The following is a 266642-nucleotide window of genomic DNA, read 5'->3' on the forward strand; positions in this document are numbered from 1 at the left end:
GTTCCCATGACCACCCTCAGATTGAATAATTCTCTAGAAGGACTTTCAGAACTCAGCAAAAATGTCTACTCACAGCTATGGTTTATTACAATGAAAGGACACGGATTCAAATCAGTAACAGGTAAAGGTACGGGCAGGGTCCAGGAGAGGCTGGTCATGGGGCCACCAGTTGTCTCCTTCCAGTGGAGTTGTGTGGACAGTGCTTACTTCTCCCAGCAATGATGTGTGACAACATGCATGGAATTTTGCCAACCACAGAAGCTCATCAAACCTTGCTATCCAGGCTTTTTATGGGAAGTCAGTGATGTAGACATGGCAGACCATGCAAGTGGCTCAGCTTAGTTCCCAGCCCCTCCAGAGGGCAAGCTGATACCACGTGACCCAAGGACACCCTCCGCCACCCCATACATGACATTGTTAGCAAAGACTCTGTGGCATGGTTTATGTGAGGTCTAAGGTCCTCACATAAACAGAGAGACTCATTCCTGTAGTCAGGGCCTATACTTACCTTCCAGGAGCTGGCAGCAAAGACCAAAACTTTTCTTAGGCAAGGTTAATCCTTTATGACATAGGTGTCTCATACATTTAAAATATAAATCTCTAAGAGGTTAGCATCTTGATCCTGTTGTTTCTGCTCTATACCTGTGGTTTCCACCCTGAGGTTCCAAACTTTCTCAGATTGTGGCACCCTCGTGTCTCAGTTATTTTTCATGGTGCCCTTTAATTTAGGCAAAAAGAAATTCCTAATAGTAATTAGGTTCAGACAACTCAATAGCAGTAGTTTACATGGTGTCCAACAGGTAATGCCATGATTCCCTGAAGAATTCTAAATATCCTAAGAGTTTTAATAAATTAGAAACTAGGAGTTTACTGCTGTGCCTCAAGGACCCTTGGCACACAATTTGAGAACCATAGTTCTATATAACAATTAAGTCACTACAGAAGATCATTTTTTCATGGTTTCTTTCCTTTAAAAATGTTTTGTTGAGAACTAAATATGTGTAGAATGCTAGGAACTGGGCTTCCACATATAGCTAAGATATGCTCTGGCTCTGGACAGCTTAAAGTGTTTCATAGATGTTATGAAGTTAAAAATGAAGGAAAATTTGGGGAACAAATTAGTAAATTGAATTTTCCAAAGTTTGACACAGGATCTAATAGACTTTCAGGAAATGGTTGTTGGACTGAATTGTAACACAAATGGGAGGAATTGCTTACCTTAACTATCACGAGTGTACATGCAAATAACATCTATTAACACCAAATCTATTTCCCTGTTCATTAGGATGAAACTGTTTCACTCTTTAAAAAAAAAATCTTGTTTTTCTCTTTTGTCCATTATAAAAGCAACATAATGTTTTAGAAATTTTAGGAAATGAAAAAAAAATCATAACCACATCACCCTTATACAATAACTCCTATTACTTTTGTACTTATTTTATCATATACATCCCAGCACAACTGTAATCATATATATTAGATTTTTCTTGTCGTTGTTCACTTAACATAGTTTTGTAAGCACTTTGCCATTGTTCTAAATAAATCTTCTCTAAGTTACCTCTTACTTCTTCCCTAATTTGGAAGAGATTTGCTTTTCCTTTTGCTAAGAAAATCTCTACTCTTTTCAGAATTAAAGTGTCATTTTGTAAAAGTGCATCTTCAGTTCTGTTACACTGATGTTTGATTACCCTTTAGTTTGGACAAAATGATTTCCTTTACTGTGAATTACTCAGCAAGGAGGTACTGGGTACTGAGAGTTGTATAAGAAGAGATTTATCTTGCTCTTGCTTACCGAACCAACGAGGCATTCCAGTCTCAGGGCCAGGGAGGAGCCAGGCTGTAAATTTTTCTGACTCCTGCTATAAACAAAGCCTGTCAGGAGGAGGCTGTGACTTGACACCCCTTTCAGAAAGGGAAGCGGGGAAACAGGGAGAACAGAATGCATCTCTCTCTTTGTGTCACTCTGTACCTTGGGAAGAGGAGACCAGGGATTTCTAGATGCAGAGCCAGGGTTGACATCTTTCTGGTAAACCAAAGCCACCATAGTAGAAACTCTAAGTTGCCTTTAAACTCCAAGGTGACTTTTTCTGTGAGGAGGGAACGGGCTTTTCTCAGGTCAAGAAGAGTCGATCTTGCACTATTAGTGGATCTCTTCTTGTCTTAATTCAAAGAGCTTCCACAGGGAGGGCTGAAAGATGGGGTTTCCTTGGCACCGTATTCATTTGGGAATGAGTCTGGGGCACTCAAATAAGTGCACCTGTATTTAGGTGCACCTGTATTTAGGAAATGAGGAATTGGTATCATAGACTTAGAAGTATTACCTATGACTGAGGTTACCTTCAAGTATTTTTAGAGCATTACTGTCACTAGAAGAGGTAATGAGGAAATTTTTTAAAAAGATGAGGAAGGAAAGCTGTTAGAACCATAACCTCAGGAATAGAGAACCATAACATGCGATGCTAAATTATATATATCCAAAGGGAATTGACAGTTAATATTTGATTTTTCCCTTTTTATCTAAAAGAATGTGCTCATTAATTTAAAAGTAACATGTTATTTACAGCATTTTTAATTTTTAAAAATCTCCTTAGAAGGATTAGGGATGTAGACTCTCTCATACCATCACTGTTAATGGGGTTATAAACTGGTGCTAAGTTTCTCTGATATGTGTGCCAAAACCTCAAAATTACATCTACTCTTTTGAGCAGCTATTTAATTTTTAGGACTTTATGCTATGGTATATTAGGAATGTACACAAAGGTTATAATACATATTCATATATATTAAATGTATGTTTTCTTAAAATCATAAATAATCTACTTTTTTAAATAAAATGGAATTAGTTAAATAAATTGTGATGCATCTATATAGTAAAGTTCTATATTGTCACAAATCATGATGATATACAGGTATCTTAATAGTGTGAAAAATGGTCAGGATATATTACTAATTTTAAAAATGTAGGAAAAGGAGCATATATCATTTGATATTTTTTATACACACAGATGTAAACAGTAGAATGAAGTTTATCAATATGTTAAAGTAGTTTAAGTGGTTATTTTGGGTAGTGGATAATAAAGTTCTTCCCTTCCTTTCTTCCTTCCCTCCTTCCCTCTCTCCTGCTCTCCTTCCTTTTTTTTTTTCCCCTTCCTCCCTTCCATCTGTCTTCATTTTCCTTCCTCATCTTCCTTTTTATTCTTGGTTTCCTCTGTTTTCAAAGCATTTGGGCTTTAATTTTATAGTTTGAAGGAATATACTGTTTCATTTTATTTTTAACCTTATATCATTTGGATTTTCCTTAGGAAATTTGGGTGGAAAAATAAGCGAAACAATTGTGTTGTACTAATGCCCCTTTTCCTTAATGATTCCAGGTTTTCTCCCTCCATGGGTGAAGAGGAGAGAAAATAGGAGAGTGAGGACCAACATTTCACTGTGTCTTTCAGAAGCAGACCTAGAAATTCATTCCACTGTTTTCATTCCTCTTCAGGAAATGAATTAAAAAAAAATATATATATATATATATATACACACACACACATATATATTTGATAGTTGAAGGACTGATAGGAAAACAAGTCAGGTATTTGCTGTATAATTATTTCATGGTATTTAAACATTATGTATTTTTTCTCCACAACAGTTATGAAGAAATCCGCTTTACCTTTAGTATGTAAAATTAAAATTATTCACAGCTTTTCTGAGTTTTCATAACACTTTTAAATAAATTAATAAATCTAGGCTCTTTAATTATCGAATTAAAGTCTGAATAAAAATTTTCCAGGGAAGCAAAAACAAGTCATGCTTAAATGCCAGGATAGGAAAGTTGGTAATAGAAAAAATAACGTTCAGTAATGACCAAAAGTAATTGACTATGTCAATTCTCAAACTTGACATTGTCTTCAGTATTCGAGTCTTGGTTTTAGGGAATGTGCACAGCCCATTGCAAATTACAAAACATTGGAAGTTGAAACTGGTAGTGACAGAATATTGGTGATAGCGTTTATACTGTACTAACAACTGTATACAGCCTGACATGGAGCAGATGGTCTGAGTTTTGAGAATATTAAGCTTGTGTCAGATAAGTGAAATTTTTGCTACAGTAACTATATTTTCAACCCATTTTTTTTTAATGAATCATATCAGTACAACTATCATAGGTGCTTCATGTGTTTCATTTTAGGGGAAATTGATAGTAGGATCATCATATTAACTTTGCATTTTAATTCCATGTTACTGGTGTCCCATGGGTCCCAGATTGAACACCAGGGGTGCTGGGCCCAGGATTGAGGCAAGTCTGAGTCTGTCTGGAGGCTGGAGATATGGCATGCCATGGTTCTATTTTCACAAACACCAGATGAATCCTATGGGGAGGAAGTCATGGTAAGGAGAAGGGCTGCAGAGCTATAGGGCAGCCTTCAAAAATCCCACCAGTGACTTGATTCAGTGTTGAGGAAAGCCACTTTCAGTGAACCAAATCTGAGGGATAAGGAATAAAATGGTGGGCACTGCAAGAACAAGTTCTTGGAACACCTACGGCAAATGTGTGTGGAGGAGGGAGTCCCCAAACTATGGGAAGACCTTGAGGGGTTTGATTCCTAGAGACACTGTGGAGATATACTTTTTTGTATCCATTATGGTTACCCTGGTCTTACTCTCACTGTTGTCACCCAGAAAACATGGATTACTTTTATATCCCTTTAGAAAGAATAGAAAAGTAGTTAACAGATGGCATACAAAAAAAGACACAGGGCTGCCCTGGTGGCGCAGTGGTTGAGAGTCCACCTGCCGATGCAGGGGACACGGGTTTGTGCCCCGGTCTGGGAAGATCCCACGTGCCATGGAGCGGCTGGGCCCGTGAGCCATGGCCGCTGAGCCTGTGCGTCCAGAGCCTGTGCTCCGCAACGGGAGGAGCCACAATGGTGAGAGGCCAGCGTACAGCAAAAAAAAAAAAAAAAAAAAAAAAAAAAAGACACAAACATGTAGGCTTCTTGTCCCTGCCTTTAAAACAATAAACACTAGGATCATTTGGAAAAAAAATAACAGTTACTAGGAAATCAATTAGCCAAGGTGAAAAAAAAAAAAATCTCTAAATAGCATTTAATCTTCCAAGTAAGAATTCTTCATTCTTGGGTCAGACTGATCAATGAGGTGGGCATTTAGACTTATTGATTAGATTCATCCATTTGTGGTGCCGCTGAACATCAGACATACATGATGGACATGTTCTTTGGTGCTACCCTCCTTTCTTCGTACTGCATAGTCATCTTTCTAGCATTTGTTATCTGATTTGGAAAATATTTTAGAACAACCCAATATCAACTTCAAGATAAAAATTTCTACACACTTCACAGCTCCTTCCTATTACATGAATGTGTAAATTGAATTCCCTCTCGATGAAAAAAACAAAGGTTGGCTTCCCAAAAATGTTTTCATTGGCTTTAGGGAACTAACATGCACCAGTCTGGGTGACTAATACTTCCTGGAAAATAAAGATAGATCAACACATAATTAAGCTCTGGCTCAACTATAATTGTTGTCTTGGAAACGGTTTTGGGGATAAATATGGTTGTGCTAATGAAACTTTTCATGATTTCCAACGATCCGGTTTATTAATTAGGCCAGACCATCTTACTACCTTAATGCTACCCATTTTGGAATATTCAAAGGGTTAAAACAAAAAAAAAAAGTTCCTATGAGGACATCGAAAAGGAGGAAAGGGGGATAAATCTTAAATTCATTATTTACCAGCTCTCATAAGGATTCTAGTTAAAGGAGTAGGTTAAACGTGCTTTTTGGCACTTTTGTGGGTTTCAAACATCCTTCCTACCTCATTAAGCAGAGAGCAGAGAGTTGTATACACAGCATTTTGAACTAATAATTCCTAGCGTTAATTCTCTGAACTCCCTCTTTGGAGGATTTAAAATTGGACGAACGCAAGAGAAACAAGCGAAACCAAAATCCTAACTAGCCAGGGTTTTCTAGTTCTAGCTTTCAGTAAAGAGGAGTTTTGTAGGAAGTTCTGCTCAAAGCGTAGCCCGAAGGGCAGCCTGCCGGCTCTGGAGGGTTTAGTGGAGGCCGAGCGTGAACCCTGGGGGCGAGAGCGCATCCTGGTCTGAGATCACACCCACTCGGGGTGTGCGTGAGTGAGTGCGCGGTGCCCGCGCGCGTGTGTACGTGTGGGGAGGTGTGTGCCAAAGGGGTGGGGTGAGGGGCGGTGAGGAGGGCGCTAGGTGAAGCGCGAGGAGCGGGAGCGGGAGGTCGCGCGCTCCGGCCTCTCCCCCAGGGGCCGCGGCGGCTGGCTCGCGCTCCGGCTGCCCCTCCTGGTGCGCGCCGCGGCGGCGCCACAGGCCCCTCGACCCTTTGACCACCGCCCTCCGGCCGCCCGGCCCCCAGCGGGGACCGGCGATGGCGCGGGACTGACGGCCTCCTCCCTCCGGACCCTTGTGTCCCTCCAGGGGCTCCCGGGGGCCGCGGCGCCGCCCCGACCTGCATGTGGGGCGGGCGCGCCGGCGGCCAGAGCGAGCGGCCCTCGGCGACCCCGAGGCGGTGCCCGGCCGCGCGGGAGAACCAGGAGGACGAGGAGGAGGAGGAGGAGCAGCGGGCCGGGCCGGGCTCCCCGAGCGCCGCCGCCCGGGAGCACGGGCTCCCCTGAGGGAGCTCGGGGCGTCCCAGCCCCGGAGGAGGGACCCGGAAGCAGAAGCGGAGCCGCGAGTCGAGCCGAGCCGCTGCCCCCGCTGCCCGCCGGCGCCGGGTGGGGGTCCCGGCGGCTGGATGGGCGGCGGCGGCTTCGGCCGCGGGCGGCTATGGGCGAGGAGCAGAGCACGGTGAGCGGCAGCGGCGGGCCTCTGGAGGCGCGGACCCCCCCTGGCGGCGCCACGGGCCACCCCGAGCCCCCGAGGCCGCCGGGGGACAGCACCGGGGCGCCCGGGCCGCGCGCCTCCTCCGCCGAGCCGAGCGGCGACAGCTGCGGAAGCGACTCGGGCTGCGCGGACACGAGCGTCCCGGAGCCCGCGAGAAGCCGGGGGGCCCCGAGCTGGAAGAAGAACCAGGCACCGGCGCAGCCCGCAGGACTGGCCTACACCGGGCCCCTCAACCCCCAGGCTTTGCAACAGCAGCTGGCAAAGGAGGAGGAGGAAGCGAGGGACCGAAGCGAGAGAGGGGATGAACAGCAGGAGGCGCCCCCCGGCGAGCAGCCGGAGTCCCGGACCCGCGTCGGGGCCCCAGACGGACTGGTCCTGGACGTGCTGGGCCAGCGGCGCCCGCCCCCCGCCAAGAGACAAGTCTTCTGCTCCGTGTTCTGCGTGGAGAACGACCTGACCGAGGTCCCCTCGGCGGAGCGGCTCTCGCTGCCCGCGTCGCCACCCCGGGCTCCGCCGGTGACCAACCCTCCCAGCACCCCCTCCTCCTTCCCCAGCCCCCGGCTGTCGCTCCCAGCGGACACCCTGTCCCCCGACGGCGGCAGCATCGAGCTGGAGTTCTACCTGGCGCCCGAGCCGTTCTCCGTGCCCAGCCTGCTGGGAGCTCCACCCTACTCTGGCCTGGGTGGGGTCGGGGATCCCTATGCGCCCCTCATGGTGCTGATGTGCCGGGTGTGCCTGGAAGACAAGCCCATCAAGCCCTTGCCCTGCTGCAAGAAGGCCGTGTGCGAGGAGTGCCTCAAAGTCTACCTGAGCTCCCAGGTAACCTCAGCCCCTCTGTCCCTCCCCTGTCCCCCATTCAGCATTCCAAATCACTGGCCAGGAAGTCCAGCTCGCCAGCTCCCTGCTCACAGGAAGAGGTGATGAACACCCTTATGGAGGACCTCTGTCAGTTTCTTACATCTCGGTTGTTGGTTTAAGTGTGTTTGTCTTCGCTGGTTAACTTGACTGGAATTTAACTCTGCTTGAGCTTCGAGCTTTGATTGGCAACCATAGAAGGAACAGGGTACAAGTGAATTGCCTTCTGCTATTTCTTTTATTAGATTGCAGGCAAGGAGCTTGCTCAAAGAGGAGGGCAATGAGAGTGCCTCAGAGGCCTGGTATCCCAGAAACTAACAAATAGTGGGCAGAAAATAAATATGTATTGAGTTGATGGAGAGAAGAGTTGCAATGAATGATACCGAATTTGAAATTTTGCTCCATTTAGATAATCCAGAAAAAGTGTTACTAATTTATTTATTCCTTGGCCCTGGTCCGCTTTTCAGTTTCCTTTTTCTCAGTTAAGTTGAAGTACTTTTTCTCACTGAAGTTTTATGCCAGCAGAGTGCTTTATTTCTCTGAGAGGGAACAAAACAGAAAGAGCGAAACAAAGCAAAGCAAGGCTAAGAGGCTTAACAAAACAAGTGCTGGTGAAACTTTCCTCCTCAGCTCCTTATTTGAAAACTTGTTTTTTTTCTTGGAAAGTTTAAGAGTGCAGTAGACCGGCTTTCCTTCCCTGGTGGTGAATGCGTCCTTCCCGCAGTTTTCAGTCTGTTATGTTTCTGCCAGTGTTTTGCACAATCCGGAATGCCCTTTGATCCCATGTCTGATTCTCCGACGCCTATTCATCTTTCAAAACTCTGGCTGTTCAGGTGCCAACTTTTCCGTGAAGCCTTACCTCACCCTCCAGGCCACTGCTTGTATACTTTCAAAATACTTCTGCATGTCTTGCATGCACTGAGGTTGTTCCATATGTGTCTGTTTGTCCGGCTAGACTGTATGGACAGGGTTTTATAGCCCCTGTGTCTGGTAGTTTCATGTTGGTATCCTTTCCCATAATAGTGTTGAATAACATTGGCTGAAGCGGACTGAAGAGGATTTCACATGGTGCAGTTGCTCTGTGTATTGTGGCTAATCCATGCTTGTGTCTAGACTGAAAGTGTGTAACGTGCCCAACGGCAAACGCAAAGGGGAATTTAGACAGAATGGAATGTTACACAAACAGTGACTTGGCCAAGATGGCTGAGATTATCCAAACGCCTGTGAGAGACTATGATGTCTCTTTCATGCGTTATCGGCAGACAGATGCTTGAAAAAGGAGGAAAGCCTGCTGCCCATCATGTCAGTTTCTATGACATCACTGTCAAACAGCCCAACAGATACCGGTGCCATCCATGTGCAAAGCCCTGTGGTGGGATTCAGACATTCCCAAGGTATGGGCCCTGCTCCAAGGAAGTCCCCTGCTGTGTATACAAGGTGTGTACACAAGAACAATGCAAGGTAGCATATAATAAGATGTAAGCGGAGTAACAATATCATGTAGCACTTCCTCTTAAGGGCTGGATACAGATGCAGTGGGTTTAGAAGTTCAAGGGAGGTGGTCATTATAGGTTGGGGTACTCTGCAGTTTGATTCCTTTAAGGTGGGCCCTTTCCCCAAAGCAAAATTTTTTTTGCCACCATAAGTTAGTTTTAGGAAGTCAGTGTTTTGATTTCCAGTGGAGAAAGAGAAGGAATAGGGGTGGGGAGTGGAGGGTGGCAAGGTGAGTGAAGAATCATTGCCATGCACAACTGGGAAAAGCTCCTCTGAAGTAACGTAGTATCTGAAGGTTGTCGGCAGTATTTAGGATTGTATGTATGTTCCTGACCTTCTGAAGTATTTGGCAGAATTTCAATAAAGAAAAAATACACTTTATTTGAAATAATAAACAACAACAAAAAGATGAATCATGCAGGCCAGGCATGCTTCCACTTCAGGGCTTTGTGTGTGTTGTTCCTTGAGCCTGGACTATCCCCCTGGAGTCCCCCCCACCCCCCATTCCCTTGCTTACTCCTTCCCCTTCTCCCTCTCAGGTCTGTATGCAGATGTCACCTGTGTGACCTTCACTGACCACCTGTTTGGTGGTCACCCAAAGTTGAGCCTCACCCCCCACTCTAGATCTCCTTTCCAGCTATTTATTTTCTCCCTAGTGATAAAAATATTCTGCCTTGTACTTATGCAGTTGATTTCCATGAAGACAGGAGTTTTCACATGATTTATTCCCTACTGTGGCTTTAGCACCTAGAATGTTGTCTGACACATACAGATGCTCAACTAATTAGTTATTGAGTTTATGAAGAGCTGAGCGACAAAGAGAGGATGAAACTGCCCCCAGAAACCACGGCTAGAAGGAGGTGATCTGCTTGAGCACTGAATTCTACTCTGAGATTCTCGATGTTTAAGACAAAAGACAAAGACTTAAAGTAGACAAAAATAATAGGTTTTCTAAGTTTGTTATTAAACTTAGAATTAAAGAGTTTTTAAACAAACTTTCAGCTTATACAAAAATGGCATTTCTTTCACTTGGATAAAACTAGGCCTGTGGTTATAATTCTGATCTGTGTTAATGATTAGGTCCCTTCTACTTAGAGTCTGTGTTTCCACATCACTTAACCTCTCTGTGTCTTAATTTCCTCATCAATGAAATGGGATTGCAGACCATGATCTGTAATGACACACCAATTCTAAAACAAAACAAAATCAAACTGCAGGCCTAGTTTGACAACAAATCAACTGTTTTGTTGCATTACTGAACCAGGTCAAAGGGCATGGAGAGTGCCCTCTTTCTCATTTTATAAGGCATTTTGGTTTTGACAGAAGTAAATCTGTCAAGCTTGAACGTGCAAGACTCTTTTAAGACCTTTTAAAGTAAAATGATATATTTGAAATAAAAAGTTATTAGTGACTTTTTCATCTTTTGGATCTGTGCCAAATAGTGTATTATTTAACATCATTTAAGAAAACAAAGCAGAGTCCCTGTTAAGCATTTTATGCAGACATTAAAAATGCATACTAAATGTGAGTTGGAATATTGCCTGGTTAAATTAATATTCTTCTAAAAGGAGATGCTGAGTTCTTTCAAAGAAGGTACAAAGTTGGAAGACAGGAATGCAGGTTTTTAGATCATAAATCTTATTTCCATTAGTGCCGTGGACTGAATATGTGGCAAAGGCTGATAGATAGGTGTCTTCATTATTTCAGTGCAGACATAGCAGGGTGGTGACTCAAATACCTCCATACTGTGTTTTAAAAATAATAGTTTTAGTTTTTCAAAACATAATTCTTCTTCAGTTATCACTGTGACTGGGGCTGTTGGAGAATCCTTCTTAGTGGAATGACTTTACTGGCCGATGGGTATCATCCAGTTTCCAGTTGCCATGGTGAAGGACTGAACTGATACATTATAATCTTTGGCACTTACATAGGGGAGTTACTTAAAGGCTGTAGAGTACCATGACGGAGATAGTGGGAGTTTAACTGGTTTGTGTTGCCTGGGTACATAAATCTTTGGTACATAAATTTTAGAAGTACGTTTCCTAGTAAGCTGTGTGTGCACGTATGACCATGGCTTAGAGCGCACAGTCCCGGGGATGTCTGCAGTCTCCTGCAGGTCGCAGGGCCATTCTGAGTACTGACCTCAGCTGGTTTGGCCTTTACCACGTTTTCTAGGAGGAAAGATTGTTGCTTTCCTTGTTTCATAGAATGATATTGCGCTCATTTCAAAAAATCCTCCACAGGTATCTTTCTTTTATGATTTTGCTTTGAGACAGTAAAATCTGTTATGATGTGAAATATTAATATTTAGTCCTTTACGTAAAGAAAGAAGAGAATTGGGCATCCTAAGGGCTTTCTAAAGGTAAGGGCTGTTGCCGCTTTCATCACTCTGCTTCAAAGTGCTCGCGATTGGCAGATGCTGACTTGGAATGTATACACCTGTCAAATGAGTATTAATAGAGACAAGCAACACATTTCTTCTGCAGTTTGTGAACAAAACAGCTGCTAGATGGTAATGTCCTAGAATGACTGTCTACCATAGTCACCCTCGAATCAGTGACCTAGGGATGAAAGCTTCTGTATCCTATTATTAAACTCTGAGTCATCCAGACTTTTATGGGTAAAAGTGTAACCTACTTTTTCCCTTTAAACCTTAAAACAACCTGGGTAGTTTTAGAATCTGTCCTGTTCAATATGGAGTTTGCATGCAGCCGTCTTCACACAGGTGATTTACAGATCCTATCATGCCAGGTGTGATTTTGGTAGTCTTAAAAATGTGAAGAATAAAAGAGACTGAACTCTGTTAAATCACTCTGGGAATTTGAAAAGTGAGAATTCAGGCATATGTAAGCTTTTTTTGTGTGTACAGAATGAGTGTGTGTGTGTGTGTGTGTGTGTGTGTGTGTGTGTGTGTATGTGTATTGGGGGGCTGTGGTAACATTTGCTTTTATACCTTCCTGACTCATGCACTTACTTATTTTCCTCTTCTGACTCTTTAATGATATCTCGTTTAATAATTTCTTCATTTCTCTTTAATAATTTCTTTTTTCTCTTACTTTTCAAAATTTGATTTTAAGTAGCACTTTATTTCTGCAGAGGAATCAATCCCCTATCAGGGGCTCATCTCTGGGCCAGCAGGACCTGGTCCAGGCACTGCCTGGGTGTCTTCCTTCCCGTCGCTTCCAGCATCTGGAGATGACGACGCCACGTGGAGAAACGCTGCATTGTGCTCCATTGCCTACAAGATCTCAAATAACATGACTAGTACTACTTACCTCATGCGTCAACTGAAACCCTTACAGTGGTGATTTTTTCTTTTTTCTCCTAGAGTAGATAGAGCTCAGCGTTTACACTTGAAGGCTCTTCCTTACTCCTCATATGAGAGACGGCAAAAGGAGAACGTTAGGACTTCAGCTCCTAGCTTTTCATTAAGAGTTTGTGATGGGGTTGTAGACAGATACTTGAGTCATAATTTCCTATAATTAACTTTTTCATTTGTTAATATACCATTTACGCATTTAACAAACATTTATTGAGTACCTGTGTGGCAAGGACCATGAGATAATCTTTAAATGTATTAAATGCCCCCAAGGAGCCATCGTAGAGACTAGTTGGCAGTGTTTCTTCCAAGCTTTGTCTTCCAAGCATAAGTAAGCTTTTCTTTAAGTTCTCAGACAGCTGTGGGTCTCCCCTCTTCTGCTTCCTTTCTGGGAGGATTTTCTTAAGCCGATTCTGGAATACCAGTTAACCTTTTAGTAAGCATATTACTATTCCTCCTATTATGTTTATTTCAAAGTAATAAATCCACTCATTACTTTTTTCTTAATAAACATATTTCTCAGAGTTCTTTGTAATTGTGATAAATAGAATATTAGTTAATACTTTGCTTCTTTCAAAATATTTATTACCTTTGCTTAAAAGAAAACATAATTTTGCTGTTTGTTTTGGATCATTCATGACAATGTGGCAAATCTTGAAAGTTATGATACTTTCAAAGAATTGGTTTTTTTTGTTTAAATTCAGTGTCAGAAGGGTTTTATGTGATAAACGAAATGAACCTTCCCAAATCAAGTTCTGTCTTAAAACAAAAATTCAGTGTCTGCAGGACAATAAATTCCTAGAATAATATTCTCTTTCAATGTTATCAGTACTATTTGCCCTATCAATTTTGGGTAATTACACTTGAGTTTCCACAAATAATAACAACCATTAATTGAACATCTATATTCCAAGCATTTTTACACATTTCATTATTTAATTTTAATTCCCTTACATATTAAATACTTATTACATATGAAACGCTGTTGGAGGTGTTGGGGATACAGAGAACAGTAACAGATAAAGCCCCTTACTCCATGGAGTTTATATACTAGGCTGGGGAGAGGTTGATAATAAAATAAGTAAATTATTTAGTATATTAGGAGATAATAAGGGCTATAGAGAAAGAAAAACAAGGGACGGGTGATAAGAAATATTGGGGAGGAGGTTTTTCTTTATATATTTATAGTGTTTTTAGGAGTTGTCAGGGAGGGTTTATTTTACAAGGTGACTTTTGAGCAGAGATCTTTCTGACGGCCGTGAGAGAGCAAACCATGAGGATATCTAAGGGAACAGCAAGTATAAAGTTCCAGAGACAGGAGCATACTTGGGGGGGTTCCAGGAATGGCAAAAAGATCCATGCGGCTGAAGCATAGGGAATGAGGTGGTGAGCGATAAGAAGAAACCAGCAGGAAGAGTGGGAAAAGCTGATCGGAAAGGGCTTTAAGGCCATAGAGAATTTGCGTTTCCTCTGAATGAGATCGGAAGCTGTAAGATGATTTTAAGCTAATCAGATATGACTTTACCTTTATGAGAAAGTACTCTGGCTCTCTGTGGACAATATACTATGGGAGTCAAGAATGGAAGTAAAATGACCAGTTAGAAGACGATGGCAGTAAGCCAGAGGGGAGGTGTGACAGTTCAGACTAGGGTGATAGAGGTGAATATGGTTTGCACTGGTGGAATTTTGAATATATTGTGACAATAGAGCTGGCAGAATGTGCTGATGATTGGGTGTGGGATGAGAGAAAAAAGAGTCCAGGATGACTCAGGTTTTGAGCCCAAGCAATTAGAAGAATGGGTTTGTCATTTAATAAGGTGAGGAATACTAATACTGTAGGAGGACTAGTTTTAAGGAGAATCAGGAGTTCATGCTAAGTTTGAAAAGGTATTTAGACATTCATGAAAGGATGTTGAATAGGCAGTTGGTGTGTGGCATTCAGCAGAGCGATCTTAACAGAAGATGTAAATTTGAATATTTTTGACATATAGGTGATATTTAAAGCCATGAGACCAGATGAGGTCACCTGGGGCATGATAGTTGATAGGGAAGGATTGAGGACTGAGTCTGGGCCTACCAGTGTTTGCTGATATATAAAGTCTGGGATGTATGAAAGAACCAGCAAAAAGTCTGAAAGGGAGAGGGCCAGATAGGCAAGAAGAAAACCAAGGCAGAGTAGTTACCCAAAGACCAAACAAAGGTGATGTTTTAAAAAGGAAAGAGTAATCATTTTTGTCTAATGCTTCTGATAGTTTCAGCAGGATAAAGATTAAAATTGACCACTGGATTTCCCAACAAGGAGATTATTTGTAAGTGTGAACAGTGCTGTTTTCATTGGCACTGGTGGGGTTGGCTTTCTGATTAGAATGGGTTCAAGAAAACAGGAACAGCTCAATTTCTGTACTGTAGGTAGCAGAATGTTATGTGAGGAAACTCAAGGTTAGAGAGATTAAATAACTCGCCCTAAATCACACAGCTAGGAAATGGCAAAGGTGGGATTTCAATTCAGGATTTGGCTCTAAAACCCAAGGTCTTTTTACAGTCTTTGCATTTATTATCTTATTTATAGGTTAAATATATATTTATTTCATTTTTCTTTTAAGTTTATATCCATATTGTACAGAATCACAAGTCTTCCAGTCCAAGAAGAAACTTAATTACATGTTTTGAGGAAGTGGAAGTCTCTTGCCCAAATTTAGATCCAGAGGAAGATTTCTACCAAAGTCAGCCTCATCGTCGTGTACGAAAATCAAGAGGAGTGTAGAGGAGCTATGACTTGACTTACTATTAAGTTTTAATGGCAGAAAACGGGACGTTTTCTTCCTGATTCTCTTGGCCATTCCTTTTGTTTCCGTTTGAGCTTTTTCTTATGTTACCATCTCTTAATGTTGGTGTCTACATGGTCCTATATTAAACCCTCTCTCTCCTCTCCTCACACTGTGTACTAGTAGTGGGGTCATGTCGTCCACTCCCATGGTTTTAGGTAACACCTATATGCTCTTGACTTCCAAATCTTTGTCTCTAGCCTGGATGACTCTTCTCACCTGCAGTACCAGGTAGCTGTTTGTCTCCTCGACATTGCCACCTGCATGTACTACCCACAGCCACCTTAAACCTCTCGGGATGAAATCTCCCTTTCCTCCTCTTCCTTCCCACACCCCTAAAGCTTTGCCCTTCCTTTGGGCTTCCGTGTTTCCATCAGTTATACCCAGGCCAGAAACTTGGGCATCGTCCCTGAATTCTTCCTCTCCCTCACCCCCCAGATCTAACTAATCACCTAGTTCTTTCAGTTCTACCTCCTGAAATTATTTTTATATTTTCTCAACTCTACTTTTCTTCATTTCTACTGGCATTTGCTGAGGCCTCCACCATTTCTCTCCTGGATTCCAGCCACAGCTTCCTGCTTGGTCCTAGTGCTCCAATCTTGACCATTTCCAGTCTGTCCTTCACACTACAGTCAGCATTGTCTTATAAAATGCACGACTGGTCTTAGCGTTCCCCTTCTTTGCCTTTCAGTCTGCTGTTGCTTGTAGAATAGAATCTAAACATGATTTACATGTGCCTGAGTGATCTAACTCCTGTTTACCACTCTTAACTTTGTTTCTCATCAAGTGCCCCCCTAAGCCTTTAGCCATATTAAACTTCTTTTTGTTCCTTGAGCACTCTATGACTCTCTTAATTATGATCCTTTAGTTTAGTGACATTAGGTTCTGTCTTGGGGGGGGGCTACTTTTTTCCCACACTCCCCCAAACTCTGTTTGCCTCTTTCACACTGATTCATTCTTCTAGTCTTAGCTTAGACATTTCTTCCTTTGAGAATTCTTCTTGACCCCCTATATCTGGATTAAGCATCCTTTCTATATTCTGTGACAACGCTTTGACTCACTATAAGGTTCTTCTCATTTCACTATATTTAAATCACCTGTTTCCTGCTCTATGCTCCCATTAGACTGTAAAGCTTGATGCATGCAGAAATCTTATTCATTTTTTTGGATTGATTTCTTAGCTCTTGGCATATTGTACACATGAAATGAGTATTTGTGTAGTGGACTTACGTAGTCTATAAATAATTAATAAATCAGATGCTAGTTGTCAATATACAGAGTATGAGAATAGATAGCCAAGGTGGTATTTAAAATGAAAATCTCAACATTTCATTATCTTGCTTAAACACCTACAAGACCTTCCCATTGCACAAAAAGATTCCAGTTCATAACACTGATGATGAGGTTTGGCCTCTGCTCTCTTCAGTCTCTTTGTCCCTCCAGCTCTATATCAGACGTGTATCAGGCGTGTAGCCTTCTCTCTGTTAATTTTCCTCTTCTTTCAGATGTCAGCCATCCTTGAGTCTCCAGACTGAATCATTCCTGCCGTTTATGCTTTTAGAGTCCTTTTTACTCTGCAGCCATTGTATCTTTATCCCCTTTTGTAATTATATGTTTGTGTGATTATTTGATGTTTGATTAATTATCTCCCCTTCCCCACTATTATTTGAGCTGCTTTTATAACTAGCATTTAGCATGAAGCCCAGAATGGAATAGGTGCTCAATAAGTATTTGTTAAAAGACTGAGTGAATGATTGACAGTAAATTATAGTAAGTTTAGGTTGGTAGGAAAAATAAGGTAGGATTTTGAAGCTGAATTTTTGATATTTTATTTCACAATAGATTTAAATTTTTAATGCAACAGAATGCTATGGCCTGAGTCTTTATCCTGGCATCCCACCTATCACTGAAATGCTTCTTTAATTATAAAACCTATTCTGGTTACTATGTCTTCTGCTTAACAAATTCCTCCGGAACCTGGGAACTTAAGACAACCATTTTTTTTTTTTTTTTTGATCATGGCATGTGGGTCAGGAATTTGGGAAGGGCTCAGCTGGTCAGTTCACACTTGGGGCTTCTCATGCAGTTGTAGTCAGATGTCAGCTTGCTCACTTGGCTGTCAGCTGATGCTGGCTGGCCTTTGTCAGGATACTCAGCTGCAGCTGTGTACAGAAGTGCCTACATGTGGCCTTGACAGCAAGATAGTCTCAGGGAAGTGGGCTTCTTACATGGAGGCTGGCTTCCTCTGGGGCAAGAGTCTCAAGTAAGCCAAGTGGAAGCTGCGTGATCTTTTCTGTCTTAACTTTGGAAGTCACTCAGCATCACCTGGGCAAAGCAGTCATAGGCTGCCTAGATTCAAGGGGAAGAGACTTAGACCTCAACTTTTTTTGTGAACATGTAAAAGAATTTGGGGCCATATTTTTAATCCACCACACTACTTCAGACAAAAATCAGGAATGTTGTGAATTTAGGTAGTAAAGGTTTTGAGCCTGAATTTTAATTTGTTTTTTTTTTTAAATTTCATGTCTTTTCAATCATTTAATTATATATTTCCTATTCATATCACTATATTGATTTTCTACTTTGGTGTTGTGGGTTTTTTTTATGCTTTATCCTTGAATAATTTAACAATAAAGCTTCATTTAGTTTTAAGTAAAGCTTACATAAAAGTTGTTCCCTTTTAAAATTAAATATTTTAGATAATTCCATTGTAACTGAAATATCTTGAGATCAGGGTCAGCTTCTAATTATTAACACCACTTAAAATTATTCTACATAATGTAATTTCCATTATATCAAAACTTTAGCTTCATTAGAGGTTAAAATATTATTTGAAAAGATTGAATACCTTGCTGAATAAAGAGAGTTGATGTAACATAGTTTTTGTAGTCCAGGGATATTCTATACAGAAATTATATTATATTTAATGATACCTAAGAATTAACCACCCTAGTTAACCTTTGTTAAATTGACCCACTGTTGGTTTTTTATTGTTTATGATATTCCAATTTGGCTGATTTTATCATTTGATTAGCGTCCTCTCAAATAGGTAAGCCTTGCGTTTCCAGAACCAAATGTGTTGTGCTCAGAAATCTCTTCCTTGTTGAGGATATGTGCACCCTGAAACAAAGGAGGTGTATTGCTTTTATGATGGGTCTTTTTCTTTTCCCCCAGCTGAGGTAACTAAATTCTGTGCTTATGCATTCATGTGAATGACTGATCCCGTTTTAAATCTTTCTAAGCTGTTTGCCTCAATGATATTCTCTACTGTAAGATTCAGAGGCTAATTATAGGCTACCTAGCAAATTACTTCCCTTTTTGTGGTGTTGATTCTTGCCTTATTTCCTCACTTGATTATTGGACATATTCAGTGTTCCTGAATCTCCAAGATGTAAGAGGCAAGTTAGATCACCGCAGCTTTTTCCTCTGGTTGCTTAACAATTTAAAACAGCAGGTAAAATAAAACAATTGATCATAGTGTTTCACTAGTGTTTTGTTTCCTTTGATAATGCCATTTTTCCTAATGTTTACAGTTTAGTTTATTATTAGTTTAAGTCTAAGTAGAGCTGTTGGGTCAAATCAGAAATGACTTGGATATGGCTAGATCTTAGTGTACCATGTTTGTATGAGCATATGACCTCGGTAGGGAAAGTGAGTTTCTTTCATTAGTTCCGTAGAGAGTAGGGGGGGTTTTATTCTTCTGCTAGAGATGCCCTTGGTGGGAAATGATAGGTGCAATCCCAAGAGTTCTAATTTAATCCTGCTTTTAACTAGTCTTACTATTAACTTTAGTGTTTTTTTTTCTTATATTACCATTTTTCCTCCTCAAGATTGTTTGTTTGTGAAAGAAACATTTTGAAAATAATAGGCTCCTAAAAGTAAAAGAAATACTCTGTGTGTTCAGTGTGCTGGTGCTTTACGTTAAAACTCTGTGTGTGTGTGTGTGTGAACGTCTCAAGTTTATTTGTGTGTTACAAGAAGATTATTTGCTGATCTTGATTTGTAAAAATCTGAGTATAGTCATTCAGGTAAATTCATGTATTTCAGGTTTAGTTTGAATCAACCTAAAATAGATGTCCCTTGAGCTTACCTTTTTTCTGTTGTTAGTTTTTAATATGTCACTTTGTGAGTCACTGAGGGCTTCACCCTTAGGATAAAGGGAGAGTTTAGAGGAATGCTTGAAAAGAAAATATTTGAAACAATAGTAATTCTTTTCCCAAGAGTTTGCTTCCTTTTTTTTTTTTTTTTAGGTTTTAGGATTTCTGAAAAATACTGTTTGTCCAGATATACTTTTCTCTTTAAAAATCACTACAAACTTACAAAATTTGGAAATAGAATTTTCAATCTTGCTTGAAAATTACGCAAATGAATTGCTTCAGAGAGTTTTGACCCACTTGTTTAAAAAATAGCACTTTATGATCAGCTGCAAGAATAGTTGATTGACATTAGGGAAGATGTACATCTACTAGCTGAATTTCATCAACAATCTTTGAATACTTGGTAGATGAGATGTAAAAATAAGTATAATGATTTAGTAAGCCCAGGCAACAGGGTTTTTTTGTTTTGTTTTGTTTTGTTTTGCCTCTCTTGTGTCTATGTGTGGTGCTTTTTCAAGCAATATATCAAAATAAATTGAACATAGACCTTAGAGACTCAGTGTCACTAAATGCTGAACAAAGATTTTTTAAAGTAAGAAAGCTGGTTCTAACACATTGCTTTCACAATTATTATTCATTCTATTAGTGATGATAAGATGTTTTGTATCATTAATACAATAAGATTCAGATGTTAAAAAAATCACTGCAACTTTTGGATTCTTTTGGCTTGTTATAGTCTAGATGGATTGGACAAAACCTTGTTGGTTTGCTCAGGGTGCTAATGAGGTCAAGGTAAAGCAGGAGGTCTCATCACAGGCTGGTTAAGGACACTGATCTGGGATCATAACCCTACCCTTAACCCTGCACAGTCACATATAAAGTGTATGCTTCTGTTCATAAGACTGTAGCTGAGACAAGATGGAAGGATTACTATTAATCATCTCATCACCACTTCTGGAAAAACACACGACCAAAAAAGTTCTACTAGATAATTAGTGAGTTGCAGAGACCTTTATATAGAGAAATCTTTTCAAGTGGACAAGACTTTCCTTTCTTTCACTGTAGTCACACTGTAGAAGATCTGTTCTCTAGTACTCAGTAGGTTTAAGGGAATCAAAGGGGAGGGGGAACTAGAGCATTCTTATTCTCTTAAAAACATTTACAGAGCACAAAATATTTGTTTAGAGCTATGCTGATCACTATGATAAGAGACAGTGTAGTCTATGATCCATCCTCAGCGAGTTTAGAAATTCAATAGGTGAAAAGTAAGCTGTCCAGCAAATATTAGGGAAAGTTTATAATTACATTGTGTGATGCTGATTGTTGACTTAAGTGGCTCTGGGAAGAGAAAGCTGTGTTTATCGGAGTAGAAAAAGCTGGAACTTGGCTAGTATCTAAAAAGTGGTTGTTGATGTACAGGGGGAGTAGGAGAAGGGAGTTAGGGGTGGGGCGTGTCTCCAAGTGAGGTGGGGTGAGCAAGCACACATACACACTCAAAATTACATTTGTGGGGCTTCCCTGGTGGTGCAGTGGTTGAGAGTCCGTCTGCCGATGCAGGGGACACGGGTTCGTGCCCTGGTCCGGGAAGATCCCACATGCCGCGGAGCGGCTAAGCCCGTGAGCCATGGCCACTGAGCCTGCACATCTGGAGCCTGTGCTCCGCAACCGGAGAGGCCACAACGGTGAGAGGCCCGCGTACCGCAAAAAGAAAAAAAAAAAATTACATTTGTGGAAATAGAGAGGGAGGGCGTGCAAGTCACCATGGCTAGAGAGAGGGGCTGGGAAGGACAGTATGCAAATACAGGTAAAGAGGTGAGAGCTGAATGGTGAGCAGGAGTCTGTGGAACAGAGGCCTCAGTACAGAGCAGAGCACCACAGGCAGCTGGACAGAGCATCACTCTGCAAAGCTAGACCCACGGGTGTGCTGTGTTTCAAGAACAGGGAATGGAGGGAGCCTGGTCGGAGATGGCTTATTGAGGGAGATGTGGGTCAGATCACGTACAGCTGTGATGCCCCTCTGTGGAATTGGTACTTTATTCCAACTGTAATAATAAGCCATTGGAAAATTTAGTAGAGCTGTCAAATGATAATTAATGCTCCGAAAAGAGCCTGGCTTCAGTGTGGAGAATAAACTGTGTTTGAGGGGTGAGGTGGCAGGAAGAGAAGCAGGGAAAAGGGTTAGGAGGCGTCTGCAGCAGTCCAGGGCAGAGATGACAGTGGTCTGCGCTAGTGTGGAAATGGTTCTGTCTCCTGTCCTATCACTTATTGGGCTTTTGGTTTTAAAAGGTGCAGGGAGTGCTTTACCTTTGGTCTAGCAGAATGTCCTGCCAGTTCTTGCAGCCTTTAATGTTCAGAGGTCCACGTTGTATAACTCTGGACCAGCTGCCGTCTTTATCTTTCAAGCAGTGTATGATCAACCTCTGTTCAGCTTGATTCCCTCTTGCATTTTGTCTGTCTGCAATGGGTTTGTTTGTTTGGTTTTAATTGTTTGGTTCCAGAGACACCATGTAGAAAATCACTGACCGAAAAATATGAAAACATCTTTTGAATAGGTGTCCATAGTTGTTATTTTACTGATTGTCAGAATCAATTTATCAAAGAAGTTGAGCTATTTTCTGCTACCTACTTTTTTGCAATTTGCCGTTCTTAGTCTTTCCTCATTTTATGCTCAACAGTTTGCTTATGTCATTACTTAAAACAAATAGGAACTCCCACCCTCCCCTTCTCACAGATGGCGAAGGTCTCACTGGTCCACCAGTAAGTTCTGAGAGGAAGTTAGGATTATTTCATAACTCTATTCATTTCTTGTCCTTATGGTTTTGCATTGTTTTGAATGATTGTCCTTTGCTTCCTCAATTAATTCTTACTTTATTACACTCTCTTACTCCTAATTCTTGTTTTTGTAACAGTATTCTATTTGGGTGTCAGTTCCACTTCCTCTACCTTTAATGGGAAAGGCCCTGGGGTCATGGCTTAACTGTACAGTGGCTGTTTTATTTTGACTGTGGTTGTCCTTTTCTTTGTTTTTAGTAAGGGTACACTGATAAAGTAATTACTTAAACAAAGATTTGCTTTGTTGATTTTATGCTGAGTAACTGAGTTTCCCCTCTCTCCTATGAACCGTCGTTTGTTTATTTCAGAGTCCTGAAGTGTTTCCTCTAATTACATTCTATTATTCATCATAGAACCAGTAATATTTCAGTTGGAGGTAATAAAATATCGATTTTTTAAAGTATTTATGAGAAAACCTCAAGTATTTATCTTTAAAATAGATTTGTTCCATGTGTGGGTTGTGTAAATTTTAGAAGAATATAAACCTTATGCATTTGTATCATGACAGGTTTTTCAGTTGTCTTGCCATGTAACGCCGCTGGATAAAAGTGATTTAAAGACCAGTAGTGTTTACTAAATTTAAAATATTTTCAAATTAGGTAGTGTGAGCAATCACAGATACTGGGTAGCATCTAGGAGTACTTTGTTTATAAAACAATTTGAGAAAAATTTAAGTAGCTAGAAAAGTTGGACTTTATAGTTTATGTTTAGAACATCCATTACGTTTGTAATACTTCATTTAAATTGTTTGCAAAGAATTTAGCTCTTTTTTTCCCTCTGTATTAATCTTCTTGTCAAGAACAACTCATTTCAAAGTCAGTTCATTATTTTTCCTCTATAAATGTGAATGGGATTTAATTTTGTATCCCAACACTTTAACATATTTTCTTGGAAGTACCTATTTTATTTATTTTTTAAACAATTAATTTGTGTTTTTAATATTTTTATTTATTTATTTTTGGCTGCATTGGGTCTTCGTTGCTGCGGCAGCCTTTCTCTAGTTGTGAAGAATGGGGGCTATTCTTTGTTGCGGTGCGCGGGTTTCTCACTGCGGTGGCTTCTCTTGTTGTGGAGCACAGGTTCTAGGCGTGCGGGCTTGAGTAGTTGTGGTGCACGAGCTTAGTTGCTCTGCGGCATGTGGGATCTTCACGGGCCAGAGATCGAACCTGTGTCCCCTGCATTGGCAGGTGGGTTCTTAACCACTGCACCACCAGGGAGGTCCCAGAAGTATCGATTTTATTAAAAAATAAAAGCTAGTTCATGAGGTGATATAAGATATTTTTTCAATGTTTATCTCACTTTATAGATACTTTGATATTTTCCATAGCAAAAAAATGTGGTTGATATTTCAAAAATTCCATAGTCAAAACCCTATCCCCAACCACCAAAATATATATATTCCTGCATTGCGTTTTGTATAAACACATTTCACATAATAATTTATAACCATTGCCATCTTGTAGACTATTTATCATTAATAATCTATTTATATATGATGCTATGGTAGATTCTACCTGAAAACAAAAAATTGTTTTACCTACATACCTACTCTCTCAAGACTTTAAAAATTTCTATATGGTATGCAAACACTTGTTTACCAGGTCACCTTGGGTATACCATTGATAAATTTGTAAAGAGAAAGTGTCAAAAGTTGATGACTTTATAGTATGTGAAAGTTATTTACTCAGTTTCTGGTGAGAAGAATGAAAATGGGTTTGTATTACTCAAATGTTTTCTTTGAATAAGATTGAAGAACTGTAAAGGGAAGTCATTCATCCTTCCTTGGCTTGCAGGTTTGTTGTCTGGTGAGAAAAGGGAAGAAACAGATATAACTGTCAGAGTGGAAGGGCCACTTTAGAGAGTACTTTGTTTTAAAGGAAAAGAAAAGCTTTCTGTGCATTTTCTGTTCAACATCACTTCAGCATCCCTTTTTCCAAATAGGGGTTCTTAACTTGGTAGTCATAATAGTTCATGGATTGTCTTCAGAAGGGTTATAAATGCCCTGAGATCCTATGCAAAATCCATTTTCTCTTGTGATTAGGTTAATAACATTTACTGGTTTTTAGACCATTACCCAAAAAAGGTTTTAGAGCTACTAACTTTGAAAGATTTTCACATCTTGGGAGCTAAAGACAAATTCTGGTGTTCGTATTTATGATAACCAAGATATGGGCTAGATATGAATATGTGGAATATTCAGTCTATTTAGTGTACAGAGGAAGGCACAATAAGTAGAAGATTGAGGTAGTGGATGGAATATGAGCAGGACAAGTGTAAATTTAGAGCCTGACTGGTGGTTTAATGGATTTATGTCCTAACCTCTCACTACTGGAAAGAACCTTAGAGGTCATCTAATTCGAGGTAGATATCTATGTATCAAAGCTACCTTCTTTTCAGTCATACACTTATGTGAACAGAGATGACCAGTAAAAAATACTAACTCTCACTTTTGTGTGTGTGGGGGTGAACATAATAGTGACCTTTCACCCCTAGTAGACTGATTAATTAATTAATTAATCTCCTGCAGTGCTTTGTGGACCTATTTCAAATGTAGTGCTTCTTACTGGACCAGTAAAAAGGAAGTCTAGAGTTAGAATATTTGAGTTTCAATCTTTGCTATATTATAAGCCTATGACTATTAGAAAAGTTAATTAATGGGATGATGTATGTGAAACCTTTACACATTGTAAAATGTTTATATTATGAAGCTCATATGAGCTTGATAAATAAAGGCAGACTGGGAGAATACAAATATAAGAGTAAGAAAAAGGAGATTGTAGTCCCATTTACATCATTTACATTAATTTTTAAAATCCTAACTAAATGCTAGCAAATAAAATCCAGCAAATGCATTTTTAAAAACCACAATTACATCATGATCAATTATCTCAGGAATGCAAAATGCTTTATTTAACATTGAGAGATCTATTTCATATTATTTATCACATTAATAGATTGAAGGAGAGAAACCATACAATAATTTCAATAGGTGAGGAAAATACGTTCATTAAAATTAAAAGTAAGAAGTTTCAATCTAAGTGAAAAATCTCTGAGGGAGGAAAATGATACTATAAATTAGGGTTAAAGTCAATTCACATCCTGCAAATATCATTTTCTAAAATATACAAGTCATAGGGCTTCCCTGGTGGCGCAGTGGTTGAGAGTCTGCCTGCCGATGCAGGGGACACGGGTTCGTGCCTAGGTCCGGGAAGATCCCACATGCCATGAAGCGGCTAGGCCTGTGAGGCATGGCCGCTGAGCCTGCGCATCCAGAGCCTGTGCTCCGCAACGGGAGAGGCCACAACAGTGAGAGGCCCGCGTACCGCAAAAAAAAAAAATAAAATAAAATAAAATAAAATAAAATATACAAGTCATAAAGAATTATTATCTGTTATACAGAAGAACTCTTAGAAATCAATAAGAAAAAGACTAGTTACTCTTGGAAAATGCAAAGTTTAATGACATAAATGGCCAGTAAATGTATACAAAAAAGTTCATACTCATTATTAAGACGCATTACAATTTATACTAATGAGGAAAACACAAATTAGCAACAACAAAACAAGATAACATTTTGATCTTAAAAATGGCAAGATCAGAAAGTCTGATGCAAACCAAGTGCTGGTTAGGATATGGGGCAAAGGGACGTTTAGACATTGCTTGTTCCCCAAAAAACTCTTGCACATATGTGAGAGGTATGTACAAGGTATGTATTGCAACATTATTTATAATAGTTGAAAAATTGGAAGCAAATTTCTATCATTAGGAAATGGATGAGTGAATTCTAGTATATTCATAAGTACACTATTCAACTGCACTTAAACTTGATCAACTAAATCTCTCTATATGTATTAACATAAATATAGATACTGAAAATGCAATATTAAGTAAAAACCAACCAAATTTCAGAATTCAAGCAGTTTCAATGCAATGAAATTTTAAAAAACATATAAAGTCATGATATGTTGTTCAAAGATATGTTTTTAGTGTAGTATTAAAAAATAAACATAAGCCAGATTTATAAGAGTGCATAATTCTGCAGCAGGAGAGAAGAATGGTAAGTACTTTTTATCTGTAATGTTCTATCTTTTTGTATAAAAAATAGGAAGCAGAATGATAAAATGTTAGCATTTGTTAATAATGGGTGTTGTGAAAACATGTATGTTACATTAATCTACTTTTTAAAATTTGGTTGATATTTTTTATTTTTTAAGTTCATTTTAAACACTCAGGAATATGAATACTATAATTGCCAAGATTTCTTCTAGCTCTAGTATTCTGTAATCATTGTCCTCTTATGGCATCCCTGGTGACAGGTAATATAGGTTTATTTTGTAAGTAAACTAGCACTTTTCTTTTATTGTGATAATTTGTTTTTTAACATCTTTATTAGAGTATAATTGCTTTACATTGTTGTGTTAGTTACTGCTGTATAACAAAGTGAATCAACTATACACATACATATATCCCCTCCCTCTTGTATCTACCTCTCGCCCTCCCTATCCCACCCCTCTAGATGGTCACAAACCACCGAGCTGATCTCCCTGTGCAATGAAGCTGCTTCCCACTAGGTATCTATTTTACATTTGGTAGTGTATATATGTCAGTGCTACTCTCTCACTTCGTCCCAACTTACCCTTCCCCCTCCCCATGTCCTCAAGTGCATTCTCTGCGTCTGCGTCTTTATTCCTGTCCTGCCCCTAGGTTCATCAGAAGCATTTTTTTCTTTATAGTCCATATATGTGTGTTAGCATAAGGTATTTGTTTTTCTCTTTCTGACTTACTTCACTCTGTATGACAGTCTCTAGGTCCATCCACCTCACTACAAATAACTCAATTTTGTTTCTCTTTATGACTGAGTAATATTCCATTGTATATATATGCCACATCTTCTTTATCCGTTCATCTGTCGATGGACACGGAGGTTGCTTCCATGTCCTGGCTATTGTAAATAGTGCTGTAATGAACATTGTGGTACATAACTCTTTTTGAATTATGGTTTTCTCAGGGTATATGCCCAGTACAGGGATTGCTGGGTCATATGGTAGTTCTGTTTTTAGTTTTTTAAGGAACCTCCATAATGTTCTCCATAGTGGCTGTATCAAATTACATTCCCACCAACAGTGCAAGAGGGTTCCCTTTTCTCCACACCCTCCCCAGCATTTATTGTTTGTAGATTTTTTGTTGATGGCCATTCTGATGGTGTGAGGTGATACCTCATTGTAGTTTGGATTGGCATTTCTCTAATGATTAGTGATGTTGAACATCCTTTCAAGTGTTTGTTGGCAATCTGTATATCTTCTTTGGAGAAATGTCTATTTAGGTCTTCTGCCCATTTTTGGATTGGGTTGTTTTTTTTTTGATATGGAGCTGCATGGGCTGCTTGTATATTTTGGAGATTAATCCTTTGGCAGTTGCTTCGTTTGCAAATATCTTCTCCCATTCTGAGAGGTGTCTTTTCGTCTTGTTTATGGTTTCCTTTGCTGTGCAAAAGCTCTTAAGTTTCATTAGGTCCCATTTGTTTATTTTTGTTTGTATTTCCATTTCTCTAGGGGGTGGGTCAAAAAGGATCTTGCTGTGATTTATGTCAAAGAGTGTTCTTCCTATGTTTTCTTTTAAGAGTTTTATAGTGTCTGGACTTAATTTACGTCTTTAATCCATTTTGAGTTTATTTTTGTGTATGGTGTTAGGGAGTGTTCTAATTTCATTTTTTTACATGTAGCTGTCCAGTTTTCCCAGCACTGCTTATTAAACAGGCTGTCTATTCTCCATTGTACATTCTTGCCTCCTTTATCAAAGATGAGGTGACCATATGTGCATGGGTTTATCTCTGGGCTTTCTGTCCTGTCCCATTGATCTATATTTCTGTTTTTGTGCCAGTACCATACAGTCTTGATTACTGTAGCTTTGTAGTATAGTCTGAAGTCAGGGAGCCTGATTCCTCCAGCTCCATTTTTCTTTCTCAAGGTTGCTTTGCCTACTCAGGGTCTTTTGTGTTTCCATACAAATGGTGAAATTTGTTGTTCTAGTTCTGTGAAAAATGCCATTGGTAGTTTGATAGGCAGTGCACTGAATCTGTAGATTGCTTTGGGTAGTATAGTCATTTTTGCAATGTTGATTCTTCCAAATGAAGAGCATGGTATATTGCTCCATCTGTTTGTATTATCTTTAATTTCTATCATCAGTGTCTTATAGTTATCTGCATACAGGTCTTTTGTCTCCTTAGGTTTATTCCTAGGTATTTTATTCTGTTTATTGCAATGGTAAATGGGAGTGTTTCCTTAATTTCTCTTTCAGATTTTTCATCATTAGTGTATAGGAACGCCAGAGATTTCTGTGCATTAATTTTGTATCTTGCAACTTTGCCAGATTCATTGATTAGCTCTAGTAGTTTTCTGATAGCATCTTTAGGATTCTCTATGTATAGTATCATGTCATCTGCAAACAGTGACAGCATTACTTTTCCTTTTCCCAATTTGGATTCCTGTTATTTCTTTTTCTTCTCTGATGGCTGTGGCTAAAACTTCCAAAACTATGTTGAATAATAGTGGTGAGAGTGGGCATCCTTGTCTTGTACCTGATTTTAGAGGGAATGGCTTCAGTTTTTCACTATTGAGAATGATGTTCGCTGTTGGTTTGTCATACGCGGCCTTGATTATGTTGAGATAAGTTCCCTCTGTGCCTATTTTCTGGAGAGTTTTTATCATAAATGGGTGTTGAATTTTGTCAAAAGCTTTTTCTGCATCTACTGAAATGATCATATGGTTTTTATCCTTCAGTTTGTTAATATGGTATATCACATTGATTGATTTGCAAATATTGAAGAATCCTTGCATTCCCAGGATAAACCCCACTTGATCATCGTGTATGATCCTTTTAATGTGCTTTTGGATTCTGTTTGCTAGTATTTTATTGAGGATTTTTGCATCTGTATTCATCAGTGACATTGGCCTATAATTTCCTTTTTTTGTGACATCTTTGTCTGGTTTTGGTATCAGGGTTATGGTGGCCTTGTAGAATGAGTTTGGGAGTGTTCCTCCCTCTGCTATATTTTGGAAGATTCTGAGAAGGATAGGTGTTAGCTCTTCTCTAAATGTTTGATAGAATTCACCTGTGAATCCATCTGGTCCTGGGCTTTTGTTTGTTGGAAGATTTTTGATCACAGTTTCAATTTCAGTGCTTGTGATTGGTTTGTTTATATTTTCTATTTCTTCCTGGTTCAGTCTCAGAGGGTTGTGCTTTTCTAAGAATTTGTCCATTTCTTCCAGGTTGTCTATTTTATTGGCATATCGTTGCTTAGTAATCTCTCATGATCCTTTGTATTTCTGCAGGGTCAGTTGTTACTTCTGCTTTTTCATTTCTAATTCTGTTGATTTGAGTCTTCTCCCTTTTTTTCTTGATGAGTCTGACTAGTGGTTTATCAATTTTGTTTATCTTCTCAAAGAACCAGCTTTTATTTTTATTGATCTTTATTATCATTTCCTTCATTTCTTTTTCACTTATTTCTGATCTGATCTTTATGATTTCTTTCCTTTTGCTAACTTGCGGGGTTTTATTGTTTTTCTTTCTCTAATTGCTTTAAGTGTAAGGTTAGGTTGTTTATTTGAGATTTTCCTTGTTCCTTGAGATAGGATTGTATTGCTATAAACTTCCCTCTTAGAACTGCTTTTGCTGCATCCCAGAGGTATTGGGTCATCGTGTTTTCATTGTCATTTGTTTCTAGGTGTTTTTTGATTTCCTCTTTGATTTCTTCAGTGATCTCTTGGTTATTTAGTAGCATATTGTTTAGCCTCCATGTGTTTGTATTTTTTACAGTTTTTTTCCTGTAATTGATGTCTACTCTCATAGCGTGGTCAGAAAGATACTTGATACTATTTCAATTTTTTAAATTTACCAAGGCTTAATTTGTGACCCAGGATATGATCTATTCTGGAGAATGTTCCATGAGCACTTGAGAAGAAAGTGTATTCTGTTGTTTTTGGATGGAATGTCCTATAAAAATCAATTAAGTCCATCTAGTTTAACATATCATTTAAAGCTTGTGTTTCCTTTTTTATTTTCATTTTGGATGATCTGTCCATTGGTAAAAGTAGGATGTTAATGTCCCCTACTATGATTGTGTTACTGTCGATTTCTCCTTTTATGGCTGTTAGCATTTGCCTTACGTATTGAGGTGCTCCTGTATTGGGTGCATAAATATTTACAATTGTTATATCTTCTTCTTGGATTGATCCCTAGATCATAATGTAGTGTCCTTCTTTGTCTTTTATAATAGACTTTATTTTAAAGTCTATTTTGTCTGATATGAGAATTGCTACTCCAGCTTTCTTTTGATACCCATGTGCATGGAATATCTTTTTCCATATCCTCACTTTCAGTCTGTATGTGTCCCTAGGTCTGAAGTGGGTCTCTTGTGGACAGCATATATGCAGGTCTTGTTTTCATAGCCGTTCAGCCCGTCTCTGTCTTTTGGCTGGAGCATTTAATCCATTACTAGCATTGATGCATAGCTTGTTAGCATTGAGATGGAAATCTTGGGAGAGCTCTCACCGATTGATATTATGTGAGGCCGGGAGGTCTCTGGCAGTCAAATGTCCTGAACTCAGCTCTCTCTCCTCAGAGGCTCAGGCCTGACCCCAGGCTGGAGCACCAAGACCCTGTCGGCCACACGGCTGCTAGTATTGGAGGGTATCCTGCAGAGGTGGTGGGTGGCTGTGGCTCACTGCAGGGACCAAACTAGCACTTTTTTAGTAGATAGCATACATCTACAAAATACAGTGTAGGGTATCACCATAGAGATAATTGGGTTTAAACTCACCCTCTTGGGTCTCTTGCCCTACCACTGTCGACTGTGCATTTGCAAAAGCTCTGGAGACCTCTCTGATAGAAGTTATGGATGATAGTCCATAATTATTCACCATGTTTTTAATGAAAACTGTATCTTCCACTCTTCTCTGCTTTCAGTTCTTTCATTTTTTAAAATGAATTCTAGATAGGTTACAAAAGTAGAAATAATCATCTCCATTAAAGGAGCATAATTCTCAATTTCTCGTCTAAGTGGAAGTACACATCTGTCTTCACTGCCAAGTTGACATTATTCTTGATCTTAAACTATCTCTTTTTATAAAGCTGAAGATCACTACTTCTATAAATGCCTTACCTTCTTTTTTGACCTTGTTTCTGGGTATTGCCATGTTGGCATATTTTTTTCACATTTAGAAAGATACAGTTTTGTGGTTAGCAGAAAAGGGGGACAGCCATCAGACCACAAACTTTCTTTGATATTATTTTCAACTACTGATCTCACATATCCTTCGAATTTTACAAAGATATTGTATGCATGGCTTCCACCATTGATTTCTTCCCCCAGTTGTCTTTGACCTTTGCTGTGATCTGTTTTGATTATTGTAAGTCCTACCTTCATGCTAGGTCATTGTACCTAATCATTTCTAATAGATTTTTTTAAAGGCTGAATTAAGTCTCTCCAGTGGTATAAGAACTCCCCTTTTTTGCTTTCTCAAAACGATTTTCCAACATCTGTATCTTCTTTCTTCCATATCATTAGTTGACAAATATTTTTAGTAAAGGGCTACATAGTAAATATTTTAGGTTTTGCAGGCCAAGAGACAAATTCAAGAATATTATGTAAGAACTTCCAAGAATATAAAACAAATTTCCACATTTTTATTGACAAACTTAAAAATAAAAATAATAGAGGATTTTTTATATGTAATACAGATCTACTAATAAGAATAGAATTTTTGGGGCTTCCCTGGTGGTGCAGTGGTTGAGAGTCTGCCTGCCGATGCACGTGCCCCGGTCCAGGAAGATCCCACATGTCACGAAGCGGCTGGGCCCGTGAGCCATGGCCGCTGAGCCTGCGTGTCCGGAGCCTGTGCTCCGCAATGGGAGAGGCCACAATGGTGAGAGGCCTGTGTACTGCAAAAAAAAAAAAAAAGAATAGAATTTTTCTTTTGGGATAACAGTTTGCTTAATTGGGGTTCAAAGTTAGTGTCCCCTATCATCAGTATTAATTGCAAATAAGTCTTCTGTCAATGTTGATCTGTCTTGAGATTTTACATATTTCATCTTTAAAATGTCTTTTCACACAGATAGGCATTGTCAAACACTGGTATCAAGCTACTGGCCTGTATATATATTCTATTTATCTTTGGAAGTCCTTTATAGGATTTAGTAGATTTTTCTCTTTATTTGCATTTGGAATGTCATTACGTTGCAAATTGATTACTTCCAATCAAAGGTTGGGTGGAAGCTCCTTGATGCACAATTAAATGGATTTTTAAAAACATTTTTATTGAAATGTACTTCACATATCATACAGTTCACCTATTTAAAGTGTATAATTAAATGTTATTTAGTATATTCACAGGGTTGTAAAACCATTACTACTATCTAATTTTAGAACATTTTAGTTCTCTCTTAAAGAAATCCCACACCCATTAGCAGTCACTCCCTGCCCCCTCGACATCCCTCCCTGTTCTAAGAAACCATTAATCTACTTTCTGCCTGTATAGATTTGCTTATTCTGGATATTTCATGTAAATAGAATCATACAATATGTGGTCCTTTGTGACTGACTGAAATGAATTTTGAAATATGAAATTTCTGTTGCATTGCAATCAGGGTCCAAAAAAAATGCTGACTGAATTGCAGTTTGAGCTCAGAAAGAATATCAGCTTCAAATTTGTGTGGGAATGGATATTTTACTTCTAGTTTTAATTTTTAACAGTACAAGAAATTTATAGAGCAGCTTGACATTACTTGTGATTCAGATGGTAGTTGTCAAAATGATTTTACTATAGTATAACTCTTGAATACAAGTGCTGTCTTGTCTGTGATTTTAGGTTGAATTCATTAATAAACATAAGGTTTTCAGCAAAATCTAATTTCCAAAGGTGGTTAAAGGTGGTTCTTGTCATTCAGAAAAATTTCAAACTGATCTGAGCTAAAAAAATTGCAATTAAATTTTACCACTAATAGCCCATCGCACTACTGTGTACTGTGTGGTAAGGTAAGTCAGTATATTCAACTTCTGTTCCTGACAAAAATGCACAGAGCTAATCATAATTCACTGCATGAAAGCAAATTAATTCCACTGTTAACACTACTCGTTCAATAACATGATAGATTTGAATATTTTTCATAAAGTACCTGTTAATGAATAAAACAGTGAGTAATCCTAACCTTTAAACACATTAAATTTTCACTAGCTTTGTGAATTTGACAAACTAAACCTTTTTCTATTCTACGTATATTTTTACCACAAATCCATTGTAATATATCTTAACAGATTCCACTTCAGGTTATACTGAATTTATGTTTTCTCAACGTCTTTAAAAATATTCTTGCCTGTAGTTTATTTCATGCAGACTATTCATATGAGGCTAATTTTCCTATCACTTCAAATAGCATTGACTCCTCAAAAAAATAACAACAATTAATTAGTATCTGTACATCTATTGACATGTAAAGAGCTAAGGAAAATGACTTGAAATCATTTGCCTTGTTTTTAAATTAATTGACTGTTGATGTTGCTTCCAATTTCTTCAACTCTTTGGAGCAGTGTTCTTACCAAAAGGCTTAGTCTTAAATAAGCTTATTCTCTCTAGAAACATATCTTTGGCAACTGCAGTATAATATAATTTAATTAATATGCAATTGGTAAACAGCTTTCTTGGCTTGTCTAACAAATATGCCATTTGCAAAATTAAGTTTTGTTGCAGCCTCATTTTACTTTTTACATTTGTGAAGAAATTCTGCTGTAATGGGATATTCTGTTTTAAATATTCTAATTTGACTGACTGTTGCTTTCCTATGAGTTGGGAGTATTGTGATAAGTGCATAGGCTGGTAATGTTGACATATACTGTATTCTTTTAGCATAGCTATCATGTTACTACATAACAAAATGCTTTGCCATCTAATTCAATAGCAAAATAATTCACACTGCACTGTGCCTTCAAAGCATGACATTCCAAGTTCATTTTATCTCTTTTTGCATTCGTAATAAGAAAATAAAGTGCACGGTAGAGCGATATATATGACACTTGAAATACTGTTAAGTTATAACAGTAACTATCATTGTGATTTCTCGAGCTCTGTGCAACAGTGGGAATCAATGAAAATGTCACATATAATCCCTTATCACAACAACTCAACTCAGCCATAATGAGCAAAAGCAGTCATACACAATGCGTAAATGATGAGCATGGCTGTGTTCCAATAAAGCTTTATTTGTAGACAATGAAATTTGAATTTGAAGTGATTTTCTTATTTCATGAAATATTATTCTTCTTTGGATTTTTCTTTTCAAACATTTAGAAATGTAGAAATCACTCAGCTCATGGGCTGTAAAAATAGTCAATGGGCCAGATTTGGCCCACGTGTCAAATAGTTAGCTGAACACTGTCCCACATCACTGATTTTTCCCTTTCCTGGATCTTTCTCATTAGCATACAAACTCTCTGTTATTGCTCTTTTCTTTAAAAACAACAACAACAAAATAAATACAAAAACCCTCATATGGCCCCATTTTCCATTGTAGTTAGCATTCCTTTCCTCCACTCTCCTTACAGTCCAGTTCTTTGCAAAAGTTGTCTATATTCCCCATTTCTTATTTCCTTTCTTTTCATTGTCTCTTGAACACACTTCAGTCAAGCTTTCCCTCTACCTCTTCATTATAACTGCTCTTATAAAGGTCACCATTGGCCTTGATATTGCTTAATCTAACGGTAATTTTTTCACTCTCACATTACATAATTTCTTAACAGTATTTGACATAATCGATCACTCCCTTTTGAAACACTTTCTTCACTTTACTTCAAGGACACCATGGTCTCTTGATTTTTTTCCTTTCTACTCTGGATATTTCTTGTATGATTCTTTCTTAATTCCTCCTTTTTTGAGTTACTTCTTAACTTTTGTTTTAACTCTCAACGGCCTTGGTCCTCTTCTCTTCTCTGTTTATGTTCACTGCTCTTGTCATCTTATTCAATTTCTAGCAAATATTCTCTACATACCTTGGATTCTCTAATTTATATCACCTGCTCTGGCTGTTCCATTGAAATCCAGACTGGTTTATCCTTCTGCGTAATACTTCTCTACTTGGATGTATAATAGGCATGTCAAATACTCCACTCTTTATATTTCCCTCTAAATGTGTTCCACCCATAGTTTTTCCCATCTCAGTTGATGGCCATTCCATTCTTCCAGTTGTTTAGACAAAATCTTTGGAAACAACTTTGACTCTTCTCTTTCTGTCATACTACATTCTTAATTTTCATGCACTATTGTTAGTTCTACCTTTAAAATATATCCAGAATTCAGCCATTTCTCACCATTTCTCCTGCTACTGCTGTGAACCAAGCCACTATCATTTCTAACCAGGAATCCAGCAATAAAAGCCTAACTATTCCTCCTGCTTCTGCCCTGGAGCCTTTGTGGAATGATCTCAAGAATGAAGCCAGAGAGATCGTTTTAAAAACTGTGATCTGACACATTACTCTTTTATAGTGGCTCCTCAGAATAAAAGTTAAAAGACTTATAGTGGCCTGAAGCCCCTGCATGACCCATGACCCTCTCCTCCCTGCTGTTTCCTCTCTGATCCATCTCCCATTACTCCTGCCATGGCTCACTCAGATCCAGCTTCCGGAGACTCTTTACTGTTTCTCATTCACATCAGGCCCTTACTCACATTGTGACCTTTGCAGTAGCTTCTTACTCTCTCTGGGTGCATTCTTCCTCCTGATATTTACATGTTTAACTCCTGTCTGCTTCCAGGCTGTGCTCCAATGTCAGCTTCTCCTGGTGGCCTCCTCTCTGCAAGCACCTCATGAAATGCTACCAGCTCTCATCCCTGCACCACCATTCTTCATCCTTTCTTTTCTCCTCTATTTCCCATAGCCTTATTATCTTCTAATAATGTTACATTTTATTTATTGTATTTATTTTATTGTCTTTCTCTCCCTGCAAGGTTGTAAGCCATGAGGACAAGGATTTTGTTCCATTTGTTCATTAATGAAGCCTGAGTGCTTGACACATAGTAGGAACTCAACAGATATTTGTTTTAAATACAGTCCTGAATATGATTTTGTAAATCATTTTTCTGGATCTAGTTTGTAAGAAGTTAGAGCTGGAAGGGATTTTATACTATCGGTACTTTCTAGATTTGTACTAATAGCTACATGGCACTATTTAAATATAAATTGAAAATTAAATAAAATTGAAGATTCAGTTCCTCAGTCTCCATAGCAACATTTCAAGTGCTCGTGTGACCAGTGGCTACTGTGTTTGACAGCCCAGGGATAGAACATTTCCATCATCACAGAAAGTTCACAGAAAGCTCTATTGGATAGCACAGCTCAGAGTCAGGTGGGTTCCTCCAAGGCCACACAGGTTGCCAGAATTGAGATGGAACTCAGGGGACTCAAATGATTTATGAAAACTATAAAACAACACTTTCAAGGCCCAGGGCATCTTGTTAACATTGCAGATTCTGATTCAGTAGGTCTGGGATGGGGCTCAAGTTCTGCATTTCTACCAAACTCCAAGGGAACGCCAGTGCTGCTGGTGTGGAACATCACATATTCAGTAGTAAGGCTAGAGAGTACCCTCTACATGTGAAGAAATACTTCCTTTTAATATTATTTTAGTAGAACACTTATTATTATCACAAAGGTGTACTTTTGTAATTAGGATGTTTCTTAAATAAAACGAGCTGGTATCTTAAATACTGGTCTCACAGACAGCTACATATATTAAAATGTGTTCCCTGTTCTCAGATGAAAGCTTCATAAATAATACATAGTCAAGCAGGAACAAGCAAGAAACTGAGAAGCTGTAGAATATTCATTTTAAGAATGGACTTGCCATAGGATGCTTTGTGCTGCTTTATATTTCTAATGGTGTGTAGATGTAAAGTAATCAGCCAGTTTGCTGATTCCTAGAGCAAAATAATGAAAGTTTAGAATAGTAGGAGGAGAGAAGAATTTTCTCGTTGAAATTGGCATGGTTTTTGTTTTTGTTCAGAATTTGTATTTGGTTTTAGGAAGTTGGAAATTAACTTTTGAAGGATAAAACACGGGATTTCTATTCCAAGTCTTTGTAAATTATTCGGCAGGATATTATTCTTTGTTATAATATAATTTGTTGTCAAATTCTAACTTTAAAGCAATTGGAAGTTTATTAATCTTATCCTTACTTGCTAAACGACCAGCCATCACTTACCTAAAACAATTTGTTTCCTTGATGATGTCATAATTAGAGATCAGAAAAAGACACTGCTGTGAAGCCTCTTAAATTCTCCAATTTAACAGAATATTTGTCCATTTTACAGGCTGAGAAACCAATGTCATTGACTCTGCCTACACTAGGATTATTCACAAATTTATAGAATATCATGGAATAATAAATATTATGTAACAGTGAACTTCAAAATGAAAAGTGTACATGCTATCATATGAACTTTCTTTGGCTCTGTACTGCTAGTTATTCCTAAAGCTGACTTAACATCAGAAATGTATGAGGCACCTATTAAAAATAGATTCCTGAGTCCAGCCCCTAAGGAATTCTGATTCAGTAATTCTGGGATGGTCCCAGGAATCTGAATTTTTAACAAGAGGCTTGGGTTTTCTGGTTAAATGAATTAATATAAATAGAATGCTTAGAACAATAACTGGCAGGTAGTAAGCACTAATACATATTAGCTCTTCTTCTCTCCCACCTTTCTATTGTTATAATTAAAACTATTATCCTTAGCCCATCTTGACCACTATTTGCTTAGCTCTCCTTTTTTTTTTTGATGAAAAGGCTAAGGAACTATGAGAGAATAAGATTATTCCCTAATTGCACAAATATTCACTGAGTGCTTTCTAGATACTACACGTACTATTCCAGGTCCTGGGGACGCAAAGCAAACATACGATGTTTTTAAGTCAAGGAATTACAGACTAGACAGATAGGCATATAAGTAAAAGCCCTTGTCTTGCAGTGTAGTAGTTGCTACATTAGAGGTGGGTGCAGGTGCTGGGACAGCACACAGGAGGGATAGGTAGGCTATTTGTTAGGAAGGGTTTTATTAAGAACCCAGTCAGGCTTCAGGTGAGATCTGAGGGTAAGAAGGAATTAGCCAGATGTGGAAGGGGCTACTGAAGAGTTTCCAGGCCTGAGAGAACCACGACTGCAAAAACATAGCTCTTCCATTGAATCGAAGTGACTTTAGTAGAAGCAGAAGACACAATTGATCCGTGAAGAGGACTCAGTCACAAAGCTCTGCATCTGTAATCAAGGGCAGGGAATTTGGGCCTTTATCCTGCAGGCAGTGAGGAGTCATTGAAGCAACAATGCTTTACATTTTAGAAAATGAATTGCTCTCCTTGAGTGTAAAGGTTGGAGAGGGGGAGGGGATCATCATGGGAGGAGGAGGAAAAAGTGAGGCTAGAAGAAATGGTAATTTTTAAGTGTTAGCCTAGAGAAAAAAGTATGTAAGGGATATGTGTGTGTTATAAATATGTGTATGCATCTTTTTATTATGGAAAAATTCAAACATAAAATAATGGACAGAGTAGTGTAATCCCCTCATGCCCATCACGGAACTACCAATAGTCAGTGACCTGTGACCAATTTTGTTCCATCTTTATTCTCACTAATTTCCCTTCTCTTTATTATTTTGAAGCAAATTCCTGACATAATTTCATCTTCAAATACCTCAGTATGTATCTCTATAAAGACTTTCTTTTAAACATAACCAGAATATATTATTGTACCTACACAATTAACAATAATTTCTTAATATCACCATATATCTAGTCAGTGTTAAAATTTCCAATTGCCTCATAAGTGCCGTAGTTCACAAGCTTGTAAGTGAAATAACCAAGATTACCCAGACTTCTGACTCCAAACCTCCCTCAGTTGCAATTGCTGCTTCCAATTTGGAGAAAGAAGATAGTTACTAGCATGACCTTAAGTAGGTAACAAAAATTTCTACAACCAACTTTTGAATGTATTTTGAAACTAATGTATCCTGAGCTGCCCTGTGTTTCCTTCAGTGCTCACAGTGCTACAGTAGGCAGTTGTGTGGCATTATATTTCTAAGTATGCTTTCATCTTCTTAGGAGTAAGAATTATACTTGAAAATTTACATCTTCTACTTGACTCTGAATTTTATAGCTCTGTGGCTGACTATTGACAGCCTCAGGGATTTGGAGCTCACTGTCTGAGAGAGCACTGAGACAGTCAAGGATATAGTACAAGAATTTCTGATGGTACAGGTGTATAAAATATCATTTGTAAATCCCGGCTGCTAGTATTATGCAAAACCGTGATGCTAGGTACTCAAATATTACCTATGGAAAACTTATATATCCATTAAGAAAGAATTGAAACAAGATTACTGCTAATTCTTGATGGTATTTAGAACCCTGAATAGGGAGATGTTTGGGACTTGTTATTTATACCTTTATCTTCTTGACACAATTTTTTAAGTTAATATTGTTTTATTGCCTCATGATACCCATCCAAAACATTCCTGTGCTCTTTCCTTGAGAGATAATTAATATCTCAGATTTTATTGAATCATTTATTAATATATTTTCACCACAAATATATGTATCCCTAAACAGTATTGATTATTTTTGCCTAATTTCACCTTTATATAAATGAAAACATATGTTGTATATTGTTTTTTTTTTAAAGGGAGGTTGCAATTTTTAATTAATTAATTTTTTATTATTTATTTATGGCTGTGTTGGGTCTTCGTTTCTGTGTGAGGGCTTTCTCCAGTTGCGGCAAGCGGGGGCCACTCTTCATTGCGGTGCGCGGGCCTCTCACTATCGCGGCCTCTCTTGTTGCGGAGCACAGGCTCCAGACACGCAGGCTCAGTAGTTGTGGCTCACGGGCCCAGTTGCTCCACGGCATGTGGGATCCTCCCAGACCAGGGCTTGAACCTGTGTCCCCTGCATTGGCAGGCAGACTCTCAACCACTGCGCTGCCAGGGAAGCCCCTGTTGTATATTCTTTTATGCCATGCTTTTTAAATTCAAAGTTAAATTCCTGAGATTCATCCATATTGAAGTGCATGACAGCAATTTGCTCATTCTCATTGCTGTTTTGTAGTTCATTGTATGAATAAACCCCAATTTACTCAGACATTATACTATTGATAAACATTTGCATTGTTTCTGATGTTGTTGTTTACTGTTTCTATTACAACACACAGGTACTGGAATTTCTCCAGGGTTTATATCCAGGAAGGTATGATGCTTCATAAGAATGTGCATCTTTAGCTTGGCTTGGTATTGCCAAATTGTTTTCCAAAGTCATTGTGCCAGTTTATACTTGCTCTCACAACTGATGGAAGTCCTTGTTGCTCCATAACCTCAAGAGCACTTTGTAGTACTTTAAGTGTTTGACCAATCTGGTGGGTATGAAAAAAAATCTCGTAATTTAATGTGTGCATGAGGTTGAACATTTTTTTTTTTTTTACATTATGGTTCATTCATGTTTTCTTTGAAGTGCCTTTTCAGGTCTAGCACATTTTTTCTCTTTGTCTCTTGGGTTACTTGTCTCTTCCTTATTGATTCATGGGAGTTGTAGTTTTATACTCACAGTACTAATCCTGTTAGTTATGAGTGTTGCCAATATCTTTCCCCAGTTCATGGTTTTCCTTTTGTTATTTTTATGATCTTTTTATGAAGAGTTTTAAATCTCTTTAATCCATTGCAATCTGAGTTCTGCCCCCACCATTCTACTGATACAGCTGTCTTGAAAGTAAGATCTGTAATCAGGGGTAGACCTAGGTTTTTGGACTCTGAAGCTTATGCCGTGTGGGTGTAGTCTTTAAGACAAAGAACCATAAATTGTGGATATAAAATTAGGTTCAAAAGAAAATGGTTAGAAAAATCAAAACAAATTACAAATTTAGAAAGCTGAAAAACACTACAAAGTCACACAATTTAAAAATATAATATGGTATTAACTGCTTCATACATCTGTAATATGTTTTTAGTATTGGTAGTTGGGATGCGTGAAACATGTCTCTCATGCAAACTTGCCTGTAGCACTCCTACAAATTTGTGTCCTATAGACAAAGGCATGCTGATAAATTCTATGCCATATTTCTATAAAAAAAAAAAGTATGATGTGTCTTTAATTGTTAAACTGATTGAAGAGAACTTCCGTTTTGACCTAAGCATAGCGAATAAAATCCCTGTTTAAATGCTTTGTGTTTGATGATGAGAAGGAGTTTTCTACAGATAAATGTCTGCCTCCCTACATTTCAAACCTGTTTTCTCTTGCATGGCATGCGTATTTCCCACCCTGAGCTCTGTAGGACATGACGCTGTGTGATACAATTCTTGTACCTTATGTCATGATCCAGGTGAGTCATTTCAGGAGGAAGTAAGACATTCCTGGAAGTTGTTCCTACCCTGGGGCCCTACCAATTAGTTAACTATACTCAAAAGTGACGGTAAATCTCATCGACATATCCCCCCAAACTCTCACTTCTTATATCACCAACTCAAATTCTCAGATCTGAAAAATGTTCACTCATAGCTGCAATAACAATAGCTGACCCAGTGATGGGGAGAGGTCAGAGTGGAAGGAGAAAGTGGTGTTAACCAGTTGCAGTTGAAATACCTTATTTCTGCAAAAACGTGACCCTTTGAGTACATTCCTAGGACCTTGAAGGGAGCCAGTGCACATGAGAAACCCTGACATTGTTTTCAAGGTAATGCTCTGCCTTCTATCTGTTCACCCTCTACAGCCCTGAACACTGCTGTCCCTGCTGTCTTTCCATTCTCTCTACCTTTAGCTTTATTGCTGTCTCGCCCTTGATGGCATCTCTGGACCCTGTCTTCTCAGTTAGTGTATTTCTCCATGATCTGCCTTCACACTTTTCCACCCTGTACGTACTCCTTTGACCTCATTGTTCCCATCCCTTCAGCTGCCCTTATGCAGGAGTGACTCCAGAATTTCTGTGTTTAACCCTGATCTCTCTTGCAGGCTCCAGAGTCCCTTTTCTGATTGTGAGCTGGGGGCATCTCCTAAGAGACATTGCTTCTGACATACCTCAAATTAAATATGTCCAAAAAGAAAGTTTTTATGTTTTCTCCAGAACATTCACCACTTCATCTTCCTATGTTCCTTTCTCAGTTACTGTCATCTCTATCCTCCTAGTTGCTTAGCCTCAAATCTTGGTCATCTCTGACTATTACCTCAGTTTTTCGCACGTCACTTTCCCCTTTGCACCTTTGTTATCCCACTCTGTGGATGACACCTTATGTGTCACCTACATCTGCCTTTTCTTCCTCAGTCTGAAACAGGGGAAAGGAGCTGAGGAAAAGAACTGCCATGGGGTATAGACAAGGGGGAGTGAAGACTCATTTGACTGGAGGTTTCCTAAATGCTCATGTAAATCCATAAGCTTACCTAAATCTTCAGTTTGCCCAACATCTCAAAATTCTAAATTCTCTAAATACCATTTTCCATACATATTATGTTTATATTGGTCATAGCCCTTATCAAATTTATAGTAATTATTTGTCAACATAAGATTATAAACGCCTATGAGATTATAAACTTGTAGTTGACAAGGAATCTATATTCTCATTTTGGTGAAGAACAATGCCTTGCATATAGTAGGCACTAAATAAGTAGATGTTGAATTGAGTCCTTCAAAAGTGCTTTTTGCTGCCACTTTTTGTTTTCAAGTGTAAACATGTCTTCTTACACCTTTACCTATGGTCTAGAACCTGCAGTTGGTGTATAGCAGAATTTGACATCAAACACACCTTCCTGTTTCAGGGTGACTTGGATCCTCTGATGAATGAACAAGGAAAAACACAGCGCATAGGACGATGAGGGCAAGCAGGGCCTGCTAGCTCCTATTAGCTCTGGTTCTGAGTCTCCTAGTCGAGTCCTGAGAGTAGTTGGTCTTGGGATATTTTATTTTAAATTTCCTCTTGTAGAAACGCCATTCCATTTTTAGCCTGCTCGTGATATCAGTGGCTAACCGCAGGTGCACAGGGAAGTTGGTGCTTGGAGCTGGCAGGGATTCATTGCTTCCTCAGCTGACAGGCCCAGCAGAGCTCTTCTTCGGTTTCACTGGATGCTTTCTGCCTTGTGAATACCTATAAGTGTATCTCTTCTTTCATCTCTCCCACTTCTCTTAGAAAAATAGCAAATACAAACTTTTTTTTTCCTCCCAAGGTTTAAAATTGTAGTTCACACTCACTGATATGTTTGTGGTATTATGGAAAAAGCACTGTACTTAGCCAAAGCCGAAAGTATAACTGCAGGCAGGACAGGTAAGCCAACCGTGCCGCATTTGCCTAATCTTGAAAATGTTGAGATAAGCCCTGCAGGGCTGCTCTGAGGATCAGATGAAATGATAAAGACTGCTTAGGAAAGTATGCAGCAGTATTTCTTAAAATTGAGAAATACTCAGACCACCTTGAAAGGAGAAAATTGTCATGGACTCCCTGCTGTTGACTTAACGTTATAATATACATAAACACGCAGTTATACTTTCCACATGCTTTACACGTATTCCCCTCATGCAGTTCTACAGCTATAAAACAGAAACAAATTTTAACATAGGTCCCAACACAGTTACACAACCAGTAACTTAACTACAAATTTACAAGATCAGTTTAATGCAGTGAATATTTTTTTTTCCTGAAACTGAATCAGTGTAGATGAATGTTATCCTTGTTAGTCTGCCATTGGTCATGTGATGACTCAATTCTCTCAAGCCTTTCTCCATTCAGACTACTGAGAAACCCTGGTTATATAATGGGGTTTCATCATTTAATATTTACTTTCTACATTAACATCTCTGTTCCTTTCCCTTTAGCCCTTGGCAATTGGTAGTACAAAACCTTGCCATGTTGTACCATTATCTTGATCTTAAAGCAGTGTTTTAATTTATTTAAGAATCTAGAAGCTAGACATAGTCTATTAAATGGTGTAAGACATGGATAATCACTCAAAAAGGAATTTTGTCTTAAAACCGGGTTTTAAAAAAACTCCCTGAGTATAGTGATGATCACTGTGTACTGGATTCCAGTTTCAGAAACACTAACACATAATGTTATAATATATGAGGTGTTATATATAACACATAATGTATAAATGCAAGGGGTGGGCATTAGAGGTATCAGACAACAGTTACAATTTGTTCGCTGTCATTTTATATGAATGTAAATGCTGTAAAGAAAACGTTTTCTTATTTTTTGAAAAACACAACTATTGATTCTTTTACCCTTAAATATTATTCTGTCTTGATTTCCTAAGAAAATTTTGGTCCTCATGTTAATCAAATATTCTAGGGAAACCTGGTGCATTTCAGATTTGTATTCATTAGAGAAATAGACACTCTAGAATATATTTTATCTAAATATACTGACTGAAGTATGGGAGTATCTGCATGTTTTAAAGGGAATGGAAATAATTTTGTGACCCAGTACATTTTGAGGAAGTTTTTCATATTCTAGTTTGAATCAGGCTTTGTAGTCCAGCAACATGCTCCACTAATGGGAAGAGAGAGTCCTGAACGGATTACTATGTAAAAAGATTTTCTAAAAATAGGGTAAACTTAAACGGTAACATGCTTTTGCTAAGCATTTTTTGTTCTTCCTTTTACTTTTAATGTTATAAGGCGTTTCATATATATAAAAATATGATGTATGAGAACTATACTTCAGTTACACATAATTTAAAAATTCCAAAAAGACCTTGGAATATAGAGTCTCAAATTTTCAATCATCAACTCAGAGATTACCTTTTACTTATTGATTTGGCATTCTGCAGAATATTAATTTTTAAATTGTCCTTTGATTTCCTTATTTATTAATATGCACCTACTGCTTATTTATGAGATTTTTCTCACAAGGAAAATAAAAGAACGCCAAAGTATTCTGAAGATTAGAGTTCTGTTAGGGAATGCTGAGTCTAGTATTGATGTGAAATTTTAAATAAATTTTCTAGTATTCTCACTGTTTTTTTCTTGTTATTGGTCTTCCTGTGTGTTTATTCTTCTACTATACTCCATTCTTGCTACCATTTATTCTTAGAGGCTATGCCTTTGAGGTCAGCAATAAATAGAACTGTACTTTTAAGCTTGTTGGACTTAATTTAAGAACTATAGAATGAAGGATCTAGTGACAGCTGAGGTACACAGAATCCCATATTAATGTTACCACCTGTTAGTATCTTATGATAAAGATGTACTAATACATTTTCAACTAGTAATTAAACATGACAATAAAAATAAATTGAAATAAGTTAGTTTCTTCCTAATTATAAATACACTTTTTTAGTGTTAAAATGTGCAGTTAAAAATTGAATCACAGTCATTAAATTTAGGGATTATTTACTTACTAGTCCAGAATTCACAAACTTGTCTTGGTTTTCTCCTTTAATTTTACAATTTTGAATGAAGCATAGGATTTCTTCCTTGTGTGATAGGAATACATTGTAACGGAATCCTCCATGCATCACTGCATGGATTCCTTATTATTTGTGCTGAGAGAGGGAAACGAAGTGATTATCTTTTAATCCTCAGTGGTGTGATTCAAAGCAACGATAAGTGAAAAAATGCACAGCAGCTGAAGAACAAATGTTACTGCCATCAATTATCTCTGACAGATGAGGGAGTATCTGAAGCCGACCTCTAGAATTCCCGTGTTTCCAGCTAGGCAGGGCATACTAAAATGATTTGTGCAGGTATATTTTCAGTGCTTTTGTATTCTAAATATGAAATAGGATCTTTAATGACAAGTTTTTATAAACTCCAAACTTCTAAGGGTTGAATTATTTTGGTGTTGTCAGAGAGTAAAATACTGAAAAGAATAACAATCCTTACAGTGCCCTACTTTGATTATCCCAATTGGAACGTCTTTGTCTAGTTGTTAGCTTCTAAATGAAGTGTCCTTCTGTCTGGTCTGTCACTATTGAGTGTGAGGAAGCTTGCTTGGCTGCTGAGGAATTTAGCTGCCACTTTCCAGGCACTGCAACAATGTGCTCATTTGTGGATTAAGTAATCGATGACCTTAAGTCTTCTAATCCTCCTCTTCACTGGAGGTGATGAGGTTTCTAACTGGCCCAGGTCGCTTTGAATTCCTGTCCTACTTTTGCCTCCATCTCAATATTTAAATGCTCTCCTGGCCACTCCTCACCTCCCTATGGGACTTAGAAGAATTGCTTGCTTCTCTGTGCTTTGTTTTGGTTGCATTTCCTCATTTACTTCCAATCTGGATCCCTTCCCTGACTTTCATCCCGAAAGTTATTATTTCTTTTGACCCTGTTATTGACTCCTACCTACTGCTGCCCCCTGTTTTCCTTTGTTGCTTTCTGTTGTCATTTTAACCCTGGCCCTACGCTTTCCTGTTGGCAGTCTCCCTCCTCTTCTCTACTTTCTGCCAGTGTCCATGTGACTTTTGTGCTGGCTTATGAGGCTTCATATCCCTCATTATAGTAGAATCTTCCCTATTATGTTATTTTGTAACTGAGTACTTTGATGTATATTGTAGAATCTATTTTGTTCTATTATATGTAGAGGAGTTTTGAGGACTCTGTTGGTCAGAAGAGGCTACTCGTTATATTGTTATAGTTCTGGAGTCGTGGTATAAGGCAGATATGTCAGATGAATAAGAGCAACCAGCATGCCATGGAGTCTGGGAACCTTACCGTAGGATAAGGAGAAAGTGAAAAAAATTGGTCGTATATTGGAAAGATTGATTTAGTAACAGCGGTGGCCAAAGACTGAGTGGCCTGCCTTACTAGTGAGCTTCCTATCATTTTATACACACACACACACATATGCACATGTGGTTAGACAGGTAAAGGTGGCTAAGAATCAGATATGTGGGTATAGGAGGTGATGTTTAAAGTCTTGACTTGCAGTGTTGAGAGCATATGATTTAGCAATTAGCATTGGTGTTTAGTCTAGAATGAATTGAGTGGAATGAAACAGATTTCTCATTTTTCATCATTTCCTCTTATTTTAATATTTTTCTGTATTTGTTACCAAAATGTGGCATACATAGCTGTGATTGGCAATCCAGGATTTATTCTTTTAAAATCAAACTAAAATACATCGTTACATACGATAGGTTTATTCAAGGCGGGGTCAGTAAGAAGCAGAGTGGAGAGCTTACATGTTTCTACAGCAACTGTTAAGAAGAGGGAGTAAGCATCGTAGTGCGAACAGGACTGGCTCCGGATTAAGGCAGATATGGGGTAAACTCCCAGCACTGCTGCTTGTGGACTTGTGACCTTGGAAAAGGTATTTAACTTCCCCAAGTCTCCTGGTCCTCATGTTATAATGGAGATACAGTAGCTAGTACGTAATGAACACTCGAGGATTGGTAGACAGCAACGTGATCATCATCGTTATGAAAGGTAATTGTAGTAAAGGAAAAGCTAAATGTTTATTGTTTGTGAGTAGCTGTTGTCAGATCTCACACTGTGCCCCTTCACTTATGCTGTCCTTTTTAGTCCTGAAATCTCCTTGTGAGGTAAATGGTTTGGGAGGAAGAAATTGAGGTTCAGTCAGAGAAGTTAGGGAAGGCCCGTGATGGGAACTTAGAACTAACTGATCCCAACATCTATGTTTAGTTTCATTGTCCAGCAGCCAAATGACATCAAGCTCTGCAAAACTCTGCACGTGAAATGCATGTTTTAAAATTGCTTCTGATCTTTTTTCTTTAATGGTGAGTTAAAATTTTTTTCTTTAGAATTCAGCAATCAAATAAGGTTACCTTTCTCAGAGGTAGTTTTAGAAAAAATCCAGTAGGAAAGTTTTAGAGAAATGTATAAATAAGATCTAAAACCAATTATTAAAAGAAACAAGATATACCAGTGATAGTATTTCTCTTTTGACTTACGGTCTACATCCTGTCTTAACCCTGTTACTAAGGTCCAGTTGTGTGCCTAAGAGTGGGAGGCTGCTGGTGTAGGAATGGCTGTCATCACACTGCAATTCTAGCCTGCGTCCTAGCCTTTTCCTCTGCCTTCACCCTCAAACCACACCCACCAGCATTCAGATAGGATAGTTTTCCTGTGGCTGGTGAATCACAGGCAAGAGGTATGGGGGTGGAAGTTGAGGGGAGATAAGCAGTGCAGTCAAGGCCCTAGCCCTGGGGAGAATAAATGCCTGGCAGAGTCAAGATAATGAGAATGATTTTCTTGCCTGGCTAGGAAATTGTCCCCAAAGGCAGGTACAGAAGTGTTCTGAGCCATGATAGCATCGGCAGAAGAAGAATAAAGCTCTTAGTGAGGTTCTGTGAGGGTCTGAATCTTTTTTATGATCCTCTGTTGTGTTGATTACAAGCCTTTTGTGTAAAGGGAAAGGTAAAGTTATAAATGCAAACTATATACACAAAGGACAAGAGCCACACTCATTTTGAAATGTTAATTCTGACTTGTTCCTGTGAAAGTTAGTCTCTTTTTTATTTTTTAAAATAAGCTTTTATTTTAGGACAGTTGTAGATTTACAGAATTATTACAAAGATAGTACGGTTTCTGTATAACCCATACCCAGTACCCCCTATTATTAGCATCTTACATTAGTATGGTGCATTTGTCACATGAACCGATATTGATACATTGTTATTTACCAAAGTACATACCTTATTCAGATTTCCTCAGTTTTTCCCTAATGTCCTTTTTCTCTTCCAGGATCCCATCCAGGTTACCACCTTACATTTAGTCATCATGTCTCAGCTCCTCTTGGCTGTGACAGTTTTTCAGACTTTCCCTGTTTGTTTTTTTAAATAAAATTTTGTTATGATTATGTGTACAGTATTATATTTCGACTTCTGTATATACTACAGTGATCTCACTACTCTATAGTCACATGAATATTCAGGTTTTTTTCAGTAGTTGACAAAAGGAAGAAAAATAAAAGGTATTTTCTAAGGGCTTGTATGTAGGATTTATAGCCACAAAGGAAAGGATTGATTTTGTAAACTCAGCCTCAAACCTGGTGCCTCAGGTCATTCAGGGAAGTATCTGAAGCTTTTTTGACATTGAAATATCAGCATACTGAGACATCAAAGGATAAAAAATTCCATGCAAGAATGTTGACTCTGCAATTTAAAGACAGATAGATCTTGCATAACATAAGGGTATAAGGTGAAACTTCTTAAAGATGATGAGAAAGCAGAAAGACTTTCTGTTTTGCAGGCAACAGAATGAGAAACTTGATCTTTGCAGGAAAATCTTTCTTGATAAAAGCAGATATCTGGATAGGATTTTCAGTCATCAAGCGGTCATTGCCTAAGCTTCCAATAACAGATCTTCAAAGCTTCCTTTGAAAATCTTTTGAAAGAATTTTTTTCTTAAATCCAAATCTTTGCAATCTTGAAGAGACATTTAATCTTTAAGAATTTTTAGGATGTAATGCTAGAAATTCATGTGTCATGTTATATTCTAAAAATACGAATTTATGCTATTCTCCTTGAACTGTATGCAGTAGAAAGCTTTCAAGTATAGATTGCTAATTAATTAAATATGGTTTTCTCTAGAGCATAAGGCATTGGAGCATAATTAGGAATTATGGGAAATTGTTATTTATGTAGCAAATTCAGGCTTGATTTATATCACACTTTCTAGGAGTAATATTTAAACTGCAGGTAAAGAAGATTTATACTCTGTCCTACAGCCTTGAAAAATCAGTAAGAAAATGTGTCCATTTCTAAGGACTCAATAATGGTCTATTGATTCAACAGATATTTTCTGAGGCACTCTGCCAGGTCCAGGAAAGAGCTGTCAAAGTCTGCATCATCTCTGGCAGTTCCTGCAAAGGACCAGAGGTCTGAGCACACTTCCCAGAGAGCTCCTGCTTCTTTATAGAGGCCATTTTCCCATAACAGTGTCATTTAAAGTGTGAATGAAGAATGGGGCATAGAAGTAGAGTACCCCTTTTGTTGGAGATGTTAAGTCGTATTTAATGAAGAGAAAAGAGGCCTGAACTTTTTTCTCTAGATTCCAAAATTTACATTATAACTGTGATGTTGGGAGTTGAGAAATTTTAGAGGACTTATCTAATACAGGTGATTAGTAATACTCAACTCCTAACTACAGGGCTATAGAAGAGATTAAAGTATATAACCTCACTTCCCTAGCACAGTCACTAGTACGATGTTGTATTGCTATATATATTTCTATATATGTTATATACTCATAATTATTGCATAGAAATTACTATCCTTTCTTTCACTTAGATTTCTTTTTTATGGATTTACCAATTTGCTCCACAGACGTTGTAATTAATTTTAAAGAAAGCATACTATTCCACTAAATGGATTTATAACAACTTCGTAGTCTTATCAGTGTATGTTACAATTATTTTGTTCGATAAATACAATTATTGAATATATACATATATTTAATATATGTATATTCAACATATATATAAAATTAAATTCTAGATAATTTTCTGAGATCTATCATCTAATTCTTGAATTTTGTCTTCAACTCTGTTGAGCCTAGAAATCAACTTGTTGGTTGAGTTATTCAGTGATTGTGCTTTTCATCTAGAATTTCTATCTACTACATTTTGACCTCTTTTACTTTTTTTTTCCTGCAGCAACCTTATCCTTGCCTAATAGTTTCTACTCTTCCCTTACTCAATTTGAAGGTTTTAAACCTACTTACCTTAAAGTCTTTTTTCATGTATTCAGCTGTGTCCATTGCTTGGGCTGCAGAAATCTCATTTGTGGTGACTGTTGTTTCGTGCATGTATGTTTCCTTGTTCTTAAGCTTGCACTTTCTTATGGTTACATGCATCCTTACTGGGATTGTGTTCCACAAACATCCCTTGTGCTCCAGGTTAGAGAGCCATACTTACAAAGAAGCTAAGCATTACCTAATCCCAGACCAGTCATCATATCCAGTTTTTGCTCGGGGTCCACGAATCACAGAGTGCTATGAGTCTGGACATCCCCGTCCTGAGCACAGTTTAAGCCTTGGTTTCCAACTTTTTGGAATGATTCTCTTTCTACCATCCATCAAGGCTGATGGCTTCCCCTCTTACCTTTGGTGGGGTATTGTTTAGTCCTGCAAATGGAGCAGCCCTCTGTGGCCTTGTGCATTTAGCTCAGATCAAGATCTCCTTGTGATTGGATCCTTTCCCCTCCCTCGATTGCCCTCAGCTATAGCCTGTATCTGGCCCCTTCCTTGGAGACCCCTCTTTCTCTGGATCCTGGTGACTTCCCTCTCTTGGTTTCAAGCTTAATTAGATAGCAAAAATATTTCATTTCATTCAGTATTTTTTATGTGTTTGTGTATGATAAATTTTTCATATCAACTGAGTTCATCATATTGAACGGAAGTCACTAAATTATTTGCAAAAATGGTTTATAATTTACTATGCCGTTAGCAATACATGAGACTATTAGTTTCTTCATACTGATATTAACATTCACTGTTATCAATTAAAATGTTTTTACTTGATTTAATGGTTGAAAATGATACCTTATTATATGTACTTTTATACCACATTGCATGTAATTTTATATAATTAGTTCACATAGAATAAAAAAGTAGGTAGAGTGGGCTTCCCTGAGCAGAGGTGTCCAAAATGTACATATAAGAGGATATGTTCTTTGACCTTGAACCATTTTTTTTCTCTATTTGTATTCATGGGTCTGTTGCCAGAACTTGGGTAAAGGCATAGGATGAAAATCAAGGCTCTTGCGTAACTAGTTTTTTTTCTCTTCTCATCCACCTTCACAAGCCAGTCCAAGAAAGGGATAAAGGTAGGTTATGTAGACAAAGGGCACATTTAATTGTGCTGCAGGAGCCCTTGTGATTTCTTCAAAACATCTCCTGTCAAGCCCTCTCACAGACATGGACAGTAAATTTTTTTCACTTTCTTAGAAGCAGAGGTGATTGTCTTTCAAATGATGCCATGTCTTTCTAGAAAGAATAAGGAGGCAAGAGACAGAGAGAGAGGGAGGTAGAGAAAGAGAGAGAGAGAGAATGAATATGAATATATGCCACGGAGAGCTATATCCATGTAATAATGCATCATGATGCCACAGGACTTCGGTTCATGGCAGCTGACTATTCTCCTGGCATAATAATTTGATATTGACTGTCTTTCTCTCTCTTTTCTTACTCTCTCTTTTATTTCTCCTCTCTCTCTCTCCCTCCTTCCTTCCTTTCTTCCATCCCTCCCTTCCTCCCTCCTTCCCTCCTTCCCTTTTTTTCTATCATTTCTATTGTGTTATTCCCCTGAAAGATATAGACAAATATAAAAGCCTTTGTCTTCCTAACTAGTAGACATAAACTGCTACAAGCTGCAGTCTCTCCATGCATACTCATTGGGAGAAATTTCTGAAAAAACTGTTTATATCCTTGCAATTTTATTTCCAGTTGATCTTACCCTTGTTATAGAATCTTTAAAAATGATCAGATTTCTCTATTGCTCCAGTTATTTTAGACTAGTTTCAGTAAATAGCTTTTTTGGTTCATGCTTGTCTTCCTCCACCTCTGTTTGCTGATGCAAAAACAGCTTAGCAATTTTTTTTTTTTTACGCAATCTAAGGGTCAGACAGGTTTTCAGACTGATAGGTGTGGCTTTCACAGAGAAAAGAAGAAAGGACAGCAGTTGCCCTCCGGGTGTACTGTCTTCTTTGCATCTCATACATTTCACATAATTGAAATGAAAAGCATTTTCTTAAATTATTATTCTTGAGTGTTTGCTCTAAATGCATGAGGATGGTGTTTAAGTAACAGGCACAAAGCTACTAGTATGACTAGAAATTATTTTCTCTTAAGATAGGAACTGCCAGAACATAATGATTTACCAAGTTTTTGTTTATATTATTCTTGGTTTATTAGTAATCGTATATGTTTAACTTTAGTTTCAGTTGAGCTTCCTTGTTGGAGTGTGCTAATGAAGTCTAATGTATGAACCGATTTGATATTTAATATTTAATTAAATGTCTACATCACTATAACTGCCCTCTAAGTAAGCAGTTCACAAAGTAGCTCAAGGGAGAATCGCATTTTGCAGGTTTGAATGCCTGTACCAATTTCTATTCTTCTGGCACAAACCATTTCACATTGAATCTCTAGGAAATGTTCAAAAATGCTTCAATTGAGGGTTTTTTTTTTTAACTCAATAAAAAGTTTGCTGTGTAAAAAATAGTGTACCTTTTAGAATTTAAGGAAAACAGCAACTGCTTTTGTTTAAATATATACTGGCTCTTTACCCCAACTATTTAATATCTTAGGCAAAATTTACAGAAAGAGTGCATTTTGCTTCTTTGCTCCTGGCCACCCCATGACATCCCAGTTAAGCCAGAGACTCTGGGGTCCAAGTGCCTTTAGTATGTTTGGGGGCAGCAGAAAAGAGATCTGAGAAATGATCTAAGATCTGCCAGCTTCCACGTCTGCCCCTCCCTGGTCTGCCATGGAACCTAAAGTTTTGCTGTTAGATTCATGATTTCAATTAAGATGTGTCTCCAAAAAGACAGGGGGTGAAATTCAGTAAAAACCTGGTAAGGTTAACACACTAAGCTACTGGCATCTCAGACACATTAGCACAGGCTCTTTAGACTTAAATCACTCTGGAAAGCAATAACTTTGAAGGTATACTTACGGTGGTGATAAAAGGGAACCAAGAATTCAAGAAATGACAAGGGGAAGATAAAAGGGAAGGAGGCAGAACACATAAGACAAACTTTTCTTCTTTTAAAGTTTGCCTAGGTTTTACTCCACAAAAACTTTAATCTTCAGGGGCAGTAGACTACTGCTAAAGACTAAAAGCAAATCCTGAGTGTTAAATGGGCTGTCACCTTCAATGATACAGGTAATAATAATAGCCACTGTTTATTGAGTATCTACTGTGTCTGTCAGATGCCATTGTCTATGATTTTCAGTTTCTTGATCTGATTATCTTAGCCTTGTTAACAATTTTCTTCATGTAATTACTCAAAAATCACTTGGTTAGGTAATGTCTTAAAGCATCTGCCAACATTCATTAGTGTGGATGCGTCTTCCGTTGAATTAGATCCAAAAGTTTTACATGAGAGAACAAGGAAATGTTAGGTTATGAAAAAGTCACTTTTAATTTAAAAATGAGCGTTTAATCGGAACGAATATTATTTCTTTCATGGTATTTTCCACTTAGTTCTCTATTTGTCCTTGCGTTTTGTTTTTTCTTTACTCCTCCTCCTCTGTATCTCCTTCCTCAACCCTGGTGTTTAAAGAAATTCTTCCTGGTAGGGTGTTAACTGCCAGCCCTAGCTTTTGCTACTGAGTTCTTGTCTTTTTCCTTTGTCTTCATATGCATTTTAGTGGGAGCTGAAAGGGTCACATCAGGAGGTGCTGGCCAGAGGTCAATTTTAAATCAAGCCACTTTCTCCTTTTAAAAGGACACTTATTGAACAAATAGATATTGAATTTGATTAAAGGCCTTGATTAAACAAAAGAGGTAATCAAAGGTAGTTTGGCATGTAGTTCTTTAAAGCATCCTTAAAAAGAAGCAAGAAATTTCCAAAGAATAGAAAGGACTTAGGCATTCTAGATGTTTCTAAATATTTAAAATATATTTAAATATATATAATACTAAAATAGAAAGCATTATAAAGACCTATCCTGGTAAACAGAACAGATTGAGGACTTTTAAGTTTGAATAGCTCACCTGACAGAATTTGGGAAATTTTTCTAACTTAACATTCACTGATAAATATAAGGTATCTATAATGAATATAACATTTTAAATGTACTCCATCATCTCTGCAGTGTGTTTTCATATATTAATTGTATTAACACTGCATATGTCCATTTTGCCTAGTGGTTCACAATTGTATACACTGCTTTTGGGCTTCCATTTAAAATATATTTTGATAATTACTGTAATTTAACATGAGCTTTATTGATAAAGGTAGATTTTTAACTCAAGTATTTTATATTCTTAGAAAGCATTAGTTTTGTGTTTTACAGAAATTTTTTCTATTTGAAATTTTCCAAGAATTTGTCCCATGTTTTTCCTTTGGTGCTCCTTAGCAAAACTATGGTAGCAGACAGCCTGTGGGATTTCAAGTTATATTTGACTTTTGTAATGTGCTTGTGTTATTAATATTTGAATAAATTAGAAATAATGATTTAGTTTAATTTGATTTTTGGCTTTATTGACTAATCTCTGATCATTGAATTTCTCATTCAGTGTTCATTATATTTTGATGACTGTATTCCATGTCCTTTTTAAATGCCTATTTCATACCTCAAGTTGAAAGTATCTTTTCAGAGCTTTGAGTAAAATATCTTTGAGCAACACATTCATTTGTCATGGTGGTTTTTCAGATATAGAATATTAAATGTTTGTTTCCTGAAAGTTACCATTTCTTAAAAATTATTCTTAAAAGCCAATTGGGGAAAAAAAGAAAAATATTTGAAATAACTGATATTTAATTTTGATGTTTTCACTGACTCAGTATTGTTATATTACTGAGCACCTACTATATATAGCATAGACTGGTCATGGTTCTAGGGATATAGCAGTTTTTGGAGCTTACATTCTCATAGGAAGCAACAGGTAATAAATAAATATACGTAGCAGGACAGTGGTGATAATGGTTATTGCCAGAAGAACAGAACCAAGGTAAGAGGAAAGGTAGATAGGTAGATGTAGGTAGTGTGTGTGTGTGTGTGTGTGTGTGTGTGTGTGCGCGCGCACATGTGAGCTCATGTGCTGTTTTTGGAAGGCTTTGTGCGTGATGGGATGGTTCAGAAGAGCCCTGAGTGAAGCAGGGGAATGAGGCATGTGAACACCCAGAGGAGGAGACTTCACTCTTCCCCAGGGAGAAGGGTGAGCAGGCACAAAAGTGCTGAGGCCAGAGTATATTTGTGCTAAAAAAAAAGAAAAAGTCTAAAAGCTTTGGCTATGTTTAATGCCAATTTATTCATTGCACAGTTCTTATTCATCTACCATATCTAATTCATATTAAATAATATAGTAAAAGAGAAGTATATGGATTCTGAAAGAAAGGACATAACAAGAATACTCCATGTATACTCACTGTATTTTAATAATTCCGTGTGTCATCTCACTGAGTGGCAACTGGAAGAGAGCACAGTATTTTTCACCTAGCAGGTCAAGGTTCAAATCACTACTTGGCTGTTATTTACCTACTGGATAATGTTTATGAGTTAAATGACACAAAACAGCACCAAGAAGTAAAAGCAGTTATTATTTGTTGCTGTAAGATAGAAAATTCATTTGTGAAATGTTAGGATAAATCCTAGAAATATAATGCCCTCCAAGCTACATATGCAAGTTATACTAAGTCAGCCAACCCTTTTTACTCATCATCTTGTTATTTTCTAAATAGGAACTGTCTCTGGACCAAATTCAAGGCTAATGTGTTACACAACTCCAGAGAGTGCTGTTTAGGTAGACAGCCCCAGGTAGTACATTTATAACATATTCCCTGGCTTTGGGCAAAATGGATTGCCCTGACTAAACTAGGTGATCCCAGAATAGATTGGAATCTCTTCTGTGCTTTTAACAAAATACCGCTGTAGAGTAGATAGGAAAAGATTTTGAATAATGATGATAATCACTAACGCTTAGTTGAGTTTATACTGCATTCCAGGCTCTACTCGAAATGCCTTGCATGGATTAGCTCACAAAATCCTTGGAAAAACTCTGTGAGGTATGTACAGATGATGAAACTAAGGAACAGATAGAAAAATAAAATTATAATTGCTATAAAGCTCTACTTTTCACTAGTTAATATTAGGATTAAATTATTTGATATAGCTATTAATTGAACAGTATCCTTTCTGATGATGGAAACAGGATATGAATTCTTCTCTACACAGATTCCATCATCCAACTATAGGTAGAATAATTAGTCTTGAAAGATAACTCAATCTTTCAGTCAATTATTGTCAGAAACAGTTCAAAAATCAAACACACCAAAACTAAGCTTTTCATGTTGGTTAGATGCTTGGCCTTCTGATGGACAGTAACAAAGACTTCATTCCTCCAATGAATCTTTCATTTACCTAGGGTACAATTTTCTGAAGAATCCATTTTTGTAATGAAGGGAAATTACTTTTTAATTAAAAACTAATATTATTTCAGATTAAGGTCATCTGTTGACATACGTTATAGTATAGTATTGATGGGAACTTAGTCATTTGCTTGATTGAACTTTTGAGCAAATCCAGAGCTGCTTCCTGATGAATCATATAATCATGACCCTGCTCATGATATTGTTTAGGCCACCTGTGTCCTGAGATGGACTGGCCCTGCAACTATATATGTTTATTAGTAGTGTGTTTTTATTCTCACAGAAAGCCACCAAAATTACCATTTAAATCCTAGTGTCCAAATTTACAGACTTTCACCTAACACTTAGCGGCCACATAGCAGTTTTCTTGATATCAGTGTGTATGCTAGCTAGTTATTATTAGAAGGTCAGCAAAATATGTTGATATTCCAGAAAAGGAAACAAAGGGATACATTAAGTGTCCTGTCTGAAGTCACATCTTCAGAAAGATACAAACCTGGACTGCATTACTTTATGTCCTTGTAAAAAATCTCTTCATACAGTTAGTGTTGATTTTTAAAATAGCCATATACTAGATGTATGAGATGTTTTACAAAATTCATACTTATTTTTAAATTTTAAATTTTTATTTTTTTTTTATACAGCAGGTCCTTATCAGTCATCAATTTTATACATATCAGTGTATACATGTCAATCCCAATCTCCCAATTCATCACACTACTATCCCCACCCCTGGCTGCTTTCCCCACTTGGTGTCCATACATTTGTTCTCTACATCTGTGTCTCAGTTTCTGCCCTGCAAACCTGTTGATCTGTACCATTTTTCTAGGTTCCACATATATGTGTTAATATACGATATTTGTTTTTCTCTTTCTGACTTACTTCACTCTGACAGTCTCTAGATCCATGCACATCTCTACAAATGACCTAATTTTGTTCCTTTTTATGCCTGAGAAATACTCCATTGTATACATGTACCACATCTTCTTTATCCATTCATCTGTCGATGGGCATCTAGGTTGCTTCCATGACCTGGCTATTGTAAATAGTGTTGCATTGAACATTGGGGTGCATGTGTCTTTTTGAATTATGGTTTTCTCTGGGTATATGCCCAGTAGTGGGATTGCTGGATCATATGGTAATTCTATTTTTAGTTTTCTAAGGAACCTCCATACTGTTCTCCATAGTGGCTGTATCAATTTACATTCCCACCAACAGTGCAAGAGGGTTCCCTTTTCTCCACACCCTCTCCAGCATTTGTTGTTTGTAGATTTTCTGATCATGCCCATTCTAACTGGTGTGACGTGATACCTCATTGTAGTTTTCATTTGCATTTCTCTAATAATTAGGGATGTTGAGCAGCTTTTCATGTGCTTCTTGGCCATCTGTATGTCTTCTTGGGAGAAATGTCTATTTAGGTCTTCTGCCCATTTTTGGACTGGGTTGTTTGTTTTTTAATATTTAGCTGCATAAGCTGTTTATATATTTTGGAGATTTATCCTTTGTCCATTGATTCATTTGCAAGTATATTCTCCCATTCTGAGGGTTGTCCTTTTCGTCTTGTTTGTGGTTTCCTTTGCTGTGCAAAAGCTTTGAAGTTTCATTAGGTCCCATTTGTTTATTTTTGTTTTTATTTCCATTACCCTAGCAGGTAGATCAAAAAAGGTCTTGCTGTGATTTATGTCAAAGAGTGTTCTTCCTGTGTTTTCCCCTAAGAGGTTTATGGTGTCCGGTCTTACATTTAGATCTCGAATCCATTTTGAGTTTATTTTTGTGTATGGTGTTAGGGAGTGTTCTAATTTCATTCTTTTACATGTAGCTGTCCAGTTTTCCCAGCACCACTTATTGAAGAGACTGTCTTTTCTCCATTGTATATCCTTGCCTCCTTTGTCATAGATTAGTTGACCATAGGTGCGTGGGTTTATCTCTGGGCTTTCTATCTTGTCCCATTGATCTATGTTTCTGTTTTTGTGCCAGTACCATATTGTCTTGATTAGTGTAGCTTTGTAGTATAGTCTGAAGTCAGGGAGTCTGATTCCTCCAGCTCCTTTTTTTTCCCTCAAGACTGCTTTCGCTCTTCGGGGTCTTTTGTGTCCCCATACAAATTTTAAGATTTTTTGTTCTAGTTCTGTAAAAAATGCCATTGGTAATTTGATAGGGATTGCGTTGAATCTGTAGATTGCTTTGGGTAGTATAGTCATTTTCACAATGTGGATTCTTCCAATCCAAGAACATGGTATATCTCTCCATCTGTTTGTATCATCTTTAATTTCTTTCATCAGTGCTTATAGTTTTCTGCATACAGGTCTTTTGTCTCCCTCGGTAGGTTTATTCCTAGCTATTTTATTCTTCTTCTTGCAGTGGTAACTGGGAGTGTTCCCTTAATTTCTCTTTCAGATTTTTCATCATTAGTGTATAGGAATGCAAGAGATTTCTGTGCATTAATTTTGTATCCTGCAACTTTACCAAATTCATTGATTAGCTCTAGTAGTTTTCTGGTGGCATCTTTAGGATTCTCTATGTATACTATCATGTCACCTGCAAACAGTGACAGTTTTACTTCCTCTTTTCCAATTTGTATTCCTTTTATTTCTTTTTCTTCTTTGATTGCCGTGGCTAGGACTTCCAAAACTATGTTGAATAATAGTGGTGAGAGTGGACATCCTTGTCTTGTTCCTGATCTTAGAGGAAATGCTTTCAGTTTTTCACCATTGAGGACGATGTTTGCTGTGGGTTGGTCGTAAATGGCCTTTATTATGTTGAGGTAGGTTCCCTCTATGCCCAATTTCTGGAGAGTTTTTATCATAAATCGGTGTTGAATTTTGTCAAAAGCTTTTTCTGCATCTATTGATATGATCATATGGTTTTTATTCTTCAATTTGTTAATATGGTTTATCACATTGATTGATTTACATATACTGAAGAACCTTTGCATCCCTGGGATAAATCCCACTTTATCATGGTGTTTGATCCTTTTAATGTGTTGTTGGGTTCTGTTTGCTGGTATTTTGTTGAGGATTTTTGCATCTATATTCATCAGTGATATTGGTCTGTAATTTTCTTTTTTCATAGTATCTTTGTCTAGTTTTGGTATCAGTGTGTTGGTGGCCTCATAGAATGAGTTTGGGAGTGTTCCTTTCTCTGAAATTTTTTGGAAGAGTTTGAGAAGGATAGGTGTTAGCTGTTCTGTAAATGTTTGATAGAATTCACCTTTGAAGCCATGTGGTCCTGGACTTTTGTCGGAAGATTTTTAATCACAGTTTCAATTTCATTACTTGTGATTGGTCTGTTCATATTTTCTATTTCTTTCTGGTTCAGTCTTGGAAGGTTATACCTTTCTAAGAATTTGGCCATTTTTTCCAGGTTGTCCATTTTATTAGCATAGAGTTACTTGTAGTAGTCTCTTAGGATGCTTTGTATTTCTGTGGTGTCTGTTGTAACTTCTCCTTTTTCATTTCTAATTTTATTGATTTGAGTCCTCTCCCTCTTTTTCTTGATGAATCTGGCTAATGGTTTATCAATTTTGTTTATCTTCTCAAAGAACCAGCTTTTAGTTTTATTGATCTTTGTTATTGTTTACTTTGTTTCTATTTCATTTATTTCTGCTCTGATCTTTATGATTTCTTTCCTTCTGCTAACTTTGGGTTTTGTTTATTCTTTTTTCTCTAGTTCCTTTAGGTGTAAGGTTAGATTATTTATTTGAGATTTTTCTTGTTTTTTGAGGTAGGCTTGTATAGCTATAAACTTCCCTCTTAGAACTGCCTTTGCTGCATCCCATAGGTTTTGGATTGTCATGTTTTCATTGTCATTTGTCTCGAGGTAATTTTGATTTCCTCTATGATTTCTTCAGTGATCTCTTGGTTATTTAGTAATGTATTGTTTAGCCTCCGTGTGTTTGTGTTTTTTACGTATTTTTCCCTGTAATTGATTTCTAATCTCATAGCGTTGTGGTCAGAAAAGATGCTTGATGTGATTTCAGTTTTCTTAAATTTACTGTGGCTTGATTTGTGACCCAGGGTGTGATCTATCCTGGAGAATGTTCCATGCGCACTTGAGAAGAAAGTGTAATCTGCTGTTTTTGGATGGAATGTCCTATAAATATCAATTAAACCTATCTGGTCTATTGTGTCATTTAAAGCTTCTGTTTCCTCATTTATTTTCATTTTGGATGATCTGTCAATTGGTATAAGTGAGATGTTAAAGTCCCCCACTATTGTGTTACCGTCAATTTCCTCTTTTATAGCTGTTAGCAGTTGCCTTATGTATTGAGGTGCTCCTATGTTGGGTGCATATATATTTATAATTGTTATATCTTCTTCTTGGATTGATCCCTTGATCATTATGTAGTGTACTTTCTTGTCTCTTGTAACATTCTTTATTTTAAAATCTATTTTATCTGATATGAGTATTGCTACTCCAGCTCTCTTTTGACTTCCATTTGCATGGAATATCTTTTCCATCCCCTCACTTTCAGTCTATATGTGTCCCTAAGTCTGAAGTTGATCTCTTGTAGACAGCATATAGATGGGTCTTGTTTTTGTATCCATTCAGCAAGCCTGTATCTTTTGGTTGGAGCATTTAATCCATTCACCTTTAAGGTGATTATCGATATGTATGTTCCTATGACCATTTTCTTAATTGTTTTGGGTTTGTTTTTGTAGGTCCTTTTCTTCTCTTGTGTTTCCACTTAGAGAATTTCCTTTAGCATTTGTTGTAGAGCTGGTTTGGTGGTGCTGAATTCTCTTAGCTTTTGCTTGTCTGTAAAGCTTTTGATTTCTCCATCAAATCTGAATGAGATCCTTGCTGGGTAGAGTAATCTTGGCTGTAGGTTCTTCCCTTTCATCAGTTTAAGTATATCATGCCACTCCCTTCTGGCTTGTAAAGTTTCTGCTGAGAAATCAGCTGTTAACTTTATGGGAGTTCCCTTGTATGTTATTTGTCATTTTTCCCTTGCTGCTTTAATAATTTTTCTTTGTCTTTAATTATTGCCAGTTTGATTACTATGTGTCTTGGCGTGTTTCTTCTTGGGTTATCCTGTATGGGACTCTCTGCGCTTTCTGGACCTGGGTGGCTATTTCCTTTCCCATGTTAGGGAAGTTTTCGACTATAATTTCTTCAAATATTTTCCCAGGTCCTTTCTCTCTCTCTTCTTCTTCTGGGACCCCTATAATACGAATGTTGTTGTGTTTAATGTCCCAGAGGTCTCTTAGGCTGTCTTTGTTTCTTTTCATTCTTTTTCTTTATTCTGTTCCTCAGCAGTGAAGTCCACCATTCTGTCTTCCAGGTCACTTATCCGTTCTTCTGCCTCAGTTATTTTCCTATTGATTCCTTCTAGTGTAGCTTTCATTTCAGTTACTGTATTGTTCATCTCTGTTTGTTTGTTTTTTAATTCTTCTAGGTCTTTGTTAAACATCTCTTGCATTTTCTCGATCTTTGCCTCCATTCTTTTTCCGAGGTCCTGGATCATCTTCACTATCATTATTCTGAATTCTTTTTCTGGAAGGTTGCCTATGTCCACTTCATTTAGTTGTTTTTCCTGGGTTTTATCTTGTTCCTTCATCTGGTACATAGCCCTCTGCCTTTTCATCTTGTCTCTCTTTCTGTGAATGTGGTTTTTGTTCCACGGTCTGCAGGATTGTAGTTCTTCTTGGTTCTCCTGTCTGCTCTCTGGTGGATGAGGCTGTCTAAGAGGCTTGTGTATGTTTCCTGATGAGAGGGACTGGTGGTGGGTATAGCTGACTGTTGCTTTGGTGGGCAGAGCTGAGTAAAACTATAATCCCCTTGACTGCTGATGGGTGGGGCTGGGTTCCCTCCGTGTTTGTTGTTTGGACTTTGGCAACCCAACACTGGAGCCTACCTGGGCTCTTTGGTGGGGCTAATGGCGGACTCTGGAAGGGCTCACGCCAAGGAGGACTTCCCAGAACTTCTGCTGCCAGTGTCCTCATCCCTACGGTGAGCCACAGCCACCGCCCGCCTCTGCAGGGGACCCTCCAACACTAGCAGGTCGGTCTGGTTCAGTCTCCCCTGGTGTCACTGCTCCTTCCCCTGGGTCCTGATGGGCACACTACTTTGTGTGTGCCCTCCAAGAGTGGAGTCTCTGTTTTCCCCAGTTCTGTCGAAGTCCTGAAATCAAATCCCACTAGCCTTCAAAGTCTGATTCTCTAGGAATTCCTCCTCCAGTTGCTGGACCCCCAGCTTGGGAAGGCTGACGTGGGGCTCAGAACCATCACTCCAGTGGGTGGACTTCTGTGGTATAAGTGTTCTCCAGTCTGTGAGTCACCCACCCAGCAGTTATGGGATTTGATTTTGCTGTGATTGCGCCCCTTGTACCATCTCATTGTGGCTTCCTCTTTATCTTTGGATGTGGGGTGTCTTTTTTGGTGAGTTCCAGGTCTTTCTGTCGATGATTGTCCAGCAGCCAGTTGTGATTCTGGTGTTCTCGCAAGAGGGAATGAGAGTACGTCCTTCTACTCTGCCATCTTGGTTCCAGAACCTCAAAATTCATACTTTTAAAGTCAGGAATTTTATGATTTTTTTGTAAGAAAACAGTCAGAAATGCACACACACACCAATACTTATCACTAGGATATTCATCACTATATTATATAATAGAGAAAGTGTGGAAAACTCTAAATGCTGAATCGTAGATGTTGGTTAAATAATGGGACACCCATATATGCAGACACTTTAAAATATTTTAGGAAATATGATATAATAAGTATAAAAGCAAGTCATAATAGTGTATATAGTATGATCTGTATTTTATTTAAAATATATATGCATATAATCATATAGAGTTATAAATATGAATACTATAAAATTATAGATACTACTATATATCATTTTTTTGTATTTTCCGTATTTTCACATTATCTTAAAAAAAATAGTAATGTAAAAAGAGGCATAGTTCCTCCAAGACCCAAGAATTTTAATTCTGAAGATACTCATTCACAGATATATTAACATGTACAGGCATTTTCACTGCTATACTATTTCTAAGAACTAACTTTGGAAACAACCTTGAGTCCGCTAAAAACATATTGGATTAATAAAATATGACATATCATATGATAAAACATTATATATAGCATTTCAGCCAAAAAATTAAATCTTTATCTACCAACATAAGTAGGTCTCAAAAAATGCTGAGTGGACAAAGGCACAATATAGAACAATACATGTTGACTATATAGGCAAATAAAACACTTTTACCTAATAGTGTAAACAGGACTAGAAGGAGGCCTGCCAATCTAATGACTGTTGATGCTACTGGGAGAAGAAATAAGAAAACGGGGCTAGTTAAAGGCGACTTCAGTATTTGTACTATTTTTTTTCTTTAAATAAATAAATAGCTAACTAAATAAATCATATACACACACATAAATGAAAGTCTAAGCAAATACAACATCTTAATTATTATTACTAGACGACAGGAATATGTTTCATTCATTATTCTTTTACTTTTCTAGATTTTAAAAATTTTACAGTGAAGGAAAGCAAAGAAAAAAATTGTAAGGTTTCGGGGAATGGGGTGTCAAGAAAGGGATTTTTTGTTTGTTTCTTTGTTTAAGATGGGAAATATTAAAACTGCGTTTTCAAGCTGGCATGACTCATTAATAGGTTGTAGGTCAGTTTAGTGGGTCATTAGTGCCTCATTTTCGTGGAATCTGTGCAGAAAGGAGTTAACATAGCAGGCTTGAGCCCACCATCCTTAGAAAGTCCGACTTGCAAGTTGGACCCTTGGCTGACATATGGGAACTTGAGTGGGAAACATTTTCCTACACTGAAGTAAAACCTTGCCCAAATGGTAAGGTTGGGTCACTGTCCCTAAACTGTTTGTGCACAGAGTACAATTTATCCTGAAAACCTGCCTGTCTTCTGGGAGTCTGGAATTTGGGTTTGTGCTAGGCAGAGGCAGCTAACATGAGCAGTCCCCAGTAAAACCTTGGGCCCTGAATCTCTAATGGACTATGAGACTTCACATGCATTGTCTGTTGCTGGCAGAATTACTTGCCCTCTGTGTGACTCCACTGCGAGAGCACTTTTGGAAACTTGCACCTGTTTTCCTCTGGACTTCACTCCATGTGCCTTTTCCCTTTGTTTATTTTCCCTTTTACTGAAATAAGTCTTAGCTGTGAATACAACTAAAGAGAAAAAAAGACATGGCCACGTGAAAACATCTTTCAAAAAATCTTTGGTGACTCTGCCTTTCATGGTATTCAGTGTTTTATATGAAGAGTCATACAGGTTTTCTTAGAATTTCATGTAGAAAAAAATGTTTCTCTCAGTGAGTTGGTCTGCTTTTCTTTACTGAACACTAACAGACGTTCACCCCACTGCTTTTCACATTTGTCTTTGCACTGGGAAACACGGAGTTAAATTTCGGGATTAATTGGAGTTGTCCTGAGCAAGATTAGACAGGGTTTTTTTTTTTTTTTTTTCCGCGGTACGCGGGCCTCTCCCTGTTTTGGCCTCTCCCGTTGCGGAGCACAGGCTCCGGACGCGCAGGCTCAGCGGCCATGGCTCACGGGCCCAGCCGCTCCGCGGCGTGTGGGATCTTCCCGGACCGGAGCACGAACCCGTGTCCCCTACATCGGCAGGTGGACTCTCAACCACTGCGCCACCAGGGAAGCCCACAGACAGGGGTTCTTTTGCCTTTATTTTGCAGCTTTATTTTATTTGTATGTTTTACCATAAGCTATAAGTTAGGTATAGAAAACATGTACATGGAGGCATAAAAGGATAAAAATAACCTACATGGAGTAAAAAGATTTCTGGGTAAGTAATGTTGCTTTAGGGAGTGTACACATTTCCCTCTACTTGATACTACGATCATGTGTTTTGTAGACCTTTAAGCTCAAGTGTATATAATCCTATGATTGAAATAGGGATTAAATTCTTTCCTTAGTTATGTATATATGAATGTCATTGACTTTTGGGGAAGTTATTATTAAATGTTAACTGAGTGTATATTTTTACAGTGTGGGCATCAGTCACATTAATCTTTCTATTCAAATTGTATTCAGTGGTTATTTTGGCACAAGCAAAACATTATAAATAGATTAACACATTCAGTGGTAAAAGGTTAAGATAAAACATGTAGAATTACAAAGCCAGTGATACAGAGAAGCATTTATTCACTTTACAAAAGAGGTTACCACTTATTTCTTTTAATCAGATTTTCTGATGCATTTAAACATATGTTTACACGCAATCTTCTAATAGTACACAGTAGAATTAGAGTTTTTATAAGTGTAACCACTAGTCATTTCTAATGCTGGCTATTCAAGAGTTTATGATAGAGTAACTTGTAAGTATTAAAGAAAAGCTTTATATTCTTTATAGAAGCATGGTAAATTGGCTCCTTTCTTTGGCATTAGCATCAGTTAATGAAGAACAGAACCAAAAAATGCTACTGCATTATATCTGTTTTTGTACAGCATTTTTAATAATTTCTTACTCAAGCCTTCCATTTTACACTTGAGGAAAGTTACAATTATCTTTATTTTCATAAGATCAAGTGACTTGCTGGAAATGCAGGGGTCACTGGTATTGTGTTAAAAATTAGAATTATTTACCCTTTTTTTCCAAAACTTGGTCTAATTCATACCTCATTTTGATACAACAGAATGAGCTCATTGTATTATTTCAAGGACAAATCTCCTTGAGTAGAAGAATTTTCATTGAAAACATAACATCTTGTTTGTTTTAGTTGAAGGCTTTCCAAACACATTAGCATTCACAAAACTTGGACTTCAACTCAGAAAGACAATGAGAACTAGGGAGAAGACAACAGTGGACCAGAAATCCAGACCCATTTTCAGAAGGACAAAATGGATGGAGGGATAACTGACTTAGAGCTAGTTGAAACTTGGATGACTAAAAAAAGGAAAGAGGTTAGTCTGCACCAGTGAATCTCAGAAAGTCTTTGGAAGGGAAGCCTCAGAATATTTTTTAAGATGGTGGTGTATTGTGGGGCTGAAGGTAGCAGGATTAGTTGAAAATCTGAATGAAGAGTAGGAACTCCACCCCTGTCACCTTTCTGAACTTTACACAGCAAGGTGATTGCCCCTCCTCCAGAGTAATAAGATTTCTAGCAGGGATGCTGCAGGCCCAGTGTGATGAGATAGAGGCTCTGCACTGACAAGTCCACACAAAAGGCAACAAATCTCCCACACCCGTTTTGGCCACATGCTCTGGCACTGGCTGTTGGACATATGCTTGCAGGCATAAAGCCAGAGGATTCTTCCCTGGAGAATGTGTATAGCTCCAGGGAAAATACCTAAGCTTACTGGTACTTGGTGATTTCCCAGCAAAAAGGCCAGCTTGCCACCTGATTTTAGCAGTGCAGTCAGCCAGTGAGGCTGGCTCACAGATGTTCCCATCAGCTTCTTGCTCTCTCACTCTGAAATGTGGATTGCATGACTCCTCCATGGAGATGTTCTTCAGCAAAACAGGAGAAATGAAGCAAGATAGTGGTTAACATGAACTCCAGGAAGCTATGGGCTCCAACAGAAGGCAAAAATATTAGGCTTAGCAACAGTCCATACTGGAGCAGGACAGAGGGCTCCAGAAAATATGCTCTGAGAAAGAAGAAATGGAATTTGATAAACTAGTTCATCTGATTATGTGCAAAATAATCTTCAAGAGGAGTTTGTAATTCAGTTGCAGAGTTTTAAGAAATATTAGTAATAGGGATATAAAAAGCTAAAAAATAAAAATAAAAATTATAAGCCCTAGAAATGTTAAGAGTTATGTGAGAGGGCTTCCCTGGTGGTGCAGTGGTTGAGAGTCCACCTGCCGATGCAGGGGACACGGGTTCGTGCCCCGGTCCGGGAAGATCCCACGTGCCGCGGAGCGGCTGGGCCCGTGAGCCATGGCCGCTGAGCCTGCGCGTCCGGAGCCTTGCTCCGCAACGGGAGAGGCCACAACAGTGAGAGGCCCGCGTACTACAAAAAAAAAAAAAAGAGTTATGTGAGAAATGAAATGACATTGAATATAATATTAGGCTCACTAGTAAATAGTAAATATCACTTATGTAGTCACAATATTTTAAAATGAATTTTTAATTAACAAAAACGTGTGTTATAACTACAGAGAGGATGGAAATAAGTAAAATGATGAGAAAAGTAGGAGAGTTCTAAATTCTAATCTTCGAATATTAGGAGCATAAGCATATTCTCTAGAAACAAAAAGATAACAAAAGAAAGTTATGTTAAAAACTGTTTCCCTCTCAGAATAGGGGTTAGAGTTGGGTTTCTGTTGTTATTACCTACCTTGTAAGAATCATTTGATTTTTTAAAATAACAGGCAAGTATGATATTGATAAAAGTAGAGTGAACAATCACATATAGGTGACTTACCTAACTCTAATTTTTCAGTTGCATAGACAGTATTGTATTGCTCTATGACCCTGGGAAAGCTACTTAACTTTTGAGAAGCCTTAGTTTCCTCATTTGCAAAATGGAGATGACGATGATTATAACAATAAAAATAACCTCATATGAATGTTATAAAGAGAGAACAGAATGACGCATACAAAGCATTTGGTATAGTGCTTGGTACGTATTGTCCATGTTGGGTATTATTAATACTACTTTAATACAGATGTATTTGCCTCTCTAATCCATTAAGTTTTTGATAAGCTATGGGAAAGCAGATTACATCTGAATAGCACTTAACTGAATAGTTACTTAATTAACCTTTAAAACCAGAAATGATCATGTCTGGATATTTAATCAATTTCTAGCCAAAGGTCCTATCACTAATAAAGTTTTTACTTCTAAGGCCAGTTAGAGTTATTTATGAGAACTCTTTAAGTTTGCTGTTTTAAAGTGAAGAATTAGCTTGTGTATTCTATTTTAAAATAGAAAAAATAAAAAGCTTTTAGCGTATATCGACTTCTATTGCTAAATGTTTAAAAATTCTAAGGTGGACTTTCATGATTTCCGCTGTCTTTTGTATAATGATAACTATTCCTTCTTGTCATGTACGTGACAGATTGTGAATGCTCATTTGATGGTGAAGAATGAGTGCAAATAATGACTACAACTTGCTTTAGCTAATTTTGAAAATGTTATTCTTACTGTATTATATCTTTGGCAATGCAAAGCTCTGGATGTTTATAGCTTTTTTTAATCCTATGCATGAATAAACAGGTTATTAAAACCTGTCTCTGAAGATGTACTGAAGAAAACCTCCAGAGCATTTAGTACTAGCGCATGTATTTTCTGGACTATTTTGTCACTAATATTCTGCCTTGTATTCTTTAGTTAACTTTTTACTTGGGAATGCTGTATCTCTTCAACTAGACTGAAAACACTTTAGGGCAAAATACAAAAAAAATGTGAATATATCTGCCTATTTTTGCAAAAAGAAGCATAGAAGGGATACACAAGACAGTGAAATGGTTACCTATAGAGGCGGTGGGATTGGGGTGGAAGCTAGAGTAGGCATACTCTGAGTATGCCTTTCAATGTAGTTTTGACTTTTGAACCATGTTAATGTTCTACTTATCAAAAATAAAATTCAATCAAAAAGAACTTTAAAAAAAATTTTTTTAAGAAGTAAGCCTGAAGATAGAGTATGAACAGAAGCAAAGGGTGTAACTATTTATCAAATTGCATAGACACAGAAGAATGAGTTCAGGCAACTTTAAACACAGTACTCTGAGTGTATGCTTAGTAGGATATATTATGAGCAGAAAGAGAATTTCAGACAAATCTTTATCTTTCTGTAGTGGTTTATTGTTGTTAATTTGTTGATACGGTAATTAGGAAATTCTTATTTATGTACTGGAAGATAAAGCAAATAAATAAATATGTTGATATCAGTTTTCTAACCATGGCAGAAGAGAGTTACAAGTACGGAATGAGGGAAAGTGAGAAAGAACCCTTGTAGCATTGGGTTATAAGTGGAAGCATCAGTATGAAATGCTGATTTAAAATAAAGGAAAAAAAATTAATAATATATGTATTTAAAATACATTAAATTTATAATATATACATGTATAAAATTATATATATATTTAATAAGTCTGATGACTGAAAGGGCCTAGAGACAATGATGCTCAGTGGTTTTTGATACTCAGTGGTAAAACTACTGAGTAAAGTGTTTTGGGGGAATAAAATATAGTCCCATAGTCAAGTATCAATCAGATTATTGATTAATTACGAGGGAAAAGTACTTTTAAAATAGAGAGAGCTGGCACAGGCATCACCATAACCAAGTGATCAAAACTGTCACCGCCAACAATGGAGAAAACTGAAAGTACAAGCTTCTTGATCTGACACCATGGGAAGCACACACCACCCAAAATGTTTAAGCCAGATTTGTTTATGGGGAAATAGCAAACAATTCCAGATTGTGAGACATTCTACAAAACAACTCGCCTGAATTCTTAAAATGTTAGTAACAAATTATTTTATTTAAAAAACCAAAAGATTAAAACAGATGAAAGAGAAATGACAACAAAATGTACTATATGATCCTTGACTGGATCCTGAGTGATTTTTAACAATCAGCTATGAAGAACATTTTGGGGACAATTAGGGAAATATGAATATAGAATGTGTATTGGGTAGGAATATTTTACCTATGCTGTTTCCTGATGAGATGATTATATCATGATTAAGTAAAATTATGCCCCTATTCTCTTAAGTGATTAAGCAAAAAAGAAGAAAAAAGTAAGAGGCGTGTGTGTGTGTGTGTGTGTGTGTGTGTGTGTGTGTGTGTGAGAGAGAGAGAGAGAGAGAGAGGCAGAGACTTGAAATGTTTCATTAATTGAAAGCTGGAAGGAAATAATTTGAGGGACAGATTATGCCATGCATTCTTTTTTTAAAAAGTGCTTTAGTAAATTCTTTGCCAGAACAGATTTAGTGAAGATTTTAATATTGCAAAAGAAATGATGTGGATTGGAGGCAATTAGCATGTTTCCTAAAATGCGGGAGAGATGTTAGTTAAATGTTTTGAAAATATTCGATCAAATAATACTGAGAAATTTAAATGAAAATCTCTCTAAGTTGGTAATTCAGGTGGGCAATCCTCTCTTTCCCTTTGAGAATTGCCTGTCACCATCTGTTTATTGGGAAAATGAATAATCCTTAGCTAAAATAATGTATATTAAAATAATAGTATATTTCCATTTTGCACATGAAATTGAAGTCACTGTTTGCCTCCTAGCTCAGTCAGCTTTGTGAAGAACCACATAGCAAACCTGGGCAAGCACCATACGTGCTGTGAAGGCGCTCCACCTGCCTCAGAAGCCAAGGGCTGTTCTGTCTTTACATTGCTTTTCACCGCAGCACTGCTGTGCTTTCCTGTGCCGACTTCCCACCATCAGCGGGGCTTTAGACAGAGCTGTTTATCGTAATGGTAAACAACTACCAGTGCAATTAAGAGACACCCTCTGGCTTGGGGTCAGACATCTGCCAAGGCTTTGATTATTCTATTTCAATTTACTTCAACAAACAAATACAAAGTGCTTACTGTATGCAGGGCAGGGTTCTGGTGCTCCCTAGGATATAAAGATAAATCACATGTAGTATGTGCCTAAGAGAAGTATATAATCCAGGGAAAGAGGGCTTGAGACAGTTACATCAATATCCGTTATTAAAAGGTAGGGAATGAGAAGTGATTTAAGAGGCAACACACAATATCCTATGAGCACTTGATATTCAGAGGTCCCTTGTCTTTAGTACTATCGTTCAGGTCTTTCTCAAAATGGAGCATTGGAGCCCAGTCATCCAGATGGTTTGGGACATTTACAGAACCATGATTCATAGATGTGAGATCTGGTTGTATTTTTTTTTAATTGCCCTGCTTTCTGATGTTAATTATTGCAGCTAGGCTGCCAAGCAAACATCTGTTCAGGGTTGGATTCTGGATACAGGCTTGTTGCTTTGGCTCATCTTGCTGGAAACTATTCTTTCTTCACATGGAGTATTATATAATCTTCATGAATACTGAATAGTATGTATAGGTCATCAAACTCTTTCAAGTCAGCGCATAGCTAGAAGATTCACAGGAAAGGAGAAAACAACAAATAAATATACTGACGTATATACGAAAGCTTACAATTAGTAAAAAAAAAATGTTTAAACCACACATATAAAAAGAAAAATATTGCCATTTTTGCTTATCACATTAAAGGCAAAAGTATCGGAGGTTTTCTTTTGTTGTTTTACTTTGCATGCTTGTTTTTTTAATGATGGTACTAATCAGAGCAAGTTGTGGTGAAATGGTTACTATCATGGACTGTAAATAAATACGGCTTTTGGAGAGCAGTTTGGCAGTATGTGTCAGGAGTCTTAATAATAATCATGTTCTTTGACCCAATAATTCCAATTCTGGGAATCTATCCTAAGGAAATAATCTGAAATACAGAAGAAGCTTCATGCATGAAGTTATTCATCACCACATTATTTATAATAGCATAAAATTGGAAGGAGTCTCCACAGGTTAACTGTGGGTCCTCTACTTTCTGAAATATTATACAACATTCTGAAATGATGATTATAAGTGGTAATAACATGGAAAATGCTCATGTTGTGTTATATGGAAAGGCAGGATGCCAAATTGAATTTAGTGTGCGTGTAGAATAAATACAGTGTATTCTAGAAGGATATATATGAAGGTGTTAATATTGTTCACATTTGGATGATAAGACAAAACCTAATTTTTCCCCTTTTTCTGTTTTCCACATTTCCTTTATAAAATCATTTATGCACAAACACAAGAGACCCCAAGACTATTATCAAACACTTCCCTACACTCCAGGGCCCCGGTATGATTGATATCTGATTTCCAGTTAGTTCTAGCAAGTGAGAAATAGGTCTACCAGACCTATTGCGTTTAGGGAGGAAAAATATGTTTCTGTTCTTCCTCAAAATGATGATATTATTCAACAGTTAACAAAACTTACATGGTTCCATTATATATAGTAAGGATCTAGTGAAATTTTGGTCAGCCAGTAACACTGTTGGCAGCTAGCGCATTCAAACAAAAAATCAGTGCCCCTTAATCGGAGCAGCCTAGGGACACTTTAGAGGAGTTGGACTAGGAAGGATGGGCTGACCATTAGAGAGGCCCAGAAGTGTTTCCTTTCCTACATCCCAGCCTTTTTTCTTTCCATTAACATGTTGGGTACAGTAGTTGAGCCTGCGTCCAGTCAAGGATGTGTCTCTTCCCCTTAAGGAAGGCTGGGCTTCCAGCCCATGTGAGTTCTCTGCCCTGGTAGTTATAACTGATCTTTTTATCTTCTTAGAGCTATTGATCAAGGCTAATTTGACTGTCACCCCCCTCCCTCCCAGAACCCCTTAGAATGATCCAGAACAGCACATTAATTATTCTTCCTACAAGCCTACATTATACACTAGACAAAACAAATAAAATCACATTTCCTCCCGTATAATTAGTGCTTCCCCTGGGCTAGTGGCCCCGTGCTCCCCTTTATCATCTCTATCTGTGCTCCCTGCTTGACCCTTAGCCTTCTGTGGCTAGAGATCCATTACCTGAAAACTACCTGGAAAACCAACACTAGTTATATTAACCTCTTTTGGAATTTCAGCAAATATTCATTAAGCACCTACCCTGTGCCAGGTAGTGAGTCAGGTATATGAAATGCAAGAATAAACAAGGCAGAGTTTCTGCCCTCAAAAAAATTTATAGGATAATGGAAAATACAAGCAATCAGTCTGTAATGGGATAAATAAAATGACAGGAATGAGCACAGGCTGCTACAGATTTGACGTCTAAGCTAAGACCTGCAGAATTTAGGCAAGACGCATGTGCATGAATCATGTCCCAGGTAGAAGGAACAGCAGGTTCTAGAGGCAAACTAGTGTATGACTGGGGCATAGCTTGCGATGGGGCAATGGCAATAGGGAATCCAGAAAAGCCATCAAATCATTAATTGGATCTTTATTTCATATACAAAGGGGTTTTCACTTAATCCTGAAGCACAAAGTTATCATCATTGAAATTTTAATTAGTGGAGTATCATGACCAGATTTGTGTTTTAGAAAGAGTACTCCAGAGCCTGGACTAACTTCATGGCAGTGGAGATCAAAAGATATAAATGGTTCTTTGAAGTATGAATAAAATGGAATTTTGTTGATTGATTGGTTGAGGGAGAGACAGGCAAAGAAAAGTCAGGAGAGAGAATACCTTGTTTTCTGGTTTCTGTGCCACTCACAGAAATAAGGAACATGAAGGACAGTGGGCTGTCAGGGAGAGATGGGGAGGTGATGAGTTTGGTTTTAGGCTGAGTTTGAGGTATGTGACTGAAGACATCAAGTAAGTAATTGCATGTAAATATCAGAAGCTCAGTAGAGAGATTTGGGCTGGAGGTTTACGTGGGGAAGCCTTCTGCATATGTGTGGACTTGAAACCATAGGGGTGAAGGAATAACTCTCAGAGAACAATCTGCAATAAACAGAGCCTTGGAAACCCCGGAAGTTTTAAGAGATAGACATAGGAAGAATTCACAAAAGGGACAGAAGGAAGTACTGAGAACCAAGAGAATGTGATGTCCTAGGGGTCAAGAAAGGAGCAGAGGTCAGCAGGGTCAGTGCTGCAGAGGAGGCAAGTAAGATAAGGATTCATGAGGGCAGTTAGGAAGGAGAAGGTCATTGGTAATTTTGTAGAGAGTGACTTAAAGTGGAGGGGTGAGACAGATTATAGTGGGTTTTTAAATGTGGACACAGAGACAAGAACATTAAACAATCTTTCAGTTAGCTTGGCTGAAAAATGGAGGGAAACTAAGATGTAGAGACTAAGGCATATAGGGGTCCTAATGAGTTTTTATTTCATTTTGCTTTTTTGATGGGAGAAACTTGAGCACATCGTATGCTTGATTGTCTGAAGTTACCAGAGAGAGTTGAGATTCCTGACAAGGCAGGTAGAAATATTCATCTTGGGAAGCTTGGCAGGTCTTGCTTTCTACCAAAGAGGAAGGAAGGGTGGAGGAGAATGTATGGGGAACAGAAAGTTGAAGGGGTTCTCAGCTGAACACATTATATTTTACCGTGTCACGTGGGAGTGAGGTTGTCGATTGCGTGTGTATCAGTCACCTGAAAGGAAAGGTTGGGGTGAGGACTTGAGGAGGAGGTGGAAATTAGAACTGTTTCATAGGTAAAGAAGGAGTGACCTAGAGGGACCCAGAGAAAGGCTGCTGCTCAATGATGACAGCCCAGATGCGCTTGGGACCATCTGCTTGTCTGCAGACTGCTTATGCTCATCCAAGTATCATGTTTCGAAAGGCATGTACTGCTTTTCATTAGGCATTTAAGAATTCTGGATGGCCTCTAGCGACATGGCATTATTATTCCAGGTGACTAATTTTGCCAAGTCTGGAGAGATGTCTGCAGGGGCTTGCTTAGTGACAGTGTGTCCAGGCTCTGGCAGTGACTGGGTTTGGATTAAAGCTTCAATAAGTATTAGCTGCTGCTGTCATCATCACCATCATTCAGTTCACTGTGACAATACCAGAAGTTTCAGGAAGGTTTACAATTTAAGCCTTTACTATAGAGCACGAACATGTCATCAGAGCTCCACTTTTCTGTGGTAGAAGGAATGACAAAAGGCACTGGGCATTCCTGTTTTGAGAGGACAAAACTAAAACAAATATTAAAAACCTTTCTCACAAAAAAAAAAGAATCAAAGTTAGATGTTTATCAGTTGAGTCTTTTTAGTAGGCAGGTTTCCGTATGCAATCCCTAAACTCTCTAAGAATCGCATTGCTTTCCTGGATGACCCTTGATTTCATGGAAGAACAGGTGGGTATGTAAATGATTTAACTGCCCAAATCTGTCTCCCTTACTGGATGAAAAAAATTAAAACAAATACAAAAGAACCACAATGTACTCATAGTACAGTAGCATTTTTTTCACATGCAAAGAGTAACAGTAAAGTAATAGTAATAGTAAAAGATAATTTCAGGATCCCAGGTTAGGATCCCCTGATATACATATATATATATATACACTCTGAGTAGTTCTAAGAGGATTTAACTTCTGGAATATAATGGCAAAATTTATTGTAATTCAATATAAAAATGAGGTAAGAACATATAATAAAACTGGAAATAGTACTAATACAAAACAGTATTAGTATATATATAAAGTATTTTTATATAGTATTCATAAGTGCTTTATAAAAAACTTCTAAATTATTATTCTCCCTTTACAATTTTTCCTTTTTTTTTCTTGCGGTATGTGGGCCTCTCACTGTTGTGGCCTCTCCCGTTGTGGAGCACAGGCTCCGGATGCGCAGGCTCAGCGGCCATGGCTCACGGGCCCAGCCACTCCGCGGGGCATGAACCCGCTTCCCCTGTATCGGCAGGCGGACTCTCAACCACTGCGCCACCAGGGAAGCCCAAGTATAAGGGTTTTTAAAAACAACTTGAATTTCATTTTTACTTATGATTATTTTCTCTGTTAGAATATGGTGATGTGTTCTACTCTTTCCGTATAGCTCACAGTCTTCTGTTGTGGTCTCTGTTTTACCATCTTCCTCTATACTTTATCTTAGCTAATTTTCTTAAGTGATTTGTTATTTCAATGAAAACAATCTCATTTGAGCAGTCTCCGTTCTAATGCAAGAGCAGTATTTACCTCGTTGGCCAGCAGCAAAGTCAAGAGGTTTTCATCATTGTACTGTAGTCTCCTAAAGAAAAGAAGCTCAGTTGAAGCAGGATGGGGTCTTCTCAAGTGTATGTGCAGTAAATCAAGACATTTAACACTGCGGGTATACCAGGTATTCCAACCCTTTTTCACTCTAACCACAAAACTTTTCATTCACCAGGCTAGCCTTTTTGGATACCTCTCTAGCTCAATCATATTTTTAAAAGAGATTTCTATACTCCTAGGCAAAGATTTCTCCCTACTTTGGAGGTATTAAAATTCAAACATCAAAAGAGAAGACACTTTTTATAAAAAAAACACATTTTTTTCTATTTTCATATTCATGTACATTTTAACTTTATTCCTGGGAGACAGAAAGGAAAATTTGGTCACTCTACACTAAACAGTGTTTTGTATCTGGAAATAATGAATAGAAGCCAAGAATGGAATTATATTTTTCTTTCTCGAATCTAAAAACTCCAGGTAATGAACAGACTATTCCTAGAATTGGGTGCATGGTGCACAAAGATACTTTGTTTTTGGCATGAAAAGGCTCTGTTGAAATTGCTCTTTTTAAGTTAAAAAATGATGTTAACTTGGGTTAAAGTCTAGGAAAGCACTGATGCTTGCCAGTATTGAAAGACCAAAACCTGTAGGGGAAAAAAAACCCCACCAAATATTGAAATGGCTGTGAATAAAAATACAGAACATGTATTTTTAAAGTTTGTCAAACTTGGACTACCTCCAGGTTTACAAGTAGTATCGTAAGGAGTGATTTTGTTGTTCTATTTGTTAAACAAGTTTCAAGAAGAAAGGTTTCTGGATATTATTTTTTTTAAAAAAAGCAAAAAACAAACTATTTTGACATGAGCTCCGTGAAAGGAATGTTGCTTTTTGTGAAGTAGCTGTGATGATGGCAGGACTGTGTGGAATGAGATTCCCACAGGGTTTAGTTGACTTACGAAATGTCTGCTTTCTCCACTGCACCCTGCAGAGGGTTAGGACAGAGCCCAGAATCCATCAGTGCAATGGTAGAGGCTATAAACTTAGACCACCAAGTGTGTTCAGAAACAAACTTAAATAATGTTCATAATTTAGTTTTGATAAGTAAAATCCTGGACCCATAATTCTCAGTATTCTCTCTTGTTTTCAAGACCAATGCAAAGTTTTGGTTTACTGGTGTTGCTATCCATTCTGTATCTGTCATCTATTAAGAGTCAGAAAACACTGATGCAAAAAAAAATTACTGAATGATAAAAATTGTAACAAAAATACTAGAACATTGGGCTTCCTTGGTGGCGCAGTGGTTAAGAATCTGCCTGCCAATGCAAGGAACATAGGTTTGAGCCCTGGCCCCGGAAGATCCCACATGCCGCAGAGCAACTAAGCCCGTGTGCCACAACTACTGAGCCTGCGCTCTAGAGCCCGCAAGCCACAACTACTGAGCCCACATGCCACAACTACTGAAGACTGCGCGCCTAGAGCCCATGCTCCGCAACAAAAGAAGCCACGACAATGAGAAGCCCGCGCACCGCAACAAAGAGTAGCCCCCGCTCACTGCAACTAGAGAAAACCCGCGCACAGCAACGAAGACCCAACACGCCTCCCCCAAAATAAATAAATTTATTTAAAAAAACCAATACTAGAACATTAAATAAGAAAAAAATAATTCCACAACCTGAAAAATCGTTTTAGTAATTCTTTCTTCTTCCCTCTCAGTTTATATGTTTTTTCATATATGCTTTTACATATTTATAATATACAAATGCAATGTTTATTATGTTTTCTGACCTAACATTATCAGATATGTATTTCATATTATTTTTCCTTTTTTTTCTATTTAAGAAATAAGACATAGTCAAATCTACTCATTGCGATCCTTTTCATTCTTCATAGTTTAACTAAAATACCTTCTTCTCCATGAGCAGTCAAACCCAGTTCTCCTTTGTGCTTCTCCGCCTGAACCGTGGTTATTTATGCCCAAGTCTCTCTCCCCTAATAAACTGAAAATTGCTTGAAGGTAGTTTATTCATTTTTAAATTCCCCCCAGTAGCTAGTAGAGTGTCTTGTCCATGGTAGACACTGAATAAATATTTGAGTATTTAATTAATCCATAGAATCATTTCCAGCAAAGTGATTTAAAATGAAGTTGAGGTGAGAAGAAATGAGCAGAGCCATAGGAGGAAAATGACAATAAAAAGAGGAAGTGGTAGTATTAATTTCTGATGAGGTTGAGGTAGAATTTAAATGTAAAAACACCAGATAGAAGACGATTTATGAAGATATGTCACAAGCCTGTATGCACCAAGAAACACTGCAGTCAAACATATAAACCAAAAATATAAAAACTAGAAGTGCAAAGATAATTTGAAAAAAGTTATAGTAAGCAATTTCAGTATTCCTCTTTCAGAATCAGATTGAGTAGATAAATTAATGAGCCCATAGAGAAGTTGACTTAAATCATCAAAGCTGTGATTTAATAGAAATCTATATAGAATCTTACTTCTCTTGATTAAATATTTTTAATATCAAAAAAAATTTTTAAAAGATTATGTAATTGGCTAGAAAAGAACCTTAATACATCAAAATTAATAGTTTTTACAGTCTACCTACTCTATTCATAATCAAGTAAATTTTAGAAAAAAAGTTACCAAAGAAAGTTTTAACTGCATAGAAATTAAGAAACACTTAAATAGGAAGTAAAAACAGACTATAAACTGCCTAGAAAATAAGAGAGAACATTTCATACCAAAAGTTTTGGAACGTAGCAAAAACTGTATTCATTACTAAAGAGAAAGCAGAAAACAAAGTGATGGTAAGAAACTAGAAAAAGAATAACAAAATGAGACAAAAGCAGGGAGAGCATAATACTAAATGTAAAAATCTAAAGAAAGGAAAACTAAAAGAGAAAAAAGCAATATGAAGGATAAGCAAGCCCAAAGCTAATTATTTTAAGAAACAAAAGATTAATTGTTTGGGGAGCCTGATTTAGGGACCAAAGTAAAAGTAATGAAAATGAGAAAGAGACAAGATAAGGAAAGAAATAAAAACCACAGAGAGAAAGAGAATATTATTTTTCATCAAGAATATTCTCAGTGAGAGAACATTCAATTGCAACAAAGGTGAAAATCTAGGAAATAGATGGCCTTCCTAGAAGAAGACATACCCTCATGTCTTCTATTATACTTGGCCCATTCACATTTTCTGCTTCTTCTTGGGTTCATTTTGGTAACTTATAATTCCTGAGGACTTTTTTCTTTTCCTTTTCCTTTCTTTCAGTTTACTGTGGTTGAGGATAATCCTGTTTCCCCAGTAGCCAGACCACACCTGCATGATGGCTTTGGTTTCTGGGTATCACACTTTTACAAACCAACAACGTAGGAAGAAGGAAAATCTTCAAACAATAGGTGAGGAATAGTTAAAGAAGTGGGATGTTTTCCTGAGAAAAAAGACTGAAGGGACATGACAGCTGTCTTCAAGCATTTAACAATCCCTTACCAAGAACAGTGGGTAAACATGCTACAAGACCCAAGAGAGAATTAAAATTACCTTGGTGTGTACAGGGGAAAAAACTGGAGGAGCTACTACATACCCATGTCTGGGCTGACATGTCTGTTTTGCAATAATTTTCCTTGAATCCAGTACCTTAAATATACCCACACTTGAGTCAGTGGCTCTAACTGGGCACTAATACTCGTAAATCCTCAAAATCACCTGTATCTGCAAAATTTTGCTTTCTTATGTCACTTTTCAGACTTGTTAAACGAATTTAGTATGATTTGTGGAAGGGCAAAATACTTTTCCATAACTAAACCACCGATGGCTTTTGCTTTTGTTTGCTTTTGGCATTTTTAGGATATTTAAGCATAGTTTGAAAGCCAAGGGAAAGACACCAATGAAGAGGGGGAGAGAGAAGTTATAAAAGGTCTCTTGTGAGCTTTGTAATATATTTTTTTAAAGCTTCCAAAGTTGTTTCTAGTCTCTGAAATTTTCACTTGCCCCTTTTAACTGAAATTAAACCTCTGAGTAAAACAAAATTTAAGGTTTCCCTCTCCCACTAGAGTAATACTGATTATTAATCTGTGGTACTGGATTGACTAAAATATTTCCAAAGCTATTTTATGTCTATTAATGTGAACTATATATGTACATTTCCATAATTGTGCATCTGTATTTCCATTCTTGGTTAAATTTATTTTTAAAATGGGGACACCTTTGATGTAAATGTATATGATTTGTTTTTCTTTTGTATCTCAGCATTCAGTTCTACAGTATATTCATGTAATTTGTACTTTTAGTTATCTTCCTTTACATATACGCTTTTGGAGGAAGAACACTGAATTATGAATGAGAGTACTGAATTATGAATTACGGATGATTACAGAATTTAAAATGTTCTCCTTGTGTAAGAAATAAGCATAAAAGAGTTTCTAATTTCTGAAATTAATTTTGTGAAATACTGCTTTCTGAATATCAACAAAGGTAAATATTAGCAAACTTTTATTGAGTATCCCTATCAGGTACTGTTCCAGGTATTTTATGTAAGTCAACTCATACAATCCTCTAAACAACCAAATTCGATTGGTAAATTCCGATTTTTACAGATACAGATGCTGGGCAAGAGAAAGATTTAGCAACTAGTAGTAAGGAGCAGAGCCAATTTGAGTCTGGAATCTACTCTTTTAACTATTAACCTCTACAGCTTTTTAAGCTAGAGCTAAAGCTTTAGAGCTTACATACACTTTTTGTAAGTTAGAGCATATATTATAATTATACAATTTTAGCGCCAGTAGGGAATCCTAAAGGTGAATCAGTCCATCTCTAAGAGATTTGGTTGTGTGTGTCCCTGGAACTCAAGGACATGCAGCCACATAAATACTAATAACACCAGAATCCTATATCTGATTTCCATTCCAGGGTTCTTTTCATAAATTACCTATGTAGTATCTTTATTTTCTGATTGTAATAAATTGGAATATCTGATTTAAATGAGTGTAATGATGAAAAAGAGTGGACAACATTTAAACAAAGTAAGCTCAAATTTTTTTCTTTTAGAAATATTTCCCTCTCTAGTGTATCCAAATATCTAGCCTGTTCTAAAATTTCTACCTTTCAAAAGGTAAAATTGATTATAGTTAAATGAGTATGTACGCATTCTGAGCGTACATTTATCTGAGCACACATTGTGCATTTCTCTCTCAGTCTAAATACTTACTCAGTGATTTGCATTGAAAAAGCCCTCCTTATTAATATTCTTTGAGGATGGATTAAAATTTGGGTGTTATCTTCTTAAAGAATCAAGATAAGCTATAGAATCCTAAAAAATTGTTTGCTTAAACCTAATAATATATCTCAGTGTGCTTTTCAAGGAGAAAAATTGGATTAAGTTTATAATTCTTTCCACATATTAAGAAACAGTTTTTACTGCTTGAGTTCCCAAATCTGAATGTGCAATTCACCTATTGGATAAAATTTTACTTAAGTGGATAAGGGAGCATGAAAGTTTGGGTAGTGAGGAAAGAAGAAAGAAGTTTAAGTAACATAAAGGAGGACTGTCTATAGAAAAATACATTTGGCATGATTGAATAGAAAATTAATACTGTACTAATTGTATAGTTATTGTTTTAACTATTTAAACATTATTTTGCTGAATCTTTGAGAGTTATGAGAGCTCAATTAATTAATTCCTTCAAAATTCCATGTCATTTTGGTTTTAATGTTCATTTCCCTGACAACTCATGAAGTTAAACGTATTTTCATATATTTATTGATCACTTGAACATCCTCTTGACCATTTATCTGTTGGATTGGTTGTCTGCCTTTCTTTTACTGATTCGGAAGGGCTCTTTATGTATTCTGGATAAGCAAAACCTTATTCTTTACATATTGCAAGTATCTTTTCCAATTCTCATTTGCATTTTCATTCTCTTAACAGTATCTATTGATGAACAGAAGTTTTAAATTTTACTTAGTCAAATTTATCACTTTTTTTAAATGGTGAGTTTTTTTAGTGTCATGTGTAAGCAATCTTTCCCTTCCCTAAGGACATGAAGATATTCTTCTTGACCATCTTTAGAAGTTTTATTGTTTCACCTTTTATAATTATAGCTACAGTCTACCTGGTTTGGGGTAGGAATCAAACATTTTTTTAATAGATATTTAAGTGACCCAGCACACTTTATTGAAGAATAACATTGTCCCCACTGCTCTATAATTTCGAAACATCGAGTGTTCGTATGTAAGTGGTTCTGTTCTGTACTCTTTTTCTGTTCTATTTTTCTGATATCTATCCTTATCTATCCTTGTGCCAGCATCACACTATTGTAATTAATATAGTTTTAGAATCATCTTCTAATTTTGAATTAGAAGATGATTCCCCTCGAAAAAGAGAGAGAGAGAGCAAGAGGGAGAGTGAGAAAGAGAGAGAGAAAATTGCTGGGAATTTCATTAAGATGGCCTGGAATCTGTAGGTCAATATGGACCATATTTACATCTTTAATGAATCTTCCAGTTCAAGAACTTGATATATTTCTCCATTAATTTGCTTCTTTCCATTCTCCCAAAAATATTTCAGATATTTCTATACAGGGGTATTGAACATTGTTTGTTGCATTTATTCATATTTGATGTTTTTAATATGTTATAAGTGATACTATTTCTTAAATACTATTTTGAAATTGCTTGTTACTAGTGTATGGAAGTAAGTTTGATTTTTGTGTATTGACCTATTCAGCAAATTTTCTAAATTCACTTATTTATCCTAATAGTTTATCTGTAGATATGTTGGATTTTCTGCATGTACAATTATGCAGTCTGCAAAAAATGGGGGATTTTATATCTTCATTTCTAATTATTTTATTTTCATTTTTCTTTTTCTCTTCTTGCATTGGCTAGCTCTAGTCAATATTTAGTAATGGTGGCAGTGCGTACTCACCCAATTTCCAGTCTTAAGAAAAAAGCTTTCAATATTTCACCATTGAGTGTTAGGTTTACTGTAGATTTTCTTATATATACTCGTTATTAGATTAAGGAATTTTCATCCTAGTTTGGGAAGATTTTAACATGCATGAATGTTGAATTTATCAGATAACCTTTCCTCTTTCTATTGAGATAATCATATGATGTTTCTCCTTTATTTTATTAATGTGTGAGTTATAGCAATTGATTTTTGAATGTTAAACCAATCTTGCATTTTTGGAATAAGCCCACTTTGATTATGATATATTTTCTTTTTCATGTATTGTCTAGATTGGTTTGTTAATGTTTTGTTTAGGATTTTTGCATTTGTGTTTACGAAGAGATTAGTCAGTAGTTTTCCTTTCTTGAAATGTCCTTATCAGGTTTTGGTATCATGATTATGCTGGCCTCATAAAACAACCTGAATAGTGATCACCCCCCTTTTTTTTCCCCGCCCTTTTTATCCCTATTCACTAAGAGTAGTTTTGTAGTATCAGTGTTATTTCATCCTTAAATTCTCAGTAGAATTTACCAGCAAGGGACCTGGGGCTGAAGTGTTCTATGTGGGAATGTCTTTTTCCTCTGTTGCTTTTAAGATACTTCCTTTGTATTTAGTACTTGGCACTTTTACTTGATGCGCCTAAGTGGATTTTCTTTATATTTTTCTTGCTTGGGGTTGAGAGAACTTCTGGGATATTTGACTTGATGGTTTTCATTAGTTTTTTAAAAAAATCAAAGGCATCTAGCACAATGCTCTGTAATACCTGCTGAGTAAACAAAGAAGCATATTTATCAGTAAAGCAGCCTTATGGAGAAATGTAGAACCTAAAAATGACTGTGCCTCTCTGCCACAAAGTAATTAATGCACAGAAAGTGCTTCTAACAGTGCCTGGCATGGAGGAGGTGCTGCATACATTTCATGACTATTGTTATGGCTTTTGTTGTGGTATTCTCTTCTCCTCTGCCATATTAATATGTTCCTTTTTAATGATAGAGGAAATCTGAAATCCCTTGGTATTAAGTGAACAAAAGGCCAAGGCACACTGTAAACTATCATGATCAACACTTAAAACCAAGATCAAATTCATAAACCATGCATTTGATAAACTGAGCTTCGAATCCAAGGTTTATATTTTCTCTCTTTTTTTGTTTTTTGAAAGAGTTAATTAATTAATCTGTCACTTTTCCAGTGGTTTCTCTCACCTGTGGCTGTGGCATTAAATTACTTTTGAGTTCTCCCAAGTGACAAATTAGCCATCTAGCTTGAGGTAGTGGATAATTATCTAGTGGATAATTGTGTCTCTTACTAACACCCTTGGAGATTGTTTTAGAATTAAGTAATTTTGTCTTACAAGAATGGACATGTTTTTGTTCAGAATTAGAGAGCGTATTTTTCAGTGATATAAATAGTAGTATTAGCATTGACTGCAACAGAAATTTAGACCTTTGTTTTAAGGATGTTAAGTACATAAAATCCTATAAATAGAAGTTAGATGATGTTATTGAAACTGTTAAATTGAAATTAAAGAATTATTGTCATTTTAGAAAATATTTGGTATCGTGATTATGTTTTTTAAAGATTTCTTATTTTCTTTAGACCCATACTGAAATACTTATGAATTGATGAAATATGTACCTTGTTGAATAAATAAATGAATGCACTTTGCTTAACCATGATTATTGGTTTTTAGTGATCTTTTGAGGAAGTTATTCGGAAATTGAGGAAATTATTCGGAAAAGATAGACATGTAGAGGCCAAGAGATTGCATAGGTCATGAGTAGCATTTTATTATGAAAAAGGGGATATTGTTAGTATGAAGAAGTATGAGTAATTCAAAGGATTGTATGAGTAGTTGTTCCAAACTGCCAAATATTAGCTTACCAGCAATAATTCAAATTGTATAAGCCGTAGGTGGGCCAGGAAATTTGAATTCTCAACAAACACTTCAAGAGACTCATGCAGTTGTCCTGGAAGTAGATTCAGGCCTTATGCTGTAAAAGGAGGGAAGACAGAAATAAACTAGGAGGTTGGGATTAACATATACACACTACTATATACAAAATAATCAGCAAGGACTTACTGTATAGCACAGGGAACTCCACTGAATACTCTGTAATAACCTATATGGGAAAAGAATCTGAAAAAGAATAGATATCTGTATGACTAAATCACTTTGCTGTACACCTAAAACTAACACAATATTGTAAATCAACTATATTCCAATATAAAATAAAAATTAAAAACAAAGAAAGAAAAACATAAAAGCTAAAAAAAAGGGAAGACTTGGGACTTCTCTGGTGGTCCAGTGGCTAAAACTCCGTGCTCCTAATACAGGGGGCCTGGATTTGATCCCTGGTCAGGGAACTAAATTCCACATGTTGCAGCTAAGAGTTCACATGCTGCAACTAAAGATCCCTCAGGCCACAACGAAGATCCCGAGTACTGCCACCAAGACCCGAAGCAGCCAAATAAATAAATAAATTTTTTTTAAAAAGCTGTAAAAAAATCTGATGAAGAGAATAGATCAAGCTGCATGATCCTTAAAAAAAATAACAGGGAAGAATACAAAAAAAAGGAGGGAAGACAGAAAAGATGGAGACAGACATAGATTGGGAGAGTTTGTAGTGGGAAGATAAAGGAATGTGATCATATTGCTTCTGTCTGTTTAATAAAATACGAGATCATTTGGCTCAGTGTAGTGGTGTAGGGATTTTGGAGCTTTCAGAGAGAAGAGAAGGTATGGAATACGCAAAATGCAGAGGGTGTGAAGCATAAGGAAATTGTGTGTGCTATGGAAATAGAATAGACTTACAGGCAGATTTGAGAGACACTGAAGAAGAAAAGGCACTTGGTTGGACGTTAGATGGTAGGTGTCCCAGTGTGGTGTGGTAATGAACACCCACTGCAGGAAGAGTGACCAGATTACTCTCTCCCTTGAGCTGCCTTGGATGGTTCTGGTTCCTATACCACGGTCCATTTCTATACGACCCGACTCTCTGGGTGGTTGTGAAATTACTGCTTCCATTGTTATTATTTATATACTTAAAATAAATAAACTTAGAGGCAAGGGAGGCCAGGTTAAAACATTGACCTGGGAGTAAAACATTCCAGCTCTTACTCCCCAAAGTATGCAGCTCTTCAATAAGCGAGAGTCCCTTGAGATGATCCAAGTGGACTCCTTCTATATGGAGTGAAAAGAAATTGTCTTTCACATGCTGAAAACGGAAGTTTTCTCTTTTCTTAGGTGTCTGCTTCAGACTCCTAACATGGCTGCATGCTCTGCCCTCCTGCTCTGAGCCCAGTTCATCTGTACAGCCTCTGCCTTCAGCCGTAACTGAAAATAATTTATTACAAAACATAATTTGGGTTATAATAACTCTGTAAGAAGTATAAAAATAAAATCTGATTGTAACTATAAGCAGACTCATCAAAAAAAGTAGAAAAAATTGCTTTGGGCTAATATTTGAAAGACCTCTCTGGACTATGTTTTGTACAATTGTAGCATAAGATGATAGAGCAACTTACATTTCAGCAGGTCAGTACTAATAAAATGGTTTACCCAAAGCCAGATTTTTTCATTTCATTATCCGTCTGGTTCATGTTTTTTACTAGTATTAAATATATTGTTCCCAGGCATCCTTCAGCCTGTAGCTTCTTCACTACCTTTCCTCAAGTCTGTGCTAGATACACAGCAAAGTTAAAAGAAAAGTTACTATGAATTTAGGGGTTTTGTTAATTGCTCACTGCAGAGATTTTCTTTCCCTGGATCACGTGGCTTTTCCTCATTCCTCCCTCCATTTTCATAGCACGCTTTTCTCATTAAGGTCAATGTGTTTTGCCTTCTCAGAATGTCAGGTTCACCCAAGTGAAAAAGAAATGGTTTAGTGTTGTTTGCCTTTTGGAGCTTTCACTACCTCCCTCTGCTACCCTAAGATGAGCAAAAAGAGATTATGATGCTATGAATATAAAGAGTTCTTGCTCACTACTTATGGAAAGCAATTCCACGTCCTCCTTCTTTCAAAGTAGCTTATTTTCTTCATCTTTTAAAATTTAATTGTGGCCACACTTTGTACTTGAATCTTATACTGTAATTTTTAATGCTAACCATTTGTAGAATCCCCTACCAAATAAATGGTAAATGCAGCATTCCAGTATATTCCTTCTCCTCTCTCCTAATCAAACTCTGCAGTTCTTTGAAGAAATTCATTTTATAAATTACCTCAGTAGTAGCCAGATCTCATAGGGATTTTTTTAAAGCATTAGGATTGGTTTAGTTTTCTTACTTGTTCCTATGATTCTGATGACATGGGAACAGTTATATGTTCTTTGCCTGGAAGAGCCAGGGAAAATAGAGGGTTTTTCTAGCAATGTTTTTTGTTTTGTTTTGTTTTGTTTTGCGGTACGTGGGCCTCTCACCGTTGTGGCCTCTCCCGTTGCGGAGCACAGGCTCCAGACGCGCAGGCCCAGCGGCCATGGCTCACGGGCCCAGCCGCTCCGCAGCACGTGGGATCTTCCCGGACCGGGGCACGAACCCGTGTCCCCTGCATCGGCAGGCGGACTCCTAACCACTGCGCCACCAGGGAAGCCCTCTAGCAATGATTTTTAAACTACTAGATGTAGTATATATACGTACTTTCAAAATCCTCTTTTTTTGTCTTTTTAAAGTAGTTAAATGTGCCCTAGGTTTACTGCTGAGTAAGGTTGTAGTAAGGAAACTTTGTAGTAAGGTTGAAAAAACTGAAACACATTTTCATCCTAGCTGTTCCTTTAGTTGGCTCATTGTCTGAATGCTATCTCATCCTGCAGTTTCCAGAGGATGGAATGAGAATTTGCTTCCTAGGTGAGCCTGTGGCTTAGGCCCATTTAAGTTCTCATATTTGATTATCATTATATTTAATGATAGAGAATGCTTAAACACGCTATCAGTCATTTTGGAAACATTATATAGTATTATTTATTTGGTACTGCCTGATATAGGTACCAAAGTGATTATCATTTATTATGTTAGGAATCATGAAAAATGACAGATAATCCTTTACAGTAATCATGAAATAAGCAGTACGGTATGAAAAAAGAAAAAGAAAAAAGAAGAGAAGCTTAATAACTGGCACTTTTTTCTCTCCCATTTGCTCTTTCACACAGGTACAACTTGGCCAAGTGGAAATCAAATGCCCTATCACAGAATGTTTTGAATTCTTGGAAGAAACAACGGTTATCTATAACTTAACGCATGAAGACTCCATCAAATACAAGTACTTCTTGGAACTTGGCCGTATTGATTCCAGCACCAAGCCATGTCCTCAGTGCAAGCACTTTACAACCTTCAAGAAAAAAGGACATATTCCCACCCCTTCCAGATCAGAAAGCAAATACAAAGTAAGCATGTTCACCAGAGTTGTGGGTTAGATGGCACATGGTGGGAACAGCCAAATTAGGCCAACTTGTGGTAGGCATTAAGTGGGCTTCCTTCCCTTATGGAGTCCAAGGTGAGTATACAATGGCGATGATTCTGAAAATGTATGGTTTGGGGATGCTATGATTATCATCGTTAGAGCACTATTGAGGATTTAATTAAACTTCTTTGGCTTTAACCTGTGTAAAATTCACTAATTGAAAGACTAATCTTTGAAGTAATTATCATTGCTATTACTAAATATTAAATAAATACTAAGTCTTTTAAAAAAATTTAGTACAAGCTTAAATTTTTCAGTGAACCCAATGTGAGTCCTCCTCCGGTTCTGTCTATAATAAGTGAAAATAGTATAATATGCTGTTTATTCATTTATTCAGCAAATACAAAATGCCAGTATATGCTAGGCAGTGTGCTAAGTTTTGGGGATACAGTGGCAAATGTGACACAATCCTTGCTCATAAAAATGTCTAATGAAGGTGAGAGAGACATATGTTCTAAAATGACAGTTCAATATGAGTAGTCAAAAAACAAAAACGGGCAACCCAATACACTCGTGCTTTGAGAACACAGACCGAGGAGGGGGGCTAGCGTGTCAGGAAAGGCTTCATGGAGAAGATGCAGTTCTCCAGGCAGATAAACAGTGGAGAGCATTTCAGAGCAAGGGATGAGTAAGCGTCAGGCCTGGAGGCTGAGGCAGGCGTGTTGGAAATGAGTGCTTGATAGAGCTAGGGAGAGAGAGTAGCGGGGAGGCAGCTGGTCAGGTATTTAAGAGCAGATCATGTTGAGTCTTTTACACTGTGCTCAGGCTTGAGTTTAATTCTGTGGGCATTGCAGGAAGATCATTCTGGCAGCATATAGAGGATGTCAGAGGAGGGCAAGACTGAAGGCATGGCAACCATGGCAACAACTGTGGGAGCAGATCCTTGATTCACAGCCCTAACTGTACATTAGAATCACCTGGCGAGCTTTTAGACACACCAGTGCCTGGTCTCCAGCCCACAGCCCTCTCACCCCAGAACTGTCTTGCAAATATTTGAACCTCACCAGGTGACTCTAATATGTAGCAGAATTGGGAACCTTTGCAGTAAATGAAGCAGAAATCAATACAAACTAGATGTTGTTGATCATGAAACAATTAAAATCATTGGTAATAGGTGGGGGATGAAAAATCTCAACCTAAAGTGAAACTATTAAGCAGCTCTCAAGAAAAATAAAGCTACTGCAGAATTTGGGGATGATGATTGTTGTTACTCTTATTTACTCTTACAGAAAAGATGATCTATAACAGAAGAGGTAAATTATCCATCCCCCTGTTCTATATTCTACATAGTTCTACACAATTCCTGAAGCAATGATTTTTACTGTTTAGTTTATATGTTTAGTTTAATGTTTATATAGCATTTTCATCATTAAACTCCAAGTTCTCACATTAGTATTAACTACCTGATTCACATGCCCATACCTGTCTGGATATTATGAGTAAAGGGAGCGCAGGCATGGATACTCCAGCAAAGCCACTGTGATATTCATGATTACAGTATAGCACCCTAAACTGAGACTAATATCATCATTCTTTGGGGCTAAGCAATGGATAGTTTTTAGGTTTGCTGTATTTTTTAAAATTCAGTTTTCCTAATAACAGAACCCACTTCCAAATTGGTATAGTTTGTCATAACTTTAAGAGCAGTGAATTCAAGTACTTGAATAAAATAAATTGAGTCATAAGGCAACAGAAATAGAAAAAAAGTTTACTGCTAATGTCTAACATGTCTGAGCAATTTAAACTCTCTTCATGATATTGCTTAGAGCCTAAATTGTGTTTTGTATCTATTAATAAAACCCTTGTAATGTATATTTCAATATTATTCTTTGTGAGTCGAGTTATAATGTCCTGATCCAAGATGTCCTTCTTTGAGCATTTATTATGGTTTCTGCTGTCAATTCAGAAGCACTTAACATACAAGGTTAAAATTGCTTGAAAATATTATAGCTATTTTAGAGCAGGAAATACCTTTGAGTATATCACATATGAAATTTGAGATATAAAATATCATGTTTGGGTACTTCATTTGAATAGGTTTTTGTAAATTTTTTGTACACTGCTGGTGGAAAAGGGATAAACAGAATATATCAACAAGCAGTAACAAGACCTTTTAGGTGCCAGTTTAACCTTCCAGGATAAACTGATCTCCCTCACTCAACATCTTCTGGCAAAAATTTAGTAAATAGAGCTTTCCATTATGTTCTGAACGCAATAAAACTCTTACTATATGAAATAGTACAAGCATATTCCTGAATTGAGAAATTTACATTGAGACAACCTTGCCTTTGGTCAAATCCAGTCTTTTTCATTCATAACATTTGCCTTCTCATCCCTGCAACTCATGAAGCCAAAAAGTTTTACGACTCCATTTCTACACGATTGACTTCAGTTTCCATTTAGAAATCTAATTTCTAACCTAAACAGTTCCTATAATTTATTAATGCAGCTCAAAATCCATGTTAATACAGAGAACAAGTTAGCATCAAGAAAACAAAAATGTTGAAGTTATGGTTGTAATGGTTCTCAGGTGATGCCTGGAGACAGCCACATCACCAGCACCTGAAGGTTTTCTCCATGGCAATTATCAGCTAAGATTTTATGGTGTATTCGTGTGGTTATTTGCTTAAAGTCTCTCGCACTCGTCTCTAGGAGACCAGGTCCAGACTTGCTTACTGCTGATAACCTGTGTCAAGCACTTTGGTAGAGTATTCTCTCAAAATATATGTCTTGAGGGAACGAATAAATGGGCCAGTGCATAATAAATGTGGGTGGAATATGCTGAGAGCACAGGAGAAGAAAAGACAGGAGAGATTGGGAAGGCTTCAGTAAAGGGCAAACACATTAAACTAAGCCTTGAAATGTTGAATTTGCTATGCTAGAAAAGGTGGGTCAGAGCACAGGCTTCAAACCAAATTTAAATTCTCAGCCTGCCGTATGCTAGCTCTGTAACTCTGAGTACAGTTTCTGCATCTTTTACTGGTGGTAGTAATAATACCTGTCATAAGAGTGTAATAAGGATTAAACAAGTTCACACATATAAAGTGCTTAGCACCATGTCTGATATATCCTAAGTGCTCAACACATGCTAGAAATTATTATGCTTATTATCACTATCAGGCAAAGGCAGCAGAATGAACAACCCTGGGTTATTAGGGAAGGGACTGAGGAGTCAAAAAGAATAGAGGTGGAATAAAAGATGGGGTGACTGATGGATGGTCAGAGTAAAGGGGGGTGAAACAGACTGTGTCTTGAGAAAGAGGAGCAGGTTTGGGGAGTAGAAAACTAATTCATTTGAAATGTGGGATAAAGTTAATTTTGAAGACCCTTTGGGGCATCAAAGAGATATCCAAGAAGCATGGATCTAACGCTAGGAGTGATCTGATGGAAAGCATTAATATTTGAGGAGGGGAGGAGGTCCCTGAATTCACAGAAATTAGAAATATATGTTTTGGGAGGTGGGAAAAGTTACAGTTTCTCACGGGAGAGAGGAGAGGATTGCAGATACTTAAATGTACTTATTTTACTCCTAGGAGTTTTACTGAGGTAGGGGCAGTTCTGGGTTTCCTTCTTATTTCCAAGTGTAGACCAAGAAACGATCCCCCTTTTCATATTGATTTGGAGTAAGTTGAAGGGCATGCATAAATCAACACAGGGAACATGTTGGAGATAATCCTCTTTATGGTTTCCTTGAGGCAAAACTAATGATAATCCCCACTCTTCTCCCACAAATATTAAGCAGAACCTTGATAATTCACAAAACAGTGCTTTGACTCATCATAAGGTGAAAAAAGCCAATAAAATGTCCTGAGGAAACTCCCTCTATGTTCTTACCTTGTATATTATGCATTACTTTTTCTCTCTTGTAATTATAAATTTTCTGGGTTGAAATCACAGTTTATATTATAAAACTGCACAAATACATTATTTCCTCATGCGGAAAAGAACTTTTCTAAGGTCTTTAAGAGTATAATCAAGTCGGTGGGTTTGTTGTTCCTAATTGGTGTACTTTAAAATATGCTTAAGTGAAAGGCTGGAATTCTAGTAATACCCAGCTTACCCTCTTCCTTTGTCAGTTATTCAAACCTCGATGACCTGTCCTAAACTCCAGAAAGATACCTCTTTGGACTGCTTCTCCCAACTCCCTTACCATCTCAGTCTCTATTTGGGTTCAACCAAGGGTTGGCATTGGCAGGGAGGATGGAAAGGAGAATAGTTGATGCATTACTTCCTTACTCCCTTCCTAATTCAGTGCCAAAGCTCTGGCAGTAGCTATGTCCCTCCATGACTGTGGCTTCCCCCTAGATAGTCCCCCACCCCATGTTTCTAATTCTCACTGGGCTCCAGAAAATTCTTTCTTCCCTTGTCTCTTTGGCCCTAGGGATGGCAATGGTTTCCCACTATTTCTGCTTCTGGGGGCCTGCCTGTCCTTTGTTTATTCAAATCCCAGCTGTACCTCTTCAGTTGTACTTCCAATGAGCAATTTTCATTTATATAGAAATAGATAAAAAATAAATGAATAAAATGTGCTTAAGCTTCCTTCTTGTAAACATGATGTGAGGAATTTTTTCCATCTATAAAAATGTTTAAAGCTTTCACATGAAAGTGTAGTTAGCATGCTGCTCTGCTCTTCTGTTTTCCCTCGACACCATCACTTTAGGTTGACAGTGTTTACAAATTGGGAGTCAGATTGTGCATCAGCCTGGCAAGATCAGTTTAGCTTACGACACACACTGAATTCTCTTGGCAGTAATGCATCATTGATGTCAGGAGCCGATAGAAAACAAGTGTAGTTTCTTAAATGATTGTTGCTAGCATAGATTTGTGAGGGAGATAAAGATAAAAGTTCTCTAGCCCAGTTTAAAGAAGCCATCTTGTGGGGGAGGGATAAATTAGGAGGTTGGGACTAACATATCCACACGACTGTATATACAATAGATAATCAACAAGGACCTACTGTATAGCACAGGGAGCTCTACTCAATATTCTGTAATAACCTAAGTGGGAAAAGAATCTGAAAAAGAATAGATATATGCATATGTATGACTAAATCACTTTGCTGTACACCTGAAACTAACACAACATTGTAAATCAACTATACTCCAATATAAAGTAAAAATTAAAAAAAAATAAAGAAGCCATCTTAAACAAAGGGTGTGTTATATATGTTTCCACTAAACAAATGTATAGCACTCAGCTATGATGCAAGCCTACTAAGTTTTATTAGGATGCGTTTCCCCCTCTAGTTACTAATGAGATGCTTTGCTAAAGTTGTTCTTTGTTTCCTGTCTTGATGCATAAGTTAGCCGTAATATTTTATAGAGTCTTTACTTGTACTTGGAACTTCTAGCAACAAAAGCCAAATATTGGAATTCATTTGAAATTTTAGCCTTCATCTGACCTTAAAAAAGAAAAAACTACAATAATTGTAATAATAGAGGCTCATGGCTACCATAAATTGACCAGCCATGGGATTGAGAACTGTCTTGTTTTTTTCACTTCATCACATCATCCCTTGTATCTTCAGCACAGGAGACAAGTGAAGAATCATTTCTCTTTGACGACCTGCTGAATAGTGGGTAAAAGTAAGCCAAGCCTTGCGCCCATTATAAAATGATCTGGAAGATGTTAGGAGTGTGCATTTCTCACCTACTTTACTCTGTATTTCTACTTTTCCATATTTGCCATCTCAGAACTGTAAGGGAACCCCATGCATTAGTCTAAATGCCTACCAGGTGACCATTCAGACACTGAACACTTCCATCGTTAGGAAACTTGCTACTTATAGAATCATTCCCTTCCATTTTGAAAGATTCATTGTTACCTTCAGGCTGAGATCTCTTTCTTCTGCTTCACCTATTGGCTACAGAGAATACTCCCATTTTCTCAAGTACACTCTGTACTTAGCCCTCTTGCTTCTTTCCGTGGGTATCTCTGTGAGATGTTAGCCTTTTGTGTTGTGTTCAGAATAGCGTGTCCTTTTGAAAACCGGATGATGCCATCCTGCTCTGGCTGGTGAATTTGGGTTATGCAAATCTTCCAGTACACTTTATATTCATCTATGAAGAGGTGGAAGAAATAGACTCAGATATTCCTCTGGGCCTTGCTCTCTAGGTTTAGAGGAAGAGTCTGTAAATGCTTAAAGATGATTCCTGGCAATACAAGCAAGATGGGTTAGTATGGAACAGTGATTCTCAAATTAGGGAGAGAGGAAGGACCCTTTTCAAAGAACAAAACCCCCATTCCCAAGTTCCGATATACTGCCCTAGGAAAGCATGCCTCTCCGTTGAAAATAAAAGCTAGTATTGAAGTGAATGTATTGTGCAATAAATAGTGTGTTGCACATGTGAAAGGAGCCTGGGAACCGTAAGAGGGATGTCGGTAAGGTTATTTATATGAATAAACGCTCTATCTCCATTTAGGTTATCTTGTCATGAGTTACTATGCATTCTTGTCCTTATTTGGTCCCCAACCTTTAGGAAAGTTTCCCTTTCATTTTCCAGTTTAGTTTAAGCTATGCTGTGAGAAATTAAGGGAAGGCTCACTTGACCACGTTTGGACTATGTTTAGGGAGCAGTGCCTCATGAAGCCCATGTGTTATTGGCACTACATTCAGGGAGAGGTTCCCAAGTAGGAGGTAAAATCTTAGGGAATAAAATCAAGGCAAGAAGTCAAGTCATCTTTCCCACTTGGGGAACCTTCCGCCACTGCCACTCTTGCTCTAGCATTTGATCTTATAAGGGAGCAGATCGTGCTTCCTTGAAAGTATTTGAAGTCACGCATAAGAGACTTCTTTTCTCCTGTCTGTAACACCCAGCACTTCCTCACAATATTCTTCTCTTCAAGAAAACCTCCTTAAGTTGTTACAAAACTTTTTATAACTACAAGATGTCGTGATTATTTACATGTATATTGATCAGTTTCTTTAGGACATACTAGTCAGACAGCCATAAGTTCTCTATGGTTCGTATAAGAAGTTTCTGGACCACAGTGTGTTTTGAAAGACACATCAGGAGTATAGGAACCTTAATGTAAGACTAATTGGACCTTGTTTTTGGGCACATCTACAAGGCTCAGGGTTGACCCAGCTGAAGTGACACCTCTGTTCGGGCCCCACTGGAGCACTTACTATTTCCCCAATGCACCGTGTGCTCTCAGGCCTCAATGGTGGCTCAGGCTGGACTCTGCCTGAAGTGTTTTCCTGACATCCCACTGGGATAAGTGGGATAAGTGACATCCCACTTATCTTCCAAGGCCGTATTCTCTCTGACTTCTACTCTTTAGCCTTCCCTGAGGCACATTTCTCATGGCACGCTCTTGTCCAAGCGTCTACTCTAGCAGTTGTTACATGGTTTTATAGCTCTTGTGGTTTATTATATCTGTCTGCCTTCAGTAATTTTTTTGAGGACAGTATTTTCATCCTTTTCGATGTGCCTAAAATCAGTACACTCAGTATCTGTTACTTGAAGGTGCTCAATAAGTATCTGTTGAATGGTCAAATGATTTGATGAATGTTTCATTCTTGAGTATTTGTCTTAATCTGAATTTCTAATAAAGCAGATTCTTCTTGGAAAATCGAGTTAATTCATACTCGATTTTGTCGAGTATGTTGTCTAATATTTTGAGTTTGATAAGTAATGATTTTGTGATTTATTTAAAATAATTATGAATATAGGAGTATAGTATTTAGGCAAGAAAAGACTTATTTGGGGTGCTCTTTGGTTTTGAATTCTGTTTTTGTTATGTGGGTTATTTCTTTATTGGCATGATGAACTGTCAAGGGAAAATACCATTTGCTTCGGGCAAGTGGGTTGGTTTAATTTGTCATCTGAGTGTCACTGTAGCCCAGAATTCTAGAAAAACTAAGGGGATTCAAAAGTAAAAAAAATGTAACATGAGTTTCTTTTCTTGTTCATGGATTATAGAACAAGTTAGTCAAGATTCCTAACTCTGATAACTTTATTTTTGAAACACTTGTAGCCTTGCCTCTTGTAGAAGAGTTTGCACATTAATCATGATGTTCAGTAAAATGTTATGTGGGTAAAATATTTAGTAAACATCATTTGGTAATCTAAGAAGCAATGATACCATCTCAGCCACTGGTCATAAATTAGACATGTTGGGTTTTCTTGGAATTTATGTAATGTTAGCCAATATGCAGTACTTGCTCTGTGCAAAATAATTCATTTTACAAAGAACTTACTGAGTGCCTACCATGTGCCACAAGTTCTGTGTTACTTAACTCAGGAAACAGAGTGAATGAGAAGCAGCCTTTGCCCTCAGTGAACCTGTAGGCTGTTAGGGAGATTAGATAGCTACGTGTAATGTAGCTGTAATGTAAGTTCTGCAAGATACTGAATCTGGTTGGGAGAAATAGTGAAGACATCTTGGAGCAAGTAGCATTTCATCTGGTTAAGATTTCAGTAGACAGATTGTGTTCATTGGACCTTCTCCAATTACAAGAAGCAGAGCTTTGCTGTCTTTCAAGCCCCCTCACTTAATGCGTTCTACTATAAGGTTGCACGGGAAGTAGTAGGAAGGGCAAGAAAGCAGTCTCAGCTGCCACCCAGGCGGGCCTCGTAGAGAACCAGACACTAGCTCTGAGGACATGAGAGCCCCTCTGTTGTGTTACTAGAAGTGAACATGACTGCTGTTCCCTTCTCCAGTGATCTGCACTGTGTTCACTTAGCTTTTCTCTGTCTTTGCCTCTGCAGCCAAGGTAGAGTGCACGTGTATCCCTTTTTCATTCCTCAAGAGAGAAAATCTGTCTTGGCTAATCTCTGTTCAACAAGGAACATGCTTTTCCCAAAGCTCCTGCCAGCCACCTCGTAGGCTTCTTGCCCACAAGTAGATCCCTGCTTTTAGCCTGGGGACTCATCCCTGGTGTAATCAGTTGTGGCCAGTGCTGTGGGGTCACATGATACAGAGCAAGACTCTCAGACTTTAACATGGGGACGAAAATGCAGGCTCTGGTTCAGTAGGTCGGGGGTGTGACATGAATTCTTTGTCTCCAACAAGCTCCCAGGTGTTGCCGATGCTGCCGCTTCCCCAACTACACTTTGAGTAGCCAGCATAGAGTGTGGTGACCGCTGTGTGAATATAATGACTCAGGAGGCAGGCACTCTGTGTGGGAGGGCTGTGGCTGTGAGACGGCATTTCGTGTGGAGGAAGATGCAGTGTTCATGTCTACAATTTTGAATATGGTTACGGTTGGAATGAATAAGGCATCTTCAAACCAAAAAGTCAGTATTTAAACAATTCAGGTGCAGTCTTTGAATAACAAGGTGGTTGGGATTGGTGATTAGTCCTTGTCTTATTTTAATCCAAAGCAAGGCAGTAGTTATTTTAATGTTTTCAGTGAGACAGTAAGCAGGCGAGTCTGAATTTAAATTATTTATCTTCACTTGAGAGCTTGCGGCAAAACTCCTTTCATAGTTTGCAACCAAGTCTGTGTTGTCTGTGAGGATCGGCAGTGAAACTTAGTTGTTTATTATGTGAAGTTGGGAGCCAGAGTCCCTGGGAAGGACACCGAATATTAGATTCCTTATCATTCTTAGGAGAACCTACATTTCTAATTGTCTTCATTAGAGATCCATAGATACGATAGTTCAGCACTTGGTCACAGAGCTCCTTGAACCATTATAATGTCTGACATCCTTTGAGTTAATACCAGTTTCAAAGCCCCCATTACAGTCATCCTTCTACTATTCATTTCATAAGTATAATCTAAGACTGACTGATTAAAAACCAGAGGTTTGGTTTTTTTTAATTTAACAATGCTAGAGTTCAGTAATTTAGAATTATGTATAATGTCTAATAGAAGAGAACTGAATTAAATATTCCAGCCCTTCTGACGTAGTGGCAGAAGCAGGAGGAAAAGTGAGTCTTTTCGACTTCCCCGTTTCATTCATTACATTCAAAAATTACGTTCACGTAGGCCCCCATGTAATATTCACATGTATTCTTCATTGTTTTAAGTGATCTTTTTACACTGTTTTATTATCTGGAGTTTACCTGCTTCGACTCATTCTTCTTACTTTAAAAATAACTTATTTTAACTTTAATGATCAGAAAAGGCAAAAATGGCTATTTTAAATGACTAAATAGTATCATCCTTTAAAAAAAAAAACAAGGGGTCTCCTAATTTATGGGAGTAAAATCTTGAAAGGGATTTTCAAAATTCACCTTATGTTGATAGTCGTATAGAATTCTGATTTACTGAATAGATTAACCACATGACCTTCTTTGACTTTTACACTTTGGTTTTCAGTCATCAAAGCAAGAATGCTGTTTAGTATGAGGAATTGTTTTGGCCAATGAAAACAATGCTGGCCTTGAAGTCAGAGAACTTTACTTGCTATGTTTCTTTGGGCAAGTTATTTATTATCTGTGAGCATTAGTTTCTTCATCTGTAAACTTATGATGTTCATATCGACTTTACAGCATTATTTCGTTGATAAAGATAAATTATGCATGTTATGCAGCAGTATAAACATTACCATATAACAGCATTTTAATAAATAAACATGAAGATTTTTAGAATTTTATGACAAAATACTATTTTGTTTTGATATAAAGTAATAAAAGAGAAAGTATTTTTGTTACTCATATTTGCATAGGAATAACATTATCTATCCTTGACATAGATGAATACTGCCGTGCTTTGAGGTATAAACATAAGAGCTGATTGTAATTGCCACTCAGTTAATCTATAGATTGGAACCACCATTGTCAAAAAAGTGGTTTTCCAAAAAAGAAAGTAGTGATATTGTATACAGTTTACCAAAAGAAATTCTAACTAATCTTCAAAGTGTAGTCAGTAAATTCAGTCATGCTCAGTGAAGTAATTTGCAAGAGCACAGAGAATAGTCAGTTGTTTATAGTGAGACATTTTATTAATTCACTTTAATCAAACAGAACGGGGAAAGTCAAGTTATGCTCATATGTTTGTAGAGAGTGAGGACCAGAAATATGGTGAGAGAATGGGATGCTGCACTGTTATTCAAAACACAGGAAGTCAGATAAAGTGTCTTTCATATCAAGTGGAAGACAGATATTTTCAAAACATACACATGCATTTTCACATACACCTCCACACAGTGAACATACGAAGACATCTTCTGATGGTTTCCTAGGTACAGGCCACAGGACCACCATACGTATATATTTCTAATAAGATCCTTTATATTATTTTTATAATTAACCTCCCTTAGATTAATAGCAAACCATGGATATCCATTATCATAGCAAATGCTGGTATAGTAGTTTATTTGCCAGTGCATTTTTCATTTGATGAAGCATCTGTGGAGCTTTGATTTTATAAAAGTGAATGAAGCCATTGGTAAGAAGAGCGATGGAAATGCCTGGAAAATTGGTTCAAGGGACAGGCGAGTTCAAGGGCAGAAGCCTGAGTGTGGATCTGGGGCATTGTGAGCCTTCAGATTTTACTCTGTGCTTCAATCTAGGGGGTTTTCTTAAGGCCAAATTGATTTCCAGAATATCCGAAGGGTTTAATTCTAGTGTGGTCTACAAACAGTCAGATCACCCATGCCAAAGCAATTCTTTCCTCCTTTAATAACAGAACAGTCATATCTTATTCTAGTTTCAGTTTTGTATAGGGGGAGGTATTTTAAATTTGGACCAATTATAGCCTTTTAGCTAATTTCCCTAAGCATCACCATTCTTATCTTTTTAGACAATTTAATATATCTACTAGTACTTAATATTACTTTTCCTTATGCAGATCCAGTGCCCCACTTGCCAATTCGTCTGGTGTTTTAAGTGCCACTCTCCTTGGCATGAAGGTGTTAACTGCAAGGAGTACAAAAAAGGAGACAAATTATTGCGTCACTGGGCCAGCGAAATTGAGCATGGGCAGAGGAACGCCCAGAAGTGTCCGAAGTGCAAGGTGAGACAAACTTCGGGAGGGAAGGAAACAAACACGTGCATCTGGCTATCACTGAACAATACTATTTACAATATTGAAGTGAAGTCTCTGTATAACTTTCTTAATGCAGAGGTGGAGAAAAAGAATATTTGCTGTTTCATTTTAGAAGAGTAATTACATAACTAAAATGAAGATTTTTATATGTAAACAATGTATATTCTTACATTACATTTCAGAATTTAAGGAGGCTACGTGTAAATATGGATCTTAAGCTTCAAAATTCTAATTTTCCATTTAAAAATGGAGATGTGTGTACCGGAAAAAGCTCATATAAAAATGATATAAAGTATTATTTCTAGTTTGCCAACATGTACTTTAATCACTTCTCAATTAGGTAGGCTCTGAATCCTTGTAATCCTTTGGGATTTTTCCCCTCTGCCATTGCTTATCACTTTAGGATTACAATAAACTGGTCATTTCCCTTTTTGTAAATCTGGTGACGTAGAAGCTAAGAGCTAAAATCAGGACTTTATGAATCCCATTTTACTTTCATGCAAGTAATCGAGAGTTAGCAGGCATTTGAGCAGAGACCTAGATGTTGAAAGTCAACCATGCAGACAGCCAGGGAACGATCTCCTATAGACAAATCAGCATGTAAATCCAGCCAGAAAACTTTGGATTTGACTCTTACAGGATAGGGGTCTGTTGAAGTTTGAAGTTTTTGGGTTTTTTTAAAGCTCACTTTAGAAAATTATATGTATGTAAATGCATATGTACACTCCACCACGTGTGGTTTCCATTTTGTGCCAAATTTATTTTTGATAATCATGTCTAAACCGGGCCTAATTTTCTTTCAAGAATAATTTTGCAATTCCTTCCAGGATGCTTAGCACCAAGATAAATGAAATTTGAATTATCAGGAAAATTTTTTAAATTAATCATGTGAATGAACCTTGAAGTAGTAGAAGTATATTCTGAAGCCTATAAATGAGAATAAATATAATACACAGATTCACTACACCAAATTCACATACTAGTTTATATGTATAGTAAGTAAAGCATTGCCTGAAATAACATGTTATGTTCTTAGCAATTGGAACATGTTATGTTCTTAGCAATTGGAAGAAATTTTTGAAATAGTTTGGATGGCCTGGCTCTCTTAAAAGTGACGTCTACAGATGTTTGAGTTAAAGCTTTCTTTGTTTTCCATGTAGAAGGCAAATTCATTTACAATTATCCCTTTGATTTTTTTTTAAAACATCTTTATTGGAGTATAATTGCTTTACAGTGGTGTTTTAGTAAGGCTGCTTCAGATCACTGCATCAATTGCTCCGTAGATTTTTATTTTTTACCCATTGAAGAACAATGGGAAGATGAGGCCTTTCCCCCTTTCTGTTGCCTTTCCAATTTACTCAGAGGTACTGCTCAGTTTCAAACTAAATAAAGGCCAGTAGGAATTCAGGAGTGCTGTTTAAGTCATTCTGCTTGACACTTTGTTCTTAAGTATACTTTATATCCCTCTGGAAAGCTGTGAAACAATTACCAGTTGGCCTGGCTCTAAGAATGAGCGCTAAATGAGGACCACTGCAGCATTATATGTTAGGGATTTTCTGAATGAGTTGAGGTAATACATAAAAACATACGTTTGTTACTGTAATCCCTCAATCTAACATTAAATGAACTCGATGTATTGAAAGAAAAAGCACCCAGCTGTAAGGAATTTACTGAATGCACTAACAGCTCCCACAGTTTTTACAAATATAGATAAACAGCTAAGAGGATGCATACACGCTGGTTCTCTTTTGAAATAATAGCTAAAAGGTTGGGGTTTGAAAATGAACTACCCTTTAAATAGCTGAAGGGGAAGGAGCCAAAGAACCCTGGAATGAGTTTACACGACTACCTTGTAGTGGAGAATGTACTTGCTGGTGAGATCCAGGTTCCATAAAATTTATGTCAGCTTAAGTCATATTTTATGACTCGTTTTGAACACAGATAGTTTCAGGGCTTTTATAAGCATATGACTTTAAAGTTTTGCACTTTCTTAATTGTGATTTTTTTTGTCATTGTTGTTGGACCATAAAATTATATTTTTGCCCATGAAGCCTCTCTAATACTAGAAATCCACAAGGAGATGTTATTCAGTGTATTAGTATTTTATATTCCAAGGCTTTATTTTTATAAATAATCTTTTAAAATTTATAAATATGTAAAAGGAAGATACTAGGAATTTATGAAAAAAATTTCACACAGTGCTTCCAGGTGAACAAAAGAATTATCATATATTTTCATATGAATATGTTTTCAATAATGATCAAATATGTTTAAAATTTTGTTGTGACCAAAGTATATTTATGTACCCTGCACAGGTATATTTGCTTAGATTGATTCATAATTTTAATAATTATTTTGATTTTTTTTTTTTTTTTTTTTTTTTTTTGTGGTACGCGGGCCTCTCACTGTTGTGGCCTCTCCCGTTGCGGAGCACAGGCTCCGGACGTGCAGGCTCAGCGGCCATGGCTCACTGGCCCAGCCGCTCCGCGCCATGTGGGATCTTCCCGGACTGGGGCACGAACCCGTGTCCCCTGCATCGGCAGGCGGACCCTCAACCGCTATGCCACCAGGGAAGCCCTATTTTGATTTTTAAATGTTTGTTTTGTTCATAAAGGTCATATATGATAGAAATTTGGAAAAGAGAGGGAAAGAATTCACCAGAATCCTGCCACTCCAATATACTCACTGTTAACATATTAGTGTCTCCTCGGTCTCTCCCCTATTTAAGTAGCTTTAAAAAAAAATAGAATCGTAGTATGAGGATAATTTGATATGCTTTGTTTTTCCATTTAACATGTCAAACCTTTCTTATGTTACTAAATAGTTTTCGTAACATTTATTAACTAAGTAATATTTGCTTAAATATCCTTCTGCTATTAGTTACCAAAGCTGGCTTTGTTGGTGTTCGGGGTTTTTAAAAAAATATCTATATATTATAAATAGTGTATTGATATTCATCTTGAATATGTATTTTTCCGTATTTTGGACCCTTAAAAGCATATATTCCTGAAGACAGAATTACTAGGTTAAAGGATATCAGTGTTTTCAGTATTTGGTACATAGTGCCAGTTTGCTTTCTAAAAAGACTGAAACAATTTATAATTCCACCAGAAAAATCTGAGAACCTATTTCTGTATGATCATTTCTTATTAGCAGTTCAAGTATTTTTAAATGCATATTTAATACTTTAAAAATATTTTGTTCTTTTATTTTGAATTGTCTTGTTTGCTTTTAGATTGAGTACGAATTCATGTATTTTTGAGTTTGAAATGCCCCTTTTTGAATTATCTGTTCATATCCTTTGCCCACTTGTTTAGGTCAGGTTGGGGATATTTTTTATTATCAAACTATATGAGCTCTCTATTTTCTATTTGAAAATATTAATTCCTTTTCTGACATATTTTTTCCTATCTTTTATTACTTTCTTTTGTATCAGTGATAATTTTTTTTAAACTTAATTGGTTTATGTGTGTGCATTTTTTTAATTTTTAAAAATTTGTGTTTGACCAAATATATCATTCTTTTTATTTTTGGAAAGAAAGGACACATAAACACACACATATATATGATATGTGAATATATTTATATTTATATATCTTTTATAAATATTTTACTACTAAGCCTAAAAAGTTATCTATCATCCAGAAGCTTGATAAATGGTCTATTTTCTTTCTTTCTTTTTAGTATTTAATTTCTAAATATTTTAACTCTTTGATCTACCCATTACTTATTTTGATGTTTATTATGCTTTGGATACATACACTAATTTTTTCCAAATTAATAACATCTAATCTAAATGTGTCCCCCTACCCATTGATTTGTAATTTTTCTCTAAACATATGTTAAATTAATATATATAAGAGCTCTTTTCTGAGCTCCCTAATCTTGTAGCCGCTAATTTTTTTAAAAAACTTCTGTGCTTGTACTGGTGAGTGTTAAATGATTAAGCTTTTGTAAAATATTCCCATCCATACAAGGTTTGATAATCAATTCATTATTTCAATTAGTATTCCAAATAAACCAACTTTTCTTTCATTAGCTTATAATTATTATTTATCCTGTAATGAGTTTTTATCTTTATCTCAAGTGGAAGGATCAGTTTAATAGATGGTATAATGTTATGAAGAGATTTGACTTATGCTGAGAAATCAAAACTATTATTTATAATTGAATTTTGGCAGATAATCAGAATGAGTATTAAAACATTTTTTCTCCCATATACAATCAAGATACTTATTCATAAGTGTGTTTTTTAATACTAGTGTAAAAATATACAAGCATTTATGGAAGTCATTTATTTATAGGACATTTTTATGAAAAATTAATAGTAGCATAGTAAGATCAACTTTTCTTAGCCATTTTTTTTGAGTCTCATTGCTTCCTTAATTCATAGTATTCTTCAGTCGCTTGTGAGACACCAATTTTTATCTTAAAAATGTGTCTTCTATTTTGTATAAATTCTTAACCTACCAGAAATATATGCTAATTTTAAAATGTCTCTCTGGAAAATAGTTACCACAAGACTAAATCTAGTTCATGATAATTTTAAATTAAATTTAAAGCAAATAGCAGATTTAAATTTTGTTGGAGGTATTAGAATATTTGTTCAGTTTTATGCAAAAATTCATTTGAGACTTGTGTCTTATAGCACAGATTAGATACTAAACTCTGAGTTAATAAGAAAAAAAATTGTCAAAGAAAGTGAAAAGTGAGATGCACACCTAAAAATTAACAAACGTGAGATTATACAATACAAAACAAATAAGTAAGCAGTTGTAAGCAATTGCATTTGTATACTTTAGATTTAAATTGTTCATAAAAAATTTTGGAAACAATATTAAGTGCAAATTTTTTTTAATATATATTATCATTTGAAAGCCTGAAATGCTTAAACTATTCCAAAGTATACATTGATAGTTCTTTAAATGGTATAGTAATACCCCACTAACTAAATTAAAAGCAAAAAACAAAGAAATTATTTTATCATTTCCTTTTTTCCAGAAAATGGCGACCACCTATAATTTTATTGTTCAACGCATACTTTATAAAAAGTCATTTTTTTTTATTTGGCAGCACTGTGCGGCTTGCAGGATCTCAGTTCCCCAATCAGGGACTGAACCTTGGCCACAGCAGTGAAAGCCCATAATCCTAACCAGTAGGCCACCAGGGAACTCCTCGAAAGTCTTTTTATTATTTATTTTAGTTTATTAATAAATGTGTGTTAGGTCATAGCAAACCCCAGCTGGATGATTCTAAAGGCCTGAACAATTTTAGATTTTAGAAGAATTAGAAATCTCTAATATTATTGTCTAATATTATAATAAGCATCATTAAAGATAAAAACAATCATGAACCTTCAGGAATGTGAATGAGAACTCTGTAAGAATGGTTAATGATCCAATCTTCTGATTGTTCCTCAAAAGGTTTAATACTAGTCAATTAGTGTTAGTTAACCAGGTTTTATCTTTTAGCTATATCATGTTTTTCTATTTAAAATGTTTTTTAAAATGGGGTTTTAACATTCAAAACTCGACAAAGGCCAGATTTCTGCCCTCTGAGTATATTTTTTTAACATACGTACTTTCAAAAGAGAGCTTGGACACACCTTCAGGCCCTTTTACCCAATAATTTGAGGCGAGCCAGTTTAAAGCCAGCAGGAAGTTAAAGTTAAGAAACAATTTTATAAAAAAGGCAGTATATAAAGAAAATTTTATCTCTTCAAAAATATTTCTGAAAGAAATATTGTAATATGTTAACATTATTAAATATCAGTGGTAAATCCATGCATGTCTGTTACACTATCATCTTTAAATCTTAAATGTTGGAAATACTTCATGAGTAAAAATAAGTAAAACCTAACGAGAGAACAGAAGGACTCTAACATCACAGCTTTCTGGAGCTGCTTACACATCTCTGTTTGCCTCTGCAATCTCTAAGGATTTGACTATTACATTTTCTTTTTCCTTCCTCAGGTAAAAGTTCAATGTTTCGAAGAATACTGGGCTTACTAAAGCAAAGTTGGTGTTAATATTTCTCAAAATGGTTAGCTTTTCATAATTTGGAAAATTAAAGGGGAATTCCTCAAACATCCCTACCCCAAACTACCTTCTTCCTTAATGTCAGATAAGAGAAATACTTATGTAAACATTTATATAATGTGGTACAAATATAGTCATAGCCAACTAGATGACATGCAGCTGACCACTTTAATTTTTCTCTTATATAAGTAATAACATATCTCTAGTTAGGACATTTTACAAAACATTGAATAGGGATAATTAATTAGGAAGTTATACATTTTCATAGGCTAATATATAAGTAATGTGATTTATGAATTAAGGGTAATTAAGTCATTTATTTTATTCCAAGGTCAACATATATCCTATTTTTAGGAGGCAGGACAGTCACTTTTTTTTTTTTTTTTTTTTAAGAAATGCCAAGATATGAGCAGGGAGTGCTGAGTTCTAATATGCCAGTTTTATTTTATTCATAAAAATGCCTTTGTACAACGCTCTGTCTTTCTTTGTAGTGTTAGCACAGTAATAATAATGGCAATACTATCTACATGTACTGATATTTACTACATATTACTCTCCATTGCAGTTTTACACGCATATTATCTCATCAGATCCTCAGATGTGATACTAAGATGCTAAGTTCCAATGTGCCCTCCAAATCTTAACTATTAAATGCCTTTTGATAAAACTTTAAGGTGTTTCACAGTAATAATAAAATGATAGGTTCAATAGTATGTGAGTTACATTTGTTGTCTCATTTAAATCTCAAAGAAAAGTTGTGAGAAAGGGGTAATTACCACCACTTAAAGATATAGAAACAGTTTCAGAGAGGTTAAGTAACTGAACCAAAAGGCAGGCAGGGGAAAGTACATTATATTCATAATTTATTGAGAATTTGGAATTAAAGGAATTTGCTTGTCAAAATATTTCCTTTCAGATATTTTATTCTCTTAAATCCTGTAATAGGATGCTTTTGGCAAAAATGTATTGATTCAGAGAAAAGATTAATTTGCTCCTGTTCACATCAAATTAGCACAAACCCTGTCTGTGGGCTCTTATATCTGAGCTATAGCTATAGAGCCTATGGTTACTGAGGAAAGAACTTAGGGTATTAATGTTGGATTTTATAGATAATCCTGCAATTCTCTAGCACTTCACACATCGCTGCAAAAGTATGTTCAGCAGCTGGTGACTGCTTTTAAATAGTGCCCGTTGCAGAAAATAAAATAGCTTCTCCTTGACCACTAATTACCCACTTTAACTCTCCAGATTGCTTGAAATCACTAAATTTGAAGCAGCGGTTATCACTGCTACTGGTTTTCTTGAAGTGCCAAAACCTAGACCTTAGTTGTGAGAAGAGCCTGATTGTTTGGTAACAAATGTTTTACAGGATATAAACTGTATTTCATCCAATGCCCCATTTTTATGACTAATAACTTCAATATTTGTTTACTGTCTGAGAATGTATGATGTGAGTACATATAACATTTCATTAAAAATCAATATATTGTCCTCGTAATATAGAATAAAAATAAGTGCAAATATAATGAAATAATATGTATTTCAACATGTAAATGTTCAGGTACCATGACATTAAAAGACAAAAAGTAGCAGATTTTTGAACCCATTTAAAATGCATAAATTTGGATTTAAGAAACCATGAAGTGAAGCCTAAATATTATCAATAGCTATCGTTTTTATCTGACATTTTAAAATGAGGACAAAATTAGTGTATATGTATATATATATGTGTGTATATATATGTATGCTTATATATGTATGCATATGTACATATGAATGTATACAATTTTATTGCTAGAAAATTCAAGATACATTAAAATCATACAGGGGCTTCCCTGGTGGCGCAGTGGTTGGGAGTCCGCCTGCCAATGCAGGGGACACGGGTTCGTGACCCCGTCCGGGAGGATCCCGCATGCCGCGGAGCGGCTGGGCCCGTGAGCCATGGCCGCTGAGCCTGCGCGTCCGGAGCCTGTGCTCCGCAACGGGAGAGGCCACAACAGTGAGAGGGCCCGCGTACCGCAAAAAAAAAAAAAAAAAAATCATACATACCTCTTTGGGGCTTATATATAAAATGAAGTTAGATTCTGAATACAATCACTCTTTCTCAGTTTACACCGTAGTTATACAGTAACTAAAAAATTATCTAGTAAAACCATACAAACATTATTTTGCGTTTATATATAAAATGAAATTAGGTAACATGTTCAGATATTTATAAACAGATTTTCACCAAATGAATGTCTAGTGTGTCAGAAAATTGTATGGGTGGAACCTAAATCTCTTCTGTGTGGGGTGTCCCAAACATTGAAGAACAGCCCGAAATGCCAGTATCAGCCACCTTTGTGACAACTGAACATTCCCCTACCAAAGAAATTCTGAAGCATCTCCAGGGGCCTGAGAGACCCTGTGGAGAGCCCCTGTTAGAGATGAGGGCTTCTGAGAGGAATGAAGGCCAATGAGCTATGTAGACAGGGAATAATTGAGTAAAAATCTGCCCATTTTCCATTTGGATACCTATGGGGCCAGTTTTGCTAAAGGATCTAAAGCCTTCTAAGATGGTTCATTTATTTTTCTTTTCATTTGATTTCACGCTTTAAGAATTGCTTTTTCTTTCTGCAGCAAACTCAAGTTAGAATTCCAAACAGGATACAAGTTTTGCTGGTAGCAGCAATCAGTAGGCAGATCAACAAAGTTTGGAGAACTATGAGAAAAGGTCTATATCCAAATTCCTAAGCAATGTCTTCATTTGCCTTAGTGAGCTTCTCCAGCACAGTGCACTTTCCTGTCCCCAAGATGGGCTTTCTCATAGTTTCTCCATCTCAGTAAATGGCAACTGCAACCTTCTAGCTGCTCAAGTCAAGAATTTGACCTCTTTCTCTCACACCCACACATACTGTCAGTCATTAACTTTTGTAGATTGTACCATCGAAATGTATGTGGAATTTGACAACATCTCAGCACCCTTGCTGTCACTAATCTGGTACAGGACATCATCATCTTTCTCCCTCTAAGATTTTTGCAATAGCCTCCTGACTGGATTCTTACTCTTCACAATGTTCCTAACCCAGCAGCGCAGCAGCCAGAACGAGACTGCTAAACCTAAGGCAGATTACGTACCCCTCCGCTCAAAATCCTCCATGGCTCCCATCTCACACAAAGCAAAAGCTAGTCCCTACAGTGACCATGTGCCCCATCACACTCTGCTCACGCCCGCACCCCATTATTCCTCCGACCTCATCTCCTACTTCCTTCACCCTCCTCCAGCCACACTGCCCTCCTGGCTGTGCTTTAAAAACATGAGGCATGGGCTTCCCTGGTGGCACAGTGGTTGAGAGTCCGCCTGCCGATGCAGGGGACATGGGTTCGTGTCCCGGTCCGGGAAGATCCCTCATGCCGCAGAGAGGCTGGGCCCGTGAGCCATGGCCGCTGAGCCTGCGTGTCTGGAGCCTGTGCTCCGCAATGGCAGAGGCCACAACAGTGAGAGGCCCATGTACCGCAAAAAAAAAAAAAAAAAAAAAACCATGAGGCATGTTTCCTTCTCAGGGTGTCCATGCCTGCTCTACCCTTTGAAATATTCTTTCCCCAGATATCTACACACCCAGCTCTCTCCCTTCATGTCTTTGAGCAAAATTCAGCTTCTCAGTAATCATTTTCCCCTACCTCAATAGGTAATATGCTCCTTATAGGCTTTATTTTTTTCCATAGCTCCATATTGCTTATCACTATTTAAAATAGTGGATATATTTTGCATCATGAGAACGGGGATATTAATCTGTTTTGATCCTTGAGGTACCTTGTGCCTTTAGAGCAGTTCTGGGAACTGTTTAGCACTAAACAGAAAATGGTTGAATGAATGAATGTCATTTTTCTTTCCTCCTTATAGGTACTTTTAGTGAGAATCCATTATGTGCTCTGTACAGCATGGTCCTTTTTCTCTTGAAACCCACAGAGGGGAGATGCAGTGGTTACACGGAAGACAATAAAACACTGCTGCACTTCAGCAGGGCTTTGCGTAGAGTATTATAAGAGAGTTCATGGTAAAGGGGACATCTCCGTTCATCTCGGGGAAAGCAGGGAGAGCTAGGTTGTTGAGGATTGTTGGGTGGATTTGGCATGATGAAAGGTATCCAGGAGTGGGAGTATTACACTTAAAGGACAGGGCACAGAGCCAGGAAATGAGTGCTGTGTACCAGAGCCACAAGCACTTTGTGGTTCCCTTAGAGTAGGGTTCACAGAAGGAAGTGGTGAAAGGTGGGGCTGTAGAAACAAACAGAAGCCTGGGCTTTGCATGCAATGTTAAGAAACTTGGATTTCATCCTCCAGACTGAAAAGTTATAAACAAGGGAATGGTGGTAACCAATTTATATTTTAGGTTGGTTGCTGTTGATTATATGAAGGTGGTTGTAGACATCTAGAAGGAAATGGTGATTGTATGAGCTAAGGTAATGGTCAAAGGCTAGAGAAGAGAAGTAAGTATTCGATAAATATCTTGTGGCTAGAACTGTCTGATTTTGTTCAGTGGCTGGAGGTGAGAAGTGAGAAGAGGATAACAACAGGGTATTAAGCTTGAGTATCTAAATAGATGGTGATACCATAAACTGTGATAAAATCATGGAGATGGAGTTTTCTTGTTGTTGGGCTAGGGAGCCTTGGAATGGTTATGAGTTTGGTTTTGCTTATTTGACTTTGAAATGGCTGTAAGGCATACAGGTGCATATGACCCCCAATCAGTTGCTACATGACTCTGCAGCTCAGGAGCCAGGTCTGCAGTGGAAATTAGGAAATGAGATCCAGTGGAGGGAAGTTGAAGCCATTTGAGTATGGAAGAGATCACCCAAAGAGTATGTGGTGATTCATGGATGGGATTAAGAGGTAAGTGAAGAAACGAAATTGAGTTATTTGTAGTGAGGTGGACAGACCTAGAGTCTGTCGTACAGAGTGAAGTAAGTCAGAGAGAGAAAAACAAATACCGTATGCTAACACATATATATGGAATAAAAAAAAGTGCTTCTGAAGAACCTAGGGGCAGGACAAGAATAAGGACGCAGACGTAGAGAATGGACTTGAGGACACGGGGCGGGGGAAGGGTAAGCTGGGACGAAGTGAGAGAGTGGCATGGACATATATACACTACCAAATGTAAAATAGGTAGCTAGTGGGAAGCAGCCGCATAGCACAGGGAGATCAGCTCGGTGCTTTCTGACCACCTAGAGGGGTGGGATAGGGAGGGTGGGAGGGAGATGCAAGAGGGAGGAGATATGGGAATATATGTATATGTATAACTGATTCACTTTGTTATAAAGCAGAAACTAACCATTATAAAGCAATTATACTCTAATAAAGATGTTAAAAAAAAAAGATAAGTGAAGAAATAGGAACCTAAGAGAGGTAAGAGGAGCCCCTGGAAAAAAGGTGTCACTGAAGCAAGAGTTTATCGAAGGTCAGAGGGAAGTGTAGTGGTCAACTGATTAAATGACACTGAGAGATACAATAAGATAAGAATTAAAAACATGTTCATTGGATTTGGCAATTAGAGGGTCATGGATAATACTCATTTGTTCTTTTAATATTTATTGAGAACATGCTATGTGACAGGATCAGTGCAACTCCCTTTAATAAAATAACAAACAAGATGTACATGATCTGGGCCCTTTCAGATCTTATCAACTGGGAGAGGGTTTGAGCAGAGACATATAATTAAAGAGTTTGAAAATAGAGAGTGAGAAATACTCACTCAAGCAAGTACAGCTTGCTTCTCATTTCATGGATACAGTGCCTTGAATATGCTGTGCTGGGAATGGTCTCCCTACCTCCAAGTCTTCTTAACGGGTGAATTTAACTTATTCTTCATTTCTCGGATCAACTGACACTTCCTTAGAGGAGCCTCTTCTGACCCTTAGACCAGATCAAGCTTCTTAAGTATTCTCTTCATACCTTATCCTTTTCCTTCATAGCTTATGAGTGTCTATTTATTTGCAGAATTGATTATGTCTATCTACAGCTTAGACTAAAATCTCCTTAATGGCAGAAGCCATGTCAGATTTTATCAATGGACAAATAAATATTTATTGAGTGAATGAATGAATGTTTCCCGGAGAAAGACAGTTGATCTGGATGTTTCAGTAACATGGGGTTGTCGGTATATAGCTCAGCAGTAGAATATTTGACTGCAGTAACATGGGGTTGCTGTCAACTGAGGAAGAATTGAGAGGTGAGTAAGAAAAGCAGTGAAAATATTCTTTTAAGAAGCTTGGTTAAAATGGAAGGGTGGGAGTAATCATAGGCTAGAAGGTCATGTGGAATTAAAGGAAGGATTTATTAGGATGGGGAGACACCTGAGCTATTAGCTGGCTAAGTCGTGCAGTCACAGAGGGGAAAGGGGAAAGATGAACGGGAAGGAGGGGAAAACTGACATCTGGAGATTTCTGAGAACATGGGGTGTGGGGCTAAGGGAAGTACGGTAAAGAGAAGGAAGAAAATTAGGGGCTAATTTGTAGTACACTCTACCGTGAGGAATGAGAATCTGACACTTCTTCAAAGAATTTGTCGTCATAAATCAATCATGAGACTGAAATGTGTACGAAATTTCCTATAACTAAGAAAACCAGGACATTGGAGGACAATTAGAGTATTGGCTTTAAAAAGCTAACATAGCAGGAGACACCAAATGATTTTGAAATCATCTTATATATTTTTTGCAATGTAGTTTACCATAATAGAGGCCACCATGTTTGACATGAAGATGAGGATTCATTCTGCTTATCTATCCCTTCCCTTTCTTCTCCTTCTAATTTTTGATAATTATTATTTTAGCTCTTCTTTTGATTATCTTTTACCTTTAAATAATATACTCTAATCTTGGTTCAATAGTCTAACAATTTTAGGTGATATATGAGGATCTAGCCCTCCTACAACTCTTTCCACTTCTCTATTTCCCATTTTCTGTAAGCTGTAACTTTGTTTTTATATTGTCAAATTTAATAACATTCACATTCTATTCTAATATAATATTTAATACTTCTGTTATTTCTAAAGGATAATTCTAAAATGGGAAAACCAATTGGGTATTTACATAATCAAGAACATATAATTATGGAGCAAAGATTACTTTTCCTTTTCCATGAGATCACAACTTCTAGGAAAAAAGCCTTCTGTATCTTTGCTCACTGTCAATTACTTAATCATGCTGTAGTTTGTTACGCCTCATATTTGGAACTTACATGCCTTTCATTTTGTTTTGTTTTTCCTGAAAGTCCTTACTGTTTTTCTTTCTTCCTTATTGGGAATAGAAATACCACTTTATTTCTCATGTTATTTAATATTTAGCTCCTCAGGAATTTTATTGCTTGGTGTATATTCCATTGTTATTTTTTTGAAGATGTTCTTGAAACCAGCTGACTTCCTGTTCTAAATTGGACTGATTGCTTTTCAGCTCTTTTGCTGAGATTTCTTACAACTTTTTTGGTATGTGGTAACACTGTCTTTTCTTGATTTGCGCATTCACTTAATGAAGTGGTTCCTTAAGTCATGGCACCAGAAAAGGAACAGAGGAGTCTTAGCATCTCTGGAATTGTTTCATTTTTACCCCCATATATTAATTATTTTGTAATTGGACAACAATTGTAGGTTCATGTTTTTAATGAGGTCTTTGAAGGCTTTGTGTAGATGTTTGCTTTTTAAAAATCCCTGTGTTGAAGAGCCTAGGGGCAAGACAGGAATAAAGACGAAGACGTAGAGAATCCGACTTGAGGACATGGGGAGGGGGAAGGGTAAGCTGGGACGAAGTGAGAGAGTGGCATGGACATATATACACTACCAAATGTAAAATAGATAGCTAGTGGGAAGCAGCCGCATAGCACAGGGAGATCAGCTCAGTGCTTTGTGACCACCTAGAGGGGTGAGATAGCGAGGGTGAGAGGGAGATGCAAGAAGGAGGGATATGGGGATATATGTATACGTATAGATGATTCACTTTGTTATACAGCAGAAACTAACACACATTGTAAAGTAATTATACTGCAATAAAGATGTTAAAAAAATCCCTGTGTTATGGAAAATTGGTATAGTGAGATAAGTAAGGAACTGAGAGTTACTCATGGGATTTTTTAAAACTTTCCTCATAATTATTGCTTCTAATTAATTCCCCCCATATCAAAGCCATTGAGGCAAATATATATATTAAAATAATTTTATACATAGAGTAAATTATTTGTTGGGAACAATAATACATAACAGTTAATTTACTTATCATTTCCTGCTTAAAGAATAAAATAAGCCTTCAATTCTTGGTGAAAGTGTAGATAAATACTTGTGGGCAGATGTGTACTGATTTAGTTATAAAATAGGTTGGATATGTAGCAGTTCATTTATTGTTATTCTTCCACCTTATAATTAAGTAGAATCTGTATGAAAATAGAAAGCTGCATTCTAGTTTTTTTTTTTTTTTGGTTTTTTTTTGTTTTTTACATCTTTATTGGAGTATAATTGCTTTACAATGGTGTGTTAGTTTCTGCTTTATAACAAAGTGAATCAGTTACATATATACATATGTTCCCATATCTCTTCCCTCTTGCGTCTCCCTCCCTCCCACCCTCCCTATCCCACACCTCTAGGTGGTCACAAAGCACCGAGCTGATCTCCCTGTGCTATGCAGCTGCTTCCCACTAGCTATCTATTTTACGTTTGGTAGTGTATATACGTCCATGCCACTCTCTCGCTTTCTCACAGCTTACCCTTCCCCCTCCCCATATCCTCAAGTCCATTCTCTAGTAGGTCTGTGTCTTTATTCCTGTCTTACCCCTAGGTTCTTCATGACATTTTTTTTCCTTAAATTCCATATATATGTGTTAGCATATGGTATTTCTCTTTCACTTTCTGACTTACTTCACTCTGTATGACAGACTCTAGGTCCATCTACCTCATTACAAATAGCTCAATTTCGTTTCTTTTTATGGCTGAGTAATATTCCATTGTATATATGTGCCACATCTTCTTTATCCATTCATCTGATGATGGACACTTAGGTTGTTTCCATCTCTGGGCTATTGTAAATAGAGCTGCAATGAACATTTTGGTACATGGCTCTTTTTAAATTATGTTTTTCTCAGGGTATATGCCCAGTAGTGGGATTGCTGGGTCATATGGTAGTTCTATATGTACTTTTTAAGGAACCTCCATACCGTTCTCCATAGTGCCTGTACCAATTCACATTTCCACCAGCAGTGCAAGAGGGTTCCCTTTTCTCCACACCCTCTCCAGCATTTATTGTTTCTAGATTTTTTGATGATGGCCATTCTGACTGGTGTGAGATGATATCTCATTGTAGTTTTGATTTGCATTTCTCTAATGATTAATGATGTTGAGCATTCTTTCATGTGTTTGTTGGCAGTCCGTATATCTTTTTTGGAGAAATGTCTATTTAGGTCTTCTGCCCATTTTTGGATTGGGTTGTTTGTTTTTTTGTTATTGAGCTGTATGAGCTGCTTATAAATTTTGGAGATTAATCCTTTGTCAGTTGCTTCATTTGCAAATATTTTCTCCCATTCTGAGGGTTGCTTTTGGTCTTGTTTATGGTTTCCTTTGCTGTGCAAAAGCTTTGAAGTTTCATTAGGTCCCATTTGTTTATTTTTGTTTTTATTTCCATTTCTCTAGGAGGTGGGTCAAAAAGGATCTTGCTGTGACATATGTCATAGAGTATTCTCCCTATGTTTCCCTCTAAGAGGTTGATAGTTTCTGGCCTTACATTTAGGTCTTTAATCCATTTTGAGCTTATTTTTGTGTATAGTGTTACAGAGTGATCTAATCTCATATTTTTACATGTACCTGTCCAGCTTTCCCAGCACCACTTATTGAAGAGGCTGTCCTTTCTCCACTGTACATTCCTCCCTCCTTTATCAAAGATAAGGTGACCATATGTGTGTGGGTTTATCTCTAGGCTTTCTATCCTGTTCCATTGATCTATCTTTCTGTTTTTGTGCCAGTACCATACTGTCTTGATTACTGTAGCTTTGTAGTATAGTCTGAAGTCAGGGAGCCTGATTCCTCCAGCTCCGTTTTTCGTTCTCAAGATTGCTTTGGCTATTCGGGGTCTTTTGTGTTTCCATACAAATTGTGAAATTTTTTGTTCTAGTTCTGAGAAAAATGCCAGTGGTAGTTTGATAGGGATTGCATTGAATCTGTAGATTTCTTTGGGTAGTAGAGTCATTTTCACAATGTTGATTCTTCCAATCCAAGAACATGGTATAACTCTCCATCTATTTGTATCATCTTTAATTTCTTTCATCAGTGTCTTATAATTTTCTGCATACAGGTCTTTTGTTTCCTTAGGTAGGTTTATTCCTAGATATTTTATTCTTTTTGTTGCAGTGGTAAATGGGAGTGTTCTTGATTTCACTTTCAGATTTTTCATCATTAGTGTATAGGAATGCCAGAGATTTCTGTGCATTAATTTTGTATCCTGCTACTTTACCAAATTCACTGATTAGCTCTAGTAGTTTTCTGGTAGCATCTTTAGGATCCTCTATGTATAGTATCATGTCATCTGCAAACAGTGACAGATTTACTTCTTCTTTTCCAATTTGGATTCCTTTTATTTCCTTTTCTTCTCTGATTGCTGTGGCTAAAACTTCCAAAACTATGTTGAATAAGAGTTGTGAGAGTGGGCAACCTTGTCTTGTTCCTGATCTTAGTGGAAATGCTTTCAGTTTTTCACCATTGAGGACTATATTGGCTGTGGGTTTGTCATATATGGCCTTTATTATGTTGAGGAAAGTTCCCTTGATGCCTACTTTCTGCAGGGTTTTTATCGTAAATGGGTGTTGAATTTTTTCAAAAGCTTTCTCTGCATCTATTGAGATGATCATATGGTTTTTCTCCTTCAATTTGTTAATATGGTGTATCACGTTGATTGATTTGCGTATATTGAAGAATCCTTGCATTCCTGGAATAAACCCCACTTGATCATGGTGTATGATCCTTTTAATGTGCTGTTGGATTCTGTTTGCTAGTATTTTGTTGAGGATTTTTGCATCTATGTTCATCAACATATTGGCCTGCAGTTTTCTTTCTTTGTGACATCTTTGTCTGGTTTTGGTATCAGGCTGATGGTGGCCTGGTAGAATGAGTTTGGGAGTGTTCCTCCCTCTGCTATATTTTGGAAGAGTTTGAGAAGGATAGGTGTTAGCTCTTCTCTAAATGTTTGATAGAATTCGCCTCTGAAGCCATCTGATCCTGGGCTTTTGTTTGTTGGAAGATTTTTAATCACAGTTTCAATTTCAGTGCTTGTGATTGGTCTGTTCATATTTTCTATTTCTTCCTGGCTCAGTCTTGGAAGGTTGTGCTTTTCCAAGAATTTGTCTATTTCTTCCAGGTTGTCCATATTATTGGCATAGAGTTGCTTGTAGTAATCTCTCATGATCTTTTGTGTTTCTGCAGTGTCAGTTGTTACTTCTCCTTTTTCATTTCTAATTTTATTGATTTGAGTCTTCTCCCTATTTTTCTTGATGAGTCTGGCTAATGGTTTATCAATTTTGTTTATCTTCTCAAAGAACCAGCTTTTAGTTTTATTGATCTTTGCTATTGTTTCCTTCATTTCTTTTTCATTTATTTCTGATCTGATTTTTATGATTTCTTTCCTTCTGCTAACTTTGGGGTTTTTTTGTTCTTCTTTCTCTAATTGCTTTAGGTGCAAGGTTAGGTTGTTTATTCGAGATGTTTCCTGTTTCTTAAGGTAGGATTGTATTGCTATAAACTTCCCTCTTAGAACTGTTTTTGCCGCATCCCATAGGTTTTGGGTCGTCGTGTCTCCATTGTCATTTGTTTCTAGGTATTTTTTGATTTCCTCTTTGATTTCTTCAGTGATCACTTCGTTATTAAGTAGTGTATTGTTTAGCCTCCATGTGTTTGTATTTTTTACAGATCTTTTCCTGTAATTGATATCTAGTCTCATAGCATTGTGGTCGGAAAAGTAACCTGATACAATTTCAATTTTCTTAAATTTACCAAGGCTTGATTTGTGACCCAAGATATGATCTATCCTGGAGAATGTTCCATGAGCACTTGAGAAAAATGTGTATTCTGTTGTTTTTGGATGGAATGTCCTATAAATATCAATTAAGTCCATCTTGTTTAATGTATCATTTAAAGCTTGTGTTTCCTTATTTATTTCCCTTTTGGATGATCTGTCCATTGGTGAAACTGGGGTGTTAAAGTCCCCTACTATGAATGTGTTACTGTTGATTTCCCCTTTTATGGCTGTTAGTATTTGCCTTATGTATTGAGGTGCTCCTATGTTGGGTGCATAAATATTTACAATTGTTATATCTTCTTCTTGGATTGGTCCCTTGATCATTATGTAGTGTCCTTCTTTGTCCCTTCTAATAGTCTTTATTTTAAAATCTATTTTGTCTGATATGAGAATTGCTACTCCAGCTTTCTTTTGGTTTCCATGTGCATGGAATATCTTTTTCCATCCCCTTACTTTCAGTCTGTATGTGTCTCTAGGTCTGAAGTGGGTCTCTTGTAGACAGCATATATATGGGTCTTGTTTTTGTATCCATTCAGCCAATCTGTGTCTTTTGGTGGGAGCATTTAGTCCATTTACATCTAAGGTAATTATCGATATGTATGTTCCTATTCCCATTTTCTTAATTGTTTTGGGGTCATTATTGTAGGTCTTTTCCTTCACTTGTGTTTCTTGCCTAGAGAAGTTCCTTTAGCAGTTGCTGTAAAGCTGGTTTGGTGGTGCTGAACTCTCTCAGCTTTTGCTTGTCTGTAAAGGTTTTAATTTCTCCATCAACTCTGAATGAGATCCTTGCTGGGTAGAGTAATCTTGGTTGCAGGTTTTTCTCCTTCATTCACTTTAAATATGTCCTGCCAGTCCCTTCTGGCTTGCAGAGTTTCTGCTGAAAGATCAGCTGTTAACCTTATGGGGATTCCCTTGTGTGTTATTTGTTGTTTTTCCCTTGCTGCTTTTAATATGCTTTCTTTGTATTTAATTTTTGACAGTTTGATTAATATGTGTCTTGGCGTATTTCTCCTTGGATTTATCCTGTATGGGATTCTCTGTGCTTTCTGGACTTGATTAACTATTTCTGTTCCCATATTAGAGAAGTTTTCAACTATAAACTCTTCAAATATTTTCTCAGTCCCTTTCTTTTTCTCTTCTTCTTCTGGAACCCCTATAATTAGAATGTTGGTGCGTTTAATGTTGCCCCAGAGGTCTCTGAGACTGTCCTCAGTTCTCTTCATTCTTTTCTTTATTCTGCTCTGCAGTAGTTATTTCCACTATTTTATCTTCCAGGTCACTTATCCATTCTGCTGCCTCAGTCATTCTGCTATTGATCCCATCTAGTGTATTTTTAACTTCATTTATTGTGTTGTTCATCATTGCTTGTTTCATCTTTAGTTCTTCTAGGTCCTTGTTAAATGTTTCTTGCATTTTGTCTATTCTATTTCCAAGGTTTTGGATCATCTTTACTATCATTATTCTGAATTCTTTTTCAGGTAGACTGCCTATTTCCTCCTCATTTGTTAGGTCTGATGGGTTTTTATCTTGCTCCTTCATTTGCTGTGTGTTTTTCTGTCTTCTCATTTTGCTTACCTTACTGTGTTTGGGGTCTCCTTTTTGTAGGCTGCAGGTTCGTAGTTCCTGTTTTTGGTGTCTGTCCCCAGTGGCTCAGGTTGGTTCAGTGGGCTGTGTAGGCTTCCTGGTGGAGGGGACTAGTGCCTGTGTTCTGGTGGATGAGGCTGGATCTTGTCTTTCTGATGGGCAGGTCCACGTCTGGTGGTGTGTTTTGGGGTGTCTGTGGCCTTATTATGATTTTAGGCAGCCTCTCTGCTAATGGGTGGGGTTGTGTTCCTGTCTTGCTAGTTGTTTGGCATAGGGTGTCCAGCACTGTAGCTTGCTGGTCGTTGAGTGAAGCTGGGTGCTGGTGTTGAGATGGAGATCTCTGGGAGATTTTCGCCGTTTGATATTATGTGGAGCTGGGAGGTCTCTTGTGGACCAGTGTCCTGAAGTTGGCTCTCCCACCTCAGAGGCACAGCACTGACTCCTGGCTGCAGCACCAAGAGGCTTTCATCCACACGGTCAGAATAAAAGGGAGAAAAAGTAGAAAGAAAGAAAGAAGGAAAGAAAGAGAGAGAGAGAAAGAAAGGAGGGAGGGAGGGAGGAGGGAAAGAAGGAAGGAAGGAAAGAAAGAAAGAAAGGAGATAAAATAAAATAAAGTAAGAAAATAAAATAAAGTTATTAAAATAAAAAATAATTATTAAGAAAAAAATTTTTTTTAAAAAATTGGACGGATAGAACCCTAGGACAAATGGTGGAAGCAAAGCTATACAGACAAAATCTCACACAGAAGCATACACATACACACTCACAAAAAGAGGAAAAGGTGAAAAAATCATAAATCTTGCTGTCAAAGTCCACCTCCTTAATTTGGGATGATTCGTTGTCTATTCATGTATTCCACAGATGCAGGGTACATCAAGTTGATTGTGGAGCTTTAATCCGCGGCTTCTGAGGCTGCTGGGAGAGATTTCCCTTTCTCTTCTTTATTCTCACAGCTCCCAGGGGCTCAGCTTTGGATTTGGCCCCGCCTCTGCATGTAGGTCGCCGGAGGGCGTCTGTTCTTCACTCAGACAGGATGGGGTTAAAGGAGCCGCTGATTCAAGGGCTTTGGCTCACTCAGGCCAGGGGGAGGGAGAGGCACAGAGTGCGGGGCGAGCCTGCGGTGGCAGAGGCCGACTGACGTTGCACCAGCCTGAGGCACGCCATGCGTTCTCCCGGGGAAGTTGTCCCTGGATCACGGGACCCTGGCAGTGGCGGGCTGCACAGGCTCCCTGGAAGGGGGGTGTGGATAGTGACCTGTGCTCGCACACAGGCTTCTTGGTGGCGGCAGCAGCAGCCTTAGTGTCTCATGCCTGTCTCTGGGGTCCGCGCTGTTAGCCGCGGCTCACGCCCATCTCTGGAGCTCCTTTAAGCAGCGCTCTTAATCCCCTCTCCTCACGCACCAGGAAACAAAGAGGGAAGAAAAAGTCTCTTGCATCTTCGGCAGGTCCAGACTTTTCCCCGGACTCCCTCCCGGCTAGCCACGGTGCACTAACCCCCTGTAGGCTGTGTTCACGCCGCCAACCCCAGTCCTCTCCCTGCGCTCCGACCGAAGCCGGAGCCTCAGCTCCCAGCCTCGCCTGCCCCGGCGGGTGAGCAGACGAGCCTCTCGAGCCTCTCGGGCTGGTGAGTGCTGGTCGGCACCGATCCTCTGGGCGGGAATCTCCCTGCTTTGCCCTCCGCACCCCTGTTGCTGCGCTCTCCTCCGCGGTTCCGAAGCTTCCCCCCTCCGCCACCCGCAGTCTCCGCCTTCGAAGGGGCCTAGTGTGTGGAAACCTTTCCTCCTTCACAGCTCCCTCCCACTGGTGTAGGTCCCGTCCCTATTCTTTTGTCTCTGTTTATTCTTTTTTCTTTTGCCCTACCCAGGTACGTGGAGGGTTCCTTGCCTTTTGGGAGGTCTGAGGTCTTCTGCCAGCGTTCAGTAGGTGCTCCGTAGGAGTTGTTCCACGCGTAGATGTATTTCTGGTGTATCTGTGGGGAGGAAGGTGATCTCCGCGTCTTACTCTTCCGCCATCTTCCCCCTAAATGGTCTAGTTCTATTTTTTAAGATAATTTGTGGGCATTTTATTAAACTAAATGTAAACAACTTGCAGAGGGCAGATACATATATTGATTACTCTCTTATTACAGGTGTTGATATGTACTATAAAGAATGTCATAGGCCCAAAAACGATCTGTGCTGACATTTCTGTCTACTACTATGTGGACTTAATATCAATCTCATATTAAAGAAATATCTGGCATATCCTGAACATTTTATCTCATGGCTCGTAAATGTAGAGCTATGTAAGCGACATTTAGGGCTTAAATATTCAACTCCTTACATATCAGCCATCCTTATTTGGTATAGATGGAGAGAAGAAACCCTGTTAGTGATAACAAATCAGATGATGTTTGTGGCTTATGGGTAGTCAGTTTAATGGGTTAGAGATATCTCATTTGTCTTACTCTGTCTCCATCCCTTAAGTAAGAACAGAATTTTGTTGTTGTTGCGGCACGCGGGCCTCTCACTGTTGTGGCCTCTCCCGTTGCGGAGCACAGGCTCCGGACGCACAGGCTCAGCAGCCATGGCTCACGGGCCCAGCCGCTCCGCGGCATGTGGGATCTTCGCGGACCGGGGCACGAACCCACGTCCCCTGCATCGGCAGGCGGACTCTCAACCACTGCGCCACCAGGGAAGCCCAAGAACAGAATTTTGATGCTGAATTATAGCCACTTGGGTGATTGGTATGTTTTTTAGCAGAGCTAATCTGATGAATGTTTTGAAGCTATAATTTAAAAAACGTTTAAAACTTCACTGAGAAATAAAATGGACTTTACATAAATGTAATTTAAACCTACTTTTTAAGGCTCTATGTTTTAAAAACAAAAATGGCATTGTCAAAGTGTGACCTCTAAAGATATATTCAGGGAAGTCGTTTATCATATGAAATTTATTAGCCTCTGGGTGTTAGGAGTTCAAAATTACAACTTGCTTCTTAGCAAATGTGAAAAGTAATGTCTTCTGTTACAAGTTAACTTGCATTATGTCAGTTCATTTCTCTTTTAGCATGAAGTTATAAAATATTCATACATAATCAATATATATTTACAATAGTATTAAAGGAAGCACTGTGTACTTGATAGTTGGAAATTATGAAACCATTTTCATGATTAAATCATCGCCATTATGTGAGTAAAATATTCAAATTAATCTATAGAACTATATAATCCTGCAACGTACAAGGTTCCTGTAGAGTATTGTCAGAACTTAGAATTTATCACTTCTTGTGCAGAAATATGTTTGGACTAACAGTATATTAGTTGCCTGCTGTGTTTCAAATATTATTTTAGAAATGAGGAAAGACTGTTAAAAGAGGCTAAAAATTGCAGTCTTCACTATTTAAATGAAATAATAAGTATACCATGTAAAGATTTTAGAACACAATGAAACAATATTACAAGCAGATATAAAATGACAGTAAAAATGATATGTGAAATTTTGAGGCAAATGAACTGTCAGTGACAAGTTTAACTTATTAGAGCAAGTTTCTTGTCAGAAAAATTTTTGACATTATTTTAAAGGAAGAATGTGAACAGGCCCAGAGAGCAGCTAAAACAAGCAGAAAGACTCGAATATGTCTCGTACAGAAGGGCAGACATGACTACTCTGTCAGTTAGCAAAGAATACAATTGACCCTCTGGTTTTATCTTAACGTTTATAATAAGATGCTGCTTAGCATAATAAAGAAACAGACAAGAATCAAAATACTTTCTCCATTCATTCAAGCAGATTACTTTTCTGAGCTCTGGTTATGAATAAGCATGCCAGTCTCATGGTGTGGTCATGAGGCTTAAAGGCGCTAAGCTAGGTACAGTGCTTGGCATTTAGTAGGCTCTAAACAAATATTAGTCCTTTTCGCTTTACAGGTCACATACAACACTATGCTATGTGGCCAGGAAATCTGTTAAGCTTTAATTACCTCCATATTAAGAGCAATTACAGTATACAGTCAAAAAGTTGAGCATATGATTAAGTAGCCTTTATTTTGGGTGCTCAGCTGCTGTCTCTGAACACGTTTTCTCCTAGTGCTCAGGTAGTTTAAAGGATGAGAAATAGTTCAAAGTTTCAGTAGGGCCTTAGCCTACCTCATTCCTTAATGCCATCTGCTGTGCTAAATGGACGTGGTCATAGGAATTGTTCTTCAGAATCATTCATAGAAACAGGTGCAATGGGGAGACTAAGGGAGAAATTACCAGGAAGCTAAAGAACTCAAGCTGCAGAGACCTTCACCTGCTCAGGTCTCCTTAGGCCTTGTATCTAACTTGCATTTGTAATTTACATGCTTCTCCTTTAAGAGGGCCCCCCAATTAGATAACCTTCAGGCCCAACAAAACCTGGGTCGACTCTCACTGGACTGTCAGGTAAAAGAATTCAACGTAATTGAAAAAGATGAGGTGGCCAATAGCAGAAAAAACAAATTTTGCTTCTACTGACCAAATGTTGATTGGTAGTTACCCTTAACCACAGATGCTTATATGCCCTTAACCACAAGCTAGCCCTCACCTATCCAGGAAGGTACTCTAGTCTAGCATCAGCCTAAGAATCACCCAATTGAAGAAGTGAGAAAGGAGATCACCTGGCAATCAGGGAGTGTCAGTTGCATTGCCCTGGTATTTAGTTTCTCACATTTTTAGGTGGGTGAAGGGGAAGGGATAGATGGAACCAGTATTATACTGATCTGACTCAATGTGTGCCCCCAAAATGTTTTAGTCACTGTATGTATATTATCACATTTTTATTCTCATGTAAGTAATATCATCTAAATTGTAGCTTGGGAGATAAGAAGTAACCTCCGTACTTACCTGTAACTTGACAGCAACAACAGAGGGAGGTGCTTAGTTGCACAGGTAGCATTGTATACACAGTCCTGTACAAGCATTTGCAAATGAAATTAGAGCTGGAAACTAAAATGGTACTGCAAATACACTTACACCTGCTATCATTTCTTTCCACAACAGGATTTCTTTTCCTTGACATTTATTTACAAAAATTTTACATAATCCTTTCTTTTAAGGAATCCTCTTCATCTCTTCTTATTCCCCAAGCCACCTCGTTCTTGCTGATCATAGCATCAACAAAACATACCTTCACAGCATTTTTTAAATTTGAATTTTATTAATTTTTTTATACAGCAGGTTCTTATTAGCTATCTATTTTATACATATTAGTGTATATATGTCCATCCCAATCTCCCAATACATGCGACCACCACAACCAACCACCCCCCCCCCGGCTTTCCCCCCTTGGTGTCCATACGTTTGTTCTCTACATCTGTGTCTCTATTTCTGCCTTGCAAACCGGTTCACCTGTACCATTTTTTATAGATTCCACATATATGCATTAATATATGATATTTGTTTTTCTCTTTCTGACTTACTTCACTCTGTATGACAGTCTCTAGGTCCATCCATGTCTCTACAAATGACCCAATTTTGTTCCTTTTTTATGGCTGAATAATATTCCATTTTGTATATGTACCACAAGTTCTTTATCCATTCGTCTGTCAATGGGCATTTAGGTTGCTTCCATGACCTGGCTGTCGTAAATAGTGCTGCAATGAACATTGGGGTGCATGTGTCTTTTTGAATTATGGTTTTCTCTGGGTATATGCCCAGGAGTGGGATTGCTGGGTCGTATGGTAGTTCTATTTTTAGTTTTTTAAGGAACCTCCATACTGTTCTCCATAGTGGCTGTATCAATTTACATTCCCACCAACAGTGCAGGAGGGTTCCCTTTTCTCCACACCCTCTCCAGAATTTGTTGTTTGTAGATTTTCTGATCATGCCCATTCTAACCGGTGTGAGGTGATACCTCCTTGTAGTTTTGATTTGCATTTCTCACCTTCACAGCATTTTAAATTGCCTCCTAATCATTGAGTTCGATGCATGTCTGGAAAGATAAGTGAGTTTTCTTTGGGATGTGTTTGTTTATATCTGTATTATTCAAAATAAGTCAACAGCTTGAGCACCTGAAATGTTATTGAGCTTTACACATGTTTAAAATGTTTGATACAAAGGTGGCCTGGGAGAGCATGATAATAAGCAAACTTACAGCCTCAGGAATGCTTTGTAAGGCTTTTATTTTGGTGAAACTAGTAACTGTTATTCCATACATTTGCCAGATTCTACTTTATAAAAAATTTAGTAACCTTTTTTTTCTTTCACTCTTTCGCTGGTACAGATCCACATCCAGAGAACGGAAGGGTGTGACCATATGACCTGTTCACAATGTAACACTAATTTTTGTTATCGATGTGGGGAGAGATACCGCCAGCTCCGTTTCTTTGGAGACCACACATCAAACCTCAGTATATTTGGATGCAAATACCGCTACCTCCCAGAGAGACCTCATCTAAGGAGACTAGTGCGAGGGTCAGTCTGTGGTGAGTGTCTGACGTGACTTATACAATCTTCCCCAGGAAGGAAGCAGTGGTGATGATAGAACTTAGGAATGTAATAGAATAGCCATGAGAAATCTCAGCACCTGCCAGGTATTCTAGTAGAGCCTTTAGCTCAAAATAGGAGGAAGAATGTTTTCTCTCCTTTTGAGTTTAAAATAAAAAACTTGTTTGTTAGCAGGGCACTGCTTACATGAGCAAGCAGATTTTGTTCAAAAAACAAATAATTTATTACACTGCAGAAATATGAAGTCATTAGTCTTCTGTAAGCCACTTACCTATTGTAAGCCACTTGATGAAAGGGGACAATGTCACATTTCTTTTGTAGTGACAGTACCTAGCAGTGGGTCTTAGGCATATCCTCTATTCATCCATGGAAGACAAACAGTGCAATTTTAAAAATCCCTATGTTTCAGAGTCTTGTAATGGAGTTCCATTGTACCCATATAGTTGATAAGCCATTGTATATATTTGTATGTATTTTCTCTTGTATTAGTAGTTAATATTAATAGCTAACAGTTAATTAAATGAGCATCAAATGCCCTCATTGCATACAAACCCAAGTTTAAATATCCAAGTGCAATGCTTTTATGGATTGAATTTTTTACCCCTTTCTTCGTCCTCAACAACACACAGTCTCATATACAAATATGCAAAGATAAACACGGATTCCTGCTCTGGCCTAGTGTCACCACCTCTGAGTGATGCAGTGTTCTTCTGGCCTAATAGTTCTTCCAATGGCTCCCTACTCCTCTGGAATATACCTACTGTGAGATTTCTTTCTTTTTCATCATGCAGAACTCCATTATTTCTTTCTCTGGCAGTCTTTCTCATGTATGCACAATACTTCTTAACATTGTCTACGTTTCTTGCTTTCTACTTACTTGTGCCTGGTTACTTTGTGAGCCTATCTTTATATCACTCTTTAGCCCTCCATCACTTCATTACTATTGTAAACCGCTGTCCTCGCTAGAATCATGTCAGGCTAATCAGAACAAAGCTGATGGTAATAATATACTTCTGTCAGGTAAACAATAGAACATATATTTTAAATTTCATTTTATCATGGGGAAACCAGTGCCATCATTTTCTAAAATCTTATATGATATCTATAAAAACACCCTTACTGAGCTTTAATTAAACATAATTTCCCACAACCAACAGCATTCAATATAGTCAAGATTGGTTTTAATGATTTTCAGTGCTTTTCTGTTTAGTTGCTTATAACGGTATATATTATATTTATATAACCAATATATACTTACTAGTTAAACAGACTTTAGAGGGATAGCTAGGGAATCTAACCACTATTTATAACAATATTACCATGAGAAAACTAACTGCAAAATTAAGTTTTGAGCTGTAACCTATTTGTAAGTCAGTCTGTACATACAGAAAGCAACCTAAAAACCAAAATCCTTACATTTCCTGCACTGTTAGTCCTTTCCTTTCCTACTTCAATGCCATTTTGTGGCAGAGTGTTTCCTTTCATTTTTGTTTTAAATAACCTTTGATTTGACCATGCTTTTTTTTTTCCTTTTCGTTTTTCTGTTTAGTCATTCTTAAATAAGGAAAGTCATTTCCTGCCCTATTTGTTCAATAATATTTTGGGTGCATTCTCTTTGAGTCCTTTCACCATTTGCCTAGATGCCACTAGAATTCTCTTTCCAGGTCATAAAATAGAGTCAAGATATTTAACAGACTGTAGAATGGACAGCCCATAAACATTGTCAGCAGGGAAGTGTTTTCTTTGTACAGTCGTCTCTGTTTTTATTTTTAATTTTATGGTCAGCTTTCTATAAATGGTTTTCTTTTGGGCCCATTTTCTTTTCTGTGTATGTGTGTGTACTCGTGTGTGTCAGGATGAACCTGACAAAGGAGGGAGCAGCTGGCCCTATGATAAGCTCTCCCTCCTACACATATTTTTGCACCTCCAGCACAGCCGCCTCGAACTGCTGTTGGACCATCACTCCAAGTATAGCAGGGAAATGTGGACTTTTTTCCTGTGGACAAACAAGGAAAAAATACAATAATTCATGTTACCCATTACATTTTACAAAATCAGACAGAATGATTTTATAAGCAATGTTTTTAAATAAAAAGAGCAATTTAATTTCAAACATCTCATCCCTACAAAAGGTAGGAAAAGGTGTTACTCTGTAAGTCCCAAGGTTACCTTCTCCCTGCCATGGAAGAGAGTAGATGGATGACAGCAAAGCCCTCCTGCCCTCCATCCTTGCATGATGGAACCCAGTTTGCTCCTCAGTTTGGGACCACAGCCTGCAGATGTCCTTGGACAGAGACAGAGAAAGGGCCTGCCCTCCTCTCACAGCTGGAGGTTGGAAAACAAGGATGGTCATGTGACCATCTGCCCAGCCATAGATCAGAGGTTCTGCCTCTAGAGAATAAGGGAGAACAGCGATTTGAGGGTAATTAGCAGCCTCTGACATGCAGGTATCTCCCTGGTAGGGAGTAGGTAGGTTATTCAGTGAATGGTGTTGGGAATAAAAGTGACAGAAAGAATGCTTTGTTCTCATATAATTCCATACAAATATTGAAAATATTACATTAAAACATATAATAATAAAGAACATACAGGTCCTTAACTGATTTCTAGTTGGCAAATAATTTATATGAACAAAAGCAATGGAGGCCCCCCCTCCAAAAATAAATATCACATTTTTCAAAAAGAAAAGAAAAAAAAAAAAAAGAAGTCTGGAACCAGAATTGAAGAAATACAGATAGCCAATAAACATGTTTTAAAAGATTCAGTGTTATTAGTAGTCAGAGAAGTGTAAAAAATGAAATTTTTTTCTGGATATTGATTAGCAAATATTTTGTCGAGTTAATACTCTATGCTGGACATCCATACTCTATTGAACGAACTGGAAATTTTGTGCAATTCTTTTACAAAGAAATTTGATAATAATGTGAAGGATATTTTAAAACATGATAAAACATCTAGGTTGACAATGGTTTATTTGCAAGTATAATTTTAAATAGCAGAAAAGGGAACAAAAAATAAATACTAAAATATTTAAATAAGCTAGAATATATGGATATAATAGAATACTATTTCAGCTATTGAGAATGGTATTTTAAAAGAATTATTATTGAGCTAGGAATTAGAGAATCTGTGCTTAAATGTCCTCAAGACAGTTTCAATTAACGTGTACTGAACATTGATTGCATGATTGTAATAAGTTTATTACTTCCAAAAGAGAAAGAGCACATATCTGGTTATTTGAGTTCTGTGATATTTGCAAATAAAAAAAAATAGTGCTGTTACTTTGCAGTCATGTTTCATCACTATTATGAAAATATATTGATAATTACTTAAAAAGGAAACATGAATGAGCTCACTGAGCTACGTGTGTAGGAAAAAAACCAGATTCCTTTACAATATGCAAATCAATATAGTATAAACTCAAGTGTAGCTTTAAGAATGTACAAAATGTAATTGTTCAATGTGATTTAGTATTACTTGATTGATTCTGTCATTGGTGAAAAATGTAAGTAAACCCCATGGTTAGACATTGTGTCAATTGAATGGCAGTTTTTTCAAAATTAGATATTAAAAACTGTATTTTTTAATCTATGTTTTTTCTGTGGTTCCAAAGCCCCTTTCTTAAGAATAAAGAAGTTAATATTTTTCTGACAAATTTCCAACAGATGGCTGCATTATGTTTCTGTTTTTTAATGTAATTGGTTATTCCAAATTACTGTCCTTATTTATAGAATGGTGTTGCTAATTTATTTTCAACAGCTAAGGGAGTCTACTGCAAAGTCCCTCCATTCCTTCCTCTTCTCTTGTTGTGTTTGGGTTGTACAGCTATTGCTGTCACATGTCTTAAGATCAAGATTACTATGTAATGACAAGATATTAACTACTAGCCTCTATTTTTGTGCTAGTGCCTTTTAACGCTAGTAGTATTCCAGTTGTGAATTCTGTGCTATAACTAGAGTTTATTGTAATCACTGCTCAGTTATTCATTTAGAAAAAAAAGTGCTGGTTGATGCCATTTGGCATCCTTATAAGTGCTTCCTTTCTAAGTTTGTTAAAATGATTCATTTGAAAAACCTTCAATATATTGTATGTTTATTGGGAATTTTTTCTAACAATGGTATTGAAACATCCCATTTGTAATTCAGTGTATTAGGTGTTCATATAGTTAGTTTATTTTGGACCCAGGAAATAAATAAATCACATTTTCAGATGTGGACTTGGGCACAGCCCTCTGTAGCACCTACTAGCTCTCCATTTTGTGAGCTAATTAGATTTCCTCCTGCCAGCTCAGAATGTCACTCCTTTCTTAATCTTTCAGAATTTAAAAAATTTAAAATGGAAGAGCTCTAAAGGAAAAACACAAAGATGAATGGTCCTGGTGGAATAAAGTGAACCAGTAGTTTTGGTGTTTTCTTGCTTGTAAAGGATGATTTATGTGATGTATGACACGTGTGCCCAGGACTTGAGTGAAGTTACTGAACTTACATATGTGTATTTGTTCTACACCTGATACATTTCCTTAGAGAAATATTGCCTTAATTTTAATGAATCCTTAAAAAATAACATACATTGTGATATTAAAAAGCATTGCTGAAATTGTTTTTAGTTTTAGTTTAAGACTCTCTAAATGGTTTGCCTTTTGTTTTCCAGCTGGAAAATTATTCATTGCACCTCTAATTCTGGTCTTGGGATTAGCACTAGGGGCCATAGCAGTTGTAATCGGTAAGAAATACTTAATGTATCTGAGATGAGAATTCTCTGAGTGCCACAGAGAGCATATGAGTGTAAATGTAATAGTGAGTCAGTGTTAAGTGTAGATGGTACCTGTTCCATGCTTGCTCGAAATAAGCAATCAGCACATGATTTATAGATTCAGAGGAGCGTGTTTCGTACAGGGTGTATTTGTGTGACACTTTCTCAGTCCATGAACACTTTGATTCATGTTTCTTATAAAGCATTATTAGTCCCCTTTTAATACAAAAGTTAATGTAACTAGTATCTTAGCAAAAGATTCCAGTAGACGAGAACCCAGATTTTCCAATTCTGAGTTCAGGTTGGAACATTGAAGAAAAGAGGCTCTGTTACACCTTTGGGTCTTCGGTTAGTTCTAGTAAAAGGGTTCCCTGGGTCAAAAAGATGCTTTTGATGTGGATAGGAACACGTACCCAGCATATACTTGAGCACTAACAAATAGAAAATGTATCAGTGATAAATATAGTTTTATTCATACAAGTATATTAAAATATGTACTTTCCAGCAATGGTTCTCAGACTCTGGAGTGCTTTATAAGAACCTTGAGGGTTGGTTAAAAAACAGGTTCCTGGTTCCTACTCACAGTTTCTGATTCAGCGTAGGGGCCTAGTTCTAAAAAGTTAGGTGATGCTGATGCAGGCGGTCCAAGGATCCCACTTTGAGAACCATTGCTGTAGAGGATTTAAAATTAAACACTAGAGCTAAAGGCTGCTGTGATGATTGTTCCACATAGTAGATGGGATTTCTCTTTTTTCCTAAGTAAATTGATTTTTATATGTAAAGTTCTGTTTAGCAAGTAATTTGCATGTGCAGGACAGATAGAATTATAAGGTAACTAACATTTAAGTTCTTACAGTGAATGAGGCTTTATGAAGTAAATACTATTATTATCTGCATTTTACAGCTGAGGAAATTAAGGCTTTCCTAGGACCTCACAAGTGGTAGAACTGGGAATCAAAGCTGACATTTGCTCCACTGCCCATTTTCTTAAGTAACATGCTATATGGCCTGAAACCGAAGCATGAATATCAGTGTGCAAGTGATATGACTAGGGATAATAAAGAAGATTTAAGTTTTGATATTTTGATAAAAAACATTCATATCCAAACTGGTGTCACAGACTTCATTAAAAGGGGGAGAAGGAGCTGAAGAAAAATAATAAAGAATGAAATCTTGAAGAACTAAGTATATTTCATAGCATAGGTATCTTCCCTCTTTTCATTTTCATGTATTACTAAATAATGATTATTTATAAATAGCTTGCAAAATAAAACTTTGAAAATAGAAAATTTTCAAATCTATGATACTAAAAGCCTGTCCTCTTAATTAGCTTTAATCTTTTTTTTTTTTTTAATCCCCAGGTTTATTTGTATTTCCTATCTATTGCCTTTGTAAAAAACAGAGAAAACGATCACGGACAGGAATGCACTGGTAAATGCAGATGATTTCATCTGACTACGCTGGTCCGGGTAGGAGCTACACAGAATTATACACCTGTCTGAGGGTCACTTCTTGAAAACTACCAAGAGGACCCTTTTGCCATCTCTTCTCCTGTGTTCTGTGCAGGCCACAATGCCTCTAGCTCCGGTGCATTCCCGACATGGTATCCTGTCCTTTCCTTATACAGATTGCTGCTTTTACAAAATGGTCACTTTCATAGACTATAAACATCTATATCATAACTCTGATCTTCTTAATGGTTCTTGGAAGAAAGTATTTTAATTAGAACCAGTTATCCTCAGAACTGTCTGAGCATGCATCTCCTGAGCATTGCTTGGACCGTCTTTGTACCTGAATCTCCCTCCATGCCCTCTTCTCAGACTTGGTGTGAATAACTGAAGGTCCCACCTGTACCAACAAGCAAGGCCACTTTTCAGAAGATGAAGGCTCACCATATGCACCAATTTTCATCCGTGACCCAAGCAGTATAATTCCTTCATCCTTCAGATGCTGTAATTGTTAAAAATCTCAATGCCCAAAAGGGAACTAATGAAACTAAACGAATGAGAAGAATCATAGTTACTGAAGTGTATATGTGTAGGGGTGTGAATGTGTGTGTATATACATATCTATATTAAAACTAGGTCCAATACCTTGTACTTGTCAAGTTCCATGCCTACACTATTTTTCCACATTTTCATAGACATATTTAAAAATGATTGTTCCTTTGTGGGCATAATTTGGTAATGTACTGAATTAAAGTCAACGTACACAACAGGCTATTTTGATGTTGACCATTTCTATTTCTTTCTCTTTCTCTTTCTCTCTCTCTCTCTCTCTCTCACACACACACACACACACACACACACATAGAAATTTGTGCAGTGTCACCTCAAGGATTATCAAACTTTATAAACTGATAAAACTAATAGGCTGCTTCTAGGAAATTCTCAAGACCTGAACGTTCTGTCTTCTTTTTCAGATTTCTTATATGTTGGCATACTTGCTTCACTCTATAATTAATTTAAATAAGTGTGCTGTAGAGAGAACTGCTGAGGCCTTTAAACATATCCCTATTCTGCTAATTTTTTAACCAACTTGTGATTACAATAATTATGCTTTAGGTTAAGCATATGATATTGTTTAAAACCCCACCCTCTCACCTCTCCTTTCCCTCTCTCTCTCTTTTACTCCTCAAGTTTTTCATAAAAACAAATACTGTTTTTGAAGGATTTTTCTTATGTTTATTGCTCAAATGCATAATAATGTGTTGGTATCTTCTTATGGAGGGGTGATTTAAAACAAAACTTTTTGTGTTCCTGGGTTTATCTAAAATATAAACTGCTTTTGGAGAAGGAAACAAAACAAAAATGAAAAAAATATTTTCAGGATGTTTTACCAAGCTGAGAAATCTTTAAAAATAAGAAAAGGACAAGTAACTAAACTGTGTTTTTTTTTGTTTTCATCACGAATGTTCATCAGCAGAAGGGAATTAAAGACCTCTAAGAAGCTTAAAGTTTCCACTTGTCTCCAGATCCTTAACATTAGCTATTGGCGTAGATGTAGCATTTATTCTTCAACAACCTTTTCTGAATTGAAATAGATTATGTGATAAAACATGCATTAACATGGATAGTTTGTCTTGTTGGGCTCCAGAGTATAAGAACATTTATCATTCTTATTTGATCTGGAAGGTCTGTAATAGTGAAGTTTGCTTTCATGGATAACAAGCCAGCACTTCCATCCTTTTCTGAGTAACGCTCAGAAAAGCTATACTTTGGACTAGTCTATTTCCAGTTAGAGGAGGGTGTGCCATTTATGGCCTGGAATAGCATATTTCTAAAGCATAACATGATACAAGAAGAATCTAGTTTCACAAATTCCTCTTTCCATTCATCCAACCATCTATCCATCCAACAAATATTTATTGAGTGCCTATTCTACTTGCTCTAGTATTAAAACTGAGAGAATGGGAATTTCTAGCCCTAAATCCGTGTAATTCTGTTATAAAAGTGCTTAATTTATGTAAATTGCCCTTTCCTAGACTTGGGTGTTAGTTTGACAATGTGTGAATATGATTAATTCTAAATCTAGTGGATGTGTTTATGTATGTGTATGTATATATACTTAGACATATACATAGCTGTATATGAATACATATATACCATCTAGCTAAATACTATACTCTCTGGTCCTGGATAATCTATTTTCTTAGGTTATTGTATCTGTTGTCTTTGGCCTACTCAGGGATTTTTATTCCTTTCTTTGAATAATTTATCTTTTGGAGATATTTTTATATTATTTGGAAATGTTCCAATTTTCCACTTACAGAGCGGCGTTTGTTATCAGTGAAGGCTCTTTCATCAGCACTCACGATAGTGTGCACAGTGCTCACAGGATTTTCATTTTTCTATTGCATAGATTTAAAAAAATTAACATGTGCATTTTTCGCTTTCAAAGTTGGTATATATTAGGCCTTTCCCTGCTAGTGACTTAAAATAGTTATTTGTGAATTTTTTTGCTAAGTATTGTTAAGATCTTAAAAAGGGAGAAGAAAAATAAAAGATCATTTATATGTTAGTGCTAACTTGAAGGTAAAACAATCGCACCTTTTGGGGTAAATTCTAAAAACGACTTTAACAAAAGCAGCATGCGTGTAAGATGAATATCTTTTTATCCAAGGCTTGTCATTTTTTGATATGTTTTCATTGTAAATTTAATATATGCTCCTTTTAAAAAAATCAAACTATATTGAATTATAAAATACAACTTCCTCTGCTTTTCCCCACCCCTTATTTTCTAGGGGTAACCACTGTTAATAATTTGGTATGTGTCTTTCCAGATACTATCTATAAATATACAAATAAGTATGCGTGTGTGTGTGTGTATCTGTGTGTGTATTCATTTTGTATAAATAGAATAATAATATGCTTACTGTCCTGTGACTATTTTTCATTTTACTATGAATTGGTAGACATCTTTCCATAAGAGTTTAAATAGATGTACCTCATTCTTTTGTCAATTACTACATATTCCATTGTGGGGCTATACTTTATTTAATCAGTCTCCTATTGAATGAACATCAAGTTTGTTTTCACTTCTCTATTACAAAGCATTAGTGAAGATGCTTTACATATATTTTTGTCACTGTGTGAACATTTTCATAAGTTTTTAAATTCGGTTTTTATATTAGTAATAAAATTTTAATGCACTTTCAATGAATGAGATCATAGAGATAATATACTTAAGGCCCTTTTCTTGGAGAAAGACTTGTGTAAAAGTGCATCATTTTTAAAGAAAAGCATCTTTTGCAGGATAATTACCCCCCCCATGCTTGATTAGCCAAATAAATATCTTGCCAACACTTACAAAAGAAAATTCACCTTATTCCAATAAAAATAAAATGCAATGAGATGTCTATAAGATAATGTGAGAAAGATGCATTGACATTTGGATTGCCTAGTTTTAAAACTTGAGGGATTTACATGAAATAGCCAAAGTGATCATGTTTGTCACGGTTTTTAAAACACTCTCCATGTTCATGCATGTTGCTCCACAGAGGAACTTAATTATGCCGTTGTGAAAAGTAGGAAGCAACATGTTGGTAATTATGAATGACCACATTCTCCACAGAAAAATAATTTTGACTGTATGTGAGGTTTGGTGGTTTGTTGGGTTGCTCATAAACTTGGAATAACATGAAACCTTTATTTTACAATGAATCCCAGCATTTCCCTAAGAACTTCTGTATGTGAAGTTAAGAAAAGAGGGGTCAAACCTTTTGGCACAAACAACATTCTGTTGCCACCAACCTTGATTTTCTGATAAGTGCTATTGTATCCTAAAGGTAGAACAGACTGGAAAACAATCAAAGATAAATTAAACACTGGTCGGGTTACAACCTGGTACCTTTAATTGTACTTTCCTTGCTGTGATATCAGGGTTCAGTGGTGCCTGTCAGGAAATTCCCTGTCTTGTGTCACCCACCATCTCTTGAGTCCCAAGGCCACAGGTAGTCTTTATCTTTCAATCCTATCACCCAAATACATGGCCCGTGGATCCCCTAAAGGACCTTCAAAATACTCTTCCAGTCCCCAAACAATGCAACCTCATTTTTCTACACTCCTTTGAGATTCTAACCAGCTCCTCTACACTGGAAAAGAGGAGGAGAGAAAGGAGTGGGTTAAAAACTCACTCAGGCACGTGCAAAGCACTAGCATTCCTTCCAGACCTTTGTCAGATTGAGTACACGTGCCGCCAGATGGATCTGCTTTCTCCCGTGTTAAACAATGCAGTTGTTTTTAACACTAGACTTTTATGAGCTCTGTTAAATTCATAATTATAAAAAGTTAGTGGCCTGAATAATATCCATTGGTAACTTCACTAAGTACCAAAATAAAAATTCATGGCAAACGCCATTTTATATGTGAATTTTATATGCAGACTGCATGTATGCCTTCCCATTGGATCGTATGCTTAACCTTTCATATTTGTGGCTGAAATCTATCCCAACTATTGAAAGTAATCTTTCCTGTGGTCAACTTTATTGTTTTGTGTTAATGCTTAGTATAAATATAGCCTTAAGATCCAATAATGCACTTTAAAATACTTGTGCCATTTAAGCAATTTGACAGAGTTGAGGAAACTAATTGCAGTATTTTGATGGAGACACAGTAGAATAACAGTATTAGCAAATATACGTCACCTCTTTAAATTTGGCGGGGGGGGGGGGCAGGGAGGGGGGTGGGTGGAATCAAGCTGAAAATTTAAAACAAGTAAAACATACCTGGAAAAGATGTAGCCAAGTTTCTGAAATTATAGTAATCCTAGAAATTGGTATTAGGAGCTCAAACGTAGCAAGTAATTAATGCATGTTACCTAATAACCTAGTTGGAATGTTTGTTTAAAATATTAAGTTAGTTTCTACTGAAAGTTTTAGCAGCATTTTTATTTTTCATGAAATCTATAAAAGAAATTCCACTGATTAGTAACATAGTAAATCAAAACTACCATCAACAGCCAGTTTGAGCATATTTTGTTTTTCAAATCATTGTGTTTTAATTATGACATTTTCCTGCTCTGGAAAATAAGTTGCAAGTCCCATTTTAATATGAATATCTATAATTATTACTTTAATAAAACTGAAATAATTTTATAGAGGCATTAAACTATGGTCTGAACAAAATCAAAGTTCCAAATTTGGGGAGTATTCAAGATTGTGAAATGCTACCTTTTCAATGCAAACCTTTATAAGAGAAAGGCATTCCTTTGTAACTCTGGTTTAGAGGATGGAACTAATACTCATTTCATAGCCAACTGTTGAGTGGAGCTTTTATTGTACATCACTGTTCTGAGGCTGGACTGTAGTCATTTTATCGAAATCCAAGAAGCAGAGAGTCACAGAAGTGTGAGACTTGTAATTGTCTATTTGGGGCATTAGCTGAAGTCTTCATATATCACATACCTTACATTTTCTCATACATAGTGCCAATTTTAGCAGCATGTAATTATGCATATTATAAACTATATTCTTTTTTGACTAAAGAAGTGACTTTTGAGAATAACAATATGGACTTAAAAGGCAATAAATTTAAAAGAAAACATAAAAAATTACTACTGCCTTTTTTTTTTGGCCACTTCCTTTTAGCTTATAAAAGAACTTTCATTAGGTATATTTACTTACTGCATTACTTAGATTACACAGACTTATTAGCATAGAAAATTTTTTTTTGTTTTTCAGGTCTATCCCACATTTTTGTCACTCTGTTCCATCATATTAAATGACTTTCTTCCCTGCTTGTGAAGTGATACTCACATACTTCAACATCAAGTTTCTGTTTTCTTTTTAGATTTCCTGGTTATCTTGCTTTTTCCCTCTGCAGTCCCCTTCCCATCTTGACGAAGTGTGGGATAAATTCTCTCACCATTAACTTTTTTGACTCAAATGAAATTCAAACTGAAAGGACTCCAGAATCTGGCCCTGGTAGTAAACATAATATACCTTGGCTTCTTTTATCTGTAAGTTAAAACATCTCAGGAATACTTGGAACACGTCCCTCTTCCTGATAGGAGTTGGAGAACACTGCCCAGCCCTCTGACAAGAAGTAAAATGAATGAGACGTTATTTGAATCAGAGAGCATAGAAATACTCTGAAACCAAGCTTCAGAAATTGTTTCATGATTATTATAAGGTCAATATTGTGTTTGCCTATTAGTTGGACAGAAAGCACGTGTGGACATTGATCCAGTCTGACCCCAGATCGTCCTTGATTCATCCAAAATGACCAGATGTGTGGTTTGGGGGTCTTTGTTTCAACAAAAAGTAGCACAGCTTGGACTTAGGGCTGGATTTATAATATATTGTCGCATTTGTACTTGACTGGATTCTTAGTTCTGGGAATGTTATTAGACTTCCTGATAATCTAAAGTGGGTGGTATTACATGTAACTAATAGCAGCCCTATTCTAGAGAAACCATGCATCATTTGCCAATGTTCAACTTTTTCATTGATATGATTTAGATATAAGCCACACTCAAGATATATTTAGCATAGGTTTATTACATGATATGGAAAAATTCAAGGGATAGTCAAACTTGGGTGTTAAAAATCCCCTCAAATTGCTGAGATGATGTTACTTCAGATTTTTCCTTGTAGCTGGGAGACCACATCGGTCATCAGTTCCCTGTAAAGTTAGGTGTTCATCTCATGCCCCAGCTGGAGAAATCATGTCAATAATCCAGTCAAGTTCTTAAAAATAATATTTTTTCATTAATATATTACTTCCTCTATGTCCAAATATAACTTTATTGTTTCCCTAGAGTAAATACTGTCTAAATATTTGATAGAAATATCTGAATATTTTTCAGTTTAAACAAAATTAGCATGCTTTATGTTCCTTTATAAAGAAAATTCTAGATAAAGTATGACTTTATCAACTGATTACAAACCCTTTCTCTAAGACCTATTTTTTTAACATCTTTATTGCAGTATAATTGCTTTACAATGGTGTGTTAGTTTCTGCTTTATAACAAAGTGAATCAGCTATACATATACATATACATATATCCCCATACCTCCTCCCTCTTGCTTCTCCCTCCCACCCTCCCTATCCCACCCCTCTAGGTGGTCACAAAGCACCGAGCTGATCTCCCTGTGCTATGCCCCTGCTTCCTACTAGGTATCTATTTTACATGTGGTAGTGTATATATGTCCATGCCACTTTCTCACTTCATCCCAGCTTACCCTTCCCCCTCCCCATGTCCTCATGTCCATTCTCTACGTCTGCATAAGACCTATTTTTTTTATTCCACGTGGCAACAGCTTAATTTTGTTATTTGATCATTTTCATCATAATTTAAATTCTGTAGATGGTCTTGAAAAAGGTGAACCAACCTTATGTTTTGTATGAAACCTAGAACACTAATTGGTATATATATATGATATATATATGTTGCTTATGAAAGAAATTATTAATTTAATAAGTAGTAAATTCCGAGAGAACAGAAATAGTTCTGTGTAGAAGGAACACAAAAACAGTGGCATAAAAATGTTGTTATGTTAACACATTTTAACATAACATAACAACACATTATTTATTAAGAAGCCACAACAGTTAGTTGTTTTGTTTCTATTGTAAACAAAATTGGTTATAAGATATATTCATGAAACAAATTTATTTATATGTATATATATATTGCAAAATTGTGGGCCTATTAAATTACTGTATTCACATTCTCCTTTTACTCAAAGAATGTAAAATGCTAAAAAGAAAAACATTTGGGTGTTTACGCTGTCATTACTGTATATTTAGAAATTGCAGTTCTAAAGAATAATTGTTACCTCCTGTTTGAATTCAGAATGTATCCCATTTTATCAATAATTACATCCTCACAAACAATGGCAAATGAGAAGAATTTCTTAATTTTAAGATGAATGACTTTCACTAGTAGTTTGTACTAAATCTTGTCCATAGTTTCATTACATTACACGTTTTTCATTTTCTGTAAAACTTGTAGCCATTTTCCAAATAATGTCATACTACTTTTCATATTTATATATGAGCCTGGTTGAAAAGAGATTTTCTTTACATTTTCAATGATATTGAAAGTATTTATATAATTTTACTTTTTAACTTTGTCTACATTTCATTAGTCATACTGTTAACTTTGGTATTCATAAAACTATGTGGAGGAAACCATTATGAATATATTTTAAGAAAGAGGCATGTAGAAATAAAATAAGAAAATAGAAAATATTAATACTCTTTTGTAGAAATTCCTAAAAGAAAACTGGAAAGGAAACAAATTCTTTTGTGATGAAAATGTTGAAAAATCAGGAGTATTTAAGACCTTAATTTCTTACGTTTTTAGAGCAATCTGCTTCTTATCTCCAAATGATTATTTCATGCTGTTGGTTCCATGAATTGTGCTTTTAGCAGAATATATAATTTCCCCCCACCATTTTAGTGTTTATACATTAATCACTTATAAGAAAAGAAGAAATTAGTGAATAAAAGTCAGGGAAACTGGGTTTATTACCATTTTCCAATAGCACTAATGTATAGTCCCTTTAACCTTCCATACGGTGCTTTGTGTGATGAGAATATAAAACATTTATATATGTTCTTAGTGCCTTATTTTTTTCACTTGACTTTATTTCTTATCTAAAGAGCCATATATTTTTTGTGAGTGTTCTTTTGTCCTATTTAAAGTGCTGATGAGACAGTGTATCTCTAGGAATATATATATATATAGGCTGCATTTGCTACTTTCATTCACTGTATTATCTCTAGAACAACAGGTTAGCCAATATATTTTTCTTAAATTCATTGCTCATTTTTAAGCTAAAGTATTTTAAAAAGGATCGTAAACACCATAAATTGAAGCCATTATAATTGAAATGTATTTTTAAACCACCAAAAAGAATGCTGATTATTAAAGTTTAAAACAGGAGTTGAAATGGTTATCAGTCTTTATCTGTAGCTCCAATTAGGGCAAAATTACTTTACAAAAAGCATTAAAAATAAAAGAAATTATATGGTACTTCAGGAATTCGGCCAGTTCACTACCAGTTGTCTTTGGTAATATTTCGTCTGTAATCTACTTCCACACAGATGCTGAAGAATGATGGTGTTTGCTAGTTACATAGAGTTATTAACTCACAGTGGGCTTTATCGACATCGAGACATTTTGTACAGTATATTATCTTGCTCTTCTTTGTCTTTGCCTTTTGTGTTATACAAAAAGCTTGTTTTGTTGTCTTCTTTATGTACTATAGTATGCAATTCAACGTTTCCTGATGAATGTATAGTGAATAATTAAAATAAATCATGTGCTTAGAAAAGACAAAGACACAGGTTGTATATGCAAATATGTGTAAATATTTGACAAAGAAAAAAAGAGGAAAAGAATCTTCCTGCCAACAGATATGTCTTGCTGGACAGGACATGGAAATTAACAGATTTTTTTTTTTTTTTTTTAAGCAATGAGATTTAAAAATCTATTACCTCAAGAATTTTCAGTGGATATATATCAGTGTAATGATCCTTCTTCGTAAATACAATCTCACTTGCTGCTGGCGGTAAAAGCAACCCAAGTGTCAGATCACACAAATTTTAGGGGCTACCCTAAAATTTAGGGGCTAGTCTTTCAAAAGATTGATACTTTGTGAAATTTTGGAGTCCAATTTTGGACTTTCAGTAACATCCCTATGGCTTTTTGTTGTGGTTGGGCTTCTATTTTTTTTTTGTTTGTTTGTTTTTGGTTGATTGTTTTAGAATGGAACGGTAATCTTAATTGTGAGATCAGATCTCATGGAGGGGTGTAAGGACATTCACTCTACTTGGATGCAAACTATGATGGGAATCAACTACTTTGATTGTCACTGTATGAACTGTTGTATGGATTCCTGTGGAGTGCTGTTTACTCGCATGATGTGTGCAAGACATCGTGCAGCGTCATCTAGCAATGCCTAATAAAAGTTTTTAAAAGAGAAGACTCTTGGGGTTTTTTTCCAATAGATTTGGAATTTAAAGAAATTAAAAGATAAAATTTGGCAGTGCCAAAGTTACATGTACATAAGTAAATTTGGAAAGTTATCGAAGTCATTTCTGCGCTAGATTCTAAGAATGGAGAAGCAGGAATGCCTAGAAATTCATGAGTGTGTGTTTTGGAAGGTGGATTGTGTTGTGTTGCTGTGGCATGTTTTGAGGAAAGCGCACAGAACAGTGACGATCAAGAAGCAAATACTGTGAAATTAGGAATTAGGCTTAATTCCTGCATGGGGTGCGATAAAGAAGCAAATACTGTGAAATTAGGAATTAGGCTTAGGGTGGTGACTGCTCTTTTGACAGAGGAGGCTGGACTGGAGTGGGGAAAGTAGAAACCAGTAAACCATTAGAGCTAAATATATATGCCTTCTCTTTAACCTAGCAATTCTTTCCCTAGATCTGTAATCAGGGAAACAAGGGCATTTGTTGACCAAAGGACATGTATAAGGATTCCCATCAAGAGTAAAGTGGATAAGTATACTGGGGTCGATTTATACCATGGAAAACTACAGAGCAACAACAATGAAAAAATAATTCTTAAAAATCTACAGAGCAGTGCACAAAAATATGGTTGAATCTCACAGACCTGTTGAGCAAATGAAGCCAGACACAAAAGGGGATATATTTATATGATGATAAAACTAATCGATGGTGACAGAAGCCACAACACTCGTTACTTTAGAGGTGCGGGTTATTGACTAGGAAGGGATGATAAAAAAATATTGTATCACTTCATGTGGGTGTTAGACAAGGTACTATTAGGAATTTAATATAAAATAACCAGATTATTAGAAATGAAATTTACAATAGGCCAGGTTTTAATCCTCAGATCGCAATTGAAGTAGGTTTGCAAAGAGGTTAAGACCACAGCTGGGTGGCTAGGCTGCTGTATTCAAACCCCAACTCTGCCTCTTGCAGGGTGTGTAACCTTGGCCAAGTCACTTAACCTCTCTGTGGCTCAGTTTTCTCTTCTGTACTGGGGAGGGCAGCACATGCCTCCAAGTGAGCTGTGAGGGTTAACTGAGTTTTAAAAACACGTAAAGCACTTAAAATAGTGCCTTGCTCTTAACAAGCTTTCAATAAACGTTAGCGCTTATTATTGTTAGTGACCGTTTCATTATGGACACATTGGCCCATACAATATGATTCATTGATATCACTCACAAGTACTGGAATATGCTAGCTTGGTATCATTCCTAGACATCGTGTTTTGCCAAAAGGCAAATTATTTTAATGGATAATGCTTGACATGAACCTGTTATGTGTTCATACAGGATCTCTGTTCATCCAGTATGTTCACATGTATTCTTATATAATCCTTACAGCCACCCTGTGGTGTTATATTATCCCCATTTTGTAAGTTTTACAAATGAAACAAAACTAAAAATACCAGAAGTTCAGTGATCTGTATGAAGTCATGCAGCAACGCCTTCATTCAAACTCCAGGCTGTTGCCTGCAAGTAGGTAGTTCCTTCCCCTGGGAAAATTCTGATATCTTTTGGGAAGAAAGAAGGAAAGGAAGAAAGGAAAGAAGGGAGGGAGAGAGAAGAGACGGAAAGAGAAGAGAAAAGAGAGGGCAGGAAGGAAGGGAAGGACGAAAGGGGAAGGGAAGGGAAGGGAGAGGGAAATACCATTTCACAGTTTCAACATCCTTCTCCCCAATCCGCAACAAAAACAAATTGGGGTTGCCTTTATCCAAAGCAGAGTGGGCGTCTCCGGCCAGGAGCTTACACTCAGAGACCCGCTCCGCGCATCCTCTCCCAGCGCAGGCCGGGACCAGGTACACCCGGTCCAGTGGGAGGCGCCCCAAGGACCACTACAGTCCTGGGATCCAGGGGTTGCAAAAGCCTTCCTTAGGGGGAGGCGGAGCCAGTGCCCACGAGCATCTTGGTCCCCAGCAAGCCCCGCACAAGGCCGCCGGCTGCCCTGAGCGAGGCAGTCGGACTGGCTGCGGGCGGTGACCGCCTTGCCTCCGGGCGTCTGGCGGGGACACGGGTGGGGCGCTTGCGGCCCGGACGCTGCTCGCCGCCTCCCTCCCCCCGCCAACCTCAGCTGTTGCCCGCTCCTCTGGACAGGGGTTCTGGGAGAAGCGAGTCTCCCTCCGCGAGCACAAGGGGAGGGACAGCGAGGCTGCGACGTCTGTGCGCCAGCAACACATCCCATGCCTGCATGTTTAAAGGAAGAAAGTTGTTTTGTTTGTTTTTTAATTGAGGAGGTGAATTTTTAAATTAAACTAATTTTATGGGGAGGCTAGAAGACAGTTGCCTGCAGTGTTCTGATCGCAGCTTCCATTTGCCAGATCACTTCTCATAAACCTGGCTGATAAAGTTTCTACATCTCATTAAAAACGTTACCCAAAAGAAAAGGAACAGAAGGAGAACGGGATGAAAGGGAGAAGGGAAAGGAAAGAGGAAAGAAAGGAACATTTAAGAAGCTAGAATAGGGAAAAGGAGCCGGAGAAGTGAAATCAAGACAGTTGTAAACCCCATCTGATTTCAGTCCCAAAGGCAATTTTCTTTCCTCTACATTAGCGTGTCCTGGTTCCCCCCAAACATTAGAATTACCACTGTTACATTATTTGTTAGCATTGACTGAGTCTAAATAACTTGCCCCGTCATACAGCCTGTCAGGGACAGAGCTGAGATTTGAGCCACAGCAGTGGATTGCTTCTCCATCTCCTCTTATTAACCAGGGAATCCGAGGCAAGTTACCCAAGCAGTCTTTCAACATCTGCAATTTTTTACGAAGGAACATTGGGAAATAGGGAATAATCACGCATAGAGAGTTGAGGCTCCCATCAAATGAGACAGCATGTCTGCGAGCACACAGAATATTGCCAATTATTTTCTCTTTGATTTAATCATTTGTTGCAAATCTATCTGATATTTTTTATTCAGTTAATTAGATTTTTGGTAAACGTGTATTGAGCTCCTCCTATGTTATAAGAAATATAGCGTATATGCATTTAGGAGAAGGCCAGGCCCCAACACTGGTCTAGTGGAGACAGTGCTAGGCAAAGGTTCAAGGTGTACAGCATAATGTTTGTTTTTTTTTTTTTTTTTTTTTTTTTGCGGTACACGGGCCTCTCACTGTTGTGACCTCTCCCGCTGCGGAGCACAGGCTCCGGACGCGCAGGCTCAGCGGCCATGGCTCACGGGCCCAGCCGCTCCGCGGCATGTGGGATCCTCTCGGACCGGGGCACGAACCCGTGTACCCTGCATCGGCAGGCGGACTCTCAACCACTGCGCCACCAGGGAAGCCCCCATAATGTTTTGATTTACATATCAGTACATCAGGAAATGATTATCACAATAAGTTTAGTGAACACCCATCATCTCATATAGATACAAAATTTTTAAAAATAGAAAAAACGATTTTTCTTTGTGATGAGAACTTTAAGATTTAGTTTTTAACAACTTTCATATATAACATGCAGCAGTGTTGATTATATTTATCATATTGTACATGACATCCCTAGTTCTTATTTATCTTATAACTGGAAGTCTGTACCTTTTGACTGACTTCATCCAATCCCCCCTCCCCCCCCCACGCCCGGCCTCTGGTTGACCACAAATCTGATCTCTTTTTCTATGAGTTTGTTTGTTTGTTTTTGAAGGATAATTGGCCTAGAACACTATGTTAGCTCCTGTTACTCAACATAGTAATTCCATAACTTCTATACATTTCAAAGTGATCACCATAGTAAGTCTAGTTACCATATGTTAACAAAGATATTCCACAGTTATTGACTATATATGCCACACTGTGCAGTTCGTACCTGTGACTCATTTATTTTGCAACTAGAAGTTCGCAAAGAGGTATAAACTTCCAGTTCACGTGCATTCTTAACCAAGAAACTTAGATCACATGAATAAGGTGGTCTGGGGTAATGAAAAGAGCATGACTTGAGTCCAAAGGCCTGGTTTCTACTGCCTGCTCATGGGTGCCTGGCCTTGGAGGAGGTGTTCCATCTTTCTGTAGCCAAGTTCCCTTCCTTGAATGTGGGGGGACCAGATCGCTAACACACACATTATATGAACAGTAATATGTAATAAAGTTAAACTACGGCAGTTAAAAACCTCTTTCACAATTGTGTAAAGTTAAATTTGCTTTAACAACTGCACAATGGGAATAAACATACTGTGGATACTGTTCATGCAGGAGGTTCAAAGTAGTGTTCAATGAATGGAATCTCCCTTCTCCCTTCCCTCAAGCAAATCACACTTGACCCAGAGAATGTCCTTAACAATTGCTGGGTTGTAATAGTGACCCCAAATTAGTAAGCTTCTTACCCTGGTCATTAATTCAACCTTGAATTAACGTATTGGCTTGCCAAGTTAGACACCATTGCATACTGTAAGATGCTTTAACACTTGTTTCTCTTAGCCGATCAACTATTTAAATTGGGTACAGGAAGTGCCTGCATGAGGACAGCCCGAGAAATCATCCAGGCATTCCATGAGGGAGGTTGGATGATTCCCCACACACACACACACACCCCTGCAAGCAGCAGCACAGAGGCCCTTTCAACATCCAGAAATAGATCTCCTATTGAGCCTCTGTTTATCTCCTCTGACCATAAAAAGCAGCTGGCCCTGCAGGAAAGACTGGCAGCTGCAATTAACTCCAGGAGGCCATAAGCCCAGTCCCAAGCAGCATGAATAAAGGCTGCTCAAAGAACTTTTGGAGTCATGTTGCTAGCTCATTGCTAGAACCATTTGGTCCTCTGAGGAGGAAATCTGTGAGCTAAACACCACACACATCACTGCAACATTTCCTGTAACCACCAGAGGCACTCAGAATCATTCCATTATTCTTGGAGTTGCTTCAGAATGACGAGCAAATATCTACAACATGACTAAATGCTGATGGTGTTTTGTTAAATGAAAAGCATAAAAAACAGAATTGCATGATCCCACAGTTTTTATCTTCCATGACTTTGTATTCAAACTTTGCTCAGTATTAGACTAAGAGTAATTGTGAAGAGAAAGCTGAATCCTTTTTTAAAGCCTGGAGGGAGTAAGAGGTTTGTATTGGAACACTTTACACATCATTGCTAAACAGTTACCAGGTCATTAGGAAACAGCGTCAAACATCTCTCATCTTTGCTAAGAGCCCTTAAGAACATTATTCTTGTTGCATATTTTCTCTACAAATGAATTAATAAAGGCCTGGAAAATTGCAATAATCTAATTCATTAGGCATGGGTTCAGGAGCAGAACCAGGAAGTATCAAGTACAGCACAATAACCATCTGAAACTTATTTCAACTATGTTAACTTGGTATTATTACTATTAAATAAGCCAAGAAAGACTCCAAGTCTTTATCCCCCAAATGTCTTTGGGGCTTAACAAATGTGTTTAAAACTACAGGTAGCCATTTTTTATTACAAAAGTCTAGCTCTTTGCTTTTATTTCATCTAAAATTTGTTTTATAAAACAAAAATAAATGTTTCTAGGGAGCATTTGTTCTGCTATGGTGATATAAACCCCCTATAGCTGACCCTTTCCTGTGAGTACAACAAAAACAAAAAACATGTACCAGAAAAGATTAAAATAAACAAGAACAGGCAGGTTGTGGTCGAAAATCAAACGTGGAGAAGCAACCCCCATGGTGGGATGGTCTCTGTTGTTTACCTCTAATGTTTTGCTCCAAAGGCATGATTGTAGAGGACACAGCTGCTAAAGTTCCAGTAGAACCCTCTGCTACCTTTACCTGCCTTCAGAACCACAGAAAGAAGACAGGGCAGGAGGGGAGTTGTGGAGGGGAGAGAGTGGAGAAGGAGAAATGAATGAAAAGAGGAAAGCTCAGCAGAGAAATAGAAACTATTTTTAAAAGAATCAAATGAGGGCTTCCCTGGTGGCGCAGTGGTTGAGAGTCCGCCTGCCGATGCAGAGGGCACGGGTTCGTGCCCCGGTCCGGGAAGATCCCACATGCCACAGAGCGGCTGGGCCCGTGAGCCATGGCCGCTGAGCCTGTGCATCCGGAGCCTGTGCTCCGCAACGGGAGAGGCCACAACAGTGAGAGGCCCGCGTACCGCAAAAAAAAAGAATCAAATGAAATTTTTTAAACTTGAAAAATGCAATATCTGGAAAAATTCCCTGGAAGAGTTCAAAAGTATAATGGAGATAGCAGAGTAAAGAGTCAGTAAACGTGAAGCTAGATCAGTAAAAATTATTCTATCTGCAGAACAGAAAGGAAAAGATTGAAGAAAAATGAATAAAATCTTAAGAATCTGTGGGACAATATCAGAAGTTCTCATGCATGTGCACTTGGACTCCTAGACAGAGAGAAGAAAGAGATTGGAGGATAGATTACAATTGGACACAAGAAAACTTTTTGGAAAATGTTCATTAACTTGATTGTGGTAATGATTTATACACATGTGGGAACTCATTCAATTGTACATTTTAAATTTAAATATAAAAGTTTAATGTCAATTATACATCAATGAAATGGTTTTTAAAATTTTTAATTACATACACACACCAAAATAAAAAGGAAGAAAAGAAAATGAAATGTTCTTACACTCAAATAAGATTTTTGGTTTTCTTTTAATAGTCTTTTTTGTATTTTCTAAATTCTCATTATATACACATCTTTCTTTTGTGTTCAAGTTCTATGTTTTAAAATTGGTAAAAATTAAAATTATTTGTTTCTAAATAAGTAACTTAGGTAAAATATAGTATTACTCATCTGGGTATGTATTTGGGTACTTTCTATTAAAGATTTAAAGAAAATTTAAGTTTTATATATGTCTTATCTTTTGGATATGTTGTGTGTTTAGAGTGTTTCTTCTTTCATTTTATTTGAATGAGAATGCCTCCTATTAAGTTTTGATTTGTGGTTATTTGAAAGAGAAGGAAAACACAGAAATGTATACATCAAAAATAGCTGTCTTACCATACTTAAATGTTTTAAACCTAAGCCCAAAATAGTATAACCCAATTTATAACACAGGATGTGCAGGGGTTAAAATTACCTTCTGAGTTCATTATTAATTTTTTTACTTACTGATGTGAAAATCAGCATAGTCACCATGTTTTGCTATTATATTATGACAATGTTTCCATAACCATTTTAAACCCTGCATAAGAATTTTGTGCGTTCTTAAACATATTACTTCTGGTATATGACTATAAGAACTCATATTTTGTGAATGTGGGCAGGAGAAATAGATAGTTTACTGAGTAAATGTATATTTCTTTGTCTTTGATAGTTTGCTGACATATAAACCTTAAATAGAAGAAACCAAGGCAATTTTGTAAACCATTGTATTGCAAGTATTTTCTCCTTTTTATAAGGCCATTTGGGTTTTATCACATAACTGTCTTTTTTTTAGTTAGAAGTTACAGTCTAAGCCAGATGATCTTAATTTGAAGTTAAACTAAGGAGAAAGCAAATTAAGTGTTTTGTAGACAAAAATGTTTGTAGACAAAAAAACACCTATTCGGTGTTGCTGGTGGTGATTACATTTCATCAGTTCACTCTCATCATACAGCCTTAGCAATAAGCCTAGAGTCTCAGGCTGTGCCCTCCAAAAAGCAGAGCCCAAGATCTTGCTTGAAGGTAATAATTTAATTTGGGATGTGAACCCAAGAAACAGTGAACCCAAGTGAACAGCTGGGAGAATGAAACAGGAAAGGACTGTAGGCTTATCTAAGGATGCATTATCAAGGCACAGTTGTCTCTGTGGGAACTGTACCTCAATCAATCCTCGAGGTCCCTGAGAATAGCCATGTAATCTGTTTCTCAGAATTGCCCACCCCAAAGACAGAAGAGGACAAGTTTATCCACCTGCTCTGATGCCCATTAGTTGAGGGTTGCTCCGTGGAACAATAACTCCTTCATACTTCCATGTACATGAATTTCAAGGGCTCAGAAGTCTGCACAGGGCATCCAGTGAAGTAGAGGCAGAGAGCTCCCAAGATGGAAATCTGAGGAAGGGGCTGCCAGGTTACCTTTGCCAGCAACTGATTGCCTCTGTGCGGCCAAAGTAAAAGCCCGGGCTGAGGAGACGTGAGAGCATAAGCGGTAGCAATGCAGCGTTGTAGGGATAAATATACCAACAAAGAAGAGAAATAAGACAGTTTGTTAGGCTAATCACATTAGCCTCTGATACACACACACACGTGCGCACGCACGCATGTCTTGACACTGGCTTCCATCAGATTTCAAGAATCAATTATGTTCCTCTCTTCCAGACTCTATGTTCAGTAACGGCAAGTTAGTAGTTTCAAATCAGCAAAGATGTGAGTGTTTACACTACAGAAATTGGCAGTCTCTACACACCAGAGCATTTTTGTTTGTTTGTTTGGTGGGAGTGGGGCAGAGAGCTGGTTTGCCAGCACATGACTACTACGTGTATGTATCCATATATATGTGTGGGTGCCTATACAGAGACACATGACAAAGGTTTAACTTATTTGTAAATTGTATTTTGGTGAAATAATAAAAATCAATTAAATTTAAAAATAGTACTATCTTGATTCCAAAATAGCAACTATCATAGGAGCCTTTCTGTGAAGGACTAAACTTGAAAGCATGAGCAAAATGTTAATGCCACCACCTACCAACCCACAGATTAAATGCGGAAGAAAGAAAAGACCTCTAGTTGAGATAGTAGCCATATGACAATCTGTTATGACCTGACCAGCACATGCATGAAATTTATCAGACATTTAAGAACAGGGCCACGTAACATGAGTAGTCCTCCAATCCTTTCAAAGTCCCTTAAAAAACAAGTGTGTTTTAAAATTCAAACACAGCCATTTGGGGCCTAAATTCAAACTATTGAACTCATCATATTGCTTATAACTTCTTGTGGTTTGAAAGATCTTACTTATAACTTAGGATCCACAAGCTTCAACCAATTTAGAGGACAATCTGGTGACCAAAGATAACAAAGCTTGTCACAGAGAAGTATTTGTTCAGAGGGCCAGAACATACAAAAGGGGAAAACTTCTGCAAAAGCCAATGCTTCAGTTCTGTGATTATCTTTGCTGTCAGGAACCAGGGCTATTCTATTTACATTTATCCCAGGTGATTTATTACTAAAGTAAATATTCTAATGTAGGACTACTACTGCATTTTAAAAAAAAATAAATTTATTTATTTATTTATGTATTTTTGGCTGCATTGGGTCTTCGTTGCTGCGCACGGGCTTTCTCTAGTTGCAGTGAGCGGAGGTTACCCTTCATTGCAGTGCGCAGGCTTCTCATTGCGGTGGCTTCTCTTGTTGCAGAGCATGGGCTCTAGGGCATACGGGCTTCAGTAGTTGTGGCACACGGGCTCAGTAGTTGTGGCTTGTGGGCTCTAAAATGCAGGCTCAGTAGTCGTGGCACATGGGCTTAGTTGCTCAGCGGCATGGGGAATCTTCGCGGACCAGGGCTCGAACCCGTGTCCCCTGCATTGGCAGGTGGATTCTTAACCAGGCAGGTCCTTACTATTGCATTTGAAATTTCACAATTTAAATTTGTTTCATGATGCTTCCACTTTAGTATAGACTTTAAAATAGAAGATTCTTGTGGGGAACACTCTGGTGAGTGTTCAGCATTTCAGCTGCTGGTGAAATGCTGTCAGCAGCATAAATATTTGTTGAACCAAGACATGGTTATTAAAGCCATAATCATTATAGTGATTACCCTGGAATCTCTCTTTGGGTCTCTATCTCTTTTTAATAGATAACTCTCTTGGTACTGGTACAAAGGTGTATAACCCTTGCATTTCTAAAATGACCCAGAGTCACGTAGCCAACAATGGCTTTAGGTTAGGATTTATTCTTACCTTGATACGTGTCATTTTATTAAATCATGAAATGCATTTAGTATACAATGGTGAATTTACTTAAGTTGCTCGTTCCCTTGCTTCTTTATTTTTGCTGATAAATATACATAAGAATATTGTAATAAACATCCAACACTTGTATCAACATTGTTATACCTTGTGTGATGATTGCTTTTAACACTTTAACCTAATACCACACTGTTATAGGAGTGATGTAATGAATATGTTAAACGTTATGTATTTAATGCACATGAAGAGAAAGATGTGCTGTGAAATGCTTGAGAAGCTGTTTGACTTCATGAAATCAGAAACTTTAGTTTCAGACAGACGTGTCTCACCAAAAACTGCCTTACCGTGTAATTTTGGGCAAATTAATTAATCACTCTAAACCTCAGTTTCTTCATCTATAAACAAGGAATGCAATATAACCTAACTCACAGGGTTCTTGAAAATTATAACTAAGATGACCTATATCAAAACCTCTGCACAGTGCATGGAACAATGTTACATTCAAAAGATCAAATCGAAACAAAACATTGTTACTATCAGAAATAACCTCACCTAGAAAACGGAGATAATAATAGCTCATTTCAAGGGATATCGTGAGGAATAAATCAGTTTATATATGTAAATTGCCTAGCAAAATGCTTAAAACAAAATAGATAATCAAGAAATGATAGCTATTATCATCATTGGATTTGTTGCCACTGAAATAAGGTCTTTTACATGCTTATGTTTTAAAGTGCTTATGATTTGGAGCCCTCTGGTGGTCCTATTGGGCACTGCAATTTTGAATCAGTTAGTAGTGTTAAACTAACTTAGATCAGTATTTCCTCAAACTATCATTTACATACTATTTTGTCAATCCAAAAGAGCTGTTACTTACTTAATATTTTTATTTAACTTGACTTATTTCTTAAGGGAAAATCAATATATTTCCAAAACCAGTTTTGTATCATTATGATAAATGTTAAACCAGTATGTTTTTAACATTTGTTAGATACATAACTGTTAATATAGAAAACTGTACTTTGGGTACCAACCAGAATTATACCTCATACAGCACTTGAGAAACATTATTTTATATCAATAGATTTCATTATATGAAGGGTTAGGAGAGTTTTCAAAAGAGGAAGCAATTTTTAAAAATTGAATCAAAGAATTATGAGACATTAGTTTGATGGACAAGAGGACAAAGGATTTTCCCAACAGAGATTAAAGTACATGTAAATGCAGAGGGCTGTGGAAGCACTTGCCTCATGGTGGAAACTGCAAGCGGTTACAAATAGCCGGACCCTGGAGTACAAGTGAGTAATTGGCCAGTACAGGGAGAGAGGTGGACGTGGGCACATCAGGGAAGGCCTCCTGGGTCGTGGGGAAGACAGTGGACTCCTTTCCTGTAGAGTCATCATTTTCCCAAGAATTGAGTTCCATGAGATTTTAGTAAATACTTCTCCTCACCACCCCTCAAAAGTGTTTATGTGTGTGTATGTGGTGTCGAGTTTGCGAAAAGCTGAGTTAAATCAAATTACACAGTATTTTGTTATTGCAGAGGTTGTCACAGCACTGTAAAACTCTAAGAGGACATTATAATATGCAGATTTCCTAATATGTTTGATCTTGGAGTAGTTTATTTTTTTAAATGTTGTCTTCCTTGTGAGACAACGCAAGTAAGAAATGTCCTTGGGTTATGGAGAGTTCTTTTTTTTATAAAGACAGTGATAACATGATTAGAAGAATCATTAGTAACAGTATGGTGGCGGATTTGAAAGAAAAAAAAAACTAGAGGCTGCCAAATGAGTTAGATTATGGCTGAATCACCCATAGTACATGTAGAAAATGTAACATAATCACTGCATATGTCATGAATTTTAAACTATAATAGCTAAAACTAATTTTAGGGCAGTATAAATTTGAAAGCAGTAATTTATGCCTTAAAAAAAAGAGACATTAAATAAAGTAATGGAGCTTATTGGAAGGAATGACAAAACCTAAGAGACATAAAGAACTGACAGAAGGAGAGAATTCTTAGAAAAATAGAGAAATATCCCATGCCAAGAAATTAGTACAATGGCAGGCAAATCTGAGTAACAGAAAATAATCGTGAGGATAGAATAAAAGGTATGATAAATGCTCAACAGTAACAAATTATAGAAAAAATTACTTCCTTTTTATTTGAATAATTATATTGTGTACTTCAAAAGTTTCTTGCAGCTTTTATTGAAAATGACAGATGTAGGTGGAACACTTTAGCTTATGAAATAGAAATCAATTGTGACTCTTATCATTATGAGTTTTCAAAACCAGACTGTGAACATATGTATGTTAGTACAGGGTAGTACTCTGGCAAAAGTGAGCTGGAGATAAAGAGAGGTGGAATTTTTTTTTAAATCTCATAAGTAGAAAACAAAACTTCTTGAATATTTAAGAGAAGTAGAAAGGGAGGAAAATCTTTTTTCCAGAGGATATTGAATGATTCAAGCAGTTTGATGGATCCTGTTTGCTGTCAAATTGATTTTATGAACTAGCATTTAAAGCAGCTGCTCTACTCATTTGACAGTTATGGGGAATAATTACACATTTTCCTTACTAAACTGGTTTGAAATGTCACATTGCTTGAGAGTTCCTTCAGCTTGTCAAATTGTGTTAATTTTCTCCATTTTTCTAGTGAATGTTTTAAACTGTTGACCCAGCTCATAAATAGAGCAGGCCTTTTCTTCCTCTTCTGAAAAAGACAGGTGATTGGGTAACAGATATCGCTGGATATGCAGAAAGTGAAGCATCCTGGTATAGAGGTAAGTCAATGTTTTTAAGAGAAAGTCAACATAATTTTTTTCTTTTTTCAAATTCTTCCATTGATATTATGCAACATTTATTTCAGGAGAATTTAATCGATTAAATTTTTTTTAAACTTATATTTTCACTGAATATTCCCTAATCTTATTACAGAATGAATTGTGGTTGTAATTTTTTTAACTGTTCCCAGGAATGGAGGGAAAGAAAATTAGAAACTGGAAGCAGTCTGGCATCTGTGTTAAGAACACAGGTTGAGGAATTTAATCTGGGTTCATAGTTCAGCTCCACAGTTGTTAGCTGTCTGATCTAAGCCAGTTAAACAACCCAAGACTCAGCTTCTTTGTCTGTAAGGTGAATGAAAATACCTCTCTTCAAAGAGACTTTATGTGTGTGCAAGAGATTATTTTATCATTGTGGCACAGTCTAAAATTAAATTGTTAATATTAAATCAATATTATTACTTTGGGTTTCATTTTTCAAAATGAAAATTAGAACATGACCTCTAATAGTATGAACCATTTGGCATCTCAGATTGGGTTCCACTGACTTATCCAACCTTATCTACAACTTATTCCCAGAACTAACCCACCATTTCTGTGTGGCTGGTCTTACTGACCTTCCTAGCTTCTATTTTCTAGAGATTCCAACCAGATGGTCACCTAGAGGTGGCACTCTATCTTCACTTTTCCCAGTCAACACTTATCAAGCACAGGTCCCTAATTCTCTTTTAAGGTATCCATATATATGATCATAAATTAGTATATTAACCATTTGTCAGAACACGTTTACTTTTTAACAACTGCCTTCAAGTTATCTAGAAAACTGCCTAGTGGGAGAATGTCAATCATCAAGAGTCAGGAGTAATTTTTGGCAAAAGGCTGTATTGACAGCTCCAAGTGGTTGCCTGTCCACTCTGCCCATACATAAGATCATCATAGATCAACAGGATAATACTTACATGTGAAGTCTATTGCTCCTTCGAAGATTAGAAAGTAAGGAAAACTAGGAATGAGAAAACCTTGCATTAGTAAATTTACATTTGGCAAATGAAAACCTCAAATCTCTAATTCTCATAATATGATAGACCAGAGATCCTGATACCACCCCACTAGATAAAAACGTAATAAATTATTGAAAACTTTAAATACACTTTTTAAATGAAGAGAAGAGGCTAAAAAATAGTAAGGGAGATATGAGGACAGGGGTGAATTATGAGCAGGTATCTGGGGAAGTAAGATACCTTGGAGGCATATGCAGATTCTTATTTCCATTCAGAAAGAAATAAGAAAAAAAGTCTTGTAACTACAAAAAAATGGGGAGTCAAATGCAAGAATAGTCTTCATAAAGTTTAGACTCAACAAAAAATACAAGGAACCTAGGAATGAATGTAACAAAAGAAGTTCAAGGTGTTTATTGTATTAAGAATACGGTAAAACTTAATTGAAAGATATTAAAGGAGACATAAATGAATGGAATTAGTTACTCTGATCATGGATGGGAGATTCAAATTTTTAAAAATTTATCTATAGGTTCTATGCTACTTTGATCAAAATTCTAGTAGCAGTTTTTGTAGAATTTGTCTTGCTAATTCTGAAATGTCTGTGGAAGAATAAAGAGCTATGTGTAGCCAAGACACATTTGAAGAAGTACAAGCTAGAAGATGTTTCTGAGCAGATTTACAGTTTAGTATCAAATATCATTAATTAAGATTCTGTAATATCGGCCTAGGGATAGACAAATTGATCAGTGGAATGGAATAGATATTCCAGAAATTAAACCACATATGTATGGGAATGTCATATATGACAGAGTTGGCATTGCAAATTTGTTGGAAAAAAAAAAAAAGATGTACTAATAATTGACCTGGAACGGTATGGAGGAAAATGCACTTGGATTCTTTCTTCACACTATAAGCAAAATTTAATTCACTTAAATTGAAAGAATATTTTATTTAAATGTGAAAGACAAAATATTAAGACCTTTAGAAGAAAATATAGGGAGAATATATTTATGATTCCAGAGCAATAAATGCTCTCTCTTACTAAACAGAAAAGCACAAAAAGTAAGTGGAAATAGAACAGTTCACCATATTAAAATTAGAATGCCAATCAATTAAAAAATACAGAAAACAAGTGAGAAGAGAAGCTACAAAGTGGGAGAAAATGTTTGCAATATGTGTAACTGACAAAAGACTAGTATGTAGAATGTGTATAGAGCTCCCAAATGTTAACCATATAATGCAAAACAACCCAATAGAGAAGTGGGCAAAAGAAAAGAACATGTATATTACAAAAGAGGAAACAGAATGGTAAATAATCATATGAAAATATACTTAATCTTGTCATTCTAGGAAATGCATATGAAGACTGCAATGAAATACAATTTTACACACACTAGATTGGCAACACTTAAGAAACATTCTATTTAAGTAAAAAGTTCATAAAGAAAAACATATATTGATGAAGTTTGTGCAGATAATTATAAAGATTAATATTGATCACATTAGCCCATTTCATTGTATAACCTAAAAATTTACAAAGGATTTTTACATGTTGGCAAGGGTACAGAGCAAGAAGAATTTTTATATACTAAGAGAGTATGAGACAAAATAGAAACAATTTTAAAAATAATTTATAATTATATCATAAAATTGAATATTTGATACCATTCAAGCCAGCAATTCCACTCCTAGATATACACTTTAACAAAAATGTTGTGCAATTACACCTGAATATATTCACAGCAATGTGCATAATAGCCCTGGTTTATGATAGCAAAAAAAGGAAACGACTCAAAAAATTTGAGGGGAAGATGGATACATAAATTATATTATGTATTTAGTCCGACAAAAATGTGTTCCTTTCCTTAACATAATTTTTAAAATTTAAATGTTTATTTTATTCAATGGAAAAGTAATATGTGTTCATTAAAGCACAACTGGAAAAACTCAGAAATCAAATCATTCTTAGTCCCATAACTCAAACAACTATTATTAACATGTCGTATTTCCTTCAGTCTTTTAAAAGCATAGGTCCCCTGCCTTTAAACATGGTTGAAATGTATTTTTCTATATAATTTATACCTTGATTTTTTTAGTGAGCCTTATAACATATTCTTTTTCATAGTACCATATATTTTTTGTTTTATCATCCACTCTTTGGAATCATAACTTTAAAGGACGTTTAATGTTTTCTAAGTAAAGAAATCAACTTATTTAATAATTCACTCAGATCTTTTGGGTTTTTGCAAATTTATGATAATCATTTTCCACAAATACATTTTTGTGAATATTTTTTTCTCTGTGTATATATATATATATATATATATATAAAACACATATATATAACACGTATATATACACAATTGTGCAATATCTTTAAATTCCATATTATTCTAAACTTGAGCATTTTTTTTAATTGTATTTATGCTTTACCCCTTATTGTCACCATTTGTTTTCCATTCCATTCTGCATTTCTGACCTTACATCTAGATTCATTTTCTTTTTTCCTGAATAACATCCTTTCCTATTTCCTGAAGATTCGACAATCTCACAAGTCAGTACAAGCCAGCTACAGTACTCCACTGGTTTCATTACTGTATTTTCTAAAGTCAAACCATCCTGGATTGCTCGGTTTAACCTTGATTGGTAAAGTGATAAGCACACACACACACACACACACACACACACATTTAATATACTGTTGTATTTTATTTGCCTTCATTTTATTTAGAAATTTTGCATTGATAGTAATAATTTTTCATAATTTTCTCTCCTAGGACTGCCTTTGTTGGGTTTGGGTATCAAGGTTACAGCTGTACAAGGTCTTTTAGAGTCTAGAGATTTCATCCCTTTTCCTATTGTTGGTGTTGTAAGTTATTTTCCATATTACTAATTTTGATTATTTTTGATGGATAGAAGTTTTACTTTTTGAAGCCAAATATGTTCGTTTTTCCCTTTCTATCATATCTAAACTTTGAAAGTACTTCTCAAACTGCAAAACCTAATAAATACTCAGTTATATTTTCTTTTAGCTTTTCTATGGCTTAGAAATATTTGATATTTTAATTTCTGTGGAATTACTTTTGATGTATAAGGTGAAAATTATACACCTTATACACCTGTATAAGGTGATGTATAAATTGAAAATTGTCAGACTTCGTAATCAGAACCTTAAAAGAACTATTAAAAACTCTTGGATTTTTTTCCATTTTAAAAGTAAACTTCAAAAAATGTTTTGTTTAGTCTTGGTAAAACCATTTCACAGATTTTCATAATAGATTTTTTTTTAAGTTTTGAAATTAACTGAGAACAACTGTATATATGAACAAAAAAAGAAAATTTACAGATTTTTTTTACATAAACTATGTGTTTGATTGAAATTAGTGAATGTAAAATGCAGTTAATTCCAAAGTTAATTATAAGTTAATACTATATGAGATATATTTGACTTGCTAATTTTTCCTGTACAATTTGCTTCATCAGCTTATTATAGGAAAGTTCCCTGGAGAAACAGATTTCTCCTCACTCATGAGGAAGTCTTACTACCAAAAAACAAAAACTTCTGAGAGAGAGCTCATGAAAATGTTTTCCTCTGAACAATTCATATATGCTCATTTTTATTCAAAAGTTTAAATATTATCATTAGAATATTTGATCAATTGAAGTTTATAGTGCTTTAAGAATTTTTCAACTCCAAAATGATTCTTTTTAATAATTACTAATTTGGGGTTTATTTTTCTTCTTCCACAAATATGTTGTCACTATACAGTGTATATTATACATACACTGGGCAATATACAGCATTTCAAATCAAATTTAAATGGCTTTATTCCATTTTATAGTTTGCCAAATGAAAAGTTAATACTATTCACTCATTCACAACCCTAGCAGAGCTGATTTTCTGATTGAGTCTTAAACTGAGACAAGCCTACCTACCAGCCCAGGTCCTTGAATTTGACATAAGCTGATGTAACAGTTTACGTTGACATGTTCTTATTGACTTATTGCAATTTTAATGATCAATTTGTATTGTCTATCACATTTGTTTAAGACCCAGTTTAGATTAGTGTCAAAGTCACTTTGAAGTTTTAGAAAATAGCTATTGTGGTCACTAAACAATCCTTTGCCATTTGCGGCATTGTCTGTGGTCTATCCTGTGGCCGTGGATGAGAGACGTGGGCTGTCATTAAGATATCACCCAGATTTCTGTTAACAAAATGAACGAGCCTCCTGGCTCCTGTAAGACCTTATCAATAATCTCTGTGACGTTCTACTTAACCTTTCTCTAATTTTTCAATGTCACTTGTAAACAACAAAGCCAGAAGTGTACATTGTGTTTGAAAAAGCGGGACCGATACTTGCTTTTCCACTTTTGCTTTACGAGAATGGTGTGGTCATATCCATTTATCTAGAGGTCAAACCCTGGCTAAGGCGGCCACTGGAAACACAGCCACTAACCACAAGAGCTATCTAATCAGCAACAAGCCATCTTGGAGCCTTTTGTAAAGAAATTGCACCTTTGAACCAACCTGAGGGCCCATATAAGTAATGTCTTCCCCATCCTCCTTGTTACCCGTCTCCCAGGAAAAGAGATTGGGCTAAGAACACTGTCACTGTAAGGTCAAGTGTGTAGTTGGGCAGAACTTAAATGAACACGTTCAACCTCAAAAAAGAGAACGAGGGCTTCCCTGGTGGCGCAGTGGTTGAGAGTCCGCCTGCCGATGCAGGGGACACGGGTTTGTGTCCCGGTCTGGGAAGATCCCACATGCCGCGGAGCGGCTAGGCCCGTGAGCCGTGGCCGCTGAGCCTGCGCGTCCGGAGCCTGTTCTCCGCAATGGGAGAGGCCACAACAGTAAGAGGCCCGCATACTGCAAAAAAAAAAAAAAAAAAAAGAGAACGAACTTCTAGCACTTTCCTCATACAGAGTTACAGAGAAAAACCACAGGGATCATTCTGCCTTCTCCTTCTCTTCCCCTCTCTCTTTAGGAACGAGGTAAAGCCCCTCTTAGTCCTTTTTCGGTCCTTAGTCCTTAGTCCTTAGTCCTTTCCGTCTGCAGATGAGGAGTGATGATGATAAGGGAAGAAGAAAGACTACAGGAAAGTTCCGGAGCAGCTGTGTGCGGAAATGTTGGGTAAGGATCCCTCCCTGGCTAGGTGCAGAGGGCTCTGTATACTGTGGGCCTCCCTATATTACACACGGTAAGCATTTCTATTCATATGATTCTATTCATAATGACTTTCAGGAAAGAGTTAAAGTCATGGTTCTCACCAGGGGGCAACTTGGCCCTCCAGGGGACATTTGGCAACGTCTGGAGACATTTTTGATGTCACAACTGAGGAGCTGCTACTGGCATGTAGTGAACAAAGGCCAGGGATGCTCCTATCCATCCTATAGCACAAGAAAACATTAGCAAGTGAAAAATAGCAACAGTGCTGAGGTTAAGAAACTCTGTATCAAGACCTTAGAAAATTACTACTTTTTTTTTTTAATCTTTGTTATAAGTAAGCAGGACTCGTTTAGGCAAGACTGCTGAGTACACCTTCCCTTTGGACACTTAAGATTTCCACTGCATCCCCACCTCTGTAGAAAGATCAATTCTGGAGGAGCGAACCAGGTTTTCATTGACTTAACCAAACACCCTCCCGTTGTTTTCCATGTGGAGTATCTACAGGAACAAAGAACAAGAGGTTGAAGATGGTTGTTTTCCTAAGCTTTAAAGATGTGAAGGAAATTCATCATCCTAAGTGGCAAGGAAAAAGAAGGACATAGCACAGTCTTCCTGGCCTAAACCATTAGGTGGGGAATAACACCGCAAACCTGGTTAATTCCTTCATCCTGCAAGACTCAGGTGAGGCAAGCTATCTCCTCCCCCGTCTGAGTTAGGAGACCCCCCTCATTTCTCACATGCATACTCGACTTAACTCTGGTACAGACTTATTATATTGCACTGCTTTATAAAGCATCTCTTTACCCCTCCTTCTCACGAGACCATAAACTCCCCGGGTAAAAAGGATCATGGCTCTGCCTGTATCCTCAGCATCTAGCACAGTCCTTGACACATAGAAGATATTCAGTAGCTGTTTCTGAATCAATATCGATATTTCATTATTATGAACAATGATACAAGAGTTTAAGAGGGCAGACCTTAAAATTTCATAAATCAGAAAAATAAGTCAGAGTTTAGAAGAAGTTTAGATGACTCAAGCTAGAACATCGTTAACTATTTTTAGCTCCTTTTAACAGCTAAGAGTCAGCTGTAACCTGGTGTTTAATTTCCAGCGTAGAGAGGACCAGAACGACGGAATAGACTCTAAAAAGTGATTTAATCACCAATTCTGATTCATCACTTTGTGCATCCATGGTCACTATCACCAAAAACCATTCCTCTATAGATCACCTATGCCTAGTGATCTATAGAGGAATTTTTTTTATATAACTTTATTTATTTTTGGCTGCATTGGGTCTTTGTTGCTGCGCTCGGGCTTTCTCTAGCTGTGGAGAGCAGGGGCTACTCTTCATTGCGGTGCACGGGCTCTAGGGCACGTGGGCTTCAGTAGTTGCAGCACGCGGGCTCAGTAGCTGTGGCTCATGGGGTCTAGAGCGCAAGCTCAGTAGTTGTGGCTCACAGGCTTAGTTGCTATGCGGCATGTGGGATCTTCCTGGACTAGGGTTTGAACCCATGTCCCCTGCATTGGCAGGCGGATTCTTAACCACTGTGCCACCAGGGAAGCCCTATAGAGGAATTTTAATGGCACTGATTACAAATCAAGGACATCTTCAACATAACAAAAAACACTAATGTGTTTATACATGTGCCAGGCAATCATGAGTATTCCTTCTTTCAAGCAAAAATGTAAGATTCTATTAATGTTTATTAGACTATATTCTGAGAGTAACTATAGAACCTACTAGTTAGTTAATTGTTTATTCAATAAATCTTTTTTTAGCTATGAATTTGTATAAGGCTCTTTGGCACGAAATATGAGAGGCTCAATATAAGACCCACACTGGACCCTGACAGACTTTACCATCTAAGAGAGAAAAAAGACTGAGTAATACAGCAAATCATTCAAGACCAAATGTAAGTAAATACTACATTGTCTTTTGCAGATGAGGATGGTATAGATGGGAAGAAAAGGGGAAGATCTGTGACAGCTAAGGACCTGAGGAGGTGAGACAGGAGGTGATATTTCTTAGTCCCTGCCAGGCTTTCTAGTCACATTGCCAGGCCAGGCCAAGAAGAGAACTGTGAGTTTCTAGTCTTTTCTCTGAAAATATGACTGCTTCATCAACTTACAGATACAACCCATGGGTTTCAGATTAGAAAATATATCCACAGTTGATGCTTTCTATTTGCAGATTCCATATCTGTGAATTTGCCTCCCCACAAAAATTTATTTGTGACACCAGAATCAATAAAGTGCTTTCATGGTCCCTCCCAGACACGGGTAGAGGCCTGAAAAACTTGGGTAAACATGTGCACGCCTCCCAGCAAAGGTCTAAAAAGGCTAAGCTCCACCTTCTTGTTTCAGCACTCAGATTAGAAACAAGTGCCCTTCTCACAGACTATAAACAGGCTATTTTTGTGTGTTATGGAGGGTGATTTGCTATTTAAAACGATCCCCAAGCCTAGTGCTGAAGTGCTGTCAGGTATCCTAAGTGCCAGATGGCAGTCTGTGCCTTAGGGAGAAATGCATCCATTGAATAAGCTTAAGAAGTTTCATTCAGGTTTCCTAAATTAAATAAGCTCAATAGGGCTGTTGACCGGGGAGCTCAATGTTAATGAGTTAACAGCATGTATTAAGTGATGTATCGTTAAACAGAAACACACATAAAACGGTTATATACTGATCAGTTGACAAAAATTTGGGGTCCAGAATGTCAGAGGAACCTAGCATTTCTGTATTTCTACCAGGAGCAATGATTCCTTACTGTAAATCCACCCTCCTTCCTCTCCCCAGGGCATTGGCCCACTGTGCTGCAGCCCACGGATCTCGCCATTGGCCTAGCAACATCATTCACAATAAACTGTCCCATGAAAACAAAAACAAAACACACACACACACAAAAGTTCATCTCCAGTATTCTGACACCAAGTGTCAACTGTGGAACTTTCTTCACCTAGGATATTAATTCATAATTTTTCTTTTTGTTGATGATTGATACCCTTCCCTTGATTTAAACGTACACATTATTTTTATCCCACATGCCCAGTAGTCATAGATTCCAGAGCCACTGGATCACTTGAGTACGTAAGTGCCACTGTTTAATGAAATATGTATATTCAGGTCTGTAAACTTAAACACGTGACTTGGAGTGCTACTTGCAGACGATTCTGACGGTTAAGTATTTACATGGACCATGGTGATATCCAAAAGAAAAATGCTTTTAAATTTGTGGATTATTTCATTGAACTATATAAAATGGGTATCAATAAATGTATTCACTAAAAAAAACCCAAATACACAAAACAGTGAAGGTACAGCCGACCTCAAGCCTTCGTAGGGCGGAGCACGCGCCCACAGCCCGGAGCGGGCGCCGTCCGCCCGATGCGCGGAGCGGCCGGCAGGTGGCGCCCAGCGGTAGGCTCCCTTCCCGCGAGGCCTGGGCCAGGTGGACTGGAAGGGGCGGAGGTAACCAGAAGCGGGCAGCTGAGGCCGCTCCGCGGTCCCCGCCCTTTCAGCGCTGCGCTCGCTACAAGCGTGCAGGAAGAGGACGCGAGCGGCTGTGCCAACTGCGTTCCGAGCTCGGGCACCGCTGCTGCTTCTCCTCCAAGCGCCGGGCGCCCCCGCCGCGCTCAGTCCGAAGTCGGCCACCATGGAGGCGCAGGCACGAGGTGAGTGGTCGCCGACCGCCCCGAGGGTCAGGCCCTGGGGAACGTAAAGGCCCTTTCCCTGCATCACCTAACTTTGCTCCCGGACCGAGCTGATGGGTGACCGCACCACATGCCCGCAACTCCGCTCCTACCCGCGCTTGCGGGGCAATTCCTGCTCCCCAAACTCAGGACTTGCTGTGGGGCTGGGGACCAGTGAAGGACGCATTAAGTGCAGAGGACCCTCCGCAGGGAATGCGCCAGCGGAATGCCTTACTCCTTTCCCAGCCCGTCGCCCACACGCTTCCCGAGCCTCGTGGGCGCCCAAAGAACCTGTTGGGCAGGGACCGGAGTCCGTGTTTCGTTCCCTTCTCCCCGCGGGGAGTAGCGGGGAGCGCTACGCCTCCTGCCCTGAGCGGAGGGCTAGCGTTCCGCAGCTCCCAAGTCCCGGGCTGAGAGCGGCGCGCGCCGCGGCGCTGGTTCCGCGGGGACCCGGCTCTCCCGGCTACGCGAGGGGTTTGCAGGGCCGGGACCTGCCTTCCGAGGCCGGGAGAGCGTTACCGCCCGCTGATCTTCAGCAGCTCGACACGGGTGTCCCTGTTTCCCACGGTCGGGAGCGACTTCTGCCTCCCCAGGCGCGCAGGGCCGCCGGCCACGGTCTGGCCGCCACGCTCCCAGCTCCTGCGGTCGCCCGCTCGAGGAGCCCGAGACCGCTTCACCAAGGGCAGCCTGGTGTCTTGGGGTCACACGCGGACGAGGGTTAGGGAATCCTGAAGGAATCGTACAAGAGTGGAAGTAAATGGTCGGTGGAAAGAAACAGAGGTGGGCGGAGGTGGAACAGGAGGCTGGTAGGAAGGACACTGACTCTGGGGTCTATCTTGGGAGCAACGCCAAGAAGGGATCGGGGGCAGAGTTCAGCCTTTAAAACAATCACCACCACCTTTCTAACACACTGCGGGAAATTCTGTGAAGGCTTTTTAAAATAAATAAAAAACCCGTTTAAAAAAAAAAAAGAAGAAGAGGTTCATGACCCTATGTGCTCGCCCTTTAGAGGCCAAGCGTCTTGCATGTGAGCGACTTGGCAGATACTGGGGCCTGGAGCCACCCAGCAGGTTCGCTGCCAGGATTACGATGGTCTGAACAGTACAAACCATCCTCGTTCTTACCATCAGCCAAGATCCTGTGCATAAAGCTGCCAGTTCCAGTATTTTTTCCCGCACTCTCTAAATAGGAAAGGAGAATTCAACCAACGGTTGTTGGTCAAATTCAAACGCAGAGGTCAGGTTGGAGGCCTTCACTCCTAAGCTGAAGCAGGTGGAAACAAGGCTGGAGCTTTCCAACCTGCTTTGCAGATTAGAATTATTTGCAGTCTTAAATACAGGCCCTGGCAGATTCCAGACCAATCAAATTGGAATCTCTGGGGCCTGGGCATGGGTATATTTGAAATCTTCCCAGGTGAATCTGTTACTCGTGAGGTTACTCACGCAGTGAGTGAGTAACAGAATCTGTTACTCTGGCACAGCAGATAGGAAACATTCATCAGGTTACTGAAACTACAGATTGGACCCACTAGTGTTATTCGTTTGCTTTATGTGAGAAATATACTTAACAAATATTCCAGTGCTTTCCTTGGCCAAGCACTGTGCTGGGAGGAACAAACCCGGCCTTGATCTCTGCTTCATGAAATTTACAGTAGAGGAAGAGATGGACATTAATTTGATAGTTATTTGATAAGTAAAATGTAAAATTGCAAGCATCTTAATGATAAGAAGAGGGCCACAGTGTAGCAAGAGCCTGAAAAATCTCCCGGCCTAGTAGGTGATAATCAAACCAGCAGAGTTTGTTCACTGTGTCCCTGTTTCTGCTCTTTGTGCTTTACATGTGTTGACTCATTTCTTCTTCACAGCAGTCTCATGAGCTAGGTAGTGTTGTCCTTCCCGTTCTCCAGAAAGGAAACAGGTCAAAGATGTAAATTTCTTGTAACATCAAGTTCGAGATCTTCTTGCCCCTTCACACGTTACTCTGGCTAAATGAATTGCCTCTTAGATTCTAAGAGAGTCCTGTGATTTCCTAAATGCAAGTTTCTATCCTCAACACCGTTTATTTTAGAATTATCTAGAGTGGGGATGGCTTCTCTTTCTGCCTCTTGATCTAGAGAAAAGCAAAACTGAGTGAGGTTAAGTGGTCAGCTGCTGATAAGATATCCCCATGTACTTTACAGGGGACCACCCCCCCACACAAATGCTATGGACATGATTTGCACACATCGCTCCATAAATGCAGCAGCGGGTCCTAGAAACGTTTCCCTAAGTGAAATGCTGCAGATATGTTCTTTGACTTTTGTAGAAGGTAAAACACAGAAGTGGGGTTAGGAGCAGAGCCATTCCACGAAGAGGGCCTGGAGAACAGTATGCAGTGAGAGGCCCACAGGAGGCCAACGTTGCCAGTTGTTTTCCTGGTAGTAGAGAATTTGCTTTCATAAAAATGATATATTAGACAGAGAATTTATTTAGGAATGTAGCATTTTCCTGAAACATATGGCAGTCCTTTAAAGTAAAAAGTTCCTGATCTTTTTGAACTACCTTTCAATATTTCATTACTCTAGGAAATAACTTTCTGTCTTTCCCATTGTCTTTAATGTTAAAAGGCAAAATTTCACTTCACACTTGTATGTATTCAGATTAATAATTGTATTAGTGTCCTATAATTGCTGTAACAAATTACTGCAAACTTAGTGGCTTAAAACAACAGAAATGTTTTCTCTCACAGTTAGGAGGCTAGAAGTCCAAAGTCACTATCACTGGACCAAAATTAAGATGTCAGCAAGGCTTCGATCCCTCTGGATGCTCTAAGGGATAATTTTTCCTCACCTCTTCCAGCTACTGGTGGCTGTTGGTATTCTTTGGCTGCATCTTTCCAGTCTCTGCCTTTGTGGTCATATTGCCTTCTCTTCTGTCTGTCAGATCTCCCTCTGTCTCTCTTTTAAGAATGCTTGTGATTTCATTTAGAGCTCCCCTGGGTAATCCAAGATAATCTCCCCATCCCAAGATCCTTAACTTCATCACATCTGCAGAGACCCTTTGCCCATATAAGGTAACATTCAGAGGTTCCAGGGATTGGGACCTGATATCTTTGGGTGCCATTATTCAGCCAAATTCCAGTAACTATTTTTTATATTCAGACATTCTGCTCAGGAGGATTCTCATAAATCCATGAATGACATAAAGTAATAAACATCAGATTAATCCTGTTTGCAGATTCCATTAAAATGAAAAGGTCATATTTACCTTACTTTCTACTTTGCTCAAAGGACATTTATTTGCACTCATCTTGTTCCAGGAAGAACTCAGGGCAGTTTATACAGATATATGAAACAAGGTAATGTAAATCACATTACAGCAAGGTAATGTAAATTAGAAACAGATGAAAGAAAACAAGCCAGGGTAAGAACAGAAAATGAAGCAAGGAATGAGCTCTAGAAAAATGAATACAGTTATAACCTTTTTATTAATAATCCATGAAAACAAATTCTTGCTTTGTAAACAAGGCATTTTTTTTTTTTTTTTTTTTACAAAGCAGTAAAATAATCCCTTCTCTCATAAATAGCAACAGGTCAAGTCTCTTATATTGTAGGGATCAGATACCCAAGGAAAAAAATCTGTTTTCCACATTTCAGGCCATATAATCATAAACCTCAAACTGTGGAAGCTAGGTATTACACATTTTGATTAACAACTTTTGAAAATATTATGAAGAGCATTCTTAGTGTCTTCAGAGCTACCTTCTATTGTTTTATTTTCCCTCTAAATAAAAGTTTTAAAGTAATTAATGATGTTTATATAAGATAAAGTCAATCATTTGCAACAAATCATGTACTATTGTTGCAATTAAAATTCTTATGAAATGGAGTCATAACAAATCATAGATATTATAGTATATTGGAACCTATTTTGAATTTCATTCCCTAATATACACCTTGTTTTCTTGATACTCTTGCTAGGCAGAATCTGAGAAGTTGCTTCAAAAAACTTATAAGCAAAAGAGTCCATTTTTCTGGCCAGTCATAAGATTTGGTACTTAGGGAGCTAAGTAAATAATAAATAAGTATTGATACTTTGACAAATAATGATTTGTCAAATAAATATTTCAACAAATATTTATTGATTACTATAGTAATAGCAAATATTCAATAAGCACTTACTATTGAGAGGTAGCAGGGGATAGTGGTTAAGATTCCAGAATCAAGTCAAACTGCTTGTATTTTGATCCTACCGTGGTCACTTATCATTAACATGACCCTGAAAAATGTATTTGATCTCTCTGGGCCTTGGTTTCCCCATACATAAAGTGTGGAAAACAATAACGGCTATCTCATAGGATTGTAATGAGGATTTAACGAGTTAATATATGCAAAGTGCTTAAAAGGGTACCTGACACTTTGTAAGTACTCTGTAAACATTTGCTGATGTTTTTAGTAGCAAAGAACTTTACATGCATTATCTTACTGAATCTTTTAATGACACCATGGGATAGATACTATTACTTTTAACTCATTTTATAGACAGGGAAAACTGAAGGTCAGAAAAATTCAGTGAGGCAGGCAGAATTCAATTGCAAGTCCATCTGAGTCCAGAGTGTGAGCTCCACCACTATACTACACCATTTCTCAGTATGTGATGGGCAGTATATGCCAACGGGAAGCAAAGATGTGTTTGATTGGCATGGGTCATCTTTCCAGGGAGGGCGACCAAGAAGAGTCATTCCTATGGGTAATGGCACATAGAACTAACTAGATGATATATTTCCATCTCATTGGGACTTTTTGAGTATTAAAGTACTAATTAGAACTAATTCACAATTAGGGTGATAAAAACAATAATACTGTATTTTTTAAAAGTGCCGGATGCCATGCTGTTATGCACTTAAAAAAATCATGTTATTACTAAATACGACAAAGTCAGGAGGAAGGTAGTGCTATTTTCGTTTTACAGATGAAGAAACTAAATGACAGAGTAGTTGCACACCTTCCTTTAATTCATAGATCTTGGTTGTGTTGGAGCCCAGATTTGGAATCAGAGAGTTTGACTGCACACTTTGGGATTTTATTAATATTCTATACCATCTCCTTAAGTTGGTGTGTATAAGTGGTCAGTGTGCAAAGTTAAAAATAATAGATTTTTCTTGACATTCTGTATGGTCAAGGGGGTTTTAAAAGGGCAGAATTTAACCATACTGTCCATTGCATGTATGGGCAGCGTCTAGGTCTGGGCATATGACCCAGATTAGCTGAGGTCTGCAAGAATAAGCCCCGTATTATGGCAAGTTGGGGTAGGGGTGCTTATGTAGCAACAGCTGGCTGTTTTACTTCTGTTTTCAAGTTGGGAAATTCTGTAAAATCACAGGCCATGTGATGCTTAGAACCAGTGCGGAATTTTATCAGCAGCTGCAAGGAAAAGCCATTTCAAAGGTGGAATGGTTCAAATATGTTATTCCACTTCGTGTTCACCTATATCTCGTAATCTCAGGACTTTAAAATAAAGAAAAGGCATAGGATCTACCTGCTTGTCTCCACAAAGTAGGGTCTGTACACTCTAGATGCCCGCTAAAAAGACTCATCTCAAGGAATACCCAAAAAAGAAAGATTTTTATAGTCTCATGAGTATTATAATTACTTGTTTACCCTGGTATGTTTTAATTTAACCATCTCCCAGCATGTTAGCACAATACCTACTTTAAGAAGGTACCTAGTGGAAAAAATTGAATCGTCAGAGGGTTTGTCCTTAAGCTACTGTAGCAATCTCTGTGTTAAACCTCTGTGGTCTAAAATGGCAATTGAAACAAACTTATGGTTACCAAGGGGGAAAGAGGGGAAAAGGATAAACTGGGAGATTGGGATTGACATATACACACTGCTATATATAAGATAGATAACTAATAAGGACCTATTGTATAGCACAGGAAAATCTTCTTAATACTCTGTAATGACCTATATAGGAAATGAATCTAAAAAAGAGTGGATATATGTATATGTATAACTGATTCACTTTGCTGTACAGCAGAAACTGACACAACATTGTAAATCAACTATACTCCAATAAAAATTAATTTTTTAAAATGGCAATTGAAGAAAAGAGGGTGGCAGTCCCAGTCATCAACCTGGCTTGCTCTCCATGTATGTGGACGTTCATCATGACTGCAATTTTGGAAGGTCCCCAGCAACACTTTGAAGCCACCTTTTAAACTTATGGAGTTAGGATGCAGTTAAGAACACGTAAAGGATGACCCCAGTCTGTGGATTTTCCAGCCTGTCATTCTACTTTTCATTGAATATTTTAGAAATGAAGTGTAATTTATTTAAAATCTATACATTAAATTAAGAATCACTATTAATGTACCAGGGAAGGCAGTAGGACATTTTAATGAATTTGAGTTGGCTAAATGAAAGCTTTGGGTCCTCAAGGAAAGATGAATTTTAAATAGTTTCTCACAGTGTGAGTCGTTTATAAGTGTTACATTTTGATGCAGAGGGTGTGAAATTCCCAGAATAAAACCACAAATCTCCAAGAGTACCCCTTCTTCACCACCATATTGCTTCTTTCTCAAAAGACAAAAATTTGACACTTGACTATTTGTGCTATAGCCAAATGATGTACCACACACTGAAAATGTGTGTATATGTTACACCTCATCTCCAGACTTATCCATGGTTATTTGCACCTTACGCAAATTACATTTTCCCTGCTGTGTATCTAAAACATAGAATCCTCCAAGCCCTTGGAAATTGCAAAATGCAATTTTCTTATAATTAGACACCTCTTTTGTCAATCAATAACAAGAGCACCTTGTCAAGTATCCTGGAAACAGAACTGATTCATTCAAAAGAAAAAGATAACTAGGGATTGGGGACGGTGAGAAGGGATCTCTTCAGATTTCTCAGTTTCAGAGTCTCTGGCTGTTGGATATTTGTTTGTTTGTTTTTCACCGATGTTCCCCCCTGCACATGAATGAGCTGAGAGTAGCAATAATGAGAGCAGAAAAGAAAATTGTTTATAAGTATTTCCAGCATTCGGGATTTCAAAATGGATTCATTTCTACATGAAGACATCATGGAAAGATGGTTCCCTTACTTAAGAGTTAGGACAAGAGTTAGGCCAGGAGGAAATTGAAGTCTTTGGCCTCGTTATTCCTCTTTTGATACCCCAGGTCTCCATCTGGAAATTTCAAGATATTCATTCTTCCTGCAAAGTTTATTTCAGGTGATTGGAAGGTTCTTATAAGCACTCACCTATTTCTATTTTCCTCATTCCATGAAGGACATTACTGACAAGGAAAATATCTATTGTGGGCCTACTGTGTGCCAGGCATGGTTGCAGTCATTATGAGATGTTCCATCAGGTTCCCATAGTCCACTCTCAATGACACTGTCCCTGAAAGAAGGAGGATTAGGACTTTGCGTTTTTTTCCCTGTGACAGAGAATGTATACAGATGAGATAAGATGCATAGATACAATGTATAGAGACAAGAACACACATGCAAAAATTTTTTGAAATATGATCTTGCTATTTTGATAAAATCTGCATGTGAAGACGTAAGGGGAGTGTATCCACCAGCCAGAAGGCAGGTGGTCACTTCATGGCAGTGCTCAATGCATATGCTTTACAGATTCTCTTGCATGCAGGAGAAGGCCTGAGACCCAGGCCCCTCCTTTCGAGCAAGGGTTTTGGCCTCCACAAGGGAGAAAGGCCCTTGTACTTACAGATAAAAAATCCAATACATTTGAAAAGCAAATCTCGTATTGGAAGAAAAAGGGAGGTCGGTTGAGTAACAGTAAAAAAACAGCGGTAAAACACACATCTGAAAAGAGATTCAGGTATACATTTGAAAAGAATTGGAATCACAATATTGCCCACACCACATTGACTTAAGTTCTTTGATTAGGTATGTTATGGGGTTGCTGACTTCCCTCATTAAGAGAACTGGACAAATAATTGTGGTATTAGCACTAACATTTTATAATCTACTATCCCAAATCTTACAATTAGATACAAATATAACTTTTTATGACTTTTGCTACTGTAGAGAAAAAACCCACTTATATTTAGTGTCATCCCACATGTTGTGTACTTACAGTTAAATATGCTTGTTTGCAATGACCCAGGAATTCACAACATGTAAGTACAAAGACTACCTCCTGTGGAGATCTGACCTCAGGAAAAAAAGAACTGATGCCAGTGTTTTGCTTGGCCCTCTCTTCCCCGTGACGCCCTGTGCCTGCCTCTGCAGAGTTGCCTTCCTCAGATTTTTGTCCTTTCTTCTTATTACTTCCTCAAGGCTGAGGGAAAATAGATATTTTGGATTAATGTAATGGGACCTGTTATATATGGTGGAGTTATAATGGTCCCATGTAATTGCTTTGAATTTGGGTTCTCTTTGAGGAGAGAGAAAATTAGCTCTTTCTCTTAAAAAAAAAAAATGCAGTGGTCAGTCCTCCGACCGTCCCCATCTTAGTTGACGTACCAGCATCTCTTGGCGCAGTTGCTCATTCCCTCCTCCCTGGAACACTTTGTTCTCTTGGTTTCCAGGATGCCAAGCACTTTCCCCCCCCGCTTCTTCGCAAGCCCCCCCTCAGTTTCCTTTGCCTTCTATCTGCACTCGCTCTCTTGGTGAGCTCCTCGTGACTTGTGCTTTTAAATTCCATCCATACGCCAACAAACCAGCAACTCCCAAATTTATTTTCCCATCCTGGACCTGGCCCTCACCTTCAGCTACTCACTTACTATGTCTGCATGAATGTCTCAAATCTTGAACTTAACATGTCTAACATTGAATTTCTGATCTTCTTCCTCTGAAATAACCCTAGTCTCCCAGTATCTCCCAGAGTTATTGCCATCTCAGCTAATGGCAACTCCATTTCAAACATGGAAGCCCAAAACCTATGCCAGGAAAGGTTTTTGTTTTGGGCTTCCCCCCGCGTCATATCCATATCCCGTTTCCAGTCTGTCATGGCAGCTCTACTTTCACAATATATTGAGAGTGGAACAGCTTCCCACCCTCTCTGCTGACCGTGCCTTAGTCCAGGCCACCATTATTTCTCACCTGAGTTCCTGCAGGAGTTTCCTAGCTGGTGTCCCTGCTTGGGCCCTGGCCTGTCTTCAGTCTGTTCCCAGCATAGTAACGAGAGTGATCGTCTCAAAACAGGTAGTGTCATGCCATGCCTCGCTTCAGAACTCTGCAGGAACTCCTCCTTTCACAAAGAATAAAGAGGAGGGTCCTTTCTGTGGCCACAAGGGTGCTACGTGATTCCCCTTCCTCCTCGTTTCCCCGACCTTATCTCCTAATGCTTTCCTTTGGAGTTCCCTTTGCTGCCTCTTCAGAACCTTTCAGCTGAGCCTTCTGAGCCTTCTGCCTCAGAAACTCTCCCTCAGCTACCTTCCCTAACTCTCCCACAGTACCTTCAGTGTTACCCTTAGTCCTGGCAACTGGGCCCCTGTTGTCAGGAGACAGTTCTCTGTCGGTCTCTCAAGTTTCTGCGCAACTGGTCTTGTGAGCACAGGCATTCACAGCTAATTTTCCCTTGACGCTCTTTTCAAGGAGGTTTTGCATAGCAGGCAGCCTTGGAAGACAGAGACTGTCTCCCTTAGGGGCAGGTAGATTTACCGTCCGAGATAATAAAGATCAGGACTCCCTCTGGACCCCATGTCGTGCAGATTTGCTAGCAGCCCCTGTATAAAATCGGAGCATCCTAATCTCGGTGCTACTCGCGGAAACACATCCCACTGTGTAATCAGGCACCACTGGCCCTCAGCACGTCACCCTTGTGGAATTAGGGCTTAGGGAACTGGTGCAATGATGTTGCCATGGCTACTGCTATTGTTGTGAGTAATACATTTTCTTTTTTCTGTGACCCAGGAGTCTTGTATCTCCTGCCAACATCTATGAAACTGGCAGGCTAATTTGTTTGCTTGCAAGTGGGGCAAAATCCAACACTTCACAATTCTTGACACCTTTCCTGAGCCGTTAACTTTAGAGGACCCCATTTTAGCCTTCTGTGTGAGCCTTGTCTGGAATGAGTAGTCTATAGACCCACCTAGAACGTATGCCTCTTCTTCTAGACCGAGCTCTGGGTACCCGGGACTCCAGAATTCTCTGCCCAAACAGCCCTCAGTGTGTTACCAGGCTTGCCTGTGCCTTCCTAGAGTAGACCGTGCTGCCAGCGTGAACATTCTTCACCCTGAGAGATGACGGGCAGGCTGCTCTTGGAGTTGGCAGTGGGAGTCGCTCGGACATACAGGCTAGGGTACTGGTTGTCAGTGTGATCCCTTGACCAGCATCATGGGCTTCACCTGGGAACTTGTTAGAAGTGCAAATTCTTAAGCCCCGCTCTCTACCTACTGAATCAGAGACTTTGGAGGCGAGCCATCTGTGTTTTAAAATGCCCTCCCAATGATTCTGACGCACATTCTGTTTGAGAGTTCCGATATAAACTCACTGGGCTAGGTTTCCCCATGCACGTGCACAGGAGCCCCTGTTTGTGCTTGTGATGGACAGACCTCTAGGTGACCCCAGGTGATGAATGATTTCCAGTTTTCATACCCCTGTATGGTCCTTCCACTGAGATTTCAGACAGGACCTGTGACTCGCTTCTAACAGCATGTGACAGACAGGATGGGATGTTATCCTTTGATTATGTTACTTTAATAATACTCTGTCTTAGCAGACTGGAGTTGAGACTCTCCTGGTGGGTTGATGAAGGAAGCAGCTGTGTTAGACAAGCTCACGTGACCAGGAACTTTGGGCAGCTTCTAGAAACTGAGGGTGTTTTCTAGGACCTGAGGAAGGCAGCAAAAACCTAAGGCCTTCTGCTCTGTAGATGCCAGGAAATTATTCTGCCAACAACCTGAGTGAGACTTGAAGTGGATTCTCCCCAGTCAAACTTCTAGATGAGAGCGCTGGGCTTCCCTGGTGGCACAGTGGTTAAGAATCCGCCTGCCAGTGCAGGGAACACGGGTTCGAGCCCTGGTCCGGGAAGATCCCACATGCCGTGGAACAACTAGGCCCGTGCGCCACAACTACTGAGCCTGTGCTCTAGAGCCCACGAGGCACAACTACTGAGCCCGCGCGCCACAACTACTGAAGCCCGCGCACCTAGAGCCTGTGCTCCGCAACAAGAGAGGCCACTGCAATGAGAAGCCCGTGCACCACAATGAAGAGTAGCCCCCGCTCGCTGCAACTAGAGAAAGCCCACGTGCAGCAACCAAAAATGAATAAATAAATAAATAAATATTTTTAAAAAAAGGAAAAAAGAGAGTGCACTGTGGCTGACACCTGGGTTACAGCTTACTGCCCTGTGAGACCCTGAAAGAGGACCCAGCCAAGCTGTGCCCAGGTTTCTGACCCACAGAAGCTCAGAGATAATAGAAGCATGTCATTTGAAGCAGCTAACTTCATGGTAACATGCCATGTGGCAGTTGGTAGCTAACATGGTGCAGGGTGTCTGCGGGAAGAGAGGACAGGCTGTGTGCCTGCTTTGCGCTCTTGCCGTGGGCCCTGCAAAGGTTAGTGATGATCATGTCGTCGTGGCCTCTTTACACGACACTTCACCCGACACCCTCACCACTCGTGCAGAGACACTTACTATTGATATTTCCCTAACCTGCTTTCCATTTCTCTTTTTAGCCGCTATTCCCCTCTCACATACTGTATATTTTACCTAATGTATTTTTTTTCCCTTGGCTTTTCCTACCCCTCCTAAAAGTAAGTTCACTGAGGCCAAAATATTTTACTGTGTTCGTCAGTGCTCAATCTCCAGTACCTGGAGCTTACACATAATAGGGGTTCAATCAATATTTGTTAAATGAATGAAGCAAGCGACAATCTTTTTGAGAGTCTACTGGTTCCTTGTTAGTGCTCCACTGAAATCAACTGGCTCTTTCTACTGACTCAGTTCAGTATTGGATAATTGCATGAATGGTAAAAAATAAATGTGAAGAAAATAGTTTGAAGCATAGTAGTTAAATAAATGAAAAAATGTGTTCCATTCCCTGCGACTTCCACCATAAAAAGAACAAACTGACCCAGGGTTTGCCATTCTTGCAAGACCAGAGTCCATCTACCAGTATCACCATGAAAGGTAACCCTTACTTTCTATCAGCAGGCCTCTTCTTTTTCTGTGGCAGACTGGCGACTTTGCGGTCAGTTTGTAGATGTGATCACGTGCTCACAGAAGGAATCCAGGAGGCAGAGAGAGTCCAGCTTCCCCACTGGTCTGTGCCCCATTTTCCTCTCTCCCTTCCCCTAACTACCAGGCTTTGCCAGCTCAGTCATTTGCCCCAAAGGACTCTCCACTTTGAGTCAGGCACATGGTCCAAAGGATATCTATAGACAGCCCTGGCTGCTTTCCCCAGGATAAATCTACATTTTTCCCTGGGTAGATGCTTTCTGTTGTTTCTGTCATCTGTCTCTTGATCAAACCCTTGGCTTTGAGATCATTATGCCTCACCTCTCAGGTCTGTTTACTCACCTCTTACATGAGGGGTTGGATCGGATGTCCTTTGAGGTACTGACTAGCTCGTTCTTGAAAGGCTCATTCAAGTCCTTTTATCCGTGTTGCTTTCTAAAAATAAAAAAGTTGTGTATGTATCTATGTATCTATGCACACGTATAAATGTGTGTGTATGTTTATATAGAGAGCTGCTGTTCCTATATGTATAAAACAACCATGATGGAACTATGCTTGCTTGCGTTTCTATATGGAAAGTTTGCAATCAAGTTAGGTATCTTCATTTCCTAACGTAATTCCTAATATTTTAGTCTGGATACTGGTACTTCTCATTTAGAGATTGACTGTACACCCACATGAGCTGTTTCTCCAGGCTGAGAAGATGAGTGCGGTCATGTGGGGAGAAGTCAGGAGGAAGATAAAGGTTCTGTCAGATAAAGGAACTCTAGCCTAGTGGTGGAGAGCACAGATGTTGTCACAGAGATTTGGATTCGTGTCCCAGTTCAGTCATTTTTTGGTTGTGTGACCTTTAACTTAACCAAGTCTCAGTTTGGTCATCTGCAAAACGGTGAGAGTTGTGGCCACCCAGTGGGTTTGGTGATGACTGAGGGAGATGATGCCCGTGAAGCCCTTGGGATGGTGCTTGGGTACTATTACAGTAATTAAAAGGAAAGGTGAGATGTATTTATTAAACAAATGGCATTTCTTTGTGAGCTTACCACCCTATTTTTATTGAAGCAGTTAGGTGTCAAGTTACTATGTTTAATGCATTCTTTTATCAGAAAATTCTTTGGATTTGGTACACCACCTACCACACGATTAAATATAGCTCTCTGGAGCTAAGGAAAGATGAGTAGGTTGGAGATAGAAATAAGTATATAAGTTGATGGAATTTGGACATCTGGCCAGCATGCAAAGTTCTTTTCTGAAGTATAAATTTTACCTACTAAAGCACACTGCAGTTTTGCTAACAAGAGGATATTTTATTTAATTTTTATTTTTATAAATTTATTTATTTATTTATTTATTTTTGGCTGCATTGGGTCTTCGTTGCTGGTGTGGGCTTTCTCTAGTTGCGGTGAGCCGGGGCTACTCTTCATTGTGGTGCGCGGGCTTCTCATGGTGGCTTCTCTTGTTGTGGAGCGCGGGCTTCAGTAGTTGTGGCACATGGGCTCAGCAGTTGTGGCTCACGGGCTCAGTAGTTGTGGCTCATGGGCTTAGTTGCTCCGCAGCATGTGGGATCTTCCCGGACCAGGGCTCGAACCTGTGTCCCCCGTATTGGCAGGCGGACGCTTAACCACTGCGCCCCCAGGGAAGTCCCAAGAGGATATTTTAAATGATTGCTCTTTGGCTCCTTCTTTCTTTACTTGGGTAAAAGCTTAGAGATATGCAGGTATAACAAAGCAACGTTCATCGTTTGGACATGTTTTGAGGACGAACAGGTTAAATTTTTTGCTTTCCTTTCCATTGCTTCTCTCATAATAATTTAATAAATCATCGGGGTGGTGGGGAGTGCTGGCAGTGCTTATCTTTTCAGTTCGCTGATCTTATTTCTGATCTCTCGTGGCTTGGATGTTGATTATCACAGTGCAGCCTTGCTGAAGGAATGCAGAGCCTGTGGAGCAAGGTGTGTATTCTGGATGGCGGGCCTTTGAAGATCCCGGTTTCTGTTGCTTAGCAGCATGCTTGAGATTTCTGAATATTCTGTAAAGCTCCTAATGACAAATGCAGATTTCTGCTCTTGCTATTTCAGATGTTTCAAAAAATAAATAATGCACAAATGAAAACTATTTATGTATAAATATAAATATATAAGACCCCATCACAATCCATTCCCTTTACTCTACCTTCTTTTTCTTCATAGCACTATGGCATGTTATATTATGCATAACTATTTGTCTTCATTTTCTCCCAACTATCATTTAAGCTCCTTGAGGGCAGGGGCTTTGTCTCCTTTATTACCATATCCCCAGTGTCCAGAACAATGTCTGGCCCATGGAAAGCACTCTGTAAATATTTATGGAGGAAACGATGAATGAATGAATGAATAGAACTGAGTGGATAATGTCTTATGTAACCCCAGCAGGGTGTAATAGGGGATGAACATTTCAACTTTTATAAGAAATGAATAATTTTTTAAATTTTTTATTATAACTTCTCATAAAAGCTCTCCAGATTAAAGAAGTGCTAGAGTGATAGTAAGAATTCTCAGTATTCTTTCATTGTCACAGAATGTTTCCAAGATTGAAATGTTGAAGAAGATATTAAACTTAGGTGTTGGGGAGTCAACATAAAAATAGAAGCTGGGGTAGAACTAAGTTGCTCCTTTTAAGAAAACGAGAGTGAGAGGGCTGGGGAGAGGGTAAGGGAGAAATATGGGAAGCAGGGAGGGAAGGACCCACAAAGAGTGAGCCTTAGCAGGAGAAAAAGAAATACAGCAGGAGAGAAGAAGAGATGCCTGGAGGCTGAGGAGAGAAACTTAGGACAAGAGATGCTTCTAATGGTGCTTTCCCAGGAAATGCTATCATCACCTCTTAGTTTCCCCTGTGATATCTTTATTCAATATAGAATTTCACATTTTTTTCATAGAGTTTTGTTCGTGAGACAGCTCAAAAGAGAAGAGGTCATTGGACACCTGATGTATATTTTGCAAACAAAGAAATAGATACTCAGTTTCTCCCAATCTCCATTAAGCAAATATTGAGCAAATACTTAATAGTCTTCAGTATGAGATGTGCAAATGAACCGTGTGCTTTGGGTGCCCAGGTTTTTCTGACTGTCCTGGGGCGGAGGGTCCAACAGGGCCGAGGAGGGACGAGAAGGAGAGACTGCAGCCCAGTCCCTTGGGGATGCTTTACCTGAGCAGCTGATTTTCAGTGCAGTCGAAAACCTTGGATCAGCAAACCTGTTCAAACTATTTTAACTGGACAAATGAAAGTCTCATTTATAGAAATAAAAGCTACAATAATTTGGTAGCATTTTCTTCTGTAATGTGCATGTGACCTGCTCTGCTTTCTATTTTGTAGAGATTTATGAGAAAATATGTCCATATTCTTTTTTTTTTTTGTGGTACGCGGGCCTCTCACTGTTGTGGACTCTCCCAGTTGCGGAGCACAGGCTCTGGACGCGCAGGCTCAGCGGCCATGGCTCACGGGCCCAGCCGCTCCGCGGCATGTGGGATCCTCCCGGACCAGGGCACGAACCCGTATCCCCTGCATCGGCAGGCGGACTCTCAACCACTGCGCCACCAGGGAAGCCCTGTCCATATTCTTATGTCCACTATTCTGCATGTTGCAAGAAGTTACTGAACTTGAAAAACACTTATTTCCTTCCCTGAATGTGCCACCTCCCCCAAGTCTTTGCTGATAACCTGTGAGGGTTTGAAATATTGATGAATGTGAGTCCATTTTTCTCCCATTTTCACTGACCTTTCACTGGAGAGTATTTTTAGCTTTGCTGAGAATTTAGAGAAGAGGAAACCTCTTACAGAAATATCAGATGATGTGGGTATTCTTTCTGTTTCATAGAACTCAAGATGAATTCTGTAAAATGAATACTTGAATCATGATTAGCCTTTTATACTAATAAAGTAGTAGAGTATAAGGTCATTTTAAAATAGGCTCCCAAGAAATAACTGTGTAATGTAAAAGCGTATCTTTCTTCCCAAATCTAATCTTAATACAAGTAGATGTCATAATTTTGATAATCAAGTGTTTGTTTAGGTCCTGTGTAAATACTACCGTTGTGCTATGAAAATATCTCTGGCGTCCTAGCAGATACAGTAAAGGCTGCTACTAACACACTAGCTTTTTGAGCTATGCTATGTATTCATCAACACACTGGTGAAGTGCTCTCTTGGCCGCACTGGATGGCTTGCTCATCATTGGACGTTTTCCTGTCCCTTCGTTTTCCAAGCCCACTTTCTACTTCCCCATGTTAGACCCTTCCATCAGGTGGTTTTGTCCGCCTGGAATGCTGGTTCCTCTCATTTCAACTTGTCAGATCCCATCCCGCTACTAATGAACTTCTGATCTTCTCCCTGGAGGTAATCCCCCTCTTCTGTCAACTTCCATGGCATTTGGAATCTGTTTTATGTCCTTAAGGAACAGCATCATAATTTAGAGTTGGGAGGGACTAATAAATGATCTCATACAGTCTCCTCATTTTGTGGCTGAAAACACTCCAAGAGATCTGGAGGGGGGATGGGGGCGTTGCCCCAGGCTAGTTTCTTATAAGTGGAGACACTAGAACAGAACACGGGTTTCCTTCCTGCCTCGCAGCCCTGTGATCCTGTCACGTGCAGCCTTCCACCTTCTGCAGCACATTGTGGTGATTTGTTCCTGTGTCTTGTTGAAAAGACTATGTGGAGGTTTATTTTTTCATTCAAACATTTTATTCATGACAGATTCAGAAAACTTACACTCTTAAGTTCAGCTTGCAAATCTTATTCTATTTATAAAATTAGCAAATGCTCATAATTACTCTTAAAGGAACTTTGAATAGTATGACAGTCAAATAGTATGACATACAAATTTAGCTCATATAGTCAATTTCATATTTGAGTACTTCAATTTTCTAGTTGACATCCTTCCCAATTACTTAAATCTTGTAAATCTAAAAATTAAATATGTAAATATAGTAAATCTAAAATTCTCTTAAATGTTCTAATATTACTTACAAACTTAGTAAGATTTCCACTTAAAAATCACATTTAAATCAATTTCCTAATTAAACACTTAAAATTGTAATTATAAACCTGATCGTCTCTCAATAGACGAAATTCTCTCAAACATAATATAAAATACCAAATACTCAGATGTCTTCCCACAAGTACCCCAGTTCTGTGGCTTTGGTTTTATTCATTTTTTCATTCATTCATTTCTTTGTGCAATAATTATCTAAAATATTTACACCTGAAACTAATATAATATTATAAACCATTTTACCTCAATAAAAAAAAGGAATCTAAAAAATAAGTGAATAAATAAATAAAATATCTATGTGCCAAGACATTGTTCTAGACTCCAGAAAAACACAAGCAAACAAAATGAAAATTTCTGCCCTCAGGAAGTTCATATTCTAGGGAAGAGGCAAATAGTAAACAACTTAAATTAATTGAAGATGTAGTATACTAGTTGTTGGTCAGTGCTAAAGAAAACAGTAAAGTGCTGAAGGTGGTGGGTGGAGTGATGGTTGTAGATGATTCTGCCTCTCTCTGGGATTGATACTCTGCACAGAGCCTTTAACTGAGCTTACTTTCCAGAAGAGAGACGTGGCTTTCTGAGTACACTTGAAGTTGCACAAGGAGAAGAGATTTGGGTTGGGACGCTGCCTGCATTCCCACTGGTGACCCTGGTGAATATTCTGAACTTATAATTGCTCTGTCCACAACTCCGTGACTTCTAAAGGGCAACCTGTAGCCCCACATCACTTGATTGGATTTCATTCTTTCTTTGCCTCTTACAAAATATAAACATTCTTTTCACCCAACCTTAAAGACCTTTGATGTCCCTCTGAAATCCTTCCTATTCTTCAGACCGCTCAATCTTAACAGACGTACCTGACTGCATTCCAGCCATCCTTCATGGTTCTCTCCTGCAATTTGGACACAACTTCCCCAGTCGCTTGCCTGATCAACTTTAACTCTCCAGGCAACAGTGAACTTCAAGAGGAAAAACGCTGTGCCTTAGATCTCTTCCGTTTCTCGTTTATCACTGTGTTCTGTAGAACACAGAGGATTACCCAAGTAGACCCTTAGAAGACAGTGGATTACCCAAGTAGACCCTGTTGCTAAAGGCAGCAAGTATAGAGCTGCTCAAAGAAAGACAGGGTAGTCCCACTCAGCCTCCAGGTTAAAGGCAATTGCTCAGCGGCTGGACTCCCTGAAGTGTGAATAAAAATTATAATAATCCCCACATGCCTGAAAGACCTTTGTTAACTAAGAACCACTACAGGAATGCTAATTTTCCGTGGTATTCGTGGTTGAATGTTTATTCTGTAAATCCCTCAAAGCACTTCACAAGCAGATCGTCTTTTTCCCTTTCTATTTAGGCTTAGGATAATGCAAGTTGTACTATTGTTTTGTTTTCACAATGCTGATAATTTTATTGTATCTGGTATATATTGAAGGCACAAGTTTTTTTCCACAGGATAGCTTCAATGTAGCAGAATGATCTTTCATTTCTTTCTTTTCAGTGGTACTAACTTCTTTTTTCTAGTCCTTCAATTTACTTACTCTGAATGCCAGCGATCTTTTTTTGGACAGAAATGCTGAGAAGGCAGCTCTTATTTGACGTGAGTCTTTTCTGCTCTCGTGCATGATAGCATTGTTTGAGCATTCTAAGAAAAATTCGGAAATGGTTTTTAAGAGGGCTGTGTTGCTCTGGGGAGCAGCTTCTTAGAGGCAATCTGGTTAAGGGCGAGTGTTTGATAGCCATTTCAACAAGGAAAGTCACTTTCTACTGGTGTCTGAATGCACTTGAATCCACCACCAGGCAGAACTCCGATACCATCCTGATCCTACCTTTTCATCACCTCTAATCCATAGCTCTGGTTATTACTGTTCTTCTGTTGACGCTCTATCATGTGAATAATTATTCTGCTCAGAGTCTTGGTGAATCATCAGATGTCTCAGTTTCTTCTCTGTCTTTTCATAACTGCTGCACAAGCCCTGTTTTATTTTTGTGTAATTATTATTTCATCATATATGATGTCGTAAGCCATTTCGACTCTGTTATGGAGTGAAGGTGAAAGGGAGGGAAGGAAGGAAAAGAAAAGCAGGCTTGTATTATTAAGATTTCAAAGCTAGACATTTGAAAGTGAGTCTTTTCCCAGAGTTCCCTACCATCTGCTATGGTTAATCGACCAGTTAGTGCCAAGCATGGTTTAGAACTTCTCTAAATTGAGCAAAATTTCACTTTAACTTTGAAGGTCGTGACATTACCAACAAATTGGAATTTTCAAATTAAATGTGATACATAATTTTTAAGTAAATAAATAAATTCAGCATATGTATGTGTTATGTATTCAGCTTTTCTTTATCAGAGAATATAAAGGAGAGTGTGAATTACCCTATTCTGTAGAATTCAACTTATAATTGAAAACATGAGTGGGACTGTTTAACATCTATATAAAACACTGTTTCCTGTTTTTTCTAATGATACATTCAGGTATCAAAAATGTTTTCTATTTACTTGCTCAGAGTTCTTTTAAATAAAGAAACAGAATCCCACCAGTTTCCAGCTCTGGTGGCCCACAGAATGGCAGCCAAATGACTTGCTATTACCATAGCCCTTTATACTTGCTGAATGCTATTCAGTACATCTAATTGTGACTATTCACAGTACTTTCTGGTAGTGCGAAGGAGGCTGCCTGGTGTTGCTCTTGTGCAGGTTACAAAGGTAGAACCAGAAGAGGGGAAACAATGATGGCTTAAAGTAATCTTAGAAGTTGGGTTCAAGCCCACTGTTTGTTTTTCTCTTTAAGATTTAGAAAGGGTAAAGAATCTGATGGCAGTGAACCAAGCAGTGAATATGATGTCAAATTAATTGATTGATTTATATACTGGAGTGATTAATTTGTAGCAATGAGGTAACAAACCTGATAATACGTGATCTAAATGATTAGCATAAGTAGCAATGCCAAGACCAAAATTCAGGAAGACTAAGAGGCTGTAATATAAGACCTTCAGGAGGACTTAGGAATAAACAAGAGAACTACATAACAGACCTAAGAGACTCAAGAAACATATCGGCCACAGTACCAAAAGAGCTAACCATTGGGGACTTCAGCGATAGTGTCGAGGCAGACCAGCTATTTTACCTGATTATGTACATGCTATTTTCTAGAGAAAAAAAAGAGAGAGGAAACCAAACTGAGATTTAACCACATCATGGGATTTAAATATCAGACTAAGAATAGTTATAGGATTTGGGTGTTTTCCACTAGCACTGAGGACAGAACTAGATAGAGGCATATGATAACATTTGTTTACTGACAAGCATTTCCTGAGCATCTTCTGGGCGCTGAGTAATGTATAGATTCTGGGATACAGTGATGAACTAGGAGGGATGCTAAAATGTGTCAGCACAGATAACTGTGAGCCTCCAGGCTTGATCTGTTTCCGTTGATGTGGTATGAGCCATAGATCTCTGGACAATTTCTCTCTTCTCTCAGTTTGTCAAAGGAGAGCTGGAGTGAGTTGTTATTAGGTGGTGCGCTGATTTCAGGGTCTGAGGAGTCTCTAGGACATTACAGAGATTCTGGGGCAGTTGGCTTTCATTCGGAATGTTGAGTTTGGACTGCCGCTCTCCTGGTGGCTCTTGTCTAGATCACCCCTTCGGGGCGGTTCTTATGGGCAAGGCTAACTCTAGGATACTTCTGACTTTACGGAGGCACTGCTATGCTCCTCTGCAGCTGTACTTTCTAGAAACCAGTTAAGCATATAATGGCCAAGAGTCCCTAGGAAGGCAGATAGGCATAGGTGCTGAGTCAATGCTGGGAGGACTTTATTAAGCCAGTAGCTGTAAATGTGTGTTACTTGGCTGGACCTCGTACAAAGCAGTTTAAACAGCATCTAAGGCAGATGTGCAAAGCACACAGGCACAGGGGAAGTATGGAAACCCTGAACAAACGCACAGCGCTGTGGCATTTTTTTTTCTAGTTTTATTTTTTTTAACGTCTTTATTGGAGTATAATTGCTTTACACTGGTGTGTTAGTTTCTGCCTTATAGCAAAGTGAATCAGCTATACATATATCCCCATATCTCCTCCCTCTTGCGTCTCCCTCCCACCCTCCCTATCCCACCCCTCTAGGTGGTCACAAAGCACCGAGCTGATCTCCCTGTGCTATGTGGCTGCTTCCCATTAGCTATCTAAGCACAAGTTGTTCTTCAGGATTCATGAGCTGAGGTCGTGAGCAAAGTGTAGGAGTTACGCTTTTAGATCTGTGAGGTGGAGAGCAGTGGCTGCCTCTGTATAGGCAGTCAGGAGAGGATTGCCTGCCGAGGGGGTGGTTCTGAGAGGTGGTTGAAGGTAGAAAGGGAGGGAACCTGCCATTTGGATGGATGATGACATTCCAGGCTCTGGATGCAGCTTCTTATAGGAGCTGTTGCTTTTGGAGTCCATGGAAAGAAGAAGACATTAAATTAATTTGGCTGAGAACAGCTGAGGGAGTCAGGATGTTATGAGCACTGGCTTGGCTGTCAGACATCATCATCCCTACCATTTCCTCACCTCTGGACCCTGGACCACTGCTTAGAGCATTGCCATTATAAGATCCCATTTCATGTTCATCAAAATATAGCTAAGCAGTAGGTGACAGCATCTTCATTTTGCAGATTAATAAATGGAGGCCTGGAGAGTTTAAGTAATTTGCACACCAAGTACTCAAACAATTACTCTGTGTGTGTGTGTTTATATACCACGTTGGAATACACACACACACACACACACACACACACACACACACACACACACACACGGTGGGGATTAAGCATGCAAGGCATGTTATTTTGAGTACTTCATGCCAGTCACTGTGTTATAAACTCTGAGGACAGCCAAAGAGACAATTTCCCCTTCTTTGAGGAATTTCCAATAGAGCCAATCCTTATACAGTAAACAAAAATGAAAAGAAAATGGGAATGAAAGCAGCATGAAGGTGCATATGCAACACTGAAGCATCCAGAAGGTTCAAGGTGGCCAGCCTGGATCAGAACTATATAGGAGAACTTCTTGGAGGGGTGAGCTTGGAGCTAGGTTTTGTATTTAGGAGTGATAGGATATAAGTATTTGAAAGAAGCATAGATGGATGAAGAGTGCCTACTGAAGGGCCTTGAGCAGAAGAAGGGTTGATGTTGTTGTTATTTCTTTGTATGACTCCACTGGAAGATCGTAAGGGAAGGACGTTTAATGAAAACAATGAACAAAGCATCACTGGATTGTATGAGAATGAAACTGGAAAATATTTATAAAACCTGTGAAACTTGTGAAGGTGACTATATGAGCCAGGGATCAAGTTTTAGCAGTTGTTTTTCCTGCAGAGCCTAATCCCTGGCAACTTGGTTGACACTCAGATGTTGATTAAATGTAAATAAATCATGATAGTGATTGGGAATGTGTAATATGAGCTAAATAAGGAGTCTTGACGTAGAAGAGACATACTGAAAGGGAAACTGTCTTAAACCAAATGTACTTAATTATTATCTCAGTAAAATCTGGGAGTCCTTTGGGGAGGAAGGGGGCATGTCATTTAGAGTCCAACGGCAGAGGACAGAATGCACCCATCCATTTTAAACAGGAAGGAATTTGTTACAGAGCCCTGTTAAAAGGCCACAGAATCATAGTGGCCAAAGGAGTAGACTCCAGACTTAGCTTTCAGGAAAAACTCTTAAAGCTACTCCCAGAACTGGGGCCCCATATTGCTGCTGCCACAGCTACTATTAAGAAGCATTTGGAATCAGGAAGCCACTGCCATCGGGACCTGCTGCCACCAAGCTGCCGTTCCTGCCATTGGCTTCAGAACTGAGCTACACCTGCTCCTGTCTGCACCGGCAAAATGGATGGCTCACATCGTGAAGCTGGTGGGGGGCAAACACTGGGACCTCAGCCACAGGAAGCCGATGCCTCCAAGACTGTGCTTGGCTGCAGGAAGAGCAGAAACGGCTGAAGTGAGTCTTCTACCTCTGCTCTCACAGATCTCCTGGGAAAACCTCTGGCTGACCAAACCAAAGTCACATGAGGCCCTCCGGCGTCATCCAAGGAGGCCAGCTTCTGGGACTTTGCAGTAGAGGCGGGCATATCCACAGAGAGAAGAATGCAAGCTCTCGCCTTACAGGGACAAAGGAGAAAGTGATGTAGGATTAATGGATCTGGAAGGAAGCAATAGTTGGCTTTGTATAAGATCGCCAACATTCGATTTTGTCTGATTACTAGTATTAGGCCCTTTGTTTTCAGAAGATTTTAGTACCACTATTTGTGAAGGAAAGGCAACAACTTATAGAATTGAGAAGAGTAGTAGAAATTTCAAATTAACAAGAGAAAAAGGAATGAACAGAAAGTCTACCAAGCCAGCAAAATAACAAAGAAAAAAAGAGGAGAAAACAAACTAAATCGTAACTATAAAATTAAAAAAATCAAGTATACCATTGTTACATTACAGTGTAAAAGATCTAAATAAAGAGACTGTTGCGATAAAAATAAAAGCATGGAGAAAAGTTGCTACAAGAAATATACTTAAGCAATGTTTTGTAAGGTTGAGGGAAGAAGGGGATAGGCAAAAATATACAAGGCAAAGAGCAAACAAAATAAAAGCATGAGGAACAATATTTGTATTGGAAGGAAAGCACAAAACAATAAAAGAGTCACACTTTGTGATGTCATAATCTTCTATGCCCAAATGGCATACCAACTAGAAATGCATAATCAAAAGCTATCACAATTGCATGGATAACTGTTTAATAATTCAGTTTTATAGTGATGTATTTTAATGAGGAGATAGTAGATAATAGGTAAAGACAAAAGGGCCTTGGGTGATTCCATTAAGTTGACTTGATAGGATATATTATGGAACTTTCTATAGAACTTCATGTTCTTTCCCTAACTCTCTTGGTGCCATGAAACATGGGGAAGGTTAGTGAAGTACTTGGCCCAAAAAAGAGCTTAAAAATTTCAGAACAGCTTTTACAGACCACATACTTTTTTTACGTTGAAAATGAGGAATTTATTACATGCTCTGACAGTAACATTATCTTTTTAGCTTATGTGGAATGGGATTTTTTTTTTTTTACTTTTTTGAAGTTTAGTTAATTAACAATGTTGTGTTAGTTTAAGGTGTACAGCAAAGTGATTCAGTTATATATTCTTTTTCAGATTCTTTTCCATTATAGATTATTATAAAATATTGAATATAGTTCCCTGTGCTTGTTGTTTATCTATTTTATATATCATTATGTGTATATGTTAATCCCAAACTCCTATTTTATCCCCCCCATCCTCCTTCATAACCATAAGTTTATTTTCTGTCTGTGAGTCTGTTTCTGTTTTGTAAATAAGTTCATTTATGTCATTTTTTTAGATTCCACATGTAAGTGATATCATATGATATTTGGCTGACTTACTTCACTCACTATAATTTCTAGGTCCATCCATGTTCCTGCAAATGACATTATTTCATTCTTTTTGATGGCTGAGTAATATTCCACTGTATATATACACACTACATCTTCTTTATCCATTCATCTGTCGATGGACATTTAGGTTGCTTCCATGTCTTGGCTATTGTAAATAATGCTGTGGACACTGGGGTGCATATATCTTTTCAAATTAGAGTTTTCTGTGGATACACACCCAGGAACTGGGATTGCAGGATCATATGGTAACTCTATTTTTAGTTTTTTAAGGAACCTCCATACTGTTCTCCATAGTGGCTGCACCAGTTTACATTTCCACAACAGTGTGGGAGGGTTCCTTTTTCTCCACACCCTCTCCAGAATTTATTATTTGTAGACTTTTTAATGATGGCCATTCTGACAGGTGTGAGGTGATACCTCATTTTAGTTTTGATTTGCATTTCTCTAATAATTAGTGGTATTGAGCATCTTTTCATGTGCCTGTTGGTCATCTGTATGTCTTCTTTGGAGAAATGGCTATTTAGGTCTTCTGTCCATTTTTTATTGGGTTGTTTGTGTTTTTTTGATATTAAGCCGTATGAGCTGTTTGTTTATTTTGGAACTTAATCCCTTGTCTGTAGCATCATTTGCAGATATTTTCTCCCTTTCCAAAGGTTGTCTTTTTGTTTATGGTTTCCTTTGCTGTGCAAAAGCTTTTAAGTTTAATTAGGTCCCATTTGTTTATTTATGTTTTTATTTTCATTACTCTAGGAGGCGGATCCAGTAAAACATTGCTGCGACTTATGTCAAAGGGTGTTCTGCCTATGTTTTCCTATAAGAGTTTTATAGTATATGGTCTTACATTTAGGTCTCTAATCCATTTTGAGTTTATTTTTGTATATGGTGTTAGAGAATGTTCTGATTTCATTCTTTTACATGTAGCTGTTCAGTTTTCCCAGCACCACTTATTGAAGAGACTGTGTTTTCTCCACTGAATACTCTTTCCCCCTTTGTCATAGATTAATTGACCATAGGTTCATTGGTTTATTTGGGGGCTTTCTATCCTGTTCCATTGATCTATATGTCTGTTTTTATGCCAGTACCATACTGTTTTTTTTTTTTTTTTTTGCGGTACGCGGGCCTCTCACTGCCGTGGCCTCTCCTGCTGCGGAGCACAGGCTCCAGAAGTGCAGGCTCAGCGGCCATGGCTCACGGGCCCAGCCGCTCCGCAGCATGTGGGATCCTCCTGGACTGGGGCACGAACCTGCGTACCCTGCATCGGCAGGCGGACTCCCAACCACTGCGCCACCAGGGAAGCCCCATACTGTTTTGATTACTGCAGCTTTGTAGTATAGTGTGAAGTCAGGGAGTATGATCCCTCCAGCTCCATTCTTCTTTCTCAAGATTGTTTTGGCTATTCAGGGTCTTTTGTGTTTCCATACAGATTTAAAGTGTTTTTGTTCTAGCTCTGTAAAAAATGCCATTGGTACTTTGTTAGGGATTGCATTGAATCTGCAGATTGCCTTGGGTAGTATGGTCATTTTAACAATATTGATTCTTCCAATCCAAGAACACGGTATATCTTTCTATCTGTTTGTATCATATTCAGTTTCTTTCATCAGCAGCTTACAGTTTTCAGAGTACAGGTCTTTTGCCTCTTTAGGTAGGTTTATTCCTAGGTATTTTATTCTTTTTGATGCGATGGTAAATGGGATTGTTTCCTTAATTTCTCTTTCTGACATTTTGTTGTTAGTGTATGACAGACCACGTTTTTTATTGTCCAACGAAATTAGAAATAAATATCAAAATATAACCCCAAATTTTTAGAAATTTGGAAATAAACATACTTGGGCCAGAGAAAAAAATCAAAATGAATTCTGAACTGTCTAGAAAACAATGAAAAGGAAAACACTCCAAAATCTATGAGATACAAAGTAACCACAAATAATAAAAGTTAATACTTAAGAAATTAGAAAAAACACACTAAAAGAAGAGAGAATTTTAAAAGATGGAAACAGAAATGAATGAAAACAGCAACAACAAAAATAGTAGAAAGGGTAAATCAAAAGTTAATATTTGGAAAGATACACACCCCTTGAGAGCCTATTTCCAGAGAAAAAGAGAGCAAAGTTAGAAGTAAAAAAAGAAACAAAACTAAAATATTGAAGAAATTTTAGAAGCTGAAGAATACCACATATAACTTTTTGGAAACTAAATTTTAAACCTAGAGCAGGGATCTGCAAACTTTTTTTTTCTTCCTTTTCTTTTATTGAGGTTACCTTGGTTTACAACATTATATAAGTTTCACGTGTACAACATTGTATTTCTACTTCTGTATACACTACAGTGTGCTCACCACGAAAATTTAGTTTCTATCCATCACCATACAGTTGACCCCCTTTACCCATTTCACCATCTCCCTCCCTCTTCCCTTCTGGTAATCACTACTCTGTATCTACATGTTTGTTTTGGTTTGTTCATTTATTTTGGTTTTTGCCTGTGAACTTTTTCTATAAAGGGACATACAGTAAATATTTTAGGTTTTGTAGGTCATATGGTCTCTGTCACAACTATTCTGTCACAGTAGCACAAAAGGAGCTACAAACATTATAAAAACAAATGGGCATGGCTATGATCCAATACAACTTTATTTACAAAAATGGACAATGGGCCAGATTTGGCCTGCAAGCCATAGTTTGCTGACCCCTGAACCAGAGGAAGTATAGCAAAATATAAACTACCAAAATTAATCCAAGGAGAATTGAAAACTTTAATAGATTAATTAATAACTGTATTTCATATAAGTCCATTTAAAGTTCCAGTATAGATAAGATATTTTGGAATTGGACAAATGCTCTTAAGAGTCGCTATAAAGAAAAAATATGTGAGATTAGACAAGGCATTATGATAACGACAGCTAAGTGTGGGAGGGAGTTGCCTTATGGACTTTTTCTTTTTTAAAATATTACTACTTTATTTTATTTTTATTTATTTATTTTTTTTCTTTTGACTGCGTTGGGTCTTTGCTGCACACGGGCTTTCTCTCATTGCGGCGAGCTGGGGCGACTCTTTGTTACGGTGCACACTGTCATTGCGGTGGCTTCTCTTGTTGTGGAGCATGGGCTCTAGGCGTGAAGGTTTCGGTAGTTGTGGCCTGTGGGCTCAGTAGTTGTGGCTTGCGGGATCTAGAGTGCAGGCTTAGTAGCTGTGGTGCACAGGCTTAGTTGCTCCGCGGCATGTGGGATCTTCCCCTACCAGGGATTGAACCTGTGTCCCCTGCATTGGCAGGTGGATTCTTAACCACTGCACCACCAGGGAAGTCCCACCTTATGTACTATTAATATATACCCTAAAGTCACTCTAAACAGCATGGTAATGCCAACATAGATAAGTACCACAAAATGGAGTCCAGAATGGATCTTAGAATATTCTGGAATTTAATGGAAAATATTTAATAACAAAGTCCTAGTACAATTGACTATTTGAAAAAAATAAAGTCAGACTCTTATTCTATGCCTTAAAAAATTAATTGTACATAGATTAAAATCTTTACTGTAAAAAAATGCAAATATTCAAAGAAAAGTGACATGGCTATGTACCATGTAATGACTGGGGAGACTGTTTTTACTAAGAAAGGAAACACAGAAAAGAAAAATAATAAACATTTTATCCTACATAAAATTTTAAAGTATTTACATCACAAAAAGTATTATCAAATTCCATCAGCAAATAATAGGTGGGAGAAAAAATTTCATCACATATAGCAGTTAATGGATTAATATCAATAAAGTATAAAAAAATCTAATACTTTGATATATCAGTAGAAAATAGGCAAATTATTTGAATGGACAGTTTACAGAAAAGCAAATGCAGTTGGCTGACAGCATATGAAAAGATGCTTAAATTAATTATACAAATGCAGATTTGAGTAATGATATGATATTGTGTTACATACTTTGGATAGGTAAAAAGTTAAAAGTGTGATAACTCCAGTAACTGAGAAGGATGGAGGAAAGGAATACTTTCATATGCTGCTGGTTGAAATGTGAATTGCTTCAGTCTTTTTGGAAAACAATCGGGCAACATCTATTAAAATTTAAATTCTTCTCTTGAAAGTTTTTGGAACTAAAACTACCTTGTGTAATAATACACGCACTGATACTCATTGCCACACTGATTATAGTAGGCCCTTCCCCATCCAGAAAAAAGTGAAGTAAATAAGTGTCCATCGAAGGGGCAATGCTCGAATACATATAGCATTTGCTTATCATGGAATAGTCACCAGTCCCTTAAAACAATTAGCTATAGCTATACCATTTAGCATGTATATTCATTGTGAATTGTTAAATAAGAATAGCGAGAGACAGAGGAGTATATAAATATGATGCTATTTTTCTCAAACAGTGGCAAAAAAAAGTGCATGTGTATGTGTAATTAGATATTTGTACATGTACACACACACATACATACACACATTGCCAGAGAATAAACAAAGTCTTGTGTTATCTCAAATCCAGAAACTGTCAGATGAATTTTTATTTTTATACCTCCTCATTTACCGAGGATTTTTTTTTTTTTTTTTTTTTTTTTTTTGAGGTACGCGGGCCTCTCACTGTTGTGGACTCTCCCGTTGCGGAGCACAGGCTCCGGACATGCAGGCCCAGTGACCATGGCTCCGCGGCATGTGGGATCTTCCCGGACCAGGACACGAACCCGTGTCCCCTGCATCGGCAGGTGGACTCTCAACCACTGTGCCACCAGGGAAGCCCTACCGAGGATTTTTATGGTGTTAAGGCATAAAGGTTTTTACCTGGGATTCGGAAGGAGGAGTAAGGGAGCATTTCACCTTTAAGAATAACTAATAGAGATCTTGTTTGGGAAGTTTCTGTTGAGAAGGTGGCCAGGTTTTATGGCATCACCTGCTGAATAAGATATCCCATAGTTATCCAAGCGTATTGTACATTCTGCCAAAGCCTTCACAGCTAGGTAGGTTTCAGACAAGTTACCATAGCAGAGAACACTAGTGACTCCAGTGGAAACTTTACAGTGACTCTCTCCTCTGTCAACTTGTTATCTAAGTGGAAGGACAAATTTTTATCCTTCAGTGGATCTTCTTCCTGTAGTAAGTGTGATATTTTTAGACATAATGCTATTATTGCACACTTAATAGACTATACTATAGTATAAACATAACTTTTATATGCCCTGGGAAACCAAAAAATTTTTATTACTCACTTTATTGTGACACTCGCCTTACTTAGGTGGTCTGGAACTAAACCACAATTCTCCGAGGTATACTGCAGAGAACAATAAAGGTAAAGCAAACATCTTAAAAGTATCCATAAAGAGAACACAGATTAACTACAAAGAAAAAAATTGATGGCGGGCATCTTTTTTTTTTAAATTTTTAAAAATTTATTTAATTATTTATTTAGTTTTTGGGTCTGCATTGGGTCTAAATTGTTGTGCGCGGGCTTTCTCTAGTTGTGGCGAGCGGGGGCTACTCTTCATTGCGGTGCGCAGTCTTCTCATTGTGGTGGCTTCTCTCGTTGCAGAGCATGGGCTCTAGGCGCGTGAGCTTCAGTAGTTGTGGTGCGCGGGCTTAGTTGCTCTGTGTCATGTGGGATCTTCCTGGACCAGGGCTCAAACCCGTGTCCCCTGCACTGGCAGGCAGGTTCTTAACCACTGGATGGCGGGCATCTTATAAGCATCGGAGGCCAGAATGCGGCAGAGAATATTGAAAACCAGAAATGTACCCATAACCAATATTTTAGTGGAAAAAAATGATTTTAGTGCCAATAAGCCATCATTAAAGTTACTTCTAAAGGAAGTATAAGAAGGAGAAGAAGAAGAGGAAGAAGGAGGAGGAGAAGAAGATACAAGAAATAATTCTGAAAAATAAATCAGTATAGGTAAGGAAATCCAAATGAAAATTGACTGTTTAGAAAAATGGAACATTTAGGTTTAAAAAGACAGAACTAAAAATTTGAGCTTTTATAAATACGTAAAAGGAAGAGGGATTATGTTCAGCATTTTATAATTTTTAAGGAGAGTGCAGAAATACTGTTAAACTTTGGACTTTTAAGTATATATTTTTAAGTATGAGTGTCAAGATCCTCTAGTAATCAATAATAGAACAAAACTAGAGGACATAGCTCTCAATGTAATAGAGGAAAAACCGGAATTAAACACAGCAATTCATTCGAAAAGAAAGGAAATAATATGGGAAAATCATAAGGAAGAAAGTCCAAAATATTCTGCTCAAGGAAGGCCAATGGTTGTTTGTCAGTAATTTCTAGCCCATCTCAGATGTCACAGGTCCTCACAGCAAGAGCCTGGAAACCAAGGCACTGTGAAGTGATTTCTTCTCACACTTTCACTACAGCAGCCAGAAAATATAAGGCAACTGAAATATTCCAACAAGAGCCTTGGGTATAGGGTGTCAACAGATTTCCTGGAAGGGGACAGTGGGGGACTATACGCTCCATGATGTCACAACCAGTAGCCTCAGGAAATGGCCTGAATCCACCCCCTGCAAATGCTGGTATTACCTCTACTGTTCATGTTTAGTATGTGATCTTGGGGTGATTTGGTTAGGCATGCACCTGTGATGGTTTTCTTTATGAAATGCTCCTCTTTATCTCATGACTGGTTTTTACCTTGACTATAATCTTGCCTTCTATTATTATTATTTTCAGCTGTCTATTTTTATTTGTTTTTGTTTGTTTTCACTATTTACCTCCATCTGGTATACCATTTCACATACTTTTATCTTTGACCTCCTCCAACTCACATAGTTTTTAGATAGTTTTATGCAGGTGTAGTTGGGTTGTGCTTTATGATCTCTTTGGAGAAATTTTTCTCTTGAGGCAAATTTATCCCATTTTATTTACTAACATGACAGACAGGAGAAAATATTTGCAAACAAAGCAACTGACGAAGGATTAATCTCCAAAATATACAAACAGCTCATGCAGCTCAATATCAAAAAACCAAACCGATCAAAAAATGGGTGGAAGACCTAAATAGACTTTTCTCCAAAGAAGACAAACAGATGGCCAAGAGGCACATGAAAAGATGCTCAACATCACTAATTATTAGAGAAATGTAAATCAAAACTACAATGAGGTGTTACCTCACACCGGTCAGAATGGCCATCATCACAAAATCTACAAACAATAAATGCTGGAGAGGGTGTGGAGAAAAGGGAACCCTTTTGCACTGTTGGTGGGAATGTAAATTGATACAACCACTATGGAGAACAGTATGGAGTTTCCTCAAAAAAAAAAAATAATAGAACTACCATATGACCCAGCAATTCCACTAGTGGGCATATATGCAGAGAAAACCATAATTCAAAAAGACACATGCACCCCAATGTTCATTGCAGCACTATTTACAATAGCCAGGACACGGAAGCAACCTAAATGTCCATAACGGGAATGGATAAAGAAGATGTGATACATATATACAACGGAATATTAGTCAGCCATAAAAAGGAACAAAATTGGGTCATTTGTAGAGATGTGAATGAACCTAGAGACTGTCAAACAGAGTGAAGTAAGTGAGAAAGAGAAAAACAAATATCACATATTAATGCATATATGTGGAATCTAAAAAAATGGTATAGATGATCTTATTTGCAAAGCTGAAATAAAGACAGATGTAGAGAAAACTTATGGGTACCGAGGGGGGAGGGGTGGGATGAATTGGGAGATTGGGATTGACATATATACACTATTGATACTATGTATAAAATAGATAACTAATGGGAACCTACTGTGTAGCACAGGGAACTCTACTCAGTGCTCTGTGGTGACCTAAATGGGAAGGAAGTCCATAAACGAGGAGATATATGTATATGTATAGCTGATTCACTTTGCTGTACGGCAGAAACTAATACAACATTGTAAATCAACTATATTTAAGTAAAATAGATTTTTAAAAAAGAACAAGTTATAAAAACAAAGAAGAAAAATATAGAAATATATAGAAAACAAAGGACTTTAAACAGAAATCATCAAACAGATAAAAGGAATAAAACTAATGCATCTGTCATATTACTAGGCTACTTTGTTTTATTTCATTTAAAAAATGCTAGTCACAGCCCATTAAGTTGACTTAGTGATCCACTAAATGGGGTAGTGACCTACAGTTTGAAAAAAATACTGCATTAGAAGATTCCTATCAAGCTGCGTGCATGGCATTCCACGGTCAGATTTCCACTGGGCTGTCAGTGACTCAGTGAGGCAGTGACTCAGTGAGGTCAAATCCAGACCTAGGCTTGCTTTGCTTTATTGAGTGTATGCCAGTAAGGCCAGCTTATGTGGAAGACATTCAGGGAGCAGGTTCCTTAAGATAGTTGTCAGTCTTGGCAAAGCATTGTGATACTTTTAGAGAATTAGCTTAAAATGGGAGCAAATACTTTTTTTCCTGCTGTGGTAGATGCCTTAGGTAATGATTTTTCTCCAGCGGTTGGGTCTGTCATAAGAATGTGGGTTGTCTTGGTGTAAATAGAAGGCATCTCAGTTGATTTCACCTCTGCCCTAAACATTCTTAGATTATCTTTTCCACTTAGGCTTTAAAATTGTATGCTCAAATGGAAAGAAAAGAATTTCCAAACCATTCCTAAATGAAGAAGAGAGAGACTGAATGTCCTCTTCCAGGTTCCATCAAAATATGGACCTAATTATTTTTAATTTCAGAAGGAAATGGTGAAGGGATAATGATGCGTTCCAAACTGGGTGAATAATAGTCTTTCTTCTAACTGTAACAGTGTAGAGGAACCTACCCACTATCAAATGTCATGGTGCAGCACTGTAGATGCCCAAGAACAGCAGTATTTCCCATTTGGCTGGCTATTCTTACATGTAGTTTGTCAAAATAGAAAAACAGGGTGCAGATATCCTAAGTATAAAGCCAGACATTCTCTGAGTGTGTCTTTCTCCCTGACATCTGAGGAGAGAGAGAGCTCAGAGCAAAGGAAGAAATGAACAACTGTGGGACATCGAAGTCCTCACTGGCCTTCTGATACTTGACTTTTCTCTCTCCTTCTTCTGCTCACTGGGCACCTACATACCTTGTCATTATGAACTATTACTAGTTTTTAAAAGGTAAGTTCAAGAAAAATAAAAAGAACCAATATTCACACGGTATAATAACATGTGGAACTTGCTGTTCAAGGCACAAACTAGAATCATAAAAGATTTGAACAGAATTATGAATGAAGGACCTGAAATAGCTACTACACAGCCATCAAGCTCTCCTGATCATGTTGTTGGAGAAACCTGTCCTCTCATCATTATTCCCTCAGGACCTCTGTTGCAGGAGAGTAGTGGGGGCTAGGGGGGTTGAGGATGACTTTGACTCCAGGTGGAAATTGGTGTTCTCCTGATGAACTGGGCTAGCACTCAGGACACCAGACATTTAGCTCCAGGCATGTGACTATCACCCGGCCATGTTGACACCTGCCCTTAATGCCAAGGGTTTCAGAACCAGCATCATGAAGTTCGTCTGGGTTAATCCATAGCAATACAAATTTTGAGAAAAAAGGAAAATCCTTATTTTCCTTATCTGCAAGTGCCTCAGCAGGATCCCAAAATGTACATGCTAGTAACTTGAAACGTAATCTACTAAGGGGAGGAGAAATAGACATGCAGATGTGACTTACGCAGACTTTGTCCCCATAATGGAAAAACACCTGCTATGACATCACCTGGCCACCAGGGGATGTGCTGCTAGCACCTCATGGCAAAGAAGAAGGGGTTGGGTTTGCTTTGTTTTGTTTTTTTAGTACAGCAGCACCTCATAAGGGAGTCTTCCTGCTGTCTGCCCATCTTCAGTTCTAAGGAAGTAAGCATTGATTTTTCTCCCCTTGGTTAACTTACCAGCTAGGTTTAAGTCCACTTTTCTGAGAGTTAATAAGAACTCGGAGAGAAAAGAGAATATTAGCCATGGTTCCAAACACCAGCCAAGGGCTTTACCACAGTGGTCCGCTTTGGTGGTGGGCCTGAGTCTGCACTGACCCCTGTGGGGCTTGCCTCCCCCGTGCTCTGCTCTGGACCCGCACACATACCTTACTGATAAAGTCAGGCCCATGTGTGGCCACTCCAGTGAGAGCTGGTTCTGTCACAAGTGTCCCACCTGATTTCTTGAAAGATTTTATTAGCATCCATGTCTTCCCTGGCAAGCATTCAATTATAAGGGCACTGACGGAGCAGTTCAGCTCTGTAATCATTGCTAACATCTATTCATTATCCTTATGTGTTAAACATTGTACCCAAGAGTTTACATAACTCAATCTCATTTAATCTTCCAGACAACTTTTTGAGGTAGTTATTATTATTTTCTGTATTTTACAGATGAGGAAAGTGAAGCTTAGAGAAGCTGAGTGAGATAGCCAGGATTGCTCAGCTAATAATTGTGTTGCCAAGACTAGATTCAGGCCCATCTTATTCCAAAAGAGACATTCTTAAGTTATATTGCGATTCTCAGTATAGAGGGTGGAGACTGGGGCTACGACCTGTCCCCGGTGGGGTAGGGCAGAAGGACTTAGTGAATTTGTTTTCAAGCTGCTTGTGTTTATATTCTCCCTTCCCATGTCCCTCCTCACTCCTCTCTGCTCCCCTCCTTTTTCCTATTCTGATGTACTTTCCTGGGTAGACAGAATAGGGGAGTGCCTATCCTCACCATTGCCACTCACTGCCACACTGAGTACTGTTCCTGAGGGCTATGCTACAGCCCTTAGGGGCACCGTGATGGAATATAGCTGAGAACCAGTGGGCTGAAGGAAGGCTAACAAATCCGCAAGCAATTTTTCTGTGACTTTCAGTGTGAGGCGTTCTCGCTGTGATGGCATAGCTTCAGGGGGCGCACACAGCAGCAGAGTGCTAAGGCAGGCTGGAAAACAGCCTCTCTGGATATGAGAATTGTATGTATATCAAAAGCAGGAAACATGTATATAAAGTGCATACACACATGGAAAACATACATATGCAAAACATACATGAAAAATACATATATGAGGAAAATAGATATGCACATATATTTTATATATGAATCTATATACCTAGGTATAGATATTGATGTGTATGTGTTGGACTCTAGGTTTGTGTTTCCTCCTCTCCCAATTCCAGCATCAACCTTAGTAAGGGTGCAAAGCTGTGATATGTTCATTGCGGAGCAGTTCTCCTTGGAGACTTGCAAGACTGAGCTGGGGAGGTGGTGGGGTTGAAGGCCATGCCCAGGCCTTCAAGGATCTCACAACCCAAAGGACTTTTTTTCTTGAGGATAATACTGACAGTTCTATTTATAGATCCATTCTTTTAGATCATCAAGATTTAGACAGCCAGAGAATTCTGTGGAAAAGTCTTCTGAAAAGTAAAAGAATTAGAAAATGAATACAGGGACTTTCCTGGCAGTCCAGTGGTTAAGACTTCACCTTCCAACGCAGGGGGTGCGAGTTTGATCCCTGGTCGGGGAGCTAATATCCCACATGCCTGCGGCCAAGGAACCAAAACATAAAACAGAAGCAATGTTGTAACAAATTCAATAAAGGCTTTAAAGATGGTCCACGTGAAAAAAAAAAAATCTAAAACCCCCCCCCAAAAAACCCAGAAAACGAATACTAAGGCTCCATGCCTTTTAGTCCCTAAGAGCTGACTAGGACCACCTTTGGAATTCAAGCTTATTTACTCAATTAATGATTAATATTGAGTGCGACTTTTTTGTTTCCCTTGGCAACGTCTAGTTTGCAATCAATTAGAAGTGGCAGTTCACAACAGGGAAAAGTCTGGAAGAAACAGGGATAGATCTGGAAGCTCAGCATTTCTGGGTTTTCTGTTTAAGGATGAAAGGGCCATTCATAATTCAGCAGCCCCTGAGGTCATCCATGAGCACATCATAGCATCGGGAAAGTCGTGTTTTCTTCCTTAAGCACATCCTATCACTCCTCTGCTCAACCTGTGCTTCTCTTTTCCTCTCCTGCCTCCAGTCTCCTTTCCATCTTTTTTCCAATTCAGGATCCTCTGTGATCTAGACCAAACATGCTTTTTGGTACATTCCTTAACTCCTTCCCCTAAAAGCCTAACTTCGGATAGTTAAGCAACTCTTCATTCTTGTACCATACCTGAACTTTTTTGGTTCTTATACTTTGCCAGTGCTCTTCCTACAAAAACTCCCTCCCCATCTCTACCTGTCAAAATTCTCCTATTTTGTAAGACCAAAATCAAACAACATTATCTCTGTGAAGACCTTCAGGATAAGTTTTTGCATTAAACATTTCTTATTTATGCTAATAATACATTGTTTAGACCTTGGCTAAAGTGTTTAATACATTCTTAATTTATAGTTAGCTGAGTACACTAAGGCTCTCTACTCAGTTCTTTGAGGGTAAGAAGCATGTCATGCATTTTTTGTATCACCCTTTAATGAGAGAAAGATTTTATATAAAATGAGTAGTTTAAAATGCTTTAACATTAAGTAAACTTTAGATCTATGGAAAAGGAACTGATGTGACATTCCCTGATAATACTGGGCAAATCAGCATTGTCATCTCGAGTTGCTCTAATCATCACTTGCATATTTTGATTCTTTGATGTTCCAAGCAGAGATTTTAACCTTAGGGCTTTTGAACTAGCTGTTCTCTCTCCCTGGAGCTCTCTTTCCTTTTGGGAGTTTTAAACTTCAGCCCATTCTTGGGGTCAGCACACATGACCCATCTTAGCAAGGCTTCCTTTGACTTCTCAAATCATTGTCGGTCATGTGTTGAGACAGAAACCCTGCTTCCAGTTGCTCTGTCACGGTGCCCTGTTGTACCAGAGCACTGCCACAGCCACGAGAGTTGTTGCTTATCTGCTCATCAAGCGTCTCTTAAGCTTCATGAGAGCAGAGGCTTTATCTAAGAACTAGACCAGGGCCGGTTTCACAGTGGCATCACTTACATCATATTATATTATTTAAAATCAGTGGTTCTCAACACTGGCTGCACACCAGTGTCACCTGTGGGGCTTAAAAAAACACAGATGTGCCAAGTTGACTTCAAAGATTCCAATTCAGTTGACCTGGAGTGATGCCCTTAAATTTAGCTCTAAATGTATGAATCATCAAAAGCTCAGGAAAACAAGGAAAGATAAGCTTTCCACAGCTTCCAAAGTTGTGGTTGTTTATAAGACTTCCTATATTTTATTTTAAGACCTCATCTCATATCCTTAATCCTCGTGACTGTCACAGAGAGATAATAAGAAGATCAAACATGAACTTACATTAGCCAAAGAAACATCTGGGGTAGTTCCAAAGTTTTAATTACCGTTTCAGTAATGTTAAGAGCTTAATTATAGTTTGAATGTTGAAACGAGTTTGGGTATGTCGCCCTACAAATAAAGGAAATAAAATTATCATCCGGCTTTCTGTCTCAATGCAAGACCAACGATCACCAAATTATTTTTAAGAAATATACTACATGTTAAATGGTTATTTTTTATTAGCTTATATAAAATACATGGCACTGAGTAATGTATTTGAAATAAATGTTTATTTTATCCATAATATGTACTTTGGTATTTATCAGATTCCATTAAAATTGTAAAACAAGTTTCAGTGGAAATAGAACTTTTTCTTTCTCCTCATATTTGTGTATTTGATATCAGACTTTATTCTTAGACTCTCCACCTCCCTCATCACCATGGTATCTAAGCAGATTTATGACTGTGACATGCTGTGCCCCTTATTTTACACATGGGGCACAGGTGAGAGTGAGGAAGATTCCTGCCCAGAGCCACTTACCCAGTGAGTGGCAGACCCAGCATCAGGATTCCTCCCCCTTAGTAGCAAAAGTGTAGTCATATTCCTAAATCATTAGGCAGGGAAATAAAAACAACAACCTTGAAACTGTTCCCAGAGATATCTGGACAAGTCTGTGCTTTTAATCAGAACACTCATGTGGTGAATCTCCCACTAAGGAGCTCCAGCAAGGATTTTCCCAACCTTTTCTAGATCATGAGGAACTACATTTAATTTATAATCTGAAAATATTCCAAACATAGACTCATAATCTTGCTTGCTGAAATTTTATTTCATCTTTCTTATTGCTTGCTGAAAAGAAGAGCTGCTGTCCTTTTCCTTTTAACACGATTCCCTATATGAACAGTCTCTAGAGATGTCACTTTTCTAGACTAAAATCTCTGTTTATATGTTATCACTTTGACCTTCTAAATCCTTGAACCATTTTACTCTTTCTTCTTGGTAGGTCTGTTCTCTTCATAATCTCTAATTAAATAGTTCTAAGCAGCACATATCTGCCCCTTGATCCAGTTCAGTATTGAGCGGTATGAATCAAGCTCACATGCTCAGAAATGCGGGAAATGTAACTTTTCTTATTTTTCTGCATTCTCATTTTCATGTCTCTTTGAGTTCCTTTTCTTCCGTAGAGTATTTTAGTGAAATGTGTTTGTCCCCCCAATCAGGAGGCACTTCCCTCTTTCGTCCTGCGAGACCCTGAAGTAAAGACTTTGAGGGTCAAGTGTACGATTCAGGACCGTAAGAGGCAGAATAGCTGGACGAATTTTTTTAAGCAAAAGCTATTTTCTACCCAAAGTAAAGTATAATGTTCTAATCAGGTGTGCAAACTAGTTATTTCTAAAATAATGTATAATTTAATACTTTCTTAAAGTTAGACCACACTTCAGAAACAAGATTGCTTTTCCAGTGATTACTCTTAACTAAGCTGTACCCCAAAAGATTATTAAAAACTTGCCAAGTTACTTTTCCTTTCATCTTAGTGCTAAGGATGCAGATGGGTGGCAGGAACTAAGTAAACGAAAGTGTACGTAATTGGTGACATGGAAGAACCCAAAGGGAATTGAATGAAGCCCGCTGAACCTCAGAGGTGAGGGGTTGCACCACCCAATTTTCAAAGAGGCATTTGGGTGTCCTTTACCTGAGACAGTAGAGGCACTAGTGTCTCCAGAAAAAAAGGAAAGAGAGAGGTAGGGAATGTCACAACCAAGTGTGGTTAGTGACAGTCACTGCTAGTGTCCACGTGGGTGAGGCTGGCCAGCGCCTCTGCAGCTCTGGGTCAGCGTGAGGCTGGCCGAGGGATCAGGCAGCCCAGGGCCCTCTGAGTGAGCCCGTGGCTCCAGTTAAATAAGTAAGGGTCAGGATCTGGGAAGGTCAGCACTGTCAAAGCACTACCAGGAAGTAGGACTGTGCCCAGGGCTTCAAGCTGAGACCCTGGCCCTCAGCCCCATCTTCATTTGATCTTGAACTCTGCTTTGCTCCCCGAATGGAGGAACTCAAGGTCTGTCCACCTTTAGGGACAGAATATCTGCGGTTAGTTTCCAGTGGATCCTGACTACAGCAGAGGCAGCCGCAAAGGCTCTCAGCCACTGGGAGGCTCTTACAGTACTTTAAACCCTTTAAGGCAATTTGAGTCTTCTGTGTCTGTTGTCTTTGAAGGCATCTTGTGTAGTGTTTGAAACCTGTAGTGGCCAGGTTAAGTGAGTTTTCAGTTATTCACTGGAGATGGAAAAAAATCACAAAATTCTTCTTTATTTTACATGTCTACTCACTTGCAGTGGCTGCCCCTATTCTACCCTTTTACACACGTTTGGATGCATGGAGTAAGGGAAATCTATCTGCAAACACATGAGCAGCTTCCAGAGCTGGGAGGCCTAGGGACACACTGAGATAAGTTATAGAAAAAGCAGGGAATATAGAAAAAGCAGGGAAACCTGGCTCGACCATTTTCTCTCTGTGAACATCAATTTTCTCATCTATAAATTAGGGGTAGGGATGCCTAACCATGTGAATTAATGAGCATCGAGCCCCTTGACCTAGGGCCTGACACATGAAGGACACAAGTGTCACCTCCTTCCCAGCAGCCATAATTGTGGATGTGGGGCTGCCTCTGTGCCCCAGGAGAGCTTCCTTAATGGTTCTCAACTGGGTGTGGTTTTGCTCTGCAAACACGGGGCAATGTCTGGAGAGAGTTTGATAGTCCCAGCTGGGGGAAGGGTACTACTGGTATCTGTCTGGCAGAAGCCCTGTAAATTACTGAACATCCTACAATGCACAGGACGGTCTTCCACAACAAAGAATCCTCTGGCCCCAAATGTCAAATAGTGCTGGGGTAGAGAAACCCATTTGACTGAAAAGTCATAGCAAAAAAGGGCAAGGTTGGCTCATTTTCCTTCATCCTTAGGAAAAAGAACATACATGATAACATAACAATACTGACCTCTTCTGGCACTTAAAGAAACAGCCTATAAAATCTAGACAATGCTATGAAACTAAATCTGATTGTGGTGAAAGAAAACAAAAGTAAAGGTAGTTTGTTTGTTTGTTTGTTTTAATTTAAACAAGCAATCCTATCTATTCAGCTGGTTTCTTGATTGTGGATTGAAGGATCTAAGGCTGGATTTTATTGATTTTAATTTTTACCAATCATACAGCCTAAAAAATGTTTTGCTAGACTTGTATGATTTACTAAATAATTACTGATGTTTGCATGACACACAAAACCAAGAAAAGGTCAAGTGTTAAATTCTGTGTTTAGACACTTACTTCAATTCAAATGAAACTCTAAAGGAAGAAGATATCAAGTTCAGCTTGCCTTAATATAGAAGAAAATGTGCTAGAATTGAGCACTTGTATCACAAAATATCAGATGTTGATGAAAATTTTTGAATGACTTACTGCACAAGGATGCTTTAGAATCATAGGGCACTTTGTAAAGCTCGACTTGCCTTGTGTTTCCACGTTGTTGCATCATTAGATGAAGTCTCCTTAGTGGGTGATTACCATCTGCCTGCCTGGGTTGGGTTGCCTGGGATACGTAGGTGAGCCTACGTCACTGCCATGTTTCGTAGTCTGTGTTGAACTTCTGCGGTGGCACCTTTCTAGAAGAACATACATTTTAAAGCCATGATAATTATTTAAACCCTTCTTTCAGTCATCTTACTTGAAGACTGGTTTTTAAGTTTTGTTTGCCACCTACTGGGAAGGATTTTAAAAGAGGACCAGGATTCTTCCTGCTTCTATGTTTAGCATGCCATAAGTTCCATTAATAAATTCTTTGATCTTTTTTAAAAAAATAGTTCTAGATTTAGTCATTTGTTGAAAATTGACCACGTGTACAAAATTGTACTAGCCACAGATTTAAATACGTATTTTCTTTGAAAAAATGTGCATTGAAAATATCAGAAATGTGTTCACAAAATAGAGACAAATGATATACACAGTTTCTCAATAATTCAGTGTGAGCTAATTTTTAAATGTTCCTCAATAGTCATTTATCCCCAGAGTGAGCAAAGGCTTGTGTGTCTGCGAGTGTGGGACAGTCGACCGGCTTCTGAAGACTTCTGATTGCGGTGGGCATGTGAGCACTGTCTGAGAGACAGGGAGGGCGGGAACTCTGGAACTGTATGCTCTCCCTGTACCTCCCCGGCTGTCTCCAAAGGCACTGTCTCCTCAGCCACCTTCGAAAAGCCAGACCCCCTTTGCCTGGGTCCATTTCGCTCAGTTTGTGTAAGTTAGGATTTCTCCAAGCATGTTCCTTCGCCCACTCTGTATTTGAAATAAAAACCACCATTCATGATTTAGAAGTGTGCATTGTCTCCCACTGATACCAAAACTGTAAAGTGAATGAGTTATTTAATGGTTTATACATATACTGTATATATACTGTTCTTTGATGATAACACTGACACAATTGAAAAGACTCATCTATTCGTTCTACATATTCGTTCTTACATATGTAAAAAATCTATCCTCCCACGTATGACTTTTTAAAAATCGTCCTTGATTTTGATTTTTGATTGCAATTTGTAAGACTCTGTGACTCTCTTGCTCAGAAAGGTCTCCTTGATCCAGTGATCCTTCTTGTTTTTTCTATTTTCCTGGTGATTTTTGGCTGGAGGTTCCAATAATTCTCCTGTTTTATGCCACAACGATGCTAAGTGCTGGAGATTCAGACATGATTATGACAGTGTCTCTATTCTTGAAGAGTTCATGGGTAAGGACTAATAAGCCCTAAATTCAATGTGATGAGTGCCGGAATGGAACCAGTGAGAGCAGATAAGACACATACACGAGGAAGCAGTTAATTCAGAGAAAAGCTTTCACAGTGTAGGCACCATTTGACCTGGGCTTAGAGGACGAAGCAGTGTTGGACACATGAAGATGGTAGGGAAGGGCATGACTTGCCAAAGAGTAGCGTGAGTAGAGGAATGGGAGCAGAGATTGCCCAGGGCTCTGAGAATGACTGGTGAGCTGGTACAGCTGGAGAGTAGGCTGCCTGATGGAGAAAGGCTGAAGGGCCCAGCATAGAGGGGCTCTACTCAGTCTCGATGCTCTGCTTCGAGGGTTATATTTTATTCTGAATCCAGTAAAGAGATATCAAAGGCTCTACTGTGATGTTACAGACCAGGATAGGAATGATGTAGGGACCCTGAGGAACCCAACTAGAAAGATCTGTACTTTCTTCTTAATATATATTTATTTTAGAAAATTTGAAGAATACAGGAAAGTGGAAGTAAATGAAAAAAAATCACCTGTAAATCCACTTCCCAGTAATATTCATTTTTAAGATTTTTGTGGATTTCCTTCATATAGTCTTTTTCTATGCATAGAAAATATATGCACTTTTTTTTTTTTTTTTTTGCGATGCGCCGGCCTCTCACTGTTGTGGCCTCTCCCGTTGCGGAGCACAGGCTCTGGATGCACAGGCTCAGCGGCCATGGCTCACGGGCCCAGCCGCTCCGCGGCATGTGGGATCTTCCTGGACCGGGGCACGAACCCGTGTCCCCTACATCGGCAGGTGGACTCTCAACCACTGCGCCACCAGGGAAGCCCTATGCACTTTAATATTTGATATAAAATTTGAAACTATGGTTTTATATGTTTTAAAATTAACATGATATTTTTAACTTTTAATGTTATTATTAATTGTTTTTCTGGAAAATGGTTTTTTTATGATGCAAAATGTTCCTTTTTATGGATTTACCAGAGTGTATAAATAGTCCTCCAGTTTTTGGCATTTAACATATTTCACCCTTTTTGTTGTTGTTAGTCTTCGATATTTGTCTTTAAGATAGTTTGCTGAGCATACCAGTTAATATTGTTAAAAATACCACATCAGTGATATTGTGTATTTTTTCACTAATTCCACTGACAAAAGATAATAAATAGTAAATAAATAAATGTTGGTTGACCTGAATGGAAATGAGGCATTTGCTTTGATGGTAGTGAGAATAATTTGAGTTAGACATTAGAAAGGACTTCCTTACTATAACAATTGTGAGACATATTTGCAACCATGGGACTCCTGAACCCATTTTCTGGATATTTTAAAAATTAATAGCCAAGATTTAAGTATTATCTTTCTTACCTGAATTAACTAGGATAGGTAGTATCTTATATCTATATTTATACTTTTGTAATCCTTTTAGGTTTTACTTATACATAAATTTGAAATTTGAAATTACAAATTTTGAAAAATTTTAACAATTACATGCTATGTTGGTCCATTCGGGATGCCATAACAAAAATACCGTAGACTGGGTGGCTTAAACAATAGAAATTTATTTATCACAGTTCTGGAGGCTAGGAAGTCCAAGATCAAGGTGCCAGCAGATTCTGTGTCTGGTGGGAGCCCACTTCCTGGTTCATACATGGCCATCTTTTGCTGTGTCCTCACATGGTGGAAGTGGGGAGAGATCTCTCTGGGCACTAATCCCATTCATGAGGGCTCAACCCTCATGACCTAATCACTTCTCAAAGACCCCCCACCTCCTAATATCAAAACATTGGGTATTATGATTTCAACATGTGAATTTGGGGACCACAAACATTCAGTTACTGTAACCAGCCAGGTAATACAGAGCTATGTAAAACAGAGTTAATCTTTTCCGTATCCAATCTCACCCTTTTGAAGTGAACAGCATTAATGATTTGGGTGTATCTTTTCTCACCTTCCTCAGTGTTCTTACAAACACACAGACATTCATGTCCACATATAAAAGGTATTTTTGTTGGGCAGAGTACTGTGTGCTGGTTATTAATCCCACGGGAGCAGAGCACTGTGCACCAATGCTAGGAGAGGACTCTAAACATTCCTGTCCATTGTATCTTGATATTGGAGTTGCCAAGGAAAATACAACAACGTGGTCAGGCTCTAGATGGAACAATGCTTTGCTTGTATAGAAGAGAAAGCAAGGTCAGCTTCAGTATTGTGCCTAGGTCCTTCATGGCTAGCAGGTCCCCTCCCTCCCCCAGCAGCTGACTGGGGCAGTTGACCTTACTCATCCCTCTCCTTTCTACCACCATCAGCAATAGAGAGGAATGATCCCAACTGCACCCCTGTGGAGTCTGAAATACTGAAAGCTGGGGTGCACTTGAAGGCCATGGACACACATGCTTAAGCAGAGCAAAAGAGCACCACTGAGCCTGAGATAGGGAAAGAGATTCCCTCACGAGGTGATAAGCCCAGCACAGGCTATGTGGGCTCTTTCTCTCTTAGTAAGGAAGTGTTCCAGGCACAAGGCCCATTTCTCGTTCAGCCAAATGGGGGTCCAAAGACTGCATGCTTGAGACTGCCTTCCCCACCAGTTTTCATTGCTGTCCCCAAATGGGTCATGGGTGAACATGATGTAGCAGGTTGCTTTACACATTTAACAACATACAGTGAACATTCCTCCTGGTCCATGAATGTCAATCCAGTTCATTATTTTTAATAACTGAAAAATAGTACGCAGTATGGGAATCCTGTACTTCCTTCAGGTGTTCCCCTACTGACGGGTAGCCAGGTTTTTTTAGTTTTCTGCCGCTACCAACAATGCTGCAGTAAATACTTATACCTATTTTCTTACATCTTCTCGTTTTTTTCTGTTAAGATTGATTCTCAAGAGTGGGATGGCAGGGTCAGAGGCTCTCCCAATCAGCTGTCAGAGTCCGGAAGCCAGTGATGTGGTGGAGGACCGGTTTCTCTACAACCTTGCCAACACAGGCTGTCCTCCAGCGCTCGAATTTTTGCTAATCTCTTAGACGAAAAATCATACCACTTTGCAATTTTAATTTGCATTTTCCTTCTACTAGTAAGGTTGTCTTTTCATATATGATTTAGCCATTGTATTTTCTTGTATATGACTTGCCTTAAACTTTCCTAGTTCTTGCATACTTTATTTCTGCTAAACATTTCATGATGCAGAAACACATCTTTCCATCTCTTTTAGCATTTATTTTCCTACTGAGATTTCAGGAGAAAAAGATTTTCTCTTGGACATTGTCAGTAGCAGCTATTTGAAATGCTAAATATTTGATAAGCAAAACTGGGGAAATGTGAATGCTACCGAACTGATTGTTAACAGTAAAGGGAAGGCTGCCTATAATTCTGGCCAATGCTTTTTAAATGATCAGGCCTTCAAGTCTGCCTGTGGTACCAATAGGCTGCATCCTGGCATTATTCTTTAGCTCTCACCATAGCCATAATGTTGTATAAGGACTAAAGAACTTTTAAAAGCTTATTTAAAAAAAAAAGAACCTTGGTCCTATGGAGGTCTTTCTTACTATTTACCCCTTTCTGTAAATATGCGGTGTGGGGGGAAGTTATATTTTGCTCTGCTTGAGTCCCTAGAAGATGTCTTCTATTGTAAAGGGAATGGTTTTACTTTTTTTGCTTGAACTTGCCCTGAAGAATGACCCAGACCTTTACAAAGACCCATGAGCATTCAAGGAATGACCGAGGATGGGAGGGTAGCCTGTCCAGTGAAGCTGACTATATGCAAGCTTGTGTCTGTCTCACTCCCTCAGGGGTTGGAGGAAATGAGAAACTGGTCCCAGGTTCCTTGACTGTAGCTCAGTTATCTCAAGATGACTCACCAAATAAATAAATGGAAAATCTAATTCTCGAGTCTATTTCTGATGGTGTAAGAAGAAAGAGGGGAGAAGTAGAGAGAAAAGGAGAAGGGATTCTTTCTTTTTTTAAAATGAGTGTTAATTTTTTTGATGAGTTTGAATACAGGACAGTTTATTACCTTGGGCTTTTCTTGTAATATAAGTGAGACTGTCTTCCTTCTTGTTCAAGGCAAAAATCTAAGGCTGGGTGTTAAATTCCGCGGATTTATCTTTTGTCAGGTTTGGTTTCCTTTTCCAAGTTTCATGAGAGGTAAAGTTGAATATGTATATATAGGGCTGGGGGTTGTGAAATGAGGATGGGGATACAAAAAAAGGATTATTTAAAAGTTAAATGATCTGCCTATTTTTGGTTTGTCTATACACATTCTTGCAATAGTTTTATTTTCCCACATCAATGTAGGAGTTTATTCAGAGAAGGAAGTTCCTAGAGTCTGTCCATCAGGAAGATTAGTTATTTTTTGTTTTTCCATAACTATTTGTTTGGTTTTTTATTCACAACTTTGTGGCTGCTGCGTCTTTATCACTCTGCTTTTGGATTGTTTTGGTCTGAGTTGCAGATTTATCCACTGTGCATCTGTTTTGTGTGTGTCAAACTGTGCCTTTCTAGAATAGCAAATGATGGTTCGGAATGGGAAGAATATTCCAAGTGCCTTAATCTTATACTTGAAACGTAGGCAATTGGAGAAGCCAAGAAGATTCATGATAAATATGTCACGTATTTTATTTATTTATTCTCTTACATGTATTTTAAATGACGAAAAGTTGCCCATGACAGTTACAGAAAATGGATGGAGTTACCTTAAAAATGCTTAAGTTCCATTTATGTACACCTGTGTGTGTACCTTCACGCACTTTTTAACAAGAGTTAAACTCTCCACTAAAAATCATATATGGGAAATGTGTAGTGGGCACCCTCACTTCTGGGGAAGCTCAACAAGATTTGGGAAGAGGCCTAGGGCATTCATATTAAAGTAGGAAACGCAGGCTGTCTTCAAACGGCTCAAATCTTTGTAAATCCAGGACGGAAGTCATGCAATTCTGACACATCTAATCAGGATCTTTAGTTTTAAGTTCTTTTCCGTTTTGGGGAAGCTCTTTCAGACGCTTTCTGCTTTCAACTTCTCTTTGGAGACCTAGCTCTGGATCCTTAAGGGTGAGCACAAAGCATGCATATTTGGAATTTTAATGTGTCCTCTTTGTGAGATCCAGATTCTGGTGACTGGTTTCCTCTTTGGTTCTAATATTTAAACTCTCAAATTCTATCAGCATTAATCTCAGTTGAATCAAACTATACTCATCTGCCCAAACCATCCTTTTTCCTCTCCCCTAAAGTATGACTAAAATGTAGTATACTTTTTAGATGTTTGAAGATAGAAGATTATGTAGTCCAGTAAAAAGAAAAGTATAAACCAAGGAAAGCATTGCCGTCACCTTAAGAACTGGTACCCACAGAGGATCAAAGACCAAAAATAAGACGAAAAGCTTCAACATCTGCAAATCTCTATTTCTACCCCACGTTCTACAAAAAAATGTAGAAACTGTACTATGTCACAGGAAAAAGCACCCCATGATCACTTCCCCGAGACGGTTTCCACATCAGCAATCTTGCACTTAAATTTCCCAAATCCAGCCTCATCCTCTGCAGATGACAATACTTTTGTGAGCTGAAATAATGTTCAAATTCTGCCGTTAGTGTCAGAAATCACTCATTCCCGATTCATGGGCGGTGATGAGCGGGTCTGGATTCCTGACGTAACTAAGGAACTTGCAGCATCAGTCGAGCTTCTTACCAGCTTCTTGGAAACCCAAACAGCAGTCTGTCTCCATCTTTTAGAAGCCGATGGCATTCCCGCCCAAGACCCCGGTGTCATTCTGCTGGCCCTGTGCTTTGTGACCATGGCCATGGCCTGAGGTCACACCAGGAGGTAGTTTTGGAGCTCATTCCAGAGCTGGAATCTGTCCGGATTCACGATGGAACCAACAGATCAAGCAATCTTTTTACAACCCAAGGTCCAGGTGTCTACCTTATCATGATTGAGGTGTCTGAGGAATTAGGAATTCTTGGTTAGGTAGCACGTCTATTGCAGACAGAAGAGAAAACCCTTCAGGGCAGCTGCTTAAGCCAAGAAGGAAAGGAACTTTGCACGGAATCCATGAAGGCGGATCTTGTCTGGGTGGAGCTTTTCTCAAAGCAATGGGTGGATCTTCAAGGCCTCAGATGTTTTCTGGTTCATTTGTCCTGAAACAATTCCTCCTCCTGTTGTACTGGAAATAGCTGGCCATTTACCCCACCAGGGTCACCACGCGCACACGATAGGAGACAGGAATTTTGCTGTCCTGTTGCCTTGTGGGTTGCCGTACAAGGGATAGCCATCTCCACCTGCAGACGGCCTGGGCCTGGGCAGGTAGCGGCCGTCATCAAGGTCCCTGTCGCTCAGGAAACCGTCCATTTCCTCCCCCGCTCCCCTTGCTGCATGGCTGGCACAGTCCGTTTGGTGCCAAGAACCAGGCTCGGCACATAGCAAGCGCTCAATGAAATGCTTTCACAGTCCTCAGTGCAAGCTAAGCTGCCGTCCTCAAAAGGGGTCTGTCCGGGTGGGCTGCTACAAACCTGCCAGGGATGCTTTCCTGTCCCTCGCACCCACCTGGGCAGCCTACTGCGGACCCGCTGCACAGCCTGCACGGCAGACCGGGCCCCATGGACAGCCTTGATGTCCCAGCCGGGAGCATGGGGCACGGCTCCAGGCTCTGTCCCCTCTCCCCGTCCGGCAGCCTCCCCATCCAGGCCTGCCTCGTGTCACATCTTTTAATTGAAAATTGACTTCGTGGTTTTTTCCCATGGCTTTGAGTGTGGTCACTTGAAATGCTTGTAACCAACAGAAGCCATTGGTGTGGATAAGGCCATGTGACCTCAGGTGAGGAATAAAAACTCAGGTCTGAGTGGCTCACTCTTTGGTTGTGATTCACATTGGCCTCACATGAGTGAATTTCAGAAGCAGCCCCCGGAGGAACACATCTACCACATCAACTGTAAGGAACTTAAGCTTCTCTGTTTCTGGCTTTCATTAAAGAAAACCCAGTGTTTTCTATACTTGTTCCTTTGACCCACTTTTAAACATTTAAAGAAATTTTTTTCTACAGTATTCACAGTTAACTAAAGTTTTCTTTTATTGATATTTTCTAAACAACCTAAATTAACACAGAAGTTGGACAGTGTAACACAACCATGTCCTGGGTGACGTGAAGGGACACCTTTCTACCACAGATAGTCCCAGGTATATGTCAATTTTCAACTTGTTGCGATGTTGGGTAAGATCCTGCTGTAGGTGTTTTCTGTTACCAAATGGGGTTAATATTCTAGGGACACCCATCATGTCTTGAGGATCCTAGTTCCTCTTAAACTTTCTCCCTTTAATTACTTGTATCTTTTTCAAGGAAGTAGAAACAGAATTGTTTTATTGGGGAATATAAAGGTATAAACTCAGGCAGAACATTGATAGAATGAAAGCTAGCCTCTGGCTGAATGTAGTTCTTGAAGGGACTAGATGCAGTAACAAGAATGTAGTGATGGTGCCAGGACAGCTGATACATTGATGTGTGCTGATTGTTACTTCTCTGCTGCGTTATTTAGTACTTCTGTCAATGGCCACTGCGTTGGTTGTAAGTCTTTTTTTTTTCTTTCATCTTTATTGGAGTATAATTGCTTTACAATGGTGTGTTAGTTTCTGCTTTATAACAAAGTGAATCAGTTATACACATACATATGTTCCCATATCTCTTCCCTCTTGCGTCTCCCTCCCTATCCCACCCCTCCAGGCGGTCACAAAGCACCGAGCTGATCTCCTTGTGCTGCGACTGCTTCCCACTAGCTTACGTTTGGTAGTGTATATATGTCCATGCCTCTCTCTCGCTTTGTCACAGCTTACCCTTCCCCCTCCCCATATCAAGTCCATTCTCTAGTAGGTCTGTGTCTTTATTCCTGTGTTACCCCTAGGTTCTTCATGACATTTTTTTTCTTAAATTCCATACATATGTGTTAGCATACGGTATTTCTCTTTCTGACTTACTTCACTCTGTATGACAGACTCTGGGTCTATCCACCTCATTACAAATAGCTCAATTTCGTTTCTTTTTATGGCTGAGTAATATTCCATTGTATATATGTGCCACATCTTCTTTATCCATTCATCTGATGATGGACACTTAGGTTGTTTCCATCTCTGGGCTATTGTAAATAGAGCTGCAATGAACATTTTGGTACATGACTCTTTTTGAATTATGGTTTTCTCAGGGTATATGCCCAGTAGTGGGATTGCTGGGTCATATGGTAGTTCTATTTGTAGTTTTTTAAGGAACCTCCATACTGTTCTCCACAGTGACTGTATCAATTTACATTCCCACCAATAGTGCAAGAGGGTTCCCTTTTCTCCACACCCTCTCCAGTATTCATTGTTTCTAGATTTTTTGATGATGGCCATTCTGACTGGTGTGAGATGATATCTCATTGTAGTTTTGATTTGCATTTCTCTAATGATTAATGAAGTTGAGCATTCTTTCATGTGTTTGTTGGCAGTCTGTATATCTTCTTTAGAGAAATGTCTGTTTAGGTCTTCTGCCAAGTTTTGGATTGGGTTATTTGTTTTTTTGTTATTGAGCTGCATGAGCTGCTTATAAATTTTGGAGATTAATCCTTTGTCAGTTGCTTCATTTGCAAATATTTTCTCCTATTCTGAGGGTTGTCTTTTGGTCTTGTTTATGGTTTCCTTTGCTGTGCAAAAGCTTTGAAGTTTCATTAGGTCCCATTTGTTTATTTTTGTTTTTATTTCCATTTCTCTAGGAGGTGGGTCAAAAAGGATCTTGCTGTGATTTATGTCATAGAATGTTCTGCCTATGTTTTCCTCTAAGAGTTTAATGGTTGTAAGTCTTGATCATTTTGTCTTCAACACTGCAAAAAGACAGAGGCTCCCTTGACTGAATATCAGATTTAATTCATAGACATTTGAATAGTACATATGTAAAGTCATGAGAGCTAATTAAATTAGTCCACAAATATTGATATTTATGGAGAACCTTGTATTAAGAGTGTATAAAGAACCTCATAATCTGAAGGAGGGGAAAGACAATGAATTGTGCGGTTAAAATATAGCATAAGTGATAAATATCTTGAAGTCATCAAACTCTCTTTATTCTTCCCAATGCTTACCAGATAATCTTTTGCTGTTCATTTGGTTTCTCTAGTAGATTTTGTTCTGAGAAAGTAGAGAGCACAGAATTTCCCGAAAGAAATTTGGTCTTCTTGGCAAATCAATCCCCCAGAAGATTTGTTAGTGGAAACTATCATCTAAGAGGCTGATTACCACAATGTGAAGTAGTGAAATAAAATATCTGGACTTAACAGACTACAGAATATGACATCTCTCAAAGATGCAGCCAACCTGGGGATCCCAGCCCGAATGGCCAGCTGGTCTTTCACAATAATTGAAGCCGTGTCTTAATGCAAGGACATTTTCTGTAGTTAGCCCAGTTAAATGATACCACAAATCAAGCCACTCCCATGGGCCTGGGCAGCGCCACTGTAGCCATAGGGGTGCAGGACCTCTCCATCCCTCAAATTTCCACAGCTCTCAGTACCTTCAGAAGCACCCTAAAGGCGTGGGTTGGGCATGAGCCCAGGGAAGCCTTGGGTAAATGGGGCCAGTTCAGACTGTCTGGGATTCTTATCCCTGACGGTAGGTAAGAGTCCTGATCAGACCTTAGTCACAGAAATGATAATTTAGGTTTATGTGCATCCCTGATTGATTTGAGCTCCTTGAAGATGGCCTGCCCTTCAGGGCTGTGCAGTACTTATTTAACTCTTGCGTGCCGTATACTTTCTGCTAACTTTAGTATCCTATTGAATTTTGGTAACCTCATCAATACACAATGCACCTAAAAATTTTATATCAAGGGTATGTTTCCTCTTACAGTCAGAAGACAGTTACCTTGTACATATGGGTAAATGAGAAACGGAAGGAAATATTTCCATGTATTTGTTTATCTCTATCTGTAATAGCATGTCACTTCCATCTTTAGCCAATGTTAGGTTTTGGTCAGTCACAAATTTTTCTTTAGAGAGTAGAGTCTATTTTAACCAGCATCTGACTATGTGGATTATTACCTAAACAGCATATTAAAAAAAAGGGGAAAGATGGAGTATAAGAATTTAATTTAGTCGTCTACAACCTCAGAAGCATCTTTAGATAAAATACTTAGTAAAAAGCATAAAGTCCTTATTCAACTGATTAGTACACTCTCAGGCTGAGCATTACAGAGATGATCTTTTTTAGCTACATTATTAAATGACACCAAAGCTTTAGAAAATAATGCTATTAGTAGTGGTGACTCATGTGTTCTTCATATTTTAAGAAGGATAATAAAATTTTACAGGACAGTGCCTGAAATATTTTCTTCATAAACTTGTTTAACTATAAGTATAGTAATATATAGTATTATGTGTATTAATGCAATTTATAAAATGCAAGTCGTAATGTAGCTTTTACTCTATATAATATTTAGTAGTAATATATAGAATAATGTATATCATAATATAGAGAGTAATGTACGTCGTAATACATAGAGAAAGCAAAAGAGCCATTTTAGATCAATTTAAGGCACACGACATGTTAACTTGTTATTCTAGTGTTGTGGGCAACTTGGTAGGATTCTTAGAAGAGAAACTGAAGAGGAAGGGAAGAGAGGCTTTCGAGAGAGATGGAGTGGCACAAAAACATAAGAATGAATAGAACACGAGTGAGGAACACTGCATATGACAGCCTGGTGGGTTTTGAGGCCTTGGCGGGAGAATCATAGGCAGGCTAGTTGGAATCACCACTTGTAGCCAGCCGTGGAAGGTTTTGAATGCTAGTGTAAGAATTTTCAAATTTAGGCTAGAAGCAATTCCATTCCATCCATGTAATGTTTTTGCAACGGGGTTTTAACATGATGAAGGTTATGTGTTCAAAATATTAATTTGAGTGTTGTGTAGATTGGGTGGTGGAGAAAGAGACTATAAGCAAGGAGATAAAATTTAGCTAAGATTTAAATAATTTTGAGTGTGTAGTGACAAAAGCCCTAAGTCACAGCAAGCAGTATGCACAGCAAGCAGTACTGTGTCATAGCAATGAAGATTCAGAAGGATAGACAGATATGATAGATGATGAAAAGATACGCAAAGGGCATCAGGAAGACTTGGTAAGACGTAGAAAACAAGCCTGTGGTTACCAAAGGGGAAAGGGATTGGGGGAGGGATAAATTAGGAGTTTGAGATTAGCAGATACAAACTACTATATATAAAATAGATAAACCACAAGCTCCTACTGTACTGCACAGGTAACTATATTCAATATCCTATAATAAGCCATAATGAAAAGGAATATATAGACATATATATGTATAATTGAATCACTTTACACAACATTGTAAATCAACAATACTTCAGTGTTTTTAAAAAAAGAAGAGTTGGGGCTTCCCTGGTGGCGCAGTGGTTGGGAGTCTGCCTGCCGATGCAGGGGACACGGGTTCGTGCCCCGGTCCGGAAGATCCCACATGCCGCGGAGCGGCTGGGCCCGTGAGCCATGGCCGCTGAGCCTGCGCGTCCGGAGCCTGTGCTCCGCAACGGGAGAGGCCACAACGGTGAGAGGCCCGCGTACCGCAAAAAAAAAAAAAAAAAAAAAGAAGAGTTGATAGCTTGATTTTCTATTCTAGGGGATTAACTCAACAAATATTAGTTGAGCAACTCCTATATGAGAGGGTTTGGGAGATGAAAGCCCACCGTGGACTCTTCCCGGTGCTCAGCAGTGGGGGACCCTGCATATGTTAAAGCTACAGACTGCCATAGGTGGCAGCTGGGGTTTCTGTGTCACCCCCTGTCTCAAAGGCTGGAGATAGGTTATCCCACTGGCGCGTCCTACGTTAGGGTTCCAGCCTTGCTTTTAGGATGTGGGAGTGTAAAGCTCTCATTATATTGTTCTTAGCATTTGAGCCCTCTGCCAAAACTACAGGGCAAAACAAGGAAAAGCATTCAAAGCCCTATCTGCTCTACATGTGATTCAGCAATAGGCTAGATACGAGTTTCTGGTAAATGAATGAAAAGCAGTTCAAGAAGGGAGGTGCATAAGAAATAATATTTTGGTTTTTTGTGTGGAAGATTTAGTAAATGTGCAGAAGGGATTCTAATAAACAAGTTTGTCTTATAGCTTTAATTTCTACCCTCCTCAGATTAACATGTATTAGCTTTTTGTGTGTGTACTCAGAGATAATCATAAATCCAACAATAATGAGATTAGCTCAGTAGCTTTTCCCTTAGGGAATAAATGGAGATATTTTGAAGTTTTATGTTAAAAGAATGCCTGAAGCTATTTTTACCAAACATCATGAAGAAAATATAATTAAGTAATAAATATTACAGTTGTAGATTTATTATTTAAAGCATGGTGAATTTTCATTTAAGCTATTTTATTGCATTCTTTTTTTAAATTTTTTTAACATCTTTATTAGAGTATAATTGCTTTACAGTGGTGTGTTAGTTTCTGCTTTACAACAAAATGAATCAGTTATATATATATATATACGTTCCCATATCTCTTCCCTCTTGCGTCTCCCTCCCTCCCACCCTCCCTATCCCACCCCTCCAGGCGGTCACAAACCACTGAGCTGATCTTCCTGTGCTATGCGGCTGCTTCCCACTAGCTATCTACCTTACGTTTGGTAGTGTATATATGTCCATGCCTCTCTCTCGCTTTGTCACAGCTTACCCTTCCCCCTCCCCATATCCTCAAGTCCATTCTCTAGTAGGTCTGTGTCTTTATTCCTGTCTTACCCCTAGGTTCTTCATGACATTTTTTTTTTCTTAAATTCCATATATATGTGTTAGCATACGGTATTTGTCTTTCTCTTTCTGACTTACTTCACTCTGTATGACAGACTCTAGGTCTATCCAGGTCTATCTTTTTTTTTATTAAGTCCTAGGATAACTTTGTATTCTTTTTGAAAATATGCACTTCCTTTGCTGGATTTATTTCTTAATTCCTGAATATGGTGTACGCACACAAACATGCAAGATTCTTTTGTTATTTAAAAGAAATTCTGGAACTTTTATATATTTGCCAACAATTCAGGGTATGGTCACTCGTCTGAAATCACAGTTCATAATCATTTTACCTCATAGCTAACTGTACTGTTTCAGTATGTGCATGAAGCCACAGCCTAACCCAGGGGAGCGCTTGGCCAGATGCATTCAAGTACGTTGATGCCAACAGGTGATTTCATTTCAAGGTCGGAGGGGAGGCACTTTCATCCAAAGTTCATTCTTGACTTGTACTCAGCAGCATTTTGTTTACTATTCTTCAGATGGTTGTAAGCCAGGTAAAGGCATAGGCTTAGGACTCAGACTAACCTAAGTTAGAACACAGCAACTAGTAGCTGAGCCAGACTCTGAACCCAGGTCCCATGAGTGAAGGTCCCCATTAGCAAAGGCTGAGACTGGCCCACAGTGACTTCTCAGTTGGATCTGGTTCAGTTTGTTGTGTCATTCAGTCCCATATGTGGGACTTAAATGAGTCATCACTGGGTCATTGTAGGTATAGTGAAAGCAGGCGGATGGTAGCATTTGACGAGTATTTACAGACCAGGATGTCACCTGGCCAATGCAGAAGCACAATTCCTGCGGTAGAGTCATTCCTGTGAATATCTGTTACTTTTATTAAGACAGGTCTGTATATTTTGTTGCATGTACTAATGAAAGTAAAATGGGCATCTTGAAGTGCAAAATACCCCACAGCAGGTTTGCAAGATTTATTCCACCACACCTTGGTGCACATACTTGTGCTCCACACCTGACCTATACCTGTACCCCTACTACCCTTGCGCTTTGGATAGTGGGGAAGAAAAAATAGCTTTAGTTCATTCCAATACAATCATTTTTAAAGCCCCTTTAAATGGTACTTAATTCCTTAGTAAAATTACCCTCTAGCTCAGAATTTTCCTTTTTCAGCTCCCCTTTTCCGTGTCCCAGCTAAGGGGATGTCTGGTATATGGAAGCAGGAAGGGCCCACGTAGTGCCTTGGCTTCTCCTCTGGCTCTTTGGGCCACTGGGACCATGAAGTCTTCTGATGCTGACGTTTTCTGCAGGTATTACTTATGATCCTGTCTTCCTTACCTGAGTCTGGGCCCAGTAACCTTTCCAAGCGGATTCAGCTTCACTTTGGCTCTTGATGGCTGATTTCTCCACCCCCTCCACCCAGACCTCTGGCCAGGGCCAGTAACCTCCGCTCCTGCTGCAGGGGCACCAACCCTTTGCCAAGGCAACAAGTTTCTCTCTAAGTGCTAAGGGGAGTTCTGGATCCCATGCGTGGTTAACTGACTGCAGAAGAGTGAATTGGGGAACTAAGCACCAAGGGCCAAGATGCCCAACCACCCAGCACCTGTTGATAGAGATATGGCTGTGCTCCAGGTTGGTGCAGCACAGCCTGAAAGATATTTTTCTCTGGAGCGACCACTGCCCTCCAAATCAGAGTGGGGCAGGCTTCCTGTATCAGTCAGGGACCAGGAAAGAAGTAAATGGATGACATGCTCAAAAGGGGTGCCTGATTCAAGAGTTTAATGAAGGGACTATTAGAAATATAGGAAGAATTAAGGGAAACCAACAGGGCATGTTGAAGCTCCTCAGAGCAATAGCAGCAGGAAGTCAGTACAATCCCTAGGCTGGAGGACAGGGCAGGGTTCTAGGAACTTGACAAGAGCTGAGCTGTAGAAGAAAACTACTGAACAGAAGCTGTGGTCTTTGGTGGTGGAAAAATAAAACTGCACAGTGCAGCCTGGCAGGGAGAGAGGCAGTCCCTGCCCCTTTCTGTCCCACAGGGTCCCGCTGGGGCTCTGATGGCCAATGCAGAAAGGAAGCAGAAGGGTGAGGGAACCGTGTTGATGTAATCCTTAGGCCAGTCTCCCAGGCACAGAGCAGAGTGGAAGAGGATAGAGGGTGGGTCTGGAGAAGCAAACAGAACCTCCAGCAGTTTCCTCTATAAATCTTTCTGGGCCAAAACCCAAAGGGAAAGATTGGACATACACACCTCACAGCTCCTCTCCTTCTTTCTCCCTTCCCTCTTCCCGCCTGCTCTGGGGCACAGAGCAGGAGGTACGTACATCCTTGGTAAATCCTCATGCACTGTGTACCTAAGGGGAACTTCCTGGCCTGGATGTCCTGGCCTTGGCTTCTGATGTACAAAGGGAAATAAAGATGTGGAGAACATCCCCTCCTAAGAATATTGCCTATTTTACAAAACTGTTGTCTTCCTGGCAAATCCAATTTCAGATGCCAAAAATCTAAATATTAATCTTTGTGTTTCTTTTGCTCCTTTCTCTACCTCAGACAGATGGATGCCTTAGACCAGCTAGGAAAATACTATATCTTGGGGAGGCTAAAACACAAAAGAGAACATAGCACATTAATACTTTTAAAAACTGTCACCCCCAAATTTCACCAATATGTTGCTGAGGTCTGTACGGAAATTTAAACATTTTCACATATCTTATCTGATTTAACATCATTTAATCTTAACAACAATCCTGTAAGGTACCCATTTTACAGATGAGATAATTGAGGTCAAGTGTCCTCTGCTGGTTAGTGGCAAGCCCACAGGTAGGCAGAATTCCAAGTGTCCCAACTCCTGTTGTAGTCTCTTTCTTCTATGCCAGATAAAGGCGGCGTAGTCTGCACATTTGGAAAAGAGAACAAAATTCATAATGTATTGGTACCCGCTAAAAATTGTGCTTCTTGAACAGTTTTGCCCACTAATTATTGCTTTTATTAAAAATATGTTTTTAATCTTCTCTAATATCTTCTTCCATAGTAACTAGGTTACTTTATTCTCATTTTACTGCCCTTCTCACATTATCATCTGTCATTTGGTATCTCTTCCTATTTGCTTTTTTTTTCTTTCTGATTTTGACTCTTTCACTGTTTAATCACTTTTTAAAATCGAACTCCTTTTTCCCCCTACTCCTTGATTCTGGAATTATCCTTTGACCTCATGAGTGATTGCTGCTTCCCTAACGCAGTGAGTCAAAAAAATGATAGGGAACTGACATTTATTTCAAAGACAAGAGTAAAGAAGGTAGCTGGTCTAATTAGACCTGACCTAAATAGCAGCTTCTGGGCTCCAGGCAGATTTCCTGAATGGCTGCTTTCTGGGAGAGAAACTTTGAGATTCATGATGTCTCTGAGGAGTGGCATGTATGACAGATCAGAGCTGAAGCCAGTGCAGGAAATATCTCACTTTATGAGATGTATATACCTTCCCCCTGAAAAGTAGAAGCTACCTGCTGGATAAGGGGAGGTCTGTCCTTCCCTAAATTTGCTAGAAGTTTCCCAATTCACATATGAGCAATTTAAATGGATTTCGAATCTTCCTAGAATATAGGAAGATACTAAAGACGTTTGATGTCTTGAAAAGTCTAAGTGCCTGGAACTGTTGTCTGTTCCCTGGTACATGTCCTCTCATACTGTCAAGAAAGGAGAAGATGGAGAATTTAGGTTCTGGCTAAGTTTGAGCAGTATCTGCTAAGTTCCTGGGCCAGGCTGAGTTGGGGAGAAGACCAGAGTGTCTTACAGGTTCCTCCTATGGCTCTTCCCCAGCCCCCAGTGCAGGTGGGCAGCTTACCTTCTGGGCGCATCTCTTAAAACTGTGCTTGGAATTACTGCTGATTCCTGATTTAGACAGTTATCCTAGAACACTGACTAAAAATATATTGGCCACATGTAAACATAAATATTTACCAGCAAAAATAAATGACAGTGTTTAAAACCTTTTAAATGACTTACTTAACATTCTTGTACGGAGAATCTAGAGATACTCTCCTAGGTTGCTGATGTTTGCATAAAATTGGCACCACCTTTCTGGGGGATAACCAGGCAGAAGGTTTAAAAATGTCCATGGCCTTTGCCTCTGTAACCCAGTGTCTAGGAAATCATCAAGATTTTGCCTAATGACTTGGCAAGGAGATGTTCACTGCAGCTCCCCAATAAACAGGATAAATTATCAGTCATACATGAGACAAAATACTGTACAACCATAAAAATAAATAAAGGTAGATATGTGTTTTGAGACATGAAGGATATCATGTTATCCTATTGAAAAAGTAAATTAAATTCACAACAGTAAATGCATGTAAATATATACAAGAAAATGTAAGCAAATGCATAGAAGAAAGACCAGAAAGGATGGACAAGATGATCATTATTCCTGGGTAGTGTGATTAAGAGTAATTTTAATGACTAATGGGTCATTTCATTTGATTATCTTTTACAACGAACAGGTATTACTCATGAAAAAGAAATACTTAGCATTGAAATTGGTCTCCCCCACTCCTCAGAGAAAACCATGGTCCTGAATTTTTTTACTATAGCCTTGCTTGTCTTTTTACTTTTATTCCTAAACAGTACTTTATTTAGTTTGTGTGTTTGGAGACTTCATATAAGTACAGTTATACTTTATTATTCTTCTGCAACTTGTGTTTTTCACTCAGCATCTTGTTTCTGAGTTTCACCCATGTGGCGTGCATGGCTGTAGTTGACTCATTTCACTAGGGGTCGAGTTGTCTTGGTGTAAATGACCACGGTGTGCTTATATGTTCTCCTGTTGATAGACTTTTGCTGATTTACAGTTTTTTGCTATCATGAAAGTTCTTATTAATGACCTCAGGTACTGATGTATGAGTGTCTTGGGTATATCCATAGGTGTGGAATGCTGGATTGTAGGGTGTGTGAATGTTCAACTTTACTAGATAATGATACATTTTTTTCAAGTTATTTGTATCTATTTATATTTTTGCAAGCAGTGTATCAGAGTTTCCATCCTCTACATAGTCATCAACTTTTATTAATATCATCAAACTTTTAACTTTTTGCTAATCCAGTGGGTGTGAAATGTTTTAATTTGTATTTCCCGGAATATCTATGAGGTTGAGCATGTTATTCAGGATTTATTAACCACTTGTGATTTCTCCCTGTAATGAATCTGTTTGGGTTTTTTGGCCCATGTTTCTATTGGGTTATTTCCACTGTTTATGTGGGTTGGTAGGAATTCTGTTTATTCTGGGAACTAATTTTGCTAGTTCTACATCTGGGAGATATCTTCTTCCATTAGTGGCTTGTCTTTTTATTTTTCATACAGTTAGTGTTTTTGATGAAGAAACATTCTTTTTTTTTTTTTTTTTTTGCGGTACACGGGCCTCTCACTGTTGTGGCCTCTCCCGTTGCGGAGCACAGGCTCCGGACGCGCAGGCTCAGCAGCCATGGCTCACGGGCCCAGCCACTCCACGGCATGTGGGATCTTCCCAGACCGGGGCACGAACCCACGTGCCCTGCAGCGGCAGGCGGACTCCCAACCACTGCACCACCAGGGAATACCCATTCTTATTTTTTGATTAAGAATTGATTTACAATATTATATTAGTTTCAAATGTACAATATAGTGATTCAGTATTTTGATAGATTATATTGCATTTAAAGTTATTCTAAAAATATTGCCTATGTTCCCTGTGCTGTACAATATATCCTTGTATCTCATTTATTTTATATAGTAGTTTGTCTCTTTTAATCCTCTACCCCTATCTTTTCCCTCCTCCATCCTTCTTCCAACTGGTAATGACTAGTTTGTTCTCTATATCTGTGAGCTGTTTCTGTTTTATTTGTTTTATTTTTTTATGTTCCACATATAAGTTATAACAAACAGTATTTGTCTTTCTCTGTCTGAATTATTTCACTAAACATAATACCCTCTAGGTCCCTTCACATTTTTGCAAATAGCAGAATTTCATTCTTTTATATGATTAATGTTCCATTGCGTGTGTGTGTGTGTATGTGTATATATATATATATATATATATATATATATATATATATATATATATATATATATGCCGTGTCTTCTTTATCCATTCATCTGTTGATGGACACTTAGGTTGCTTCCAGATCTTTGTTATTGTAAATTATGCTTCTATCAACATTGGGGTGTATATATCTTTCAAGTCAGTGTTTTTGTTTTCTTTGGGTAAACACCCAGAGATGAAATTGATGGATCATATAGTAGTTCTATTTTTGGTTTTTTGAGGAACCTCCTTACTATTTCCATAACGGCTGCACCAATTTGCATTCCCACCAAGAGTGCACAAGTGTTTCCTTTTCTCCTCAGCAGCATTTGTTATTTGTGGTCTTTTTGACAATAACCATTCTGACAGGTGTGAAGTGATAACTCATTCTTAATCTTATCCATCCTTTCTTTCATGATTTACCCTTTTTTTGTGTCTCAAGAAATCCCTTCCTACCCAGAGGTTCATAAATATAAAGTCCCATATTGTCTTCTAAAATATTTATAATTTAATCTCTGTTAATGGTGTGAAGGTGTCCAATTTTATTTTTACTATATGGAAAACTATTTGTTCCAGGACAATTTATTAAAAGACCTTCCTTTTTCCAGAGATGTATGAATGCCAGCTCTGTCATAATTCATGTCATAAATAAAGCTTCCGTATATATGTGCGCCTGTTTACAGAGGACATATGCATTTGCGTTGTCCAGGCACTTCCCACCTCCCTCTGACAGAGTCAGTGTGGCCACAGTACTTCTTCACAGCTGCAGCTGCTCCAGATTCCGTATCTGCATATTTCCACATCGAAGTGGAAAAAAGTTTTGATACTCTCTTATCTCGAGGTTCTTTTGGACCACCTGGGAGGTTGTGAATTCTCAGGGGAAGCCCTTTTGCCCTGTCCATTTCATGCTGAGTGTCAGGCAGGCAATTTGCCTTGCAGATGCCTGTGGGGAGTGAAGGTGTTTACTTCCAGGTCACCTTACTCTCAGGGTGTAGCCCTGTGGGCAGGAGGGTCTCACCATAACCTTCTCTCCCTCCGTGGCCCTGGGCTTTGTCCTCTGCCCCCTGCATCCCATGGGACAGGAAAAACTGAGGCTGGGTGGTAAATGTAGAATTAATGAAGACTTGTTTTGTTTACATCTCCACTTCCCACTTTCACTTACTTTTGGGGATTCTTAGGATTCTTTACTTTCTTGGCAGCTCAGGACACATTTAGAAGGATTTCTTTCTTCTGGAATTTTTAGTTATTTTTCAGTGGGAGGGTCAGTCAGAGTATCTAGTTCTTCAGACCATGGAAGTAGAATTTGGCTAAATTCTTATTTTTTTATTTTTATTTTTTTTGCGGTACGCGGGCCTCTCAACTGTTGTGGCCTCTTCCGTTGTGGAGCACAGGCTCCAGATGCACAGGCTCAGCGGCCACGGCTCACAGGCCCAGCCACTCTGCAGCACGTGGGATCTTCCCGGACTGGGGCACGAACCCGCGTCCCCTGCATCGGCAGGCGGACTCTCAACCACTGCGCCACCAGGGAAGCCCTAAATTCATTTTTTAACTTGCGTTATGTTTTGCCAATCTTGCCTAAAGGTTTGTTGGAGACTGAACCACTGCAAGGAAGAGATGAAGACACAGGAGCCAGTGCTGACTTCCCTAGCATGCTCTCTGAGGAGGAAAAAGAAGAATTAAAGGCAGAACTAGTTCAGGTATGTTTAGTAATCTTCTTATTGTTGCTATGTCTATCTCCAAATCCTGAGAATTATTGTTAGTTGATATAAGTTGCATATTACAATTATGTCGTCTTTCATTTAATAAGATTTAATAAGTGATATGTTGTAAGATGATTCATTTTTCTGAGGTATTTTTGTAATGCTAATTGTCCATTATCCATTGGTGGCCATAGGAAAACAAACGGTTATGCTGCTTAAGCAACAATAATTAGTTGGAAATATGCACCTCTTACTCTTCTTAGTATCACAATGCTATGGGGACAATAAATCACTTACAAACCTATGGAATTCCTTCAAGACCTTGGTACAGTCGCAAGCTGCCTTTGAAGAGCAGTTGTTGTTTTAGGTCAGCAGCTTAGCTCAACAAATACTGTGAAAGGATTTATGTTTATAATGAAAACTTCATTCATAGAAGCAACTGAATTTGTTAAGTTGATGTGCTCTTTTTCAGAAGAATAAAGCTCCGGCGGTAGAGAGGGAAGCTGTGATGACTTTAGGCTTCATTAGAGCTTGTGTAGTTGCCGTGGGCATCTGGACCTAGAGATAAGGAGGGTGCCTGGCCTGTCGTGAAGACATCTCTTCGTTCAAGCCGTTTGTTTGTAGCACCCACTACATACACTTTGCTACCTCTTAAATACTTTGCTAGGGAGCGTTTACATTGTAGGAGGAAAGGGCAGGAGAAGGGAGCTTCTCAAGTAGAAGAAGCAGTAGAGCAAGAGGGGAAGGGGCCAGCATTCCTCCCCATTTGAATCCCTGGCCCAGAGGGTAGGAAGCTCTTGGTCCAGCTGGAATCAAGGCTTGTCTTCTTCCTCTGGCCTCTTCTACAGGCTGGAGACACAGCTTTAAATTAAGCTTCACCCTGCTGTGTCCACCCCAGACTCTCCAAGCTCTAAGGTTCTGACAGTGTGTGTTTATGACAGCTCATAATAATACTAAAGACATTTCAGGTGCTTTCGTAAGACACACCCTAGAATAACCTCATGATAAAATGAAGGAGCAGCTTGTTCTTCTAGTACAGCAGAAATTATGTTAGTAAGGACAGTGCCTCAGATCAAATAGCCTGGTTCTTTAGCTGGACCTGTCTGTGGCCACTGATCCAGAGCCACCTCGTTTATTTCAGATTGGCCACACCTGCCAGAGTGCATGGACCAAAGTCAACCTAAACAGAGAATATCTGAGCTCCACGTTTTCTTAGGGCCTGGAATCCTGGATTATGACTTGCTCCTGTCAGTTGTGTTGACTAAAGTTATATTGTGCAGACTGTCATCAGCTAACTGATTCTAAGCTGAAATTTAACTTCTTCACTGTTATCATCCAAGTTTAAGTTCATACACAACCTCTGTAACAGACCAACTTTTATAAAATGACTTGATTTTTCTCAGTTCTGGGATTACTGGGATATATACACATACACACACACACACACACACGTATATACATCTGTGTTTTTTGTGTGCCTGCATGCTGTATTTTCTAAACTTTCAACAATGAGCAAGTATTATGTTTATAATCAAGAAACAGTAAGCCTTGGTTCTCAATGGATGCCCCCATGAATATAAAAACCAGTGTTTTCACACATTCTTGTCTCATTTGGCCACATTAATGACCCTCCAGTGTGTCTCATTCCTAAGACTTTTTGAGCCTGACTTCTGAAAATAACACCAGACTCCTTGTTACTTTGTCACGTTACCAGGATTGATGTTTTCATCCTTTAGGATGCATTAGCCTCCATGCTTCCTGTCTCTTATTTCTGGATTCCTCAGGGGTGGAGAAGCACCATGTCTTGCCAAAGGTAGCAGTGTAACCTCTAGGGGCACTGGGCACAGCTGTTTGCCTCAGGCCCAGCAAAAAGCAAAGGAGGGGATCTTTGCTATTTTTCCTCTTCACATGTCCATTTCTTCTCCCTCCATCTAGGTCACCTCTGCTTTCTGCTCATTATTCTCTTAAATCCACTTTCTCTGCCCTTTCACAGCGTACGTGCGCGCACACACACACACACACACCACAAATTAGGTTCTTTCAGATCACACATGCATTCAGATTACCGTAAATGCTAGGGTTTAATTGCATCAAGGACATCTCAGCAGTCCCACGGCTGGCCCTATGAAGAACTGAGACATCGTGCAGACAGCTCAGCTTCTCTGCCTCAATTCTCCACAGATATTCCTCTGGGGCCCCTGGTCATAAGCAACCCCTCTCTCTGTTTGAGGGAAGATCCTACTGGGTCTGTTAGGCACTTGGGTAACAGGACACCTCACAGGTCAGCCTATTAGACTGCTTTTGATTCAGGCAGTCAGTTGTGGCCGTGATCCAAAGCAAGAGCTTCGTGTAGGAGGACTTCTTACGTCTGATTGCTTTGCTTAGAGGGGTCTTGGGGTGTTCCAGGCACCCGCTCTCCTCTTCTGTACACTCCTCTCCCTCGTTTCCTCAGATTCTCCTACTGTTTGCTGACTGTGCTGGATCTCCGCCCCACTGCTTTACCCTGCACTGTTTTGTGGTCTGTATTCTCATGAGGGCGCCCTTAGACTTCAAGCGAGCCTGTAACCCCATTCAGCCACACAGCCAGCACATTGCTGTGCTTACCAAGTGCTGGCAGAAGGAAGACCCGTCCTTGCGGGGAGAGATATAAAATAAGCCAGTATTGTCCAAGGGGCTACATCTTAGCTGAGGTCTGCATCTTAAAAGAGTAATCTGTCGTTAACACAGTTCAGTCTCAAGTTTGTTATTATGTTCACGCAATATGTGTGTTTTTAAAAGTTCCTTCAATGCGGGGCCAATATCACTTCTGGTCTGGTGCAGTAGTTTGTGCACAGAAGGTGCGCAATTAAGATTTATAATTAACTTGAATCATAGCACCAACAAACATTTATATTTGTGAATACTGGAAGAAGAATATATATTTTTTTACAAATCTTGTCAATATATAAAGAAATATTATTTTGTTTCAGATATTTGTTCTCATTAGTCTTATTACCAGCTGCTCCTAACATCTTTTCTGAGGTTTTTATGCATCTATTCTGTGGGTTGTTTTTTCCATTCTCCCTTTTTAGATAAACTTGCTCAATACTTCTGTGCTACTAACATCCCACTGCCACTTTCATTTCGCTAAGCTGCATTTGATGCTCAGTATTCTATAATGTGGCTTACCTTTTGAAAAGGATGAAGTGTTAGCATTAGAACCATAAATTTATGATTATATAACAATCAAGTACTGCCAATGTCCCCTAGATAAAATGACTCAAGAAAAATGGGCATTAATAGGAGTAGCAAAAATACCAGACAGCATCATCAAGTAGGCAATGGCTGTTGCTCAGTGTGTCGTTCCCCAAGAAAAGCACACAGTGCCCTCAAGCCACCCGTCTCTTAGCCTTTCCAAAGAAGTGCCCTAAGCTCTTCCTTCCTCTCTCAGTTTTTTTCCTTCAAGACTTTCATTTTTTCTGGACTGAGCTAGTGAACAACTAAAGTCTTCACAACCAATACTGTCTTATTGTAACAGCCTCTGTGTTAATCAGGGTTCTGCAGAGAAGCAGAACCAATAGGATATATATTTGTATATAGAAAGAGATTTATTATAAGGACTTAGCTGATTGTGTAGCTCCAGTCTGAAGGCCTAGGAAGAGCCAATGTTACAGTTTGAATCTGAAGGCAGGAAGAAACAAAAAAACAAACAACAACAAGACAAAACAGTGGCCCATCTCAAAAGCAGACAGGCAGATAGAGTTCCCTTTTACTCAAGGGAGGGTCAGCATTTTTGTTCTATCTAGGTCTTCAACTGATTAGATGAGGCCCACCCACTTTGGGAGAGCAATCTGCTTTACTCAGTCTGCCAATTCAAATGTTAATCTCATGCAGACTGACCCTCACAGACACACCCAGAATAATGTTTGACCAAATGTCTGGGCACCCCATGGCCTCTCACACCCTCCCAGATATTATTTGCATTTTAATTTTAATTCTTCCATATTCTTAGCCAAGGCAGGAGTAAACCAGGAGAAGTGGCAGGACTTGAAGCAGTGTGTACAAGAGACCAAATGCTCTTACTCCTAAACATCATACTGATACTTAATAGTTTATAAAAGTATTTCTTTTTCTGGATTTAAGTTAGATATTTTATGTAATATAGCAGATTAAATAGAAAAGTAAGTTTTCAATCTTCTAGTATAAATTTCATATTGAAGCTAACTCATTACTTAATTTATAATTTTTTTCACTTTTTATTGAAATAAATTGGCATAACATAAAATTATTTTAAATTGAACCATTCAATGGCATTTAGAAACTTACAGTGTTGTGGAACTACCACCTCTGTCCAGCCCCAAAACATTTTAATCGTCCCAAAAGGGAACCCCATACCCACTAAGCAGTTGCTTCCCATTTCTCTTTCTTCTCTGCAGCCATCAGCCTGCATTCTGTCTCTGTGGGTTTAGCTAGGTATTTCATGTAAATGGAATCATACAATATGTGACCTTTTGAGGCTGACTTTATTTCACTTAGCCTAGTGTTTTTGAGGTTCACCTGTGTTGTAGCTTATATCAGTACTTCATTCATTTTTACCACTGAATAATATTCCATTTTATGTATATACTGCAATTTGTTTATCCATTCGTCCTTCGATGAATATTTGGGTTGTTTTCACCTTTTGGCTATTGTGAGTAGTGCTGTTTTGAACATGCATATACATGTATTTGTTTGAGTACCTGTTCTCAATTCTTTGGAGAATATGCCTAGGAGCAGGAGTGCTGTGTCATATGGTAATTCCATGTTTAACTTTTTGAGAAACTGAGAGACTGTTTTCCACAGTGGCTGAACCATTTTTCATTCCCACCAGCAATGAACAAGGGTTTCAATTTCTCCACATCCTCACCAACACTTCCATTCCTATTCATTCATATCTGAGTAATCAAGTTGAAATATCTAACCTTGTGCATAAATATTTATCCTATAAGAAGATCTTCTGGGCTTCCCTGGTGGCGCGGTGGTTGGAAGTCCGCCTGCCGATGCAGGGGATGCGGGTTCGTGCCCCGGTCTGGGAAGATCCCACATGCCGCGGAGCGGCTGGGCCCGTGAGCCATGGCCGCTAAGCCTGCGCGTCCGGAGCCTGTGCTCTGCAATGGGAGAGGCCACAACGGTGAGAGGCCCGTGTACCACAAAAAAAAAAAGAGGATCTTCTAAGGGGTCAAGAAAGCAAAGAACCAGACTATCAGTTTCTAGTGAAGATATGATTAATTTAAAATTAAAGGGGAAAGGATATCTTAAATACTTTAATTGATGATTTACCTGCTCTCCAGCTCATTCCAAAACGAATTTGATATGGCTGCAGAGGTACTTACAATGTAGAATTTGCATACTACCTGCATCAGAATAACTGGGGGTGCTTGTTAAAAAATATATGTAGGCTGGCCTCACCAAATTTGAGATATCAGAATCTTAGGGCATTAAAAGGGGCCTACTTCTGGAATCTGCATTTTGAATGTGCTCTCTGAGTGACTTATATATAAACTGAAATTGAGAACCACTGGTGTAACTAGGCTAGAAATTCTCATTAGTCAAGTAAGTGAATGAATCTCACCAGGATTGTCATTTAAACCATTTGTGATTAAAGGCCTTTCTGCTGCGTCAGGACTCTCTGCTCTTCTGAGAGAGATGAGATTGGCCATTTTCAGTCTGGCATGTTAATGTAATTTAAGATTATCTGTTTTTTCACCTTCTGGGTTTTGCTTCATAGATATTTTGGCATAGATTTAGATCACTGATAAATAAATGAAAGTTTTAAGAAGTGTGAGCCTTACATTTTATTGAAATGGTGAGACTTTCATTATACAACCTGACAATAGACCCAGCAGAGTAACTGAGTTCATGTTTCCATCATTAGAAGTTTTTTCTCTACAAATGCCTTTTAACGTATGCTTCGATTTTTAAATTATTAGGTGTGGAATTTTATCTTTCTTTAGGATGTTGTTTGGTAAATTGGTCACTGCAATGTTTCTAGCACTTTTTGGGATCGTGGATTTCATTAGAAAATTGTGAATACTTTACCCACTCCTCCCACCCCCAAATAACTAATGAATATCTTACTCTCCCCCATAGTTTTGAATAAATTTCTGGGGTTCCATAGATATAAGATTGAGAATACCAGGATGTTTAAACCTCTTTCTTCTTCTCTACTTCTTTAATTTCTTTTTGCAAGTTAAAAAACTTCCCATTAATTTTGTTACAAGTTGGAAACTACAGTAATACCTGATATATGTACAAAACCAGATTCCTAGTCATTTCAGTCACCCAAACTGAAAGAAAGCCAAAAAGGTCTTTCTAATACAGAATAAAAGGCTGAAATGAAGCCCACGTATTTTCTATGGTAAGAGAGATAGAGATACAACCTTGAGAAATCTTAGGCAGCAAACTAAATGCAGAAGAACACATTGACAAAGATGAAAAAGTGGAATATAACATGAGAGCAAAGGATAGAAGGGTTTGACATTAAAATGACAGTGTCTGGGCTTCCCTGGTGGCGCAGTGGTTGAGAGTCCACCTGCCGATGCAGGGGACACGGGTTCATGTCCTGGTCCGGGAAGATCCCACATGCCGCGGAGCGGCTGGGCCCGTGAGCCATGGCCGCTGGACCTGCGCGTCCGGAGCCTGTGCTCCGCAACGGGAGAGGCCACAACAGTGAGAGGCCCGCGTACCGCCAAAAAAAAAATAAAATAAATGACAGTGTGTTCTCATTTAATGGAAAGACTAAAAACATGATCCCCTTTGCTGGTCCCTAGGTACACTCCTTATGCAGTAATGAGTATATGTCTGCATACTGAAGACTCTTGCTCATCAAGAAAAGACAGGGTGCTATTGATTATAACATGTTTATGAAAGGTGAAATTCATTTCAGAAAGATTTCCATGAACATAAAAGAAATGTTCCATAACCATAAAAAAAATGGATAATGTTAGATTACTAGGACATTTTGCTGATATTAAAAGCTCCAAGATATTGTTCTTTTCTACTAGATTATTTAAGATGCTTGATTCAGTATTTCTGCCTGTTTTGCTTAAGTGATTTTTTGTGAATACGAAGGTTTACAATGCTATTTTTGTCTGTTCACCATTGTGGTAAAATCTTCCTTGCTCTAATAAAAAGGACTAATTTTTGCAAAGGTAGCTGTCATTGTTGAGATGTGTTTTTTAGCAGCTACGTCTCTGGTGACCCACGAACACATTTGCAAGATGACTGACAGGCTTAGTGATGCTCCTTGTGGTCAGAAGTAGAGTGACACTTAGAATGTAAATGAGACACAGATCTCCATTAAAAAAAATAATAATCTCGTAAAGTGTCAGGCACTTTTTTTTTTTTACCTCTGTGCGTGTGGGATACTAAGGGAGTACTATTGATTCTCTTCTGGTTTCACAAAGAAAGTCACAAATATTTATACTTTTCAGAAAACAAAGATGTAAATTTAAGCAATATTACCAGGGCAATATGTTACAGAGTGTGACAATGGAATAAAGTATGATACCTGGAATCAGAGACTTTGAGGAGGTACCAAATTATTTTCACAAAATATAGCAGTGCTCTCTAAAATCTGGGTATTTTACAGAACTCCTTTATTAGAAATTAGATTTGCAAGAGCAATTTTTTCATGACTTATTTATTTTATAACAGGAAGTTTATACTTTTTGATCCCCTTCACCCATTTCATCCACCCCCCTCCCTTGCCTCTGGTAACCACCAATCTATTCTCTTTATCTATGGGGTTGGTGGTTTTTTTGAGATTCCACATATAAGATCATACAGTCATATGGTATTTGTCTTTCTCTGTCTGACTTCTTTTACTTAGCATATTGCCCTCAAGGTCCATCCATGTTTTAAATGGCAAGATTTCCTTCGTTTTAATGGCTGAATAATATTTCTGTATGTGTGTGTGTGTGTGTGTGTGTGTGTGTGTGTGTGTGTGTGTATGTAAAATATCTTCTTTATCCATTTATCTATCAATGGACACTTAGGTTATTTCCATATCTTAGCTATTGTTAATAATGCTGCAGTGAACATGGAGGGGGTACATGTATCTTTTCTGAGCTAGTGTTTTTATTTTCTTTGGATAAATCCTCAGAAGTGGAATTGCTGGATCATATGAGAGTTCTATTTTTAATTTTTCAAAGAATCTCCATACTGTTTTCCATAGTGTACAAGAGCAATTTTATGATGCTGGAGAGATTTACTGTTCTGCTAACACAGGGGAAACAGGAGATACACCAGTACAAAGACTTCTACATGAATGTTAATAGTAGCTTTAGTTGCATTAGCCAAACCCAAATATCCTTCAGTAGTTGAATAGAAAACAAACTGTGGTATATCCATACAATGGAGTACTACTCTGCAGAAAAAAGGAAAAGCCATTGATGATGCAGCAACATGGATGAATCAAATGATTTCAAATTATTATATTGAATGAACAAAGTCAGGCAAGAATGAGTTTATACTGTGTAGTTCAATTTATATTAAATTCTAGAAAATACAAACTAAACTCCAGTGAAAGATCAGTGACTGCCTGGGTGAGGGAAGAGAGAAGGGAGGGAGGAATTACAAAGAAGAACTAGAAAACTTTTGGAGGTGATGATTTCTTTACTATGTTGATTAAGGCGATGACTTCAAAGGAGTATACATATATCAAAACTTACAGATTGGACACTTTATGTGTGTACAGTTTATTGTATGTTAATTACATGTCAGTTAAGATTGTTAAAAAGAAAAATCAACACAAATCACTCCCTTGCATACATCCTCTCCTCCCTTGTTCATTCTCTCCTGAGGCACCACCTTGGCAAACCACAACATATGCTAGGTGTGGTTGGCAAAAAATAAACAACACTGACTAATAACACTTTAAAAGAACTTGTTAGGCATAGACTACAAAAACAGTCTTTTGTTCAAAAATTATATCTATGTATAATTTTAGAAAAACGTTTGGATGATTAGAAACCAAAAAAATTAAGCAGTGGCTGTTTCCTAGTAGATTACACATGATTTTTATTTTCTTTACATTTTGCTGTATGAGTGAATTTTTTTTTTTTTTTGCGGTACGTGGGCTTCTCACTGTTGTGGCCTCTCTCGTTGCGGAGCACAGGCTCTGGACGCGCAGGCCCAGTGGCCATGGCTCACGGGCCCAGCCGCTCCGCGGCATGTGGGATCTTCCCGGACCGGGGCACGAACCCGCGTCCCCTGCATCGGCAGGCGGACTCTAAACCACTGCGCCACCAGGGAAGCCCCTGTATGAGTGAATTTTTTACAAGGAATAGTGATTTCTTTTAGAATTATTAAAGCTAAAAAAATCTACTTTCATTTTTAAATATTAGACGGTCTTCTCTACAGGATGTGTTTGCTAAGGCCATGCACTGGGCTAAGGAAACAAGAGGGCGCAGAGGCTGCTTTGGAGCACCGAGAGCACCCGTGTGTGTTTCAGCTGGTCTGACCTCTTTCCCCACCATTTTCCCTCCTACCTGTAGCTAGAAGACGAAATTACAACATTACGACAAGTTTTATCAGCGAAAGAAAGGCGTCTGGTTGAGATAAAACAAAAACTCGGCATGAACTTGATGAATGAATTAAAACAGAACTTCAGCAGAAGCTGGCATGACGTGCAGACTACTACTGCGTGAGTATACGTTTTTCTTAAAAAAACATCACTCAGCCTGCTGTCTTGCCTCTTCAGGTTTTTTTCCCATGAGGCTGATTTCATACTGGTGGCTAGGGAAAAATATTTTCTCCAGGAGTAAAATAAGGAAATACGAATAATCATTAATATGATGCAGACTCTATAAAGTAGCTTCATGGAATGAAGCTTTGTTCACCAACACTCTGTTTTCACTTAGACTGCTTTTATGGAGTTGTACAGTTTAAAGTTCTTTCTCTTCATTATATATATATATATTTTAACATTTGTTAAATATATACTTTTTCCTTATGTTTTCTCATAAAATTCTAAATCCTCAGAATACTTGGCATTCACTGCATATTTTGAGTTACTATCAAAAATGGTTGACAGCTTTAAAAACTGTACAGACTTTTTGTCCATTTACATGAAAAGAAAAGCTTGTACCTCTCATGTTTGGGGGTGTGCTTTTATCCCCACTACTCTAGGGAATGTTAGAACTGGGTTAAGGCCACATGAAATAATAGAATATATTGGTTTCTGCCCCCGGTTTCTGGCACAGAGCTCCCCAAACCCTTATAATTTCCTATACCAGGAGCATCTTTTGTTCTAACGTTTGCATTTTGACCCTGGTTCCTGACACAGAGTTCCTAGATCCCTGGGAATTTCCTGGGTGATAGCAGTATCCTGGGTTCTAATGAGGTGACTCTTGGTGGGCTCCTGGATGAGGGCTGGTCACCAGAAAGACCAAGCCATGATTAGAAGCTTGGAACTGTCAGTCCCACACCCCCATTCTCTGGAGAGGGAAAAGGAGCTGGAAGTGATCTATCATGCCTACATGATGAAGCCTCCATAGAAATCTCAAAAATATGGGGTTTGGAGAGCTTTAGGGTTGCTGAACACATGGAGGTGCCGGGAGGGTGGCGTGCCAGGAGAGAGAATGGAAGCTCGGTACCCATCCCCACATGCCTCTTCCATCTGGTTGTACATCTGTATCTTTTATCATATCATTTTTACAATAAATCGGTAACCCCGTAAGAAGCCTGTTTTCCTGAGTTCTGTGAGGCACTCTAGCAAATTAATTGAACTCAGGGAGGAGGTTGTGGGAAACTCTGATTTATAGCCCACTGGTCAGAAGCACTGGTGATAATCTGGACTTGCGATTGGCATCTGGAGTGAGGTGAGTGGGGGGCAGTCTTGTGGGGCTGAGCCCTTAACCTGTGGGATCTCACTCGATCTCCAGGTAGATAGTGTCAGAATTGAGTTAAATTGTAGGATGCCCAGCTGGTGTCACGGAATTGCTTGGTGTGTGGAAACGCCCCCATAGCTGATGTCAGAAGTATTGTGAGTCTGATAGTAATGTGAGAGTAAAGGAGAAACACAGGAGAAGCAAGTTTTTCTTACTTAGACCAACAGAAATGTTTTTCAGCTTTGCCATTATCTTCCTGTCTGATGTTAGGCAAGGTACAGAATAGGTTTGGGCATTCTACAATCATGCTTTCATGGGGTTACTTTTTTTTTTTTTTTTTTCTTTTGCGGTACGTGGGCCTCTCACTGCTGTGGTCTCTCCCGTTGCGGAGCACAGGCTCCGGACGCGCAGGCTCAGCAGCCATGGCTCACGGGCCCAGCCGCTCCACGGCATGTGGGATCTTCCCAGACCGGGGCACGAACCCTCATCCCCTGCATCGGCAGGCGGACTCTCTACCACTGCGCCACCAGGGAAGCCCTCATGGGGTTACTTTTTAAATTATGTGAAATATTTAACTATTCTCGTACTTCTCTTATGATTTAAAATGTTTTGCTTGCCAGGGGGTCTTGTGCCAAAGCGAAGAAGGTGCCCGCGTCATAATGCGATTGTGCTTCCTTTTGTGTGTTGGGAGCTGGGGGCCGATGGAGAAACCACAGAGGCTTCCTATCCCTTGACCCAAGATTCCACCATCAAGAAATTTTTGTCTTTGTGTTATGCATTTTCTTCCCTAGTATTCCTCCTTGGAAGGTAAAGATATTACATTGCTAGTATCTAAGTGGGAAACAATTTTTCTCTTTGCTGGTACTCTTCTCCCAGGCTAGAGGGGCCTGGTAGTAAGAAAAGTACCCATGATAGACAGCAATTATTTCAGTTTGGCTGGGGGCCAACTTTGCCTGCTGGTAACTGAGAACTAAGATCTAAGACCTTAGTGAAGATACCCTTTGCATGAGGAGTTAGATCTAAGAGGAGCCTGGCGTCTCCACAGGGTGGTTTCCTTAGTGTCCATGTAAAGGGGAATATTCTCTCCAGCCCTAAGAGCCTAGCAATTCTATCTGCATCTGTGCATGTGCACCCCGTGGGCTCATCCAGAAAGGGTAAGGACACAGTCCAGAGTAGGGCAGGATGGAGCCAGGGAGCCCATCAGTGTCTCTCCAGAGGTTAACCAACCTTCCCCAACCTGATGATTATGGAAGAAGATAAGAAACTACACACTGATGTTTATCAATTTAAAAAATATATATCGGGCTTCCCTGGTGGCGCAGTGGTTGAGAGTCCGCCTGCCGATGCAAGGGACACGGGTTCGTGCCCCGGTCCGGGAAGATCCCACATGCTGCGGAGCGGCTGGGCCTGTGAGCCATGGCCGCTGGGCCTGCGCGTCCGGAGCCTGTGCTCCACAACGGGAGAGACCACAGCAGTGAGAGGCTCGCGTACCACAAAAGAAAAAAATATATATATATACATATATATATATATCGCCAACACCATATGAACAATCTCTTGAAAATTCAGGATAGCTGGATTTTAGGCACTGAATTAAATGAGCTTATCTGTCAGTAGTTTTGCTTTTTGTCGTTGCACTTTGGTGGCCTATACCAATTGAAGGCCCTGATAGGGTGAGGCCAAGCCATCTCTAATTCCCTGGGTCTGGTGGCCTCCGTATTTAATCCAGGTCTGGGCTTTCTTGTCACTTGATCTGAACTTCCTTCTGGGGTGTCAGAACCAGGCAGGATCTTTCTGCTTGGCCTCCCTGACCACACTGCAAGGATAAGAGAACCCAATGGAGGGAGGGCAATTCTGGCTCTTCTGTTGCTGAGAGGAGGGAGGGAGCAGCGAATATCTGAGCAGAGGATGTGGCCAGTTTGTTCTGGGTCTGCCAGGGCAGGCAGTGGGGGGGAGTGAGGGGAATGGGTCATGGTCTCCTGAGACATGGAATTAGAGCAGGCAAGTTCAAGGAAGGCTTGTAGCCTCTGCACACTGGAGAATATATAGTTTCTGGTTTTCCCATGTTTGAAAAAACCAATTGGTTTTATGGTCAGGCAGTACACTTAGTATCAAGCTTTTTGTTGAATGAGTAGAACAGAGTTATTCCCTGGGGTTATCGAGTTTAAAGTCGTGGTCAGGAAAACAGAGTTTTGTTTTTGTTTATTTTACAAGTTTTTACAAGTAACCGGTTAAAAGCTAAGAGTGGCAGGGTTGTAACGGCAAATCCAGGGTATTGTAGGGGATGTAAAACAGGGGATGGAACCTTGCCTGGGGTCTCAGGGAAGCTTTTTTGAGTAAGATGTTTAAGCAGAACTCTGGAGGATGATTTGGAGTTTAATCCGGCCACGGGGGGCAGGAGGGACGTCCTGGGGGACGCACAGGCACAGCCTGGTGGAAGCTGGCAGAGAAGGCTCCTTCTCCAAAGGAAAATCCATCCAATTACTTAGGCTTGTTGAGATGGTGGGGAGAAGGGGCCGGGGCTTGTGGCATCTGTTTATAAACAGAGTTATTCTTTATCCACAGGCAATAGAAAGCTGTTAGGGGGGTCCTGACAGTTTGTTTACCCAACAAGTGTTAGTGAGTGTCTGCTATTAGGCATTATTACCCAGGGGCTAATCTAAGCCCTCAGGATACAGGATTCAACAAGATGGACAAAGTTCCTAATCTCTATGAATGTTGAAAGGGAAAAGAGCATGAAACAAGCAGCAAACAAATGAGGATCTGTCGGGACGCTATGATGAAGACAGCATAGGTTGAGGTACTAGAGAGTGACCTGCCGGAGAGGGTGGAAGCTGCCTTGATGGGTCCCTGACGGGGAAATCCTGTCCTGGGAGGTTTCTTTGAGCTGAGACCTGAATGACAGAAAGATACGATCTTGTGAGGATCTGGGGAAGAGCTTTTAGGCTGAGGAAAAAATTGCCACAAGGACACTGAGGCAAGACCTAGCTTTACAGGTTTCAGGAAGCAGAGGAAAGGGCTGTGTCTGGAGTGTAGTGAGAGGAGCTTGAGGTCAGAGCCTCTGGGGCCTCCCAGGCCAAGGGGAGGAGTGAGAATTTTATTCTAAGAGCTTTGGATGCCGTTGGAGAATTTGCAGCAGGAAGTGACTTGTTCTAATTCACCTTTTAAAAAGAACGTTCTGGCTGGTTTGTGTAATGTTGATTGTGAAGAGGCAGGAATGGAAACCAGAAAATCATTTATAAGACTGTTGCAGTGGCCCAGGTTGTCGTGATGGAGAGTCATGAGCAGAGAGGGGACAGGATCTGGAGGTCGACCCAATGGGACTTCCCAGTGGTTTGCATGTGGGGGGTTGAGGGAAATAGAGGGATCAAGTGTGACATTAGGTCTCTGACTTGGGCTACTGGGTGAATACTGAGACTGGTTACAGCAGTGGGGATTTAGCATTGTGGTTAAGCTGGTGGGCTGTGGACTCCAACCAATTGCCTGGTTTGAAATCTAGGTCCCCTGCCTCCATGAAATGAGATTGTATTAGTACCTATCGTAGGTAGTGAGGATTCAATGAGCGCAGAACAGTGTCCGACACTTTGTAGGCGTGTTTGCTCTTCTAGGAAACAGGCCTGGTGAGGACACCCAAGAATTCTGCTTTGGCTGTGCGCAGTCTGAGATGTCCAGTAGATAAACGAGTTTATATATTGAGAGGGCAACTCGGAGGAGAAGTCAGGGATGGAAATGGACATTTGAGAGTCATCGACATATTGATGCATTGAAAGCTGCAGACCTAGATGAGATTTCCTCGGAGATTAGTTAATAAATACAGATGATCATGGACTCACTAACCTTTAGGAATGATGTGAAGTTTCCTTTGTAAAGAAGAATAAATCTCTTTCTTAAGAGGGAGGCATGAGTCTATCAGCAACATAATTTCAGGAGAGCATCTTGCTGCCACCATTTTTTCTTGGCTGCTGAGGGAAAGGGAAAAGTCTTAATCATATGTTGGGGGGAGGGGGGCGGACAGAAAAGCAGAATCTATTTTTCCCCTGAATATTTAGATCCCTGCTATTAGTGTCCATGATACCCATTCTAGAACAATATCTATACCTCATACAATGAAATTTTGATGTGGGGGAATGATGAACTGGAGTAAGGTTAGATTGGATAGAATTAGATTTCAAAGCACCAAAAAGAATTTCAGCTGTCAGAGTATTGCAGGTATCCCAGAGGCAATACTTTGCATACTGATTAAGCAATCATGACCTATTTAGTTTGATTTATAATGAAAAGAAAATCTGTGATATGTTAATGAAAGATCTTGGCATATTTTAGTCTGTGGTAGGATTCAAATTGGAATAGGACCAGATGAGTAGGAATAACTACACCGCAGACTAAAAGTATCTCCTTTATAGAAAGATAACCATACAGTAGTAGGTCGAGAGGCCATCTGTGTCCCTGGGTTTGTCGTTGCTGTTGTTTTTGTCATCGTTTTTTATTTGCCTTGATTTTGGAGAATCTAAGAACACTCACAAAAAATTCCCCCCACCCTCATCCTGAAGCTTTTTAATGTTTTTAGGCTTCAAGGAAGCATGGGGGAGGTGGGCGGCTTTGGGGTGAAGAGGTGGGGAGACCACTGGAGGAGAAATTGGAAATAGAAGGAAAAGGAGTTTGTAAGCTTGATGTGGTGGTGGGCTGTTAAAACTGATATGCTTCATTTTAGTGAGTGTTCAGCCTTTGCTAACCGGTGAAATTGCCCACCAATAAACACTGAGTTGTATCATAGAACAAATGGCAGGTGTACAAAGGGGAGAAGGTTGTGGAATGGAATTTAAACCATTCCATCTTTTCAGAAAACTTAATAACTTCATCCTATATACAGGGGAGTAAAACTCTAACATTCAGCATTAAAAAAAAAAAGCACAGTGCTTGAAAATTGAAGCTCAATTCATGATTTATTTACTCTTTGCTTTGTGCTTCTAAGACTTCCAGCTTATTATGGTCAGTAAAGATTATTATCTCTTTTTATGAGGAGCCTGTTGTGGCACCATTGGGTTCAGAAGTGCCAGTGAAGATTAAAGACCTAATTTTAAAAGACCACGTAGCGCGTCTCTCACATGGTCGTTCATTCTTCTTACCTTTCGGCTTTCATCTTATCACACAAGGCAGGAAGTAGGTTCTGCTTTTCTAGATTCAAGTGGTAAATCTATGTTTTGATAGTGTGTTTAGGGAAGCTTTGGAAGAAAAGAAGCCTAAATAGTTTTTGTGTCTTTGGTGAAATGCTGCATATGCAACCGTTCAAGTAATGCTCTCTTTTAAATTCCATAATAGAAAACAGATTTGGGCTATAAGATATCTTCTTGTAAAAAGACTATTGAATTTAAATTTTTTTCTTCGATCCGTATGTAGAAAAATGCTTTAAGTCAGAACATGTTAGAAGATGACACGCTTTCTCCTTTGATTATTAACACTGACTTTCAAATCTGTAAGACATGAAGAGGAATCTGCATGAAAAGTCAACAGAATGCCTTTTATTTGGCTTGCAGAGAACCTTACCCCACACTACTGAAGAGCACCCTTGTTGATGTGCTGGCCAAACAGCTCACCTGTTGTAGCAGTTAAATGCTACCCATTCCTTAAAGGTGCACACACACACACACACACACACACACACACACACACACACACACACGTATGTGAGGTGATGGATATGTTAATTTACCAGATGGAAAAGAGTCCTTTCACAGTGTATATGTATATCAAATCCAATATCTCACAATTTTGTTTCGTCAGTTATACCTCAGTAAAGCTGGGAAGGGGGAAGCTATCCATTCCAGCCAAACTGAATCTCTGAAAAGTAAAGCCTATTTTTCTGTTGACTTTCATTGGAAAAGAGGAAGATTACTTGTACTCCAGACAAGCAAACAAAATGCATCTTCGATAGGTTAACGCATACAAAGTGCTTAATAAATGTGAGCTGCCATTTGCTTATCACAGTTAAACTTTTGCCAAAGAAAGGTTCAACACTGGACCATATTCGAGCCTTGTTGGGAAGTGCAGGTTCCTGCAAAGCTACTGTTAGCTGGATTGCTTTAGAGCACGCAAGGCAGAATTGCCCTCACTCACCTTAAGGTCGCTGTGGCTCTTCTCCAGAGTTAGAAACTTCGCACTGCCAAGCCCTGACTCTGCACCTGTAGCTGAAGCTGGGGCATCCCAGCCTCCAGAATCCAGAGGAAACTCACGTGACTCTTGCTGTAGTTGATTCAGGCACTGGGGATACAGTGATGATGAAAAAGACGTGGTTCTGCCCTCAGAAAGTTCAGGCGTCCCAGAGAGAGGTTTAAAAACCGTAATTGCAGCACATTGGGAGGATGTTTGCAAAGAGCTGTGCAGAGGGGATTATGGGAACCCTGAGGAGAGGCACCCAACACAGACTTCTTGAAGCAAATACTCCCAATTTTCTTGCCTCCCAGTGCACAATTGACAGCAACCTGAGGATATCTTTTTTCTTTTCAAAAAATTTATTTATTTATTTATTTATGGCTGCGTTGGGTCTCCATCGTTGTGCGCAGACTTTCTATAGTTGTGGCGAGTGGGGTCTACTCTTCGTTGCGGTGCACGGGCTTCTCATTGCAGTGACTTCTCTTGCTGCGGAGCACGGGCTCTAGGAGCACGGGCTTCAGTAATTGTGGCACACAGGCTCAGTAGTTGTGGCTTGCAGGCTCTAGGGCGCAGGCCCAGTAGTTGTGGCACATGTGCTTAGTTGCTCTGCGGCATGTGGGATCTTCCCAGACCAGGGCTCGAGCCCGTGTCCCCTGCATTGTCAGGCAGATTCTTAACCACTGTGCCACCAGGGAAGTCCCTGAGGATACCTTAACACTTGATTTTTATTTAAGGAAAATGTGTTAGTTGTCCGCTCTATCAATTATGGAACTCAGCAATGGTATAATTTATCTTTAGCTTAAAATAAGAGATGCTAGTAATGTAAAATGCTAAATACCACTTCCATTTAAATTATAAGGTTGTCAAGTCAATCAGAATGTTAGTATTTAAACTGTTTTTCATTATTTGAATACTATTGAACATAATTTTATGTGATAGAGTTGAAAAAACAGTTTTCAGTATTAGAAGTACAAACTATGTACAGAATTTCATGGCACAATAAAGGGAGTAAAATGCAAATACACCGACTTCCTTGGGGGTTATCTGTGGCCTGACAGAAGAGCATCGTTTCAAGACACAGGCTCCTAGCCTCTGGATGAGGATGTATATTACTTATTCAGTTTTAAGATCAAGCCCAGTTAGGATGCACCATAAGGTACAGGGTCTGTGCAGTGCACAACTCCAGAGGGACCCTTCACTTAGGCTGTAATGTGTGTGGTACTCCTTGGAGCTTTTAAATGCTCTGAGCCTGCTGACCTATTTCTCATGGATTCCCTAGTTATTTTGTTCGTGGAGCTCACTTCCCCATGTATAACCCTCTCTCATTGCCTAACCCCTAGAAATCTCTTGTTCTCAATTATTGGTCTCTAAGTAATGTATATAAGGACTACTAATTGTTCTCAAGAAATGTAGTGGTTAGCCAAGGGGAAGAGGCCTAAAAGTGTGGGTAGAAAATGTGCATCTTAAAATTTCTCGAAATATAGTATTATTATTTCTCTCCACAAACACTGGAGTTGATCTAATTCACCCTTGTCATCTCCTAGGCAACAAGACACTCTGGTGGAAGGCAGGCACACTGCCTACTCTAACCCTACCTCTGTCATTAAAGAGTCCCTCCGCTCTTCTGGGCCTCAGTTTCATCATCTGTAGTCTTAAGGGATCGGGCTCTAGTGCCTTTCAGATTTAACATTTTATAATTCCCAGAAATAAAGAGTTAACAGTCCCTAAAATCTTTAACACTCCGTTGAGCTATCCATACGTCTGAATTTTAACTTTGAAAATTCACATAGATATAGAGATGCATTTTTCATGGTGAGGACTTAAATGTCCCTAACACCTCACTAAAGTAGTCAGATGCCTGTAAACACCTGTCTCACATTTTGATACAGAAGCGTGTTTAAAACATAGTGTGCTAACACTTATTGCTTAGTATATGTAGAGCCACCCCTAGGTATCTGCGGGGGTTTTGTCCCAGGACCCATGCAGATACCAAAATCCGTGGATGCTCGAGTCCCTTATATAAAATGGTGTAGTATTTGCATATGACCTATATGCATCCTCCCATACACATGAAATCATCTCTAGATTACTTATAATACCTAATGCAGTGTAAATAGTTCTAAATACAGTGTAAATGCTATGGAAATAGTTACCCATTGATGGCAAATTCAAGTTTTGCTTTTTAGAACTTCCTGGAATTTTTTTCCTGAATGTTTTCCATCTGCGGTTGGTTGAATGCACAGATGCAGAACCCACAGACGCGGCGGGCTAACTGTACTTCTCCCTGACTAGCTATTTTTAAATGAAGCCATTAAATTTAGAATGTCTCACACACACACACACACACACACACACACACAACATGTTCAAAAGTCACTTCTTACCACAAAATTCAAAGCATTCTCAAATATATAAAAGTTAAACTACGTGGAAAGTTTACAAGTAAATTAAATATTTGCTTTAATTGCAAGAAATTCCTGAAAGAAATGCAGGACCAACACAAGAAGGAATTCTCTAACTGGTACCCAGTCCCAACCTCATGCAAAGACCACAGTGTGACAGAGTAATTTTTTACTTTTCCCTTGAGTCACCTTTCAGGCCTTACAGATGCAGTACTGAGTGGATACCCGATTGACTGTCTTCCCTTGGCCTTCCTTGATTCCCTCTTCTGTGCCCATTTCCCCCCAGAACCCAACTCTGTTCCTCTGACACTCACTTGGCCAAGACCCCAGGTGAGTGATGATGGTGAATTGAACTAAGGCAGAGACCAGTAGAGGTGGTGAGACAGTAGACAGATTCGAGATCTGTTTGGAGGGCTGAACTAGCAGCGTCTCTTGATGGGTTGGCTATGGAGTGTGAAAGGAATAGAAGGGAAGAGAAGATACAAAGTCTCCTCTTTGGGTTATTTAATGGATTATTTCCTCACCAATATGCCTGAGAAACTTTTGCATAGGGAAACGTTTTCCTTGCTAATTAGAACTGAGCCTAATTCTAAATTCCAGTCCATAGTGCAAGACCATGTTTCATCTGTGTATAATATAGTGTCTTACTCACTTCCATCATGTATGGATTTCATGTTTTACAGCCCATTTTCCGTAGATCTGATTTTTGGGGGTTTTTTGGACCATGCTGTGCAGCTTGTGGGATCTTAGTTCCCCAACCAGGGATTGAACCCGCGCCCTCGGCAGTGAAAGCACAGAATCGTAGCCACTGGACCGCCAGGGAGTTCCCTCTACAGATCTGATTTCATGGCCGGGTTACTGCTTTGTGAAAACTTTGTCAGCATCCTAAAAATATAACTGGAATAGCAATTCCACATTTTTCTTTGTTTATTTGTAAATAAATCCTTTTGTTTTTAAGGCTAAAACTACTACCTTTAAATCTTTGTTTTAAAGGCTATCTCTACGCCTAGTTAATCCAAGCATCAGGACACTGCTTTGGGAACCTGTTTAGTAGCATGTTTCTTCTGAAGGATTCTCAGCATGTGCCATTTCAAGATCACATCTCCTGAATTCTTGTAATAATGATGGAGTTTTTATTTCTGGTCCACATTTAGTGCTATATTAACTGCCTTATCACTAATAAGAAGTTAGAGATTAATATTTTATTTTATGTGTAATCTGCCTGCAATTCCATGGTTTCACATGATCAAAAATATTCTCCTGCCATAATTAAAACCTAACATCCTATAGTGAAATGTAAAAAGAAAGTTGTATAACTTGAATAACTGATATTTTTGTAACTTGGCAGCGAGCAAAATTAAGCAAACATTCTAAAAGCTGTTCCTTTCTTTCATCTTCCCACTTCTCATTTGCTGCTTGACCCAGAGCCGTCTGGGGTCCGCCTCCCCTAATCACATACCTCTCCCCAGAGACAAATTACCTCCCGTTCACCAAATTCTGCTTTGACCCTTTTTCCTGTCAGTCTTTCCCTATTCCCTAGAAAATGTCTGTTTAGTAAATGAATATTTGGTTTGGTTTTATCATCTAGATAATACTTGATTTTTACACTTCCTGAAAAACAGGCATTGTGTAAATAAATAACATACGGTGCTGATAATATCAGACTCATTCCTTCCTGCTAACAAAAAAAGAATAATAGAATACCATGTTAATGAAGTGATTTCAGTCCCAAGGAAGACCAAGGAGCATGTTTTAAAGCATTTGTGTAGAGTCTGGTAGTATATTTAGGGCCGGATGATTTGTGGGAAGTGGAAGGGTGGGAGGGATAACGGAAGTTCCTACACAATGAATGTCACAGGGCATAGTCTTCTTAGATGTACCATATGCATGCAAGTGTTCTAGGCTAAGCAAGGAGCTTTGGGGGAACTTACCTGGGAGCAACATATATGGGAAGAAGATGGTATGTGCATTATAAGAATTAGTTTATAGTGGGAAGCAGCCACATAGCAGCCGCATAGCACAGGGAGATCAGCTCGGTGCTTTGTGACCACCTAGAGGGGTGGGATAGGGAGGGTGGGAAGGAGACACAAGAGGGAGGAGATATGGGGATATATGTATGTGTAGAGCTGATTCTCTTTGTTATAAAGCAGAAACCATTGTAAAGCAATTATACTCCAATAAAGATGTTAAAAAAAGAATTCGTTTATTTTTTAAAAATCAGTTGAACACTTTTTGGTTTGGTTTGTTTCAGTTTTATTGAGATATATTAAATTAAATATAATACATACAACACTGTATAAGTTTAAGCTGTATAGCATAATGACTTGACTTACATATACTGTGAAATGGTGTACAAAACTTTCGGCTGATTTCTTTTTATTCCCTCAGATTAGGTGCCTTTTGTTTTCTACTTTATTAGTTCACACTTAGAAATTTCCTAGCCCAGTGGATACACCACCGCCTTTCCTGTCACTATGCTCAAAACCTTAAACCAATTTATTCGTCTTGTTCCATTTGTCACTTATAACCTCCTGTCAAGTCCGTCCATTCTCTCTCTATAACCCATCACACTGCATTGTTCTTACTGTCATGACTCCTAGTTCAGAGCTACAGGGGAGCTTCCTCTTTGATCATTGATTCATTCCTCTAATATTTATTAAGTTTCCCCTGTATCCCTCTGCCACATACTGGGGACACAAAGATGAATGGCTTCCTTGCCCTCAGGGAGTCAGCCTTGTGGGGACATAGGTTTGTGAACAGATCATTGCAGTACTATATTCCTAAAACTGTTTTAAAAAAAGTAACTATATTAAGATTATGCACCCTTCTTATTCCCAGCTCTAAGTATTTGAAAATTAAGTAACTAGTTCTATTTTGCCAGTTTATGGTTACTTTTACCCACATAAGCAGTAAAAGCTTAAATTTCCCTTTGAAATATACATTTTCTAATTCGTGTTACCATTGATGGCTAGAGCTTTCATCATCACTTCATAGAGTTAATACATCTCTTTAAGAATAACTCTCTACTCTCAGAGCAGTTCCACTATTTGTGATTAAAGATCTGCACATTCAGATCTGGACTTATATATGTATATTTTTCCTGAATTCAGATTTAATGGTCTGAGTTTCCCTCTGATGAGCGGCCACCAACCCATCCTCCCCAAACAATGAATAGAAACAATTACTTCTGTGGATCATCTTCCTAAATCTGGCTTGGAAAGGGAGTTTTCAAAGTCAGGAGAGAGAAGTACGATGAATGTTTTATGGGAAATCATGATATTATCTTTCTCTGTTTTATTTTTTGTTTTATTTCTAGCTACAAGAAAACACATGAAACTCTGAGTCACGCAGGGCAGAAGGCAACTGCAGCTTTCAGCAACGTTGGGACGGCCATCAGCAAGAAGTTTGGAGACATGAGGTACTGTGGGAAAGAACCACGGGAATGGGGCTAAGCCTTTGGCTTTCTGAGAGAAGGGGAGCATTATATATATATATATCAACTGGTCTTCCTAACACATTCTTTTTTTTTTAAGTTGGATTAAAATTTTATGTGGCTGATAGTATTGGTGACTGAGATACATTTTTATATTGGGACATTTTCTGCCTGAAGGTCAGCTTAGTGGGCCTGGTCCCAGAGATGCCCTTTCCACTAGGACCTGACCTAGTAGAAATAGAAGATAGAGGGTGCCTTTAATCACCAGTAATAAGGAGAGATTTCAAAAGAATGCAGCACACACTGAATTTTAATCACTGTAATTTAAACAATAAGTTAAAATATGCCTTCAGTGGAATATTCTCTGATAAACTATTCTTGGTTACATTTTTGTATATATCCAACTAGTACATGTATTTTTTCTATGCTAAATGCATAGATATTTATTCTTTTATTCTAAAAAGGTACCATATAGTGTATGCTCCTGGTAGTATTCTTTCTTTACTTTAGCAATGTATTGTGAATATGTTAATAAATGTTTATTGCATCTTCATTTTTTAAAAAATTATTTATTTATTTTTGTCTGCATCGGGTCTTTGTTACTGCACACAGGCCTTCTCTAGTTGCGGAGAGCAGGGGCCACTTCTCGTTGCGGTGTGCAGGCTTCTCACTGCGGTGGCCTCTCCCGCTGCAGAGCACGGGCTCAAGGCTCAAAGGCTCAGTAGTTGTGGCCCATGGGCCCAGTTGCTCCACGGCACATGGGATCCTCCCGGAGCAGGGATCGAACCCATGTCTCCTGCATTGGCAGGTGGACTCCAAACCAGTGCACCACCAGGGAAGTCCTTACATCTTCATTTTTAATGGCTGTATTATCTTCCAGTGCATAGCTGTAGCAAAATTTTTAAACCGGTCCCTTTGTTCATTTTGGTTATTTTCAGTATTTGTTATATAAAATTAGGGTGAATATCAAGATTTTGAACTGAGAACCAAATGACCTCACTATAGGCACCAGGAAAACAATGTGGTATTGACCATTTTTATTTTTCATATTATGTACTAGGAAGTTATCTTACATAGAGTTGTTACTCTCATTTTTTTTGCTTGTTTAAATACCTCTCATAGTTTATTTTGAATTTGGCTGATATGTTTAGGAGATTTTTCTGTATAAATCAATGTCATTTTTCTCTCTAGAAATCAAATTCACTTTTTAAAAACTTCTCAAGTACATTTTATATTTCTTCTTTTTAAAAAATATGTGTGTATTATTTTACTGGATTCTTAAACTATTGCTTTCTTTGTTACCCTGCAGCTTTGATACCTAGAGGCAAATATTTATATCTTTGTGTTTAAGTTATTTTTTGACGTCAAAAATTACTGGATTGTGCCCCAAATTCATGCATCATCTTAACAACTTGGCATTCATGAGGCTAGAGTTAAGTAAGTACATGTGCATGAATCTGAGTACATTGCTTTATCTTCATTTTTGCTAATAAAGCAATAACAAAAAGCAGTTAAAATTCTTCAGAGGCAGTGTGAACGGTAAATATTCTGGATTATGAATTAACCCTAACTTTATTATATAAAAATTTGCAGTCATTTCAGTGGCATTAAAACATTTATCTAAACTAATTAAATAACTCCTTAAAACAGGAAAGACCTTATCACCAGTTATATCCAAGAAAATATATTTTGTCATGTTTATAAAGTTTGTTCTCCACATACGTAGTTGAAACCTTTCACTTGAACACTGGGATTCAGTGGCATAATACTGCCGACTAGAATAGTGTTTCTCTAACGGTAGCAGACCTTAGGGACACCTCTGAAGCTTGACAAATGCATATTCCCAGATTCCACCTCTCTCTCCAAGGTTGCACCTCAGTAGGTCTTGGGTGGCGTCTAGGAATCTGTGGCTGTTCTCAGTTATAAATGGGGATAAAAGTAACAACGTCTTCAGTTTATTATACAAGTAGCAAAAGAGAGCCTGCTATGTATTAAGCACTCAATAAATGCCAGTTTTTACCTTTACTAAGTGACTGTCTCAGTTACAAGGTGACTCCACAGGATTGAAATTGGGAGAGTCCGTGAACAGGAGTGCAGTGTGTTTCATAAGTTGTAGAGAACGAGGACTGTGTTTCACACGTGCAGCATGTTGACATACTCATGTTCCTACAAGAGCTGGGCATAATATCAAGGTTGTGTTGACTGCCTTTCCTCCTGTTTCAGTGTGGCTTTGTTTTAGCACAATGGATAACCTGTTTCCCAGGAGTTCCAAACTTTTCATTAATTATGGCTCTGTGTAGAGGATACAAAACTTCCGTTACAAACTGTGGCTAAAAATATTGGGACATGTAGTCCACATTCAAATATGGGCCTGTAATATTTTGTAGACCTATATTTTCAGGCCTATATTTTTCTCAAACTATAATATCTAACATTTGAAATAAATGAGGATAACTCTCTGTGAAAGCAAAAAGTTTTACAAAGAATTGTTACTTTTATACTAGAACAAGTAATATATGTAAAAGTCATATTTGAAAAGTATTTAAGTTTAATATAATAACGATTCTCAAAAGAGAACAATTAGTAAGTTTTAAATTTTTCCTTCAAATTAATTTGCCAATTTATAAAATGATAGTGGGGAAATTTTAAAATTTTATCACAGGCATTTTACTTTGAACCCCTTTTCAGTTTGAAAGTATCATATTATTTTATATTTTGTTGGTTATACCATAAAATTCTTTTGTGAATTCTGGGAACAAATTTCTGAACTTCTTCAAAAAGATTGACAGAAAAATTCAGATACCTGAGAAGAAAAACAGTACCTCTCAGTTTTGTGGGGTTTTTTTTTTGGTTGTTGTTGTTGTTGTTGTTGTTGGCTGCACCGCGAGGCTTACGGGATTCTAGTTCCCCGAACAGGGATCGAACTCTGGCCCTTGGCAGTAAGAGCTCAGAGTCCTAACCACTGGACCTCCAGGGAATCCCCTCTCAGTTTTTCTTTAAAATAATTAAAAGTTAATGCTTACACGTTTTGAAAACCTAGCATTTGGGCCTTTTAATAACTGGATGAAAAGCACTATGTTAGGATTTAATTTAGATGTTTTATAAAAATAAATAAGATTTCCTGAGCTAAGGTTCTCATTTTCTCCTGACGGCCACTAAGTGAAGGCCCCTGAGCCTGGTCACGGAATTGCTCTGGCTTCTTCTCCACCTGTCAGGTAACGTGGTTAATAGCTACCTAACTAGACTGTTTTCTCTGAAGTTAAAATAAGGTCACATTTATGAAAGTACTCTGAAGAAATGCAAGCTATTAGAATCACTTTTATATTAATAATGTTGCCATCTTCTTGGGACTTCTCGGTGAATTTGTTCAAACTGCGTGTGATCTAGTGGAGAGGAAATCTTTGGAGGAGGCGTGTGACTTTATTAGAGAATCCAGCCCCCTCTATATGTCCATGAGAAAAATAGTGAGAAGCACACATACGGTAGGTTGGTAAAGTAATTGTGAAGACATTGAAAAGTCAGTGTACTCAAAAAGAGTAACAAATGGGGTCCCCTCGTCTTTTCCTTGGGGCTCTTCAAAGAGGGGACAGTGGGCAGTGAGGCCGGTTCCTTGCATCCTGATGTGCTAACCCTGCTCCTGCTCTTCTCTCCTGTGCTGCTCCGGCTGCAGGTCTCACTCCATCGGGTAAGCGCTGCCCCCAGGGCCCTGCCAGCTCCCTAGCAGCTCCCTTCCTCCCCGGAGCCCCACTGTGGGTGCGCTTCAGCCAAAGACCAGGTCTCTGTTGCTGAGAGTGTTCACAACCAGGGAGAGTTACAGAGTATAGGGCACCTAATGCATTTGAATCTATTTCAACCCCTGTGTATCTCACTTCTGAATCATTTACACGACTTTCACTTGCTGAGCCATCCCTCAGGAATCTCCTTCTGCATCATGCCTTCTTACACTGGCAAAGGTCCTTAGATTCAAAGAAGAGGAAAGTGACAATTGCGAGTTGCGTATGTTTACGAAACTTTCAGAAAGTGAAGTCGAGAAACAGGAGTTTTTTCCTCTGGATTGTTGTGTTTTTCTGAATTCCTAGTAACTGTTACTTAGGCAGATGATTTACCTTCAACTCTCTGTACCTTCTGAAGTTGAAGCGGAGAAAGGCCACCGGAAGAGCTCAAATGTTAGTAAGTGTGCAACTGTCAGTCCCAGGTCTCTGAATTAAGCCTCCTTTTAGGTAGAATCTTATTACATGCCTTAAAAAAATTTTTTTTATTAAGAAAACTACCTGTATTTAAAGAGATGAATAATTTATAATGCTGATGAAGTTCTTTTAGTAATTCTTTTTTTAATGTAACTTATGAGGAAATATTTGCCTATGATTTCTAAATGGAGTGTCTAGGGTAAGACCGTAAGTATCCCCTGCACTTCTTTGTCCTTTTCTTTCTGAGTTCTAGTAAAGTGCCGCGCCTACTGATGACCTCAGTGGATATTGTTGGGGAAGGTGATGAGTCTGATCCCCCACCTGTTAGCTTCCTGGGAGAAGAGAAGGCCGGGACTGTGGTGGAAATTGGATGAGGGCATGCTAGCCTAGGAAAATGGACCCCATTTTGCTTGCTCCCTTCCTGCAGCCTGATTTCCGAGTGGAACTCACGTAGAAATAACAGGCAGTCGATCAGAGGGAAGGCGAGTTAGCCGCTGTAGGATCAACAGGGTGAGAAGGCTGATGATCTTAAGAGTTCTCAGAAAAGTTGATCTTTGTACCGGATGTCCTGGGATGGATGCAGAAGCCCTGCCACCATGTTGGACTGTGTGAATTGCGTTTACCTGGCATGTGTTTCCTTGATTGACTCATGTTAACTACACACAGTCCTCTGGAGTGCTTCTCTGTAATGGAATGATTAGCTTTTAGCTGCCTGTCTCTATGTGCTAGGCACTGCCCCTTGCCCCTTACTGTCTTCCTGAACAGGAGAAGGGAGCTGGACCAGGTGAGCATGTCCACCAGCTGTTGGGCTGACCTAGGGCAAACCAGACAGTCTCCTCCTCTCCTCCCTGGCCTACAGGGAACCTACAGGAAGTGAAATAATATGCAGCCATGGACCACCTGGTCTCCTTATTCCTTTGGAAGTGACTGTGGCCCATCCTACCCAACAAAAACAAATCTCATCTTGGTGGGGTGTGCAGGGAACACTTCAGATAGTTGAAATTGCTGTTTTGAAACTGTGAATAGGGAGTTTCTCATGTACTTATATTGTGCTATCTTTTTTTCTTTCTTTTTTTTTTTCCCTTTAATCTGCTTTTGCCCTGAAGCTACTCCATTCGCCATTCCATAAGTATGCCTGCTATGAGGTAATCTGTGTAAATTATTTTACATAATATCAGTGTATAATGTGCATGAAGTGTTAACTTTATTGATACTTTGTGGGTTTTTTCCTTCTTTATATAAAGGGAAATGCCATGACCTATCTTATGCTCTTTTCTGAGGGCCCTCAGGAAAAAAGGCTGACAACCCTGTATAAGTATTGTAGGTGTCATGGGCTTGGGCTATTGACCAGACACACTGGGTTAAGTCCAGCCACTCTTGATTGGTGTGACCTGAGGGGTGAACTTGGCAGCCTTGGGAAGGTCACCTCAGTGACAGCATTTTCATCATGTTTAAAAATAAGAGGCTAGAACCAGCTTTACTGCTCTTCCCTTGGTGCTTCCAGGAGCCCTAGTGCTTCCTTGGGCTGCCCTGGTTGGGGCTCCAGGGGAGGGGATCTAGTCTCTGGGACCCTCCCTCACTTCAGTCAGAACTGTGCCTCTTCTTCCTGCTTTATATCATATACTGTGGTGTGAATACATTCTAGAGGGAGTTCAGTTACTCTAAATAGTTTGAGCCCACTGAAGCCAAATTCTTTCCAGGGTCATTTGCAGTGCTACAAGTTTGTAGTTGTATATGACATGATTAAATCTGAATAAATAGTTTCTCCGTATTCCCCACATGCACTCTAGTGTAATTTGATTAGAGGAATGTCTGTTTTATATACCTGATGATGTCTCTTCTACACTGGGGTTATGTGGTTACTTTGGAAGTTTAACCACAGCATTTGATTTCCCTAATTTGGTGGTAAGTAGAGAGCATAGATTCAAGATGGCTTAGTTCATATTTGAATGACTTGCTGCCCCTAGAATAAGGGCACCAGAATTGAGCAGTGCAGCCTGCAGCTCTGAGCTTCTTTACTCGTTAAATTTTAAGTCTGGGTGTCCAAAAAAGCCTTGAAAAAAAAAATATGGTTTTCCTCTGTGAACCAGGAATCCATCTAGTGACTTATGGGTCAAATGTATTCCTTGTGAGCTTGCCTGAAATTAACTTTAAAAAAAAAAAAAAAAAAGGTTTTGCTCAACTAACATAAACCATGAACCATTAGGCGGAACTGTCTGCCCACTGTGGTCCTGTGCAACTGATGGATGACAGGTAGTTAGTCATGTGACCAGCTTGGCCAAATAAAACATGCAGTGGAAGTAAAGTGCTAATAAGTGTACACTTCTGAATCATTCTTATGTAATTTCACTAATATTTCATCATGAGACAGGTACGGTGGAGGATTCCTCACAGGAATTCGACTCATGTTTGAGTCATATACAAGGTGTGATGCCATGCTTGGGCCCTCTGAACTCACCACTGTTACTTCATACAGCCTGGATGCAAATGCATTTGTGACCATCCGGAGCATCAGAGTCTTGGGAGACAATCCCTAATGAAGCCAAATTCATTCAAAAACATATCCTCTACATTAGTTTCCTCTTGATAGTATTAGAGCCATGCTACAGCCCACACCATACAGTGAAGCCCGTATTTTATAACCATCCGCCCTTATGAAGTTTCTTTAGGCCATTCCTCTTATTTTATTTCTTCTGCACTCGAGAGAATAGCAAGTGGCTTATCAAGTATAGTAACGTTCAATTGAATCTTTTGACCTGAAAATGATGGCAGTCGTTGCTGAAAGCCAACATGAACACAAGATTTAGGACACATTTTTAATTCAGTTCCTGTTTCCTTAGTTGGACTTGGTGATATCATTTTTAATGGTGATGATGTCATTAACTCATAATGTCATGTGGCCAAATCCCGTATAGGAAACCAAAAAGCACCAGATAAAGATCTAAATCTTAAAGTTACAAGACGGTAGGTAGATTATTTAACACAGTGAATGAGTCACAAATAAATTGTCGATAGACAGCAAAGGTTCTGTCTGGTAAGAACAAGTAAGTGTATCTTCTTTGGGAGGAAATATAACACGTGCCAATAGCACCATTTTGATCAAGCATTAAACAAGTAGTGAGTATATTTCAACCTAAAATAATGGGCGCACTGACTTTCAGAAACACTGCTTCCTGGATGTTGAGAAAATGCTTAGTTTTAAAACTTTAAAGTTTGAAAACATCTGAACCTTTTTTTCCTTTATCTATTTCTGTCTTGTGTCACATTCACTAAAATAAATGACTTTTAAAATTCCAAGTGGGAAAACTCGAATGTGACGTTCTTCAGATAGACTTTCTATTGGTTATAAAATAACTGAGCTGGGAAAAGGAGTGTTACGATAGAAACAATTAATTAGTAAATGAAAAATTAAGCTATCACTCCTTTGACTCGTTGGAAATGATGTACGGTGCACCATGGAATTATTACAGTTGCATCCTTGCCAAATGCTATATTATTTATTCTACAGTTATCTATTTTACTTAGAAAAATTCCACGTCGGGTTATGGTTTCTGGATCTAACCTAGCAGAAGTGAAATAAATTTGAAAACATGGTTGGTGTAGGTGGCAAGTCAGCAACTAACTCTGGTGCAGAGGTGATGTTTGCAAGTAAGAGCAGAAAACAGGCAGCACAGCACGATTGCTAAGACAGCTAGGTCTTCGGAGCTGACCTCTCTTTTTTTGTTATTTTAGGAATTCTCCTACTTTCAAATCATTTGAGGAGAGGGTTGAGACAACTGTCACAAGCCTTAAGGTACAGATGAAGTGAATTTTGTGTCGCTGGGTTCGTTGAATCAGGACAGCTTAGGCGTTGCTGCCATTGGCTCCAAAGGCGGGGCTACCAGCATTTGAAGGCAGCACTGCACAGAGTCACTTTTCTTCACATATAAATATATAAAGAAAACCAATATTGAATAGTGTTACTGTAGCCATACCAAGTTGTTTATATAAATAAATCATTCAGAAGTGAACTGTTCATGAAAGCGAATTGGGATTTGTGTTGATCTGTTCACTGGTTAGAACTCTTAATGGTATCCCCCAAGAAGCAGATATGTGACAGATGACTGTGGATAGGACAAAGGATCTGTGAACTCTGAAATCAGAGTGTAAGTGAAAGTTCAGTAACAGCTCAGAGCTCCTCTGGTTTGGACACGGACCAGTAGAAATGAACTTGGTTCCATGCGCTATCCTGCCATCCACCGCCCATCAACACCACGTGCCTACTCCACTCACGTACTGAGCACAGCACAGCGTGGTTATCATGGAGGGAAAATAAAGCTGAATCACAAAATGCATTATTTTGTAATAGTGCATTTGTTCCCTGGGTATAAACTGAAAGTACGCCTGTTCTATAGTAGGTGCTAAAAAAAAAAAAGTCATTGAATTTATTGTTTGAGCATAGATAAGTTAACGTACAGAGGATAAAAGAGCAAAAGTAAAATCAGTCTAGTCCTAACTGTATAGAACGTTTAAAACACGAAAAGTCATTGATACTACTCAGATTTTTTAAAGATACTACCTAAACTTAATTACATCTTGATATCATTATCACTATTTTACATACAATCCATTTCTATATTTCCCTATTACTAGGAAAATTAAGAATATGTGTGATCTTTAATCAGATCAAAAGCACATATAGGCTCGTGCTGATTACCCAGCTGCTTCTGAATCATATGACCCTCACATGTGCTGCCAGATGAGTCTGTGAGGGTATAAGTTACTCCTTAGTCGAGGTCTTAGATGCGCTTATTGATTTTGACCTGGAGGGTCTTTCCCCTTAGAAGAGGCTTTCACGTAGTCTTCTCTTTTCCAGACCTGTGATTAGGTGTTTAAGGCTCAAGAATGAAATTATTACTCAACATTTACCATGCTTTCATTGATTTCATTTACCAGCAGTCTCTAGTTGTGCCGTTTTACTGCTCTGCCTGTCAACATGGTCATTTATTTAGGGACCCAGAGGAGCCATTAAATTGCCGCTGTTTGTAGGAAAACCTTTTTATGGGTAGAGACCTGCAGTGTCACAGACGTTTCTCATGCCAGAATATCTAGTTTCAAAACAAAAGATTCCAAAAACCCCAGGAGTTACTTTCTCAACATTTGGTTCTCAGCCTTAAGACAATCCAAGAAGGATGGATTCTGTTGTCAAGTTCTGACATAGGAGAAGTTGTGCTTTTTAGGTTTTCTTTAGAAGAAGGAGGTATGAAGAAGCAAAAGAAGAATAAAGAACAACCTGTTTTCATTTGCTTTTAGGAAACTCTGGTTAGCTCACAGTTCATATATGAGATAAGTGTCTGATCCACACTGTCAGCCTCTCACTTTTCTCACCGCATCTGGATGGAAGGTACAGAGCCTGCCTCCTTCCTCAGACATGCACAAAACTAACTCAGCCAACTGGATACTCGCCTGTGTCAAGACCTCCTGAAAGCAGATTCTATGTCTGCATGATTGTCCATGGGTTTAACAAGACTCACAGCCCACCCACCACCTAGTTTCTCTTTCTCGGCCCACACAGGCAACAAGAGAATAGCTAATGGTCATGCTGTGTGTCAGACCTCCCACTTCCTCAATAATTACAAACTTCTCATTCCTTTTTTTCCCTCCAGACTAAACAATAGATATTTAACCCTTCTGTGTATAGTTTATTTTCTGCATAGTTTTCTTTTGTGTTCTGAATCTTCTCCAAAACTTCTGTAACTTTTCAATCCTGAGGTTATTTCCTGCTGAGGGAATGACTCATGAATCAGTACAGATGAGTGAAATTCCTTGCAGGTCTATATGCTGTATTTCCACTCACACATCCTGCTTTAAGCTTGATTTTTCAAACACCACTTAGAGGGAATCGTGTTCATATTTGTGTTCTATTAGAAGTAATGTTCTGCTGTGAAGCGAGGTCCGTTCCTGCCATCTTTGCACACAATCTGTCACACCATCTGGCATTTGCACCCAATGGATAGTTCTTATTTTATACCCAATTGTGTAGATAGTTTGATTTCCCATGAAAAACTTGCCAGTTCATCAAAATCATATAAAATTTAGTCCTTTCTGCCTACATCCTTGTAATACATCAATGTATTACTTGACATCTTGGCTGGTGTCACCTGTACACTCAATAAGCACAATTTCTATTTCATCTAAAACAAGCAAACAGAAAACAGACCCAGAATCAGCTCCTGTGAAACCATATTTGGAACGTTCTACTATGTTCCAGTGAATCATGAACAACTACATCCCCTCTGACCGTTCTGCACCCATGTCAAGCAGAACGTATTTTTAGTGCCCTTACTTTTTGGTGAGCACATTGTATGGCCTGAATTAAAACCATAAAAAAAGGTAAGACATACTTACTGTTTCTTTGTGTCCTTTCAACCGGATACTTTTATTAAGAAAGATCAGGAAGCCCAGTTCAGTAATTCAAATAACATTTTTTTGCAAAGAGCAGTTACAGTGTTGGGAACACAGTGACAACTTCTTGGATGAAAAACCATTTTGAAGGGAAGGGTCCGGGAGAAGCTTATTGTTCACATCTCTGCTTAAGGAGGTCCTTGGCTAAAGTATTGTCGTGTGTAGTTATTAAACCCGCATGGTTAGGAAACCCCTTTAGTCCACTCCTTTCTTGGCCAAACTGCTTTATTTCCAAGTGGTTTCCTCCCTCTTTATTTTTCTATTTTGATTTGAGAAATCAGGAACTAGAAGAGAAGAACAAAACAAAGCCCAGAAGAAAACATCAGTAATTGGTATTCACCTGATTTCAACACTGTGTGTGACTTCTATTGCTAAAGAGAATGCGACTAAAGAGGAAGATGGGAACTATTAATAGAGTTAATTACATTGAATTAACCTTGCCTCTCTCGGAAAAGAAATAACCATAGTGAACAATCAGATAGTTGAAACCAACCCCCTGCTTCTTTCCAGTGCTAAGATAGCACAGAGTGGAGGAGGAATCAGTGCTCTGTCCCTGAGGTCTGCAAACTAAGGTTTATGGGCCAGATTCAGCTGGTTGCCTATTTTTGAGCGGTCTGTGTGCTAAGAATGGTTTTCACTTTTTTTTTAATGGTTAAAAAAAATCAAAGGAAGAACAATATTTTGTGATTTGAAAATTAAATTACATGAAATTCACATTTCACTGTCCATTCATACAGCCTGTATGGAACACAGCCATGCTCATTCACTTATGTATTGTCTTGGCTGCTTTCTACAATGGCTGATTTGAGTATTTGTGACAGAGATGATGTGGTTCCTAAGCCTAAAATATTTATAATCTGTCACTTTCCAGAATGAGTTTTCCAATCCCAAGCAGAGTGGAAAAATTCAACTTAGTAACTGAATTTACAGAGGCAGAGAGGGATTTTAGTGACAATGGGAGAAAAGTTCGTGTGTGATTTGCGATGACTGAACTGCTTTTAAATCCTGGTTAAGGTTTTAAAAGGGCAGGCCAGGCAATTGGCAGGTACATTGCCCAGTGTGGTTTATGTCCTTGTGAGTGATCATAAGTGACAGTGAGGTGTAGACAGCATTTTGGGAAGAGCAACATCTTCTATACCTTTCTTTTCCTCAAAATATTTTTCCATATTGTTAACGGTTAAAGGAAGGCCGATGTGGCCATTAACAAGACTTGCATTAAGCATTTTGGACCATTAAATATTCTTTTGAGAGAACTTATAATAAGGAATTTTTCAAAATACTTAACCATATTTCTTAATTATAAATTGATTTCTTCCTGACTATATTCTTTTTTTTTTTAATTTTTTTTAAATTTATTTATTTATTTATGGCTGTGTTGGATCTTCGTTTCTGTGCGAGGGCTTTCTCTAGTTGTGGCAAGCGGGGGCCACTCTTCATCGCGGTGCGTGGGCCTCTCACTATCGCTGCCTCTCTTGTTCTCTGCGGAGCACAGGCTCCAGACGCGCAGGCTCAGTAACTGTGGCTCACGGGCCCAGTTGCTCCGCGGCATGTGGGATCTTCCCAGACCAGGGCTCGAACCCGTGTCCCCTGCATTGGCAGGCAGATTCTCAACCACTGCGCCACCAGGGAAGCCCCTGACTATATTCTTATTAGCCAATAACAAGTACACAAAAAGAGAGCTTCGTAAAACATCATAACTTTGCATTTTAAGGTATATTCCTCCTATAAAGACAACTGCCTGGAAAGATGTGAGAGGAGCAGTGCTTAAGCCATGATTCATCTCCAACTCTCAAAGTATTAGAAACCAGAAATCATGTTCCATTGAGCCACTCTGCTTTTCAAGAGACATTTTTCGGAAATCCAGATTGCCTTGCTAAATCCCAAATGGAAAACTCAAGCTGGAGTCACTAAAAGGCATTCACACATTTGTGAAATTGGGGGAATTTATCTAATATCCCATTCCATTTGATTAAATCGGTTCTCTGGGTGAGTGAGTAGATGGTGCAAATCCACAGATCTGCATATGCCCCTGAAGGGACTGAGAATTTTGATGTAGAAGAGACAAAGAGAGAGTCACTAAATCTGTACAAATTAAAGTTTCGAGTCCAGTCGCAGAACCCAAATATGAATGATATCCTAGCCCCCTGCTAAAGGAAACTAACTTCTCTACATCCTTTGCATCCCCTTTCAAGAAGACAAGTATATTTGTGAACTTGAAAGCAATCGATCTTATTTTTAAAATTACAGAAATAACGAAATAACTGCATGTGTGCGTCTCAACCCGTTTCAGACGAAAGTAGGTGGGACGAACCAAGGCGGAGGCAGCTTCGATGAGGTGCTGAGCTCCACGGCCCAAGCCAGCGCGCAGAGCTCGGCCGGTGGCCCCCGGCGGGCCGAGGGGGAGGAGCTGCAGTGCTAGGGCCCCGCCCGCGCCCGCAGCCGCCTCCAGGGACCCTGCCCTGCCCGCGCGCATCCGGATATGAAGACCAGAATCCCACTGGAAGACCCAGGCCTTGACCTTGTTCTTCAAATGGCTTCTCCTGAAAGTTTAATTAAATGATTTCCACTTGAATTTGTGTTGATGATGGACCACGTGACCATCACACTTTAGTATTCATAGATTGTCATCTTTTAAAATGTCGGCTCCAGCAGGTACACAGTTGGTCACGACCCTTGTTTTTTGTGTAATTCAACATATTTTCCAAACATGTAGCTATTAATTATTTGCTTTGATTTTTGCTTGGACTCCTGTACGAAGTGCATGTCTTTGAAGGCTCAGTGCCCCCTTTCAGTTCTGTCCACAGGATGGGGCTATTTCTGACCGTCTCTAGCAGTGAATGGGATGACACTGAGAATTTCATCAAACTGCTTCCGATCTCCCTCGCCTACTTTAATTCCTTATGTTTATTTAAGCAATTAAAATAATTGATTTTAATGACTTTGAATTCTTAATTTCTTTACGTTTCAGTTCTGCTGATGACCTTGAAAGGTGGTAGGTATAATTCTGCAGATGCTATTTTAAACCAACTTCTGCTAATTTGGAAAATATGAGAGAGGATATGTAAGTAATTATAACCTCAACTACCTTAGGATGCTGAAACAATCTACAATTCTAAAATTCTCTCTAATCTACCTAGAGTAGTAGTTAACTTGGTAACTACTGAGTTAAGTAGGCAAGAGATAGCTGAAAAGGGAACTGCTAGAAAATGGGAGAAGCAGGGCTCTGCAACGGTTTCCAGTTTGCAAATTGCTCACAAGAATGAAAAAAGCATCAATCAGTACAACCAGATTTCTGCAGTACTGTTTACCTTCCACATCATATGCTTCTTTTTTCTTCTAAATGGGAACATACATTTGTTATTAGGTAGCATTTGTTGTTAGTAGCTTCCTATAGCTACATTTTTTAAATGTACACTGTAGAATGTAGAATAGACCTACCAACTAAAAATTCACAATTTAAATAAGCAATATATATAACTATTATATATAAATAATATATAATCCATATAATATACATAATATAGATAGCAATATATATAACTATATTATATATAAATAATATATAATACATATAATATACATACTATAGAGAGATAGTATGTTCATTGTTTTTTGTTTTGTTTTGCGGTGTGCGGGCCTCTCACTGTTGTGGAGCACAGGCTCCGGACGCGCAGGCTCAGCGGCCATGGCTCAGGGGCCCAACCGCTCCGCGGCATGTGGGATCTTCCCGGACCGGGGCACGAACCCGCGTCCCCTGCATCGGCAGGCGGACTCTCAACCACTGCGCCACCAGGGAAGCCCCATTGTTCATTTTTTAACTTATTATTAAATAGAAGTGGATATATGTAAATAGTGAAGTAAGACCAACCTAAAAACTTCCATTGAAGTTAATGCAGCAGGACAGTCCATACACCTAACTGAAAATCGAACTGGTTCAGGGCCACATATCTCTGAGGCCTGAAATCTCAGGAGCAATAGGTGTGGGGCTATAAACTTGAAGCAGAGGGGACAAAGGAGCTCT

At 38.5% G+C, this 266642-nt stretch overlaps 2 protein-coding genes across 7 annotated transcripts; both read left to right on the top strand.

Moving 5' to 3' along the window:
* Positions 1 to 6803: 6803 nt before the first annotated feature.
* Positions 6804 to 136765, top strand: RNF217 (ring finger protein 217; the record flags this gene model as incomplete). Its single annotated transcript, XM_082668896.1, has 6 exons — positions 6804 to 7679; positions 89057 to 89290; positions 101111 to 101275; positions 127176 to 127377; positions 132050 to 132121; positions 133513 to 136765. The coding sequence occupies 6 exons, from the start codon at positions 6804 to 6806 to the stop codon at positions 133584 to 133586; spliced, it is 1623 nt and encodes a 540-aa protein (XP_082525022.1). The 3' UTR covers positions 133587 to 136765.
* Positions 136766 to 165920: 29155 nt separating this feature from the next.
* Positions 165921 to 265504, top strand: TPD52L1 (TPD52 like 1). 6 transcript variants are annotated; one of them, XM_082669085.1, is made up of 8 exons: positions 165921 to 166059; positions 229037 to 229152; positions 238671 to 238819; positions 251874 to 251975; positions 255661 to 255675; positions 257284 to 257322; positions 259910 to 259970; positions 264912 to 265504. In XM_082669085.1, the coding sequence occupies exons 1-8, from the start codon at positions 166041 to 166043 to the stop codon at positions 265038 to 265040; spliced, it is 630 nt and encodes a 209-aa protein (XP_082525211.1). In that variant the 5' UTR covers positions 165921 to 166040; the 3' UTR covers positions 265041 to 265504. The 6 variants fall into 6 exon arrangements, with proteins under 6 accessions (XP_082525211.1, XP_082525214.1, XP_082525212.1 ...); XM_082669088.1 differs by lacking the exon at positions 255661 to 255675 and adding an exon at positions 261470 to 261560 and having other exon boundaries at positions 264912 to 264985; XM_082669086.1 differs by lacking the exon at positions 255661 to 255675.
* The last annotated feature ends 1138 nt before the right edge of the window (positions 265505 to 266642 follow it).

Source organism: Grampus griseus, assembly GCF_964374135.1.
Source record: "Grampus griseus genome assembly, chromosome: 13".
Lineage (NCBI taxonomy): Eukaryota > Metazoa > Chordata > Mammalia > Artiodactyla > Delphinidae > Grampus > Grampus griseus.

Excerpts from the sequence above, each read along its gene's own strand:
- TPD52L1 (XM_082669085.1), top strand. Across the intron at positions 238,820-251,873 it reads GACGTGCAGACTACTACTGC|CTACAAGAAAACACATGAAA; the intron begins GTGAGTATACGT and ends TTTTATTTCTAG. Across the intron at positions 259,971-264,911 it reads CAACTGTCACAAGCCTTAAG|ACGAAAGTAGGTGGGACGAA; the intron begins GTACAGATGAAG and ends AACCCGTTTCAG.